General features: G+C 55.7%; 25 protein-coding genes and 1 pseudogene across 61 annotated transcripts; 10 read left to right on the forward strand and 16 right to left on the reverse strand.

Annotated features, from left to right (window-relative positions):
- Positions 1-1,610: 1,610 nt before the first annotated feature.
- On the forward strand, positions 1,611-2,960 carry MRPL16 (mitochondrial ribosomal protein L16). The gene is made up of 4 exons (XM_083864436.1): positions 1,611-1,707; positions 1,979-2,044; positions 2,143-2,291; positions 2,428-2,960. The coding sequence occupies exons 1-4, from the start codon at positions 1,626-1,628 to the stop codon at positions 2,911-2,913; spliced, it is 783 nt and encodes a 260-aa protein (XP_083720562.1). The 5' UTR covers positions 1,611-1,625; the 3' UTR covers positions 2,914-2,960.
- A 1,433-nt stretch (positions 2,961-4,393) lies between these two features.
- On the reverse strand, positions 4,394-10,254 carry STX3 (syntaxin 3). 4 transcript variants are annotated; one of them, XM_083864148.1, is made up of 11 exons: positions 10,047-10,254; positions 8,593-8,670; positions 8,415-8,514; positions 8,246-8,320; positions 8,060-8,127; positions 7,445-7,553; positions 7,168-7,241; positions 6,958-7,092; positions 5,948-6,058; positions 5,347-5,451; positions 4,394-4,864 (listed from the first exon to the last, which is right to left on the reverse strand). In XM_083864148.1, exons 1-10 carry the CDS (start codon positions 10,074-10,076, stop codon positions 5,365-5,367), a joined length of 867 nt encoding a protein of 288 aa, XP_083720274.1. In that variant the 5' UTR covers positions 10,077-10,254; the 3' UTR covers positions 4,394-4,864; positions 5,347-5,364. The 4 variants fall into 4 exon arrangements, 3 of the variants coding, with proteins under 3 accessions (XP_083720274.1, XP_083720273.1, XP_083720272.1); XM_083864147.1 differs by having other exon boundaries at positions 5,347-5,454; XR_014590433.1 differs by lacking the exons at positions 4,394-4,864; positions 5,347-5,451; positions 5,948-6,058 and adding an exon at positions 6,068-6,211 and having other exon boundaries at positions 6,294-7,092.
- An 899-nt stretch (positions 10,255-11,153) lies between these two features.
- PATL1 (PAT1 homolog 1, processing body mRNA decay factor) lies at positions 11,154-18,412 on the forward strand (the record flags this gene model as incomplete). 5 transcript variants are annotated; one of them, XM_083862865.1, is made up of 19 exons in its annotated part: positions 11,154-11,218; positions 11,688-11,799; positions 11,886-12,097; positions 12,179-12,256; positions 12,843-13,037; positions 13,126-13,227; positions 13,397-13,486; positions 13,626-13,837; positions 13,910-13,999; positions 14,107-14,311; positions 15,305-15,428; positions 15,517-15,614; positions 15,696-15,755; positions 15,863-16,011; positions 16,339-16,498; positions 16,658-16,807; positions 17,200-17,291; positions 17,413-17,562; positions 17,740-18,412. In XM_083862865.1, exons 1-19 carry the CDS (start codon positions 11,204-11,206, stop codon positions 17,759-17,761), a joined length of 2,316 nt encoding a protein of 771 aa, XP_083718991.1. In that variant the 5' UTR covers positions 11,154-11,203. The 5 variants fall into 5 exon arrangements, with proteins under 5 accessions (XP_083718991.1, XP_083718994.1, XP_083718992.1 ...); XM_083862868.1 differs by having other exon boundaries at positions 14,128-14,311; XM_083862866.1 differs by having other exon boundaries at positions 12,182-12,256.
- A 780-nt stretch (positions 18,413-19,192) lies between these two features.
- OSBP (oxysterol binding protein) lies at positions 19,193-25,197 on the forward strand (the record flags this gene model as incomplete). Of its 2 annotated transcripts, none has more annotated exons than XM_083863998.1 (14): positions 19,193-19,500; positions 20,439-20,647; positions 21,280-21,527; positions 21,600-21,798; positions 22,079-22,184; positions 22,263-22,317; positions 22,420-22,551; positions 22,629-22,874; positions 22,954-23,074; positions 23,157-23,260; positions 23,350-23,445; positions 23,531-23,712; positions 23,797-24,017; positions 24,093-25,197. In XM_083863998.1, 14 exons carry the CDS (start codon positions 19,193-19,195, stop codon positions 24,233-24,235), a joined length of 2,370 nt encoding a protein of 789 aa, XP_083720124.1. In that variant the 3' UTR covers positions 24,236-25,197. The 2 variants fall into 2 exon arrangements, with proteins under 2 accessions (XP_083720124.1, XP_083720125.1); XM_083863999.1 differs by having other exon boundaries at positions 19,441-19,464.
- Positions 25,198-26,047: 850 nt separating this feature from the next.
- CABP4 (calcium binding protein 4) lies at positions 26,048-28,723 on the reverse strand (the record flags this gene model as incomplete). Its single annotated transcript, XM_083863780.1, has 6 exons — positions 26,048-26,076; positions 26,156-26,303; positions 26,777-26,886; positions 26,965-27,108; positions 27,308-27,338; positions 28,472-28,723. 6 exons carry the CDS (start codon positions 28,721-28,723, stop codon positions 26,048-26,050), a joined length of 714 nt encoding a protein of 237 aa, XP_083719906.1.
- Positions 28,724-29,503: 780 nt separating this feature from the next.
- On the forward strand, positions 29,504-33,721 carry CORO1B (coronin 1B). Its single transcript, XM_083864420.1, has 11 exons — positions 29,504-29,575; positions 30,328-30,530; positions 30,613-30,735; positions 30,813-30,942; positions 31,012-31,193; positions 31,402-31,521; positions 31,596-31,700; positions 31,769-31,914; positions 32,003-32,060; positions 32,359-32,649; positions 32,788-33,721. The coding sequence occupies exons 2-11, from the start codon at positions 30,330-30,332 to the stop codon at positions 32,908-32,910; spliced, it is 1,479 nt and encodes a 492-aa protein (XP_083720546.1). The 5' UTR covers positions 29,504-29,575; positions 30,328-30,329; the 3' UTR covers positions 32,911-33,721.
- Positions 33,375-35,073, forward strand: PTPRCAP (protein tyrosine phosphatase receptor type C associated protein; the record flags this gene model as incomplete). The annotated part of the gene is made up of 3 exons (XM_083862657.1): positions 33,375-33,441; positions 34,052-34,137; positions 34,250-35,073. The coding sequence occupies 3 exons, from the start codon at positions 33,375-33,377 to the stop codon at positions 34,820-34,822; spliced, it is 726 nt and encodes a 241-aa protein (XP_083718783.1). The 3' UTR covers positions 34,823-35,073.
- A 136-nt stretch (positions 35,074-35,209) lies between these two features.
- On the reverse strand, positions 35,210-39,120 carry RPS6KB2 (ribosomal protein S6 kinase B2). 2 transcript variants are annotated; one of them, XM_083864422.1, is made up of 15 exons: positions 39,004-39,120; positions 38,364-38,398; positions 38,150-38,270; positions 37,995-38,063; positions 37,779-37,926; positions 37,459-37,516; positions 37,280-37,380; positions 37,116-37,206; positions 36,941-37,031; positions 36,708-36,815; positions 36,548-36,610; positions 36,401-36,478; positions 36,219-36,323; positions 36,033-36,145; positions 35,210-35,632 (listed from the first exon to the last, which is right to left on the reverse strand). In XM_083864422.1, exons 1-15 carry the CDS (start codon positions 39,073-39,075, stop codon positions 35,464-35,466), a joined length of 1,422 nt encoding a protein of 473 aa, XP_083720548.1. In that variant the 5' UTR covers positions 39,076-39,120; the 3' UTR covers positions 35,210-35,463. The 2 variants fall into 2 exon arrangements, with proteins under 2 accessions (XP_083720548.1, XP_083720547.1); XM_083864421.1 differs by having other exon boundaries at positions 36,219-36,326.
- A 1,999-nt stretch (positions 39,121-41,119) lies between these two features.
- On the reverse strand, positions 41,120-47,228 carry CARNS1 (carnosine synthase 1; the record flags this gene model as incomplete). The annotated part of the gene is given in 12 exon segments (XM_083863826.1): positions 41,120-42,244; positions 42,246-42,347; positions 42,436-42,707; positions 42,786-43,017; positions 43,371-43,456; positions 43,959-44,139; positions 44,377-44,810; positions 44,813-44,863; positions 45,143-45,232; positions 45,527-45,758; positions 46,204-46,222; positions 47,184-47,228. Coding segments are annotated over 11 exon segments (2,808 nt in total). The 5' UTR covers positions 46,207-46,222; positions 47,184-47,228.
- Positions 47,229-49,540: 2,312 nt separating this feature from the next.
- PPP1CA (protein phosphatase 1 catalytic subunit alpha) lies at positions 49,541-52,289 on the forward strand. The gene is made up of 7 exons (XM_083862548.1): positions 49,541-49,630; positions 50,128-50,259; positions 50,342-50,572; positions 50,791-50,895; positions 50,985-51,208; positions 51,665-51,799; positions 51,924-52,289. The coding sequence occupies exons 1-7, from the start codon at positions 49,576-49,578 to the stop codon at positions 52,032-52,034; spliced, it is 993 nt and encodes a 330-aa protein (XP_083718674.1). The 5' UTR covers positions 49,541-49,575; the 3' UTR covers positions 52,035-52,289.
- Positions 52,290-52,305: 16 nt separating this feature from the next.
- On the reverse strand, positions 52,306-54,609 carry RAD9A (RAD9 checkpoint clamp component A). Its single transcript, XM_083862547.1, has 11 exons — positions 54,330-54,609; positions 54,178-54,248; positions 53,931-54,065; positions 53,725-53,839; positions 53,522-53,621; positions 53,300-53,409; positions 53,113-53,219; positions 52,977-53,041; positions 52,800-52,901; positions 52,517-52,718; positions 52,306-52,443 (listed from the first exon to the last, which is right to left on the reverse strand). The coding sequence occupies exons 1-11, from the start codon at positions 54,361-54,363 to the stop codon at positions 52,345-52,347; spliced, it is 1,140 nt and encodes a 379-aa protein (XP_083718673.1). The 5' UTR covers positions 54,364-54,609; the 3' UTR covers positions 52,306-52,344.
- A 4,608-nt stretch (positions 54,610-59,217) lies between these two features.
- Positions 59,218-66,119, forward strand: CLCF1 (cardiotrophin like cytokine factor 1; the record flags this gene model as incomplete). Its single annotated transcript, XM_083863827.1, has 3 exons — positions 59,218-60,009; positions 65,029-65,195; positions 65,628-66,119. The coding sequence occupies exons 1-3, from the start codon at positions 59,982-59,984 to the stop codon at positions 66,117-66,119; spliced, it is 687 nt and encodes a 228-aa protein (XP_083719953.1). The 5' UTR covers positions 59,218-59,981.
- A 998-nt stretch (positions 66,120-67,117) lies between these two features.
- LOC310910264 (glycine N-acyltransferase-like protein 3) lies at positions 67,118-69,466 on the reverse strand. Of its 3 annotated transcripts, none has more exons than XM_083862748.1 (5): positions 69,273-69,466; positions 68,800-68,850; positions 68,522-68,648; positions 68,326-68,443; positions 67,118-67,913 (listed from the first exon to the last, which is right to left on the reverse strand). In XM_083862748.1, exons 1-5 carry the CDS (start codon positions 69,348-69,350, stop codon positions 67,511-67,513), a joined length of 777 nt encoding a protein of 258 aa, XP_083718874.1. In that variant the 5' UTR covers positions 69,351-69,466; the 3' UTR covers positions 67,118-67,510. The 3 variants fall into 3 exon arrangements, with proteins under 3 accessions (XP_083718874.1, XP_083718873.1, XP_083718875.1); XM_083862747.1 differs by having other exon boundaries at positions 68,743-68,850; XM_083862749.1 differs by lacking the exon at positions 68,800-68,850.
- Positions 69,467-69,506: 40 nt separating this feature from the next.
- Positions 69,507-71,903, forward strand: LOC310910263 (glycine N-acyltransferase-like protein 3). Of its 2 annotated transcripts, none has more exons than XM_083862745.1 (6): positions 69,507-69,636; positions 69,740-69,821; positions 70,277-70,384; positions 70,479-70,599; positions 71,242-71,362; positions 71,434-71,903. In XM_083862745.1, exons 2-6 carry the CDS (start codon positions 69,744-69,746, stop codon positions 71,852-71,854), a joined length of 849 nt encoding a protein of 282 aa, XP_083718871.1. In that variant the 5' UTR covers positions 69,507-69,636; positions 69,740-69,743; the 3' UTR covers positions 71,855-71,903. The 2 variants fall into 2 exon arrangements, with proteins under 2 accessions (XP_083718871.1, XP_083718872.1); XM_083862746.1 differs by having other exon boundaries at positions 69,518-69,636; positions 69,706-69,821.
- An 875-nt stretch (positions 71,904-72,778) lies between these two features.
- On the forward strand, positions 72,779-73,900 carry POLD4 (DNA polymerase delta 4, accessory subunit; the record flags this gene model as incomplete). Its single annotated transcript, XM_083862750.1, is given in 4 exon segments — positions 72,779-72,844; positions 72,846-73,005; positions 73,086-73,197; positions 73,294-73,900. Coding segments are annotated over 4 exon segments (363 nt in total). The 3' UTR covers positions 73,319-73,900.
- Positions 73,901-74,922: 1,022 nt separating this feature from the next.
- SSH3 (slingshot protein phosphatase 3) lies at positions 74,923-80,341 on the reverse strand (the record flags this gene model as incomplete). Its single annotated transcript, XM_083864460.1, has 14 exons — positions 74,923-75,319; positions 75,401-75,662; positions 75,933-76,133; positions 76,492-76,638; positions 76,722-76,768; positions 76,842-76,970; positions 77,048-77,141; positions 77,262-77,450; positions 77,832-77,897; positions 77,987-78,058; positions 78,122-78,240; positions 79,041-79,206; positions 79,330-79,367; positions 80,291-80,341. The coding sequence occupies 14 exons, from the start codon at positions 80,339-80,341 to the stop codon at positions 75,125-75,127; spliced, it is 1,776 nt and encodes a 591-aa protein (XP_083720586.1). The 3' UTR covers positions 74,923-75,124.
- Positions 80,342-81,114: 773 nt separating this feature from the next.
- ANKRD13D (ankyrin repeat domain 13D) lies at positions 81,115-86,635 on the reverse strand. Of its 3 annotated transcripts, none has more exons than XM_083864450.1 (14): positions 85,910-86,635; positions 85,705-85,829; positions 85,170-85,215; positions 84,943-85,086; positions 84,305-84,494; positions 84,128-84,194; positions 83,972-84,053; positions 83,632-83,693; positions 83,425-83,555; positions 83,043-83,200; positions 82,814-82,960; positions 82,420-82,583; positions 82,261-82,340; positions 81,115-81,912 (listed from the first exon to the last, which is right to left on the reverse strand). In XM_083864450.1, the coding sequence occupies exons 2-14, from the start codon at positions 85,792-85,794 to the stop codon at positions 81,672-81,674; spliced, it is 1,602 nt and encodes a 533-aa protein (XP_083720576.1). In that variant the 5' UTR covers positions 85,795-85,829; positions 85,910-86,635; the 3' UTR covers positions 81,115-81,671. The 3 variants fall into 3 exon arrangements, with proteins under 3 accessions (XP_083720576.1, XP_083720575.1, XP_083720577.1); XM_083864449.1 differs by having other exon boundaries at positions 83,897-84,053; XM_083864451.1 differs by lacking the exon at positions 82,814-82,960 and having other exon boundaries at positions 83,897-84,053.
- A 1,417-nt stretch (positions 86,636-88,052) lies between these two features.
- On the reverse strand, positions 88,053-95,080 carry GRK2 (G protein-coupled receptor kinase 2). 2 transcript variants are annotated; one of them, XM_083863499.1, is made up of 21 exons: positions 94,935-95,080; positions 94,124-94,200; positions 93,470-93,543; positions 93,133-93,234; positions 92,851-92,925; positions 92,358-92,419; positions 92,088-92,139; positions 91,860-91,951; positions 91,531-91,630; positions 91,380-91,458; positions 91,162-91,292; positions 90,787-90,881; positions 90,602-90,709; positions 90,461-90,527; positions 90,167-90,267; positions 90,010-90,076; positions 89,828-89,923; positions 89,589-89,751; positions 89,372-89,508; positions 89,161-89,271; positions 88,053-88,915 (listed from the first exon to the last, which is right to left on the reverse strand). In XM_083863499.1, exons 1-21 carry the CDS (start codon positions 95,045-95,047, stop codon positions 88,754-88,756), a joined length of 2,064 nt encoding a protein of 687 aa, XP_083719625.1. In that variant the 5' UTR covers positions 95,048-95,080; the 3' UTR covers positions 88,053-88,753. The 2 variants fall into 2 exon arrangements, with proteins under 2 accessions (XP_083719625.1, XP_083719624.1); XM_083863498.1 differs by having other exon boundaries at positions 89,161-89,274.
- A 1,690-nt stretch (positions 95,081-96,770) lies between these two features.
- On the reverse strand, positions 96,771-130,481 carry KDM2A (lysine demethylase 2A). 2 transcript variants are annotated; one of them, XM_083863910.1, is made up of 22 exons: positions 130,382-130,481; positions 130,038-130,065; positions 128,744-128,848; positions 115,503-115,641; positions 114,825-114,903; positions 113,590-113,636; positions 113,298-113,476; positions 112,456-112,562; positions 112,052-112,145; positions 111,421-111,574; positions 110,631-110,746; positions 110,390-110,516; positions 109,159-109,580; positions 104,460-104,543; positions 102,586-102,852; positions 102,333-102,464; positions 102,164-102,253; positions 100,843-101,555; positions 99,724-99,887; positions 99,314-99,472; positions 99,006-99,221; positions 96,771-98,907 (listed from the first exon to the last, which is right to left on the reverse strand). In XM_083863910.1, exons 1-22 carry the CDS (start codon positions 130,399-130,401, stop codon positions 98,726-98,728), a joined length of 3,624 nt encoding a protein of 1,207 aa, XP_083720036.1. In that variant the 5' UTR covers positions 130,402-130,481; the 3' UTR covers positions 96,771-98,725. The 2 variants fall into 2 exon arrangements, with proteins under 2 accessions (XP_083720036.1, XP_083720037.1); XM_083863911.1 differs by lacking the exon at positions 104,460-104,543.
- Positions 130,482-131,633: 1,152 nt separating this feature from the next.
- On the reverse strand, positions 131,634-133,177 carry RHOD (ras homolog family member D; the record flags this gene model as incomplete). Its single annotated transcript, XM_083862658.1, has 5 exons — positions 133,028-133,177; positions 132,442-132,529; positions 132,129-132,238; positions 131,908-132,042; positions 131,634-131,801 (listed from the first exon to the last, which is right to left on the reverse strand). The coding sequence occupies exons 1-5, from the start codon at positions 133,154-133,156 to the stop codon at positions 131,634-131,636; spliced, it is 630 nt and encodes a 209-aa protein (XP_083718784.1). The 5' UTR covers positions 133,157-133,177.
- Positions 133,178-134,976: 1,799 nt separating this feature from the next.
- Positions 134,977-135,914, forward strand: GPR152 (G protein-coupled receptor 152; the record flags this gene model as incomplete). The annotated part of the gene is made up of 1 exon (XM_083863819.1): positions 134,977-135,914. Exon 1 carries the CDS (start codon positions 134,997-134,999, stop codon positions 135,912-135,914), a length of 918 nt encoding a protein of 305 aa, XP_083719945.1. The 5' UTR covers positions 134,977-134,996.
- A 1,450-nt stretch (positions 135,915-137,364) lies between these two features.
- Positions 137,365-172,479, reverse strand: LOC310910822 (mas-related G-protein coupled receptor member H-like). 11 transcript variants are annotated; one of them, XM_083863849.1, is made up of 5 exons: positions 149,196-149,315; positions 148,816-149,057; positions 147,538-147,928; positions 143,285-143,525; positions 137,365-138,627 (listed from the first exon to the last, which is right to left on the reverse strand). In XM_083863849.1, exons 4-5 carry the CDS (start codon positions 143,450-143,452, stop codon positions 137,590-137,592), a joined length of 1,206 nt encoding a protein of 401 aa, XP_083719975.1. In that variant the 5' UTR covers positions 143,453-143,525; positions 147,538-147,928; positions 148,816-149,057; positions 149,196-149,315; the 3' UTR covers positions 137,365-137,589. The 11 variants fall into 11 exon arrangements, with proteins under 11 accessions (XP_083719975.1, XP_083719972.1, XP_083719973.1 ...); XM_083863846.1 differs by having other exon boundaries at positions 147,538-148,160; XM_083863847.1 differs by lacking the exons at positions 148,816-149,057; positions 149,196-149,315 and adding an exon at positions 172,009-172,479.
- On the reverse strand, positions 161,499-163,343 carry LOC310910827 (annotated as a pseudogene). The gene has a single exon. The product of its transcript is annotated as an uncharacterized misc_RNA (transcript).
- On the reverse strand, positions 164,183-223,933 carry LOC310910828 (uncharacterized protein). 2 transcript variants are annotated; one of them, XM_083863859.1, is made up of 2 exons: positions 223,224-223,933; positions 164,183-166,228 (listed from the first exon to the last, which is right to left on the reverse strand). In XM_083863859.1, exon 2 carries the CDS (start codon positions 166,115-166,117, stop codon positions 165,197-165,199), a length of 921 nt encoding a protein of 306 aa, XP_083719985.1. In that variant the 5' UTR covers positions 166,118-166,228; positions 223,224-223,933; the 3' UTR covers positions 164,183-165,196. The 2 variants fall into 2 exon arrangements, with proteins under 2 accessions (XP_083719985.1, XP_083719986.1); XM_083863860.1 differs by lacking the exon at positions 223,224-223,933 and adding an exon at positions 166,475-167,195.
- On the reverse strand, positions 179,107-198,647 carry LOC310910821 (proto-oncogene Mas-like). 9 transcript variants are annotated; one of them, XM_083863841.1, is made up of 7 exons: positions 197,598-198,647; positions 195,937-196,025; positions 189,160-195,690; positions 188,306-189,023; positions 182,974-183,297; positions 180,643-181,951; positions 179,107-179,516 (listed from the first exon to the last, which is right to left on the reverse strand). In XM_083863841.1, the coding sequence occupies exon 3, from the start codon at positions 195,577-195,579 to the stop codon at positions 194,668-194,670; it is 912 nt and encodes a 303-aa protein (XP_083719967.1). In that variant the 5' UTR covers positions 195,580-195,690; positions 195,937-196,025; positions 197,598-198,647; the 3' UTR covers positions 179,107-179,516; positions 180,643-181,951; positions 182,974-183,297; positions 188,306-189,023; positions 189,160-194,667. The 9 variants fall into 9 exon arrangements, with proteins under 9 accessions (XP_083719967.1, XP_083719968.1, XP_083719965.1 ...); XM_083863842.1 differs by lacking the exon at positions 195,937-196,025; XM_083863839.1 differs by having other exon boundaries at positions 189,160-196,025.
- Positions 220,229-226,852, reverse strand: LOC310910825 (uncharacterized protein). Its single transcript, XM_083863857.1, has 2 exons — positions 225,740-226,852; positions 220,229-222,977 (listed from the first exon to the last, which is right to left on the reverse strand). Exons 1-2 carry the CDS (start codon positions 225,806-225,808, stop codon positions 222,006-222,008), a joined length of 1,041 nt encoding a protein of 346 aa, XP_083719983.1. The 5' UTR covers positions 225,809-226,852; the 3' UTR covers positions 220,229-222,005.
- Positions 226,853-271,431: the final 44,579 nt, after the last annotated feature.

The following is a 271,431-nucleotide window of genomic DNA, read 5'->3' on the forward strand; positions in this document are numbered from 1 at the left end:
CCCAGGGCGCTCATCCCACCTTTCCCAGCAGGAAACATGGAAAGTCCCTGAGAAGGACAAGCCCTGCTCAGCAAAAAGCAAGCCAGCCATGTGTGATCCATGCTATCCCCATCGTGAATCCAACCCCAGCTCTTGGGAAGAAAGGAACCCCATCCCAGCCCAAACTCAGTTCTTTGGGGGAATGCTGATTTATTTAAAACAGAGCATCCTCAGGAGCACCTGAGCTGCCAATAGGGGCCACATCCGGCTCGGAGGAGCTCCCCGGAGATGGGGGAACTCCAACTCCCTTTGCCTCTGGAGGATCTTCTCCGACTCCGAGCGCGGGGTGTTGTTCCCCTTTGGCTGGACTCCGGCGCTGTGGGAGCCGTGGATCGGGCGCCAGGCGCTCCAGGACAATTCCTGCTCTGCCACTCGCTGCTGGGAGCTCCTCACTGGAGCGGGCCGGGCTCCCATTTTGACTTCCAGGCTCTTCTTAGCCACGTGCATCCTGAGGGCCGAGCGGGCCCCACTGATATCCGTGGATCCCAAGGAGCTGTCGGTGGATTCTTCCCCATCCGGAGTGTGGCAGCTCCCGCTGAGGCTCTCGGAGTGCGGGAGGCTCTCAGAGGAATGGGGTGACGCTTCCTGCTGCACCAGCCTCTCCTGGGAGCGCCTCACTGGACCAGGCTGGGCTCTCAGCTTGACTTCCAGGTTCTTCTTGGCCACGTGCATCCTCAAGGACGAGCAGTTTCTCCTCAAGCCTACAGCTCCAAGGGAGCAGCGAGATATGGCCCCGAGGTCTTCTCCACTCGGAGTCTGGCAGCTCTCACTGAGGCTCCGGGAAGGATGGAGGTTCCCAGAGGAGCTGGAGGAGGCGCAGCAGGGCAGGTGGCCTCGCTCCAGCAGCTGCTCCAGGTCCTCCCACAACAGCTGCCACATCTCCGAGTCCTGCGGGAAGGACACCCCGGGCCACAGCGGCGTCACCAGGCCCTGCAGCTCCCGGGCCGCGGTCACACAGGGGGCGCAGGCGGGGCCGCAGCCGCAGGGGATGTACAGGGGGCTCCCGGGGCCGGCCGGGCCCTGGGGAGGGCTCTCCTCAGCCAGGGGGGAGCCCCCGACCCGGCTCCCGAGGCGCTTCCAGATGCGGGCGGCCAGCAGGGCGGCCGTACTGGCCACCAGCAGGACAAGTGTGGGGAGCAGGAAACTCATGGCTTCATCCATGTCCCATCGTGGCTGCATTGAGAGCCAGGGGTGGTGGCACGTGTCCTGTTGTAGGGACACCGTGGTGGTGTCACAGTGCTGTAGGTGGAACACCTGTGTGACGTCACAGCCCTGCCTCATCCCACCGCTCCCCCCTTTTCTGACGTCACGGCCCCAGGTCACCCATCCCACATCCAAACCCAGCGCTGTGCCAGCTGCTGGGAAGAATATGAAACCTATCCGCACAAACCCAGTACACCAGACCACCACAAAGGCTGTGAGCACATCCAGGCCACTTCCAGCACGTCCCTCGGGGGTATCCCCCGCCGGTGACCCCCGCCCGGTACGGGGGTGGGAACGGGATGCGCCGCGTTTCCCTCCGGAACTAATATTCCCGCCGCGTTTTCCGGCCGGACCACGGGCGGGCAGTGTTTGGGGACGGACCAATGGCGGTGCCCTTGCAGCACTTCCGGCGTGTCCCGGCGATGTGGCGATGGCGGCTCCCGGGGCCGCTCCGGGCCGGGGGAGGTCAGGGGGGCTTGGCCGCGCTCCGAGGGGCCGCCCGTGCCTTGTGCGGGGTTCATAAGGCCGGGGGGGACCTTCCCGGGCGCCTAAGGCTCGCGGGGGGGGGCTCGGGGTGGCGGTGGAACGGCCGAAACCGGGGAGGTACCGAGGTCTTGGCGGGACTCCCGGCTGCGCTGTGGTGGCTTGGGGGGATCTTGAGACCGGGAAGAGGAGGCTCCGCGGGGTTCCTCCTCCCCTCCCGGCCCTGCCCGAGACCCCCTGCTCTGTCCCGCAGGTCCCGGCGGCGTCGCGGTTCCCCGGGCGGGGCTGAAGAAGTTGGCGCTGCCCCCGGATTACAGCGGTGAGGGGGACGGACGGCGGGAGAACCCCGCGAGGGGTGGCGGGGGCACTCCCCAGTCTGTTCCTGGAGATCCCGGTGATCCCGATGTTCCCCGGCAGGGATCACCATCCCGGAGAAGCCGAAGCTGAAGTTCATGGACAAGGTGCCGGCGGTGCCCAAGGTGCAGCGGGAGCCCCGGCGGCTCCGTGACATCCGCGGCCCGTCCCAGGAGGCCACCGACTTCACCCAGGGGCAGTACGGGATCCTGGTGAGCGGCAACGGGCGCCGAACGGATCGGGGGAGTGTTCCAGAGGCCGGGACGGCGCGTCCCTGTTCCCAGGCAGGCGGGACTGGGGGAGCTCCACCTCCACCTCCCTGAGCTGACCCTCGCTGTCCCCCCACAGGCTTTGGGCGGCGGGTACCTGCACTGGGGCCACTTCGAGATGATGCGCCTGACCATCGGCCGCAGCATGGATCCCAAATCCATGTTCGCCGTGTGGCGAGTGCCCGCCCCCTACAAGCCAGTGACGCGCAAGAGCCTCGGGCACCGCATGGGGGGCGGGAAGGGCCCCGTCGACCATTTCGTGACGGCGGTGAAGAGCGGCCGGCTGGTGCTGGAGGTGGGCGGGCACTGCGAGTTCGGGGAGGTGCGGCCCTTCCTGGCCCGCGTGGCGCAGAAACTTCCCTTCCCGGCTGTCCCCGTCAGCCGGGAGAGCCTGCGGGAGATGCGGCGGAAGGAGGAGGAGAGGAGGCGGGACAACCAAAATCCCTGGACTTTCGAGCGCGTGGTGGCCTCCAACATGCTGGGCATGAGAAAGTACCTGAGCCCCTACGACCTGCACTTTAAGGGACGGTACTGGGGCAAGTTTTTCCTGAAACACAGAGTATGAGGAGCACCTGGATGGGGTTCCTTTGGGAATTAAACTTCTTCACTGGAGCTTGGACTGGGTTTTGGAGCTGGGAACGCAGGGCTGGGAGCATCCCCAGGGAGACTTGGATCAGGGTTTGAGGGATGAGGATCACTTTATGCCAAGGTGGGGTTTGGAGCTGGGAACGTGGAGCTGGGGGATGAATGGATCTGGATTTGAAACACTCCGTCCTGAGGTGGGTTTTAGAGCTGGGAGCATCCCGAGGGATCCAGGATCAGGAGGCAGAGTGTGGGTGAGCTCTTTATTGAGGAGGAAGGCTCCAGCATGGGTGGCTGCACATCCAAGGAGCTCCAAGCACAGGGAGAGGCTCCTCCGGCCGCCCCGGCAAGGCAGAGCCCTGTGTCCCCTCTCTCGGGGGGGACACGGCCCCTCCGGCCGCTCCGTGCCACCGAGGAGGGGCTGCTTGTCACAGTGGCCACCAACTGTCACCCGAGCGCAGGAGGAGGAGCGAGGGGACCTTGGTGCCGAGAGGGGGGCGGGCTCCACTCCTCCAGGGACACGCGGGATGTCCTCGGGGCTCCGGGGTCGGGGCTCGGCCGGGGTCTCTCCAATGGATCATCCGGGCAGGGAGGCAGGAGGGGGAAAGGCCACCTGTGACAGGGAGGAAGAGGAGGTGACACTCAGGAAGGGGGCGTGGCTCCCAGTGCTGTCACCATCCCCATCCCTCCCCAGCGTGGCAGCCTGGGGACGCTCAGAGCGAATCCCACCCTGGCAAGGCCCCAGCCCGCTCCCTGGGATTCACCTTCCTGGGACTAGGGGGTGCCGGGGACCCCCCGTGCCACCCCCAGCCCTGTCCTGACCCCCCGTGCCACCCCCAGCCCTGTCCCCGTCACCTGGAGGGCAGCGGGTGGGGGGCTCAGGCAAAGATGCTCGCGATGCTGGATGCCAGGATGATGGCGAGGATGATGCAGCACAACATGATCATGATCTTCTTCTGCTCGGGGAGACAGGGAATGTGAGGCAGGGACACAGCTCGAGGGGGGACAGGGACAGGGAATGGGCTGGGGAGGAAGATGGGGGATAAGGATGGGGCTGGGGAGGGGGGCAAGGAATGGGGAGGGGGACAACAAGGACAGGGGCTGTAGAGTGGGGAGGAAGGACAAGGGTCAAGGACAGGGTGGGGAGGGGACAAGGAAGGTGGCAGGACAGGTGTGAGCTGGTTCTCTGTCGCACAGGGAGGTGACTGCCTGTGTGCCCTGGGACAGGTGACCAAACACTGTGACTTACCCAAAAACTCGGGGTGGGGGGGACGGTCGGGACAGAGCCCGGGAGTTGGGGGTGTCCCCAGCCTCGCCCTTCCCCCTCGCGTCCTTTAGCAGCGGGAAACGGGGCCGGTCCAGCCCCCAAATCAAATCCCCGGACACCGGGAGCCGAGCCGGAGCCGTGCCGGTGGCTTTGGGTGTTCCCGGTGCCAGCACGGAGAGGAGGCGCAGGGCGGGATCAGCGGGATTTTATTACAACGGGAGTTAAACATCCACGATCAACACATCCTCTCACAAGAGGAGACGGGGTCCTGACAGCTCTCTCTGTCACAGCACGGTGACAACAAACCACGCTGGTGCCACCAAACCCCGCGTCCTGTCCCTGTTCCCGCCCTCATTCCACCGGGATGCTCGCGCGGGTGAGCGTCCAGCCCTCGGATTTGTGTCCTTGTCACCCTTCGCTGGGGCTATGCCATCTGTGGCCGCATCCCCACGGAGGAATCCTGTCCCCTCCGTAGGGACACGAGGGGCGGATTCCAGGGACCGGCAGGGCGGGCGGGAAAGGCGGCGGTGCTGGAGCCCGCGACGGGAACCAGGACACGGAGGGCTGGGAGCAGCAAGTCCGGGAGGAGCAGGGAGAGGAGGGGTCCAGGATCAGTGCCGGGGAGGATCCCGCCGGGAGGTGACATCGCTGGGATGGTCGGGAGTGTCTGGAGGAGGAAAAGGGGAGCTGGAGGCGCCGGCGGGGAAGGGGACGGGGACTGCAGCAGGAAGGAGGGAGCGGGAATGGCAGAGATGGATGCGGGGAAGAGACAAAATCCAGAGCCTGGAGCAACGCGGAGCCCCGAGGAACACAGACCCTCGAGCAACACAGACCCCAAGCACTGCAGACCCCAAAAAATGCAGATCCCAAACAGTGCAGACCCCTGAGCACCAGAGACGCCAGAACACCACAGATGCCTCAGTATTGCAGAGCCCCAAAAAACAGACCCCAGGGCACCACGGGCCTCCAGACACTGCAGACCCTCAGAAAACACCCCCAGCACTGCAGACCCGAGGTCACCAAAGCCAGAACCCAACACCCCCAGCCCCAAATCCCAAAGCACTGGAGCCCCCCAAGCAGGAGATGACATTGGGATCCCCCAGGGCTCTGTGTCCCCACAGTGGGGGTCTCCTGCCCCCCAACACTTACAGACCCTTTCCCCAGGGGCTATTTCACGTTCAGCCCCACCGAGAGTCCAATGATGAGGGCAACTGTCCCCAGCAAGAGCATGGCCACTGCCACCAAAATCAGCAGCTTCTGGGGGAACAGGGGCAAGTTGGGGGTGGTGATACCTGTCCTGTGAAGGGGGACATGGGGGGACCAAGGGGCCCTGAAGGGCCAGAGGTGCTGCAGTGCCCTGGGGATGGGGCAGCAGGGGCTGAGTCCTCACCAGCTCATCACACCTGAGGGTGGGAGGGGGCTCAGGGGTGGCAGTGGTACAGAAAGGGACAGAGCTGCCAACCTCCCATGAGGTCACTGGAGAGAGGTGGGAGTTATTGGGGTCAGCAGGGGGATATGAGGGGTGGCTGAGGGGGGGCAGGAGGTGACTGAGGGAAATAAAGAGATCTCAGGGCTGCCGGAGGATGTGGGGAGGTGCTGGGAGCACTGTGAGACGTGAAGGCACAATGAGGGCCAGAGGGGGACACTGGGAATACCTCTGGGATGCTGGGAGCTACAGAGGGGACACTGGGGGCTACAGGGGGGACACTGGAGCTGTGGAGGGGACATGGGGGCCATCGGTCTGTCTCACCCTCCTGGCCTCACTTTGGTACTTCACAGCCTTTTTGGTGTCGGCCACGGCCCGTTCCACGAATCCGACAGACTGGTCCATGTTGTTCTCTATGCGGTCAATCATGGCTCCCTACGGAGCACCCGGGGGACACAGAGAGAGGGGGGGACACTGAGAGCACCCTAGGGTGCTGGCACCAACCCACCTGGCGTGCCTGGCCCCGGCACCGGATGGTCTCTGTGCTCCGCTCCGCATGCTCGGCTCTGTCTTATCCAGCAGCCCACCCTGGGGGAGAGGGGACAAGGTTGGTGGGGACACAGTGACACAGCCCCACGACACACGGCACACAGCCCAGGCAGGTACTCACCCATCCCCGGGGCACACAGCGGCTCCTCCCGTGGCATGGGGGGACAGAGAGGGGCTGAGAGAGGGGGCAGCACCACCGCAGGCTGGGGGACACTCCTGTGTCCCCTCCAGGCCACCACAGGGTGGTGGGCGGCTCCGTGGGAACACGTGCAGTGGTCACCACCCCAGCTCATATCACTGCATGCTTGGACCTCCTTGTGCAGGTCCCTGTGACCCCACACTTGGGTCCCTACTTGTCCCTGGTCACCCTATGCACAGGTCCCTGCTCGTCCCCATATGTGGGTCCCTGCTCATCCCTGTGACCCTGTCCTGAAATCCTCGCTAATGTCCATGTCCCCAGACACAGGTCATCTCTGTCACCCCATACCCAGGTTCCTGCTTGCCCCTGCTTGTCCCCATGCGCAGGTCCCTGTTCACACTGTCCACAGGTCCCTGCTCATCTCTGTGACCCCACACTCTGCCTGTCCCTGTGTTCCCACGGCCGTGTCCCTGCCTGTCCCTGTGTCCCCACGGCTGGGTCCCTTTGTGTCCCTGTGTCCCCATGGCCATGTCCCTGCCTGTCTCTGTGTCCCCACGGCCGTGTCCCTGCCTGTCCTTGTGTCCCCATGGCTGGGTCCCTGTGTGTCTCTGTGTCCCCACGGCCATGTCCCTGCGTGTCCCTGTACCTGGTTCTCCACCAGCATGGCGATGTCCACGAACATGTCGTGGAGCTCCTTGATGCTGCTCTCCAGGCGCACGATGTCCTTGTGCCGCCCCTCGATCTCGCTCAGCGCCTGCTTCGAGATCTGCGAGTCCATGATCTGCGGGGACAGGGCAGTGTCAGCAGGGAGGCCTGGCCCTGACACACCCTTGTGTCCCCCCACATCAGGGCTCACCCCCGAGGTGAAGATGGAGGGGTTCCCACTCTCCAGCATCTCCTCCAGCTCCTCATCCGTCGTGTTCTTGCCAGCTAAGGGCACGTGGGGAGAGGTGAGAACAGGCCCCGCCCAGTCCAGGACAGGGAGTGGGGTCTGTGTGCTCTGGCCCCTCCCACTTAACCAAACTTGGTCAGATGGGAGGGGTCTGTAGGCATTGGCTCCTCCCACTTCATGGAGGAGGTGGGGGTTGCTGCCCAGGCCCCACCCACCTCAGCCAAGGGGCTTGGTCACTCACTGATTTCCAGCTGGCGCTGGATCCGGCCCTTGCTCCGCTCCCGGAAATCCACCTGTGCCTCGTTGTACTTGGTCATCACATCCACGAACTTGCGGGACAGGACCGAGTGCTGGGGACAGGGACAGGGATGTGATTATGGGGATGGGAACAGGGATTTTGGGATAGGGACATCCCAGGGCATGGTGTGACCCCGGGGGACTGGACCTGGTCCTGGGGACGGGGACATGGAACACCCCGGGCATGGCGTATCCCCATGGGCCTTTTTCACAGGGGACAGGAGTGAGGACAGGGGTGTGACACTGCCCAGGGGACAAGATGGGAAGTCAGATCAGTGACACTCTGGGCATGGCGTGTTCCTGATCCCAGGATGGACAGGACAATGCACTGGAGGTGGGGACAGTGGCACGAAACCCAGGGAACCCTGGATGGAGCACATCCAAGCTCAGGGCAACACAACAGAGTGCTGGGGACAGGGCAGAGGGACACAAAGCCTGGGATCACAAGGTACTGTGGGGGATAAGACTGGGAGACTTGGGGACCCCTGGACATGCCACATCCCCAGCCCGTGGGGGACAGGGTGGGACCTGGGGACACTGGCTATGGACCAGAGCTCACCTGGGACTTGCGTATCCGGAGGTCAGCGGAGGATCGTGCCTCGTCCTGCTCGATGTTCCTCTCCATACCTGGAGAGAGACAGACCTCAACCCATCAGGAATTCTTCCCACTGCCAGCGCCCACAATCCCAGAGTCCCAGGGGGACAGGAACACCCACGACACTGTGGTGGGGACAGAGCCACTCACTCTTCAGCTTGTTACGGACACTGTTGGCCATTTTCTTGATCTCTGCTGTCAGCTGCTCCAGGTCATCTTTGGTCTCTGCAGGATCATGGGTGTGAGCCACCATGGGAATGTCCCCAGGGAGGGTCCCTGTGACCAGGGGAGGCTGTGGGGATGCTGTGACAGCACTCACTCTGCTCTGGGATGGGGGCTGAGAGGATGATGCTGTAGAGCTTCTTGGCTTCCTCCACGTTCTCCGAGATCTTGTCGATGTTCTGCCGGGTCTCCTCAATCTGGGCACACCCGGGAGGATTTGGGGGGGTTAGAAAGCAGCCCTACAGCCCCTAGCCCCGCTCCCAGCCCTCCCTCACCTCTGAGAAGAACTCATCCATGAACGCCGTGTTGTCCACAGCGATCTCCAGCTCCTCCTCGTCATCCGCATCCTGCTTCTGTTGGGACACAGCGCTCAGGGGGGAGCCCCTGCCCTGCCAGAACCCCCCAGGGGGTGACAGAGACACGAGGGGAGTAGCCACGGGGATGTGGTGGCACAGGGGGGGACATCTGCAGCGGGGGAGAGCTGGGGGGGGGCTGAGCCCAGCTCACATCTGGCCACACGTGGCTGGGAATTAAGGGATTGCTGGGCTTGGCCAGAGGGAGGGAACGAGGACAGCGATGGGATGGGGATGGGACAGGGTTTATGTCCCAAACTGTAGTCCCAGGGCTGGTCTGGAGCAGCCCTGGGGGGCACAAAGGTGGCTGGTACCTTTCAGCCTGGTGTCGTGCCCAGGCCACCACCCATGTGCTCCCAAATCCAGCCCTTCCCAAAACTCAGCCTCAGCCCTTCTGCCTCCCCTCACCCCCTCAGCTCCACCAGCACCCCGGGGGTGTTGTTGGGGTGTCCTGGAGAGGAGGACAGACCCCAGGCTGGGACCCCCACCCCCCTCCTGCTGCTGCTGGAGTAAAAATAAAATTAATCCCTTTGCTCCCCCCGAGGGCTTTATCTGATGGCTCCATAATCCCGGTAAATCCCTGCCAAGCCTCCCTGCCACGGCTAGGGGCCCGGCTGCGAGTTGGGGGCCTGCTGGGACCCCCGAGATCCATGGGGAGCCGACTCTGGGGAGCAGAGGGAGCCCCCCATGAGCAGGGGGAAGTGGGGCCCCATGGCAGGGTGGGAAAAGGGAGAAGGAAGTGGTGCTTGTGGCGGGAACATGGGGAAATGTGGGGTGCAGAATGGGGTGTGGGCACCCCAAATCCACTGCCATCCCCCATGGGATGGACACCCCACCCCAGGCCGGGTGAGGGCTGGTGTCCCCCCATTGCACCCCACGGCATGGGGGGAAAGGACTCAACGAGGAGGTCACGTCACCCCAAAACACCCACCGTCCCCCCAAACCGCACGGGGATGATCCCCCCAGTCCCTTCCGCCTGACACCCCCGTTGTAGGGAGGCTCAGGTTCCCCCATCTGCCATGGGGTGACCCCGGTGACACCCCCAGGCACAGAGGGCTGGGGTCTCGGTGCCATCCACCCCGCGGTATCCTCGCCCACCATGGATTGGGGTGTCCTCGAGACACCACGGGATGGGGTCTGAGCTCCCCCCATCCCTGTGACACTCCCACACACCGTGAGGTGGCATTTCAGTGACATCCACCCCAGGACGGCCCCATCCACCACAGACTTGGTTTTTGGCACCCCCTCTCCCCGAGATGCCCCCACCGACCCACCACGGGGTGGGGTCTCGGGGACCCCCATCCCTGTGTCACCCTTTTCCTGAGGAGCCCCCCGAGGGTGTCCCCTGTCCCCTTCCCACGCCAGGGGTCCCTCACCGCCTTGAGCTGCTCCAGCCGGTCCTTCATGGTGCCCCCAAAGGCCAGGGGGGCACGGGGGGGTCCCCGTCCTCGCCCAGCGCAGGGATGGGGGATGTCACCCTCGGTCCTCGCCGCTCGGCCGGGCCTCCTACATCCAGGCGAGGTGGCGGCTGGCCCTGTCCCCTGTGCCTGTCCCCGAGCCCGGGGCTGTCCCTGCGCTAATCCCCAGTGACGGGCACAAGGAGGGCGCCGAGGGGAGGGAGGGACGAGGCGGAGCCGCCCCTTCACCTGGGACAGCGGGGACACCGGACTCGCTAAAGGCGGCAGCTGGGGCGGCCCTCGGGCACCCAGGGAGGTGACAGGGGTGGGTGGGGGAGGATGTGAGTTTGGAGGCCGTGAGGCAGCTGATCTCCCACGGGGGTCCCTCGGTGAGGACGTGTCACCCCCTGCCACGTGTGGCTGCAGCGGGAGGACGTCTGGGGACAGGGACACAGCTGGGGACAGGGAACACGGCTGTGGACACAGGAGGTGTGAATGGGGACACAGCTATGGATGTGGGTCACAGCTGGGGACATGGCTGGGTTCAGGGGACACGACTCGGGGGGACACAGCTGTGGGTAGGGGTGACATCTGGGGACACAGCTGGGGCCGAAGCACAGCTATGGATTCAGGACAGAGCTGGGGGAACACGGCTGGACACGGGACGGAGCAGGCACAGGGGACAGCTTGAGGACATGGCTGCAATTAAGGGACACAACTGAGGGTCGTGACTGGGACAGGGGTCACGGCGGGGGGAGACGCGGCTGGGGACAGGGGACACGGGAGGGGGACATGACTGTGGAGGGGACACATCTGGGGACGGGGCTGGGCGGGCACGGCTGGGGCTATGGATGGGGTGACACTGCGGGGCACAGCTGCGAGCGGGGGACATACGGTGTCACCGCTTCGCACGGGAGAAAAAGGGACTCTATCCCTTTAAGAAGCACACGAGGGGGCGTGGTCTAGGTTGGCCGTGGCCCGAATTAGCCCCGCCCCATCGCGCGCCGGCGGGCGGGACACGGGGCGGTGGCGGAGGATGACGTCATGCGGCTGCGCCCGCGGCGGCGCATGCGCGGCGGAGTCCGGGGCCTGGTCGGGCGGCGCGGAGCCTGCGGGCGGGGGGCGCCGGCGCCGCCATGTTCCGGTACCCGGTGAGCGGGGAGGGGCCGGAGGGCGGCCAGAGCGGGCGGGGCCCCGCGGGGCCTGCGGGAGAACCGCGCCGGGACGGCACCGGGGCGGTGTAACGGTGTGGGGGGGGTATAACGGGCTGGGGCGGGGGAGGTAAAATGAGTTGGGGAGGGCGGTCATTGAGGGGGTCTGAGGGGCTGGGAAGGGGCTCCAGGGTGGCAGAAAGAGTCTAGGGGGCATTGGGGACCTATAACGGGCTGGGCGAGCGTATAACGGGAAGGATCACTCTCTAGGTCTGGAGGGGTCACTGGCGAGATGTAGCAGGTTGGGGGAGTCACTGCATAGGAATAATGGCTATGGGGGGTTTCCAGGGGGGGATAATGGGGCTGGGGGAGGTATCGCTGGTTCTATGGGGGGTTATTGTGTAGTTATGATGGGCTGGGGGGCCGTTAGGAGGTGCGGTGGGGCTGACTCCGCTCCCGGCTGTCCCAGTCCCTGGAGGACTGCCCGCTGGACGAGGATGAAGATGCGTTCCAGGTCCTGGGGGAGGAGGATGAAGACATCGACCAGTTCAACGATGACACCTTCGGGGCCGGGGCCGTCGGTGAGACCCTGAGCGTCCTCCCCGAGAGCTTCCCGACCCTGCGGATCCCCCCGGCCCCACGGCCCTCACCCTGTGCCCCCTCGCAGATGATGACTGGCAGGAGGCCCACGAGCGGCTGGCGGAGCTGGAGGACAAGGCTGGCTCCGGCCGGGAGCCAGATGGTCCCGTCGGGAATGACGGGGACGTGCTGGGGGACCCCGAGGATGCGCTGGCCGAGCGCCTCACGCGCCTGGTCATCGACAGCGAGCTGGAGGACCCGGCCATCATGCAGGCCGTGCACACCAGGGAGCCCCCGCAGGTGGGAACGGGCTGGGAGAGCTGGGGGAACATGGGGATGGATCCCCCAGCCGCATCCTGACTCTCTCCTCGTGCTCTGCAGCAGCCTGGAGGGCTGAATTCCAGCATCTGGGACAGCTCGGCCGTGCTGCGGCGCATCCGGGGGCCGCTCCTGGCTCAGGTAGGGTGCTGGGGGCAGGGGGCTCTTCCCTGGTGATCCCACATGCCTGTGGCAGCCGGCTGGGTGGGATAAACTCCTTCTGGGATAGTGGAGTGTCCCACTTCCCTCTGGCTGCATCTGTGGCCTGTAGGGGACCCTCATACCTGTCTCCCTCTTTCTCCACTCGGACACTGGAGGGCTGGGATGGCGGGTTTTTGCTGTTCTGGGATGTCTGGTGATGTCTGAGGAGTTTCAGGGCTCCCAGCAGGATTTGGGAATGTTGATGCCTGGAGGCAGAGGATTTTTGTGTTGTTGTGGTTTCATTAAGAGTCAGGCTTTGAAGTGCTGCGTGTCCAACTCTCTCCCAACCCTCTCTCCTGGCTCTGCCGGGCTGGGAGGTGACCCAGAATTCCCACCCCACGCCCTGTTATCCTGAACAGGATGCTCTTGGCAGTCACGCGTGGTCCGGGAATCCCCAGCGTCACATGGAGATCCCAGGGAAGTGCACTGGGATGTGCAGAGCCGGCAGGAGGATGGGGGGATGCTGACCCTCCTCCCTGTCCCAGCCTGTGACACCAGGGGGGCATCCCTCCCGTTCCTCCCATAGGAGATGCCGTCGGTGTCCGTGCTGGATTACGCCCTGCCCCAGAGGCCTCCGCAGGCTCGGGATGAGGAGCGGGATCCGTCGGAGCGGGCGCTGCCCCGGCGCTCCTCATCCCCCATCATCGGGAGCCCCCCGGTCCGGGCCGTTCCCATCGGCACCCCCCCGAAACAGGCCGCCATCCCAAACTTCAACCAGCAGGTACATCCTGCCTTCCCAGCTTCCTGCTGCTCCCAGGGGTGCAAGCTGCTTCCCAGGGAGAGTGACTGTGCTGCTTGCCTCCTCCCAGATCCTGTGTCCCAAGCCTGTCCACATCCGAGCTACCATGCAGCAGCGTTATCCCGCTCCCTATGGAGAGAGGATGTCCCCCAACCAGCTCTGCAATGTTCCGGTATCCAGCTTTCTCTTTGTCTTTTTGGGGATTGATGAGCAGCCCTCCCAAAACCTCCTTGTGCTCCTGTGGCTCATCCCCACCCCATGGAGCCTGGCCTTCCTGGGCTTTGTCCCATCTGCCAGTCGTGGTCTGTGATCGGGGTTTGTTTTCCCAACTCTTTCCCCAGAATTCCTCCCTCCTGGGCCACCCGTTCCCCCACAGCGTCTCTCCCGTTCTCACACACCTGCAGAGAGCCCAGCTGCTCGGAGGAGCCCAGGTAAAGCTCTTTCCTGTGCTTTATCCCACCTTTCTCTCTCCATGGCTCTGGGACTTGGCTCTCTGTGGCTCTTGCTGGCCATCCCAGATCCTTTGCCTGCCTGGCTGACTCTAAGTGTCCTCTCTGCCCCGCTCTGCAGGCCGGCCGAATGTCCCCCAGCCAGTTTGCCCGTGTGTCTGGGCTGGTGGGGAGCCCGCTGCCCTCGGTGAATCCCAAGCTGCTGCAGGGCAGAGTTGGACAGATGATGTCCCCGGCTGGAGGGTTCCGTGCCTTTTTCGGGGCTCCCCCTGCCCCGCCCCCCTCACAGCTGCCACACCCTCCAGGCCCTGGATCCCACCTGCAGAGCCTGAGGTCAGTGCCATCCCTGTCCCAGCATCCCTCTCGCTCCCTGTGCCCATCCCTGACAATCCCTGCTCTCCCCAGGCCACAGCCCCAGATGTTCCGGCCGGACACAACCCACCTGCACCCCCAGCACCGCAGGCTCCTGCACCAGCGGCAGCAGCAGAACCGCAAGTGAGTGCGGGATGGGGATGGGGCCATGCGGCACGGGGACGTGTCCTGCTTCCGGGGTCACCTGTCCCCCGTCTCTGTCCCTTCCTGTAGCTCCGGTGTGCTCACAGGTGCCCTTCTTCTCCTGCCAGCCAGCACCGGAGCCTCAATGGCTCCGGGGGAGACCGAGGGGGCCACCGGAGCAACCATCAGGAGCAGATCCGTAAGGATCCCTACGCCAACCTCATGCTGCAGCGGGAAAAGGACTGGGTATCCAAGATCCAGATGATGCAGCTGCAGAGCACTGATCCCTACCTGGATGATTATTATTATCAGGTATTTGGGAACAAGATCTTGCTCCTGTCCATTTGATGTTGGGTGGGAAGGGGATGTCAATCCAGAGAGAGATGCAGCGGATAATTTTCCTCTCTGGAAGAGGAAGGTGGAGGAATGGGATCAGCATGCCTGGGAAGATCTGACTCCTTCTTGGGCAAGATTTCCAGGAGTGAGGAGATGTTGGGGTACGCTCGTTTCGTAGGTCTGGGTAACAGGAGAGCAGCTCCTCTCCATCAGGAGTGTGACAGAGCCAGGGTAAAACCCCTGGAATGAGTCAAGGGAGATGCTAAATGGAAAACTCAAGGGAGATCCTTGGGCAGGGGAAGGCTGACTTTGGTCTGACTTGGGAATGGTGGTGGTGAATCCTGTGGGAATCCAAGGAGCACAGTGGAGAAGGTGGATAGGGAGAGATTGTTCCTGCTTTTTTCTGGTTCAGGAACAGGGAATGTCAGACAGTGCTGAGAAAAGCCAGACTTGGAGCAGGCAGAGCAAGGTGATGACTGAGGGACTGTTTGGGGGTCCCCAGGGAGAGAGGGAAATGTCTGGGATGGTGGACACTGGGAGACTGAATGGGGTGGGAGAGATATGGCTGCTGGGTCCATCCTCTCCTGAGATGGCAGAGGGCTTTTGGCATCTGGGTGAGCTGGTCCCAGTAGAGAAGAGGAACTGGTGCGGGATGTGAGTCAGCAAAGCTCTGCCATTGAGAAACAGGGTGGATGGGGTGGGGAGGCCCCGGCACAGTGCCAGTGTAGCAAGGCAGGCTAACTGGGATGTTGTGGGAAGGACTGGGAACCCCACAAGAACAGGATTTGTCGCTGTCCTGAAAGAGGACTGAGGAGAAGCCTTGATCTCTGTCATCTGAAGGATGGCAGAGGAGGATGGACTCAGCTGTGGCTTCAGTGTTGCTGTTGATAAGATGATGGAGCTGAGGAGAGGGAGATGGCCAATGGTTTTTTGGGAGAAGGCTCTCAACATTTCCTCTCTCTGCCTCAGAATTACTTCCAGAAGCTGGAGAAGTTGGCAGCAGCCGAGGAAGTGCACGGTGACGGTCCCAAGAAGGAGCGCACTAAACTCATCACCCCTCAGGTGGCCAAGCTGGAACACACCTACAAGCCAGGTAAAGCCCTCAAGCAGCCCCAGGGCTCCTTTTATCCAGGGATTTAGGGGCCTCATCCCTCAGCTTCCCTGCTCCCTCCTTCCTGCAGTGCAGTTTGAGGGCTCGCTGGGAAAGCTCACTGTCTCCAGTGTCAACAACCCCCGGAAGATGATCGATGCCGTGGTGACGTCCCGCAGCGAGGATGATGTGAGTTCCTGGCCTTCTTCCCGCCCAAAACAGCCCCATGGCTCCTTCCCAAAGCCTTGACTTCCTCTTCCCTCCTGGCAGGAGACAAAGGAGAAGCAGGTTCGGGATAAGAGGCGACAGACCCTTGTCACAATCGAGAAGGTGAGTTTGAAGGGGATCGTCCCAATGCTCACAGGTCCATGGTAGGATAAAAAGTGGATCAAGCCAAGCCATTCTATGACTGCCTGAGTGATCCATGCTTCCTGCAGACCTACAGCCTTCTCCTGGATGTGGAGGACTACGAGCGCCGCTACCTCCTGAGCCTGGAAGGAGAGCGGCCAGCCCTGGTGGGAGAGAGGAAGCAGAAGATCTGTGACATTTATGACAATCTGAGGGGGAAGGCACCCGGGCAGGACAGGTGAGCAGGGTTTGGGAGCTCCCAAGACTCTGGGACTGTGGGAACAAGTTTTCCATGTATCTGTTTGACTCTTACAGGAGGCTGAAGTAACCTTTTTTTTTTTTAGCCATTTTACCCTCTATATGGTTACAATGTCACGACTTCCATCCCCTCCAACTGGCAGAGCTGAGGATTAGGGATGTCATTCCTGTGTAGTTTTTCTCTCCTCAGGGATGTTTTTGTGAGGCATGGGTGTGTTTTCCACCTGGTGCTGGGGCAGATCCAGCCGTGGGATAACCCTGGGATGCTCCCAGGTGAGGGTTGACCCCTTTCTCCCTCCCTCCTCAGGCTGAGCGATGACCACTTCATGCAGATCATGTGTATCCGGAAAGGAAAGCGCCTGGTGGCCCGGATCCTTCCCTTCCTGTCTCCAGAGCAAGCGGCTGATGTGCTCATGGCCACGGCCAGGAACCTGCCCTTCCTCATCAAGAAGGATGCTCAGGATGAGGTGAGGCTCCAGAGGCTGTGAGGGCTCCGTGTGTCTTCAGGATGGCAGTTCCTGCCTTTCTTGGGAGGGTTCCAGAGGTTTGGAGGGAGAAGGTGTTTGGAATTCCAGCCAGGCACAGGGAAGCGTGTGGAGCTCCCAACTGTGTTCCTTTCTCCACAGGTGCTTCCCTGCCTCTTAAGGCCCTTTTCCCACGTCCTCTACCACCTTCCCTTGGGAACAGTCACCAGCCTTGTGCAGCAGCTTACGAACCTACCTCAGAGCGCCGCCGCTCCCACCAACCTGCACCTCACTGCTGTGCTCCAAAACAAGGTGCTCCTCATCCTCACCCCTTCCCAGCCTTGGGAATCGCTCCAGCAGCCTCTCAGCACTGGGTGTTCCCCTTGCTAATTAACGAGGGTGTCTAGCACATTAATTAACGGTATGAGATGGCTCCGCGCCCTGCTTCAGCCTGGCAGCAGCTTCTGGATCTGTCCCGCTGTGCTCCATGCTCCAGTCTTGGAATTTGGGGTGGGAATGTTGATCCAGTAAGTCCCTCCTGGGCTGGGATTGGTCTGTGGTCTTTCCTTCCTCCTCCTCCTGTGAAGGCAGCCAGGGATCTTCCTGCCTGTGCCAGCATTTCAGGAGGGTTGAGAAGTGTTGGGGATTCTCTCATTCTCCTAAGGAATGGTTGGAGGTGACTGATCCCCTCCCTGTTCCCACAGTTCGGTCTGTCCCTGCTGTACCTGGTCCTGAGCCGAGGGGAGGAACTGCAGAGCTCAGACACCAACACGGAGCTGATGCAGGACAACCAATGGTGGGTCCCTGTCGCAGGCTGGGATGTTCCTGCCTGGAATGCCACCACATTCCCAGCCCCTTGGGGAGGAAAAGGGAGCCCTCACACCTCTCACTGCTCCCTTCTCCCCTTTTCCCGGCAGGACGGAGCTGATGCTGATGGCGACCCGAGAGCTCCTGCGGATTCCTCAGGGAGCCTTGGCAAAGCCCGTCTCCATCCCCTCCAACCTGATTTCCCTCTTCTCTCGCTATGTTGACCAGCAGAAGCTGAACCTGCTGGAGACAAAATTGCAGTGAGTGCTTGCCAGCCCTCTTTTCTTGTGGGAATGTGGCCCTGTCCCACTAGGGGACTGGGAGACAGGGGAAACCAGAAGTGGGGGTGCAACTGGAGAAGAATGGGGAAAAGCAGCTTGGGGAGAGGGGAATCTCTGCCTCCCTCTGATCCTGCCACTGTTGTTCCCTGGTTCCAGCTTAGTGCAGGGGATCCGGTAGATCTCCGTGGCTCCTCGCCACCACCGGAATGTTCCAGAGGAAGGAAGGAAGGAAGGAAGGATGAAGGGCACACGGTTCACCCCACACCTCCCCTGACGCCCAGCCTGGCACATGGGGCACATCTGCCCCCCCAATCCCTGGATCAACAGGAAGAGGGGGATATTTGGCTGCTCCCCCTTTTCCCACCAAGTGCTGCCTTTCCCTGCTGCTCCCAATTTCACCCAACTCCCTCTGCACCCCTAAAAACAGCTGCTTCCCCCCCAGACACACACGCACACACACTACTGAGGATCCTGGGAAGCAGGGTGCCCCTCGCTCCACATCCATGGGCAGGGGTTCCCCTGCTCCTTCCTGCTCCTTCTCCAGCCCTTCCCACAAGCACTGAGCTCTGCTACAAACCTTTCCCCACACTTCATACATGTGTTTCGCACACTCGCCTCGTCTTCCCAAAATTCGGCTCCTTCCCTCCCCCTCGGGATCTGCCCCAGCAACTCCGGGGTGGGGGGGCACAGCCGAGTCTCTGTCCTCTTCAGATCGGATCCGGGTGGATTCAGCTCTGTGCTGCTCCTCGGGAAGGTGGTGGTGGTGGTTGGGGGATAATTTTCTCTCTTTTTTTTTTTTTTTTTTTTTTTTTTTTTTTTTTTTTTTTTTGCTTTTAAAAAGAAAAAAAAAAAAACCAAGAGATTTGCACATGTAGGGATTTTACACCCTGAAATTCCTCCTGGCATTAACCAGCTCCCCTCTGATGCTCCCGGCCCTTTCCCTGTCCTTTTCCTCTGACGGATCAAGTGAAAAGTTCATTTATTATTATTATTTTATTTTATTGCTTTTTTTGTTCTTTTTTTCCTGATTTTTTTCCCGCCCTGTTTTCCCTTTTTTGCTTTTCTTCTTAATTTCATTTGCTTGCTGTAATTTTTTTGTTTGGATTTTTTTTTTTCTTCCCTGTCCCGCCCAGTTTTTGGTTCTGGTTAATGAGAATAAAGTTTCTAAATTTACATTTTTATAGGGTATTGTAAATAAAGATGAATTGTATACGGCTGCCAGCCTGGCTTGTCCTTCTCTGGTCTGGGCCACCCTCTGCACGACCCCGTGGTGTCCCCGCTCTGTCCACTCGGGGGTCTCGAACCCGCGACCCCCGGGAGTACCTCCGCGGGCAGGGGGCGTGGCCACGCCTCAGCGAATGGGAGCGCGCGTGGCGCGAAGCCCCGCCTCTCCGCCAATCGCTGGCGGGTGACTCACCGCGCGGCGTCAGCACGCGCGGCGCGCCTCTCCCCCGCCCATTGGCTTTTCACCTGATTGACAGCTGATGTGTCCGCCCTCGGCCAATCGCCACGGGCGAGCCGCCCCGCCGGCGCCCTGGCCGCCAATGGGGCGCGGACGTGGGCGGGGCGAATGACGGCAACGCGCGGGGCGGTGGCGGCGGCGGCGGCGATGGCGGAGCTGCGTGCGGCGGGCGCGGGGCCCGGCCCGGCCGCACCCCCCGGCCCCGCGGCGCTGCCTGCGGCCCCCGGCGCGCCCCCGGCCCTGCCCTCACCGGCGGCGAGCGTAGGGGCGGCACCGGCACCGACGGCGGCGCCGGCGGCACCGACGACGTCGGCGGGTGGCGGAGCCGGCGCGGGCGGCGGCGGGGCCGGTCCCGGCTCGGCCCGCGAGGGTTGGCTCTTCAAGTGGACCAACTACATCAAGGGATACCAGCGCCGCTGGTTCGTGCTCAGCAATGGGCTGCTCAGCTACTACCGGTACGCCCCAGGACCCTCCCCGCCGCCCCCCGGAGCCCCCGTGACCTTGGGGCCGGGCTGAGCCCCCGCGGCGGGAGGGGAGCGGCTGTGAGCGCCCCGCACCGAGCTGGGGAGCGCACCGCGCCCCGGTGCCAGCTGGGAAGGAGGGCGGCTGTCACCTCCCTGTCCCCGCGGTTGTCGCCTCCGTGTCACGGGGGATGTCACCTCCCGGTCACCGGGGCTGCTCTTGGCCGGAGGGGAGTTGTTAGCATTCCCCCCGGCGTCCCTCTGTGCCAGCAGGAGGGGGGGGCGGTTGTCACATCTCTGACCCCGTGGTTATCACCTCTCTGTCCCCGGGATTGTCACATCCCTGTCCCCGTGGGTATTTGAGGGCGGGTGGGGATCTGCCGCCCCCTCAGCCTCCCGCAGCTCCCGGATCTCGCTGTCCATCCCAGCAGCTCTTCCCGGTGGCCTCGTGTGTTGTCACCCGCGGGGACATCTGAGCCCGGCTGCGGAGGGGTGGGCCTTGTCCCTCTATTATTCATGGGGAACCGGAGCTTTCGGCAGATGCCGGCTCCGGTTACACCTCCGGCAACGGGGGGGCACCGGGGGGGGGGTGTCCCGGCTGGATGTCACCTCTGGCACCCGGTGACGTGGAAGGGGAGTGCCAGCCTGGCGCGGCCTCTCTGGGACTTCACCCTCGTCCCGGGCTGTGCCTGGATCCGGGAAGCACCGGATCCTTGAGGCTCCAGGATCCCTGAGGCCACTCCTGGGGACTGTGGACTTGTCCCCCCAAAGCAATATCCCCAGGCTTGACCCCGCTCTAGTTCCAGCACACCCTCCCTATTAATAGCCCTGGCTGCTGGACTGGGAATGCCGAGCCCCCTGCGCGGCCTCCCCGAGGGCACATCCTGGGGATCCCGGCCCTGCCCTTCCCTCATTGCGGCTTCCCCCTGCAGATCCAAGGCAGAGATGGGCCACACATGCCGTGGCACCATCAACCTGGCCACGGCCAACATCACTGTGGAGGATTCCTGCAATTTCATCATCTCCAACGGCGGAGCCCAGACCTACCACCTCAAGGCCAGCTCCGAGGTGGAGCGGCAGCGCTGGGTCACCGCCCTCGAGCTCGCCAAGGCCAAGGCTGTCAAGATGCTGGAGGAGTCAGGTACGGAATTCCTGGATCCATGGCAGGGTTACGGTGCACTCACAGGGTGAAGTCCCAATGCCCAACAGTTCCCAGGGTAGGATCAGTCCTCAGAGTGGGATCCCAGTGCCACACACTGGCCAGGTTCTCAGAGCCCCACAGGTGGCAAGAATCCCAGGGCAGGAACCCAGTGCTTGGAGGACTCAGGGTGGGATATTAGTGTTCCACAGGATCCCAGTGTCCCTGGGGCAGAATCTCAGTGCCTCTCACAGGACCGAGGGCAGGATCCCAATGGCTGCAGAGAAGAATCCCAGCCCCACGGGGCACAGGATCCCAGTGCCCCCAAGCATGATCCCATTTACCCCAGAGCAGGCTCACAGGGCAGCATCAGTGTCCTTTAGGCAGCCTTCAAGTTCCTCACAAGCCCAGTGCCCTGGGCAGCATCCCAACATTTCCAGCAAGACTGTTTGGAAAGGGATGGCCGTGTTGATGCACATGTGACCCCCAAAAGCCTGGTGTGCACAGAGATGGACCGTCAGTGTTTGGGAGCCCTCAGGGATTTGGGGATCCCCCCATGCCCTTCCTGGCAGCCCCGCCACCAGCTCCTGGCGTGACGTGACCATCCCACCCTCTCCGTGCCTTCCCATCCGCAGACGACTCCGGCGACGAGTCGGTGTCGCAGACGGACAAGACAGAGCTGCAGAACACGCTGCGGATTTTGTCCAGCAAGGTGGAGGACCTGAGCACCTGCAACGACCTGATCGCCAAGCATGGCACGGCCCTGCAGCGCTCCCTCAGCGAGCTCGAGGCCCTGCGCCTCCCCCCGGACAGCACGGACAAGATCAAGCAGGTCAACGAGAGGGCCACACTCTTCCGCATCACCTCCAACGCCATGATCAACGTGAGTCTCTGTCCCGAGGATCCCACGGTGGGAAAGGTCCCCACTTCCATGCTGAGCACTGTTTCCCCGCAGGCCTGCCGAGATTTCATGCTCCTGGCACAAACTCATGGGAAGAAGTGGCAGAAGTCGCTGCAGCAGGAGCGGGATCAGCGGATTCGGCTGGAGGAGACGCTGGAGCAGCTGGCCAAGCAGCACAACCACCTGGAAAGGGCTTTCCGGGGGGCCACGGTGCTCCCTGCCAGCACGGCCAGCACTGGAGGCTCAGGCAAAGGTGGGGAGGGACAAGTGCTGTGCCCAAGTGTCTCCCAGGTGCTTCCTGGGATTTTCTGAGCCGGGCTCAGCTTCTCTCGCTCTGGTATTCCCGAGGGATGTGTCTCTCCCATCTCACCTGTGTAGCCAAGTGATTCTGGTATCCACAGCAGGGTCCAAACTGGCTCCTCTGAGCCTTATCTGACACCCCTCAGAGCTGGGGTGAGGTGGGACCCCCCTCACCTTGCTGATGGTGACAGGGAATGATGTCCCTTCCTCACTAGCCCTGTCCCCTTTCCCAGATCTGTGCTGCCCTGCCAAAGGTGACCTGAGTGATGAGGATGATGACAACAATGAGTTCTTTGATGCCCCAGAGATCTTCCCCATGCCTGATATCATGGGCCACAAGTGAGTTTCGGGGGAGAGGGGAATCCCCCACTGCTCCGCCCTCCTTGGGAATGTTCACCCCCTTTCCCCCCTTCCCAGGAGAACTGGGAGCAACATCAGCGGCACCAGCAGTGACATCAGCCTGGATGAGCAGGTGGGATGGGGGTTTTATGACTTGGGAGTTCCCAAATTCCCATGGAAGTGTTTTGGGGGGGGGTCACAGGGATTTAACAACCTTTGTCTCTCTTCTCCTTAGTACAAGCACCAGGTTGAGGACACCAAGAAGGAGAAGAGAACGCGCATTCCCTACAAACCCAACTACAGCCTCAACCTCTGGAGCATCATGAAGAACTGCATTGGGAAGGAGCTGTCCAAGATTCCCATGCCAGTGAGCACAGATGCAGCCAGCAGGTGGGCGTGGGGCACCCCAGAACCCCCTTTTTTTTGACCCGTTCCCTTTTCCAGGTGAATTTCAACGAGCCGCTGTCCATGCTGCAGCGGCTGACGGAGGACCTGGAATACCACGATCTCTTGGATCGGGCAGCACGGTGCGAGAGCTCCCTGGAGCAGCTGTGCTATGTGGCCGCTTTCACCGTGTCCTCCTACTCCACCACCGTCTTCCGCACCAGCAAACCCTTCAACCCACTTCTGGGAGAAACCTTTGAGCTGGATCGCCTGGAGGAGAACGGATACCGCTCCCTCTGTGAACAGGTGCGGCCGGCTCCTCTCTCCCAGGTTTTCTTGGCCGTTGGGATGGCCGTCACTGAACTGTCCCCAATCCCGTGTCCAGGTGAGCCACCACCCGCCGGCTGCTGCCCACCACGCCGACTCCAAGAATGGCTGGACACTGCGCCAGGAAATCAAAATCACCAGCAAATTCCGAGGGAAATACCTCTCCATCATGCCTCTGGGTGAGCACCCCGGGAGTGTGTGGGATTTTCGGGACCCCCTGAGGCTCCAGGTGTGGTTCCCAGCATAGTCTCCCTCCCTCAGGTACCATCCATTGCGTCTTCCACTCCTCTGGCCACCACTATACGTGGAAAAAGGTGACAACCACAGTGCACAACATCATCGTGGGGAAGCTCTGGATAGACCAGGTGGGAAGTCATGAATGGGGAGTGTATGGAAGGGTGGATCCCTGGGGAATGGGGCGTGGGTGGGTCTGACTATCCTCTCTCCTCCACAGTCAGGTGAGATTGAGATTGTCAACCACAAGACAGGGGACAAGTGCATCCTCAAGTTTGTCCCTTACAGCTACTTCTCCCGGGATGTGGCGAGGAAGGTAAGGACACGGAGCCATGGGACACCCCGGGCAGGTCGTGACTGCCCAGGTGTGTCCTGATCCAGGCTGTCCCCTCTCCTATCAGGTGACTGGGGAGGTGATGGACCCCTCGGGAAAGGTGCATTTTGTCCTGCTGGGCACGTGGGACGAGAAGATGGATTGCTACAAGGTCCAGCTGGGAACAGGGGACAATGGAGCCGAGGCACGGCCACGAGCCCACGAGGCTGAAGACAACCGGGTGCTGCTGTGGAAGCGGAACCCGCTCCCGTGAGTGGAGAAAACGGGAATGAGGTGGTCCTGGGAGCAGGGCTGCGGGGCTGGCACTGAGCCCCATTCCTTGCCATGCCGTAGGAAGTATGCAGAGAACATGTACTACTTCTCGGAGCTGGCGCTGACCCTGAACGCTCCAGAGAATGGGACGGCCCCCACGGACAGCCGGCGGCGCCCGGACCAGCGGCTCATGGAGAATGGGAGGTGGGACGAGGCCAACGCCGAGAAGCAGCGGCTGGAGGAGAAACAGCGTCTCTCCCGCAAGCGCCGCGAGGCCGAGGCTGCCCGCGCCACCGAGGACGGTAAGGCGGGGCTGTCAGACAGGGATGTCCCCCCTTGGTGTCCCCCGCGGGCCCTCACCCCGCTGTGCCCCCCAGGGACACCCTACGACCCCTACAAACCGCTGTGGTTCGAGCGGAAGAAGGATCCAGTGACCCAGGAGCTGGCGCACGTCTACAAGGGGGGCTACTGGGAGAGCAAGGAGAAGCAGGACTGGAGCTTGTGCCCGGATATTTTCTGAGCGTGGCGAGGAGGAGGAGTGGCGTGGGGGAGGGGGAGGGATGAAGGCCAGGATCCCCCCCCCGTCCATCCGTCTGTCTTAACTGTGTTCCCGCGCCTCGCCGTGAGCGCCGGCCGGGCTTTGCCTTAGCCCACCCAGACTGACCTTGGGGAGCAGGAGCCAACACAGCCCCCCCGAAATCCGTGCTGGAGCAAGAGGGGGGTCTGTCCCACCCACGTCCTCGGCACCCTGGGGTGGGGGGCACGGCCGCCCCTGGGGTGGGGGGCCCCGGGGAAGGCGCTGCGGGGCGAGCCCAAGGCTGGCCTTGGTCTCCCCCCCTCCCCTTTTATTCCCGTTCCCCTTCGCCCCCAGGAGTTCAGGTGCTTTTGGGGTCCGGAGGGGGCCAGACTCCCCCCCCAGCCTGTTCTATAGGTGTATATTATATATATGTAGAGAGCAATCGGGGTCCCCTTCTCCTCTACAGCCCCCGGTTTGGGGGGTCCCCACCCTCCCCAGGGTGGCCCCCACATGTGGGGACCCCCCATGAGGTGCCTTCCCTGTAGGTTTAGGGCAGGGGGAGGGCCTGGGTTTTGGGGGGGGGGGGGGGTCCCTCCAGGGTGCAGTGGGACCCCTGCACCCCCAGACACTACAGAGGTGGGGAGATGCGCCATGGGAGGAGTCTCTGCACCCCCGAACCTGAAATTGGGGGCATTTGATGCCTTTTTTTTTTTTTTTTTTCTTTTTCTTTTTTTGGGTTGTTTTTTTTTTTTTCTTTTTTTTTTGTCTCCAGAAAAAGAACTAAATTAAAATCTGTGAATGCCCCAACCCTGTGCCTGCTCTGTGGGGTAGGGGGAGGGTCCAGCCCCTCCCTGTGACTGATTTGGGGGGAGACCCTCTATTCCTGTAGGGATCTGAGTGGCAGCAGCCGAACAGGGACTTGAACCCCATTCATGAGTTTCTCTAGGTTCTGCTGCCCTGTGACAGGTGGGGAGAATTGACGGGCGTCTCTTGTGCTCCCCACTGGATTTGCTGTGCTGGGGACACCCTGGGTGACTTTTTGGAGGGACAAACCCTTGACTTCTTCCCAGGGAGCCCTTTTGGCCCAGGGAGTCAACTGGTCTGAGGGGGAGCATCCAAGGAGGGGAGGTCCTGAGAGGCGCCAGGACGCTCTGGGGGCACTCCCGTGGGGCGGGGATGTCCCAAGGGATCGTGGGGACTCCCTGCGAGTGACACAGGTTCCCCCATGCCCTGCCCGGCTTCGTAGTACGTGGCCTCTGATTGGCCAGCTGGCATAAGAGACGCGTGCTAATTGGTCGAACCCGTGCCCTACCTGGCGCTGATTAGCCAGTTTTTTTCAGTGACCGTGGGGGGGGGAGGGGGCGGCTGGGACTTTCCCGCCCGCCTTGAATTGGAGTGTGCTGATTGGTCGCCCGATCGCAGCGAGCCAGATCCAGCCAATGGGAGGGCGCGGTCGGGCCCTGGAGCCGCGCCCCCTCGGCAGCCCCCACCTCTTGCCCGCCGTGGGAGGGCCCCCGCTGTTCCCCGCCCCGGGGGTGGCCCGAGGGGGGCACTGACCCCGCGTCCCTCCCCACAACCGCCAGACGCGTTCCTCCAGCTCCGCTCAAAGGGGTTTATTGGGTCCCCCGGCCTCCGCTGGCTCTGCCACCACAGCCGCTGGCTTTTAGGGTCGGGGGTTTCGCGTCTGCCCCATTCCCAGATGCTCCGCTCCAGCTGTTCCCTTTGAACCCCGATGGTGGCAGAGCTCTCGGGTCGGCTGGCCGGGCCGGGGTGGGGCGGGGTCATCTGGGGGTCCCCTCCTGCCCGGTGTCTCCATTACCGGGACGACAGCATCATCACGAACTCTGCGGGGCGAGGAGGGCACGTCAGGGGACTCAGGGCTCGGCCCCTGCCGTGGCCCCCCGGGGAAGGGGGTCCCCTCACCGTCGAAGTCCACGTGACCGTCCCCGTTGAGATCCACGTCCTGCAGGATCTCGTCCACTTCCTGCGCCTTCAGCTGCTCCCCCAGCAGCGCCGCGATGGCCTCTCGCATCTCGGCCGTGCTGATCTCCCCGTCCCCGTTCATGTCGAACTGCGGCACCCGCGGGGCCGGGGTCACCCTCCCACCACGGCCACTGCCAGACCCGGGCTCCCTGTGGTCCCTGCCTCCTCTGCGCTTGTGGTCACCACCACGGTCAGCATTCCTCCCTAGTCACCGTTCCCTCCATGCCTGTGGTCACCCCACAATCATCGTTTCCCCACGGTCATTGTCTCCTCCTGCCTGTGGTCACCCCATGCTCATGGTTCCTTCATGGCCACTGCCCCTCCATGCCTGTGGTCACCACCATGGTCACTGCTCCCCCATGGTTGGTGTCCCCTCCATGTCTTTGGTCACTTCACGGTCCTCCCTATGGTCACCATCTTCCCGTGATCACCATGCCCTCCACTGTCCCCACCAGGGTCTTTCCAGGGTCACTGTCCCCACCATGCTTGCTGTCCCCTCACGGCCGTGGTGGCCCTGAGGAGGGGATGCCGTGCCCGCTGTCCCTGTGGCGGTGGCCGTACCTCGCGGAAGGCAATCTTGAGCTCCCTCACGCCCACCATGTGCGCCGTCTCCTCCCGCAGCTTCGGGCCCATCATCTGCACAAAGTCCTCGAAGTCCACGCGGCCGCCCACTGCGGCAGGAAGGGGACAACACCGTCAGCGCTCCAGCCACGCCCCGGTCCCCTCCCAAGCCCCCCGAGCCCACTCACTCCTCATCTTGATGTGCTGGGAGATCTCAATGAGCTCCATCTCGGTGGGCATGTACCCCAGCGTGCGCATGCATTCGCCCAGGTCCTTGTAGCTGATGTAGCCATCCTGATCCGTGTCGAACTCCTTGAAGGCGTCCAGCAGCTCTGGGCATGGCCACGGGTGGGGACAGGGACATTATCAGGTGTGGGAGGTCGCATGGACACCGTGTCACCCTGAGGCAGGTCCCTTCTTGGATGTGGGAGACCCCTCCTCCATGGCCACATCCTCATGGCAGATGCCTCCATGAGGACGAGCCCCGCCATTCCCTGAGGCCCCTGTCCCCACCCTGTCCCCTCTGCTCACCATCCAGCTCCTCCGGTGACAGCTCCCGCTCCTGCATGGGACACACAGAGGGGGTGACAGCAGAATGAGACCCAGCTCCGTGTCCATCCCCCCTCCTCGCCCCCCCGAAATCTCGCTGTCACCTTTGTTAACCGTGGGCCAAAATTAACTCCACCGGAGGATTAGTGGGATTGGAGGCAAAGCCCCGCCCTGCCCTGTGCCTGCACCTCCCACCTGCCCTGCTGCAGTTCCCGTGTCCCACGCCGGGACCCCCAGGCTCTGCATCAGAGATGTGCTGGGTAGCCACGGATGCTGTCAAGGGGGTTTGTACTCCAGAGGTGGGGAGCAGCATTTTTACCCCCACAGAGCTTGGCTGCCTCTGCCCAGGATGTCCCCTCAGGATGCCCCCTCTGTCCCCAGGGCTCTGGAATGCCCCCAGCACCATTCCAAGCATCCATGTCCCATCTATCCCCACGATTCCGGGGTGCTCCTGATTGTTCCCCGTGCTGTATAGCCCCTACATTCTCAGGTTTCCAGCCTGTCCCTGAGCCCATTCCCGCTGTTGCCATGTCCCCATCCCTGGGGTCCCAGACTGTCCCTGACTGTGTCCCCATTGTCCCTATGTCCTTTTAATCCCCAGGGACCAGAGTGGCCTCGACTATGTCCCCAGTGCCCAACACTCCCACCATCCCCAGGATCCTGGAGTGTCCCAACCCCATCTTCACAGGCCTCATGTCCCCTCCATCCCCAGGGGTCTGGAACACCCCTGTTGTCCCTAGACCACTGTCACAAAGCCCATACTGACTGCCTCAATGCCCTCTTCACCTATAGGGTCCTGGACTGTCCCTGTGCCCTGTACCCATGTCCCTTCCATAGCCAGGGTCCTGGAACAGCCCCACTGTCCCCATCCCCACTGTCTCTATGTCCCCATGTCTCAAATGCTCCACATCCCCTCCATCTGCAGGGTCCTGGACTATTCCTGTCTCAACTCTCACTGTCCCCATATCCTCTCCATCCCCAGGGTCCCAGAGTGTCCCTGACCATGTCCCCAAAGCCCCTGTCCCTTTTCCATCCACAGGATCCTGGACTATCCTTGTGCCCATCTCCACTCTCCCCACATCCCCTCTATTTCCAGGGTCCCTCCCTGCCCACGCTCATCCCCACGTCTCCTGCCGGTGTCCCCACCTTGCCAAAGACGGTGTTGAGGAAGGGGGAGTAGGTCTTGATGGCAGCGGCGTGGGGGTCCGCGGGACCCTTCTTCCCACTCTTCTGCCCGTGGCCGCCGTGCCGGGACTCGGAGCCAGAGTTCTTGGGGGCCGGGGCACCGACGTCCTCGGGGGCTTTCGGGGGTTTCTCCCCCTCCTCGTGCCCCCCTTTCCCCTTCTGCGGGGGCTCCGTGTCCTTGGGGGTCCCCTTGTCCCCGCGGGAGCGTGGCATAGGGCCGGGGCCGGCTGGGCAGAGGGCGGGCAGGGAGCGGGACCCCGGGACGGCCGAGCCGGAGGAAGGAGCAGGGAAATCCTCTTACACCTCCCGTGACCCCCCCAAACTCCCCCCGCCGTGGGCCCGGCAGGGCAAAGCCAATTAGCGGTGATTAATGGCAGGAAACAGCCGCGGCCACCGGCCCTCGGGCAGAGCCACGCGGCCGCCGCGCCACGGCCAGCGGACGGGTCCCCACCACCGGCCCGGGGTCACCGCCGAGGCCCTGAGCCCGGTGGTGACACCTCAAAGCCACCAGCGTCCCCAGTCAGACCCACATCCTCAGTGGTGACACCGCAAGGCCACCACTGTGGCGCCTCTCCCCGAGCTCCCCCCACCTCCAAGGGGACCATTTATTGTCCCCCCAGGGTGGGGACTGGTGGAGTGTCCCCAAGACATGACCGGGTGGGCACAGGGGGCTTCAGAGGGGAGGGACACACCGGAATGAGAGCAGGGGAAAGCCCTGCCCAGGGGGTGACCTGGGTCACCCTGGGGTGGCACAGGGGGGCGACACTGCTGGGGGTGACAGCCTGCCACCAGCACTCCTGTGTCACTCGCTGCCATCGCCCCTGTGCCACCCATCACTGCCACCTCTGTGCCACCCACTAACGCTGTCCTCGGGGACCGAGTACCCCGGGTGTCCAGGGGGTGCCCGCAGGGCCCGGCTGCCCCCGGTCCCCACCCCCGCCGCTCCCCCCGCCCCGGAGCCGCGCAGGCGCGGGGCGGCCCCGGTCACTTCCTGCCCCGCCCCCGCCGCCGCCGCCGCTCCCGCCGCCCCCGACACCGGCACCGGCCCCGGGCACCCACCCGCCGGTGAGTGCGGGCACCGGCACCAGGCACCGACCGCCGTCCCGACCCGCCGGGCAAGGCTCCTGCGGGACCGCCACCCGCCTTCCCGGGGCAGCGCCGTCCCCGTTCCCTGCGGGGCCACCCCCTGTCCCTGTCCCCATCCCTATCCCTGTCCCCATATCTAGCGGGGCCACCCCATCCCCTTCCCCGTCCGTGTCCCCATCCTCATCCCTGTCCCCATTCCTGTTCCTGTACCAAGCGCGGGCACCACCGGCCCCATTCCTGACCCCGCCCCCGTCCCCATCCTGGTTCTTGTCCCCATCCTTGTCCCTGTCCTCTCACTATTCGCGTGCAGAATGAGGCCACTACCGTCCCCATTCGTGCCCCCATCCCTATCCTTGTCCCCATCCCTTTACCTGACCCCATAGCCGGCAGGGCTGCCACCCCTGTCCCCTGATCTGTTGGAGTGGTCCCTGCCCTTCTTTCCATCCCCACCCGTGTTTCCAGGACACCCTTGTCCCTGTCCCCATCCTGAATGGGACACTCCCTGTCTCACCCAGAGCCCCGCATTCCTGGGGTGCTTCCTGAGCAGGGAAGCCAGCAGGGACAGGGGGGTGTGTCCCAATCCCTGGCTCTTGAGAGTGGCTGAGCCACCCTTTACCGGGTGATAAATCCAGTTCAGGGGACACCCCGTTCCCAGGCCACCTCCCTGGTGGCCCCGCCTCCCATTTTGGGCTATCCCAGCACGCCTGACCGTGGGCCGGGGCGCTCCCCAGCCATGTCCTTCCGGAAGGTGGTGCGTCAGAGCAAATTCCGGCACGTGTTCGGGCAGCCAGTGAAGACGGACCAGTGCTACGATGACATCCGCGTGTCCCGTGTCACCTGGGACAGCACCTTCTGTGCCGTCAACCCCTCCTTCGTCGCCATCATCGTGGAGGCCAGCGGCGGCGGCGCCTTCCTTGTCCTCCCCCTGCACAAGGTGACAGCAGGATGGTGACGTGGGGGAAGGGGGTGTTTGTGCTGGTGGGTGACCCCTTTCCCTGCTGTCACTTTGTCCCCAGACCGGCCGCATCGACAAGTCGTACCCCACGGTGTGCGGTCACACGGGCCCTGTCCTCGACATTGACTGGTGTCCGCACAACGACTACGTCATCGCCAGCGGCTCCGAGGACTGCACTGTCATGGTGAGGGGTGGCCCAGGATCCTGGGGGGTGTGGCAGGGGTCACCCCGCTTCCCTCACTGTCCCCTCTGTCCCCTCAGGTGTGGCAGATCCCGGAGAACGGGCTGAGCCAGCCGCTGACGGAGCCGGTGGTGGTGCTGGAGGGCCACTCGAAGCGCGTTGGCATCGTCACCTGGCACCCCACTGCCCGCAACGTCCTGCTCAGCGCGGGTATGGGGGGACGCCGTGGGCACGGGGAGGGGGCCGTGTGGCCGAGGTGACCCCCGCCCTGTCCCCCAGGCTGTGACAACGTGGTGCTGATCTGGAACGTGGGCACGGCGGAGGAGCTGTACCGGCTGGATGGGCTGCACCCCGACCTCATCTACAGCGTCAGCTGGAGCCGCGACGGCTCCCGCTTCTGCACCGCCTGCAAGGACAAGAGCGTCCGTGTCATCGACCCCCGACGCGGCACCGTGGTGGCCGTGAGTGTCCCCACCCCCCCGGGGGACCTGTGTCATCTGTGCACTGGTTCCTGGGGCAAATCCCCTGCTCCCTGCTCTTGTCCCTTGCTGCACCCCGTTGTCCCGTGTTCCGTGGGTGTCCTTGTCCCCTGGTTCTCCCCGCTGTCCCCTGTCCCTCGATGCCTGTCCCTGGGGTGCTGTGAGCACTGGTGACAGCCGTGCCCCCCAGGAGAAGGAGCGGGCACATGAGGGGGCCCGTCCCATGCGTGCCATCTTCCTGGCCGACGGCAAGATCTTCACCACCGGCTTCAGCCGCATGAGTGAGCGGCAGCTGGCGCTGTGGGACACGGTGAGTGGCACCCCGGGGATCCCCCAGGACTGTTCTGGGGACCCCTGTGTGCCTGATATCTCATCCCACCCCAGGAGAACCTGGAGGAGCCCATGGGGCTGCAGGAGCTGGACTCCAGCAACGGGGCTCTGCTGCCCTTCTATGACCCCGACACCAACGTGGTCTATGTCTGCGGCAAGGTAGGGAGCCCCCCACCCCGCTGGTGGCCCCCCCAGGGCCAGGGACCCCCCTAACGTCGTGTTCCCAGGGGGATTCGAGCATCCGGTACTTCGAGATCACGGAGGAGCCGCCCTACATCCACTTCCTCAACACCTTCACCAGCAAGGAGCCCCAGCGGGGAATGGGCTGGATGCCCAAGCGTGGGCTGGATGTCAACAAGTGTGAGATTGCCAGGTGGGCACAGGGATATGGGGGATGAGGTGAGGGACTCCCAGACACTCCTCCCCAAAACCTTCCGTGACCCCCTCTGCTCCCCTGGCAGGTTCTACAAGCTGCATGAACGCAAGTGTGAGCCCATCATCATGACCGTGCCAAGAAAGGTGGGTGGGGATGGGAGCAGGGTGGGGATAGGGGAATGTGGGGTGGCCCAGTAGGGCTGGTAGAGGTCCCCAGGAGGACTGAGAGAGGGCTGGACATGGGGCTGTGTGGGGTTCCTGGGCACGACATTGTGACTGGGCAAGGGCTCCCAAATCAGGCTGGGTCCTTATGGGATCTGTGCGTGAGGTCCCTGTGCAGGACATGGGAGCAATGACGGGGTTCCCAGTGAGGCTGTGTCCCCATGGCGTCTCTCTGGGGGTCCCCCTGAGGACGCCACCCCTCTGACGCTGCCGGGGGCAGTCGGACCTGTTCCAGGACGATCTGTACCCGGACACGGCAGGCCCCGAGGCAGCCATGGAGGCCGAGGAGTGGGTGGCGGGGCGCACGGCGGGGCCCGTGCTGGTGTCCCTGCGCCAGGCCTACATCCCCAGCAAGCAGCGGGACCTCAAGGTGAGCCGGCGGTCGCTGCTGCACGACAGCCGCGCCACCGGGGCCACCACCGCTGCCACTGGGGTCACCACGCCGCCCTCCACGCCCCCCGCGTCCACCCGCTTCAGTGCCCCCCCGGTGCTGGGCTCCGGCAACGCCACGGTAAGGGGGACAATGGGGAAAAGGGACAGAGGGGTGTGGTCGGTGTGGGTGGGGCTGTGGAGTGGGTGTGGTAGATGGGTGGGGCCACGGGCGATGGGTGTGTCCCGCGTGGGCGTGGCTGACGGGGCTGTCCCTCAGGGGGGCCGCCTGGACGAGGTGCTGCAGGAGGTGGCAGCGCTGCGGGCGCTGGTGGCAGAGCAGGGCCAGCGCATCTCCCGCCTGGAGGAGCAGCTCAGCCGCCTCGAGAACGGCCATGTGTAGGGACCCCCTCAGGGACCACTGCCCCAGGGACCACGCCTGCACCCCAGGGACCCCCCTGAACCACCTCGCCCCCCTGGGGTGCCCCCCCTTGCCCCGCTCCGGCCCTTCTCCCATTGGGGGGTTGGCCGCCCCTCTGGCAGCTCCCCACTTCCCCCCGTTGCCTTACTGGGTGCTGCCCCCTCAAATCACGGACCATTCTCCACCCCTGCCCCCATTCCTCGGGCTGGGGGTTGCCCCTGGGATCAAAGATTACCCCCTGCACCCCCCAGTCCCTTTGTGGGGTCTCCCCCCTTTCTGTGGGGCAGGGCATGATCTGCATTCCTCAACTGTGAAATATCGTCCCCCATATATTTTGGGGGCTTTTCCTCCCCTCCTCTTCCTTGTGTCCCCCCCCCCCCGCTCCATTCCAGTGCAGGGTCAAAAACTATATTTTCACTCCAAATAAAGGATTTATAAGAAAAGCGATGGTTGCAGGGGCCACCTGGAGGGGGGTGGTGACAAATTGGGGGCAGGAAGGCGCAGCGGTCACGGGTGGGAGCTCAGTGCCTTGGCAGGAAGTGGGGGGGCACGCTGGTGGCATTTTGGGTTGCAGGGGTGAGGGGGGTGCAGCAGTCGGGCCTCCCCCCGCTCCGGCACATCCGCTGAGCCAGGGCAGGAAGTTGGGGGAGGCTCCCCCATCTCAGAGCGCGCCCGCGGCATCGAGACCCGCTCTGGCTGCACCCACTGATGGTGAGCGCCCCAAAAACGGACAGGATGGGAGATCGGGGGTTGGGAGCCCGGGGGGCCGGGGGACAGGTTGGGGGAGTCAGGGTCAGGGAGCCGGGGTGAGGCTGGGGGGAGTGGGAAGGTAAGGGGAGTGTGGGATGTTTGGGGAGAAAGTTGGGGAATAAGGGGAGCACTATAGGGTTGGAGGGGAAAGACGAAGGGATTTATGGGAGCCTGGTGGGCTTGGCGGGGGGTCAGGTATTGGGGTGGGGTCGGGGGCTGTGCACCACATTGAAGACTGCGAGTGCCAGGTTTAGGGGGCTCTGGGGCTTTGGCAGGGGGTACCATGGTGCTGCAGCCCTCTGGGCAGGGGTGAGGGATTCTGTGGGAGCTGTGCAGCCATGTGGGGTGGCAGAACCCGGTTCCTCTCCCCCAGCACCTGCAGGTGCTGCTGCACCCGCCACCCACGGCTTCTATCCCCGGAGGTCACCTCCTCCTCCCCGGCTCTCGTCCCCTGCTCCTGTACCTTGCCCCCTTGTCCCCACCGCCGTTCGCCCCGGCCCTTCCCTGCATTCCAGCTCCGGGAATCTACGTGTCAGGTGCGCGGTTCTGACCCCGCTGCCCTCACCCGCAGGCTGGCCCGCGGTGGCACCCGCTGCTGCTGGCGCTGGCGCTGGCGGGGCCGGCGGCGGCCGGGGAGCCCGCAGGGGCCCGGAATGACCGGGCGGTGGCCGCCCTGCTGGGGCTCCTGCTGTGCCTGGCGCTGGGGCTGGCGCTGGCCTGGCACCACCTGTGCCGCCTCTCGGGCGGCCGCTACCACCCCCGACCCTTGGGGCACCGGGCGCTGGAGCTGCTGCGGGGACAATGGCACCGGCTGCGCTCACCGGAGGACCCCGCCGTGGCCCCCGGGGACGCCGACGGAGAGGTGGCCGTGAGGGACGAGGAAGAAGAGCTGATGCCCTGGAGCCTGGAGCGGCGGCCAGTGCAGGATGAGGAGGAGGACGAGGAGGATGAGGATGAGGATGAGAAGGAGGAGGATGAGAAGGAGGATGAGGAGGAGGCTGAGGCAGCGCCAGTTGTCGGGGAGAGCCCCCCGAGTGAGGGGGAGGCCAAGGGCGGCAGCGCCGAGGCCCTGCTTAGTGACCTGCACGCCTTCTCGGGGACGGCGGCCTGGGGGGACGTGCGGCCACACGTCACCGCCCTGTGACATCATCGTCCTGATGTCACCACCCTTTGATGTCATCACCCTGTAATGTAACCTCCCTGTAGCGTCACCTCCCTGTAGTGTCACCTCCCGGCCAGCAAAGGGACCCCTTCTCTGCCCCCTGCCTGCCTCCAGCCGAGGTTCCTGATTGGCTCCAAGGGCCTGAGAACTGACCAATAAAAGACCAGCTCTCCCCAGACAAGGAGGCGTGGTCTGCTGAGAAGTGGGTGGAGCCAATGTAAGGGTGTGGCAAGTGGGAGGAGTACGATAAAGGGGCGGGGCATAACACATAACTTCAGGGGGTGGAGCCTGGACCCTCCCCTGGTGGGGCAACTCCCCCACCCTCCCAGTGGGCCCCCCCATCCCCGCACAGGGACCACCACAGCCTCAGCAAGTCCTTTAATTGGCACACATCCAGCAGCAGGGCCACGTTCCAGGGGGCCACACCCCAAAAGGCCACGCCCACGGGGGCACATTCTTGGCGTGCCACACCCCTGGGAGTTCTCCCCGTGCCCCTAAACCCAGCGGGCAGGGGGCTGTGCCGGAGGCGGATGAGTCCCTCAGAGCACAAGCAGCACCGTGGGGTCCCCCCCACCCCATGGGGAGCACCAGGCTCCCCCCAAAACCCCCCACCCTCCCCACCCCTACCTGGGCACCCGCCCCCGGCCCCCCTTCTGCTTCTTGGCCCCCCCAGAGGGCTTGATGGGCAGGGGGGCTGTGCCCTCAGGCGGGGGGGGCTGAGGGGGTCCCAATTCCATGGAGTCGCCTGAGGCCACCGGCTTGAATGCCTCGAAGGGGGAGAACTTCACAGGGCTGTGGGAAGAAACAAGAGCGGGAGTGAGTGGGGCACCCACAGAGAGCGAGGAAGGGGATGCAGCCAGTGCCCACACAGCTCCTTCCCCACCCCTGGAGGCACTAACTCCCCCACACCCCATGAACCTCCCCTACTCCTTCTTCTCCCCCTTGGGGCCCACCCTGAATTTCCTCACCCCAAAGCACCCCAAACCTTCACCCCACTGCCCTCAGAGTCTCTCTGTACTCCCAGGATGGGGCAGGTTGAGCCTCCCCACTCCCTACGCCCCTCCACTGTACCCCCAGCACTGTCCTCCATCCCCACCTTGGTGCCCACCTTGAAACTTCCATTCCAAAATGCCTCCATCCCAAGACCCCACCCCACCCCAAAGCACCCCCCGGCCCCACTGTGCCCTGGTACCTGACAGGGGTGCGGGGGCTGCTGTTGAGGCGGCGGGGGGAGCGCACCTTGGGCTGGAAGGAGAACCCCTCCTTGATGCTCTCCAGCACGGAGGGGGCCACGTAGGTGAAGCCCTGCGGGTTTGGGGGTGTCAGCAGGGGAGCCTGAGGGTGCCGGGGGTCCCCCCCACAGCTGTGCCCCCCCTACCAGGAAGGCCTGGTTGGCGCTCTCGCTGATGGCAGCGTCGTCAGGGCTGTCCACGGGGGTCTGGCGGGTGAAGCGGGTGTCGAACTGGCTCACGTCCTCCTCCGACTGCTGCGGGGAACATGGTGGGTGCTCCCACGGGGCCCCCCAAAACATTCCCAGCCTCCCCGCTCAGCCCCCCATACCAGGCAGGGTTTGAAGGGGGGGTCCAGCCTGCGCGCCAGCAGGTCCTCCCAGTTGATGTGGCGGAAGAAGGGCTGTTTCTGTGGGATTTGGGGATGTCAGGCAGGAGTTGTGGGGTGTCTCCTGGTACCCCCTGCCCACCCCTGTACCTGCACATCGGCTGCGTCACCGGGGCCTCCCCCAACCCGCTGGCTGGGGTTCCGCTTGAGGAACTGGAAGAGAAACAGGGATAGAGATGGGAATGGGGGGAGGACTTACATAAATAAGGGCGGGGGAAAGTGAGGAAAAATTTTTTTGGCAGGGGGGCACCTTCTTGAGGAGGTCACGAGCATCGGGTGTCAGGTAGGGCGGCAGCACCAGCTTCCCCTTGAGGATCTTGTCAATGGTCTTCTTGCGGTTCTCGGCAGTGAATGGCGGCTGTGGGAGGCACCGGGGCGCCATGAAGAGCCAGGAGGGCCAGCAAAGTTCGGGGTGAACCCCCGCGGGCACCCCAGGATGCCCTCCTAAATTCCCAGGGAGGAAGGAGCAGCAGTGGGACTTGCCGAGCCAGTGAGCATGTCGTACATCAGGGCGCCCAGGCTCCACCAGTCCACCGCCCGGTTGTGCCCGCTCCGCACCAGGATCTCAGGGGCCCTGGGGGCATGCAGGGGGGACCTTGAGCGATGGGGGGGGCAGGACAGAGCCCCCAAATTCCCCCCAGTGCTGCGTCCACCTCACATGTACTCAATGGTGCCGCAGAAGGTGTGGGTGACGGCTCCATCGTGGATGGACTCCTTGCATAACCCGAAGTCCGTCAGCTTGATGTGACCTGAGGGACATGGGGGGGTCTGCACTGCCCCCAGAGAATCCACCAGGATCCTCAGTTTCCCCCCCAAACCCACCTTGGCTGTTGAGCATGATATTCTCTGGCTTAAGATCCCGGTAGATTATCCCGTGGGAATGCAGGTGACCCAGTGCCAGCGTGATCTCACTCAGGTAGAAACTGCATTGGGATTGGGGGAGGCTGTGAGCGATGTCAGGGTGCCAACCCCATCCAGACCCACCACCACCACATCCCTACCAGGCAGTGTCCTCCAGGAAGATTCCTTCCCGCTCCAGCTGCATGAAGAGCTCTCCACCTGCACAGACAGCCCAAGAGGGACTCTCCTGAGCCATCCCTGGACACTCTTTAACCACCTCTATGAACATCTGAGCCATCCTGGGACACTCTGTAGCCACCCTGGGACACCCTTAAATCACCCCTGGATCCCTTGAGCCATCCCTGGACACTGTAGCCACCTCAGGTCACGCTTTAACAATCCCTGAGCCATTCCTGGGACAACCTGTAGCCATCCCCGGGACCCCCTGGAGCAGTCCCCGGAGCCCGGAGCCATCCCGCACCGCTGAGGCACTCCAGGATGAGGTAGAGCTTGCCGCCCGTCTGGAAGGCGTAGATGAGGTCAACGATGAAGGGGTGCTTGACGGCCTCCAGGATGTTCCTCTCTGCCCGGGTGTGTGCCGTGTCCTTGGCGTTGCAGGCGATCTTGGCCTGGGGGGGAGGCGGTGAGCGGGGGGGGGGGGTCCCCAGGGGGGCCGGGGGGGCCGGGGAGGCTCTACCTTCTTCAGGACCTTCATGGCGAAGATCTTCCCCGTGTTGGTGCCCTGCACCTTGCGCACCTGGAACACCTGGAGGGGCAGGCAGGGATGATTGGGGGATGCAGTCAGGGAGCACCGAATCCCCCCAGAGTCTCCCGGCCGGGCCGTGTCCCCACCTTGCCGTAGCCGCCCTTGCCCAGGACGCGGAGCAGCTCGAAGCAGTGCGGGCCGATGTGCTCGGGGCCGTTGTTGACGCTGCTCTCGGAAATCTCGATCTCTTCATAGTGTCCCACCGGCCTGGCGGGAGAGGGGGTGAGCAGGGACAGCCCCCTGCCTGTCCCCTGCCTGTCCTCTGCCTGCACACCCCCCCACAGGCTGTCCCGCACTTACTCCAGGCCGTTCCCTCGCGGTTCAAGCTCCATCTCCTGCGGGAGGGAACTCGCGGTCAGAGGTGGGCAGGGGGGAGCGGCGGGCAAGGGACGCATGGCAGGGAGGGGACACCGGGCAGGAAGGGGAGACACAGCAGAGAGAGGAGCCACGGCAGGTAGGGGACACACGGCAAGGAGGGGAGCCGCGGCAGGAGGCAGGACACGGGCACGGCACGGGCAGGACACGGCAGCGCGGGGCGAGGCAGAGCCGAGCCGGCCCAGCCGGATGTTTTGGGGCCGAGGCCGGGCCCTGCCCAGTGGGAGCCGCCCGCCGCCCGCCCGGGGTCCGCGGCTGCCCCCGGTGTCCCGGCGCCCCGTCCCCGCGGACAGCCCGGCTACACCCCTGTCCCGCCGCCGGCGGGACCCCCGTCACTGCCCCTGTCGCTGTCCCCCCAAGCCCCTGCCCGCCGCTCCGGGCACCGAGAAGCCCGCACTCACCCCCCACACCCCCGGTCCCGCTGTCCCCACCGCGCCCCGGTGCCGCTGACCGCCTCCACCGCCCGTCCCGCTCCCGCTGCCTCCCGGCCCCGCGGCGCCCCCCGCCCCAGCCGCCGCCGCCGGTCGCAGCCCCGGTGCCCCCCCGCGCCCCGCTGCCGGCTCACGGCGCCCAGCTCGGGCTCGTCCCCGTCGCTGCCCTCCTCGGTCTCCAGGTCGATGTCGAACACCCCCGCCATGACGGCGCCGTGCCGGGACCCCCGGGGACCCGCCCCGATGGCCACACCCCCGAGGGCGGCCACGCCCCCGCCACGCCCCCGTGACACCGCCTTATCGGGACCCCAGGGAACCCGCCACCGCGGCCACGCCCCTCCCGCCGGCCACGCCCCTCCCCGCGCGCGTCACCGGGGTGTCCCCTGCACGGGGGACACGGGGACGGGGGGACCCAGGGGGTGGCGCAGGGAACACGACAGAGGCAGCGCGGCCGCTCATAGCCTTTACTGGGGTCCCCGGCCCCGCCCGCGCTGCGCCACGCTGACGTCAGCGGCGCCGCCGTGACGTCAGAGGGGGCAGGGAAAGAAGGGGGACATCCCGGTGACCCCACGAGGAGACCTCGCTCGGGGTTTCCGCGGCGTTGGAGGCCACGAGTGGGGCTGCGGGGCACCCGGGTTATTTTTGGGTCACTCGGGTGATTGTGGGGTCACTGCTGTTATTGTGGGGCTGCGGGGGCTGTGTGTTATTATAGGGTCTCTGGTGTTATTGTAGGGCCACTGGTGTTATTGTAGGGCCACTGGTGTTATTGTAGGGTCAGGGGCACTACAGGCACTGAGGTTTATTGGAGGGTTTCAGGCACTAAAGTGGCTGTGTGTTATTGCAGGCTCTCAGGCACTACAAGGGCTCTGTGTTATTGCAGGATCTCCGGTGTTATTGTAGGGTCGTGAGGGCTGTAGGATCTGGGAGTTATTGTAGGGTCACTGTTGTTATTCTAGGGTCAGGGGCACTACAGGGGCTCTGTGTTATTGTAGGGTGTTATTGTGGGATTTTGGAAATTACAGGGGTCTGGGCGTTAGTGTGGAGTCACTGGTGTTGCTGTAGGGCCTACCCAGTGACAGCCCTATATCACGTGGGCTCCCCACACAAACCTCTTCCCAGAGGATTTTCTCAGCTGCTCCAGGGAATGCCTGGGTACCCCGTTGTTATTGTAGGGTCTCCCTGTGCAGGTCTATTATTGTAGGGTCTCCCCGTGCCAGTTTGTTATTGTGGGGTCTCCCATTCAAGGGTGTCATTGTGGGGTCTCCCCACCTCAGTCTGTTACGATGGACTCTCCCCTTGCTGGTGTGTTACTGTGGGATCTCCCCACGTTTCTTTGTTATTATGGGATGTCCCATTAATTCTTTGTCGCGGTGGGGTCTCCCCATAATGATTTGTTATTGTAGGGTCTCCCCATGACAGCAGGTGCCAAAACACCTCAAGCTTCAACTGCTGCTCTCATGGGGTGGCCTGGGTGCCTCGGGGGGGCCCTGGCTGCCCCCACCCTGGGGGTGGCACGGGGACAGCAGGGGTCAGTGTCCTCATGTATGTCCCAGGCATGGGGATCCCTGCTAACAGGACAGGGGGCACTGGGGGTAGGGATGGTAGGGACAGGGCAGGGGGGACAGGGAGGGGCAGGGGGGGAAAGAGAGGAATGTTGGGAAGCAGGGAATGGGGTGCTAGGGCACGGGGATGCGGTGCTGGGGTAATGGTGAGATGCCAGGAAATGGGGTGCCTGGACAGGGAGAGGGGGAATCTTAGGGTGAGGAGTGTCAGTGCAATTGAAGGACTAAGTGCCGGGATAGAAGGGGATGCCAGGGAATATGATGCCAGGACATGGGGGATGCCAGGGGCTGGGGTGTCAGAGTAGTGGGGGGTGCCAGGAGACTGGGTTTTGGGATGCCAGAGGATGGAGTGCCAGGAGAGTCAAGGGATGCCAGGGGATGGACTGCCAGGCTAATAGGAGCATCCCACGTCAGGATGCCAGGAGATGGGCTGCAAGGGAAGTGAGGAGATGCCAAGGGATGGGATGCCAGGATGAAGGGGAATGCCAGGCAATGGGGTGGCAGGGCAGGTGACTGGGATCCGGGGCGGTACAGAGGTGCCAGGACATGGTGTGCCAGGCCACGGGATGGGGGGACAGCGGGACGGGGTGCATGGGGGGTGCCAGGGAGGGGCGGCGGGGCGGCGGGAGGCGGTGCCGGGGTGTGCCGGGGCACCAGTTCCCCCGCTCTCCCCGCTGCCTGCCCGGCGCTATTTAAAGTGGGACAAGAAATGCTCCACGGGATATCGCGGGGAGTCGATGCCCAGCCCCTGGCAGAGCCCCAGCAGGCGCTCGCAGGCCTCGGCCAGCGTGGCCCCGGCGCACGCCACGCTCAGCAGCGGCTCCTCGTACTCGCCAGCCCCCTCGGGCTCCTCGAAGAGCCGGTTGAGGCGGACGAGCCCGCGGCCGTGCAGCTCCCGCAGAGCCTCCATGCCCCCGCCGCCCGCCAGGGTCTCGCCGTGCTCCGATCCCAGGCACATCACCCCGGCCAGGTGCGTGCGGGGCGCGGGGCGAGCGGGCAGCACCGGCGGCACGCCCAGCGCCACCAGCACGGCGGCCAGCAGCAGGTCGGGGCCGTAGACCTCGCGGATCCAATCGCGCAGGTAGAAGCCCCCCATGCGGGGGTTGATCTCCAGCAGGCGCGGCCCCGCCGGCCCCAGCTTCAGCTCCACGTTGAAGACGCCGTCGCGCAGCCCGCACGCCCGGCAGCATTCCAGCGCCGCCCGCACCAGCTGCGCCTGCCGGTCGGCGGGCAGGCAGGAGGGCAGGCAGGCCGCCGTCTCCAGGAAGGCGGGGACACGCGTGGGGCCGTTGTCCGACACCCAGGCGCCCAGCAGCCGCCCCTCGAAGACCACCAGGTCCACGTCGTGCTCGGTGCCCGGCACGTACTCCATGAGCAGCATGGCGTTGCCCCAGCCCAGCCCGATGCCCGGGTGGTCGGCGTCGTCGCGCAGGTCCCTCCAGAGCCGGGCGGCGTGAGCGTGGCACTGCCCGGCGTTCTCCACCAGCCGCACGCCCACGCCGCCCGCGCCGAACTCCAGCTTGGCCACGGCGGGAAAGGGCACGACGGCCGCCGCCCGCTCCACGTCGCCGTGGCTCCGCAAGCGGCGGCAGGGCACGGCGAAGGCGGCGGGCGGCGGGCGGCCGCGGCGGCAGCGCTGCAGGTGCCGGTGGGTGCGGCTCTTCTGCTTGGCCACACGCACGGCGGCGGGCGCGGGCCCGCGGAGCCCCAGACCCTGGCACACCAGGGCCGCCAGCACCACGCAATCGTCCCAGTAGGAGAGGCAGGCGTGGGGCCGCAGCCCCCGGGAGCGCAGCAGCTCCAGCACCCGCTCCCGCGTGCTCCTCGTCCCGCCGGTGCTCCCGGCTGTCGTAGGGCAGGAAGGTCTGCACCAGCCCCGCCGCGAAGTGCTCCGGGTCCGACTCCACCAGGTGGATCTGCGGCGCCGGAGAGGCGTCACCGGGGAACACCGCGGCCGTGCCAGCCCCCGCCGCCCCGAGCCCGCCGACGGCTCCAGCTCCTCACCCGCAGCCCGTAGTCGCGGGCCGCTTCCCACACGAAGCTCTTGCTGACGCCCCCGGCCCCGATGAGCAGGATGTCCTTGCCCTCGACCAGGTGACACTGCGCCCGGTGCAGCATGGCCTCGGCCAGCAGCCGCGGCAGGTCCCCGCGGGGCTCACCCCCGGCGCGCCCCATGGCCTCGGCCAGCGCACAGGTCTCCAGGCACCGCTGGCTGTTGGTGCCCAGGGCCACCAGCTCCAGCGCGTCGTCCACGCACGCCAGCAGGAAGTCCACTCCTGGGGACAGTGACACCGCGCTCAGCACCGCGGGGTGACCGCGGGCAGCACCGGCGGTGTCACCCGCGCCGCTCTCACCCAGGATGTCGGTGTGGGCTCGGGCGCCGCCGCGCTGCTGCGAGCTCAGCTCCGCTTCGGTGGCCAAGAGGGCGGCCATGGCGGCCTCGGTGGCCTCCCGCAGCCGTGTGGCCAGCGCCTGCCGCTGGCTGGGGGCCGCCATCCCCCACTGCTGCAGGCTGGAGTCCAGGCCCTGGGGCAGTGCCGCGCCGTGACGCACCGGGCTCTCCGCGCGTCCCACGGTGCAGGCCACCTGTGGGGACACCCACGTGTGTGTGGGCACACCCACGTGTGTGTGGGACACCGGCTGCCACCGGGGCATGGGGACATTGGCTGCCAAGCCATAGCGTGGGGATGCAGCTGCCACTGGGGCATGGGGACGTGGGGTGACACATTGACCCAAGGCATTGGATGGCCACCAATGACACCTGGGGCCACCAGGCCGTGGGGACATGGACATAGGGCATGGCACATAGTTTAGCACAACCTGGGGACACAGGCTGCCGCTATAGCTTGGGGACATACAGGGCTACCAGGACATAGGGACATGTGTAGGCATCATGGGCTGGGGACACAGAGCCACCAGGGTGTGGGGACATGATGTACCTGGCAGAGCTGGGGCCGGTCCCCCCAGGACCTGCAGACGAGGGTGCAGATGCGCAGGGCCATGGGCAGCCGCGGGGCTGGGCTGCCTGGGGGGCAAGGGACAGGGCAGGCACGGCCGCCACGCGGGGACGGGGCGGCCCTGCCCGACCTCCCCCTCCTCTGGGGGATTTTGGGACTCCCTGTGGCACCGTGGTGGCCCCGGCCAAGCCCAGCCCCAGGGAGCGAGGGGTAGAGCATGGCCACTGTCATTCAAAGCCCCGCGGGACTGTCAGGAGTCGAAAGGGGTCACCCCAACACCCTGCCCTGCCCCAGGGGACCGTGGGGGTCCAGGGTGACTTTCCCCACCTCTCCCTGTGGGTCTGTGGGGGTCCAAGGTGGCAAACTGTCCCCCAACCCTAACCCAGGGGACTGTGGACATCCGGGGTGACCTTCATGCCCTCCCGCAGGACCCCCGTACTTTGGGCACCCCGATGGCTCCCACCCACCTGCCCCAGGGGACAGACACGTGGCCGGCACAGCTGGAGGGGGACCCGTGGGACTCTTCCCCCCCATCCCAGGGTGGTGGGCGCCCGAGGGCGGGGGCCTTACGTGGGGGGGGCACGGGCAGGCGTGCGGTGGGCACCATGGCCTCCAGCAGGACGCTGTCCTCCTCTGTCAGCCCCCAGAGCCGGGCACCCACCGCCTGCGCCACCGCCACCCCCTCCTCCTTCCTGTGGGTGCTGCGGGTGCCTGTCTCCCACCACCGCCACCCTGCCGGCCGCACCACCACCTGCGTGCACCGCCGTGTCACCCCGCGCCACCTGGCGCCACCACAACAGCCAGCCCGCCACCTGCGCGCAGCCCCGCGTCCCCCTGTGCCACCCCGCCACCTACACACACCCCTGTCACCCCGCGTCCCCCAGTGCCACCCTACAGCCACCCCACCACCTGCGTGCACCCCCGTGCCTCTCCGTGTCCCCCAGTGTCACCCAGTGCCACCAACACCGCCCGCCCCTCCCATGCCCACCTGGCCGTAGGACTCCATGGCGGCGCCCCCCAGGAAGGCGCCCACCTCCTCCTGCACCAGGCTCTGCTGGCCCTGGGGGTCCTCCAGCCGCACCAGCCTCACCCCGGGGGCCGTGGTCCCGGCGGGCAGGTCCTCCCTGGCCCCCAGGACAAAGGCCAGGGTGGGGGGCACGGGCAGGTTGGCGCGAGCCGCCAGCACCCAGCGGGCCACCAGCGTGTCCTGGAGCCGGTGGGCGAGCGGGACCGAGCCCCCCGTGGGGCAGTCGAGGTCACGGGCCAGCTCGCCTACCCAGCCGCCCTCGGGGTCCCCCGGCGCGAAGGTGCCGGTCACGTAGTTGGCGCGGCGGGGCGGCACGAATGTCTCCAGGGCGCTGTGCCCTCCCACCTTGAAGGAGACGCCCCGGGAGAGCAGCAGGGACCAGGTGCCCGGGACGTCTCCGATGGCACCCGGCTGGCCCAGGTAGGGGACAGGCACAGCACCATGGCACCTGCGGGTGGGCAGAGGGGTGGCCGGTGGGTGTCCCTCATCCTCTGCCCCAAACCGCCCCCTATGGGGGTGGTGCTGCGGGGGGAAGAGGGGAGGGCGGGAATCTACTGCTGAACTGGTGTGAATTGGGACTAATGGGACACGGAGGTCTGCTGCCACCCTTCTCCCCTGCCTCAGTTTCCCTCACAGTCCTGGTCAGGCAGCACAGGCGGGTGCGGGGACCTTGCTGTTGGCTCAGGGGGTGTCTCGTGCGGGGTGGGGACAAGGGGACCGCACCCACCTGGGCAGCGGGTGCCACCCTCCAGCAGGACAGGCAGGAAGGGGGTGGGGGAGCCCAGGACGCAAACCGTCATGTCCAGCGGGCCAAATCCTGCCAGGAAGGGAAGGGTTAACAGCCCCGGGATGGAGACCCTTGCGCCATCCTGCCGCTGGCACCCCAGGGTCTTTGGCAGCCCCCAAACTTCCCGTGTCCCTAAGCCTGACGCCATATCCCCATTGCCACCCTATCCCTGCTACCCCCCTATCCCAGCCTGGCACCGAGCCCACATCACTGTCCCTGCCACCCCCGTGTCCCAAGCCTGGCACCATTTCCCCATCACCACCCCGGTCCCTGCCACCCCCGTGTTCCAGCCTGGCACCGTGCCCCGCCCCCCGTGTCCCCAACCCGTGCAGGGCTCGGCGGAGCAGTCCAGCGTGGGGGGCAGCCCCTCCTGGCACAGGGCGCTCTGGAGCCGCTCGTAGGCGTGGGTGGCACACTCGGGGTCCCCGCTGTGCCCGGGCACTTCGCCATCGGGGGCCTCATCCTCCAGCCAGCCCGGGCACAGCGCCTCGGGCCCTGCCCACTCCTGCTCCTCCGGGCTGGGCACCCGCTCCGGGCTCGGCTGGGACGTCGAGAGCTGCGGGAGCAGGGACAGGACTGACACGGGGCTGGCACGGGGGTAAGGGGCTGGTATGGGGCCGGCGTGGGGTTAAGGGGCCGGCACGGAGCTGGCATGTGAACAGACCCCGGGTGGGCATGGGGGACGTGGGGCAGACACGGGGGGGCTGGCACAGCACAGAGGGACACCGGGCACTGCTGCCCGCCCCTGGGGTGGGGGCGTCAGGGTGCTGGGGGGCTGCGGGCGCCGGGCACGGCGCCACGGCCTCGGGGACAGCGGGGCAGTGCCAGCCGCCGGGGCCGCCAGCTCCCGGACAAAGCGTCCCCTTGTCCCCGCAGGGTCACGAGGCGGGTGGGCACAGCACGCCACGCTGCCCGCTGCCCCGCGCCAGTGCCCGGCACCGCCGGGATCCCGGGATGGGGCACCCACCTCCGCCCGGACCCCCAACCCGGGGGCCACTCACCATCCTGGTGACAGTAGGGCTGCAAGAGAAGGACAGTCAGAGTCAGCGCGGCTCCCTGGGGACCTGCCACCGCTCCCCGGCCACCCGCAGCCGGTGCTGGGAGCCACAGTCGCTGCTCCCATGGTGGGGACCCGTCCTACAGCACCCACCAGAGCCTGGCACACTTCCTGGGCACACCTCAGTGCCAGCTCCAGTGTCCTCGCCTTTTCTCCTCAGTGCTAGTTCCAGCGTCCCCAGACTGACCCCCTCGGTGCCAGTCCCTGTGGCCCCAGCTTGTCCCCTCGTTGACGGGTCTGGTGGCCCCAGATTGACCCCTTGGTGCCAGTCACGGTGGCCTCAGGTTATCCCCTCGGTGCCAGCCCCGGCACCTCCGGCTTAGTGTAATCCCGTGCCAGCTCAGCACAGCCGGGGACACCTCCCCATCCCGGGGGAGCCAAGGTGCCCTGGGGGTGCAGACCCGGTGACCAGGGTGTCCCCACCCCCTCTGGATGTCCTCCGTCCCAGCAGGTGGAAACTGAGGGAAACTGAGGCACGGAGATGAGCGGTGCCCACTGGCAGCCAGGATGTCCCCAAGCCCGGGACATGGTGACAGGGTTAGGGGACACACGGCTCGGTGCCGTGGCACAAGGACCCCCCAGAGCCCAGTCACGGGGGTCCGTCGAGGTCCGCGCCCCCCCCCCCCCCCCACCTCCAGCCTCGGGACCACCCTGTCCCCCTCCATCCCCAGCTGGGAGGTGGCGCTGCTGTCCCCAAGCTGGGACAGCTGTGTCGCCCGGTACCTTCGGGTGGGAGCCGTGCACTGAGAGCGCTCAGGGGACGAGGGCTCGGGGACGCCTGGCACAGGAGACACCGGCCGGTGTGGCCTTTAAACCCCCCCCCCCCCGCGCCACCCCGGGGTGCCAACCCCCGGCCCCGTGCCCCGGATTAGGCGACACAGAGCCCCATTGTCCCCTCTGCCACCTCGCGCCAGGCGCTGGCACCCCTGTTCGTGTCCCTGTCCCCGTCACTAGCGAGCTGCCTCAGCGGGACCCGGGGGGTGGCTCAGCCTGACCGGAGTTCTCCTGTCCCTCTGTCCTGCGTCCCTAGGCTGGGCACGCCCCTCGTCCTCCCCCCCGCCCTGTCCCTCTGTCCCCAGCGTGGCGGAGCTGCCAGCCCGCACGTCCCTCGGCTTAGTTCCAGCTGCCCGCGGCGTCACTGTCACTGTCACCGTCACCGCCACCGGCAAGGCACGGGGCCACGAGCGCGGCTGCCGCGCCGCGGGGTCCTGCACGCGCTGTCACTCGCCCCCTGTCATCCGCACCACCCCCGGCAGCCTGCCACCCTCATTGTCACCTGCACTGTCACGTGCACCCCGTCACCCACACCTCATCGCACAGCGTCACCTGCACCATCACCAGGGGTTTGTCGCCTGCACCTGTCACACACACCTTGCCACACGCATCGTCACCCACACCGTGACACTGCGCCACCACCAGCGCCCTGTCACCTGCACTGTCATCTCCATCTGTCACCCACAACTTGTCGTGCACATCACCTACCTGTCACCTGTACCCCGTCGCCCGCGTTGTCACCCAGACCACAAAACCTGCACCACGCCACTGCACTGTCACCTGCGCCCTGTCACCTGCACCGTGTCGTGAACATCATCACCCACCTGTCACCTGTACCCTGTCACAGGCGTACACACACCCCCCTAACCCCACCCCGCTGCTCCCGGCCCCCGGTACCAGCACCCCCCAAAACCGCCCACATCCCCCCCACTGCTGCCAGCACCCACCGGCGGTGCCGGTATCGGTGTCGGTGCCGGTGTCTGTCGGTGTCGGTCTGTCCCAGTGTTGTCGCACCCGGCAGCGGCTCTGCCCACTCCGGTGCCGGCGGTGTCGGGGTCTGTCGGGGTTTGGCGGTGTCGGTGCCGATGCTGTTCCGGGGGCTCCAGCAGCGGGTCTGCCCGCTCCGGTCCCGGCGGTGGCGGCGGCGCCGTGTCCTGCCCGGGAGGGGCGGGGTGGGGCGGGACCGGGGGGACCGGGACACCGAAGGGGGTGGCAGGACGAAGGAGGCAGCGGGGGCGAGGGTGACGGGGCCGGGGTGCCACCGCTGGGAGACGGGGACAAAGGATTGGGATAGGGAGCGGGACAAGGGACAGGGACGGGGGAAGGGGACAAGTGACAAGGGAGCAGGAACGGGGCCAGCCCGGGGTCACCCGGGGCCGGGTGTAAAACTGACACCGCGGAGCAGAAATGTCAGGGCAGGCCCCGGTAGCTATTCCCGACCTCCCCGCACGACAAGGAATGGGACACAGGGAATGGCGTGGCGTGGCACACAGGGAATGGGGCACAGGGAATGGCATGGCGTGGCAAGGTGTGGCACAGCCAGTGTGGACAGGGGACAGGTATGCCCCCACCCCTGACACTGCCACCCTCCACGAGCGGTGGCACAAATATGTCACCCTCCCCTGTGTCCCTAGTGGGAGCCTGGCCTTCGGAGTGTACCCGGGGACCTCGAGGTGGCAACAGTCTCCCGGCAACCGCCCGGTGCTCCTCCCGACGGTGTCCCCAGGGTCCTCGAGTGGGGATATCCCTGGGTTCTGCCAAGCATTCTGTGCCCTCGTGTCGTCCCGTGTCCCCAGGCTGTCCCTGTGCCCCTAGGACCGGGATACGGATCCCCGGTTCCCTCCGTGTCCCCCTCCTGTCCCCTCGCAGCCCCGGGACCTCCTATCTATCCCGAGGCTCTCCCTCTATCCCTGTGCCCCCAGGCCCAGGATACGAGTCCATGTCACCCCTGACCCCCATGTCTCCTTGCCCGAGCTCTACCCCTTGTCTGGTGTGTCCCCCTGCCCAGGTTGTTCTCTTCCCCGGGATGTCTCTCTTTCCCGGGATGTCCCCCTTCCCGGGATGTCCCCTTTCCCGGGAAGTCCTCCGTTCCAGGCAAGTCCCTCTGCCCGGGACTGCTTTCCAGGGAGGGCACTCTGCCCGCGGTGTCCCCTTATCCGGGATTATCCCTTTCCCGCGGTATCCCCTTTCCCGGGGTGTTTCCCTTCCCGGGACGTTCCCCTTTCCAGGCACGTCCCTCTGCCCGGGGTGTCACCTTTCCCGGAATGTTCCCCTTCCCAGAATGTCTCCCTGCGGTGCATGTCCCCTCTCCACGGCCGTCCCCCTGCCTCTGTGACACCGCCGTGGCTCCCTGTTGTCGGCCCCCCCGGCCATGCTGTCCCTATTTCCCGCCTCTCCCGGGCTGGGATCCCCTGGCCGAGGGGACATGGGGACAGCCTCGCTCGTGGGGCGCTCCAGTGAGTCCTCCGAGCCCGCAGGGGGCGCTATCCTCGCCTGAGCCGCTCTGGGCGGGCGCGCGGGGCGGGGCGGCGCGCGGGTGGCCATGGCGGACACCGAGAAGCTCAACCTCGACTCCATCATCAGCCGCCTCCTGGAGGGTGAGCGGCCCCCGCCGCCCCCCGAGCACTCGGATACCCTCCCTCCGCTCGGAGGAACCTCTCGGGGCCGGCTCAGGCCGTGTCCCAACGCCACGGGGGGGTCCCGGGCCTGGGCCTGGCGGGGGCGGGTTAGGCCGCAGTGGTGTGTGGGGGGGTCAGGGCTGGGAAGTGTTTGCAGGGGGTCCCCGCGGGGTCTGGGGAGCTGGAGATGAGTCCGGAGGACGTGGAGGATGTGGAGGGCGGATCCTGAATGAGTCTGTACTCCGCGGTAGGGGGCTGGAGAAAGTGCGGGGTCCCCGAAGGGTCTGTGCCCCGCGGAGGGGGGACTGGTGGGTATCGGGGTGCCCCGAAGCGTCTGGGGGCTGGAGCTGAGCCCGGAGGGCGTGGAGGATACGTGCAGGAGGGGCTGGGGCAGGCAGAGCAGGGGTTCCCGGGACACTTGGAGGGGTCCCGGAGCGCTCGGAGGTCCCTGATCCTGTTCTCTGTGCCGGGACCAGTCCAAGGGTCGCGGCCAGGGAAGAACGTGCAGCTGACGGAGAACGAGATCCGCGGGCTGTGCCTCAAGTCCCGGGAGATCTTCCTGAGCCAGCCCATCCTGCTGGAGCTGGAGGCACCCCTCAAAATCTGCGGTGAGGCCTGGGTGGCTGCTGGGCAGCGCTGGGGTGGCGTGGGGGCCCCTGGGGTGCCACTCACACCTGTGTCCCCCGCCAGGTGACATCCACGGGCAGTACTACGACCTGCTGAGGCTCTTCGAGTACGGGGGCTTCCCCCCTGAGAGCAATTACCTGTTTTTGGGAGACTATGTGGACCGGGGCAAGCAGTCTCTGGAGACCATCTGCCTGCTGCTCGCTTACAAGATCAAGTACCCCGAGAACTTCTTCCTGCTGCGGGGCAACCATGAGTGTGCCAGCATCAACCGCATCTACGGCTTCTATGATGAATGTGAGTGCCTGGGCTGTGCCCCCCAGAGCCCCGCTGCCATCCCGGGCTCCCCCTTTCCCAGTGTTGTCCCAGTGCTGTCCCACACTGATCCTACCTGTGATCTCCTCCCCTCCCCTGCCCTTCCTCTGTATCCTCCTGCTTCCTCCTCCTCCTTCCATGTGCTGCCCACCACCATACTGTCCCCAAGGACAGCTCCAAGTCCCTTTTGTCCCCCTCAGGCAAGCGAAGATATAACATCAAGCTCTGGAAAACTTTCACCGACTGCTTCAATTGTTTGCCCATTGCCGCCATTGTGGATGAGAAGATCTTCTGCTGCCACGGAGGTGGGAACAGGCCCTTCCCGGGGATTTGGGAGGGCGGGAGGAGGGGTGGGATCCCTGCGCTGAGCTCTGGGGGTGCCCCTTTCCCACAGGGCTGTCCCCAGACCTGCAGTCGATGGAGCAGATCCGGCGGATCATGCGGCCCACGGACGTCCCGGATCAGGGGCTGCTCTGTGACCTGCTCTGGTCTGACCCCGACAAGGATGTGCAGGGCTGGGGGGAGAACGACCGTGGGGTGTCCTTCACCTTCGGGGCCGAGGTGGTGGCCAAATTCCTGCACAAGCACGACCTGGACCTCATCTGCCGGGCTCACCAGGTACCACTGGGACCCCTAAATGCTGGGGATGTCTGGGTCTGAGTCTCCAGTGGGTGCCAGGTGGTTCTACCCCAAGTATTTCCTCTTCAAGGGCAGTTTGTGTACTCCAGGAGTCTGGTGGTTGGAATTCTGGGGGTGTTTGCCCTGGGATTTGGGTATTTTTACCTCAGCATTTGAGTGTTTGCTCTGATGTAGAAGGATTTGCCCCAGGGGGATGAATAGTCACCCTTGGATGTGGGTGTTCCTCCCAGAGGTTGGATAATCACTCTGGAGATGGATATTTGCCCTGGGGCAGTGGATGTTTGTCCAGGTGGTGTGACTATTTGCTCCAGGGAAGGGAATATTCACCCTAGTAGAGCTGGCTGGATATTCAGCCTGGGGGGACTGGAAATTTGCCAGGGCAAGTGGATACTGGCTGTGGGGGGTGGATTTTTGCCAACCCTGTGCCCCTTCCAGGTGGTGGAGGACGGCTACGAGTTCTTTGCCAAGCGCCAGCTCGTCACCCTCTTCTCAGCCCCCAACTACTGCGGCGAGTTCGACAATGCCGGCGCCATGATGAGCGTGGACGAGACACTCATGTGCTCCTTCCAGGTGAGCCCGGGGAGGGGAAACACCCTCAATTCCTGCCCGGAGGGCTGCAGGGAGTTCTGCCCTCCAGGGGAGCGGAGAGCCCGGGGGCAGGAGCTCACTTATCTCTTTCCCCCTTCCCCGCCAGATTTTGAAGCCGGCCGACAAGAACAAGGGCAAATACGGGCAGTTCAGCGGGCTGAACCCCGCTGGGCGCCCCGTCACCCCTCCCCGAAACTCTGCCAAAGCCAAGAAATGAGCTGGGAGCCGCCCCTGTGCTGCCCACGCCCCCCAGCCCCCCGCCCCAGCATCAGGTCGCTTTTCTTTTGACTCGTTTTTTTATTTGTAGGATCCTGCCCCCCTCCCGCCACGCTCCACCAAAGCAATTCCAGGCCCGGGGCAGGGAGTGCCAGGGTGCAGGGGGGAGCCTGGAGCCCAGAGCCCAGCCCTGGGGTGGCAGTGGAGGGGGGGGGCAGGAGGATTTTTTGAGGAATAAACTTGTAATGGGTCACTGGGGGGTGCCTGTCCTGGTGGTTGGATGGAGGCTGGGGGTGGCAGTGGCTTGGGGCTCAGCTTTCTCCTTCGCTGTCCTCCGCCAGCACCTCCTGGGTGGTGGCCACTCCAGGCCTTCCTGGGGTCATCACTGAGCCAAAAAACAGTGAGCGAAACTGTGGGGAGAAACGGAGGAGGTCAGGAGGAGGCTCTGCCCACCCCCTGCCCCCAGGCACACCCATCCCTCACCTTCTTGTGTGGGGGGGTCCCTGGCACAGCTCCTTCCTCCTCTTTCTCCTCCTCGGGTTCTCTCTGGGCTGGCCAGGGGGTGTGCAGGGGGAAGGTGGGGCTGGGGGCCCTCTCTGAGTCCCCCTCGCCGGTTTCCATGGCAACCATGTAGGACTCCAGGTCGTCGGCGAAGTCGTCTGATGGGGCAGGCAGGTGGGACACACTGATGGGGACAGAGCAGAATCGGGAATGTTGACTCTGCTCCCTGCTCATAGCAACTGGAAGGCTCCTCTGGGATCCTTACCCGTTGGTGGAAGGGGACTGGGAGTTGCTTTGCAGGTCGGAGAGGGTGGCCAGCACCAGGTGAACCTCCAGGACAGTGTCATCCAGGGTGAAGATCATTGGCCTGGGGACACAGAGGGGCTGAGGGGGTGCCAGGGACAGGGCTGGCACAGGGTGGGCACGTGGTGGCCGCTCCTACCTGCCGGGCTCGTCAAAGTGGATGGTGAGGGGCAGGTTGGAGGCCTCGGCAAAGCTCAGCAGCCCCTGGGGACAAAGGGGAGGGTGAGGGGGGCCAGGGGGTGACACAGGGCTGGGGGGCTTGGATGGGGACTCACACGGAATTCTTTGAGGCAGAAGGTGATGTGGGAGCCTGGGGTCACGGCCACAGACTGGAACTCATCCTCAGCCAGCCACAGCTCCGTCACCATGGTCTTGCTCGGCTCTGGAGGGGAAAACTGCATGGGTGGGGGGCTGGAGGACACCCCAAGGTGGGGAGGGGCCCCCTTACCCTGCAGGACTCACCTGCCTCGTCCTCCACATAGTTCCGCAGGCTGATTTTGCCACCAGGGCCAGTCCCCAGCGTCACCTCAGCCAGCATCGGGGGAAAGTGGACCACAGCATCTGCCAGCAGCCTGAAGGGCACAGGAGGGGGCTGAGCATCCCAAATCCTCCAGGCCAGGCTGGGGTTCCTCCTTCCATGCACTGTTATCCCACCCTGCCCACCCCAGTGGTGTCCCCCCTCACCGTGCTGGGGCGCAGAGGTGGCTGGCGCAGCTCTGGGTGTCGAACACGGCTTGGAGCCGCTCGCACTCCTGGAAGGCCAGGTTGTGTGTCTTGGTGACACCTGGCAGCAGGGGGGGACAGTGGCTCAGCGGGGCAGGACACAGTGCCAGCGTGTCCCCCACTGTGCCATGTCACCCCCAGGCCGTGTCCCCGCTGGTACTCACCGTACTTGCAGTGGAGCTGCAGGACCAGGCGGCTGGCACGGGGCTTGAGCAGGATGAGACATTTCCCCACCGACTTCTCCAGCGAGGGCAGCGAGCGGAAGATGCCCAGGAAGGACTGCAGGGATGGATATGGGGACTGTCACCTGCCTGGGGCCCCTGGAACAACGAGGAGCCCCCTCTGAGGGGGCCCAGGCAGGGCACTGCACCTTCATGTGGACTTTGCATCGGAACAGCTCTGTTTCGGGCCCGGCACTGCCCGGCTCGTACAGCTGGAAGAAGAGGGGTGCGAAGAGGAAGGAGGCAAAGCCAGAACGGGAGGAGTTGACAGCACGGAGGGACAGCTGGGGACACAGCCACAGTGTTGGCACTGCCTGCAGGGAGGGAAGGGGGCACAGGTGCCCCCCCAGCTCCCATCCAGCTGCCATTCAGCTCCCATCCCCCGATGCTGCATACCCCGCTCTCGGTGGGCTCCAGGTAGAGCTCGTCGCCGATGCGGGACAGGGAGTGCACGGCTCGGCCGAGGACTGGGGAGGAGGAGAGGGTGTGGGGAGTGAGGCAGGGCTCCGCGGGCACGCTGCGCTCCCCGGGCCCCAGGCCCCGCTCACCTTTGACGTTGCCGCCGGCGATGACACATTTCATGGCACCGGGACCAGGACGGGCACCGGGCGGGCACGTGGGGGCTTCGCGCCCGCCGCCCCCGGGTCCCGGCCCCGCCAAGAGACCACGCCCCTCAGCGGAGTCTGCGGGTTAGGCCACGCCCCCAGCTGGTTCTCTTCGGGCCTCGCCGCCTCCCACGCCACGCTTGTTGTTCCCTCCCCGCCCCGCCGGTGCCGTCTCTCCCCAGAGCCCCTCAGGGACGTTCCCCAGCCCCCCCGCCCCGTCCCTTCCCGGGGGTTCCGGTCTCTTCCCCGCCCGTGCTTTCCCGGCTTCCCGCGCCCGCCCTCCCAGGCCTCCTTCCCATTGGCCGGGAGCGTCGCTTCGTCCCGCCCCTGCCGCTAGCCGATTGGTCCGCGCTGAGGGGGCGCGTGATGACGCGACGCGATTGACATCACGTGACTGGCGGGAGGGGCGGGGCTCCGGCCCAGCGCTCTCGGGGCTGCCCTGCCGGTAAACCCCGCCTTCCCCAGCGCACTATTGGATGGCGTTCAGAGTGACGTGCGGCTCAGCCAATGGGGCTTCGACGCGCCCCTCAGCGCGGCTCCGGGCTCTCAGCCCCGCACCGGCTCCTTCCCGGGGCCTCCCGACCCATCCAGGGGCTCTCCAGGGGTCGTTCCATGCTTGTGCCTCCCGGCACCCTGACCCTCGCTTCATTTCCGGTAGTATCCCGGGCGAGATTGCCCTTCCGCTGCATTTCCGGCATCTCCCGGTCCCTTTGCCTGCATTCCCGGGGCACGGTGCTCCTCAGGAAGAGCTGCAACCCTGGAGCTGCTCCAGTGCTTCACAACATCCCGGTGTTCTGGGGATCCCTGTCTACCGGGGGCACATGGAAGTGGGATGCTGCAAGTTAATGCTTGATGGTCTCTCTCCATGCTGGAGGTGCTGCTGGCTGTGCATCCCATAGAATAATGGAATGGTTGGGGTTGGAAGGGCCCTTATAGCTCATCCAGTTCCATCCCCTGCCATGGGCAGGGACACCATTCACTAGACCAAATTGTTGCTCCAAGCCCCATTCAACACTTCCACACATCTAGGGATGGAATTTTGGGGGTGTCCCAGAATTTACTCTACATTCTGGGAGTACACTGTAAATTCTGGGCTGGCGAGGTGTACCCATGGGTGGTCCATAGAATCCCAGAATGGTTGGGGTTGGGAGGGACCTTAAAGCACACGCCATCCCACCCCCCTGCCATGGGCAGGGACATTTCTCACTGGCCCAGTTGCTCCAGTGTGGCCATGAGCACTTCCCGGGATGCGACACTGGCTCAGCCAGCAGCCTGTGCTCGCAGCCAGCCCGGAGCGACAAGCTCTGGAGCTGTGGCCTCGAGGGAGCCGGGGGGATGTGGCTGTGAGGAACTCGAGTCGTGCTCACAGCAGGGTCCTCCAGCCGGCTCCCGCCTGCTGCTGGAGCAGCCGCTCCCCAAGTCCCTCCTCCCGGGCTCGGTGGCCGTGGATCCCGAGCCGAGGGGCCCCGCTGCCGAGCAGGGCTGGCACCTGAGCACAGGGAAATGGGAAGGGGCTTGCAGAGCCCTTTTCCCATGGCTGCCGTCCTCCAGGACACGGTGACAGCCTCTCCTCCCCCTCCTTTCCCTGTCTGTTGTGCTCGGTGCCTTTTATCCGGGATTTCAGGGCCGGCCCGCTCACAGGTACACAAACTCCTGCCCTCTGCGGTGGCTCCACGGCCCGAGCCACGTGTACGGGGCTGTGCTGGGATCGCCAGCACGGCGCTCCAGGGACTCTTAGGCCTGCCTTGGCCTGGGCTCGGGGTCCAGCCGGATCTGGCTCCTCCGCTCCTGGGGTGAGCACTGGCTACTTCCCTTCCTCCCAGGAGGAGGAGGAGGACGGATTGTGTGCGAGCGTCCGTTCCAGCTCTGGCAGAGCAGCCGGGCTCCTCTGGAGCCGGCGTTCCCAGGAGGGGCTCTGGCCTCGGGGCTCGGCGTTTTATGGGGCTGTGGAGAGGACGCAGCTGGCTGCGGTCGTGACACACACACCTCAGCGGGGGCCAGGGCCAGGCCACCCCTCCCCTCTTCCCATCGGCGCCGACCAGGGAACGGGCTGGATACGGGCCGGGAGCAGGAGCCTGGCAGTCCTCGGGGGGCTCCGGCACCTCCAGGCTCAGCTGCGCCCGCGCCTCCTCTCCCAGGACTCCCCCTGGGTCTGGGGAGCTCCACCCAGGGATGGCAGGGAAGGTGACGGGGTGTTCCCTCGCACCCGCCGGGCTCGGGGCTGTCTCCCAGGGTCCTTCCCGCTCCTCCGGCTCCCTTCCCGGCACATGGCACGGAGCCCTTGCCCAGGCAGCGGCTCGGGGAGACAGACGGCCACAGCTGGGCTCCTGCTGCCAGCCCGGCAGGAGGGGACACGCCGAGCCGGATGGCTGCTCCGTGCTCCTGCCTGCGCCCCAGGGGTGTCCCCGAGGAGCCGGGCGCTGCCGGGGGAGTCTCAGCCCGCGCCTCGTGGGCGGTTTGGGGCTAAAGCCGAGATTTTTGGGTCCCCCGTCTGTCCCTCCTCCGGCTGTCGGCCGCAAAGGTCAGCAGTGGGAGACTGGGCCGGCCCTGGCGCCGGCCGGAGGAGCGGCGGCCGCGGGGTGGGATGGAGGTGAGCTCAGCTGCCCGGTGACGTGGCCCCGAGGGCAGGGCGGGCACGGCCTCACCCACGTCGAGCCGCTGCGGGCACCGGGCGAGGAGGAGGAGGAGGAACAGGATGTGGGGATGAGACTTCCCAGCGGTTTGACCTGCCCTGTTCCCCGTGCCCGCTTTGACCTGGGGCAGGGGCTCCGTTCTGGCAATGCGGGCTGGCACAGGGAGAGGGGCTCGGGAAGCCGGGAGCTGCGTCTGCCGGGCCACGTTTCCCTCCTCCTCCTCTCCTGTCTCAGGTGTTGGCCTAGCGGGAGCCGTGGCAGCTGGAAAACTCCCCAAACCCAACCGCAGCGCTGGGTTTTTGTGAGGGAAGAAGGCAGCGAGGGGCAGCCCCGCCGCCTCGGCAGGCTGGAGACCCCCGGGGACGGCCGGCGGCTTTTCCCAACTGCTCCAGCGCCGCTGGCGGGATCTGCTGGCTCGGGGGGGGGAAACCAGATACACTGCCCTGCGGCTGGGGGGGCGAGGGGGCCGGCCCCACGCCGAGCGGACCCCCAGACACGCTGCCGGGGAGCCGGGCCGGGGCTCCGTCCGTCCGCGGACCGTTCGGGCGGCTCCGTCCGACACCTCCGCAGCCCCTCCGGACCCTCGGGGCTGTGCAGTATCCCCCATTCACCCGGGGGAGGGGATCCAGAACCCCCTTCGTCACCCCTGACATGTCTGTTGGGCGCTTCCTCATGGATTCGACATGAAATCCGCACTTCCCATGCAATAAATCAGCCAGCACCACGTCCGTGTGTGGTTTATCCCCACGGGGGGTCCCCAAACTGGTGCTAATGACTTCAGCACCCAGTGTCCCGGTGGAATTGGGGAAAGAGGGTCCTGCTGTGCTCCGAACAGCCCCCCCGCCCCGTCCCGGAGAAAGCCGGGAGGATGCGATCGCAGCCGGGAGGGCTCGGACCTGGCCAGGGCCGGGGTCTGGAGTGGAAGCGAATCCGCCTGTTACCTCCCAGCCCTTCCCGGCGCTCCCAGCGCCTTTGTTTTAAACAAAGCTTTTTTTGGGGGGAGCCAGGACGTTCCTCTCCCCGCCGAGAGAGCCCCCGCGGCAGCACCCGCTCCTGGATGAGGGGCACGAGGAGAAGGGACGAGGGGCTCTGGCTGTCGGGTCGCCCCCCTCCCCTCCAGCGGCGGCTCCGCTTGGCCCTGGGGGTCTCCCCACGCCCCCCAATCCACCCCACTCACCCCGGGTGGGCTGCGGGGAAGGCCGCGGTCATTGCCAAGGGTTCCGCGGGCGCCGGGACGGGGATTGTCCCAACGGGGGAGGATAATCGGGAAGAAAGCGGCTCGGGCACTCGGAGGAAAGGGGCTGGGGGCGTCCCTCCCCGTCCACGCGTGGACGGGGGGCGCCGGGAGAAGCGAAGTCCTCCCTCGGGACGGAGGGTCCCCCGGGGGTGTGCCCCCGCCGCCGCTCCGAGGGGCTCCGGTTGTGCCGCCGGGACCCCGCCGCACTCCCCCCACTCCGCCGCTCACCTGCCGCCGTCCCGGCGGGGCAGCGCCCGCCGCGCTGCGGGTCCCCAAGCCGGGGGAGGGGGGTCCGCGGCCCCCGGACCCCCTCTCTGGGCTGGAGGGGAGGGGGCTGGCCGTGCCAGCGAAGAGCCGAGGACCCCCCCCCCCCCCCCTCCCCGCCCCGCCGCCACCCTTCCCGCACCGGCCGGCCCCATCCCTCCGCCACTCCTCCCCGCTGCCCCGGAGGGGAAGGAAGGGGGGGCAGGCTGGCACCCCACGCCCCCCACGCCCCCCCCCCCGGCCCCGCCAGAGGAGCCGCTCCGCCGCACCTCGCCCCGTCCCCCCCCCGTCCTCCCCTCCCCGGACCCCCCCTCCGTCCCTTCCCCCCCGTGCCCCCCCCGGGACCGGGCTCTCGGCTCTGTGCGCGGGGAGGAGGAGAGGCGAGAGGGCTCGGAGCGGCAAATGGGAGCCGCAGTCCCGGGCCGGTGTGCGGGACCGCTGCCTGCCCGCCCGGGGACCCCAGAGCACGCACCCAGCGCCCCGGCCCCGCGCCCGTCCCGCATGGAGCTGAGAGCAGGTAGGAGACTCCCCCGCGGGCGGCACCGGCCCCGCACCAGCCCCGCCGCTGCCACTTTAACAAAAGCCGGGCGGGAGCCAGAACAGCACGGGGGGCGCAGCGAGGGAGAAAGCGGGGGTCCCCCCCGTTCCTACCCGGCCAGCAGCACCCCCGGGGACCCCCCTCTTCCCTTCCCTCCCCTCCGCCTTCCGCAGCTCCGGGGCTCAGCTCCAGCCTCCCCACCTCTGCCCGGTGCCGGGACCCCGGGGATGGGGATGGGGACAGGGAAAGGGGGGATAAAGCTGGGGCCGGGGGGGGAGAGGGAGGGAATGAATGGAACCCGCTCTTGTGTACAATTGCATCAAATACATTCTTGAAAGCAACCTGGTTCTGCTTAACACTTGAATTGGGAAAAAAAAAAAAAAAAAAAAAAAAAAAAAAAAAAAAAAAAAAAAAAAAAAAGAGGAAAGAAGGAGGCAGCAGCTTGGAGAGGGTGGATGCGAGCTCTAGGGTTTTTTTGTTTTTTTTTTTTGGGTTTTTTTTTATTCCTGCATTCCTGGACCCCAATCAAAAGAGCAAATCAAGGGAGGTGGAAGGGGGGAACGGCGGCGAGCGAGGCAGCCGGAGCACGGTGCGAACCCTCCACACCCCAGAAACCCACCCAACCCGCCCCGTTTTGGTTGTTTTTTTTTTTTTTTTTTTTTTCCACCTAACACCCGAGCGAGCCCAAACCAAAACAAATAGAGACCGAGGGAGAAAAAAAAAAAAAAAAAAAAAAAAAAAAAAAAAAAAAAAAAAAGGCAGAAACCAACCCCAAAAGAAAAAAAAAAAAAAAAAAACAAAAAAAAACCACCACCACCCAACCCTGAGTGCGAGCGAAGCAGCAAGCCAGGGCTGAGGCGAGCGGGCGGGCTTGGGGCGCCGAGCAAGAGCCGAGCCCCCCTAAATCCCCCTGCGCCCCGACTATGCTAAATGTAACCGGGGAGCTCTCAGGTAAGCCCGCGGCGCTGGGTGAGGGGTGGGGGGGCTACCCCAACTCCCCTGCCTGCATCTGCCGGGAGTTTTTTCCCCTTTCCAAACCGACTGCTGATTTTAATTTGATGTGATTAAAACGTCTGTCTGGCTTTGGGATTGATTTAAGACTTTCCTCTCTCTAGGTTGGGTTGTTGTTCTTTTTTTTTTTTTTTTTTTTCCCTTTCTCTCGTTCCCTCTTTTCCATGCATGTTTGTGATTACCAGGGAGGGAACCGCCGCTGAGCACGGAGAATTAAACCCCGGGACTGACAGAGGGGAGGAAAAGGAAAGTCGGTGGGATTTGTGGGGGGCAGGAAGAGTTAGTTTTCCTGCCCGGGGCTGGATTTCGGGGCTTGACACCGAACGCCACCGCTGGAGCAGGCGAAATTCCTGCGGGACACAGCAGCGGGATTTTGGGGTGCTGGGGAGGGGACGGCTTTGTTCCCTCGGCCGCAGCGGCCACTGGCACTCCCGGGGCTGCTGGGGGCCCGGCCGGCCCGGCGGCACACCGGGACTGGGGGCTCCTCGCCCGGAGAATGCTGGAAAACACCCTTAAAAGGTCAAAGTGTGGGCGCCGCCAGGCTCCCCGGGGTCCCAGGCGGCGGGACCGGGGCCGGGGCAGCACGAGGCCGGCGCCGGGTTCGGCTCCAGCTCCCGCGGTGCCGGCGGTGACGCAGGACGGGCAAAGCGGGGCGAGCGCCGGGGAACCGGAAAAGCGAGGCCGGGATCCCCAGCGGCTCCATCGCCCTCCCTCGCCCCTTCCTCTCCCCTTTCCCGCTGCCGCTGGGCCCGGCGGACGTGGCCGGACCGGTGGCACGGCCGGTGCCGAGGCCTGCGGGGACGGGCGGGGAAGGGGACGCCGAGGAGGAGCCGCGGAGCCGGAGCTCGGCCGCCACGACCCTGCGCCCCGTTTTGGGACATTCCCCACCCATGGGCCGCCCAGGCGGTGTCCCCGGCAGGGCTCGGGGACTCTCGGCATCCCCGGTGTCCCGGTGCCTATTTAGCAGGCGGCGCGAGGGCACGGTGGCGGCCGCACATCTGGGCTGCATTAGGCGCAGGCTCCGCAGGGAAATGCGGAGGGCTCTGCTTACAGGGCCGCGCTGGGGGGAGATTTATACCCTGCTAAGTGGCACCGAGCCCCATAAATCATCCCCCCGCACCCCTCCGGGGCTGCAGCGCCAGTGTCCCTGTGCCACCGTCCCGGCAGGCTCATGGGGATGCAGCTCCTGGATGGGGTGTCTGGGATATCTAGGAAGCAGCTGGCCCAGCAGTGTTTTGGCTGCGTGTGGCACGTGGCCTGTGGGTGACAGAGGCATCCCAGGCTTCTCCAGGGTGCCGTGGGGACATCAGGGCACGGCTGTGCCCGCCAGAACTGCTGGTCCCACACTGACCCAGCCAGGCAGTGTCCCCGTGGCAAGCAATGCCACGGGGACAGCAGGTCTAGAGGTGTCAGGACATGTCACCCACAGCTCTGCGGTGCCACATGGGCTGGCAGTGGGGGTCCCCTGCCCAACTGGGGAGCAGCCAGCCCGGCTCTGTGCCTGTGAACCCCCAGAACAGTGCTGGGGGGGGCTGTTGGGCTGCGTGGCTCCGTGGCCTGTGCCGGGAGCAGTGGGAAGGGCTGGAGGTGCCTGGCGTGGCTCCTGGGTGCTGGCCGTGCGTGCGGGGCAGTGGGGTCTGGTTGGGATTAGGGGCCTGCACCCTCCTCACCGGCGGGGGTGTTTCCATCGTGCCGCTGGCTGGTGCTGGAGCCGGATGGGAAATCCAGGCCCAGCTAATTACAGCCTTGCTGGAGTCTCCCGTGCGCGGCCACATTTATAAACACACGGAGGAGACAGGATGTAAACACTCAGCGCCGCGAGCGAAGGCACGGCCCGGACCGGGGGAGACGCGGGGCCATGAGCCCCTCGCCCCACCACCCGCCCCTGGCACGGTGGCCTCGCCCTGGGATGGATGGGGTGAGATGGGATGGGATGGATGGGATGGAGTGTGGTAGAATGGGATGGATGGGATGGGGACCCCACTGTGGTGGCCGTGGGTGCTGTTGGGGAGCAAGGGCACACATGTTCTTCCTGTTGGAACTCAGGCAATGCTGTGTCCATCAGATCTGGGTGTGGAACACGAGCATCCTCGTGTCCCCACCGTGGCTCCAAAGGGAGGCTGCTACACTGTAGTGTCACCTCCCCAGACACAGTGGGGTTTAGTGCCAGCAGTGTGGGTACACAGAGCTCTGTCCATGAGCCCTTGAGTATGACCCGCTCCAAGCCACTCGGAGCTGGGGCCCATGTCAGGCTGGGAAACACCCCATGCAGGGTTAAGTGGTGCTAACTGGTGGCCAGGACAGTGGCTGGGGTAGTGGGGACAGGGCTGCTTTGTCCTCAGTGCCACAGTCATGCCTGGCCACCGCGAGACCTCCCGTGCTGGCCCCAGGAATGGGGCTGCGGGCTGGGATGGGGCTCTGTTCGCCGCTGGACGCCGGCCCATCAGATACGGCAGCTCCCGCCGCGGCGTCGGGGGCCGGCCCGGCTCCGTCCGCTGCCAGGGGCTCCGGGGCCAGGGGGTCTCCCCTTCCCGGCTGCCGCCCCCGCCACCAGGGTTTCGGGAAAGCGCCTCTGGGCGGGCTGTGGTCGCTCAGCCCTCGGCGGCTCTGCCCACAGCATGCCCAGGGAACAGCTCACCGTCTCCGTGGCCGAATTCCCGCCTCGGCCTCTGGCCGGGAGGTCTGGCCAGCGCTGCCGCCTGCGCCACTGGGCGGGTGACAGGCCAGGGGTCCCGAGTGTCACCTCAAAGGAAGGTGAGCCACGTCCCCGCTGCCACGTATACAAGGGGTGTCCGTGGCACCAGCGGTGTGTCCGGCGTGGGTGTCCCAGGGTGCTGCTGGCAGAGCAGGGGGTGCCCGCTCCCATGGCCCCTCGTCACCCCGGCTCCTCGGGTGTCCCCAGGGCCCCGTGGGTGACCCTGGGCAGGCACGCCATGAGCTGCTTACGTGGGCTGGGAACATCCTGGCCGAGGTCCAGGGCCGGTTTTGAAACCCTCGGGCTCTTCCTCTCCGACGTCACCGGGATCCAGCTGTGCCGGCTGGAGTCTCCCTCCTCCACTGTCTGTGCCGCTGGGGGTGCCCGGCACCAGCCGCTGGAACAGGGGTGGGCAAGGGACACCCATTATGGCTGGGCCATTTGTCACTGCTGGTCCACGGTCACTGTCACTGCTGTGCCACTGTCATCATCACCGCTGTGTCATGGTCACTGTCACTGCTGTGTCATGGTGACCCTCGTTACTGTGCAATATCACTGTCACTGCTGTGCCACATTCACTGTCACTGCTGTGCCAGGGTCACCATCGTCACTGTGTCACAGTCACTACTGCCCAGTGCCATCCATTCCGTGGATCCCACCATTCCCATCTCTCAGACACCCACCTCCATCCCCTTCCTCCATCATCCTCATCCTCACGTCCGGGCCACCTGCCCAGGAGCCACCGTGGCTCCATCCCAACCTCACATCCCTGCCATCTCCCCCTCATCCCGCTCCCCGGCTGTGTTTGGTTTGGCACCGGCCAGGCCAGGGCGGGTGTAAATCCCGCCTGGAAACCCGAGCCGGCGGTGGGCGAGGGTCCGGCCAAAGCAAACACCGGGAAGGCAGGGGGGGCTGTGTGCGGTGTGAGTCACCGCGGCCCCCCCGGCCCCGGCTCGCTCGCACGCAGGGCCGGCCGCACGCACCGGAACGCGGGCAAGCGGCAGCACGTGCCCACCGCGGGGCACCGGGCAAGCCGGGGCCGGCCGGGGCTGCCACGCACGGGGGGCATGTGACACCACACGGGGTGTCACAGCACGGCGTGTGCACGGCGTGTCACGCATGGCTGGCGTGTAACGGGGTGTCCCCCCAGCGGGGTGTTGTTGCACGCTTGCCTGGCATGTCCTGTGACTGGCACGCGTGTCACACGTTCGTGTGGCGGGCGACACGCCTGGATGGGGTCTCGAAGGTGTGGCGTGTCAGGCACGTGCGTGGTGTGACACATGTGTGGTGTCACACGCCTGGAAAGTGCGGTGTTCCCCGCGCCTGTGTGATGCACGCGCGCAAGATACGTCCCAGGTGTGTCCTGGATGTGTCCCAGAGGTGTCACAAGTGTCCTGCACACCTCCGGGGTGTATCCCAGGTGTGACTGTGTCCTGCACGCCCAAAGGGCGCTCGCATCCCCCACAGCGAGGCTTGCAGTTTGCAGGACACCCACGGCGGCGAGGCCCTTGTGGCCGGGGCCGGGGTGTCCCCGAGGACCGTCGTGCGTCACCGGCGGCCCGTGACGGGGAGCGGTGACGCGCGGGGGCACGGGGGGCTGCCCGCAGCAGGAGCCCCGCCGTGCCGAGCCGTGCCAGCGGCCGGTCTTTCCCGGGAGGCGCTGCCGGGAAGGCCGGCTGTGGTAAGCCGGGGGTGCCAGCTGGCCGGAGCGTCCTGGCCGCGGGCCGTGACCTTTGCACAGCCGCCGGCCGGCGGGGCCGCGCTCCCGGGCCGCCCTGACGTCAGGCCGATGACGGGGACCCCGCCGGCGCTTTCCGGTGGCTCCGCAAAGGTCACCCCGCACCCCGGCCGCTCCTCGGAGCCGCGTCCCACCCTCCCCTCCCGCATTCCCGGTGGCCCCTCGGCGGGGGTCCCCGCGGGGTGCCCGCCCCGCTCCGGCGTTGGCGGTGCCCAAATATATCCCAGGCGTGTGTCCTGGCGGGAATGCCGCGGTCGCGCTGCTCCAGACCATATAAAGGATTGTTGGTGCAGCCGCGGGCGGGAGCGCTCAGAGGGGAGACGGGGGGTCACCGCGCTGAAGTGGGGGGTCTCTGCTGATTCAGGGAGGGTACTGAGATGAGAGGGACCCCACCCTCCCCACCTCCGTGCCTCGGTTTCCCCGCACTCAGACGGGCGACTCGGGGATACTCCGCAGGCTCGGGGCCGCACACACGGAGATGGAGTCTCCCTGTCATCCCCCCTGAGGTGCTGTGTGTCCCCCACAGGTGACTCTTGGGGGATCTTCACCTTCCTGTGCGCTGCGCTTTGCAACCTGCCGGCGCTGCCGGCGCTGAACTGCTCCGAGGAGCTGGGCGCCGGCCAGTCCATCCAGCAGACCTACGACCTGACCCGCTACCTGGAGCATCAGCTCCGCACCCTCGCCGGCACCTACGTGAGTCCCCTACGCACTCCCCGGGATATCCACCCCGTACCCAGCTGTTCCCATGCCGGAGGTCGCGGAAATGCCTCATCGCCCCCCGGGCGCAAGGGCGGCTCCCCGGCACCCTCCCCATTGCCGATGATTCCGTCACGGGCGCGGGCATCCGCCTCTCCCTCCCCGCCGGCGTCGCCGACTCACCCAGAGGTTTCCCGTCCCTGCCTTGACGTGCCCTCGGCACTGTCGGCACGCTGGGTGCCAAGCGGTGATGACGGTGGCACTGCCTGGGCTGCGCTGGGAATGTCCGGCTCGGGCAGAGGGGGAAGGGGGATGTGACAAGAGAAGGGAGAGTTGGGATGTGTTCGAATTGAGGGCATGGGGGATGTGGACACTGGGGACAAGGATGGATGTAGAGACCTGACCCCCTGCACCCCCATTCCCTTCCAGCTGAACTACCTGGGGCCTCCCTTCAATGAGCCCGACTTCAACCCCCCGCGCCTGGCCCGGGCCGAGCGGGTGCCCAGCGCCACGGTGGACCTGGACCTGTGGCGGGGCCTGACGGACAACGCCCGCCTGGCCGCCAACTACCGGGCCTACAGCCGCCTGCTCTGCTACCTGCGCGTGCTGGACGGGCAGGTGGGCACGGCCGAGCTGCGCCACCGCCTCGCCCACTTCTGCGCCAGCCTCCAGGGGCTGGTGCTCAGCATCGGCGGCGTCATGTCCTCGCTGGGGTACCCGCTTCCCGCCGGCCCCGCCGGGCCCCCCGCGCCCTCTGGCGCGCCCCCAGCCCCCAATGACTTCCTGAAGAAGATGGATGATTTCTGGCTGCTGAAGGAGCTGCAGACCTGGCTCTGGCGCTCGGCCAAGGACTTCAACCGCCTCAAGAAGAAGGTGCCGCCCGCAGTGGTCACCCTGCGGCTGGAGGCGAGGGGGTTCTGAGCACCTGTCGGGCTCCTGAGCCCACGGCGCCACCGTGGCCACGTGGGTCCCCCCTTCCACCACCAGTGTGCCTTGAGAAATGGGGCTCCTGACCCCCAAACCACCCTACAACCCCACCATCACCTGGCCGTGCCTTGAAAGATGGGACTCCTGATGTCAAGTGTCACCACGGCCACCCTGCAGCCCCTCCATCATCATCCTACTGTGCCTTAAGAAACAGGATTTCTGACCCCCAGTGCCACCACGGCCACTCCATGTCCCCTGTCCATCACCAGTGTGCTTCGAGAAATAGGGTTCCTGACCCCCAAGGGCCACCACAGCCCCCTCACAATCACACTTTCATCACTGTGCTTTGAGTGAGGGGCTCACAACCCCAAGTGCCACCCATCACAGCCACCTCACGTTGCCTCTGTCACACACTCTGCTGTAAGGGATGCGTCTCCTGACCCCAAGTGCCACCAAAGCCACTCCGTGTCCCCTCTTCGCCACCAGTGTCCCTTCAAAACTGTCTCCTAACCCCAGAGTGTTGCCAAAGCCACCCCACATCCTCATCATCACCCAGCTGTGCCTTAAGGGGTGGAGTTCCTGACCCCAAAGTGCCACCACAGTCACCCCACAGCCCCTCTGTCACTATGTTGTGTCTTAAAGGACAGGCGTCCTGACTCCCAAGTGCCCCCCCACGGCGTCCCCAACCCCCAGGGTGCCTGTCCCCATCCCTAAAATCTCCAGGGTGGGTGCAAACCCCGCCCATCCCAAAAAGGACCAATGCCCTCGGAGCATAGAATAAACCCCGCCCCAGCCAGCAGCAAGCCCCGCCCCCGGAGCAATAGGCTCCTCCCAGTCGGCAATAAGCCCCGCCCATTCGCTGTATAGCAAGCCCCGCCTCCTCCCCGCAACAAGCCCCACCCCTTTTCCACAAGCCCCGCCTCCCCATTGCTGCCCATGGATGCGGCGGTGGGGCGAGGCCATGGGGCGTGGCCGCTGTCCCGGTGCGTCTATGAGTGTTTATTTATTGGAGATGTTTATTTATTGGGGTATTTATTGCAGAAGATCTATTCTTGTATGAACGAATAAAAGCCTTTCTCCAGCGACCCCGCTCCGCCCGTGCCACACCGCGGTGGGGAAAGGAGAGAAGGGCCCCGTGTGGAATTCGGGATATTTCCATCAGCAGGGACCAGGGTGAACGTTCCACATTCTGAGCTCAGTGTGGAATTAGGGACGTTCCCGTCAATGCCATCAGCAGGGACCAGAGTGAACGGCTCCAAAGGGAGCTCAGTGTGGGAGCTGGGGTGTTCCCCTTCCTCACAGGGTGGGGATCCAGGCCCCCCTGGGCCTGGGTAACCCCACCCCGAGGACAGGCACCCCCCACCTTGGTGCCCTCTCCCCGGGCACTACTTTGGGCTGCCCAGGATCATGTAGAAGATTCCGGGCTGGGGCACGAAGCCGACGGCCTGCAGGGCGTGCAGCGAGGCCGTGTTTTGGGGCAGCACGGCGCCGTAGATGGGGAAGCCTTGGGCGTGCAGCTGCCGGCCCAGCACGGCCAGGGTGACCCCGGTGAGGCCGCGCCCCCGCCAGGCGGGCACCGTGAAGCCGTGGCGGAGGCAGCCCTGCCCGTCCAGCAGGCTCCAGGACACGGGGCGGCCTCGCTGGTCCAGCAGGCAGGCGGAGGGCAGCGTCCGCACCAGCCCCAGCAGGAACGCCCGGCTGCGGGCGTTGCCCCCCAGCGCCCACGTGGCGTTGAGCAGCGGGACGTGGGATGGGGACACGGTCGCCAGGCGCAGGCCCGGGGGCATCCTGCAACGGGGCATGGCGGAGTGGGAATGCTGGAGCCTGTTCCCAGCCGGGATAGCAGATGGGATGGGATTGGGAACCCCTGTGCCACCCAAAGATGGAATCTGGGACCCTTGTTTTCCCTAGGGACAGGATTAGGTACACACCTGTGCCATCCAGGTATGGGACTGGGAACCCTTATGCCACTCAGGAGTAGGACTGGGGACCCCTGTGCCACCCAGAGGTGTATTCAGTGTTCCCATTCTTGTCACCCTGTGCCTCTCAAGGGACTCCTGTGCAATCAAGGGATGTGACTACGACCTCCCTGTGGTACCCAGAAATGTGACACATCTCCATGTACCACCCATGGATGTGACTGGTCCCTCAGTGCCCATGTCCCCCAGTGTCCCATGTCCCCCCAGTGCCCCTCACTCACTGCGTGCGAGGCCGAGGGGGCTCAGGGCTTATCAGTGCCCGGTATTGTTTCGTCTCCACCTTCATCCCCCTGGCGCTGGCCACCTCCTGTACGGCCTCGTCCAGCCCATCCTGCATCCCTGAGACCCTCTGTCAGCCAGACAGGGGGCCCAGATGGCGTGTAGGGGAGCCCTGTGTCCCCCCAGTGCCATCCTTACCCATAATCTGGAAGGCTCTTTCCTGGGTCACTGCCTCAGTGCCCTCCAGCAGTGCCTGCAGGGCTCCCTTGTCCCGGTAGAACACAGACAGCTGGTTGATGTAGTAGTCCTTGGGGTCCCTGTGCTCCTGGGAAGGACATGGAGCTGAGGGTGGCTCCCCAATTCCCAGACCCCTGGGCTGTGGGGTACTGCTGCCAGGGCAGGGGCACCCGGGCCAGCACCTCTGGACGCAGGCGGGTCAGGACAATTCTGAAATGGGGCCAGGAGTCCACCAGCACCTCGTGGGAGGCCGGGTTCCCCCTGGCCACCGTCATCACAGTCCCCAGGACCTGCACGACAAGGTCGTTGTCACCGGCAGGACAGAGGACAGGGGACAGAGGGATGCCCAGAGTCCCTGGGGTCCTCTCATCAGCAGGGGAGGGGGAGCAGTAGAGTCCCCAGGGTCTCTGCAGGGCAGAAGACAGGGGACAGAGGGGTCCCTGTCACCACCAGGGCACGTGGGGAGGCAGAGGAGTCCCAGGGTCCTCATCACTGGCAAGGCAGGGGAGAGGGGACAGGGGACAGAGGGGTCCTGGGAATCAGCAGCACTGACAGGGCACGGAAGAGGTGACAAAGGAGTCCTCAGGGTCCTCACCACCAGCAGAGAGGGAGGGACAGAGGGAGGGACAGAGGGGTGGCCAGGGACTCTGTCACCAGCAGGACAGGGCAGAGGGGGCAGAGGGGGCAGAGGGATCCTTGGGGTCCCTGTTACCGGCAGGGTGGCGGGCAGGCTCCTCCGCAGGGTCTCCTCCAGGAGCTGCAGCTGGGCTGGGCACTTCAGGATCAACATGGCTCCGTGACCATGGGGCAGGCGGTGACACGGAGGATCCGAGGGGAGCTGGTGGCATCTGGGGCAATGTCCCAGAGTGTCACAGATGAGCACTCATCCCCAGGTGGCCACAGGGCTGGCCCGGTGCCCAGTGTTCAGCAGGATGGACCTTGCCCACTGCCCCCCAAGGCAGGGGGCACTCGCTGGCCTGTGACAGCTGGTGGTAACCATTGTCACCGAGTGCCACACAGTCTCCAGACTTCCCCTCCACGGCTCCCTGAACCCACAGACTCAGGACTGTTGCAGGGTGAGTGCTGGAGGAACTGGGGACTGTGGGGAAAGGGATGGGGACAGGGACAGGTGCCATGCCTGGTAGTCCTGTCCCCCTGTTATTGAGGGTCTGTCGACAGGACAATGAAGATCCTGACATGCCCAGCCCATCTGCAGCGCCTGGAGGGGATCCTGAGGAAGAGCCTCCCCTTCGCCCTGCCGGTGATGGGCACCCCACTGTCACTCCTGCCCTGTGCCAGGATAGGGACCCCAATGCTACCCCATCCCTGCCAGTGAGAGGGACCCTGCTGTCACCCCTGCACTGTGCCATGACTGGGATTCAAGTGTCACTCATCTGTTGCTGTGATGGGGACCCCAATATCCCCCTTGCCCTGTGCCATGAGGGGGATCCCAATACCACCCCTGCCCGTGACAGGGACCCCAGTGTCACACCCACCTCTTACCCTGGTGATGGGGACCCTCATGACATAAGGGAACCTTTTGCCACCCTATCCCCCACACCTACCCCCCTCCCCCCAGCTTTGACCCCATATCTGCTCCCATAACCCCCCTAGCTCTGACCTCATATCTGCCCCCACATCCCCCATATCAAGCCCCATCCCTGACCCCCATCTGCCCCCTCCTTGTCCCTCACTGCCGACCCCCTTTTCCCCTAGGTCTTCGGGGCAGTGCTGAACATCAACCGGGGCAACCCTGGCAACTATGAGGTGCTGGTGGACAAGTGGCCCGAATTCGGTGCCGTGCTGGCCCGGCCCAGTGGAGAGGTGGCCAGTGGGGACATGGGGAACCACAGGAGGGGGGTGACACAGTGCCCTGGCACGTGCCAGGTGTGCTCAGAGCACCCATGGGTGCCCCCAGGTGCCGGTGAATGACAGCTACTGGAACACGCAGGCAGCGTTTTACCGGGACCTGGGGGCGTACCGGGCGCTGCTGGAGACCCCCGGGTGCCTGCCCTGGGACGCTGCCTTCACCCTCATCGGTGACCTGGGGACACTGGGGTCCTGGGGGGACCTTGGGGACGGACTGGGGCTGCTGTGAGAGGGGCCAGGCAGCACTGGGAGCATGGGAGAGCTGTTGGAGGCAGGGAGGAACTGGGAGGTGCTGGTGGAGGGAACTGGGAGTGCTGGAGGACACTGGCAATAGGTGTTTGGGTGCTGGGGAGCACTGGAAGCTTGATTCAGTGTGCTGGGGTGGGGTTTGATGGGTGATACCAGTGGGAAGTGTTGGGGTGGGATTTAGGGGTGCTGGGGAGCACCGTGGTTGGATTTGGGGGTGCTGGAGGGCACTGGGGAATTGCACTGCTGGTTACCCTGGAAGCAGCATCCTGGGAGTACTGGGGGGGTTGGACTTGGGGATGCTGAGGGCACTGGGAAGCTTTGCAGCTGGATTAGTAGGTCCTTGGGGATACTGGGGAGCACTGGGCTCGGACTTCGGGATGCTGGGAGCAAGACTGGGGTATGGGGAACATGGGAAGCAGGAATTTGGGTGCTGGGAATAGAGCCTGGGGTAGCTGGTAGCTCCTGGGAACACTGAGGAGGAGACTGGGGTGACACAGAGGGGCTGGGGACAGGGATAGTTGGAGTACAGGGGGAACAGGACCCCCTGACATCCCCATCCCCAGGGCTACAGGACGGGATGACCACGGTGTCCCAGAACCTGGCGGGGAGAAAGGGTGTTGAGCTGGACATCGTCGACTACTACTGCTACTGGCACCCTGACCCCAGCACCATGCCTGAGCCCCGGTGAGAGCCCCCCGCCCTTGTCCCCACATGAGGACACCCCTGAGCCCCCCACTGACCCCTGCCTCGCCCAGGCCAGCCCCCGGGGTACGCGTGGGCTCCCTGAGCCCCTCACACGTGGATCTGCTCAACGACACGTGGCCCTACGGGAGGAACGCCCGCAGCCGGCGCTACCTGGCCGAGATTTTGGGGCGCTTCCCGCAGGTCTGCCTGCAGGACGGCAGCGGGCAGCCCGTCGCCTGGGTGTTGACGGATCATTTCGGGACGGGCACCCACAGCTACACCCTGCCCGAGCAGCGGCGGCGGGGCCTGATGCAGGTGGCACTGACGGTGGCGGCGCAGCGGGCGCACGCCCGCGGCTTCCCCACGTTCGGGCACACGGCGCTGGGGAACCGGCCCATGCAGCAGCTGCAGGAGGTGCTGGGCCACCAGCGCCTTCCCGGGGTCTGCAGCTACATCCTGCACAACCCCAGCCTGGACAGGGACGGGCCCTGAGGCCCCAGTGCCCCCTCTCTGTGATTAAACAGCGGTGTGGAGTCTCTGATGGCGGCTGTGGGGTTTTGTGTCCCCCCAGCACTGACCGTTGGCAGCGGTGACACAGCTTGGTGGCTCACGTGTCACCGCCGGGGCACACAGCGGGGTCCCCTGGGAGTCACCCCGTTCCAGAGCACGCACCTCGGTTATTCTCAGTTCCCCAAGGGATGGCTGAAAGCCTCAGGCAAATCTGCACTGGTGGCACCTGCGGTGTTACCCCTTCGAGCGGGGCGGTGTCACCACAGCTGGGGGTGGGACCGGAAGGCACTGGAGGGACAGACGGTGACACACAGGGCAGAGTGGGACGGGACAGTGTCAAAGCGTGAGTCATGGTTTGGGGGGCTGATGGGGACAGGCGGGGGTGTGACAGTGTCCAGCGCCATGGGGAGTGCTGGAATGGGGGTGACAATGTCCAGGGCAGCAGGGAGAACCACAGAGGTGACAGTGCCTGAGGTGATGGGGACAGTCACATGGGCGACAATGACAGAGGGTGGTTGGTACAACTGGGGGGTGGCAGTGCATGGGGTGACAGTCACTGACACGGGTGACAGTGCCAGGGGAACAGGGAACACCGGGATGGAGGTAACAGTGCCCTCGGGGGACAGGAACTGCCGCGGCGGTGACAGTGCGGCTGGTGGCGGGGACAACCGGGGGGGGACAACACCCGGGGACAGTGGTGCCCTGCCCGGGGGGGTGCGGGGGACCGGGACCACCGCGAGGGTGGCAGCGGCCGGGGGTGCCCGTGGCCGGTTCCCCAGCCCGGCCCCGCCGCTTCCGCCCGGCCAGGGGCAGGGGCGGGTCCGTCCCGCCGGTTCCCGGTAGCGGCGGGTGCCGCCCTGTTCCCGGTATCGGCGGGGCCGTGCCAGCTCCGTGTCGCGCAGGGCCATGGAGCAGCCCCGGCGCATCACCGACTCCTTCCCGCGGCGGCTGCGGCGGCGGGGCGCGGGGCGGCCCCCCGGGCAGGCTCAAGGACAAAAAGGACAAGGACCAGGACAAAGTGCAGGTGAAGGTGCGGGACGGTTCCCGCTCCCCCTCGCAGCCCGCCCCGGACCCGGCGCTCCTGGAAATGTTGCGGCGGTTCGACCTCTCCTGGGAATACGGACCCTGCACCGGTGAGCGCCCCCGGTTCCCCCGGGTTCTCCCGGTAGCCCCGGGCTCCCCCCGGCCCCGCTGAGCCCCCGGTATCCCGCAGGGATCACCCGCCTGCAGCGCTGGGAGCGGGCACAGGAGCTGGGGCTGAGCCCCCCCGGCCCCATCCGTGACGCCCTCCTGGAGCACCGGGACAACCCCGATGTCACCTACAGGTGGGTGTGGGATGGGATGGGATGGGATGGGAGGCACAGGGCGTCCTCTCCTGGTGCCTCCTACCCTTCCTGCTGACCCCTGTTGTACCCCCACAGCCTCTGGCATGAGTATGAGCTCTGAGCCGCTGCACTGAAGAAGTGTGGGGGACCATTCCTGACGCCCCCAGACGCTATTCCAGGGACACCGAGCGGATTAAAGCTGGTGTGAGCAGTGGAAGGGGTGCTATGTGCTGTCTGGGGGGGGCACGGGGTGGGGTGAAGCCCTTGGGGTGCAGGGGGCAGGCAGGGAGTTGAGTCCTCCCCCCCAAAAAAAAACCCAGGTGGGGTGTCCAGTCACAGAGTTTAATGCCACCCAACTCCGGGACTCAGGGAGAAAAATCTGTTCTTGGGTAGAGAAAGGGAGGTGGGATTTTTTTTCCCCAGGAATGGGATGAAAAAATAAAGAATGAGGTATAAAGTCAGGTGAAAGTGAGCATAGGGGGGTGAGGCAGGTGGCTGTGGATTGTAGGAATATCCAGCAGTGGGGTGGGAAGAGTTACAGTGTCCCATGGGGTTCATGTGTTTAGTAGCCCTAATTTGCAGCTTTGCTGTGTGCAGGATTATAAATGACAGGCTTTATCTGTGAATTATTCAGGTTATTGATGGCTTAATTCACCAGCTCTTTCTGTTGATTCATCAATAAAATAAATTTTTTCTATCCCAAGGCTGCAGTGGAGTGTTGGAGCCGGCAGTAACCTGGGATGAGGTGGGATGGGTGGGGGGCCACTCACAGCTCCCATCCCACTCACACTGCAGGCTCCCAACCCTCCGGATCGTGTTATCCTGCTGGATCTGGTCCTGCTGTTGGAGCTGCAGTCCCTTGGATATCTTCTACAGGGACAGAATTCCTCTGCTGGGCACAGGATAGAGGTGTTTAGGTGGACCCCCCAAAAATAAGCACCCTACACCCAGCCAACTCAGGGTTGTGCCCTCGTAGTGGGAAGAGGGAGGGAGATTCCCACACTCCTTCCTTGGCAGAGGGTCAGCCCCAACCTGGTGGGTGTCCCAGGAAAGGGGAAAGGGTGTCTGGAATGGCTCCAGCCGCAGGAATAGCCCAAGGAGATGGACAGCAGCAGTCTCAGTGGAAGTTCCAGCCAGGAACCTCCTTCCCTGTGAGAGTGGGTTTAGATGGGATTTTGGGAAGAAATTTCTCCCTGTGAGGGTGGTGACGCCATGGCAAAGACTGCCCAGAGAAGCTGCGACTACACCATCCTTGGAAGTGTCCAAGGCCTGGTTGGATAGAGCTTGGAGCAACATGGGTCAGGGGTGACTTAACATGAAGGGATGCTGTGGCAGGAGGGAGTTGATGCTATCTCAAGGGGTGTGGGGGAGCACCCAACTTTCCCCAACGCCATGGACACAGCGAGCTGCGGGCTCTCTGGATGCTTCAGTCCTTCTCTGCCGGGCCTCGGGACTACACCGGTCCCAATTCCATCAGCAATTCCAACCCTTATTCCAGTCTAGGCGCCAGTCCAGGCCTAGGCCGCAGCGGTTGCCATGGCAGCCCGGATGTTGCGTTTCTCGCGCAAAGGCTGCCGGGAGTCGTAGTTTCATCTGTGCCGCACAACATGGCGCCGCTGGGTCCATTTGCCCGTCTGTTGCCCCCAAAGCGTTCACTCTGGTCCCTGCTGACAGAACCCGACCCTCCAGGTGCTCAGGGTCATTAAGACAAGAGGGACTGCCATTTCCACACTTTATTGCCAGGGCAGGAGCGGTGTCGGTGCTTGTGCGTGTGGGAGTGAGGCAAAGGCACCTCCCAGTCCCAGAGTGCAGCCGGGGCGTGGGCGGGGCGTGCCGGCTGGTTGGCCACGCCCCCATGCGTGGCCGCTGTAGGCCACGTCCCCTTGTTGCCATGGCAGTGAAGAGGCGCTGTCCCGTGCCCCCCAAATTAAGGACCGGGTTCATCAGTGTGGGCGTGACCAGGTGCATGGGTGTGGCACTGGGTGTGGTCATCACTATGGGTGTGGTCACAAAACGGGGCGGGGCCACCATCCAGGCTGGCCTGGCGCACCACGCGGCGCGGGCGGGACGAGGGTCGTGACCTCGGGGAGGGACCCTCTGCTTCCTCCGCGGATTCAAACACCTGAGCGGGGACAGCGAGGTCATCCCACATTGCTGTCACCCCACAGCTGGACCCCCCCATCCCACCCTGACCCCTGCTCACCTCCCCGGCCAGGGACTCCCCCAGCAGCTCGGGGGGCTCGGAGGTCTCCAGCAGGCTGATGCTCCGCATGACAGAGCACAGGGAGATGCGGGGGCGCCGGGAGGACCCCAGCAGCCCCCCACTAGCTGCCTCCTCCTCGGAGGCCAGTGGGGAGGCCAGCGGGGAGGCCAGTGGGGACAGGCCACTCATGTCCCTCGTGATGTCGTCTTCGGGGTGCGGCGTCTCTTCAGCCGCCCGGGGCTCCCACAGAATGCTGTGCCGGCTGCCACAGACCTGTCAATCAGCATCTGGCCACTCCCCCTGCTGGGACCCACACCCACTCGGCAGGGTGGGGTTCCCATTGGCTCCTCCCACAAAGCAAACCTTTATGGGTAGGGCATGGTCACAGAAGCCCCACCCGCTTCACACAAAGGGGTGTGGTCCCAATAGGCCCCACCCTCTTATCCCATTGGGATGTGGTTATGCCAGACCCCACCCCCCTGTCCCAATCCCCCTGTCTCCACCCCCCTGTCCCCACCCTGTCCCCACCCACCTGGCGCTCAGGATGCCCTGGTAGAAGTCGAGCTGCCGCATGAATCCGGGGTTGGGCAGCACTCCGGGCCGGCAGTGTCGGACGTGCCGCAGCGCCCGCTCCAGGGGCCACCCGAACTCCTTCATGGCGTAGGCCAGCACCGTGGCGGCCGAGCGGCTCAGCCCCATCCGGCAGTGCACCAGCGCTCGGCCTCCCGCCGCCCTGTGGCACCCACTGCTGGCACCGTGGCACGGGGGACACTCGGGGACATTGTGTCCACAGGGTTCCCAGTGTCCCCCAGCCACCCCGGAGTCACCAGGGTCACCGTGTCCGCAGGGGTCCCAGTGTCCCTCAGCCGTCGCAGGATCCCCGGGGCTGGCAGCATCCTCCAGCCATCCCAGTGTCCCCAGAGCTCCCCGTGTCCCCAGCCACCCCACTGCTCCCCAGGATCCCATGCCCCAGCACTCCCTAGCTCCCACTGCACCTCAGCACCTCAGTCATCAAGACCCCCCTGTCCCCCTCTTGCCTGCCCCTCTGTGCCCCCGATGTTCCCTGTGGTGTCACCCCCGTTGCCACTGACCGGACACGGGAGAGGAAGAGGAAGGTGTCGTTCCAGTGGGGCAGGAGCTCGGCCACCTCCTCGTCGTACACTCGCACGTTCATGTACGTGAACAGCGCCGGGAAGAAGTTGTCGATCTCCCGCGCCACGTTCAGGATGTGGGTGACCCTGCGGGGACACGAGTGACACCCCGGGACCACCCCACGACGACCCCATGCCACCACCCCACGACAGTGCCACCCCGAGCTCACCGATTCTGCTGCAGCTCCTCCAGGTTGGCCGCGTTCCACTCGGAGCCCTGTGCGGGGACAGCGGTGAGGGGAGGGGACACTGCCACCCGCCCTGCCCAGCCCGCCTGCCCCGCTGCCCACCAGGAAGAGGTGCGGGAAGACACGGGAAGGTCGATCCATCTGCGCCAGCACCAGCAGCATCTCGTTGTCAATGAAATCCTTGTGCTCGGCCAGGCTGTGCCCCGTGCGTCGCTCCAGCTCCTCTCGCACCTGGGCACCACTCTGGGTGAGGGGTGGCCCTGCCCGGCCCTCCTCGTCCCCAGGACACCCCGCCCGGTGCCACCCACCTCCTTGGACGTGACGTTCTCCAGGTCGGCAGCGGCCATCACCTCCCGCAGCAGCGCCCGCACCGCCTGCTCCGACAGCTCCGGCATCGCCGGCCTGGCAGCGGCACTGCCTTGTCACCGGTGTCCCCTGCCCCACCCAGGCCACGCCCTGCCGGGCGCGGCAGCGATTGGCCAGCACGCTGTGGGTGTGGCAGAGGGGTCCCGGGGCGCTCACCGGAGGGGCGTGGGCGAGGCGGGGCGCACGGACTCCAGGTCGGCCATGGCCTCCCACTCGTTGAGGCAGCTCTGCTCCGAGCCCAGCGCCGCCGCGTAGTCCCGGGCCCAGGCCAGCGCGGGGCCGCCGGGGATGTGCCCGCCGCGGGCCGCGTCCTCGCAGGCGAGGTGCAGCTCCTGCAGCGCGGCCCTGCCGCACAGCACCTGCCACACCTGCACTGCCACCACCCCCCCGACAGCTGTGTCCCCTTCGCCGGCTGTCCCCAGCGTGTGGGTGCCGCCCAAACCCTCCCTAGCTCCTTCCCTGTGACCGTCCAGGTGCCCGTGGTGATACCCAAATCCCCTGTGCCCACTGTGCCCACTATGCTGGTGACAGCATTCCTTGTGTCCGCAGCAGTGCCACATCCCCTGTGCCTGTCGTGGAGCTGAGACCCCCTGTGCCCCTGGCAGTGCCCGTGTCCCCAGCCCGGGAGGTGGTGCCCACCCCCGTTGTGCTCACCATGCCACCCACACCCCCCCGTGCCCAGAGTGGTCCCCACTGTCCCCGTGGTCACACCCGGGCCTGGCTCACCACATGGTCTGCACGGAGATGGGCTTGAAGATGCGCGTCTGTCCCCCCGACGTCACGCTGAAACCCCTGGTCATCACGGCCACACAGGTGGGTCAGAGTGGCCACTCCAACATCTCTAAGCCCTTCTCAGTCCCAAAATTCCGTCCCACCCTTACCCGTCGCCGTCGAGGAACACCTGGGTGTCGCTCCAGAGGGGCAGCACCATGCCCAGGGTGCAGCGGGTGGCCCTGGGGCAGGCAGAGGTCAGGGAGTGCCGACGGCTCCCCGGGCCCTCCCCGCACCCCGCTCACCCCTCGTGGGCGAAATCCACTCCCAGCAGCGCCGTCTCCGCCTCGGCTCCCGCCTCCTCCGGCCGCACCACCAGCAGGTACCGCACCCGCCGCGGCCGCGCCGACTCCAGCCGCACCGCCTGCCGGAAAGGGGGGCATCGGAGCGGGGATCTGCCCCGTCCCCACGCTCCCAGTGACCGGGGAGGAGCATCAGGCTGCGCCATATCCCCTCCTTGTGGAAGGGGCTTCGGCTGCTCTGTAAGCCTGAAGTGTAAGTTAGCTGAAGAAGAAACTGATAAGAGCTGTTTTTACCCCTGAAAGGAATTTCGCCAAGGTCGTTGGCATGGAAACCGAGGAGAGAGAAGAAGGAGAGGGAGATAAACAACCTGCAGTTGGAAGAAGTGTGCTTGGAAAAGTTTGGTTGAAAACAGTGGTGGAGACTTTTTGTGCCAATGAAGGTTGTGTTGATTTTTTGTGACCAATGAGTGATCAAATGTTGATTTTTTGTGACCAATGAGTGGTTAACATTTGTTAAGTGTACAAAAGACAGCATGCTGTGAGAATAAACAGAAGCCTTCTTAAGATTTCACTGTATCACTTTGTGTGTTGCGACTGTCCCAACAACAAAACCTCCTCATCACTTCCCATTCCATCTCTATCCCCATCCCATCCATGTTGCATTCTCATATCCTTCCTCAATATTCCTGTTTCCATCCCAATCCTGGCCTGTTCTACGCTATCCCCATCCTGTCCCCACCTTCATTCCATCCCATCCCATCCCATCCCATCCCATCCCATCCCATCCCATCCCATCCCATCCCATCCCATCCCATCCCATCCCATCCCCATCCTGTCACTTTTCCCCATCTTGTCCCCACCCATCTCTTTCCCTGTCCACATCCCATCCCCATGCTGCAGGAAGGGGGAATCCGTGTCCTACCAGCCGAATGGCATCCTGGGGGCGCAGCAGCTGCATCATGAGGTGCAGGTGCTGCTCCTGCTGTCCCGGGGCCTGGCTGGGGGGCTCGGCCGGGGGGGGCTCGGCCGGGGGGGGCTCCTCTGCTGGCAGCAGCCGTGCAGCCCCCTTGACCATGACAAAGCTCTGCCTGGGGGGCAGGAGGGTCCTGAGCGCGCAGGGCACCCCCAGAGTGCTCCCCCAAGGAGGGGAAGCTGTGTCCCCATCCCACCCCAGTGTTGCCCCACCCCGAGGTTTTGGAATCCCCTCTCACCGTCTCTGCAGCTGGCCACGTCTGGGAGCATCTTCCTCCTGCAAATTGGGAGGCAATTCCTGGGGGAAATGCAACTCCAGGGTATGGACCAGGCTCGGGGGTCCCACAGGCTCCCCACCAGCACGGGCACTACAGCCCACGACCCTCTAAATTCCGCGCCCCCCCGCCCCCACCAAATAGTGTGGGCCCCACAGGGGGTGTAGGGACCCTTTGGGGGTCCTACTGTGGAGATGGATCCATGGGGACCCCTCGGGATGGCAGGGGAGGTGTCCTGCCCCTGTGGCCCCCATCTGTGGCTGGGTGAAAGCACTGGAAAGGGGGCTCTGGGATGAACCCAGAAAAGGCCCAGTGGTTACTGGAGGCGGTGGAGGGGGCACTGGGGGACACTGGGACAGCGAAGGGACTGGGAGCGCTGGGGAAAGTTGGAGCAGCTTGGGACAACCACCCCTCCCCCATCCACACCTCCGTATTTCTCCCTTAACTATGGGGAAACCCCTCGGGGAGTTCAGGAAACTCCAACGCGTGCTGAGGACAACTCCCAGCAAACTCCCAGTAAAGTCCCATCGGAAGCGCCCGGGATGACCCCGCACCGGGAGCGGCCGGAGCAACCTTCACCCCTCCACCTCCGCGCTGCCACCCCCGGGACAGCGGGACCTCCCGCGCTGGGACCTTCCGGAGCTCCGGGAACCCCCGGGGCTCCGAGAAACCCCCGCGCAGCCCGTACTCCCCACACCGGGATCCCCGGGACCGGCCCATTTCCTGGAGCGCCGGGACCCGCAGGAGCTCCGGGACGCCCCGGCCCACCCCGCACCCCTGCGGCTCTGGCATAGCCCGTACTCCCCTGGGAGCCCCCGTGCCAGCCCGCACCGGGACCTCTCGGGGCTCCGGGACCCCCTCGCCCGCCCCCCGTGCCGACCCTGCCGGGATGCCCCGTCCCCGCCCGCCCCGGTGCCGCACTCACCGCGGGGCCCCCGGCGGAGCCCCCCGCCCGCCGCACCGTCACCAGCGCCATGCCCCGCCGCGCCGCCCTCCCGCACCAGGAAGCGCCGCCGCTGCCCCGCCCGGACGGGAACGGGAACGGGAGCGGGAACGGCCCTGGGCACGTCTTGGCACGGCACGGCTTCCCCCGCCACGGAAACACCGCAGCCGGGACCCCCAGACCGCCCTCCCTCAGAGCGGCACCCCCTGGTGTCCCGGAGCCCCCCCGGCCCCACATCCGTGGGGACGAGCCCAGACTGACGCTCCCGCACTTGAGACACCCCCAGCTTCTCCGAGAGTGGGAACCCTCCGAGGGCCCCTGGCACTTGGGACCCTCCCCCAGGCTCCCAGAACATGTGATGCCTTCCTCAGACCCCCAGAAACTGTGGACCCCTCGAGGGTCCCTGGCTCCTGGGACACCCCAGGTTTCAGCTGGTGGGAATGCCCCAAGTGTCCCTGGCAGGTCACTCCCAAAGAACTCTTTGTGTCCCCATGTGTCCCCAGCCAAGCCCCTACTCCCTGGGCAGGGGTCTTTTCCCAAGTAATATAAACAAAACAAATCAATCCCTGGGCCAGGAATGGGGGCACAGGGCCAGATTTGGGGCGAGCTGAAGAGGAGCATCCCACGAGTGCCACCCACACTAGTGCTTACTGGATGAGCCCCATCACCTGAGCCCCACCCTACCAGTAGGATCCATCCCTTTTCCCAGGCTCCACCCCTGGGACACCCCACCCATCCCCCCCCAGCACAGACACACGTGTGTGCATATATATATATATATAATATATGTATATGTATATGTACAGACATTCGGGGCCCCCCTGCCCCCCACTGCTCCAAAGGATGAGGCCTGGGGTTCCCCCAGCAGTCCCCCCCTCACTGCAGTGCCTTAAAATAGGGGTCACCTGTATCCCACGGGGACCCCCGGGTCTGTCCTGCCCCCCATGGGGTCACAGTACAACACCAAATAAGAGGGGGGTCCCTAGGGAGGGGTCCTGGGCACGGGTATCCCTGGAGGGGCAGTCCCCAGGTGAGGGTCCCTGGGCTGAGGTTTGAGCCTGGTGGGAGACGAGCCCTGGATTGGGGGTCCCGGGGGTAGGAGGATCCCTGGATCAAATCCCCTGTGCGAGGGCTGTGCCCACATCAGGGGGGTCCCCATCACGGGGGGGCCATCCCGGCACCGGTCGCTCCCCAGGCAGCGCTGTGCCCGCGCTGGGGCATTCTGGTGTAGGGCGTCCCCTGGGTGGGGTGTCCCTATCCCTGCAAGGGGCGTCCCCACGCGGGACATCTGCGTCCTGTGCGTGGGGCGACCCCACATGGGACACCCCCAGGTCCCTGTGCCGGTGTGGAGTGCCCTGGGGCGCTACTTCTCGGTGAGGGAGAGGCGCAGGATGCGCTGGAGCTCCTCATCCTCCTCGCGCCGCCGCCGCTCTCGCTCCTCCTGCTCCCGCTCTGACAGCGCCATGGCCAGGCGCAGCTGCTCCGCGAAGCTGCCGTACCCGGGGGGGCCCGGGGGGCTCCCGCCGCCCGCCCCGGGGGGGCTCCCGGCGGCCGGGGGCTCGGCGCTGGGCCCGGCCTGCAGCAGCATGCTCTCCTGCAGGGCCCTGGGGAGGGGACCGAGCGGCGTCATGGGAGCCACACCCCTTCTGGCACACCTGTGCCCCACCTCTGGTAGCCACACCTCCTCCACAGCCCTTAAATGGCCTGGAGCCATGCCCCTCCCCACATGCCCCACCCAGCTTCAAGCCACGCCCATTATGACCACACCCATTGGGCAGCAAGAGTTCCTCCCTTCCAGCCCCTCCCCAGGCTACACCCTGACACCTTTAACCCCGCCCCTCCATTCCCCATGGACCCTGTACCTGCCCCACCCTGACACCTTTAACCCCTGCCCCGCCCAGTTTGGCCCCACCCAGGTGAGCTGGGTGTGGCCCCCACAGATGGACCCTCACCTCTCCAGCTGCAGGTCCTCATCGTAGGGTGGTGGCTCCGCGCCGGGGCGGGTGTTGGTCAGTGCCTCCCAGATGGTCACCTGTAGGGGTGTGGCCACACGTTAGGGGCGTGTCCAGGTGCGTGTGGGGCGTGTCCAGGTGAGGAGGGCGTGGCCGCACCTGGTCGGTCTCGGTGCCGGCGTCCAGCAGGCTCTGCTGGATGGCGAACTGCAGCAGGTCATCGTCCTCGTCCCGCAGGGGCTCACTGCGCCCCATGCCCAGCACCGTGTACCCCGCCGGCACCTCGAACACGCCTGCCTCCACCTCGCACGGGAACGGCCACGCTGCCGCGCACGGGGAGCCCTCAGCGCCCTCGGGTGTCCCCAGGGCGCCCCGCAGTGCCCCACAGCACGCCACATCTGTGGCACGCTGCGTCCACTGAGCTTCATGCCACCTCGCAGCTCCCCATGGCATCCTGTGACACCCCACATCACCCCACACCCCACCCTATTCTGTATCCATGGAATCTCAGCACTCCCTGGTGTCAGGACCCCTCTGGCTCCCCCAGCCTCACCTCTGGGCCCGGAGGGCTGGGTGCCAGTGGGGTGGGTGCCAGAGGGCTCCTGAGGGGCACAGATCCGCACGGAGCCCAGGGGCTGGTCACACCCACACAGGTTGCTAAAGGTGATGCGGGCATTGAGCACGTGGAACAGGGGGATCTCTGCGGGAACACGGGGTCAATTAAGGCCCCAGTGAATTCCTGCCCTTATTAATCCCGCCCCAAATTAGGTTTTCCCTCTCACCAATCTTGACGGGGAAGCCAGGGGGCAGCTTGAGGGTGATGAAGTCGCGCAGTTTGGCAAAGTGGGCGTTGGAGATGGCCATGAGGTCGATGATGGGTGTCACCTGCTCCGCCAGCGACAGCGGGTGCTGCTCACACAGCCACAGCGTCGCCTTGAACCTGCCCGGGCAGCACTGTGGGCATGGGGACCTGGAGGGGCCACCGGCCACCAGCACCACCCCAGTGCCACCCCACTGGGGCCCTGGCCACACCCCTGGGGTATAGACAACAGTGGCACGGCCCCGAGGACCCTGTCACCACTCCCTGGGTCCTGATGCCCAGTGCCACATCCCCAGGACTCTGTCACCATCCCACAGGTCCTGACCCTGGAGCAGTGGCCTCACCTCTGCACCTTGCTGGACATCTCAATGGGGCGCCCAATGTTGCGGGTCTCCAGGTCGAAGTGGGGGTCAAAGTACTCCTCGGGGGTGATGGCCGTGGGGTTGGTGGGGCTGGCAGCTTGCAGGACAGGTGCCTGTGGGGACACCAGCACCGCTCAGCTCCCCCGGAGACCCCCAGTTTCCCCAGGGACCCCTGGGATGGCCACTCACCCCGTTGTGGGTGCCATGCTGCTGTGCGATGCCTAGGAAGGAATGGAAGGGGGTCTTGGAGCCTGAGGGGAGAGGGAGGTGCAAGGGTGAGGTGTGGGCAGTGGGAGGGACTCCCAGGGTTGTCACCGGTCACACCCCTCATGGGTGACATCCCTCACACTGTCCCATGCCTGTCACATTATTCCCAGAGTTTCCCACACCTGACATGCCCCACCCCACACCCAGTGTCCCATACTTGACATGTCACACCCACAGTTTTCCACACCTGACACTTGTGCCACCCAGGAAGGGTGGCGTCTCCCCACCGTGTACACCCCTGATTGGCTGACAGGGCTGTCACCTTTGCTGCGTGACTTGTCCTGGTCAGAGAGATGCTCCGTCCTGGTCTTGGTGACCAGCTCCACGTTGCTGGCACTGTACACCTGTGTGGGGACACTGTCAGGCCTGCCGCACTCCAGGGTGTCCCTACTGTCCCCTGCCATGGCTCCGTGCTCACCTTGGCCTCGTAGCCACTGACCACCTCCATCTTCTCTGAGCGCCAGCCCCAGATCCCAGACTTGTTCCTGGGGGAGTGGGGAGACCTCAGGTCACCCTCTTGCACCAACATTTCCCTCCCCTTCGCCCATGCTTCCCCCTCGGGCAGCCTCTTCCTGCCGAGCACTCCCCTTCCCACCTCTCGAAGGCGATGTTCCGGGTGTCCAGGTGTGTGGAGACGATGGGCGAGGTGAGCCGGCCAGCCACGTGCTCCTCGGTGGGCTGCATGGCTGCCAGCAGCAGCTCGGGCTCGTGCAGGGCCAGCGCCAGCGTCTCCGTGTACACCACCTGCTTGTCGTGGTCCACCTCCATCACCACGGCCCCCTCATCTGTGTGGGGACACCGGACGGGGTCAGCACCCTGTGGCAACCCTTGGCCTGGGGGGCACTGGGGATCTGGGGGGACTGAGGGTCCCTCATGTGTGTAGGGGCTGAGTTGGTTCCCTCAGGAAGGGGGAAATGAGGTTTCCTCAGGGAGATCTGGGGAATTGGGGGTCCCTGATACATGTAAAAGAACTGAGGTGTTCCACTCGGGAGAGGGGAATTGGAATCCCACGTGGTCCCTAGGAGGTCTTTATGGGAGTATTTATAGGGCAGAGGGTCTGGGGGATCTCCAGGGGAGTCCCTGTATGGAATCTGAGGTCTTTACAGAGGTGCACTTATAGTGCAGGGGGTCTGTGGCTCCCCACAAAGACTGGACGGCCCCCAGGGAATCCAGACAGGTCATTACAGGGGTGAACTTAGGGGACTAGAAGCTCTAGGTGGGGCTGGAGCTGACCTTCCCCCTTGAAGATGTAGCTGCGGCGGCCGCGCTGCCATGTCATGTGCTCGAAGCCCAGGAGGGTGGTGTCCACCCGCAGGCTCTCCCCACGCTTCCACACGCGGTACACATCACTGGGACACACCTTGGACACTAGGGGCACTGTGGGTACAGGGACCCCTCAGCCCAGTGGCCGGGGGGGCCCCCGGGGACCCCCATCCCTCGCCCAGCCCAGCCATGCTCACCCCAGCTCGTGAACTCCCACTTCATCTCCACGTAGAAGTCGGATGCCTGGAAGGGATGGGGAGCATGGTGGGGGATGTGGAGGGGCTGGGGACTCCCTGCTGGGGTCACTGGGGAGGGGGGAAAGTCTGGGGAACAGGGATGGGGGTCATTAGTGCAGGTCCACAGTGACTCCCAGAGGAAAAGGATAAGCGGGGGGTCCCCAGGGAAAGAATGAGGTCAATGGAGGCTTCTGGGGAGAACTGGGGGTCCCTTCTCAGACCACTGGGGACATGGGAAGTCTAGAGCACAGGGATTGGGGTTCCTGTTGGGGGATCCTGGGTGAGGATCAGGGCAATCTGGGGAAGTGGGGTTGGAAAAGCAGGGTGTCCCTGGGGACATAGTGGAGTCATGGAGGAGACAGGGGGCCATGGGAAGAGTTGGGGGGGGTCTCTGCTGGAGTCACTGGAGAGCTGGGGAGTCTTGAGTGAAGGGATGGGGCTGGTGGGTGTCCCTGGGGAGCTCTGGGGCACGGGGTGCAGTTCTGGGGGGCTGTACCCGCCGCAGTTTGCTGAGCAGCTCGGGGATGCCGGCCAGGCGCCGCGTCGCCCGCTGGTAGTCACGGTACTGGAGCACCAGCTGCACCATCTCCGGGTCCCCCGTGCTCACCGCCTCCTGGAGCACTGGGGACACGGGGTGCCATCAGCCAGAGGCCATCCGCACCCCTGGACAGTGTCCCCAAGTCCCCGCGGTGTCCCTGTACCCGTCCATCCGTTGGCGTTCTCCCGGCCCACGTTGGCGTTGTGCCGCAGCAGCACCCGCACCGACTCCAGGTGGCCCAGGGACACGGCCAGCTCCAGGGGCGTCCGGCCACGCGGGTCTGTCAGCTCCACGTCGTGCTGGAAGGGTGGGGGAGGTCACTGCCCCCTCCCTGTGCCACCCCAGTGCTGTGTCCCCCATGCTCCCAAAGCCCGGTGCTCCCTGTGCTCCCCCTTCTCCCAGTGCTGCCAACCCAATTCCAGAGCTCTCAGTTGCTTCCAGGCCTTTCCTGCTACAGCACCTTATTATCCCAGTGTCGCCAGTCCTTCCAGTGCCACCAGTTCTTCCAGTGCTTCCAGTTCCCTGAGTCCCAGTCTCCCCTGGTACTCCCAGTCCCCCACACCACTCCCAGTCTTCCTCCAGCATTCCCAGTTCCCACAAATCCTCCCAGTGCAGTCACCCCCACCCAGTGTTGCCAGCTCCCCATGCCCCCGTCTTCCCAATCTCCCTCCAGTTCTCCCAGTCCCCTGTTCCCCAGTCTCCCCTGGTGCTCCCAGTCCCTCTGCAATGCTCCCAGCCTTCTCCCCGGAGCTCCCACTGCCCTGTGTCCCTAGCCTTCCCTAATGCTCTCCATCTCCCTCCAGCGCCCCCAGTCCCCGCAGTGTTCCCAATATCTCCCAGTGCTCCCAGTCCCAGCAGCGCTCCCGGTCCTTCCAGTCCTCCCAGCATCCCCCCCGCCCCCCCCGCGCACAGCGTTCCCGGTTTCCCCCAGCGCTCCCAGTCCCCCCACCCCCGCGCTGCGGGCCCCGCCGTTCTCCCTCCCATCCCCTCCCCTCCCCTCCCGCCCGCTCCCGTTCCCGGTGCCGGTGCGTGGGGGGGTGGGGGGTGCCCGCTCCCCGGCGGCGCTCCCGGTGCCGCTCCCGGCGCCATTCCCACCGTCCCCGCGCGCAGGGCGCTGTCCAGCGCCTGGTGCCGGTTGTGCCAGACGAGCCGGTGCAGCGGGAAGGTCTCGGCGGGCCGGGCCATCCCGGCACCATGTCCCCGGGGCCGCCGGGGCGGACGGACCGGGCCGCAGCGCGGGGCCTGCCCGCAATGGCTGCGCGGGGGCGGCGGCGGCGCAGCGCGGCGGCGCGGGGCGGGGCCGCACCGGGCACCGGGAACAGGCGACGGCACCGGCAGCGGCGAATGGGAGCGGGAAGAGGGGACGGCATCGCCGCCGCGAACGGGCGCCGGGAAAGGGAACGGGGGCAGGGGACGGCATCGCCACCGGGAAAGGGAACGGGAAAAGGGAACGGGCGTTGGCAGCGGGCACGGGCACCAGGAAGGGGAACAGGCACCGGGCGTGGGAATGGCATTGGCATCGGGCAGAGGAAGGGGCAGCGGGAAAGGAAACGAGGTATAGGGAGCGGGGCACAGGAAACGTTATTGGCACCGAGAACGGGAATGGGAGCAGACACTGGGAACGGCACCGGCACCGGGCACCGTGGTTGTGGGCACCGCTACTACAACAGCACTGGGAATGGACTGGAACCAGCACCGGACACAGCCTGGGGCTGCCCCCTCTCACTCCCTCCCATCGGGGTTGAAAACAGGGACGCACTAGCCCCCAGCTGACCCCTGGTACCGGGAATTACCAGTGCCCAGCATCTCTTGCTGGGCACCTTGCGGGGCCCGGGGCTCCCCGACCCTTTTTACGTCATAACATCAGTGGGTACCCTGGTGCTCAGGACCATCGTGTTTATCCCATCCCATCCCATCCCATCCCAGCCCTGCCGCTCCCCAGGAATGCCGGAGCACCAGCCTGTCTGTGCCGCGCCCTGTCCCTGACACGCTGCCCACAGGCAGGGTGTGGGCAGGAGAGGTGGCACCTGCACTGCCTGGTGACAAGCGACAGCCAAGATGATCTCTGGGGACAGCACAGCAATGGGGGACACAAACCCCAGCAGCCCATGCTGGCCTGGGAACCCTATCCTGTGGGGCTGGGGGATGTTCCAGGATGTCCCCAAAGTTCTGATGTGTCTATAGGGTGACATTCAGGAAGGCCCCACACCACAGGAGGTGACAAGGACTCCCTGCCACTCTCAGCAGGCATGGAGACATCTCTCCCCACACAGTGAGGTGGAGCCGGATGGTGTTTTTCTTTTTATTATAAAAACTCTTTTTTTTATTTGGCATTCTCACATCTCTGCTCATGAAAACCTCACTCACCCACTGCCCTGGCCCTGCCCGGTGCCCCCCCAGCCCCGGGAGCAGAGACCAATATTTACAGATGCTGCCAGAGCCTGGGGGGACAGGGGGCACCCCTGTGCCCATCTGTGGCTGATTTAAGGGGGTCCCACCTGCTCCTTTCTCCTCAGGAGTGAGGGCAGGGGGCTGGCGATGCCCTGGGGTGGGGCAGGAGGGGCAGAGGCAGAGCCAGGGGCACAGGGGACCCGTGGCACAGTATTTACAGGGGGCCCCGCTGGGCACACACTCACACACAGCCACACACACACACGAGGGGGTTGTCACCCACGGGACGGGCACAGCCGCGCAGGGAGTGGGGGACACGCCGGCTGGGGGGTCCCATCGGCCCCTATGGCACACACGGCACTGGGAAGCGGGTGGGAGGGACAGGGGCTGCCTTCATCTGAGCTGGAGAGTTCCTGCAGGACTGGGGGGCACACCAGGGAGAAGGTGCCAGGCCACGTGCCTGGTGCCAGCGTCGTCACCGCAGCCACGCCCCGGGTGACACTGGCACCGGGCGTGTCCCCCCCGCCGACCCCTCCAGGCACATGGGGGACACGCGGGAACCCAACCCAATAAATTAGAGGTGGGGTGGGAAGGGGGAGAGGGGTGCAGGGAGGGGTCAGAGCCCGTTGGGGGAGCGCTGGATGAACGGCACTTTGCTGAGCTCCACCACGGGCGAGCGGGGCTTGTTCTGCATGCGGGGCACCCGCTGCAGCAGCTGCTGTGCCTGGCGCTGCGCGTCCTGCAGCTCCTTGCGCCACTGTACCAGCTCGGGGTCGCTCTGTGGGGCAGGGAACTGGGTCAAGAGCGGGACACAGGGCAGGGCACAGGCTGGTTGGGCCTCCCCAGGGTGCCAGGGCTGCGGGGTTGCCCCCATGTTTTCAGTATTGGTGCCCTGGCATGGCTTGAAGGACTAAACATGCAGTGGCCAGTGGCCAGCAAGAGGTGGCCAGGGGCCAGCAGGAGGGATGGCTAGCAGGCAGCAGGAGGTGGCCAGCAGCCAGGGGGGCAGGGGGGGACACTCACGTCGCACTGCAGCACGAACTGCTTGCCCCCGCGGATGCGGAGCAGGATGCACTTGCGCTCCTTCACCTGCGTCTCCTCCACCGAGTCAATCTCCTCCATGGTGAGCAGGGACTGCTGGGGGGACAGGCTCAGCCTGGCCCCTGTGTCCTCCTTACCGGGGTTGCCCCAGGCGCCCCCCACCCCTCAGCCCCCCAGTGCCATGCCTCCTTACCGGGGACTCGCCCTCCCCGCGCCACTCCAGGCGGTTGGGGAAGAGGTAGAAGTAGCGGCGCTGCCACTGTGTCAGGAAGGGGTTGCCCAGCTTGGCCATGTAGCCGTGCATGATGCAGTCCTTGCCCATGGCATATTCTAGGATCACAGGGAGGTGGGATCAGCACCTGGGATGTGGCCAGCGCTGGTTCAGGGTGGTGGTCCTCGGCCCTACTCACCCTCCTCGTGGCCTAGCTGCTTGTTCTTGGCCTTTTTGCGAGCCTCCAGCTTGTCGGTGTCGGCATTGACGGTGTCAAAGACAGTCTCGGTGACCTCCTGCTGCCAGCGCTCCGAGATGGTGAGCGGGAAGTTGCGGTACAGCTCCTGGTCGCTCTCCAGCAGCTGGGCAGGGTGGGATGCCAGGGTGAGGGGCTGTAGGACACCGCACGCCCCCATGCTCAGCCCCTGTGCCCGGTACCTTGATGCCCTTGGTGTCCTCCTCATCAAAGGAGCCAATGTCAAAGGCGTCAGCCGCGTTCACCTCACCGCGGGGTGGGACGAGGGGTGGCGGGTACTGTGGGCAGCAACGGGGGTCAGAGGGGTGACTGCCCACATCTGTGTCCTTGTCCCTGTCCCCAGCCAGGGGCACACACCCCTCACCTTCTGCAGGAACACCATCTGCCAGTCCAGGCCCTTGAAGAAGGGCTCTTCCTTTACCTCCTGTGCCCTGTGGAGGGAGGAGGGCAGGTGAGTGTGGCCGCAGGGGGGCTGTGCCAGCACACCTTGCCCCATCCCTGGGGGCCTCGGGAACACTCACCCCCGGCCCATGCAGCCCAGGCGCCGGTTGACATCCCGCTGCAGCAGCCCCTCGAGCAGGGAGCGCAGCTCCGGGGAGAAGGAGTCCGGCAGCTCCACGGCCTGTGGGAGATCCCATAAGCACGCTGGTGAGTGGGCACAGGGACACACACTGACACACAGATGGGCACAAACACGTGCTCTAGGCAAAGACCAGCTGTCCCTGACCCCCTCTGTGGCTCCCGGGCCAGTGGGTGCCACGACAGAACAGGGGTGCCCATGCCCGGCCCACAGCCCCCTCCGTGCCCCCACCCACCATGGTGAGGGTCATCCGGTCAATCTCGTGCTTGTCCTTCGTCTTGTGCTGCCGGAACGGGCTGTGCCTGTGGCGTGGAGGAAGAGGGGGCTCAGCAGTGCCCAGCTGTGTCCAGCTGTGCCCAGCTGAGCCCACACTCACCCTCGGAGCAGCTTGAAGAGCATGCAGCCCAGCGAGAACCAGTCAGCGCTGCTGTCGTAGGCCACCCCCTTCTGCAGCACCTCCGGCGCCATGTACCCGTGGGTGCCCCTGGGGAGGGGGCACAGGGGGGTCAGGGGCTGCCCCGGGCGGGGGGGCAGGGTGGGCAGGGGTGTGGGCACACTCACACGCTGGCGTGGGGCTTCTTCTTGGAGAAGTCGCAGGCCAGGCCCAGGTCAGAGATCCGGACGTGGCCGAACTCGTCCAGGAGGATGTTTGCCGGCTGCAGAGACACCGGGTGACACCCTGAGCCCCAGAGTGGCCCATGGGTATGGGGGTGGTGACCCTGGGGGGGGCTCTGTGGGTGTCTGAGCAGACCTGAAGTCTCAGGGTGCCCATGATTTTGCTGTCAAGGTGTCTATTTTGCTGCTGAGGGTGCCCTCCAGGCGAGTGGCCACAGTGTTCTGAGGGCTCCCGCAGGGTTTGTAACACCTGTGAGTGCCCACAGGGTGGTGGAGGGGTTTCTAAAGGTTCAGGGATGTCCTGCAGGTGGGGATGGTCACCTTGAGGTCACGGTACACCACGAAGCGGCTGTGCATGTGCTCCAGGCCCAAGATGATCTCGGCCGCGTAGAACCTCATCTCCACCTCTGAGAAGACGCCATGCTGGGACAGGTGATAGTGCAGGTCCCCCCCTGTGGGGACAGAGACCGACTGTCACCCGGAGCAGGGGTGGGCAGGGGGCTCTGTGCCCCAGGAGTGGCTCCAGGCTGGGGTCTCACCGTTCATGAGGTCGAGGATGAAGCTGAGCTTGTCGGGCGTGTGGAAGGCATAGGACATGCACACGATGAACGGGCAGTCCTGGTGGGAGATGCTGGGTCACTCTCCCTGTCCCCTGTCCCTGTCCCCTGCCCAGCACCCGTGTCCCCTCACCCCAGTGCTGACGAGGGACAACATGATGCGTTCGTTGAGGGCCAGCGTCTCGCCCTGCTTCATCTTGATGCGCTTCTTGTCCAAGCACTTCATGGCGTACCTGGGGGACGGGCACAGAGTCCCTGCAGCCACCATGTCCCCAGAGCAGGGCCAGCACCCAGCTCCCGCCCACAGCTGTAACGTCCCTGCCAGCCACGGGCCCTGCAGCCACGACAATATTCCTGCATCCCCCCCGCCCCCGAACAGGTGTCATCACAGCAGCACCGCTGGGACCCCTCAGCCCCCCAAAATCCCAGGTGGGTCCCTCTGTGCCAGAGCATTCCCATTACATTTTTCCTGTGTCCGCTTTCCGGCAGCCGTAGACCTCCCCGAAGCCGCCACGGCCGATGATTCGGTGAACGCTAAAGTCGTTCATGGTGAGCTGGAGGGGTGAGGAGGAGACTGGGATGAGCCTGGACACTGACCCCTGCCCCAGTTTTCCCAGGTGAGGGACACCAGAGGCTCCCTGGAAGCACATCCTCCTCCCTGGGAGGTGAGGGGCAGGGATTCCTGCTCACATGGATGTTCAGCTCCACATTCTTCCACTGGCAGAACCGCGTGAACTTGTCACTGCAAAGAAGAGCAGAGAGGGCAAGAGTGGAGATCCTGGAGAAACATGTCCTTCAAAGACTCCCTGGATTTGTATGGAGACAGGGAGCACCCCCTGGGACACCTGGGAAAGGAAAAGACCCCCAAGTCCCCAGTGTGGGTACCCTTGACCCCTCTCTGGGCTGGGAGACACTGGGATGGGACACCCCAACCTGCATGGGAATTTCCTCCCAACTCACCTCTCGATGAATTTCTGGAAGATGCCCCCACGCAGGTTCTGGCAGATCTCCTCAATATAGGGCTGGGGAGGACACAGGGCTCAGTGCTGGGTCCCCAGGGCCACCCAGGTCACCTCTATCCCATCATTATGTGGGGTCTCCTCCACTCCTGGGATTTCACATACCCCCACTGCCACTTCCAGCCCCCAGGGACCCCAAAATCACCAGCCCTGGGGACCCCTAGGGTGACATCCAGGGTCCTGATCACCTCCCTCTGAGGACTCCCTGCTACCTCCAGCCCCCAGTCTCCCACCACCCCATGGGGACCACTGGCAATTCCCCCTCACTCCCAACATTCTGGGGATCCTCTCACCATCCCTTGGGGTCCCCATTCCTCCTGGGACACCCCCCTCCCACTTTCAGGGACTCCTGTGACCCTCAGCACCCTCTAAGGATTAACTCTCTGAGTGCTACAGGTGGCAAGAACCCCTTCCCTGTCCCAGGGGATGCCCACCTGGAAGAGATCTGGGGGCACCTGCTTCTTGCTCAGGCGGCTCTGGACGTGCTCTGTGGCGCTCTTGGAGAAGGGCTGTGAGGGGGACAGGACCATGTCATCTCGGGCAGAAGGGACAGCAGCCAGGCAGGGCTGCACGAGGCAGGAATCCACAGAGGAACCCCCATCCATAGGGCTGGGATGTGGGTCCCAGGATGGAGCCTGTGGGGGTTTTGGAGCTCCTCCTGAGGACCCTGTGGGCACAGTGGGGACATCCCTGCCATGCTGCTGCCTGGCACTCACATGGGAGCAGGCCAGCAGCTCCTTCATGATGTAATGGTCAAAGATGTGGCGGCTGCGAGTGGCTCGCTCCTCCTCCGAGTCCAGCTTCTCGTACTTCTTGATCTGCAGAGGGCACAGCTCCAGTGGCACAGGGGCACATGGAACGCTGGGAATTGTGGCCTCTCCGGGGTGCCATGTCCCATGGGAGAGGTTATCCCATCCCCTTGGATAGTATCTCCTAGGTCCCTGGGCACTGTCACTTCGGGTGGTGCTCTTGGCACTGTGTCCATGGGCCCTGGAGGTACCAACCCTACTCCTGGTGCACACAGGGTCTGTCCCCTGGGTCCCCCTGTCTTACCTCCTCATAAAATTCCATCAGGGGCTTGGCCTCCTCGGCCTGGTTGAAGGCGAAATCCCGGAAAAGCAGATAGCCTGCAGGGACAGAGTCACAGTGTAAGTGGTAACAGCCTCCCAGGCCAAGGGACACAAGGGACATCCCCTGGGTCTGCCCAGCCCTGCTGCCACCCTGGGGCTGGGCTTGGGGAAGGGGAAGTGCCAAGCAGGGACCAGTGCGGACTTGGCAGGGTGACAGTGTGACAAGGACACAGCTGGCATGGGGAGCAGCAGGCTGGGACAGCATGGGGCAGCCAGGGGGCTGCTGTGGGGCACAGTGGGGGCAGGGGCATGGGCGGGCACACGGAGCAGGGCGGACGTGCCCGGAAACCGCCGGAGCCAGCAGAAGGAAGTGAGAGACGCTTCCTGCCCCGGACGGTTTGTACTGGCGTGGGGGGAAGTGACAGGGCAGGGGACACAGGGTGAGGAACGTGGCGCAGCCCCCCGGCACCCCTGTCCAGCCTGGCCCCACAACCCCCCTGCCATTCCCGTGGCCACTCTCACTGTCATGGTGGCTACCAGTGCAGCCCCCCAGCCCACCCATGCTTGCCCCTTTGCTACTGGGTGCTGGGCCAGCTGCCTCCTCGTGCCCTCCACAGTCCCTGTGTCCCCAGCTCACCAATCTTCTGCGTGAAGATCTTGTCAAATGTCACCTCTCCCCGGTCCTCCAGGTACTTCTGCATGACGCTGCGGATGCTGGGGACACAGTGGAGGGGCTCAGCCATGCCCCCCGACGGACCCCTGCTCCCCGCCCCTCCTCTCCTTCTCCTCCCGTGTCCCCAAGCCCCATGGCATACACGTCCTACCATCCTGTGTGTCCCCACCCAAGCATGGCACGTTGCTGGGTGGCAGAATCACAGCGTGTCCCACGCACTGGGGCCCAAGGGAGGGTGGGGATGAGCATCCCCCCTAAAAAAGCTCCACAGGTGTCTGGCAGTGAAGGCACAGGAGGGCACCGGGTCTGGCAGGGGGAGTGGGGACCGTGACCCTCTGCACACCTGGTACAGGGGTGTGTGTGTACACACGGGTGTGACACGGCGGCGACAGAGGGGACGCACAGCTGGGTGTAACTGTGTGTCTGGCAGGTTGTGTGCGTGTCCGTGTCCATGTGTCCGTGTCTGTGTGTCCCCGTGTCAGGCAGGACGTGTGTGTGTGTGTGCGTGTCCATGTCCGTGTGTCTGTGCAACAGGCGTGACGCGTTTGTGTCCATATCCGTGTGTTCATATCCGTGTCTGTCCACATCCGTGTGTCCATGTCCGTGTGTCCGGGCAGGTGTGACCGACACACACGTGTGCGGGGGATGCCCGCGACTCGCGGGTGCGTGCGAGCGGTGCCGGGAAGGGGTGACCAAGGGACCGGGGGTGGCGGTGCCGGGGGCGGACGGAGGGACGGACGGACGGACAAGCGGAGGGGCAGCGGCGGGGCCTCACCTGGGCTCGGGCAGGACGATCCTCTTGCTGGCGCGGGCGGCGGGCGCGGCGCGGCTCTTCTCCATGGCCATCAGGTAACTCACGTCCGCCAGCACCGCCTCGAGGTCCGCCATCGTGCCGCGCCGCCGGCCCCGCCGCGGGCGCCGCACCGGCCCCGGCCCGACCCGCCGGCCCCGGAACCGGAACCGCGCCCGGAAGCGGAACGGGGCCGGAGAGGAGCCGGGCGGAGGAGCGGGGAGCGGCCGGGAGGGGCTCGGCGGCCCCGGGACGCGGGCGGCGGCAGCGCCCGGAGCGGCGGGAGCGGAGCGCGGAACGGGGCGCGGCCGCACCGGGGCGCGGGGCGGGGACAGCGGGGCTGGGCGGGGACAGCGCGGCCGCCACGCCCGCCCGGGAGGGGCCGCGACACCGGCTATGACACTGGCGGTGTGTGTGACACTGGGGGTGTGTGTGTGACACTGTGTGTGTGTGTGACACTGGGTGTGTGTGTGTGTGTGACACTGGGTATATGACACTGGGTGTACGTGTGTGACACTGTGTGTGTGTGTGTGTGTGACACTGGGTGTATGTGTGTGACACTGTGTGTGTGTGTGACACTGGGTATATGACACTGGGTGTATGTGTGTGACACTGTGTGTGTGTGACACTGTGCATGTGTGTGACACTGGGTATATGACACTGGGTGTATGTGTGTGACACTGTGTGTGTGTGTGACACTGTGCGTGTGTGTGACACTGGGTGTATGTGTGTGACACTAGGCGTATGACACTGGGTGTGACACTGGGTTTCTGGCACTGGATGCATGTGCCACCGGTGTGTGTGCCAGGGCGAGGGTGTGACACCGTCTGTGTGTGCCACTGTGTGAGGGACACCATGGGTGTGTGTGACCGTGGCTCTGTGTGTGCAGGACGTCGTGTGTGTCATTCCACACCTTGCAGTGTGTTACACGTGCCATGCGTGGCAGCAGGTGTGGCCATGTGCCTGTGACACCGTGTGCAGGCTCCCTGTCCCCGGGGCCAGGAGGGGACACCTGGAGGGGACAGCCAGGGGGTCGGGGTGCTGAGATTTGCTTGGCTCTGGTGTGTCACTGGGCGATGCACATGGTGGCACTTGGGTACCAGGGCACAGGAAGAGTGACAATGGCCTCAGCCACCTGTGGAGGATGATGTCACCTGCCGTGTGCCTCGCCATTCAAATGTAACAGCCCAGTTGCTGCAGAGACCTGGGCCGTGACATCCCCACAGGGTGGGAGACAGTAAATGTCACCCTGGTGGCCCAGGAATCCACTGGGAGAGGGCAGGTTTCCCAAGGAGGAAAAAAAGCCCCACAGGCTTCTGGAGGACCTATGGCCCTGGCAGGAGGTGATGAGACACGGCGGCAGCTGCCACCATCCTCCAGGAGACAGCAGGGAGACCAGGACAGCTGCCACCACCGACGGTGCTCCAGTTTCCTCTCGAGCAGCTGAGAAAGCCCTAGTATTGGGGACAGGGGGGACACAGAAGGTCCAAACCCTGGCCTTGTCCCCTCCACTTCCCTCACAGACAAACGGGCAGAGCTCACACTCATGGATTTTAGTAGGACTTTTTTTTTCTTTCCATTTTTTTTATTCCAAAAAGCCACCCCCAAGAAACAAAGTATTTCCCTTGGGAGGCTGGAGTTTTCCCTCCCTCCTCAACAGCTCACCCAGCTTGGTGGTACTATGGTATAAGCAAAGCCTCTCTAAAAATCCAGGACTGGAGAAGGCTCAGGAAGCAATCCCCCCGCCCCCCCCCCCCCCCAAAAAAAAAAAAAAAATTTAAAAAGGAAAAAATAAAACCAACCCACTTGCCATGTAGGTGCCCTCCCTCTGCCCTAGCCAAGAACCCCCAACCCCAGCTGAGAGATTGCAAGACTTGGTTTGCTTTTACCCTTAATGCTTACATTTAATTTTAAAGCACAAACATCAGAGATGAACTCTAAATTGCCAACAAAAAAATAGATATTTACAGTATTTCTTTAGGAGTGAAGGGAAGGAGGAAGGGAGGGAAGGGGGTATTGAAACGAAACAAAACCACAACCAAACCCTTAAACAAGTGACTTTGCTTGCAGGAGTTGTCTTCAGGGAGCAGGCTGGGTTGGTTTTAAATCACTAAGTGATTTTTATTATATATAATTCTCTTTTTTTCTTCCTCGTGGATTTGCACCACGCCGGGGTGGTGAGGAGGGTCGCACGCCAGAGCCTCTGCGGCTGGAGTGGGGGGGACGACATGGCGGGAAGGGGGGGTGCTGTTCCCGTGGAGGATGGGCCACCTCACCCCTCTCAACCCCATCTCTGGAAATTTTCTTTCGCGTTGCAGAACTCAAAAGGAACCCAAAGGAAAAAGAAAAGCTTTAATTCATCCGACGTCTGCCCCGGGAGCCGCCGGTGATAGAGGCCGAAGGCTCCTCCTCTCGCCTGGAGGGGTTTCCGGCTCCGAGCCCTCCGGCTCCGCTTCGGCCACACTGCCCCTCGTCCCAGGCACTGCGGGACTGTCCCCTCGTGTCCCCCTGCTGGGGACAGTCCCTGCGGGCCGCCTCTCCTCCTTTATTGCTTCTGAAGCAGCGAGGGGGTGTGGGCTGCCCCCCGGTGACCCCTGCAGGGCTGGGGGCCGGTGGTGGCAGGGAGGGGACACCCCGGATTGTGCTATCGGTACGCTGCCAGGGAGAGAGCAGGGTGCTGACACTGGGGGCTACAGGGAGGGGGAGCGCCCAGGCACAGGCAGGACAGGGAGGGAAATAAAATAGTGACCCAGAAAATGAAGATTCCAACCTTTTTTCCTTTTTTTTTCCTTGTGTTTTTTTTTTTTTTTTTTTTTTTTTTTTTTTTTTTAAAGTGCAAAAAGCTCTCTGCTGCCCTAGAGAGAGGTTCTTTGGACCAACCATTCATTGCAAAGGAAAATAGGCAGCGAAAAGCTGGTGGGGGGAAGGAGAGGACGATGCCAGTTCGGTCCCAGGCTGCGGAGCAGCCCTTGCCCCTCCAGCCCCAGAGTGCTTCGTGGTGCCGGGAGCTGGGGAGGAAGAGGAGGCAGCTTCTGTCCCCACCCCGTACTTGCTCACTCACCCCTGGCTGATGCTTCCCAAGTCCTCCCTGAGCTCTGGTGTACCTGTGGGTTCTCCCCTGCTCCATCCCCTTGGACAGATGAGATATCCCCCAGCCCCTGCTCCTGGGGCATCCCAGCCATGGGGCTCCTGCGCTGGGTGCCCAAAGAACTGCCCAGATGTGTGGGAGGAGGAAGGGGATGGACAGCAGTCCCTGCAGCCAGACGAGGGGAAGGGGAAGGGGGAGGAGAACGCAGGGAAGCGCTGAGCTGGTGGCACAGAGGGGACAGGGTGTTCTGGCTCTGCTCCCGCTTCCTTGGAGAGACCTCGACCCTCAAGCTTTGTGCTACCAGGGAAGTGACAAGTATTTCAAGGCAAGGAAACGACAGGGAGGAGAGGAAAAGCTAGAGGGAGAGGGTGCCCCATTTCTCTGCACAGAGGCCTCTGTTACAGCCCCCACTTCGGGAGCAGCCAGCCTCGGCGCTGAGGCTCCCTGCCATGGGCCTGTTCCTCCTCTGGTACTGGCCAGCCTGGCAGGACATCTTCCTCGGCAGAAGTCCCGGGGAAGGAGGAGGAGGAAGGACAGTGGAGCGAGGCCAGCGACAGCCCTGCCTGCCGAGTCAGGTGGGAGGCAGCGGCAGGACACGCAGGGCAAGGGGGGAAGGTGGAGGAGCAGCTCTCCGAGAGGGGCGGGATGGGCTCTTTTCCTTCTCCTCAGTCTGCCCCGGGGAGGGTCTCTAGCTGATTTTTTGGATCAGCTTCTCATCAGACAGGCAGTAGAGGCTGTTGATGGACAGGTCCGAGATGAAGTGCTCACAGGCTTTGCGGGTGATCTGTTTGCAACCCCGCAGGTCGATGAGGGTGATGTTGGAGATGCGGCGCAGGTACAGCAAGGACTGGTCCGTCAGCTTATTGCAGCCTGCGGGCAGAACACGGAGCGTGAGGGGGACACCTCCAGCGGCCAGCACCAGGAGGGGGAATGGGAAAGCCAGGAGGCACCTGGGGCAGGGCACGCACCTGCCATGTTGAGCTCGGTGAGGGAGTTGCGTGTGGAGGAGCCCACGGCGGTGAGGAGGTTGGCCGACTGATCCGTGAGGTGGTTGCAGTGGCTGAGGTCGAGGCGGGAGAGCAGGGGCATATGGCGGATGATCAGGCGCAGCGTGGCGTCAGTGATGTCCAGCCCGGCGAGCCGGAAGTCGATCATGTTGCGGAGTTTGCTGCGATTGTCCTGACCTGCACGGGCAAAGACAGAAACAGAGTGGACACACTGCCCTGGGGACCTTCCCTTGTCCAGCCCAGCCAGCCCCAGGGCAGCAGCAGCTTACTGGGTTTGTCTGTTGGAGGTGTGAGTAAGTCCCGGATCTGAGGGTCCTTGATCCCTACTGCCCACCGAAGATCGAGGGTCCTGAGAAGGGGGCAGCTGGAGGTACTGAGAGCACAAACCGCAGACCAGGAACAGCCCGCTAGGATGAGGTCTTTCAGGCCTGGCAGAAGGGAGGCAGGTAACAAGTTAGACGGGTTTGGTCAGCTCTCAGGCATCCCAAATCTCCACAATCTTTTTCCAGGCACATGAGGAAAAGCAGGTCCCCTCCCTGCCTGGGGTGGGACACTTGCTGGATGATGGGACCCAGGAGCTCCCAGGCTTGCAGGGTGTCTCTCCCACTGACCCAGCCCTCAGGAAGCCTTGGAGCAGGCTGATGGCAGAGGAAGGGACCCCTCCCCAGCCCACACTCACCTGGCAGCCTGTTGACGAGCCATGTAAGCTGTTTTTTTGAGATATTGGTCCAGCTGAGGTCGAGGCTGACTGGCTGCCTTTTGATGATGCCGCTCAGCGCCTGGGGGGTGATGGACTTGCACCTGCTCAAGTCTATCTTTGTCCACAATCTCTTGTCACAGCACCTGGGGACAAGGACAAGGCTGAAAGTTGAATCTCAAGAGTCCCATGGGATAATAGACTGCCAGCACGGTGCTTGGCTTCTGGAAGGAGCCCAGCCCTAGTGTGGCCCCAGCCAGATACAAGGTTGGTCCTCCTGGTTTCCATAGGTTTCCCCAAACATTGGAGGTTGCTGAAGGTGCTGGGCCACCCAGCGTGGCCCCAGCAGGGTTTTGCTGCCACAAAACAAGACTCCAAGTGACAGCTGCATGCCTGCTTGCCCCCTCTGGGTGTTTCTCCTGATCTTAAGGATCCTTACTCCCAGCAAGCAAAACACTGTGTGTGCCACCCCACAGCCCCAACACAGCTTGCTCCTTAGCCAGGAGCAAACACTTCCTCTTCCATGGGAGTTTCTGAGAGCCTGGACCCAATGGCAGCTTAACTAAGCCCCTGAGGGTACAGGAGAGGGAATGCTTCTCCACCACACCACTGCCACCAGCTGCTGATCAAAGCAGGCAATGCCTGCTGCTCGGTTGTTAGAAACCTCCCAGTTTCCATTCCTGTCTGTTCCCAGGCCCTCCACGCACAGCTGTCTCAGTGCCAGCATTGTCTTTGGGCCTGCTGCCCCCCAAGGCATTTCCAGCCAGCAAAACCATCCCGCCTCAGCCTGCCTTCCCTGCCTGCTGGGAGGGGAGGCAGCAAGGGAGGCCAGGAAGGGCAAGCATCATCAGGGTGATGGGTGAGGGAAGGGTACTGGCACCTCACAAGGATGTGGCAGAGGGCAGCTAAGGGCACAAGAGGAAGGCAGAAGGGAAGGGAACAATAGAGATGGGTGCACACACAGCAGAGGCATCAGGGCTGGCTGCAGTAACGCTGCCTGGCTCTGGGGGAGTAACGGGAAGGCACTGAGGAGAGATCCTTCCTCCTGTTCCCTCTGGGTGCTGGCCATAGATGTACCCCAGCCCTGGTCCCCACACTCACCACTTGTACCAGGTCTTGCACACCCGCATGCATTCACAGAGCTCCCTGCGGGTGAGGTAGCGGAACACAGACATCCAGACCTCACGCTGGACGCAGCTCTCCTCGCTCTCCTGCGCCCGGCCCCCGCGCCCGTTCAGCCGGGCCGCCCCCCCCTCTTCTGCATTCTCGTCCTCCTCCTCCGCTTCCTCCTCCTCTTCCTCGGCAGCCGCCTCCTCGTCAGCCCCGCTCCGCAGGGGCATCCTGGCGGGCGCGTGGCGCACAACCACGCGTGGCGAGTGCTGCAGGTTGGCCGAGGAGGCCGTGATGGCTTGGAGCTTGGGGACAATGGAAGTGCCATGGACATCTTTGGTGGGGCGCTGGAGTGTCACAGTGAGGTAGGAGCCGTGCAGCTTGGCCTTCTCCACCTCCGACAGCTCCTTTTTGCCGCTGGGGTTGTTCTCCTTCTCCCGCACCATGGTTCTCTCCGTGGCCTGGAGCCGCAGCAGCTGCCGGCGCTTGAAGCGCTCATCCCGGCTGGCGCTGTGGTGGTCGCTGGGCCCGGCACTCGGGGACGAGCGTGTCACCACCCCGCGGGGGGATGCAGGGTCGTGGATCAGCTGCAGCATCGGGGTGGGCGAGTTGGGCGGGGGGGTCAGGGGCTCCTCGCAGCTCCGCAGGGGCCGCAGCACCTTGGCTTGCGCCGTGTCGTCGTCACTCTCCTCCACCTTGCGCTTCTGTGGGGAACGGGGTGGATGATTAGAGGGAATGAGGCCTGGGGAAGGCTTTTCCCTTCTCTTTTTCCCCAGGGAAACACCACAGTGCTGGCAGGACCTGCACCAGCAGTGCCCAGTGAAATCATAGAATGGTTCGAGTTAGATGGGGACACCTTCCACTAGGATCAGGTTGCTCCAAATCCAATCCAACCTGGCCTTGAACACTTCCAGGGATGGGGCATCCACAGCTTTGGTCAATCTCTGCCAGGGTTTCACCACCCTCACAGTAATTAATTTCTTCCTCACAGCTCATCTAAGTGGCACAAGGACCAGAGTCCACCCATACCAGCACCAAGCATTTTCCTAACCCCTTCTCAAAAGGGGATTCCCTTGAGGTTGGGATTGGCTTCCACTCTGTGTCTAACAGTTCAATGTCTCTTACAGTGGAATATCTCAGAATCGCATTGCAGTAGGATGTACCCAGGCCCCCAAGTGCTGCACCCCCATGATTCTCATTCTCACTGGTCACTGCCGCCCCCCAGCCCATGCTGGTTGAACACATCCCTGGCAGAATGCAGTGGGAGGGATGGAGGACACAGATCCTGCTTTGCCAGGGCACAGCTCCTTACCTGGCCTTTCTCTGTGTCATCACCCTGGTAGCACTTGGGGCACTCCCAGCAGTTGGGGAGCTCATCATTGAGCAGCCCTTCCCCATCCATCTGCAACAAGAGGAGGGGGTCAGCAGCAGCCCAGCCTCACAGCAGAACCCCCCCCTTGCCCAGCAGGTGCTCTGCTCACCTGCAGACAGCCAGGATGAACAATTTCGTTGCAGATACAGCACTCCATGAGCTTCTTCTCAAAGTCCTGTGAGTCCTCGTTCTGATCCACCTCCCCACAAAGTGCACACGTGACCGAGTGAGGCAGCCTGGGCTACAAAGGAAAGCAGGGCTGACACCAGGGCACGGTGGGACAGCCTTCATCCTTTCCTTCCCTACCACCTGAACCACGAAGAAGCAACCAGCTATCCCCCAGGAATCCAACCCGGACTCACCGCCAAGCACTGCCGGAGGACACAGGACTGCTTCATGCGGCCAGGCCCGCCAAACTTCTTCATGTCCCTGCAGTAGTGGCACATGCCACACTCGCCCTGCATGCAGGCCTTGCATTTCCGGCAGCGCACGCGCCTCCGCCGGGCGCCCGACACGATGGGAGACACCGTGGACCTGACGGGAGTCGGGCGGGGTGCTGGCTTCATGGTGTGCGGCTTGGTGATGGGGATGGTGGGCAGGCGTACCCGCAGCCGGGCCTGGAGCTTTAGCTGCCAACAGGGAGAGAGGGAATTGGGTGAGGGGAGGGAAGCGCTGTGCTCTGCTGGGGTCTGGAAGGCTCTGATCCCTGGATTCAGCACTACGACTTCAGATAATGTGCGAGAGAGTAGCTCTGCTCCCTCAGCGCTCTGCAGCCAAAGGTGCCTGGATCAGCACTGCCCTGGCACTTCTCCTGGAGCACACTCCTTAATCCCTCACACCACCCCACACCAAGAGCTACCCTTCCTCTAACCCCCTGTTATGGCTCAAATGGGTCTGGAAAGGGCTACTAAGTCCCAAAAGCACTCCACAGCATCCATGCTTTCCTACCAAGGCAAGGAATGACAAGGTCCACCCAGGCTGTCCTCCCTGTCACTCTGCAAACTGCACAAGGGGACAGCTCTGGTTGCTCTTTCCTGAGGTCAAGGCACACTGGGAACACCCACACCCTGCTTGTTTACAGTGCAGGTAGGATAGCACACTCTCCAGCTGTCACCCTACACCCCATCAGCCCTCACAGGAAATCTCCTGGCTGCAGCATCCTTCTGGGATTGGCCATGCTGGGATGTGCACCACAGCTGATGGGCTTGGGGAAGGGCAGGCTCCCAGTGATGGGGTTGGGCATGTGCCAAGCCTCTGAGTGCTGCACCCACAGCATGCACACATCTCCAGGTCAATTCTCCCAGAAAAGCTGCCTGAGATGCTTGTGCTGCACAAAGATCAAGCTGGATCTCCTGGGCACGGCAGGCAAGCAGAGACGGGCACCTCCAAAGGTCCATCCGAGAGGCTCACTGGTTGCCAGACTCCCCAACAGGGTGTTACCCACCCTTCCCAGTGTGAATGGCTCCTGCTCTTCCCATAGCCTGCCTGTGATCCCATCTCCTGGCAGGAAGGAAGAAATGACCTCTGGGAGCCATCCTGGCAGGCCACAGGAAGGCAGCCTGTGGAAGCGAAGTCCAGCTGCTCCATGCCTCCATCTGCCCAGCGAGCTAAGCCCAGGCTGCAGCCCAGCTGTGGACCCCGGGCTATCAGCACAGCTGGACAGGGAAAGGCAGGGATGCATGGAAAGGTCCCATTGCTGAGGAGCTGGCTGCTATCCACAGGGAGAGACTTCTAGGAGAGAGCTGCCTTGCTTGGGGTTGTAAGACCCAATCCTACAACAGGGACAGGGACACAAGGGACACGTTCACCTTGCAGTGAGGGACTGCTCTTGACCATCAACCCCACACCTCACACACCTCTGCCACAGTGGGGTCTTCCCTGACACGCAACATTCCTCAGGCCATCCAGGTCTCCCTATCAATCCAGAGGGCTCCTGGGAGAGCAGGATCGCCCCCTCCTCCCACAACAAGGCTCCCAATTCTCCAAGCACAGCCAAAGGGCTGGAGAACATGGAGCAGCTGGGGCTGATCTGGTTACCACCCATCTGCTGAGCTGGGATAACCAGCACAGTGGGAGATCTCTGGGTTTGCCTGCGGTGCCGTGGAGGTGGCTGCACCCCACATCCCACTTTGGCACTGCTCCCAAGGCGGGTATGGAAGCTGTGCCACCACACCCCAGGCTTGGGAAACGACTCAACACGTGACACCCATCTGGGTCCCCTCCCCGCAGCTCCTACCTTATCTCTCTTGGGCCACTGGACGATGGGGACACCTGTAAGTGCCAGTTTGGGGTCGCTGTTTGCGTATTCTTCCAATAGCAGCTAAAGGAGAGAGAGGAGGGGGGAACACAGCAGAGAGACAAAAAGCACAGGTGTGAGCAGAGGGAAACAGGGGTCCCGCCAGCAAGGCGAGCTCTGACCAGATGCCAAGGCCAGCATGCTTCAAAGGCGGCTGGGAAGGAGCCCTCCTCTCCCCACGCCTGCCAGCAACCATCCCTCCTCCCCACATGAGACAGACAAGCTCTGTCGAGTCAATCTGCACCAGCACTTTCATCAACTGCATTTCAGCCCCGAGGCCCCGTGCTGGGTGGTGGTAGAGGGGGAGAGTGCCAAGATTCGGCAACCTGGGGGGATTTTGGAGGGAAGATTCACCAGCATTACCCCCCCTGCCCCCCCCCCCCCCCCCCCCGAGCTGCTCCCCAGGCACGGGGCAGCCTGGAGAGTGCAGCAGCAGCAGCAGGATGCAATGCCCCAGCACCCCTTCCATGGCCTGACACAAGCTGCCGGCAGCAGAGAGCTGCTCCCCCGCACTGCCTCAGGGTTTGGCTTTGACTTGGAGGGAGAGATCCTTCGGCACCGACCAGACTGGCATGCTGCCCTCCGGCGCGACAGGCCCCGCTCCCGGTGCACGGGGCGCCCGCCCTCACCCCGGTCCTTTCAGCACCCTCCAGAGCAGCCCCCTCCCCACATCCACTCCCCACCGAATTTGCCAGTTGCAAAGGTGCTTTATTTACTTGACGTTGCCATAGTTACAAAGGCAGAAGCCTCCTGCCGGCATCCCAGCGGGCGGTGCTTCCCGCTGCCAGGCAGGGCCGGGGCAGGGGGTGCCCGGCGTGCCCCCCGCCCGGTTTTCCTGGCGTCTGAGGAGGCAGGAAGCCGCAGTCTCCCCTGGGCTCCCCGGCAGCGCAGCGTGCCGCCTTCAGCCGCCCCGTGAGCACACGCCGAGGGAAAGGTCAGGGCTCGGAGCTCCCACACGGACATCCGTGGGACTGCAGCGTCCGCCTGCCCGTGGCACCGGGGACGGGGCGGGGGCGGCTCAGGCAACGCTCCCCGCCAGGGAGCCGAGGGATTGCGGGGGCTCCCGGGTGCTGCGGCTGCATATGGCTCGGACCCGGGTGGGCGACAGCCTGTTGGTCCCCTGTGCCCCGTCGCGCTGTGGCCGGAGGGACGCGGCGGAGGGGACCCTGCGCACACGCGGTCGAAACGTCTCGGCAGCGGTGCCGGCGAGGGCGCGCCGGGGACGGGAGAAGTGAGCCCAAGCACCGACCAGGGATCCCTCCGGGGACGTAGGGGTCCCCCCGCGGTCACCTCCCACCCTGTCCGGGACCGGAGCGTCCCCGCATCCCCTCCCCGCGCCACGAACATTGCCAGCTGCCTGACCTTGCGCCTCTGGAGCTGCCGAGACTCTGAGGTGAAGTTTGCCGAGCCCTCTTTGTTTCGGTGCCCGCACTGCGAGGGCTGGGCCCCCTCCCCTCTCCCCGGACACCTCCGGGGGCTGGCTCAGACCCCGGCCGGATCCCCCGTGTTCGGGGACATGGCTGGGGGAGCAGCTGCGCCCCCCGCCCCGAGCGCCCCCGGCTCCTCCCCGCCCCCGGCAGCCGCACCGGCGGCCGCGTGCTCCTCCCGAGCCCTTGGGCAGCGGCAGCGGCAGCTTCCTGAGCCGGAGACAATGCTGCTGCGTCACCCACATGCGGTTCCCAGCAATGCTTTGCAACGGGAAGATGGCAGAAGAGAAAAAGGGAGCGAGGGAGCGGAGGGCAGAGCCGCGCTGCTGCAGCGCCGGGAGGGGCCGGGACGGCGGGGATTGGTGCAGGGTCCGGGCGGCGCTGCCCACCGGCCTCCCCGGGATCCCTCCCCCGCCTCCGCCGCCGCAATCCGAGAGGCCGGGGCCGGGCTCCCCGGAGCCGGGCAGAGCGTGGCCGACAGCACTTACCCCGTCCCGCTCAGGCCCAGCCTCTCCAGCGCCTTTCTTTTGTCTGCTCCCAGGCGGGTTTGGGACACAGCACAGACCCCTCTGGAGAGAGCGGGGCTTTGGAATGTAAGCAAGGGTCATCCCCCTTGGAGCTCCCCCAGGGTCTGCACCCCCCGACCTGGAGGGACAAACATCCCGCCAGCCAAGTTTGGGAGCAGCCACATTCCCAAAAGCACCGGGGACCAAGCCCGCTAGAGGGGGACAGATCCATATCAGGCGATCAAGGTGTCCCCCAAGCAATCCCAGCCCGCCGAGACGCCCCCGAGCTACGCACCGCAATTAAAATGGAGGAAACTCCTGAAATAAAGCCAAACAGCACAGGGGAGCAGCGGCTGCTCCCACATCTGATGCATCCAAAGCATCTGCAGCCAACTCCAGCTTTGTGTTCCCAGGAAGCCAGTCGCATGCCGACCTGGCTCCAGACTGTCACCAACTGTGCCACCAGTGACACCCTCGGGCCCCTGGCACGGGCTCTCTGCGACCCACAGGCAGGAGCGTGACCAGTGCTGCCATCCCACCATGGCAATCCTTCCTGGCACAGCTCACAGGCCATCCTGAACTTCCTCACCCATCCCTGAGGATACCATCCCCATTCCTCACCAACTTCTCTCTGTGCCCATTGCCCAGTCAGGTAGTGAGCAATGCCACACCAGAGGTTTTGAGATGAGGTCCTGGAGACAGGATCAGCACTTCTGGGAAGGGCTTCTCTTGTTCCTACAATCCCTGGTGCTCCAACAGCTCCATGCAGAGCACAGATACAACCTGTTTATGCCAGGCCACAGGGACCTGGCCTTAGACCTGCTGTCAGCTGCCTCATGACCATCCTCCTGTCAAATCCAGTCATGGAAACCAGCACACCACAGAGGGGTCAGAAAGCATGGATGGAAGCAGCCAAAAGACAACAGGACATCTCAGAAATTCCCTCTTTGTCAATGATCATTCCAATGACCCCCACCGTGCTCAGAATTTTGAGACAATTCCTGTCACATCCAAAGCGTCACATCCGGCCACATGACGCTCCAGGCTGAACTCGTGATAGGATACATATTTTTCCATGTGACCCAACAGACAGACACCCTGAAATCCTGATAACTTCACAAGAGGCTGTGGGAAAAAACAGCATTTTCCTGGCTCCTGGCATGTCTGGGTACACTGGATAGCAGAGGGTGGCACTGGATGGGCAGACCAAGGTGCCAGGCCTGCAAGTCTGGATGAGAAAACACCATGTTCTGACCTGGAGAGCACAGAGCAAAGTGCAGCTTCTTCAGCTTGGCCAGATTCCAGCTTCATCAATGACCTTACCTGGTGACACAAGGGCAAAAGACTGGTTGCCCCAGTTAGAAATTTTAGCTAGAAAATGTCTCAAGCCCTTCTCAGGCTTTATGAACCAACCTCTACTGGCCACTTCCATCACCTCTATGGAAAATGAGTTTTGAAAGCAGAACTTTGCTGTGGTTGGACAAACTTGTCCCACTTTCCCCAGCCACTGCAGGCCGTGACTAAGGGTCTTGATGCCTTGAGGATGCCAGTCCTAAGGGACCGAGTCCTGCAGCTCAGGATACTTCCAAACCTCCAAGGACAGCCAGCTTTAAGGAGCAAATCCTAAGGGAGGTTGTCTGGGACCACAAAGGCTGTTCCCCGCAGCTCATCTGACAGGTACAATTGGACACAGGGGTGGTTGGGTCACACCAAAAACACAGGCACACCTTTACTACCTCCAAAACATGAACAAACTCTTTGATCAGGTCTCAAACTCCAACTGAACAACAATAACCTTTAAGGCTCTGCCTTCAAAATGCCCCAACACCAGCCAGCTTTTCTCAGTCCAAGGGTGAAACAGCGCACAGTTCAGGTTCCTCAAGAGCACCACACAGGGCTCAGATACACATGTCACACTCTCAAAGGTCACAGCACACACAGGATGCCTGAAAAGCCACAGAAAACCAGAAATTCAGCCCCTAACAGCAGCTAGACTCTTTCAGCCAAGACCCTGAGACCCCAGAGCTGCACCCTCTGCTCCAAATACAGCAAATCTCTGAATTTACCTGAACAACTCACAAAAAACATCAGGAGACAGCACTTGGAAATAAAAACAATGGCAAAGACAAGGACACATGCATGGCTGTGTCTGGATGTCAGCTTTGGTACAGGCAAGCAGCTGTACAGACCACCCACAGCAAAGAGGGGAGCAGAAGGTAAGTCCATTTTAGGGACTAGAATGAATTCCTGGGGATAGAGTGAAGCCGACATTCCCATTTCAGTGCTGAAACAGCCAAAACACCAAAGCTCATTAGACCAGCTCAAAAGATGAAGGCAAATAAAATCCAAACAATCCTCACCGGCTCAAAATAACTGACTCTCATAGCTCCAGGTCACACCCTGGGCAAACAACTCGAACAAAGCCAAACCCACCTGGGGCAAGGAAAAGGCTCCAACTGTCACAGAGTCCACAGCCAAAACTGGAAGTGAAATGCACCAGCAACAAGCATTCCTGCACTTACAGCCATAAAGGGACGCAGCCACCCTCCTGCTTTCCCAACCCTAAAACCCAGGGCTGTCCCTCAGGTGTAACATCAGCCTCACAGAAAGGAAGAGGAGGACACCAATCCTGCCCCAGGACGGGGGCAGGGTGAGGGTGAAGCCCAGTTTCCCTGTGGGAAGTGCTTTGCACTGGCTCAGGCCTACCTTGACATCAGCGATGAGGGCGTCTTCGTCCTCGATGCCGGTGGGAACACACTTCTTGTGCAGAGGGAGCGACTCCAGCTTGTCCACGAGGCAGCGCAGGCCCTCCAGCTCAAACTGGGTCAGGTGCACCTTCCTGCTCTTGCGGGGGCTGCCCCCGCTTGGGTCCCAGGCCTGGCCGTTTTGGGAGCCCCGGCTGGAGTCGGAAGAGTCTATGGATGGGGTCTTCTTGAGACCCGGCAGGCTGCCCCGGCAGCTCTTGCCCAGTTCGTCATAGTCCAGGTCGGCACCGTTGGCGATGGGGCTGGTGAGAATGGACCTCCTGGTCGTGGGGCGCCGGGATTCCTTCCCTGCTCCGTCCTCATCGTCTTCCTCCTCCTCCTCCTCTTCCATGTTCACTGAGTCTGAGGAGCTCAGCTCCATATCTGCCACGGTGGAGAAACAGGGAGAGCAATCACAGGAGGTGTCCTGTGTTTAGTGGGATCCCCCCAGTCATGAAGGATGCTGGAGCAACAGATTCATATGAGGTGAAAGGAACAGAGAAGCTAGAAAAGAATAGCTAAACACCCTTCCCATTCCTGCTTTGTTTGTGGGAATGCAAGGCATCAGACATGGAAAAAGGTCCCAGAAGAAGAAACAGCAAATGCCCTAGACTGAATGTCATGTCCGAGACCTTATTTCATGGAATTGGGTTGGAAAGGACCTGGACTGTCACCTAGTCCAACCCCAGTGCCACGGGCCTGGATCTTCCACTATATCATGTTGCTCAAAGCCCTGTCCGACCTCATTTTGCTTTGGAGGGCTTGGGATCTCCAGCTGGGGGCTCAGGACCTTGACGGTGCCTTCATGTGTGAGAAAGAGGATGTGGACTCACTCATGACTGTGAGGCTGCTGAGCCCTCCAAGTAACTGTGCCAGCCCTTTAAACCCTGTGTGCAGAAGGCCCTGGCCAGCCAGAGAGAATTCCTGCCCACAGCACAGTGGTGGTCACTGTAACTTCCCCTCGTCTCTTCCGTGCAAGGCTCTGAACTGGTGGTGTTTTCACAGCTGAGAGGAACCTGGGCTGCTGCAGGGCCAAAGGAGGAAGCAGAAGTCTGTCTGGTTGTGACTTCACGTTCAAAAAAAAACCCCACCCAGCCCTCCCCTGCCTATCACACTGCTGAGCCAGTGCCCCAGCAGAAGGGTGTAAGAAGCCAGTTAGATAGGGGAGAGGAAGGAATAAGGGCTGGGCTTACCCATGCTGAGGGATTCCTTCTGGAAGTCCTTGGTCAGGTGGGAGCGGCTGGTGATGCAGTACACGTAGCGCTCCAGCACGTACCAACACATCTCATAATAGAATGGATAACGAAATTTATTTGGGACCTGCAAAACAGGCAAGAGGATCTGTCAGGCCTCTTTCCCACTGCTGCTCTCAGATAACAGATGCCACATCAGGTCTGGCTCAGTGTCCAGCACGGGTCTCCCACAGGTCCTTACCCGTGTGCGGTCCTCGATGCTGTAGATCCGGAGCTGCATAGGGATGTTGAAACTGTGTAAGAAGTTGCCCCCAAAAACCAGCGTGTCCATGGGAGTGTACACAGCATGGATCCAACCTTGGGGAAAAAGAAGAGTTGGAAGAATCCTTCTGATCCACCTTGCATAGATTTTTGTCACCCTGGTGTCATCCCTAGATTGTTTTCTAATTGCGTTAGGCCTAGCACCAAGGGAAACAGCCTTCCCAAGTCTGTTCCAACACTCCAAACACCTTCAAAATAACTCAAGTTCCAGTCCTTATCTCCAAAGCTAAGCAATCCAGCCAAGACCAACACCTGGGGAATTCCAGCATGGGTTTCCTTAAGGCAAAGCCACTCAGTTCAGAAGAAGTGTCAGTTGCGATAACAGGACTCAAATGAGTGAGTTGTGTAATCCCTGGTGTTTTCTGTTCCTGGTGGTGTCATGAGACACCCAGGAAGCTGAGGAGCTGCCTTGGGCCAGCCTCTCCTGAACCTATACTGCTCCATGTGTCAACATGACAGGGTCTGGAAAAGCCTCCTTTAATAATTAATCAAATGTGATGTGAGCCAGCCACAGCTTTCCTAAGACTTGGGCTGGATCCACAATGCCATCACAGGCAAGTTTTGGGAGGTGGCAAGCAAAAGGACAGAGCCATATCACATGTCCCTCTTCCAGTGACTCATGAGGGAGCTAAATCCTGCCAGTATTCAGGAGTTTCTGTTGCCACAGTCCTGGCCAAAAGCAGGATGCCCTCTGCCCACCCTGAGGGTACCTGAGGGGATGACAAATGTGTAGCCTTGCTTGAGCTCGATGCGCTGGCACTCTGACACTCGGTCCCCAAGGAAAATGTCTCCCTGCTTCCCTGAGAGAAGCCAGTTTTCATAGAGTTCCAGGTTCTGGGGTGTGGGAGGGATCAGCCAGAAGATCTGCAAATAAAGACAACATGCTTATGTAAGTCATCACATAATGAACAGCTATGGCTTCTTCCCAACATATGAATCTCTTCCTTGCCTCTTTCCCTGAGGACTTCCCAGCAAAATGACTTGGACAGCGGCTCCCCTCAAGAGGACAAGCAAGACCTTTCTCAGCCTGACACACTGAGTGCTACAGGTAGCCTGAGCTTGGGGTGCTTTTTAAGGTATGATTTACATCAGTGTCAAGAGATACAGAGCCCAGGAAAGCCACCTCAGTGACAAGGAGATTTACAGAGTTAGATTTACCATGTTAGAGCCACACCTGAACTAGGGATTGGCACCTGACTCTATGCAATATAGATAAGCTTCGGGCGCAAAGACTACAATTTGCTATCTGGGAGCTGCATCCTCCTCAAAGGTTTACACAAACACAGACCAACAGTCACTTTCCTAAAGCACCTATAGCTGTCCCAATAGGGATTGTCCTACCTTTCCCCCTCGGTGGATGTGATACCACACAGAAGTGCCACCAAAGTCGACGTGGAAATCTGTGTAGCAGCCCTTGACACTCATCAAACAGTATCTGGTGGAAAACAAGATGAGGAGAAGGTGAAAATGAATGGTGATCTTTGGAGCAGATACGACATTCCAAGAGAATGGGTCCTCCAAACCCAGGCCAATGGCTCAGAGCAGTGTCACAAGCCACTCAGCCCCTCTTCCACACAGCTACAGGGGATTAAATAAATGACTGCAGTGCCCTTACAAGTGTCACCCACAAAAATAAGCTGGGAGACTGTTCCTCCCCCTTCCCCTTGGTACAAACTGCTGCTTCCTTGAGCAGCTTTCCTGCAAGAGATTGTTTGCTGCCTGCCACAGCTCAGGAAGTCACTTACTTCTGCACCTTTGGATACTGCATCTCCAGGATGGCATTGGTAGACTCTGTCTGACTTTCCTTCAGGTGCCTGGGCCACATGTTATCAACCCAGTCAATCAAATCCACCTACAGCAGAGGTAGGAGACGTGAGCACAGAAAAAAGGGGCACAGCAAAACCTTTGGCAAATCCTGTTTTGGTCCTTCCCCACACCCAGAAACTTTCCCACTGGCACTGAGACAGTCCTACATATAAAGCACTTAGGATCAGGTGTTCAGATGCCAGCTCTGGACTTCCATAAAAAATATGCCAGAAAGCATCTCATAGGGTGGGATTCAACTCCCTAAGCTTCAGAATAGCCAGAGATGCTGAGGTTCCCTCTGCAGTTAACAGAGAGAAGTAACTGGCCCCACACAGCTGCCACTTCCACCTGCTGACTGCAGAGGGAATTGGGAATGTTCATCCCATCCATCCCACCTCCCACAGCTCATCTTCCCACCACAAAACAGCTTCTTGCCCCTCTTCCAGCACACTTCGAGTTTTGGCCTCCTCTGCCCTCAGAGATTTCAGCACTTTGCATCAGGAACCCTCCCTGACACAATGTGCAGAGTTCAGACTTTCATGTTTTTAATTGTTGACAGTCAGTGAACAGGCCATCTCTCTGCAGAGTGGGCCAGGGACTTGGCCACGGTCACCACAGCCTGACTGGGAGATCAACTCCAGCAGCTTCCAGACTGACATCCCCACTGAGCTCACGCATGTTCCGAGCAGCCCCTCTTCGACCACATCCCAATGCCAGGCTGCACCTCCCCTCCAGATTTCCAGGGAGAGCAGATCTCTGTGGGAGGAAGAGCCCTGCTCACCGTAGCAGGTCTCTGCACCAGGTTCTCCAGTTTGGTGTGGCTGAACTCCAGGCTGATGACGTTGTAGAGTTTCTCCCTGTCCTCCTCCGGCGTTTCGTAGTAGCGCGCCCACTGTGCCATGGACATCTCGATGTCCCGCTGCGTGTTCACATCCATCACATCCACTATCCGTCGGCTCCCTGCCACAACAGACACGTCACTGAACTGTCCCTGTGCACCATGGACCACAGGAGGTGAGATCTTCAAAGATCCCAACCACACAAGCGAGTGCAGCGTGGCTCCGGACACTTACCCACGCACAGCCGCACATCGTTCACGCTGAAGTCCGGATCTGGCATCCTGTGGGACAAACATCTGGCTAAAAAAACATCAAGTGCTTCTGGCTGCACACCCTGTGACCCAGGAATTGGCACCCTGAAGGTACATCTGTGCTGCTTTGGTGTTGGAGAAGGCCATGGAACAGCATCTCTGGGGGCACAGGACTGGAGTGAAACACTAGGACAAAATTCTGGCTCGGGAAGCAAGCTTGGGAATAGGATGTACCATCTCCAGAGCTCTTGTACAGTGACTTCTAGCAAAGGAGCCAGCAGGCCTTGAACTAAACAATCCCAGCTCTCGTTTTAAAGGCTGCTCGTGTAAGTTATCCCAATCCAAAGGCACGGCCGGAGCAGGACACGCAGTATATTCCACTGACACAGCAGAACCACTCCAATGTTTGTACTGGCACCCTTCTCTGTACAAACACTGCTGTCACAGGCAGGGCAGGCTGGCAGCCATTCGAGCAGCTCTTGTCCCAGAAAAGTACCCAAAAGCTCAGGAGAAATCCAGTTTCAGCCACACTGTAATCCCCAGTATCAAATCTCTACCGTTCCAAGTCACCCAGCAGTTAAACTGAGCCTGGCACGACCTCCTAACCAATTCACCCCAGCACAGAACACCCTGCACTGGATGTCACCTATCTGTTCACAGCCAGCTGAGGGAGTTCAGAGCACTGCTGCTGGTACTGGCTCTTAAAGTTTGTGAGGGGTCATTTATTCCTCTGATCTTTGTATAAATCAACCTCCAAATAACACTGACCCAGTTTACACTTAGAGCTGCAAACCTCAATGGATGTACTGCAGGAAAAGAGGCAGACAGCAGCTTAGAAGTTCAGAAAATCAGGTTGGAATTCTGGAAAATGCCAGAAATACTACAAATTGTTTGACTCTTTGGCAGTAGATGCCTATGTTACTAGGAAAGAAACCCAGCCAGACGTTGCATCAGAGCAGCAGTGGGACTTTCCAGACATTTGGTGGAACTCTGATCACCTGCAGCCAATTCAGTTCTCTCCTTTTCAGTCCAAACAGACTAGGAAGAACAGGATAACCAAGCTGGGGGATATTTCTCTCTGCTTGCTGCACATAAAGAACTGCATGGACACAACACAGTCAAACCAGCCTGGGAGAGCCAGGATCAGATCCCACACAGTGTGGAGAGATGAAGGAATTGGGCCACAGCCACCCCCAACTCCGTGCTTCTAGCACTTACTTTATCCCCAGGCCATCCGAGCTCCTGAAGATGAGTGGATCCCTCAGGCCACCCCGCTGGATGTACTCAACTGTGAAGTCTGGTGTGGGGAGACAAGAAGAGGGAAGGTTTAGGAGAAACTCCTTCAGGGGAGTATAGACACATTGAGGTTGAAAAGGACCTCTGGGATCCCTAGTCCAACCCTGCTCCTCACTTTTGTACACTCCTTCAGAAATCCTGGAACTCCTTTGCAGCAGTTCTGAGAGGCAGCATGGTGTGTGCTGCTGATAAGCCTCAGACAGGACCCCTAAGGAGGGTTTGCTCCAACAGGCTGTTCCTGACAGGTGAACAGCCTGGATTTTGGTGCTCACTTCCCTAGGAAGCTCAGAGCCAGGCAAGAGATGCCTTGCAGAAGTGCTCCTCCCTGCTGGTAAATCCTCATGAGAGGCTGTGTGATGAAAAGCCATCCCACGGAGCCATGTGCATGGTGAAAGGAAGGGGAGACATCCCACACAGTCCTTGAATTAAGGATCTGGTAGACATGTGGCTGCAATTACAGGTGCTGACCCGGGCAAATCCTCGCATTCCTGGCTGCCACGTGTCCCAGCAAGCTGCAGACTGGCTCTGTGCTCTCTGGAGCAAGCAGCTTCTATGCCAATTCCCCACACAATCCCTGGGACCAGCAGCCCCAAGACAAACCTTTGCCTTCCATGAAGACCACAAAAGTGGAGTTGAACTTGTTGGTGGACAGCTTTTCCTCGAGGTCAAACGTCCTCTTCCCTTCGATCTCGTCATCGGAGATGCCGTCGTCCTCATAACGCCGCCTCATCGTGCCACGCTGAGGGGAGAGATAACACCAGGAAGGGAGAAGTTACAGACCAGGAAGGGAAGCTATGGACCAGGAGGAACAACCAGAGCCTCATCCCAACCTAGCACAGCTCAGCAACGGCCTCTAGGGGAGCCCAGGTCTGTCCTGAACCCACAACATACCACGGAAACATCAGCTTTGCTCCTCCTCCAAACAGATTTGTGCTAATTGGGCTGTATGAGAGACAGATAATCACTCCTAATGAATTCCAACACGGAAATACGGGAGAGAGTTTAGTGTAACTGAGGCAAAGAGCAAAGAATCAGTTCCCCACTTTTACAGGTGCATCAGTATTTTGCTGCACTGGAGGTAAAAGCACTTGTGAGTTTAAGTATCTGCCAGAACACCAATGATAAAAAAGAAAAATCTCAAGTTTTCATCTTTGGCTGTGCCTGTACACAAAAGGTGATTTCTTCCCTTGTTTGTGTGGGGAAAAATAGCAGAGTGGAAGGAACGCTTTTTTTAGAGAGTCTCGTAAGCACATCTGTACAGGGATTCTTGACACACATCCTCTTCTGGCATTGCTGGATCTGGAAGAAATTACTGTCCCCAGCTGCTGGCCACCTGGCCAGAGAGCAGAGCCCTGCGTGGGAATGCTCTCTAAATCCCCTCAGATAAAAGGCAAACCTGCTCTGAATTAGCCAAGCTGCCTTCCCCTAATTAGGGATGTTCCCCTTATCAAGCGTGCACACCAACTGCTGGGCCAGCAGACAGCCAGGGACACGATGGGGCAGGAGGTGACACAGCTGTTAGCACCTGCCTGCAGCAGGAGGGGCAGTGTCACATCCCCTGCAACACCACCAGCACCAGCCTGTGGTAAGCTCACTGGAGAAAGAGGAATGACTCCCTCATACAGCAGCATTGCTTTAAATATTTTTTTATTATTATTATTAATTGTATGAACCAGTGCAGGAGCACGTAGGGACACACACACAAAAAAAGGCTTTTCCCCCACCCCCTCCAACATTTAATTTTAACTCCCAGTTTTAAGCAGGCTGATAGATGCACAAGGGAGTTCCCCTGCCATCAAGACAGAGTCATTCACCTACTGTTAACAGCCCATTTACTCATCTTTCCAACCCTCTTCCCAAAAACCTGAGCGAGGAGGGACACAAACAGCAGCCAGGCAGGAAAAATCGGCTGCTCCTGAATGGGGCACTTCAGGCAGAGTCTTCAAGATCCTGCAATCAGGGACTGTCCAATGGCTCAGAGGATTAAACAATCTGGAAAAGGGCTGCTATCCTTTGTCTTAGGCCATCACTAAAGATGAGTGGGATCTCCCCGTTTTTAACAACACAAAAACTCACTTTACTTACAGGTTTTTACAGAGACACTTGTATAAAGGCAGGAAAATGCATTTTAAAAGCATAGGGGGGTGGCACCAGCAGAAGTGATCTATTCCTTGGGAACACTTGGAATTTCACGCTGCTAAGGTTGGGCTGCAACACACCAAAAACTGGAACTCCCAAATGCTCCCTCTGCCCTTAAACTGAGTCTGGCTTTTCCAAGGGGATGCATCAGAACTTGAAGTCAGAGATGCAGAGTTGTTATGACTGTGTTATAATGGATGATTAGCACACCTCATAAAGCACTTTTCTTTAAAAATCACGGACTCCATGAAGCCTGTGTGGCACTCAGCTTTAAAATGAGGGCACAGGGCAGAGAGGGCTCTGCACTGTGCAGGATTTAGAGACAATGAGCCAACCCCACGCTCAGCTTTTCCTGAAGAACTCAGCATTTTGGGGAGAGGCCCATTTCATCCTATTCCTTACTAAACCACACCAGAGACGTTCAAGGCACACCTATGCCAGGCAAGGATGTGAATCACCTTCCAATATGACCAAGGTTTCACTTTTCCCAATCCGAGGCAAGCCTCGGACTACAGGCAGGCAGCTCTGTCACTGATCAGAGGATGTGCACGATGAAGACGAGGGTTCTGCAGTCCATGTTCTCACCTGCTTTGGGATCAAGTGGGTGGCAGCTCATTGCAGGACCAGGCTGCTTTTTGACCTGCTGCCTTACTCCAGACACTCACTTTTAGAGGAAAAAGTGTGTCTTTTGTCCTTGCTGGATTCAAAACCTCACCTTTTGGGGAAAAAAGGTTTGGCATGGAAAATCTGGCAAGAAGAAGCTATGTCCAAAGCAATCCCTTAACAGATTGTATTTGACTCCCTTGGCTACACTTAACTAGGAGCAGGGGTTACTGCACTGGACTGGAACTCAGGTGAGTCCCGTTTGAGGACAAACCTCGGGATATCTGGGCTGGAATGCAGCTCCAGCCACAGACACGATGACCAGGCATTAATTGTGTGTCCTTCTGGAAGTGGCACCGAGCCAGGCTCTGGATTGTGTAGAAGAATCTGTGGTCACAGAAACGTGACCATGTGGCTGGGCCTGATTCGGATCCTACTGGTGCCATGGGTGGATGCTGGAGATGCACCATGGCACGAGGGAGCTGTTGAGACTCTTTTCCCAGATCTCCTTCACAGCACAGCCTTCAAAGCATACAGGTTGGAACCTTCAACCCAAACCATCCCATGATAACGCAGCCACACCACAGAAGTGCAAACAACAGCAAACAGGCAGGAACACCTTAAACTTGAATCCCTTTGCAATGAGGAAACAGGGATGCAAAACACAGAAGGAAGGGGACTGTGTCCTCCAGCCGAGCAAATTCCAAAGCCTATTGCTCCTGTCATCGGCAAGGCATCAGCCACAAACCCCCTCCAGCACCCAGCTTTGCCTGTTCCCATGGGCTAGGGAAGAGTCTGGCCTCCTAATTGGCCCAGCATGGAGGAGAGTAGGATCCCAGCCATGACTGAGGACCCAAAAGCACAATGCAAACAGCTCCCATCCCATCGGACCCAGCCGGGGCCACACTGCTTTCATGTCATTGTTGTCTTGGGAGGGTGGGGAAAAACAATATTTCAGGGCCCCAAAGCAGGCAGGAGGAAGGAAAGGCTTCTGTGCTTCCAGGCATGCGTTATGGGAAAGGCAGCATCTGCAGGAGTTTTGCCCTCCTGGAGTCTGCAGCTTCCTCACAGCACAGGGACAGAAACCACAGACCCCACATCCCCAAACTGGGTCTCTCTACGAGGACAGATGTGCTCAGGGGATGCTCCAAGAGCCCCTTTTTTTCCGATGTGCCACACAGGGAATTGCTGCCTGGAAAAATAACTGGCTACAGGTGACACCTGCAAAGCCATGACAAGCTAATGCCAATCTCACCCCCCCCCCCCCCCCCCCCCCCACTACTACACACCTAGAGCTGTGCAAATCCTTCTGACAGCACTAAGTTTGACCTCTTCCCAGGAAGAGCTGGCTACCCTTGTCCCACAGCCGGTGCTAGGGATGGGGCTTGGCTGAGTATCCCTTCCCAGCACATTCCCAGAGCTCATCCAGAGAACAAGTCACAGTCCTGGACTCTTAGACTAGAACTGCTTCTTCCTGGGAGTGACTCCAGTATTGGGAGCCCATCCAGTATCAACCAGTTCAGCCAGGGATGCACAGCTTCCCAAAATGAGATCAGCAGATGTCCCCAAAACTGCCACCTGTGACAATGTTCTGGGTGAAGTTCAGCTCCAGTGAAGCAGGGACCCAGAGTCAGGCACATTACATTATCTGTCAGACAACCTCAGCATTCAGTATTAAGCAGATATTTAAATATCACTTTGTTTTCTCAGCTTTCTCTTAGGATTCAGACATTTTTCATCCTGCTGAGAGTTTTACTAAGAAAGAACTGACAAGTGACCCAAACCTTTTCTCTCTGTGTCAGGCAGGGTCAAGATAAAGACAGTTTATTCATCCTCCAAGACCAGACAGCCAGCAATTCCCACCTAAGATACCTGTCCTTCACCATTCCTTTCTGACCCTCCTCTGAATGGATACCATTCAATTAATGGAGGAAATAGGAAGCATGACTATTAATCCTGCTGACAACTATTCCTTCTGTTCTGATTCTTTCACCTGCATTCTCCTTCACCCAAGGATTCCAGGAAAGTGCCTCATGAAGTTCCAAAGTGGCACTCTCCAAAACCCTTCCTTGGAAACCTCTTTCCACCAGCAAGCACTGCCTCCATGGGGCACAGCTCCCTCTAACAGCAAAGGAGCTGACAGTCAGCTGAAGAGAGTCAGAGAACTCCTCTCCTGTGAGGTTTTTTTGAGGGAAGAATGAGTACAAAGTCACATTTGAAAAAAAAAAGAACAAGCCGTCCTTTTGCTGAAAGAGCCTCATGTATTTAAAGAGTGAAACCAACACACACCACAGTATTTTAGTCACTTCCTGTCCTGTCTGCTGCCATCCCCTCCCTCAGCTCCATCTCCAAGTTGCCAGGAACCTCTTCCTGCCATGCCATAGCTCCTTCCTCCTCAGGAGACCAGAGCACCCCTTGCTTTTCCTCTTCCTCTGTTTGCTGTCTTTCCAGAGCAGCTTGCCCATGTGAAGCCCCCCACAACCCCCTTCTACTCCTTTGACATAAAGAATGCAGGAATGTTTCACCTCCATTTCCAATCCCAACCTCATCTTGCTGCAGGTTTTTTTCTCCCTGGCTCCCAGTGTATCCACAGAACTGGGTGACTTACCAGTACATTTCTTCCTCACCCCATCCCTTTGCAGGTTTACTCTGCTGAAATGCACCCAAATTGATAACAAATCAACCAGCTCAACTCTCCTCACCTAAGGAATTTAACTTCTCACATATTTTTACAGCAAACAACTGTGGCTCTTGTCCAGATAAATCCAGACCTGTAACATTCAAATCTCTTGATGGGTGTTCTGATCTCCAGCAAGTACCTGAGGGAAACCCAGAATTCTGCCTCTGAGACCTCGGGCTGAGAATCCTCAGCAATTTTAGCAGTGGCAAAGTGGGAAGAACACCTTCCATTTCTCCAGGGAGACACAAAGCAGCCTGACAGGAGGATGGACAAGCAGGGATGCAGCCAGGCTGTGATCAGACAGACCCAGGGCACAGCAGGTGCCAATGCCAGAATGGGCTATGCAGGGAAAATCCTCCCTTGCCCGTGTTTCCAGATAGAGTGTGAAGAACCAAGGCACCAAGATTATGACACCCAATCAGCAGCCTGCCAGGTCACTGCTTATCTTAAGCACAAGAGCTTTTCCTTTCTATATTCCTCTCCAAGCCTGCACCTGCCACTTCAGCTCTTGGGCTGGGCTCTAAGCTCTGGAGCATGAGCACAGCATAGAGGCAGCAGGTTGGTTCCTGCCCTCTGTGCCTCTCCCACCTCCAAACCCGGACTCCCCACTCCCCCAGATATGGCAGGCACCACTTAGGATCTAAAGTACAATCCCCTTAAGAGACTCAGGACAAGAGGAACCCACTGAACTTAACTCAGGTTTAATGCCCCTCACCACCTCCCATTTCTCTCAAAACCTGGAGTGCGGGATGGGCATATCCCAGGTGGCACAACCCTGGACAAAGACGGACTCAAAGCACCAGGCTGAGGAGCAAACAGCATCTACACAAAGCTGGAGCCCTTCCAGCCTTCCTAGCTCCAGGAGGGATTCCTCCTATCACGAGCAAGGCTGGCAGCACTTCAGAATGACCGGGGAGAACGCTTTGGTTTGCACTTTTGGGTTACAAAATTGAATGCACGTGAGGAGTAATTGGGGAATTGGAGCAAGGCAGGTGGGGAGGGAGCAGGGAGAGGCCAAAGAGACTCCACAGCTGCTCCCAAACCACACAGTGACCAGCCAGAGCAGCAAAACCACGAGGCAGAGGAACATGCTAGATCAGATCACAGATGGGCAGCTCTGGCAGCAGTCCCAAAAAGGAAGTGCAGCTCCTACAAAAGGATACGGCTCCTCACTCCAGTCATCTGCAGCCTCTGTCACACACAGCCACTGTCCCAACGGGCTTTGGTGGCACTGCCAACCCCTAGAGTGCCCATCTCCACCAACAGCCATGGCACCTGGACAAATCCTGCCTGGAGATTCCATGAAAGCCTGGAGAAGCTCTTGAAGGACCACCTAACTCTCCACACATTTCAAGGCTGAACACTGACCCTCAGTGCTAAAAGCCACCCTTCGACATTCAGCCTCCTCATTTCTGGAGAAGACTGAGAAAACCCCTCGAATTACATCCCACCCCTTCCCAATCAGAAGAAATACAAGGAAAAAAAAACCTGCATGGAGCCCTTTCCCTGCCTGGTGTCCCCAGCACAGGCCCTATGCAATCAGGTAGATGAGCAGTGTTAGCTCTGCTCCTCCTTTTCCTTTGTGCAGAAAGGCAACAGAATCTCTCCCAAATGGAACAAAAGAGACCAAACTTCTCCAAAAAAGGCTGGCTTGAAAATTATACACATTTAATTCATATTCCCACCACTGAGCCCACACAGACCAGGAGGCAGAGACCAGGACAAGGGACAGACAGTGCCATATGTACTCAGAGGTGCAGCTGATCCAGTAGCAGGAGGTCAGTCCCGAGTGACTTCACTCCTTGCTGGGGACCTCTCTGTCTCCAGCACACTGAGAGATCACAGAACTAGCTTGGATTTTATCAGGGAAGTGCTCACTCTCCAAATTTCTCAGTGTCCCAACCCAGCTCTGCCAAAACCTGTTGCCAGTTCTGTCCCATCAGCCAGCCTGAGCGAGGCTGGACCACAGGAGTACTGGGATAACAAAAACACAGGAAGCTTTGAGGTTTGTACTGCAATTCCTGCTCAGCTGACACTGTTTTTTAAAGGGAACAGCAGCAGGCTGGCTGCATTGCAGGCTATAGGGCTGAGGATGCTCAGGGAGAGGGAAAACAACCCAGGGCCATTGGGAAGAAGATGGACAATGTGGGAATCCAGCTACTAGGAAGGATATTTCCTCTGGATTCTGTGCTGTTACACCGTCCCTGCACACACTCCCTCCCCCTCTCCTCCATAAGGAGCTCAGCACTCTTCCCTTCCTTACTCCAAATGGGGCAAAGGGGCTCAGTGACACATGGAAATATTTATGCACAGCAAATTAAAGGCACTGAGGCAGCCTGACCTTAAAGAAGCATGCACTGCCAGCCCTCCTTTCAACTTCCAGCTGCCTCAGCTCGATCCCAAGATTACTGCTCCCAGGAGCCAGGGGTACGTGGAAGAACTAGGAGGACTTTTCTCATGTGGTATTTTCTCCCAAACTCTGTCAGGACTGGCTAAAACACAACGGGATTGTGCCCTGAGCTCCCAGCCCTGAGGACCAGCATGAACAAAGCTCACGGAGCCTCTTCTGTGCTTGACCTAAAAGGGCATGTGGGGGCAGCTTTATTAAAACTCTTTTATGTACACAGCAATGGCTAAAATATGGAAAATGCACTACCCTGCAACCTGGGGCAGAGCCCAGCCCAAAAACTTCTCTGGTTCAAGTTCCTGGAACTTCCAGAGGGATTCAGAATCCCTGGACAGCCAGCTCATTGCTGTTTACTCCCAGAGCTGTTGCTACAGCAACAGAGATGCACAAGCATGGACACAGGAACGGGACAGAACCCCTGTCCAACAGCTCCATCTCCTCTTCCCAATCACGGATTCCCAAGATACACTTTGCCATCAGGTTCACCTGAACCACTCCAAGTGGCAGAAAGCAGCACCCACAGCCAGCTATGGATGTTCCCCACCTGGTTCCCAAGAACTGGGAAAAGAGGTAAACAGGGAGCATCAGCAGCACAGGGAGTGTAGGCCACTGTGGGAAGGGAAGACCAACACCAAAGTTCCTCACAGCCCCCTAAAGGCTCAGCCATCATTTCCTCCTCTGGAATCAGCAACACTCTTCCCTCAGCAGCAGCACCAGAGATCTCATCCTGAAGGGAATTGCTTCCTTTATACACTTTCAGAGGACAAGATTAGGGCAGCACCTTGTTTCTCCACCTTTTGAGCATATCACCATTTTCCCACATGTGCCCTTTCCCCCCCAAACCTGTAAATCTGGGTGGTTCCTGACATAACTAAAAGGGCACTGGGGGCACAGGGACTGCTCTCCTGACTTGTCAGTGTCACTTCCAGCTGGGATAACCCCGGGAAAGTTTATTCCTGGTTATTACAGGAACATAAATGAAGCCTGCAGAGATTGTTTGGTAACTCATAGGTAACTTGCAGTGCTCCTGTGGTGTTTGGCTCCTTGCTTAGCCAGCACTGCAGCTTCCAGGAACACACTCAGGGCACAGCCAGGCTTGGGACAGTAAGAATCCAGCAGATATTTACCTCCTGCATCCCTCTCTGCTGACAGGGAACAGCATCCACTTGGTTTCAGGGACATATTCTCCCAGGGACCAGCACAGTCATGCATCTGGCAGGATCTAAATGCTCACAGGGATTTCTAAAGCTTTCCAAGAATAGCCTTCAGTTGCTGCTAGCTTCCACCAAAGCCCTGCCCAGACCAAATCTGAACAGCCTCTGAATTATTTAGAGCTCATTTATTACACCTGGGTCATTTGGAATGACTCATTTGTAGTGCCTCCAGTTTGAGGCATGTGGGAGAGATTAATTACCCCTCTTGCCTGGGTCCTGTCTAGACTGGGCAGCTGAGGTGTGTCCAGCAGACCAGGGACATTTGGCCAAGGCTGGGTTTCACACAGGGCACAGAGGAACTCCAGGAAAGAGCTTGGCTTGACAGGAATTGCCAGTGTCACATTTCAAACGTGGGGAAGAGGGAGCAGGTGATGTAAAAACACCTAAATTCTCACTCAGTGCCTGGGGCTCACCCCATGCTCAATATCTGCAGGGAGCAAAATAGGCAGGGTCACGCCAGCACACTCATATAGTCCCAAATCAGTGAGAGCAGCCCTGGAAAAGCCAGCATCCAGCAGGACTGGCCTCTGTCACCCGCCCCCCCCCCCCCCCCTCCCCCAATACCTGGGAGTAACAAACACCAGCAATCTCCAGGGATCATTACCTGGCAGTGAGCAGCTTTACAGGACAAACAAGAAGTTGTGCTGAACCTGATGGGATTGCTCCTTGCATCCCATTGTTGGGATACTATGAAACATTCAAGATGGAGCAACGCAGGGAAGGCAGGAAGCTGCATCCTCCTTTCCTATCTTACCTGACACAGGCAGCCCCCAGCCTGCTCCCTCTCTCATCTTTGAGAGGCCATTTATCCCTCAATCTATTCCTATCCTGTGAGAAAAAACTGTCACAAGTGTCCTGCCAACATGTGTGGGCCCCACAACTTGTGTCCTGCACTGACATCACCCCATCCATCCTGCAGAAGGGACACAAACAAGTTGGAAGCCACAAGATTCCAGCTGTTGGGACTCTGGGCACTGGCCAGAGCCAGCAGTGCCATCCCTCAGGCGTGGGTTGAGCTTAGATCACTCCACAGGACACAGGGCTGCAAGAAAACCCTTGTCCTGCACACTCCCCAGGCTCCATCCCCCAGCTGATGGCTCCACATGCTGCAAAGCTCATCTGAACTCTCCCAGGGGATAGCGTGGACACCGACATGTAAGGGCAGGTTTGGTAACTGCTGTTTACAGGAGAGGCCATGGCTCCTGGCTGGTAGGGACAGGCAGAGTCTCCTCTCAAATTTCACACAAGGATCTCACCAGAGGGCAAGGCAGTGCTAAGGCAGGACACAGACTGCCTCAAGCCATGGGACAGAGCACTTAACTCCTGGGCTCCCCTCTCACCTCCCAGATTCCCCAGCACCCACAGCACTCGAGTCTCCTGTTCCACCAGCCTATTTCCCTCCATGGCTGTCAAAACCCTTCCCACAGCCAAAATAAGGGTGGCACTGCACCCAGGCAGGGATGGTAACTCGGGGCCAACACCCCAGCAGGAGCTGTGGCTCAGCCCCCAGGGAGAGTGAAGCTCTTCCTCGGGCTCTCTCCAGCAGCAGAGCCAGTCTAAGAGGTTCCTACCCCACCCTGTCTCCTCATCTCAGACTTCCAGCCCCATCAGGTTTGCTCACTACTCCAGCACAGGCAACAGCTGGGATTAGATGCCTCCCCCCTGCCGACTTCCATCCAAGGCATTATCCACAGTTACTTGAGGCAACTTTCACCTCAGGGCCATCAGCTCCCAGGTGCTCACCGAGGGAGGGAGAAAACTTCTTCAACCAGCTCAGCTACATCGGCAGTCCTAACTGGGAGCCACACCCTGAGATACAGACCGGTGGGAAGGCTGTGATGGGCAGGATTTGTCCTTTGGATAATGGCACTCTCCTGCTGTGCTCCCAAGCCATTCCCAAGTGATCTGGTGCTGTTGCCGTTCATTTCTCACCCTGAACATTGTCACTGCAAGTACACGGCAGCACTGTGGTAATGTGCTAATCCCAGCCTGCAATTCACAGGGCCTTGCTAGTCTCAGTTCACAGCACAGGCCCACCAAAATGAGCCCTGGAGCAGGCAGAAGGTGAGATTTCCTCACACTTCCAGCAGCCTGGAATACGGCAGGACTGCTCTGCAGAAGTGCAGGCAGCCTCTGTGAGCAGCAGGCCAATGGATCTTTTTCTCCAGCGCCCTCAAGGAGTCCAGGCTCCTCGTGGGGTGCCCAAGAGCCTGGTGTGACATGAGCTGGGTGCAACCACCCAGTGACAGCCAGCAAAGACTTCCAAGTCTCAGAGAGGGACCGTGGCATTGTTAGTGCCAGGGCTGGATTGTCACTCAGGCTCAGGACACAATAGAGCATTTCAGCTCCTCAGTTAAGGGCCTGCAAAACACGCAACTCCAGCTTGAAATGCTGGCACCTCAGCCCAAGCCCTGAGAACTGCCTCGCTGGGGAGCTGGGCAGAACAACATTCACACAGAATTAGCATGAAACTACTCCACAGTGCCTGCAAGTCCCATCTCCACTGCTCCCAGTGCCTGGCTAAGGAACACCTATCTCATAACCTGCTCCTCTGGGTCCCCTCCACATTCAGCAGCACCCACTGCCTGTGTGAGCCTCCCAGAGCTCACCAGGACACAGCTTCTCCCACAGATGGTCTTGGATGGGTGCAAAACATCCTCCCAGTGATATCCCTGAGTTCCAGAGCAACTCACCCAGACCTGTGTTATCCTGGGAGTCATGGATATAGAGCCTGAACTAGGAAGCAAGTACAGTTAGGGCAGTGCAATCCACCTAATAAAAGTGTCACTGTGCCACACAGGCGTGTGTGAACGGGCACAGAATTCCTGCAGGAACATGACCACACCTGAAGCAGAGGTGAATTTCCCCTCCAAACCCAGATGTTTCACCAACACTGATAAATTCATTCAGGAAACAGACATACATCAGATTTTTGCTGAACCAGAGGTAGGTGACATTAGTGCAAATTAAATAAAATAACACAGAACACTCAAGATTTCTTCTCTGTCCCGATGGAAACCAGTCAGGAAAAAGATGCTGTCAGTGTGATTACCTGACACACCACAGAACAAACTTCCCCTGCCATCTCACATGGTACCATCAAACCATACAATTAATTCAGCCCCTTCACCACCATAAACTATTCTGGACCAGGCTGTTTGGCAGGTAGGACTACTATCACACCTGGATTGGTTTTTATAAAATACATTTATTTATTGCTAGTTGAGCCCCAGTCACACACCAGAAACACAGCTGACAGCAGCAGAAACACACTGTACCACCAGCTCACCACTTTCCTGCTTGGAACTTTTCACTTAGGCCTACTCACCCAGCTCCCAGTATTCAAAGGGGATATTTGAGTAAGTCAAATCATACTTTACAGAAGAAAAATAATCATCTTTTAAGGGTCCTTCAGCAAGAGATCATCACTTACACAGCAGGAGCACGTAATGAGCTGGAAGTTTCCAGGAAAAGCATGGCAGGAGGTATGAGTTAAGCCTCACCCACCACACAGGGATCATGCCTCGTCCTTTGTGCCTCAGGCCAGCACAGACAGCACACGAGGCCACACAAGTCCAGGTGAGCCTCACCCTGCTGCCCATGTGCCTTCCCAAACCCCCTAAGCACGGAGCTCATCAGCAGGCATTTATCCAGCTTAGCATATTCTGCTGGAGCCCAGCCCACCTGCACCAGGACACCAACTCCTCCTGAGTCTTATTTGAGAGATAACAAGTGTTTTTAAATGGACAAGTTCCTGGCTGATAGTCCCCTTCAGCTGCCATATCTTTATCCAGATCTTTTGGTTTAGTCCTGGATCACTCCCCAGTCTAACCAGCACCCTGAGCTGCATCCTGCACAGCTGTGGGAATAAATATGTCAGGATGAGGGAGGAGGTGGGACTGCTGCTGGTGCCAAATTAAAACATCCACCAAAGCATTCGGGAACTCCCCAGCACCCAGAACTGCTCATCTTGAGGATGAAGCTTAATGCCAAGAACCACCCAGCTTCACACCAAATGATTACAGAGAATTAAAGGATAAGGATTTACCTTTATGGGCAGCACCTTGAATGTGAGGGTACAGGTACTGCTGTGACTCAGAGAGGGACTCCAGCACAGAGCTGCCACTTGCCCCCCCAGGGGTTTGCAACTGCCTCAATACATTGTGGGAGATACAGCAGCTTCCCTCCTTCCCTGGGATCTCTGGGAATATCACTCTAAGAGCAACTGCTCCCAAGCTGTTCCCAGTTACAGCCCAATTCCCAGACCATTGGACTCATGCAGTCCCAGCAAACAGCAGGACAAACTCCAGGGCTCCTGACAGGGGACCTGAATGCTGGAACAGCTCCCTTCAAAAGAAAACACTGGGAAGAGACACAGGAAAACTGGAGCTCGAAGCTGGAGCTGGTTCCCTCAGATTTCACAGCCACTCAAATCAAGAATGGCAACACACAGCATGTCAGGTCCTCTGCTTGTCACAGACACACAGAAAAAACCTGTCATGACAGAAACTACACTGATACCAGTTTCATGTTCCTATCCCAAAGCTCCTTCCCCATCCTCAGCCTCCAATCCCCCTTTCCAGAGCTCAGCAGCCAAATTCCCTTCATTGAGGCAAACTTGGTGATACAAAAGGACTCACACTGCCACCTAAGCCGAGCCCACACCTCTGCACAGGCTGCATCCATCCACCATCAGCCTGTTTGGGCTGTTTAACCCTGCTGCTAGGAAAAGCCTCCCCCTTCTCCAGCTGCAACAGAACCCCAACTGGAACGGGACTGTTTGAAGGCCACCACTGACCAGTCTTTGGCTGTAACGGATCCGTTCTTCCTCGGGCTCCATCTCCGACTCCTCGGAAGAGAGCGAGAAGGACACGCCAGGACTGCTGTCGTCGTCCTCTTCCTCCTTGGAAGCCAGAGGGAAACAATGAAGGAGGGCATGGGGAAGCCCACACTCCTCACTTCCCTTCTCTTTTTGGGGCCAACCCCACCCTGCCTTGGGGGCTGAGAGAACCCAGTGGATAAGCCCAACCCGGCTTTTAAGGCTCCTGTTCTAACTCAGAATAAATGTCAGGGTAAAGGACTTCACAGCTCTTCTGTAACACAACAGGAGCTGCAGGTCTCCCACCCTGGCTCCACACTACCACCAGCCCACAGTGGGATAAAAACCATGGAAGGTGCTGTCAAACCCTGGCTTCCCCAAAATTAAACACTGGAGAGCCAGCTCCTCCAAACAACACAACCACTGTCCTCGGGATACCCTGTACTGTGGTACTTGGGAGAAACTACATTGGTACAGGACATCTCCCACGATCAGGGAAGGCATATGGGATCTTCCCTACATACAGTGCCCAAGCAGGGAAGCAGTTAGAGATCTAACTCCGGGCTGGAAGAGACCTAAATGCTGAGCTCTCCAAATGTGCCACCTTGTGACACCACACACCAACCTGGGAAAACCTCCCAGGGCGTTAGATGGCACCTACAATTTTTTTTTTTTAAAGAGACAGAAACCAACCAAAGCCTGGGTATGGCACGGCTCTTAATCCCCAGGACTATGCCTAAATCAGACCTTCGGGGAGGATAATCGGGGAAGGGGATCCGGCACCCCCTGTAGCGTTACAGGACCGCTACGAGCACGTTGGGACAACTCGCTCCATCCTGCTCCTCCCCGACCCCCGGTTTCCACAGCATTTCCAGTCCCGCCAGCACCTTCCCTCACCGCCTCCCAGGGAACCACGGCACCAGGACTGCCGGCTCGGCCGAGGGAGGCAGTTTCCCCACACTTGCTGAACTCTGTTTATAAACAACCGGACAACCGGAGCGCAGGACGCCCGCCCCGCCGCCAGGGGAGGGGGCCACCCCCGGCCCGCCGGGCCACCCCAGCCCGCCCCCGCCGGGGCAGGACGGGAGGCGGGAGGGAGGGAGGGATGGTCCCTGGGGAGCTGTCAGCCGGCACCCGCCGCCCCCTCCCCAACTTCCCGGCGCGGCCTCCTGAGGCCCAGCAAGGGGAGACTCGCCCGCGCCCGCTCCCGCCCGGCCGCGCTCCGGGGCCCCGCACAAACTCGGGGGTCGCCGGTGACCCCCGCGGTGCTCACCAGGTCTCTCCTGCGCCTTTGTCCTCTTCTATCGCCGGCACGGGGGGGGGGAACAGAACAGATGGAGGAGGGGGAAGCCCTCGGTCAGCAGCGATCGCGCCCCGGCCCCACCGCGCCCCCGGCCCCGCTGCTCACGGCGCGGGCAGCGGGCGCTGACAGCCCCGCCGGCCGCCCCCCGCCGCCGCGGCCCGCGTCCCCCCGCCACCGCCGCCGCCTCCACCACCGCCGCACCCCCCTCGCCGCCGAGTGCCGGGGCTCCGCGGGCGCCGCCCGCCCCGTCCCACCCGCGCAGTGCCCCACCGGCGACGCCGCCCCCCGGCCGGGACGCGGTTCCCCCTCCTCACACAGAAGCCGCCGCCGCCATTTTGAACCCGTCAGAGCCTCACATACACACCGACGCCGCGCGCACGCGCCGCACGCACGGGCTCCCCCCCTCAACCAGCCGTGCGCCGCGCGTGCGCCGCGCCCTCCCCGGCCCCGCCCCGCGCGCGCGCCGCTGGGGATGACCACGCCCACTCCAGCGAAAACCGCGGCCCATCCTGTGGCCACGCCCCTTTCACCCGGTGGTCATGCCCCTGCCGGAGGGGGCTGGAGAGGGGGAGCCCCGGTGGGATTTTGGGGGGATTCGTGGCTCAACTCGCCCCGCCGTGAGTTTCCTCGGTGTCCTCGCAGGCCTCGCGGCTGCCCGCACCGCTGGGCACGCCTGTATGGGGGTCTGAATGCACACACCTACATAACTACATATAGCTCCTTAGTTTCGTATTGTAGATATTAACAGTGTTTTTATAAACTATATATAGTTGTATAGATGTTATAGCCTAACTATATGCAGCGATATGGATGATAAATATAGTCATATGGATGTTTATAAAGTAACTATATGGTTACATATAATCATATATTAATACTTATAAAAACATATATATATATAACTATACATATCCGGTACCCCTACAGACCAGTATGTGCAGCACACACCTGGACACACTTGGACACATGCTCAACTTGAAATCAGCAGATGACCGCATCCCAGTGGCCTCTCATCCATCCCGGTCCCATAGTGGGACCCTGTGATCCCAACACCCACCCCATGTCCCTAACACCACCCCATGTCCCCAAAACCCACATGGAGTCCCCGATGCCCCCAGGCCGTGCAGGGGCTGCTCCTGCCCCAGAGACCGTGTCACGCTGACGAGTTTTGTGTCACTTTAATGGTGGAAGACCCTGCAGTCACCTCGTGTCACCCTCCAGCGCTGGCCTGCCAGCAGGAAGGGGAGCCCCCAGATCAGTTCTCTGCTCCCAGAGGGTGCTGGCATCCACGGTGGGACAGGATTCCTGGCGGGACAGGACACGGGGTTCTCAGGCGGGACAGGATGCTGGGATTGCTAGTGGGAAAGGGGCAGGACTCTGGGATCCTGGCATGACAGTTCATGCCAGGGATGCTTTCCTGCCGTCCCCCCAGGGCTGACCAGCGGTGCCACCCCGGGTCGGCATTCCGGTAGCAGCGGCAGAGACAGAGATGTGGCGGCAGCCGCGGTGCGGTCGGAGCTCGGGGACAGCAGGAGATCCCGGGAGGGCCGTGCCCAGCCGGGGGGCTCAGAGGAGCACGCAGACCTTCCTGGGTTTCTCCTTGCGCTGCCTCCGGCGGGCGGCGCTGATGGCGGCATTGCAGGCCGTCACGAAGATGTTCCCAACGTTATCCTGGTACCTGGCCGAGCATTCCATGTAGGACACGGCGCGGATCTGCCGGGCCATGGCCTCTCCCTGCGGGGACACACAGACTCAGACTCCCCCGGGACCCCGCTGTCGCACTGTCCCGTGCTGGGGGCCACCCCTGTCCCACCCCGTCCCACTGGGAGGTGACACCCACCTGCTGGCGGGAGACGGGCTCCATCCGTCCGTCCTTCAGCTTCTGCAGCATCTCCCGGTCCTGCCGCAGGTCCATCTTGCAGCCCACCAGCAGCACTGGGACCCCCTTGCAGAAGTGGTTCACCTCTGGGTACCACTGCGAGGGAACATGTCACCCAGGGATGGGCACGTGTCACGCAGGGGAGGGGACAGGCGACAGGCCAACCCCTGGGGTTGTGTTACCTTTGTTAGGATGTTGTCAAAGCTGTTGGAGTCGGTGACATCAAAGCATATGAGGACAACGTTGGCATCTGAGTAGGACAGAGGGCGTAGCCTGTCATAGTCTTCCTGTCCTGCCGAGTGGAGAAGGAAACTACTATTACACACCAGCCTGGGACCATAAAATTGACATCTGTGGGGATGGTTAACCCCCTCCTCCCACTGTCATGGCATGGGGACACCCCTCCAAGGCATGACCCCACATGTGGGACACCCCGAAATGCCCAGGTGGGAGAGTGGGGGGCACAACGGTCCACCCTGTCCCCTCCTGTCCCACCTGCTGTGTCCCACAGGTGGATCTTCACGGGCTTGCCGGTGACCTGGAGGGATGCTGTGTACTTCTCGAACACGGTGGGGATGTAGGCCTGGCAGGGGACAGGGAGGGTGTGATACAGGTCACACGGGCAGCTGTGGGGGGTAGTGATGGAGGGGACCCCAGTGGGAACAGAACAGGGTACAGGGAGGGAAGCAGGGAGTGGGAAATGGCGTTTCCTCTCCGGGGCAGTGGGACAGGAACCACCCTTGTGCCCATCCCAGGGCAATACAGAGCGTCATGGATGCCCCAGGGAGACCTGGGGATGCAGGACAGGGGTTCTGGGATTCCTGAGTCCCTTATGTGCCCTCACTGAGGGACAAACCCTGCTCCCCCATCCTGTGAGCCTCCAAGAGAGGCAGAGTTGTCACAGACCCCCATCAGCCCCAGGCTGGGCCACCCCCTGCCCTCCTGCCCCCATGTCCCGTTTCAAACGTCCCCGCTGCTGCCACCGTGTCCGCCCCATCGCGCCTCCACCGCCCTTTGCCCGTCACCGCTCCCGCACGGGGAAAATCACCCGCCGCCCCTCGGGGGACAGCGGTCCCGGTACCTTGGGGAAATCCCCTCTGGCGAAGGCCACCAGCAGCGACGTCTTCCCGCAGCCGCCATCCCCCACGATGACAGCCTTGATTTCGGTTTCGGGGGCTCCTGGGCTCTGCCCCCCGCGCTCCCGCTGCATGGGGGTGTCCGGTGAGGCCACGGAGCCCGTGTGGTCTCGGCGGAGACGGGGATGGGGACAGGGCGGCGGGAACACCCGCCCGGAGCAGGGTGCGGCTGTCACCCGCCCGCCGGGCCCGCCCGCCGCGGGGCTGGGGCCGCGGCGGTGACAGCGGCCGGGACACACGTATAGGTGTCCTGGCACACAGGTGACCTTCTCCTGGCAGGTCCTCGAGGTGCACAAGCGTCACATTGCCGCCTGCATGTCCTGCTTGCCTGTGTGGCGCTTCCTCGCCTTCCTGCCCGGTGCCTCTGGCACGCTCTCACCCCCATCTCGCTCCTGATCCCACTCCCCATCTCGATCCCACTCCTGCAGATGCCCCTGCACAGCTCAGCCCCCACACCCCTGGGATGGGACCCCTGTGCCCTTCCCGACGCCCCATTCCCGCCTCCGAGCCTGGGATTTATTGCCCTGAGCATCCGCGGGAGGCAAAGTCCAGGGGTGGAGGGAGGCACGGGGGGGTGACTCACTGCCCTGGCCCCGCTGTCACTGCCACCCTTGCTGTCACACCCGTGCTGTGCCATGCTGAGCCTTGCCCTGCCAGGAGTCTCTGTCTCCAGAGTCCAGCTCAGCACCTCACCTGGGTGAGGGGGTGGCCACCAGCCTCCTGCCTTTTCCTAGTGATTCCAACGCAAGTGGGACAAGCTGTGACACCCTGCTTTGCTCGGAGACAGGCCATCCTAGCAGTGATGTCCCCCATTCCCCTGTCTGGATGTCCCCAGCACCCTCTCCCCTCCAGCTGCTGCCCTCTTCTGCCACCCCAGATCTTTGGTAGAGGTGAATGGGTGCTTCTGGTGTAGGGTTGCATGCAGGGAGGGGTGTGGGGTCATGTGTGCTGTCCCCTGCCATCCCCTCATCTGCCACCAGCCACTCCAGGCTCTCTCAGTGGGTACCAGCTGGTCCAGGAGGGCTCTGGAGCCCCCCAGAGTCCAGTGGGAGTGACTCCAAAGTGATGGCTCAGGGAACAAATTCCAAATTCTCACCCAGCCCTGATGCAGGATGAAGTCGGAGGAGAGGGATTCTCACGCTGGGAGGCTGGGAGGGAAATGCATGCAGTAATGAACAATCTCAGAAGGATGCCAGCATCGGGGCAGGATGGGGAGAGGAGGCTGGAGCACCATCAAACAATTAGGAAGGTGGCAATTACCAGTCTAATGAGATGTCAGGTTGAATCCTAAAAGCATCAAGATTCTTTCACAGAGAGATGTAACTGCTGCAACATTTGTCCTCTGGGGTATTTGCTTGGACAAAACATTTCCTTTCCCGCAAGACCAACAGAATTTTGACGGGAGAAGAGGCAGCCTATGTGCAGCTGCCCAGTGCTCTCAGTGCCTGACCTGTGATTGTGCAGAAACGCCCCAAAAAGCAGCTTTATTTGGGGACAAAGAGGCTGCTTGGAGCTTCTGAGGACGTGGAGACCCCAATTTTCCTCACTGGAGAAGACAGTGGCGAGGAGCACTGGAGGCAGGGAGTGTGCTCTGCTCGGACACACCAACAGGTCGGCCACAAGGAAAAGGTAGGGGATAAATGGGACCAGAGTCCAGCCCTGGGAACTGCTTGTGTCTCCATGGATGTCCCCAAAGCTCCTCTCACTGCTCCCATGGTTGTCCTCAGTTGGGATGACTGGATCGGTCCAACCCTCCCTCTGTCCTCACCTCACCCCCAGCCATCCTATTCCCCCCCTGTCCCCAGCCAAGTTGTGCCACCTCCCCAGGATCCCTCTCCGTGTCACAATCCCTGGGGTCCCACTAATCCCCCTTTGCTCTGTCCACAGCTGGGGGACCCTGTCCCACCTTCCACCATGGAGCTGAACCAGACATCCCCCCCTCCCTCATCTCCTGTAACAGACACAGAAGGAGATGATTCCTGTGGGATCAATGTCACCGATGTGACCATAGACGGTGTGACACTGCTCATCTGCCTCTGTGGGCTGTCTGGGAATGGGGCTGTCCTCTGGCTCCTTGGATTCCACATCCGCAGGAACCCCATCACCATCTACATCCTCAACCTGGCTGTGGCTGACTTCACCTTCCTCCTCTTCATGGTGCCCTCCTCCCTCCTTTACCTGCTGGAGGATGTGTCCTGCTCTGCTGCCGTGTCCCTGATGTACCTGAGGTCCCTTCTCCTGCTGTCCCTGTTCTCCTACAACATGGGGCTGTACCTGCTGACAGCCATCAGCATTGAGAGGTGTGGCTCTATTCTCTTCCCCCTCTGGTACCGCTGCAACCGTCCCCAGCGCCTGTCATGGGTGGTGTGTGTGCTGCTCTGGGCACTCTCCATCGCTGTCATGGTTGTGGTCACCTCCCTGTGCCTGTCACAGGAGCACGAGCACTGCAGGGTGGCTCTCGTCTCCATGTACGCCCTCAGCTTCCTCATCTTTGCACCACCCATGGTCATGTCCAATGTGATCCTCTTCATCAAGGTCCAGTGTGGCTCCAAGAGACGTCAGCCTAAGAGGCTCTACATTGTTATCTTCCTCACTGTGCTCTTCTTCCTCATCTTTGGAGTGCCTCTCAGCCTCTGGAATTTCCTTCAGCAGCTCAGCCACACTGTGGTGTCCTCCCAGGTGGTTTTTCTGCTCGCCTGCATCAACAGCAGCATCAACCCCTTCATCTACTTCTTAGTGGGGAGCTGCTGGAGGCACTGCTCCATCGTGTCCCTCCAGGTTGCCTTCCGGAGGGTCTTTGAGGAGACAGGGATCACCACAATCTCCAGCTGAGAGCCCCCTATGGTCCCACTGGCTTCATGCTCGGCTGCCCACCCTTGCTCCCAGCCAGGCCTGTGGGTCATCTTCCTGCAGCTGCGAGTCAGGATGCATCCCACAACTTCTCCCATTCCTTTTCCCATCCCACTGATCCATGTTGTGTCCATCTCCATCCCTATCCCTATCCCTATCCCTATCCCTATCCCTATCCCTATCCCTATCCTATCCCGTCCACATTCCCAACCCAGTCCTATCCCCAAAGCATCCTTATCTCAGCTCCCCATCCCCGTTGCCTGTACCCATCCCATCCCATCCCCCCCGCAGGTTTCCTAGCTGGCGTCGGCTCTGAGCGCGGCCCTTTGGTCTCTGCTGCCCTCCGGTGGGAATATTTGAGATTGCCGGCATCCAGACCCTTCCTGATCTCCTCTGACATCCCAGATTCCCCCCTGGGGCCGCCTTCCCCCCTGACAGCTCCGCTCCTGCCCCGCTCCGTCCGGGATCCCCGGCAGTGTCTCCACTCCTGGCCATTCCAGGCTCCTCCGCCCCAATAAATGTTGATGGATCCATCCCGCTGTCGCCTCTTGTCCCTCTCCAAGGGAAGCTGGGGGGTGGGACACCGCGGTGAAGCTCTGGAAGGGGGTTTCCTAGAGAAACAGTCCTCGAAAAACGTATGAGGCACTCTGGGGTGAGCAGCCCATGAGGAGGGACTGCAGCCTCAGGCACGAGCCCGGGAGGGATGGGAAGGACGAGACGTGGGGTGGATGGAGGAGCGGGATGGGAGGTTGTGGGGCGGGTTTGTGACGTGGTGGGGCTTGTGGGTAGGTGTTGGACATAGCGGGAAGGCGTGGGATGTGGTGGGACGCGTGGTAATGTGTGGTATTTGGTGGAGCTGGAGAAAAGTTTTGGGATATGTTGGGGCTGGTGACCTCGGCGGAGGCAAGTGATGTCCCACGGAGCCCATGGCGACACACACAGGTGTCACCCTGCTCCTGGAAGGGAGTGGCCATGCTGAGGACCACGGCCTCCTTCTCTCCTTGCAGCTGCACCGTCTGAACCTGCTGAGGGAGCAGCTGAAGGCAGTGGAGAGTAAGAATTTCTGAAGGCAGAGAGTCCTTTGCACCTGGCTCACTAAATTAAAGACCTTCAGGGAGATCTTTGCTGTGACACTCTTGGAGCAGCCAGGGGGGAATGCTGAACCCCCGGGCCACCCTGTCTGTGCCGGCTCTACTGGTGCCTGCCCAGCTTTGGGTACCCAGGATCATGGCTGCCCCAGGGAGCACAAGCCATGGGTGTGTCCCCTCCCTCCAGCCACATTCCCGGCTGGCAGCAGGAGACGGAGGAGGCCGGGAAGCGCTGGCAGAGGAGGCGAAGGCAGCTCAGGGTTCAAAATGCTGTTTATTGATATCAGACTGCAGTGGGATGCAGGAACAAGGTGCCAGGGGGATTTTGGGATCACAGCCATGTGGGGCATGACCCGTTTTGGGGAATAGTGTTGTAGGACCCATGAGAGATGAGGAAATGTGCTCCCTGCAGAGCATCCCTCCCACATGGCCCTTGGCACTGCCCCTGCTTCCTTCTCCTGTGGGATTACAGCACCACAGGGAGGGTGATCCTGTGGATATTTACTAATTAGGTGGCTCAAGGAAGCCTTCAGCCTCTCTGAGGTCCTTCAGCAGAGCAGTGGAAGGGATCAATAGGCTGGGACAGCTGTGTCCATGGCAGGATCATTGCTGTAGGCAGTGTTTTCTTCTGGCTCCTCAAAGATCCTCTGAAGGGAGAGCTGGAGGGACTGCACAGAGCAGGGCCTCCAGCACCTCCCTGCCAAGAAGAGGATGAAGGGGTTAATGGTGCTGTGGATGCAGGAGAGCAGGAAAACAACCTGGGAGGACACAACGATGTAACCGAGCTGCTGAAGGAAGTTGGAGAGGGTGAGGGGGAGAGCAAAGGGGAGGAAGAAGAGCACAACGAGGAAAGTAACAGTGTTGAGTCTCTTGGGTTGCTGCCGATGGGAGCCACACTTGACCTTAATGAAAAGGATTGTGGTGGAAATGACCATGGCTGGGGCAAAGAGGAAGAGATTGAGGGAGTACATGGAGATGAGAGACACCTGGCAGTGCTGGTGCTCCTGTGACTGGCACAGGGAAGTCACCATGACAATGGCAGCAATGGAGAGGGCCCAGAGCAGGGCACACACCACCCATGACAGGTGCTGGTGGCAGCGGTACCAGACCAGGCAGAGGATGGATGTGCAGCTGTTAATGCTGATGGCTGTCAGCAGGTACAGCCCCAGGTTGTAGGAGAACAGGAGGAGTGGGAAAAGTGCCCTCAGCAACACCAGGGGCGTGATAGTGGAGCAGGACAATTCCTCCTTCAGGTAGAGCAGGGTGGAGAGGACCATGAAGTAGAGGAAGATGAAGTTGGCAAAGGCCAGGTTGATGATGTAAAAGGTGGTGGGGTTCCTCTGGAGAAGGCAGAGGACAGCGCCATTCCCAAGCAGCCCACAGAGGCAGATGAGCAGTGTCACACTGTCTATGGCCACATCGGCGACATCAATATCACACAGGTTGTCCCCTTCAGGGGGTGAGGCAGGAGATGGGGACACCATGGTCATCTCCATGGATGGATGCTGGGCAGGCAGTGGGATGTGGCCCCTGGCTGTGGTCAGAGTGGATGGGGAGTCAGTGCTTGGAGAATCCCAGGATGGACCATGCGGCTCCTCTGCAGCTCCCTGGAGTGGGAAGGATTGAGTGGGGAGGAGTGAGATGTGCAGGGGAGGAGGGTGGTGGAAATGGTGGGGTTGGAGAGGGAGATGGGAGGGTTGGGATGTTGAGCAGGGGATGCAGAAGGGAATGGCAGGGCAGAGGAGGGGGGAGCTGGGGAGGGCACTGGGGTCAGCGGGAGAGGGTGGCAGAAAGAGAGCAGCTGCTGGAGGAGGGGGAGGTGGGGTAGGGAGGAGGGCAAACATTGCACTGACCTGTTCCCAGTGGGGCAGCAGCAGGCAAAGGGAGTCTGTGCAGATCAGCGGCGCTTCCTGGTACCTCGTGCTCCTTTGGGATCAATATCCTAAAGCGGCTCCTCCCAGGTCAGTAATATGAAGGAGAAAGTTCGGAGACCACCAGGAGCTCCTCACTCCCGTCCCTCTGGCTCCTTTCTGTGCCTATCCTGGGGTGCTCCCCAAGGCTCGGTTGAGTCACAGAGGAGTCGGAAATTGCATCTTTGTTTACATCAGAGCTCCACTTCTACAGTCATTTGCTATGATTTTTTTTTGTTTGTTTGTTTTGTCCACTAAGGAAGTGACTTTGGCAGATGCTCCACATACAGAATTTTGCAATTGGCTGCTCATTTCTTCCTGATTAAAAACACTCCACTTCCCTGCAGAGCGTCCCATTCTACAACTGCCTTCCCTCTCTTCAAAGGCCTCTACCATTCCTCCTTTCTTTTCCCTGAGAGATCATGGTCCCTCCAGCAGCAGAGGGCGGCTGGTGGTGCTGGTGGCACTGGAATGCTGGCAGTGCTGATAAAAAAGCTGGGCTCCTCGCAGAAGCATTTCGCATTCTGTGAAGAGCTCCGGGATCATTGCCAAAACCTGCCCTGGGCCCAAGGATGCTCAGCTGAGCTTCCTCGCTCTATCTCAATCCCATCCTCATCCCGGATCCCCTTTCTTGCTGCCCATCCCCACGCCATCCTCATCCCTGCTCCCCCTCCCCGCTCTCCATCCTCACTCCATCCTCTCCCATCCCGCAGCTTTCCCAGCTGGTGGCGGCTCTGCGGCTCCCAGCGCGCTCTGTCGGGCTCCGCTGCTCTCCAGTGGGGCGAGTTGGGATTGCCGCATTCAGACCTCTCCGACCCTCTGCTGACCCTTTCTGACCTCCTCGGACAGCCCAGACCCGCCCCGGGCCACCTTCCACCCCGACAGCCCCGCTCCTTCCCCGCTCCACCCCGGAGCCTGGCAGTGCCTCTGCTCCTCCCGGCCGGAGCGTTCTGGGAGCCAGGAGGGAGAAGGAGAGCCCTGCTCCCGTGTGCTCCCCTCAGAGCATCCCTCCCACCTGCCGCTCCTCCCTTCTCCTGGAGAGTTACACCGCGAGAGTGTTCCAAGCGAGGATTTGAGATCGTTAAAAAAATCACCGACAAGGGGATCTGTCAAAACCACGTTTAATATTGAGCGACAGCAGAACCGAGTTCATTGGCCAGGTTCACTCTGACACTGAGCAGACAGGCACAGCAAGGGAAAAAAAACCCACCCACACACACAACAAATCCAATCAATGAAACCAGAAATATGACACGTGTATGGACACAGAGATAGAGGCAGTGCAAGGTCCCTGTGAGGAATTCCCCTTGCAGGCAGGGAAATGCTCACTCCGGGTGCCTTTGCATCTCCTCACCAGGTAAAGGGTGGAGCCTCGAGCAGGGGGGCATCGGCCCAGGACCCGTCGGTGTTTGGGGATCCCTGAGGGCAGCAAACGGGAGAGATCCCAGCTCAGAGAGGCCCCACTCCCAGGGAGGTTCTGGTCAGCCCTGCTGAGGCCCAGGAGAGCTCCAAGGGTCTCCTTTTGGAGCGCTGTTTCCAGGGCCCCAGCCATGGCCTTCAGTCACAACAATATTTCACCCTGGCCACACCTCTGAGCTGGCAACTTTCTTTGGCAGTGGGAGAACAGGGATGTTGTGCCATTCGGGGCAGTCAAATTATTCCCAAGGCTGTTCCTAAAAGCCCCGAGGTGGTTGGAGAGCAGCAGCTCCTGAGAGCAGAGGGTGTTTGTGATCAGAGGCAGAGGAGCTGAGCCCAGGGGCTGCTCCTCAAGGCTGAGCCCTAAGGAGCCTTCCTTAGATCCCAGAGCAGCCTGGAAAGGGGCAGGGGATGGCCCAGCAGAGGGAGGGGGACACTGCAGATATTTATTTATTGAGTGACTGAAGGAATCCCTCAGCCTCTGTCCCAGGGTCCCTCAGGAGTGCAGAGGGAGGATTCAACACATTCAGAGCACTCCTGTCCCTCTGGCTCCTCCCGTGCCCCATCCCAGTGTTGTTGCCAAAGACTCGGGGTGGTCGTGGGGCAGTCAGAGTTCCACAGCCTCGGGGTTATTGAGCTTTAGTGGTTTTTGTTGTTGTTGTTTTTTTGTTTTTGTTTTTGTTTTGTTTTGTTGCTGTTGTTGTTGTTTTCCCCTACAATTGGCCTATTTCTTTGTTTTGAGAAATTACACCTCATATTAAAAAAATTTACAAAGTTTATTAAACTACAAGGAGGAAGAAAACAAGGTCCAGATGAACGGTCAGACATAACCCGCCGAAAACCAAGAGGTTCCATGGAACCAGAGCAGGCCCCCATTCTTCAGAACAGCAGCATAACCCCCTCATTCCTGTGAAATTCAATGGGCCAAGCACCTGATGATGTGAATTTCCATATTCCATATTCTTTTTGGTCACAGGCACAAAGGTGCAGTGGAGTTCACCATCAACCCTGCACTTCACTCAGAACAATTTAATTCCAGAATGAAAGAATGTGACAAATTCCCACGGAAAGGATAAGGGAATGTTGCTGTTCCTCCCCAGCTCTGCAGCCCTACCTGGTGTCTCTTCCCATCAGCTGGGAATGCAGGGCCAGCTCTGGCAGACAGAAGGGGAAGGATGCTCCCTGTGATCCCAGTGTCTTTACTGCTGCCATGGAGAGGCACCAGCCCCACAGGGATTTGGGAAATCACCACCACATGGTGAGGTGTGTCCCCAGGGCTTAAGGTGTCACATTCTTTGCAGGCAAGAGATCCCTCCAAACACCATGAAACTCATCTGTGTAGCCAAAGGACATGGAGTTCATTCCTTGGGGCTGAGGCAATGAGGGTCATTCCATGGGGAATAGAGCTGGGGAACAGAACTGAGCCCAGCTGCTGTGCTTGGAGCCATGTGGATCCAGGAGGGAGGAGGAAAGCCATGCTCCAATGTGCTCCCTGCAGGGCATCCCTCAAAAATCATTCAAGGCAATGCCCCTGCTCCCTTCTCCTGCAGGAATAAACCACCACAGGGAGGGGGATCCTGTGGATATAAATCCAGTAGCTCAAGGAAACCCTCAGCCACTCTCCTGGGGTTGTTCAGTAGAGCAGTGGAAGGGATCACCAGGCTCAGATCACTGTGTCCATGGGGGCATCATTGCTGTGGGCAGTTTTTTCTTTCTGCTCATCAAAGACCCTCTGGAGGGAGAGCTGGAGGGACCTCAGGGAGCAGGGCCTCTGGAACCCTCCTGCCAAGAAGTAGATGAAGGGTTTGATGCTGCTGTGGATGCAGTTGAGTAGGAACAAAACTTCGGAAGAGACAACAGTGTATCCAAGCTGCTGCAGGAAATTGCAGAGGCTGAGAAGGATAATGAAGAGCACGAGCAGGAAGATAACGATGTTGCGCCTCTGGGGTTGCTGCTTCTTGGAGCCCCTCATGGCCTTAATGAAGTCAATTGTGTGAAAAATGACCAGGGGTGCGGCAAAGAGGAGCAGGATGAGGGTGTACATGGAGATGAGAGCTGCCCTGCAGTGCTCCTGCTGGTGTGATGGGCACAGGTTTGTCAATGCAGGAATGACAGTGAAAAGAGCAAAGAAGGCCCAGAATTGGACACTTTCCACCAACCACATGAGGCGCTCGGGAAGATTGCAGCGACAGCAGAATATGCAGAGAATCTCTAAATAATAAATATCGCTGATGTACATCATCCGGAACAGGGCCCAGTAGTAGGAGACCACTGACAACTGGAAAAGGAAGCTCAAGTACAGCAGGGGGATGATAGGAGAGCAGGACACGTCCTCCACAAGGAAGAGGAGGGTGGAAGGGACTGTGAAAAGCAGGAACAGGAAGTCAGCAAATGCCAGGTCAAAGATGCCAATGTTAGGAACTTTGAGGCTGAGGAGGCGGAGGACAGCCCCATTCCCAAGCAGCCCACAGAGGCAGATGAGCAGTGTCACACTGTGTATGGCCACATTGGTGACATCTATCTCACACAGATCATCCTCTTCAGTGGGTAAGGCAGGAGATGGGGACACATCCACATCCATGGATGGATGCTGGGCAGGCAGTGAGATGTGGCCCCTGGCTGTGGTCAGAGTGGATGGGGAGTCAGTGCTTGGAGAATCCCAGGATGGACCATGCAGCTCCTGTGCAGCTCCCTGCAATGGGAAGGATTGAATGGGGAGGAGTGAGATGTGCAGGGGAGGAGGGCGGTGGAAATGGTGGGGTGGGAGAGGGAGGTGGGAGGGTTGGGATGTTGAGCAGGGTATGCAGAAGGGAATGGCAGGGCAGAGGAGAGGGGAGCTGGGGAGGGCACTGGGGTCAGTGGGAGAGGGTGGCAGGAAGAGAGCAGCTGCTGGAGGAGAGGGAGGTGGGGTAGGGAGGAGAGAAAACATTGCACTGACCTGTTCCCAGTGGGGCAGCAGCAGGCAAAGGGGGTCTGTGCAGATCAGCGGCGCTTCCTGGCACCTCATGCTCCTTTGGGATCCATATCCTAAAGCAGCTCCTCCCAGGTCAGTAAGATGAAGGAGAAAGATCACCAGCAGGTCCCCATTCTTGTCACTCTGGCTCATCTCCTTGCCCTGTGCTGGTGCTGCATCTCAAGGCTCAGTCCATTCATGGGGCTTTCGGGAATTGCATCTTTGGCTATGTCAGAATTTCACTACCTCAGAGTAGTTAATCGTTTTTTTTTCTTCTACAGAGAAAATTACTTTTGTGAAAAGCTTGAAATGAAATATTTTGCAAATGGCTTCTCATTTCCTCCTGATTAGAAACATGTCTTCCCTGCAAAATGCCCCATTCTACAACTGTCTTCCCTCTCCCAACAGGTTTCTACCATTCCTCATCTCTCTGCCCAGAGAGATCATGGTCCCTCCAGCAGCAGAGGGCTGCTGGTGGTGCTGGTGGCACTGGAATGCTGGCAGTGCTGGCTGTGCTGACAAAGCAGCTGGATTCTTCTCAGAACTAATTTCCATTCTGGGAAAGGCTCCAGGATCATTGCCAAAACCTGCCCAGGGCCCAAGGAAGCACAGCTGAGCTGCTCCCTGTCCTGTCCTGTCCTGCCCCCATCCCATCCCGTCCCAGCTCATCCCCATCTCTGCACTCCTTTCCCACCCCACTCTCCATCCTCACCCCATCATATCACATCCCACAGGTTTCCCACACAGCAGCCACTCCCCCATTCTGAGTGTGGCCTGTCAGGCTCTGGACTCCTCTGGGTTTGCCAACATCCAGAACCCCTCCAATCCCCTCTGACCCTCTCATGACCCCTCCAGACTGCTCTGACACCCCAGAACCCAACCAGGGCTGATTTTTCCCCCTGACAGCTCCCTCCTCCCCCGCTCCACATGGGACCCTGGCAGTGTCTCTGCTCCTCCTGGCCGTAGTGTTCTAGGAGCCAGGAGGGAGGAGGAAAGCCCAGCTCCAAGGTGCTCCTCAGGAACACACAGGATGATAAATGTGCCTGGAGCCAGTGCAGAAACAAATTAGGAGACCTGCAGTGGTTTTGGGGCAAATTGTGTCACAAGAAGCAACAGCTCATGGCCAAAGCAAACGTTCAAGGCAAGGTCACCTTTAATATCACAGCACTGAGTGAATACGACCACCTCTTCTGAATGATCCTCCAGCATCATAACAGGACTTCTAGTAGCAGGAGTACCTTTATGTTAAGAAGGTTTTTGACTCCATCGGTATTGAAACTAATGAAGATGGAGTTGAATGCCTATGGGTGAGAATTAAGGGGAGAGCCAACAAGGCTGACATCATACTGGGAGTCTGTTATCGTCCACCCAACCAGGAGGAAAAGGTGGACAACTTATTCTACAAGCAGCTGGACACTGTTTCAGGATCATCAGCCCTTGTTCTTGTTGGTGACTTCAACCTGCCAGACATCTGCTGGGAACTTAATACAGCAGAAAAGAGACAGTCCAGGAAATTTTTAGAGTGCATGGATGATAACTTTTTGTCACAGCTGGTAGGTGAGCCCAGCAGGGGAGAGACTGCGTTGGATCTGTTGTTCACAAATAGAGATGGGCTGGTGGAAGATGTGGTGGTTGGAGGACGACTGGGGCAGAGTGATCATGAAATTATAGAGTTCTCGATAATTGGTGAAATCAGGAGGTATATCAATAAGACTTTTACATTGGACTTCCAGAGGGCAGACCTTGGCCTTGTTAAAAGACTTATTCAGAGAGTTCCTTGGGAAGAAGCCCTTAAAAACAAAGGAGTTCAAGAAAGCTGGGTGCTCTTCAAAACAGAGTTTTTGAGGGCACAGGAACAGACTGTCTCTGTGTGCCGGAAGACCAGTCAACGAGGCAAATGCCCAGCCTGGATAGGCAAGGAGGTTCTGGATGAGCTCAGGAATAAAAAGAGGATGTATCGTTTTTGGAAGGAGGGCCAGGTCCCTTGGGAAGTATTTAAGGAGGCTGCTAGAGAATGTAGGAAAAAAAGTAGGGAGGCAAAAGCTCAATTTGAACTCCAAATGGCAACTTCTGTAAAGAACAATAAAAAGTGTTTCTATAAATACATGAACAGTAAAAGGAAAGGTAAGGCTAATCTTTGCTCTCTATTGGATAAGGAAGGGAACTTAGTAACTGCTGATGAGGAGAAGGCAGAAGTGCTTAATGCCTTCTTTGCTTCAGTTTTCAGTGGGAAGATGACTTGCCTACAGGACAACTGTCCTCCTGGGCTGGTAGATGGTGTCAGGGAACAGAATAGTCCCCCCATTATCCAAGAGGAGACAGTCAGAGAACAGCTGAGATGCTTGGACACTCATAAATCTATGGGCCCAGATGGGATTCATCCCAGGGTGATGAGGGAGCTGGCAGACGAGCTTGCAAAGCCACTCTCCATCATTTACAATCAGTCCTGGCTCACTGGTGAGGTTCTGGAAGATTGGAAACTGGCCAATGTGACTCCCATTCACAAAAAGGGTGGGAAGGAGGATCCCAGTAATTATAGACCAGTCAGTCTGACCTCAGTACCTGGCAAGATAATGGAACAGTTTATACTGAGTGTCATCATGCAGCACCTACAAGATGGCCAGGGTCTCAGGCCCAGCCAGCATGGGTTTAGGAGAGATAGGTCATGTTTGACCAACCTGATCTCCTTTTGTGACCAGGTGACCCGCCTGGTGGATGCAGGAAGGGCTGTGGATGTTGTCTATTTGGACTTTAGCAAGGCTTTTGACACTGTCTCCCACAGCATACTCATGGATAAGCTGGCAGCCCGGGGCTTGGACAGGAGCACTCTTTGCTGGGTTAGGAACTGGCTGGATGGCCAGCCCAGAGAGTGGTGGGGAATGGTGCTGCATCCAGCTGGCAGCCAGTCACCAGTGGTGTTCCTCAGGAGTCTGTGCTGGGACTAGCTCTGCTCAATATTTTCATTGATGACATGGATGAGGGTATTGAATCTTTCATTAGTAAATTTGTGGATGACACAAAGCTGGAAGCATGTGTTGACTGCTTGGAAGATAGGAGGGCTCTGCAGAAAGACCTGGAATGGTTGGGTCAATGGGCAGAGTCCAACAAAATGAAGTTTAATGAGTCCAAGTGTTGAGTCCTGCACTTTGGCCACAATAACCCCCTGCAGCGTTATAGGCTGGGGATGGTGTGGCTGGACAGTGCCCAGGCAGAAAGGAACCTGGGGGTTCTGGTCAAACACTGACTGAACATGAGCCAGCAGTGTGCACATGGGGCCAAGAGGGCCAATGGCACCTGGCCTGGATCAGGAATAGTGTGTCCAGCAGGAGCAGGGAGGTCGTTCTTCCCCTGTATTGGGCACTGGTGAGGCCACACCTTGAGTGCTGTGTACAGTTCTGGGCCCTCAGTTTAGGAAGGACCTTGAGATGCTTGAACGTGTCCAGAGAAGGGCAACAAAGCTGGTGAAAGGATTGGAAAACAAGCCATATGAAGAACGACTGAAGGAGCTGGAGTTGTTTAGCCTGGAGAAAAGGAGACTCAGAGGTGACCTTATCACTCTCTACAGCTTCCTGAAGGGAAGTTGTAGACAACTGGGGGTTGGTCTCTTTCTCCAGGCAGCAACTGACAGAACGAGAGGACACAATCTTAAGCTGCGTCAAGGGAAACATAGGTTGATATTAGGAAAAGTTTTTCACTGAAAGAGTGATTAAATATTGGAATAGTCTGCTTGAGGAGGTGGTGGAGTCACCATCCCTGGATGTGTTTAAAAGGAAACTGGATGTGGCACATGATACCATGACCTAGTTGAGGTGTTAGGGCTGGGTTGGACTTGATGATCTTGAAGGTCTGTTCCAACCGACACATTCTGTGATTCTGTGACACATGGGAAATAGTTCCAGGAAAGGGATGTTTGTGTATTAGCTAAGAAACACATATTCATGATTATGTGCTGTTATAATGGATAAACCCCCTCCTATAAAATCTAATCACACACAGATCAAGGAGAGATACTTCTGCATGTCCTGTGCAAATAAAGAATTCCTGCTTCCTAATGCCTCCCATTGTGTTAGAAAGTTGATTTCAGCCGATTTCAATGTCAAGATCCAGAGGGGATACAGAGGACAGAGGAGGGGGGAGCTGGGGAGGGCACTGCGGTCACTGGGAGAGGGTGGCAGGAAGAGAGCAGCTGCTGGAGGAGAGGGAGATGGGGTAGGGAGGAGGGCAAACATTGCACTGACCTGTTCCCAGTGGGGCAGCAGCAGGCAAAGGGGGTCTGTGCAGATCAGTGGAGCTTCCTGGTACCTCGCGCTCCTTTGGAATTCATATCTTAAAGCTGCTTCTCTCAGGTCAGTAACATGAAGGAGAAAGTGCACAGATCACCAGGATCTCCTCACTCCCGCCCCCCTGGCTTCCCCCGTTCACTGTTCTGGTGTTGTTTGCAAAGACTCGGTCATGGGGCACTTGGAAGTGGTTGTGCAACTTTGGCTCCATCGGAGTTCCACAGCCTTGGAGTTATTGAGCTTGATTTTTTTTTTTTTTTTTTTTTTTTTTAATTTTTAATCCTTATTTAAATTTTTCCCCAGCAGATCAAGTGGTGATATTCTCTGCTCTGAGAAACAACACCTGCTTCTGGAAATTTTAAAAAGTTAAACTACAACCAGGAACAAAACAAGGTCCAGAGGCACGGCCAGACACACCCCACCCACAACAGTAACAAGCCTTAGATACCCTTGGGAAGCCAATCCCACATCCATACATATCCCACTCTTTCCACACAGCTCCTCCTTCGTCCCGCCTTCCCGGAGCTTGTGCACTCCTTCTGCCTTCGGCTCCCCGCAGTGGTCCCAGATCAGCATTGCAGCTTTCAGCATTAACACAATACTCACATTAGAAACACTCCAAATCTTATCAGAGCTTCTTTTACCATTATAACACACATAATATTCGTTCAGCATTTGCAAGAGCCAATCACCATAGCACCTGTTTATAACATTTGGGAATGGCTCCTCATTTCCTCCTAATTAGAAACGCTCCTTCCCAGGACAGTGTCCCATTCTTCACCTTCCTTCCCTCACCTCACAGATTTCTACCATTCCTCGTTTCTCTTCCCTGAGGGATCATTGTCCCTCCAGCAGCAGAGGGCTGCTGGTGGTGCTGGTGGCACTGGAATGCTGGCAGTGCTGGCAGTGCTGGTGAAGCACCTGGTTGCTTGGCAGAAACAACTCCCATTCTGGGAGGAGCTCCAGAATCCTTGCCAAAACCTGCCCTGGGCTCATGGGAGCAGCCCTGGGCCATGGACTCCCATTTCTCTCGTCGCAGTGCAGGCTCCCACAGCCCAAGGGAAGGACAGCAATCAGTTGCTTACAGCACTTAGAGCCCACCCTAATTACTGCCAATGCCCTTGATGATGCAATCTCAGCTATTAGAGACCAGGGTGCTGTGAACGCCCTTCCAGCCCTTCACCAGAGCTCCTCCTCCCCCTCCTCAGTCCTGGGAGCCCTTGTGGTTGTTTTTACCTGATCCCACACTGTCCCTTTGCCAGCAGGGACACCTTCCACTGTGCCAGGTTGCTCCAAACCCCATCTAAAGTGGCTTGGGACACTTGCAGGGCTGGGGCAGCCACAGCTTCTCTGGGCCACCTGTGCCAGGGCCTCCCCACCCTCACAGAGATCAGGATGGAGGTGCTCCAGGACTTCCTTGGACTTGGATGCTGGGGAAGCAGAGGATGGCCCCATTCTGCAGAACAGCAGCATAACCCCTGTTGTGGTTTAAAAGCAAAACGAATGAGAGGCTCCAAGTCAGAGATATAATTTAATAAGAAGAAAGGTAAAAAGGTAAAAATAAAATCAAATAAATGCAATAACACAAAGGACCACTGACAGAGTCAGAATACAACCTGAGCAGGATGGTGGAAGCAGTCCAGGTGAGGTGGTCTTCCTGAAGCAGTGATCCTGTAGAAAGGTCTGGTAGCTCTGCTCCTCTGGGAATCCAGTAGGTAAGTGCTGCTTGCACTGTCCCACATACCAGCTTATATCCAGGTGAGAATGCTTGGCTCCTCCGCCTGGGTGGAGCATCTCACAATGGGATGATGAGTGTGAAGTGGGTCCTTGATGGCCCATTAAACAGAGATAACTCCTGGAGGGAGTTACCTGTGAGTCATAGGCCAGGCATTGATATGCCATTAGCAGAAGGCACCCCAAAGGCAGGGGCTTGGGAAAACACTAGCCCAACTGGTTTCAACAGTTCATGAAGATGGTGACAGAATAAATACTTTGTGTACATCCTACACTGCAACCCAGGACACCCCCTCATTCCTGTGAAATTCAATGGGCCAAGCATCTGGTTGTCGTCTCTGCATTTCTTGGTTTCAAGTGTTTGAGTCTCTGCAGCAGCTTCTCACACTGCTTCATGTAAACAATATTGTATTCTTAGAATTTATCTGTATGTTTTGCATTCTTGTTCTCTGAGAGAGAACTTGACTGATGGTCATATTGACCAATGGAGTCAGGAGGTTGTAACCTCTTTGGGCCAATCTTGGCCCTCTGTACAAAATGTATATAAGCCTATTGGAGTCAGATAATAAAGGAGCTTTCCATGTTTGACCAAGCTGCTGCCTGCTGTCCTCTGTGAAGGTCCGCTCCCACCTCGCAACGTGTTGCCCCTCTAAAGGCGTGGGGTAACATCTAGTGACCCCTCCGTGTCTGGACTGCAGCTGGGTTGCATCTGGTGACCTCGAACATGTGGGAAGAGGGTCTCCTGTCGCATCTGGTGACCCCTCCGTGTCTCGACTGCAGTTGGGTCACATCTGCTGACCCTTTGTGTCTGAACGGCACATCTGGACACTGTCCGTGTCTGAACAGTCTCCTGACGTGGGAGAACAGGTCACACTGGTGACCTCCGACTGCGAGAGAGACTGCACATCGGTGGACCTGTCTGCCCAGTGAGAGACTGTACCTGCTCTGCCTGAGGTATCGTGGTAAGAGGTAATGATCTCTAAACCCTCCTCAGATGAGGAAACCCTCATGTTGGACCTTTGCCTTGAGGTCCTGAGGAGACAAGTCTCCTTTCCTGGAGATGCTCTCCAGAAATTGTTCTATTATGCTAGAACTCATGGGTTTTTTTGCAGCTTTGAAGAAATTTTTTCTACAGCAGAGTGGAAGTCTTTGGGCGACTATCTGCTCCAGGTTTTCTTTGCAGATCGCAGTGTGAAGCTTTTGAAACTGATAGTCACCTGGAGCAGGCTGGAGAAGGTGCTGCCTAAATTGCAGCCTTCCAGCCCTGAGGACAGCTCCAGCCCCATCGGGCTGGGTGCCAGGGAAGACGGTAGAGTCATTCCTCCTGTTCCTGCCCCTCAGAGACGGGCGGGACAGCCAACCCCCCTTCCTCGGAAAGGTAGCAGCTTGACGGGAAGCCTGCCTGTACTCAGTGCACCAGCTGAGGTGGGCACGGGGTCTTCCGTAGAGCAGACCCCTTCTCCACCCACGCCGTATCAGCGCTGGAGTGTGGAAAACCTCGGGGCTTGTGAAAGCCCCTCGGGACTGGAGAGATCAGCGCTCCCAAGCCCCGTGCCGAACAAACGGCGGTGGAAGCAAAAAATCGCCTCCCCCACTTCCCTCCCCCCCCCCGTGCTTTCCTGGCCTTGGAGGCGCCGGGAGCACTCTTGGATCGGGGAGGCAGGGTGTTTTTTGCGGACTGCCCGCATTGTGGATTTTCCATAAAATACTCCTTGCAGCAGGACGGCGCAAGGCTGCGCTGTCCCAGGGCGCCGGGCAGGGCAGCCCTGCAACCCCGCGGCGGGGACTTGCACAGGGCACACAGTTCCGTGCAGTTTGGCGACAAGCCAAGTGCCCCGCCGGAGCGGGGGTGGGGGCCTGCCCGGCCCGTGAGTGGCGGAGCGGCCCTGAGAATCAGCGGGGCCAGCCTGGGGCAGGCAATGCAGCCTGCCCAGCCCCCGCGGGAGGGGGCGGCCCCAAGGAGTGAAGGGGCCAGCCCAGGGCCACCCCGCACGGCCCCAGAGCGGGAGAAAACCCCCCCGCACAGGCCGGTGCCTCATGTGAGAAAGGGCGGGTTGGCCCCAGGCAACGCGGTGCAGCCGGGCAGCGCAGGAGCCACAGCCGCGGCTCCGCTTGGGAATGCAGGGCTGGGACACCCTCCCAGCCCCCCCTCTCCTCCCCGTGCCGATTGGGGCACTCCCCCCGCGCCTGTGGGGGCAGCACTTGGCAAGCGAGACATGCCTCCTGCAGCGCTGCCATCTCCCCCCACGCCGAGCAGGAGCAGCGCGAGGGAGGCAGCTGCAGCCAATCTGTTCATTTTAAAGGGATAGCGCAATCACAAGCGGGTGTTCCCCCGCTGCAAGGGGTCCTGGGATGCCAGATCCCCCTCAGTCTCGGGTGATGTCCCAGCTGAGGCTGATGCTGTGGGCGGCTGTGGGTCAGCACGGCGCCCCCTGCAGGGCAGGGATGGATTCCCCAGCTCTGTGGGTGCGGTGAGAAAAACTCTCACTCCTGTCTGTGAAACACACGGGACAGGAATCAGAGGTGCATGATGCCTCATCTAATGCTCAGGCTGGCAAGACTAATGCTAAGGCCAACAAGAAACAAAGAGAGTGCAAAAAAGAGGAATCACTCCCTTGTTTCTTTGTGGAAGGTGTGGACGGCCAAATCACATGGCAGATGTTTGCAAGGCAAGACATGTGAAAGGCCAACCTCTGTCAAAAGGGCAGTGGGGTGCAAAGAGAAAGCGTGCTCGGACAGAAGAGTCTTCCCAGTCCCCACAGCCGATGGAGGTTTGTTGGGAAGGTTTAATCCCACACACACCTCTCCCTGTCAGTGTTCCTGAAGGGACCAAAATTGTTTAATTTGTGTTTGAGTTTTCTGTTCACAGGACAAAGAGTCGGTGGTGAGAAGGCAGTTGCTCTGAAGTCACTGAGCTGCCTGGATTTCACTGGACTGTTGCTCTGATCAGAGACTGTCCTGGAACAATTTGGAACGGACATTGAGATTTTTTCCTTTGCTGTTTGGCAGCTGGAATGGACTGTCTTTCAAGATCCATTCATCGCCCTTCGTGACTTGTTTGGGAGCTGTTCGACCAGGATCATCTGGAAATTTCAACCAGTCCTGGGATGTTCCTGTGTTCTGCATCAAAACAGAACTCTGGGGACTGGAGGTTTTTTATAACACCTCCAAAAAGCCAATCCTCAATTGTGAATCTGAATGATTGTTTTCTGTGATTCATTTGTATCCTGCAGGTATCACTGGCTGATGAATGTCCAATTCCTTGCACGTTCTGGAATGGGTCATTTTTGCCCCATCTGCCACAAGGCGGCAAAATATTGTTTGAAAAAATAAACAAACAATCAATTTTTTTTTGTTTGAGCTAATTATTGCTCGATTTCAGCTGCAAAAAGGGCAATCAATCATTTTTGTATGACCTCATTGCTTGATTGATAAATGTAGGCAACAATGCTTGTGAATTTGATGGGTGCAGATTTTTGTAAAATTCATACTCTCAGTATTATGGGAGGAATTTGAATGGAGCTTTGCAAGCAGTGTTTTTCTGCCAAATGCTCTGGAGCCATGAGCTGTTGCGAGTGGCAAAAATCCTTTGGAATTTTTTTTTTGCGGCCCAAAGATATTCAGAAATTTAGTGCAAGGGCCCACTGTCTTTACAGACAATTTGGGAGGATGAGGTAGGCCAGTGTTGCTTGGAAGGATGATTTTGAGGGCAAAGTTTTGGAAGCCTCTGAGGATGGGCAGCCTGTATCGGGGCTGCTGTCTTGGCATTTCCACAGTTTTCCCAGAAACTTTTTCATTTAGTCACGGATTTAATTTCTGTGGTCGACATGGCACACAGATGGGTGGTTCAATTTAAAGGGAGTCAGCAATGTTGTTTGTTCCATTTGCTGAAGAACCTTTTGTTGTGCCACAGAGGCCTGGTTCTTCAAAAACAAAAATGGGGAATGCAGGGTGAAACCCCGCAAATTTAATTGGCAAAGGTTTTGCATGTCATGGAGCACCTTACAGGTGCCACAGAATTTCACTAACCCTGCAATGTGAAAAGCAAGAAACCGTGACCGAATGAAGGTCAACATAGGAGGAACCACTGGTCCTCCCATGGGAACAGAAATTGAACTGTTGTTCATTTTCTTTTTTCCTTTTTTCTTTTTTTTAAGGTAAAAAGGGTGAGATGTCGTCTCTGCATTTCTTGGTTTCAAGTGTTTGAGTCTTTGCAGCAGCTTCTCACACTGCTTCATGTAAACAATATTGTATTCTTAGAATTTATCTGTATGTTTTGCATTCTTGTTCTCTGAGAGAGAACTTGACTGATGGTCATATTGACCAATGGAGTCAGGAGGTTGTAACCTCTTTGGGCCAATCTTGGCCCTCTGTACAAAATGTATATAAGCCTTTGGAGTCAGATAATAAAGGAGCTTTCCATGTTTGACCAAGCTGCTGCCTGCTGTCCTCTGTGAAGGTCCGCTCCCACCTCGCAACGTGTTGCCCCTCTAAAGGCGTGGGGTAACATCTGGTGATGTGAATTTCCATATTCCATATCCTTTTTCACTCACAGGCACAAGGGTTCAGTGGAGTTCACCATCAACCCTGCACTTCACTCAGAACAATTTAATTCCAGAATGAAAGAATGTGACAAATTCCCATGGAAAGGATAAGGGAATGTTGCTGTTCCTCCCCAGCTCTGCAGCCCTACCTGGTGTCTCTTCCCATCAGCTGGGAATGCAGGGCCAGCTCTGGCAGACAGAAGGGGAAGGATGCTCCCTGTGATCCCAGCGTCTTTACTGCTGCCATGGAGAGGCACCAGCCCCACAGGGATTTGGGAAATCACCACCACATGGTGAGGTGTGTCCCCAGGGCTTAAGGTGTCACATTCTTTGCAGGCAAGAGATCCCTCCAAACACCATGAAACTCATCTGTGTAGCCAAAGGACATGGAGTTCATTCCTTGGGGCTGAGGCAATGAGGGTCATTCCATGGGGAATAGAGCTGGGGAACAGAACTGAGCCCAGCTGCTGTGCTTGGAGCCATGTGGATCAAGGAGGGAGGAGGAAAGCCATGCTCCAATGTGCTCCCTGCAGAGCATCCCTCAAAAATCACCCAAGGCACTGCCTCTTCTCCTGTCTCCTGCAGGAATAAACCACCACAGGGAGGGGGATCCTGTGGATATTTATTAATCAGGTGGCTCAAGGAAACCCTCAGCCACTCTCCTGGGTGTACAAGACTGTAGGGTCAGACGGGACAGTGATTAGAGATCTCTGGAGTCCAGAGCAGCTCTTGAAACATGCAGTTTGTGTCATAGGTTGTGGGTACAAGAGCTTTGCTTAAGCTGCCACCCACAGCTAAAAGAACTCCTGAAAGAGAGAGAGAGAGAGAGAGGTAGTGGCATCGCAAATGCTTCTGAGGAGTGAGAGTGTTACAATATATCTCTTACTGTGATGAAAGAGAATAGAATAAATAATTCTACTCTAGAATAGAATTATATATACTAATTTACACTAACGAACCAGTACCAGACACAAAGCCTACAGAATTTACATACGGCCTACAAGAACTACTACATTACCATACTGTGTTACATTTTAAACCCTAAAAGATACTCTTTAGACTCTTGCTGCATTGACCTTTGGATCCCTCAGCAAGCAGAAGGGTATTGTTCAATCAAAAGGGATTCTCCTTCAGCTGGCTAGACCATTGTATTCTCGTTGTATAGTAACTAAGGCTCAGTATCCTACTTCTGAAAGCTGGCTTTCATTGCTACTTTGCTTATAGGTTGCATTTTTCAGAATCTTTTGCCAAGCAATCATATTTATAAGTTTTCCTGTTACTAGATGGACACGAAAAGGAGGACACTCACCGAGTCATCATCAGGGCAAAAAAGAAGAAAGTTTATTTTGAGATTCTGACTTTATATAGTCTTCGGAATTTGATCAGGAATTGGGGGACAAGGTTAACATCTCTCTGACCACACTGGTCAGCCCAGAAGTCCATCAATTTGTCCTTCCCCCAGGAAAGGAATGTATTATTTACCAAACATCAGTCTTTGTTTATGTTACAAGTGTGAGAAAGCTCCAGGAAAAATGTAAAACATCAGAAGGCTGAAAAATCAGGGCGACATCTCACCCTTTTTCCGTTAGAAAAAAGAAAAGGAAAAAAGTAAAATGAACAGTGTTCAGTCTCTGCTTGTGGAGGGACCATCAGAGTGATCAATCGTGTTGTCTACATCTGAGTCGTCACTCAGTGGTTCATCCACTTGCTGTCTTTCATTTTGGTCACAGTCTCCAGCTTGCCTGTCGTCTGGATTCTGCCTCTGTGGTCACAGGTCAGGACGAACACATTTCACAGGTACCCAGCATACCCCAGTGTCTATGGATACACAAGCATACCCACACCCTGAAGTGATAAGGTCATAGGGACCTTCCCACTGCTTGGTGACTAAATTTCGCACTCAAACCTTCACTTGAGGCTGATGTGTCTCGTCCGAAGGCTGCAATGAAAGGTGATGGTTCAACATGACAGGGTTATTAGAATTCTGTGGTACCGTAAGGTGACTGATGGTATACAAAGCTTTTGCCAACAGACTGTGCAGGGTTTCATCCTGCATTCCCTGTTTTTGTTTTTGAAGAACCCACTTTAGAGTACCATGAGCGTGTTCTACAATAGCTTGACCAGTCAGGGAATGAGAGATACCAAACTTGTGTGACACACCCCACAACTGCAGGAACTGCCGCACCTTCTGCAAGGCGTAAACTGGACCATTGTTGGTCTTCGCCGCAGAAGGTTTGCCTAGAACACCAAGGCCTGCCTCCAGTGGGCAATGACATCACGGGTCTTTTCTCCAGTGTGAGCAGAAGCCCACATTGCAGAGGAGAAAGTGTCAACAATGACATGCACATACTTGAACTGGCCAAACTCAGCAACTTGAGTGAGTGACATCAGTCTGCCAAAGCAACAAGGCCCTAAGGCCTCTGGGGTTCACTTCTGCCGGTAAAGACACAGCCAGTGTGTGACAGTCATCACATGATTCGACAATGTCACAGGCCTCAGCTGGCATCAACCGAAAGTGCTTCTGTGTCGGCGTCCAGGGCCTCCCTCTGGGCGCCCTGGAAGGCCACAGACCTTGGTAGAGAAGTCTGAGACCTGAGAAAGAGGGTCTGGGGTCTGTGCAGGGGGGTTCCCTGGCACCAGAGCCCCAGGAAGACACAGGCTTTGATTTTAGTCCATGTGAAAAACTTCCAACACAGAGAAGAATTGCAAGTCACAAATGTATGCAAGATAGTAGTGTAACTAATCACCAGGTAGAAAGTTTTGTAGTTTTGGGTTTTCAGAATGGAGCTGACTGGGAGGAAGATGGAGGAATTAGAGTGTTGCCCTAAGTTCTTCTCCTTCTCCCTTGGCATTCATCTTTTGCAGTGACGTGGGCACAAGACATTTTGACTGGATTGGGTCAAAGTAGAAATGACCCTTCTTCTACAGGTGTTAGGCATTGGCACGGAACTGTAAATAAGAGACACGTAGTTATCTGAATAAAAGCAAAGCAACCTCCCATCATGGGGGGAGACTCACATCGTGTCCGAGCTGCTGTGAAACCTTGGCCAGGCACAGAGAATTGTAAGATAAGAATTAATAAACAACGTGAGAAAACAAGTAAACCAAGACCTTGAGACTCTAGTTCATTCTCACGCTGATTTAAAACCTTCAGAGGTCGGAGGGAAAAACACTCCCTCGAACCACCATCAGAACCACCAGCCTGAAATCTCGGGTGAAAGAAACCTAAACCTGAGACTTCTGCAAGGTATGTGCATTCTGATGGAAAAACCCGTGTGATGCCTCGGCCTCTGCAAGTGTATCAGGCTGAGGTGCTACCCATGCTGGGTTAGCCAACTTGTCAGCCCTCATGTTACCTTCCGTTACCTTCCCTGGCAAATTGGTATGACTTCTAACGTGCAGAATGTAGTACGGATGAACCCAGGCCTGAATAGCACACCACAGGGCCTTCAGTAAATGCAACAAAGCAGCATTGTTGACTGCCTTCAAAACTGAATGACACAACCACTATGCCATGTTGGCCACATAAGAGGAATCCGTGATCAAATTGAAAGGTTCCTGGGAAAACTTTTGAAGTGCCATGACAGCAGCCCTCAATTCAACCAATTGGGCTGACCCATCCCCATGACCTTCCAGAACCTGCCACTCAGATCCATCCTTCCAAGTAACAATGGCCATTCCTGTCCTTCCTGAACATCAGTAAAGACAGTGGGTCCTTGCACTGGCTCCTGACTATTTTTGGGCCGCAAAGAAATTTCTGTGAATTTTGCCACTTGCGATAGCTTGTGGCTGGGCAGATGATAAATGATCTGCCCTGAAAAATTCTCCAGAGCACTTTGTAGAGAAATACTGTTTGCAAAGCTCCAGTCAAAGTCCTCCCGTGGTATGTTCTTTGCGGGATCCGCACCCATCAGTTGCAAGCACTGTTGCCTGCATTTAATTATCAATCCAGCAATGAGCTCAAACAATGCCGTTGCCATCTTCTGTGGCTGATGGGGCAGGAAAACCCATTCCAAGATGTGCAAGGGATCGGACCATTTGTCATTCCATTGGCCAATGATGCCTGTAGGATGCAAATCTGTAGTGGTGATGAACACAGTGACATCAACGGAGGGATCAATGCGATAAACTTGGCGAGCAGAAACAGCTCTCTGAACCTCCTCCAGCACCTGACATGCCTCAGGGGTCAATGTGTGAGGCGACTTCAAATCAGAGTCTCCCTTTAACAAGTCAAACAAAGGAGACAATTGTGCTGTGGTCAGTCCCAAATACGGATGCAACCAGGCGATGACACCTATCAATTTCTGGGCATCATTCAATGTCTTCACCGAATGCACAAATTGCACCTCTTGGTGTTGAACTGTATGTTCCAAAATTTTGATGCCCAAATATTTCCATGGAGGTTGTTGCTGAACATTTTCTGGAGTGACCTGCACCCCATGAGAGTTCAAAGCATCAAGCAACTGAGGCTGTATCCTCAACAAGTCATCCTGGGTGGATGCCGCCACCAATATGTCGTCCATATATGTTGGAGTCCAGGGCATCCCTCTGGGTGCCCTGGATGGTCACAGACCTCGGTAGAGAGGCCTGGGACCCGAGAAAGAGGGTCTGGGGTCTGTGCAGGGGGTTTTGCCTGGCACAGAGCCCAGAAAGACAGAGTCTTTGATTTGGTCCATGAGAAAAACACCTAACATAGAGAAGAATTGCAAGTCACAAATGTATGACGGATAGTAGTGTAGTTTATCACCGTGTGGAAGATTTTGTAGTTTTGAGATTTTTAGAATGTAGATGCAAAGGGACAAGATGGAGATTTTAGGGCGGTGCCCTGGGTTCTTCTTCTCCCTTGGCATTCATCTTCTGCAGTGACGTGGACACAAGATAGTTTGAGTGGATTGGTCAAAGTAGAGATGACCCTTCTTGTATAGGTGTTAGGCATTGGCACAGATTTGTAAACAATAGCCACGTAGTTATCCAAATAAAAGCAGAGTGACCTCCCATCACAGAGGGAGTCACCTCGTGTCTGAGCTGCTGTGAACATCTTGGCTGAACACAGAGAATTGTAAGATAAGAATTAATAAACAACGTGAGAAACCAAGAAAACCAAGACCTTGAGACTCCACATCCTTGTGCCACACCGAACACAGAGACACAGAATCAGACCTAAAAACTTCAGAGGTCGAGAGGGAAAATTACTCCCTCGGACCCACACAAACCACCAGCCTTAGAATCCTGGGCAGAAAAAACATTAAAAACCCAAGACATGTAGTGATAAAAATGTGCATCAGGAAACTGCTTGTGAACGCCAGGCAAGGCTCAGGCCACATACTATTGGCACATGGCTGGCAAGCTGCAACAACCCTGGGGCAAAACCCTCCATTGATATCTCTGTGGGGGCTCAGCATTGTTGATTGCTGGCACCGAGAATGCAAATTTCGGTCTTTCATCGGGATGCAAAGGAATTGTAAAAAACCAATCCTTTAGATCCACGATGAGGACCAGCCAATCCGCGGGAAGCACGGTAGGCGGTGGCAATACCAGCCTGCAACGTCCCCATGCTTTCCATCCATCACGGCATTGTCCTTCCGGAGGTCTTGTAACAACCTCCATTTCCCAGACTTCTTTTTGATGCAGAAGACAGGGACTTCTGCATGATCCAGGGACTGGTAGAAGGCTCCAGATGACCCTGGTCCAACTGCTCCTGAACCAAGTCATAAAGGGCGACTAATTTGTCTTGATGGGGGGCCACTGGTTCTCCCAGGCGGGTTTGTCCACCAGCCACTGCATAGCAGGCGTAGGACACTCTGGGCCCTTCATCACAGTGGTCCCCATCAAAAATCCATCTCCATGGGCACCCCCCACGTGGCCAGAACATCCCTCCCCCCGAGATTGGTACAAACTTCATCCGTGACATGAGGCCAAACCACAGCCGTCTGTCCCTCTGGGTTTGTGATCATCACGGGCCTGTGGCTCACGTAACATTTTGCCGTTCCTGTCAACCCCACGACAGAAGTCTGCACCTGATTCAAAGGCCACTCCAGGGGCCAAACAGCAAGGGAAACAATCGTGATGTCCACGCCAGTGTCAAGGATCCTGTGGAGGTGGATCTCTCGTGGTGTCACACCAGAGATGGACACGGTACACACCTTCTCAGGACGGTTTTTGGTCATGACAGAGGTCCAGTGGACCTGAGACAGCCCAGTAGATCTGAAGCCGCCGTCTCCCCACACCCGGTTCTCTGCTCTGCAAACAGAAGATTTAAAAGGCACAAGTTGAGCAACTCTGGTTCCTTTGGGGATAGTGACGGGGGAGTGGGTGTGGAAACCATGGCATAAATCTGACCAATTTAATCTGCATCAATGAGTCCCCCATGCACAATGATACTCTGAGAGATGGCACTAGATTTCCTCATGAGGAAAGCACTCATGCCATCACCCAAGGGACCAAAGGCATCCAAGGGAACCTTGTGCACTCTGCAAGAGTCTAAGACCACTGTTGCTGCAGACCTCAGGCCCTGCTGAGCCACTGGTGCTGGCTGTGAGCTGGACAAGCAGACCTCCATTGGCTCCCCAGCTTGTGTCTGAGCATGTCTCCCCCTCGTGCTCTGCTTCCCATTTCCCGAGCTCGACAAGGGCTGACCATTAACATGACCTGTCACCTTATAGACATCCGTGGTATGATTCGGCCTTCCACATCAAACACACAAAACCAAGGGAATTGTCATCCTCTGTGCTTTCTTCCCCTGTTTCTTGCTAGCCTGAGCATTTCCCTGCTTTTGCTGCCTGCCCCATGGCCAGTTCCAGGTCGGCTGCAGAGCAGCAGCCATGGCAGCCACCTTACAACCTGTGGTGCCTACCTTTGCACAGGCTTCTGCCATTTGCGGTACAGAAGGATCACCTGGCAAGGCCTCCACGATTTTACTACAATCTGCATTACAGTTGTTTCTCGCAAGGTGTTTGAGCAGAAGCGTCCTTGCAGCTGGATTTTCCACCCACCTCTCCACAGAGGCATTTAGCCTCCCTGCAAACCACAGAAAGGGTTCCTCAGCCCCCTGGACAACAGTCACAAAAGAGTCCTGTGGGGCAGCCATTTCTATGGTCTGAACCAATGCTGCCATGCCCGTTTTTTTGCACTGATCGAGCACCAGGGGGTCAAAGGCAACCTGCCTGTTAAGATCAGCAAAATTGCCCATACCCAGCAACTTGTCCATTCCAATTGCACGTCTGGGATCTCGCTGACCCAATGTGGTGTTCTGCATCACGACTCTGAGTGCCAGCTGAGTGCATTTCGACAGGCTGAAAAAGAACACGAGCCAAACAGTGGATATCGAAAGGTGGCAGTGTATCAGCAGCAAAAACTCAAAGCACCTGCACGACTTGACTAGACCCCAGCACATACTTACCAACCGTATCAAGGAGATCCATCAGGGCTTTCCATGATAAAACTTGATGGATTTTACCAACTGCACCCCAAATCACAGGGAATATAATTATTGCAAAGGCTACCAACGGATCCCCGTTACCTTAAAAAGCCTCACAGCCCCTCACCACAATCCACAGGCTGCAATTCCACTCGTGGTCACCAGATGTCACGAGACAAACACAAAAAGAAGGACACTCACCGAGTCAGTGTCAGGGCAAAAAAGAAAAAAAATTATTTTGAGATTCTGACTTTATATAGTCTTTGGAATTTGATCAGAGATTGGGGAATGAGGTTAACAGCTCTCTGACCACACTGATCAACCCAGAAGTCCATCAATTTGTCCTTCCTCCAGGAAAGGAATGTATTATTTACCAAACATCAGTCTTTGTTTATGTTACAAGCGTGAGAAAGCTCTAGGAAAAATGTAAAACATCAGAAGGCTGAACAATCAGGGTTACAGTTTCACTGTTTCATCTTCCCCAATGCCTGGGCTCCTTCAGGAGTGGTAGGGATCACCAGGCTCAGAGCCCTGTGTCAAAGGGGGCATCAATGCTGAGGGCAGCTTTTTATTTCTGCTTATCAAAGACCCTCTGGAGGGAGAGCTGGAGGGACCTCAGGGAGCAGGGCCTCTGGAATCTGCCTGCCAAGAAGTAGATGAAGAGTTTGATGCTGCTGTGGATGCAGTTGAGCAGGAACAAAACCTGGGAAGACACAACTGTGTATCCAAGCTGCCACAGGTAATGGCAGAGGCTGAGAAGGAGAATGAAGAGCACAATAAGGATGACAATGATGTCGCGCCTCTCAGACCGCTGCTTCTGGAAGCCCCACTTTGCTTTAATGAAATCGATTGTGCTGGAAAAATGACCATGAGTGCTGCACAGAGGAGCAGGATGAGGGTGTACATGGAGATGAGAGCTGCCCTGCAGTGCTCCTGCTGGTGTGACGGGCAGAGATTTGTCAATACAGGAATGACAGTGAAGAGAGCAAAGAAGGCCCAGAATTGGACACAGCCCACCAACCACAACAGGCTCAGGGAGCTCACAGTGGCAGCAGAGCAGGCAGAGCCTATACATGTAATCAATATTGCTGATGTACATCAGCCAGTACAGGGTGCAGTACCAGGACATCACTGATAGCTGGGAAAAAAAACTCAGATACATCAGGGGCATGATATGAGAGCAGGACACGTCCTCCACCAGGAGGGGTAGGAGGGCAGCAGGGACTGTGAAGAGCAGGAAGAGAAAGTCAGCAAAAGCCAGGTCAAAGATGTCAGTGTTGCAGCGTTTCAGGCTCAGGAGGCAGAGGACAGCCCCATTCCTGACCAGCCCACAGAGGCAGATGAGCACTGTCACACTGTGTATGGCCACATTAGTGACATCTGTCTCACACAGATTGTCCCCTGCAGTGGGTGAGGTGAGGGATGGGGACACAGAGTTCTTCCTTTTCCTCAGTCCTGGGAGCTTGTTTCTACCTGATCCCATACTGCCCCTTTGCCAACAGGGACACCTTCCAATATTCCAGGTGGTTCCAAATCCCATCCAGTGTGGCCTTGGACGCTTCCAGGGATGGAGCAGCCACAGCTTCTCTGGGCAACCTGTGCCAGGGCCTCCCCACCCTCACAGGGAAGGATTTCTTCCCAACGTCCAATATGAACCCACCCTCTCTGAGTGGGAAACCATTTCCCCTTGTCCTGTCACTCCATGCCCTTGTCCAAAGTCCCTCTCCACCTCTCCTGGAGCCCCATCAGTGCATGGATCCTGAACTGTTTGCCCTTGAAAGGATTGGCCTGGGGAGGGGATGTGAGATTCCATAACTGGGGACACAAATGTGGTGTCAGCAGGGAAGAGAGGTGACAGTTCTGGTCCCAGGGCCACCACACGTGCCAGTTTCCAGCAGGAGCATCCCAGATCTCTGAGGCATGTCAGCCTGCATAGGAATCATCTCACTTCAGCTTTCCAGGAATTCCCTGACATTCACTGTAGGCTGCTGTCTGACTCCCAAGGGTGTGTAGAAGATGACTCAGATGACACCTCTAACTTTCTAAGGGTTGTAGCCAAGAGAACAGCATTGATTTGGCTCTTCTCAGAAGAAATTACATTGCTGGAATCCTAAATCATGACTCTTGCTGTGTGCCTGCATTCCAGCTCACACACTGAATTTATTATTTCATGAATTCTCTTGGAAACTGTGTGGCAAAGGTGAAGTAGCACAGAAATTGTGGTATACAAGTGGCAAAATTAGATTTGAACCAGAAATCAAAGTTTAGCTGCACTTTTGTCGTGGATCCACTTCTGGAATGAGAGGGGGCAAGTTCAGGCATCCCCAAAGACATTATTTTGGGATTTGGGTTGCTTTAAAAATGAAAGAGGGAGCTGACATGGAGACAAATTGCTTTTCCCATAGGTCTCCTTGCTGAGGCTCTCTCCTGTTGCTCATTTGCTGGAGAAAGCCAAGAGCAGAGTAGAAGCAGAGCCCTGATCCCATCAGAAGATGTGAAATAGTTCCCTGTTTGTGAGAGCCCTTGAGAAGATGAGCCAGCAGGGAGAACAGGGCTTGTGGGAGGAGCTGGGACAGACCCTGCTGCAGATGCTGCTGGGGCTCAGCCGTGGGCTTTGCTCCCCTTTCCCAAGTGACCATTCTAGGGAACCTCTTGGAGACCCTAAGCCAGGGAGAGCAGCTGGTGTGTGTGAGGTGATGTGAGTCCACTGTGGTGAAGTTCTCCAGGCTGCGAGAGGAAACTAGATCAGACTCTTCTCTTTCAATTTAATCAGTGCCCCTCATTGGGGTAGAACCTGGTCATGCCTTTCTTTTCAGTAAAGAGACATCCATAGGGTATTGAAAGCTATAAATCTTGTGGGAAGGGAAAACTGAGGAATTTGTTGACATTGTTCTCCAGGGACAGGCACTGTAGCAAAGCCTGGATTTTGTTTATTCAACAGATTTTGGTTTTCGAGTTACCACATTGGAAACAAACAAAAGACATGAATGCAACTTTGATTTAGGGGTAATTACAAAAGGACAAATTTCAGTACAAGATGGATTTTGGCTGAAGCTTCCGTGCGAGTCACTGTTCAGCTCCTCCTGATGGTGACCAGGTTCAGGATGGAGGTGCTCCAGGGCTTCCTGGATTTTGGATTTTGATGCTGGGGAACCAGAGGGTGGCCCCATTCTGCAGAACAGCAGCATAACCCACAAATTCCTGTGAAATTAAATGGGCCAATCATCTGGTGATGTGAATTTCCATATTCCATATTCTTTTTGGTCACAGGCACAAGGGTTCAGTGGAGTTCACTATCGATGCTGCACTTTACTGAGAACAATTTAATTCTGGAATGAAAGGATGTGACAAATTCCCATTGAAAGAATAAGGGAATGTTGCTGTTTCTCCCCAGGTATGCAGCCCTACCTGGTGTCTCTTCCCATCAGCTGGGAATGCAGGGCCAGCTCTGGCAGACAGAAGGGGAAAGATGCTCTGTGTGTTCCCAGCCCCTCTGCTGCCATCGAGAGGCATCGAGATTTGGGAAATCACCCTATGCTGGGTGTGTCTTTAGGGCTAAACACCTCATATCTTTTGCAGGCAAGAAATCCTTCATACACCGTGGAACTCATCTGTGTAGCCAAAGGACATGGAGTTCATTCCCTGGGCCTGAGACAATGAGGGTCATTCAATGGGAAATAGAGCTGGGGAACAGAACTGAGCCCAGCCACTGTGCTTGGAGCCATGTGGATCCAGGAGGGAGGAGGAAAGCCATGCATCTCTCAAAAATCACCCAAAGCGATGCCCCTACTCCCGTCTTCCGCAGGAATTCACCACCACAGCTACGGGGATCATGTGGATTTTCATTAATCAGGTGGCTCAAGGAAACCCTCAGCCACTCTCCCAGGGTCCTTCAGCAGAGCAGTGGAAGGGATCACCAGGCTTACACTCCTGTGTCCATGGGGGAATCACTGCTGTGGGCAGCCTTTTTTTCCTGCTCATCAAAGACCCTCTGGAGGGAGAGCCGGAGGGACCTCAGGGAGCAGGGCCTCTGGAAACCTCCTGCCAAGAGGTAGATGAAGGGTTTGATGCTGCTTTGGATGCAGTTGAGCAGGAAAACAATCTGGGAAGACACAACAATGTATCCAAGCTGCTGCAGGAAATTGCAGAGGATGAGAAGGAGAATGAAAAGCACCATGAGGAAGATAACAATGTCACGTCTTTTGTGTTGCTGCTTCTTGGAGCCCCACTTGGCCTGGATGAAGTCGATTGTACTGGAAATGACCATGGGTGCAGCACAGAGGAGCAGGATGACGGCGTACATGGAGATGAGAGCTGCCTGGCAGTGCTCCTGCTGGTGTGATGGGCACAGGTTTGTCACTGCAGGAATGACAGTGAAGAGAGCAAAGAAGGCCCAGAACTGGAGACTAAACACCAACCACAACAGGCGCTCAGGAATGTCACAGTGGCAGTAGAGTATGCAGACCTTGTACATATTCAAATTATTGCGGGTGAACATCAGCCGAACCAGCGCCCAGTAGTAGGAGACCACTGACAGCTGGAAAAGGAAATTCAAGTAGAGCAGGGGCACGATAGGAGAGCAGGAAACATCCTCCACCAGGAAGAGCAGGGTGGAGGGGACTGTGAAGAGCAGGAAGATGAAGTCAGCAAAAGCCAGATCAAAGATGCCGGTGTTACAGCGTTTCAGGCTGAGGAGGCAGATGACAGCCCCATTCCCAAGCAGCCCACAGAGGCAGATGAGCAGTGTCACACTGTGTATGGCCACATTGGTGACATCTGTCTCACACAGATTGTCCCCTTCACTGGGTGAGGCAGGAGATGGGGACACAGTGGTCACCTCCATGGATGGACGCTGGGCAGGCAGTGGGATGTGGCCCCTGGCTGTGGTCAGAGTGGATGAGGAGTTAGTGCTTGGAGAATCCCGGGATGGACCATGAGGCTCCTGTGCAGCTCCCTGCAATGGGAAGCATTGAGTGGGGAGGAGTGAGATGTGCAGGGGAGGAGGGTGGTGGAAATGGTGGGGTGGGAGAGGGAGGTGGGAGGGTTGGGATGTTGAGCAGGGAATGCAGAAGGGAAGTGCAGGGCAGAGGAGGGGGGAGCTGGGGAGGGCACTGTGGTCACTGGGAGAGGGTGGCAGGAAGAGAGCAGCTGCTGGAGGAGAGGGAGGTGGGGTAGGGAGGAGGGCAAACATTGCACTGACCTGTTCCTGGTGGAGCAGCAGCAGGCAAAGGGAGTCTGTGCAGATCAGCGGCGCTTCCTGGTACCTCGTGCTCCTTTGGGATCAATATCCTAAATCGGCTCCTCCCAGGTCAGTAACATGAAGGAGAAAGAGCCCAAATACCAGGAACTCCCCACTCTTGTCACTCTGGCTCCTTGCCATGTCCTATCCTGTAGCTGCTTCCCAAGGCTTGGTGCAGTTACGGGAGTGTTGGAGATTGCATCTTTGGCTATGTCAGAATTTCACTTCCTCAGAATTTTTTTTTTTTTTTTTTTTTTTCCTCTCTCCTACAGAGAAAGTTATATTTTTCAAAATCTCCAAATGAAATATTTTGCAAATGGCTTCTCATTTCCTTTTGATTAGAAACTTCCTTTCCCGCATAATGTCCCATCCTCCAACTGCCTTCCCTCTCCCGACAGGTTTCTACCATTCCTCATTTCTCTTTCCTGAGAGATCATGGTCCCTCCAGCAGCAGAGGGCTGCTGGTGGTGCTGGTGGCACTGGAATGCTGGCAGTGCTGGCGGTGCTGATAAAGCAGCTGGGTGCTTCTCAGAGGTAACTCCGATTCCGGGAAAGGCTCCAGGATCATTGCCAAAACCTGCCCTGGGCCCAAGGACGCTCAGCTGAGCTTCCTCGCTCTATCTCAATCCCATCCTCATCCCGGATCCCCTTTCCTGCTGCCCGTCCCCACGCCATCCTCATCCCTGCTCCCTCTCCCCGCTCTCCATCCTCACCCCATCCTCTCCCATCCCGCAGCTTTCCCAGCTGGTGGCGGCTCTGCGGCTCCCAGCGCGCTCTGTCGGGCTCCGCTGCTCTCCAGTGGGGCCAGTTGGGATTGCCGCATCCAGACCCTCCGACCCTCTGCTGACCCTTCCTGACCTCCTCGGACAGCCCAGACCCGCCCCGGGCCACCTTCCACCCCGACAGCCCCGCTCCTTCCCCGCTCCACCCAGGAGCCTGGCAGTGCCTCTGCTCCTCCCGGCCGGAGCGTTCTGGGAGCCGGGAGGGAGAAGGAGAGCCCTGCTCCCGTGTGCTCCCCTCAGAGCATCCCTCCCACCTGCCGCTCCTCCCTTCTCCTGCGGGATTACACAGCGAGAGTGTTCCAAACGAGGATTTGAGATCGTTAAAAAATCACCGACAAGGGGATCTGTCAAAACCACGTTTAATATTGAGCGACAGCAGAACCGAGTTCATTGGCCAGGTTCACTCTGACACTGAGCAGACAGGCACAGCAAGGAAAAAAAACCACACACACACACACACAAACAAAAAAATCTAGCCAATGAAACCAGAAATATGACATGTGTACAGACACAGACATAGAGGCAGTGCAAGGTCCCTGTGAGAAATTCCCCTTGGAGGTAGCACAGTGCTCACTCCAGGTGCCTTTGCATCTCCTTACCAGGTAAAGGGTGGAACTTCCAGGATCCATCCTCATTCAGGGTTTCTCCAAATTCAGCAAACGGGAGAGATCCCAGCTCAGAGAGGCCCCACTCCCAGGGAGGTTCTGTGTTGGGAAAGATGGGACAGGAAGGACTTATGAATATGATTGTATGGTAAGAAATACTGCAGATGTAATCCTGTGAGTGAAATAGAAATGAAAGCCAGCTTTGAGATGTGATCATGGCAGGCAGGAAAATGCTGATTAGCTGAAGATGGGTTGAAAGACAGGAAAACAAAGGACTCAGGAATGTTGCCTTTCCACCCTACCAAAGGCATCAGGTAGAAAACAGATAAGAAATTTAGCTTTTAGAGTTTAGAATATAAAATTACATGGTAATTGTCCTGGGTTGCAGTGTAGGATGTACACAAAGTATTTATTCTATCACCATCTTCATGAACTGTTGAAACCAGGTGGGCTAGTGTTTTCCCAAGCCCCCTGCCTCTTCTGCTAATGGCCTGTGGAGTGTCTTCTGCTAATGGCCCATTAATGCCTTTGGGGTGTCTTCTGCTAATGACTTCTGGGGTGTCTCCTGCTAATGGCCCATGAGTCACAGGTAACTCCCTCCAGGGGTTATCTCTGTTAATGGGCCATCAAGGACCCATTTCACACTTCTCATGCTATTGTGAGGTGCTCTGCCCAGGAGGAGGAGCCAAGCATTCTCACCTGGATATAAGCTGGTATGTGGGAGAGTGCAAGGGCACTTATCCACTGGATTCCCAGAGGAGCAGAGCTACCAGACCTTTCTACAGGATCACTGCTTCAGGAAGACCACCTCACCTGGACTGCTTCCACCATCCTGCTCAGGTTGTATTCTGACTCTGTCAGTGATCCTTTGTGTCATTGCATTTATTTTATTTTACTTTTACCTTTTTACCTTTCTTCTTATTAAATTATATCTCTGACTTGGAGCCTCTCATTCGTTTTGCTTTCAAACCAGAACAGTAATATAGTAGTTCTTATAGGCTGCATGCAAAGTTTGTAGGTTTTGTATCTTGCACAGGTTGGTCACTGTAGATTAGAATATTCAACACAAAAAGAGATATAATATATTGTAACAAGGTGATTGCTCTCTTCGCGCTCTTTCGCCTTTCCCCTCTCTTCACTCTTACTCTCTTACCTCTCTCCCCCTCTCTCCCTCTCTTGTTCCTGGTTTCTCCTTACACTTTCCCCATGCTCTTACCCCATTTTTACCCCTTAGCTCTCTTCTATCTCTCTCTCTCCCCATTTTCTCTTTAGGGCTTTGCTTCAGCTGAGGCTGGAGGCTGGAAGCAGGCCCTCTTTAACCACGACCCTTGTAATAATAAAGCCACGTGTTTCTAGAACATCTCAGGTCTGCAAAGTTCCTTGTCCCTACCATCCACGGAAAATTCTACAGTTCTGGTCAGCCCTGCTGGGGCCCAGGAGAGCTCCAAGGGTCTCCTTTTGGAGTGCTGTTTCCAGGGCCCCAGCCATGGCCTTCAGTCACAACAATGTTTCACCCTGGCCACACCTCTGGGCCGGCAACTTTCTTTGGCAGTGTGAGAACAGGGATGTTGTGCCATTCAGGGCAGTCAAATTATTCCCAAGGCTGTTCCTAAAAGCCCCGAGGTGGTTGGAGAGCAGCAGCTCCTGGGAGCAGAGGGTGTTTGTGATCAGAGGCAGAGGAGCTGAGCCCAGGGGCTGCTCCTCAAGGCTGAGCCCTAAGGAGCTTTCCTTAGATCCCAGAGCGGCCTAGAAAGGGGCAGGGGATGGCCCAGCAGAGGGAGGGGGACACTGCAGATATTTATTTCTTGGGTGACTGAAGGAATCCCTCAGCCAGTCTCCCAGGCTCCCTCAGGAGTGCAGAGGGAGGATTCAACACATTCAGAGCACTCCCGTCCCTCTGGCTCCTCCCGTGCCCCATCCTAGTGTTGTTGCCAAAGACTCGGGGTGGTCATGGGGCAGTTAGAGTTCCACAGCCTCGGGGTTATTGAACTTTTTTTTTTTTTTTTTTTTCCCCTACAAATCTAGTGGTGTTTTTTCTTCTTATGAGAAAGGACACCTCACTTCTCAAAAATTTTAAAAAAAATTTAAACTACAACCAGGAACAAAACAAGGTCCAGAGGCACAGCCAGATAAAACCCGCCCACAGTCAAGAGGTTCCATAGAACCAGAGGATGGCCCCATTCTACAGAACAGCAGCGTAACTCCTTCCTTCCTGTGAAATTCAATGGTCCAAGCACCTGATGATGTGAATTTCCATACTCCATATTCTTTTTGGTCACAGGCACAAAGGTGCAGTTGAGTTCACCATCGACCTTGCACTTTACTGAGAACAATTTAATTCTGGAATTAAAGAATGTGACAAATTCCCAGTGAAAGAATAAGGGAATGTTGATGTTTCTCCCAGCTCTGCAGCCCTACCTGGTGTCTCTTCCCATCAGCTGGGAATGCAGGGCCGGCTCTGGCAGACAGAAGGGGGAAGGATGCTCCCTGTGATCCCAGCCCCTCTCCTGCCATCTAGAGGCACCAGCCCCACAGGGATTTGGGAAATCACCACTACTTCGTGCTGGGTGTGTCCTCAGGGCTAAACACCTCATATTCTTTGCAGGGAAGAGATCCCTCAAAGCACCATGAAACTCATCTGTGTAGCCAAAGGAATTCATTCCCTTGGGCCGAGGCAATGAGGGTCATTCCATGGGGAATAGAGCTGGGGAACAGAACTGAGCCCAGCTGCTGTGCTTGGAGCCATGTGGATCCAGGAGGGAGGAGGAAAGCCATGCTCCAATGTGCTCTCTGCAGAGCATCCCTCAAAAAATCACCCAAAGCAATGTCCCTGCTCCCTTCTCCTGCAGGAATAAACCACCACAAGGACGGGGATCCTGTGGATATTTATTAATCCGGTAGCTCAAGGAAACCCTCAGCAACACTCCCAGGGTCCTCCAGCAGAGCAGTGGAAGGGATCACCAGGCTCAGATCACTGTGTCCATGGGGGCATCATTGCTGTGGGCAGTTTTTTCTTTCTGCTCATCAAAGGCCCTCTGGAGGGAGAGCCGGAGGGACCTCAGGGAGCAGGGCCTCTGGAACCTCCCTGTCAAGAAGTAGATGAAGGGTTTGATGCTGCTGTGGATGCAGTTGAGTAGGAAAAAAAAATGGGAGGAGAAAATGATGTAATCGAGCTCCTGCAGGAAATTGCAGAGGCTGAGAAGGACAATGAAGAGCACGAGCAGGAAGATAACGATGTCACGTGTCTTGGGTTTCAGCTCCTTGGAGCCCCACTTGGCCTTAATGAAGTCAGTTGTGCTGGAAATGAGTATGGGTGCAGCAAAGAGGAGCAGGATGATGATGTACATGGAGATGAGAGCTGCCTGTCAGTGCTCCTGCTGGTGTGATGGGCACAGGTTTGTCACTGCAGGAATGACAGCGAAAAGAGCAAAGAAGGCCAAGTACTGGACACGGTACATCAACCACCACAGACGCAGAGGAATGTCAGAGCAGGGGAAGAGCTTGAATATATTCAGCAAACTGCTGAGAGGTGTCAGCTGGAACAGGGCCCAGTAGCAGGAGACCAGTGACAGCTAGAAAAGGAAATCCAAGTACATCAGGGACATGATATGAGAACAGGACACATCCTCCACCAGGAAGAGGAGGGTGGATGGGACTGTGAAGAGCAGGAAGATGAAGTCAGCAAAACCAGGTCGTAGATTCCAGCGTTACGATCTTTCAGGCTGTGGAGGCAGAGGACAGCCCCATTCCCAAGCAGCAGGGTTGGGATGTTCAGCAGGGGAAGCAGAAGGGAAGTGCAGGGCAGTGGAGGGGGAGCTGGGGAGGGCACTGCGGTCACTGGGAGAGGGTGGCAGGAAGAGAGCAGGTGCTGGAGGAGAGGGAGGTGGGGTAGGGAGAAGGGCAAACATTGCACTGACCTGTTCCCAATGGGGCAGCAGCAGGCAAAGGGGGTCTGTGCAGATTAGGGGCACTTCCTCGTACCTCGTGCTCCTCTGGGATCAATATCCTAAAGCCCCTCCTCCCAGGTCAGTAACATGAAGGAGAAAGTGCCCAGATCACCAGGAACTCCTCACTCCTGTCTTGCTGGCTCTTCTCTGTGCCCTATCACCTCACAGGTTTCTACCATTCCTTGTTTCTCTTCCCTGAGGGATCATTGTCCCTCCAGCAGCAGAGGGCTGCTGGTGGTGCTGGTGGCACTGGAATGCTGGCAGTGCTGGCAGTGCTGGCAGTGCTGGTGAAGCACTTGGCTGCTTGGCAGAAACAACTCCCATTCTGGGAGGAGCTCCAGAATCCTTGCCAAAACCTGCCCTGGGCTCATGGGAGCAGCCCTGGGCCATGAACTCCCATTTTTATCATTGCAGTGCAGCCTCCCACAGCCCAAGGGAAGGACAGCAATCAGTTTCTTGCAGCACGTAGAGCCCACCCGAATTAGTGCCAATGCCCTTGATGATGCAATGAAATCTATTAGAGACCAGGGGTGTTGGTTTTAAAGACAGGTATCTGCTAAGGAGGGGCAGGGCCTCCCTTTGAATGATTCTAGTTTAGAAAACTAAATGTGCTTTCAGGCAGAGGTATGGGAATAGGAATAACAGTTCTTTACTAGTATGTATAACCAGGCAAACAAACAACACCTACAGCAATATAATAACAGAACCAGGAACCTCAAGGGGCTTTGTTTCTCAAAGCCTGGGGCATTCCAGTCCCCTGGGACTCTGAGAGCCCCAGGCTGGAATGGTGGAAAATCCTGGGCTGGTGGACGATCAGAAGCTCGACCGTGGTAGCTGGAACATCAGGGATGTCCAGGCATGGCAGGAAGTGCAGGGCTCCAGAGTAGCAAAAAACCTCAAGGCAGTGCCAAGGAAACTGTGGGGTGGGACAGGGCTGGCCCAGCAAGGCAGGAGGAGGAGAGCTCAGCGTTCTGGGGCCCATGAGCAGCTGGTGGTAGATTTTCTCAGGACTGGACCCAGTTGGGACAGTGAACTCCTCCCACAGCAAGCAGCAGCCTGCCCGTGTCCTCTCCGATGGGATGCCAAGAGAGAGAGAGCAAAGCTGCCCCCAGCCCTGTCCTTATCTCCCCCCACTGAGATTTCAGCCACCTCTTTGGTTTGGTCAAGCACCCTTAAGAATCCACAGCTTAGAATTCTAGTAACTTACGGGGAAAAATTCTATAGAATAAAAAAGGAACAAACTTAACCCCCAACATTATTCACTCTGAATTTTTTCCCATACCAAAATATTACACTGCATTTAAACTTTTAAATTATATACATATATACATGCAGATATGGATACAGACACCGTGTCATGTGGACTTCACCCTAAAACAAGGCACCCTTGAGGTGTGCATCAGGTCTCTGCATCGTTTTGCATCACCCACCAGGTGCAACCTGGTCCCTGAGAGAAGACAACCCCACGGATGGGATTGTCTTTGCTGGAGGCAGAATTAATCCAAACAGTTTTTCCCCAGTGTGTCTCTCATGTGCACCACTGGAGCCTTATCTCCATCTGTTGTTTGCAAACGCTCAGATTGGGCAGGACCTGCTCGGTTGGTGGAACCTCGAGTGTTCACCAGCCATGTGGCCTTTGCTAAATTAATCTCCCAGTTCTTCAAAGTCCCCCCACCCAGTGCCTTCAAGGTGGTTTTTAGCAGGCCATTGCACTTTTCAACTTCCCCAGCCGCTGGTGCATGGTAAGGAATATGGAACACCCACCCAATGCCATGTTCTCTAGCCCAGGATTCTATAAGGCTATTCTTGAAATGGGTCCCGCTGTTGGACTCAATCCTCTCAGGGGTAACATGTCTCCGCAGCACTTGCTTTTCCAGGCCCAGGATGGTGTTCTGAGCAGTAGGGTGAGGCACAGGGTAGGTCTCCAACCATCCAGTGGTGGCTTCCACCACGGTCAGCACAGAGCGCTTGCCTTGGCGGGTTTGGGGAAGGGGGATGGAGTCAATCTGCCAGGCCTCCCCATACTTATATTGGACCACTGCCCACCATACCACAGGGGCTTCACCCTCTTGGCCTGTTGGATTGCAGCACATGTGCCACAGTCATGGATAACCTGAGACATACTGTCCATGGTGAGATCCACCCCTCGGTCTTGTGCCCACCTATAGGTGGCATCTCTGCCCTGATGACCTGAGGCATCATGAGCCCATTGAGCTAGGAACAACTCTCCCTTGTGTTGCCAGTCTAAATCTATCTTTGATACCTCTATCTTTACAGCCTGATCTACCTGCTTGTTGTTTCAGTGCTCCTCATTAGCCTTGAGTTTTGGGGACATGGGCATCTACATGGTGGACTTTTACAGGTAGCTTCTCTACCCGAGTGGCAATGTATTTCCAATCATCAGCAGCCCAGATTGGTTTTCCCCTACTCTGCCAGTTGACCTTTTTCCACCTTTCCAGTCAACCCCACAGAGCATTGCCTGCCATCCATGAATCAGTGTAGAGGTAGAGCTTTGGCCATTTCTCTCTTTCAGCAATGTCCAGGGCCAACTGAACAGCTTTGAGTTCAGCAAGTTGTCTTGACCCACCTTCTCCTTCAGTGGCTTCTGTGACCTGTCCTGTGGGGCTCCACACAGCTGCTTTGCACTTCTGATTCATCCCTATGATGGGACAGGAACTGTCAGTGAAAAGAGCATAGCGTGGTTCGTCTGCTGGCGGTTGGTTGTATGGAGGAGCTTCTTCAGCCCTTGTCACTTCTTCCTGCTCCTCTTTGTCCATGAGACTAAAGTTTTCACCCTCTGGCCAGCTGGTGATTACTGCCAAAATCCCAGGGCGATTTGGGTTTCCAATATGGGTGTGCTGTGTGATGAGAGCAATCCACTTACTCCATGTTGTGTTGGTGGCGTGGTGGGTAGAGGGAACCTTTCCTTTAAACATCCACCCCAGCACTGGTAGTTGGGGTGCCAGGAGGAGTTGTGTTTCAGTGCCTATTACCTCTGAGGCAGCTTGAACTCCTTCATATGCTGTAAAATTTCCTTCTCTGTTGGAGTGTAGTTGGCTTCAGACCTTCTCTAGCTTTGACTCCAGAATCCCAGTGGCTGGCTTTGAGTCTCCACAGGCACCTTCTGCCAAAGGCTTCAGGACAGACCATGGCTCTCAGCTGCAGAGTAAAGCATGTTCTTCACATCTGATCCTGTCCTGACTGGGCCAAGGGCTACTGCATGGGTGATCTCTTGTTTGATCTTGGCAAAGGTGTGTTGCTGTTCAGGGCCCCAGTGGAAATGGTTCTTCTTGTGGGTAACCAGATAGAGAGGGCTCACAATCTGGCTGTACTCAGGAATGTGCATTCTCCAAAAGGAGATCTGGATGATTTATTTTCCTTTCTCAAACACTTCTGCTGCTGTGTTCCCCCACACAATAATGTCATTGATGTACTGCAGGTGTTCTGGAGCCTCACTCTTCTCCTGTGCAGCCTGGATCAGTCCATGGCAGATGGTGGGGCTGTATCCACCCCTGGAGCAGTCGGTTCCAGGTGTACTGCACACCCCTCCACGTGAAGGCAAACTGAGGCCTCCATTCTGCAGCCAGAGGAATGGAGAAAAATGCATTGGCAATTTCAGTAGTGGCAGACCACCTTGCTGCCTTGGACTCTAGCTCATACTGGAGTTCCAGCATGTCTGGCACAGCAGCGCTCAGGGGTGGAGTCATGTAGTGGTGTGTTTTGGGGTCTTACCTGTTTTCTATATGCATCTGTTTGTTTCATACTGTTTCCCACTGGTTTTCTCTGTGTACCCCATGTTTTACCCCATTATGGTTTACCCCAGTTACTGTTATTAATCTATCATCATTTATATGACACCCGGGTCCTGTCTGTCACTTCAAGGCCTCACCCTGAAGTCTAGAAAATTCTGGTGAGGTATTCCAATGATTGGCAGGGTCCCAGTTCTCCTTCCCCCTTTGTTCCTTGATTTGTTCTCTGAGTTGTCACTTTAGTTCAGGGTCACTCCCTTCCTATTCTGGATTGGTTCCAAGCTGTAACCTCCCTACTCCCCCACCCCCATATTTAAGTTGAAACCTCTCGAGTTCAGTGGGCTTTTGGCGGGCTGATTCCTGGGTGACAAGAGATATAATAAACCCAGTTGAAGTTCCCCACCAGAGTCTCATTCCTTTATTTCTCACATTGTTCATGCTGCTGCTGAGACAAGAACCCACAGGAAGGGAACTGTATTCCAAAATACAGAACTGTACCTGCTTGTGGTGCCGGTGCCAGAGTGAGCCAGGGAGAGCGGGCCAAAGCCCTGAGAGAAGCTCTGCACCTCCGCAGAGTCACTTCATTCAATGCACAATAGTTCACAGTCAGTCTGCATTCCCTGTCAGACTTGTGCACAGGCCAGATGGGGCTGTTGAAGGGTGAGTGGGTTTTGCTGACCACCCCTTGGCTCTCCAGCTCTCGTATCATCTTGTGGATGGGGATCACAGCATCTCCAGTTGTTCTGTACTGTTGGCAATGCACTGTTGAAGTGGCAATTGGCTCTCGTTGCTCTTCCCCCTTCAGAAGTCCTACAGCAGATGGGTTCTCTGATAGTCCAGGCAAAGTGTTCAATTGCTTAACACCCTCTGTCTCTACTACCGCTGTCCCCAAGGCCCACCTGAGTCCCTTTGGGTCTTGGAAATGCCCATTTTGGAGGAAGTTTCTGCCCAAAAGGCATGGGGCCTCTGGGCCAGTGACAATAGGGTGTCTCTTCCACTCGTTTCCGGTCAGGCTCACATCAGCTTCCACCAAAGTAAAATCCTGTGATCTCCCTGTTACACCAGCAATAGAAACAGATTCTTCCCCCACATGACTTGATGGGAGTAATGTGCACTGCACACCAGTGTTGACCAAGGCCTCATATTTTTGTGGTTCTGATGTGCCAGGCCAACAAATCCACACAGTCCACAAAACACGATTTTCCCTGACTTCTACCTGGCTAGATGCAGGGCCCCTCTAAGCCTGGTTATCCTTCTTTCCCTGAGTAACTGGAGCTACTTCCTTTTTGGTAGAACTTCCTCTCCAAGTCTTGTGACAGGGATCCCAAATGCCTCACTTCAGTCTCATCCAGCATTGTGGCCTCACCTGCAGCATCCCAAAGATGGACTAACCAGCTAATTATAGATTCATCAGGTCATTGAGTATAATCCTTTCTTAGGCCATAAAGGTCCTTCAGGGTAAAGGATTCAATAGTGGCTCCTGATCTTGTGCCAGCTGGTTGGGATCTGATCTTGTGCCAGTTTGTTCAGCTTCTGATTGTGTATTAGTTGGTTCTGCTTCTGATTGTTTGTCAGGAGGCACTGAGGGTCCTTCACCTGGATCATCGTCCACTGGTCGATCAGTTTTGTGTGTCTGTTTCTTTACCAGGGCAATTGCCAGTGTCTTGGACTCACTGTCTGGTTTAGCTGCTGTCTCAGGCCTGTTGTCTGGTTTAGCTGCTGACTTAGGCTCCCTGTCTGGTTTAGCTGCTGTCAGAGTAGCTGGGGTGTTGGCTGCAGCCTGAGTGACTGGGGTAGCTGCTGATTTATTTCCCTGACCCCCTGCCTCTATCTGCTGCCCTACAGAATCCAGAAGCGTGTGATAAATATGTGCCAGGGCCCAGCTTATTGCAATGAGCTTTTTCTCCTTAGAGTCATCATGGCACTTCTCCTCCAGATATTCCCCCCCCTCATCTGGGATCTGAATTTGTTCACATGAAAATCCCCAAGCTGAGAGATTGGAAAATTCTTTCAAGGTCCGGCCCATATCCTCCCATTCTCCACCCCACTCAGGATTTTCCACACCTGGGCCTACTTCTGGGTCTACTTCTGGGTAAGGAGTCTCATCAGCCCCTCTGGAAATCTCAGACCTCACTCTAGACAAGCTACAAACTATAGAGAGGAAGCTCACCAGATGAAATACCAGGAAGGTGGCATCTTTAACATTCAGGAGACACTGAACATTCTCCAAGAGTGAAGTCACTGACTCAAAAGAGAAGAGGAAAGGAAAAGCTGAAAGGCTTCATCCCTCTTCCTCCTCTAAGAATCTGGGTGCAATTATTAATAAATGCCCAAAACATGCTGCTGGAACTAGGATGCAGGGTAGAACAAAGAGACCATAAACCAAACACACCTGGCACAAACTCCAGTACCTTTATAAACTTTCTATAAATCATGATCACTGAGCCCAATGAAACAACAATCCTAATTTGTGCACCTCTAGTGTGAAAACTATGTGTTAGGGACAACATTGGAGCTACTTCTGGATAAGAAAACAAACCTAGGAACCAGAAAGGTGTTGAAACCTCAAAAAAGCCTCGGGAACAGAAACACAGAAAAGACTCCATTCCAAGAGACATCAGGAATTCAAGGAGCAACATGGTTACTGACTCCTTTATCCCAACACACAGTACAATCAAAATGGAATCAACAATCAATACAAATTATCCACTCTCTGGAGCCACGCAGTTGGGCACCAATAAAACATGTATTGTCCTGGTTTAGGGCAAATTTGGGAGGAAACCTCTGAATGGGGTTCCTCTGCTGAGCAAACCCAAATGGCCCCTCCCCTCCAGCTGGTCCGGGAAAAAAACTTCCTGGGAGAAAAGTGTAAAAACCTATTTATTTAACAAACAAAATGCCCACAAGCATAAAGAATGAATAATATGAAACTATAAAACCTCTTGTTCTGGAGTCAGATGGCAAATTGAGGAATTCCTTGTCCTGGGTGTAGCTGGGCTTGGTCAATCCTTTATTGGTCCCTCCGGAGGTCCAGGCCCAGTGGGCTGCAGGTGCAGCTCCTGGTGCTCCTCTGGGTTTTTCAGTCCAGAGCAGGTTTAAACAGTCCCCCCAAAAAAGGGAAAAAAAAACCAGTCCCGGAAGCTTCTTTGCCTCAGCTACCTAAACTAACTAAAACCAGAAAAAACCCTCTGTCTGTTTACTGTCCGTCCATGTGATGAACAACCCTGTCCCAAGGAAGAAGAAAATGCAGAGTGAAGGCTGTTTTTCAAAACAAAGTGCACACTTCTTCTTTCCCTGCTTCACTCTCAGAACCAGCCTTAAAGGTGCAGGACAAAACACATAGCACACACAGAACAGATGACTAGAGATATAAGCATCATAGTCACCCGATGACACCTGGTCATGTCTTTTTTTTTAGTTAAGAGATGTCTATAGGATATTAAAATATATAAATCTTGTGGGAAGTGAGAAATGAGCCATTTGTTGACATTGTTCTCCAGGGACAGGCACTGTAGCAAAGCCAGGATGTAGTTTATTCAACAAATTTTGGATTTGGAGTTACCACATTGGAAACAATCAAAAAACATAAATGCAATCATAATTTACAGGTAGTTACAAAAGGAAAAAGGTCAGTACAAGATGGATTTTGGCTGAAGCTGCTGTGCAGTCACTGTTCAGCTCCTCCAGAGGGTTGAAGATGGTGGTGCTCCAGGGCTTCCTTGGACTTGGATGCTGGGGAAACAGGGGATGGCCCCATTCTGCAGAACAGCAGCATAACCCACAAATTACTTGGGGGGAAATTCAATGGTCCAATCATCTGGTGATGTGAATTTCCGTATTCCATATTCTTTTTGGTCACAGGCACAAGGGTTCAGTGGAGTTCACTATCGATGCTGCACTTCACTCAGAACAGTTTAATTCTGGAATGAAAGGATGTGACAAATTCCCATTGAAAGAATAAGGGAATGTTGCTGTTTCTCCCCAGGTATGCAGCCCTACCTGGTGTCTCTTCCCATCAGCTGGGAATGCAGGGCCAGCTCTGGCAGACAGAAGGGGAAAGATGCTCTGTGTGTTCCCAGCCCCTCTGCTGCCATCGAGAGGCATCGAGATTTGGGAAATCACCCTATGCTGGGTGTGTCTTTAGGGCTAAACACCTCATATCTTTTGCAGGCAAGAAATCCTTCATAACACCATGAAACTCATCTTTGTAGCCAAAGGACATGGAGTTCATTCCCTGGGCCTGAGACAATGAGGGTCATTCCATGGGGAATAGAGCTGGGGAGCAGAACTGAGCCCAGCTGCTGTGCTTGGAGCCATGTGGACCCAGGAGGGAGGAGGAGGAAAGCCATGCTCCAATGTGCTCCCTGCAGAGTATCCCTCAAAAATCATTCAAGGCAGGAATACACCTCTCCGCAGGGAGAGAGATCCTGTGGATATTCATTGATCAGGTGGCTCAAGGAAACCCTCAGCCACTCTCCCAGGGTCATTCAGCAGAGCAGTGGAAGGGATCACCAGGGTTGGCCAGTGTCTTTTGTCTAAGTTGATGACCTTCGTCTTGTCTTTGCAACTGAGATTAGCAGGCTGAGAGAGAACGGTTACCCTTCTACTGGATTTTACAATTTTACTTTAGCTTTGTTTTATTATACATTGAATTATTATTTTATACACGAATTTTTACCCTATTTTTATCACAGTCCCTCACCTAATAATTTATCAAATTAAAAATTCGCTTTTCTCCCTTTATTGACTTCAATTTTAGTTTAAAAAGTCACATTTTTCCCAGTCCTTCTGGGAGGATTCATCACTTTGTTGGAGCTTCTGCTCCTCTTCGAATTCCTTTAGGGCCTTTGCAGCCCTTCTTTTACTTTTTTCTTTCTCAAGTTTCATTATTTTGGACACAGTTTTCCTTTGTGCTGCCTCTGGATTCATGGGAAGGGATGCTATTTGCATCCCTTGGACGACTGAATGTATCAGTCGAATGAAACAAGGGATCAGACACGGGAGGAAGACAATGCCTGCAATGGAGCACGTTATAAAGAATATTACCTTCTTTCACCATTCCCTTTGTCCGAACAGCTGGTTCCACTATGAAGCCTGAAGAATTGAATTCCACTTTTGGACTGGCACATGTGCCACCTTTTTGATTTTTTGTGCTAACCCTTTGATAGTCTTCCCATAGTCATCGATTTCGATGCAGCATTCTGATTCATTGAATCTGCCGCAGACCCCTCCTTCCTCTGCTAGCAGGTAGTCTAGGGCAAGCCGATTTTGATACACAAAAGCCCTCATTTGTGAATGCTGCTTTGCCAGGAGTTCCAAGGCCTCTGAGGTGTGGTTAGAAACCACTTCTACCACTGCTTGCAGCCGAATCAACCTATTTAGGAGGTAAATGGGTGTTCGATATCTTCAACTGCCATCGTTAGCCCAGGTGGCTGGCTCATAATACTCAATGATTCTTTCAGCGGGCCACTCCTCCTCCCCCCATTTCTGGTTGCCTCTGGCTATGGGTAGCACCCGTCTTATTTCCCTTCTCTGTCGGTTTAATGTTTCGAACAGAGGAGCTTTTAACAAACTGCTTTCGGCTCTGGGCAAGGTGAAAAAGAAGGGTCTTATCATTCTTAGGGTACAGGACCCCTTCCATTTCTGGGGAAGTTCGCTATAGGCCTTCTTTCCACAAATCCAATATATCCTATCTGGAGCTTTCTAGCCTATATTGGTTTTACCTGGCTCGTCCCAGTACTCTCTTAGTTTCGCTAGTGCCTGAAATGGATTAGCCCCGGGACTTTTGTGCCAACAAAGTCCCATAGTCTCAAACCACTCACAATCTTTTTTTTGAATTTGGCTCCAATATCCGGAGGGTGGTTCAGGTTGCCAGACCTGTGTTTTGTCATTCACCGTTAGGGTATTTATGCAAGGAGTATAACTCACCAGGTCGGTGAACTCCTTCCCCTCCCAGCTGATGCAGATAGTTCCTACTATCCTCTTTTCTAAAATCCATCCCTCCGGTCTTTTTACTATTTTTGACAATTTAGAGCTTTCCCATTTTAGAAGTTGTTCTGGGGCTAATCCTTCTCTTTTCCAGGGCCACCTTTCGGCTGACTTTAATCTTCTACAAATCTAGCAATTTGTCAGCCCCAATTTAGTGGCTATCTTTTGCATTAGTTCTACAAAGAGGTTTTGGTTAGGGGCTGGAAATCCCCCATCTTCGTATTGCCTTTCCAATTGCTCGTATTGTTCACTGAGCGATTTCAACCTTTTCTGCTCAATTCTTCTCTTTCTGGCCTCAGCTTCTTTTCTTCTGAGTTCCAATGTTACTTGTTTCATTTTACTTTCAGGGTCCATCCCTTCTTCGTCCCTTGAAAAACAAAAAACTTGGTCAAACTGCAAACACACACGCTTATCTCTCGGAGGTAATAACTCGAAAATGATGGGTTCTGAGTCTAAGAAACCCGTTTCTTCATGTTTGAGATTCCTTTCTTCTCAATACAATTTTCCACCCATATTACATATTTTTAGTTTCGCTTTGTCGTAGCACAGGGGATTCACCTTATAGTAGGCAAGGAAGGTAGATTGCCTTTTTCCTCCCATCCATACAGTTTTGTTACATTGTTGACATGTTGGTACCGGGTAAGGAGTTTCGAGTTCTCGTCTTCGTCTAACGAGTGAGTGAGCAGGATCTTTGAACAGCCCGCCCTTAGGACTTGCCTTTGAGCGTTGGCACTGGACCTTTCCTTCCAATTCACAAAGGTGAAATCGAGTGCCATTAGCCCAACAATTACCTAACTGCTTTTTTAGAGGACAATTCATTATCGGCCCGGTTTCTGGTGCTGTTAAGCACTATTCACACTTCGCGGGAGGATTCTCTCCCAGGAGCGCCCTTGGAAGGGCCCCCTTGGCCCAGCACACGGCTAGGCTCAGGACCGTCAGGATTCTCTACTGAAAAACCCTTCTGCCTTGCCCATCGCCCGTATGGGAACATACGGCGGGGTAAACCATCTTCTCGACAGCAAGGGTTTGCTTCAGGGGCCCGTGTGGTCCTGATGGCAAACCTTCTCTTATAGGTTGCCCACTGGGATAATTTGATTGTATCTTCTCGGCAAGGTACCTTGATGGTCCTCCGGCACTCAATTGCTAAGGGTTCTGCTTTAGCGTCTAATTTTCCCTTTATTCTCTTTTTGAAAATTTGATACCACTTAGGAGAATCTAATTCTAAAAGTCCGGCCCGAGTGGCAAGTACTAAGAGGCGGTCTGTGTTAACTTGCTCTTCAATTAGACAGTTAGTGCACAAACTTTTAGGTCGACTCCCTCTCCAACAATGGGTGACTCAAACCTGTTTACAGTACACGCATTCAAAGTGAATGAAAGGAAAGCACTCACAACTTGGGGTATTACAACTTATCTGGTCGGTCATCTAGGTTGATGCCTGAGTTTGATTTTGAGCTCTCTAGGAGGGGTGGTGACCTTCTAGTCCGAGGCTTTTGGGTCCTCGATCTTTTTCACCCTTGATGAATGAGTCCAACCCTTCTCAGCGGTTCGAACTGCAGTGTCAGTCGTGAGTAGTACCAGGAACGGTCCTTCCCACTGCGGGGCAAGAGGAATCTCTTTCCAAGTCTTGATTAACACTTTATCTTCGGGCCGAATTTGATGAATTGCAAATCCGAGAGGGGCACTTTGGGGGATGAGTCCACGCCTTCTGAGCTCCTGTAAATTTTTGTTTACAGTGATGAGATAAGGGTGTAACTGCACATCCTCGACTCGGGGATGTCTCACAGGCATTCCGTGTTTGTATGGCATCCCATACAACATTTCAAAGGGGGACAGTCCCGTATCAGAATGAGGCATGGTTCTTATGTTCAATAAAGCAAGGGGAAGGCATTTTACCCAACACATCTTAGTTTCTAGCATGAGTTTTGCCAACTGAGTTTTTAAGGTTTGATTCATTCTTTCTACTTGCCCTGAACTTTGAGGGTGCTAGGGGGTGTGATATTGCCATCTGATTCCCAAGGCCTCGGTTAATTGTTTTATGATTCTCGAGGTAAAATGAGTCCCTTGATCTGAATCTATGCAATCCACGATTCCGTACCTGGGGACTATTTCTTCTAATAATACTTTGGAAACCGTTTGAGCCGTGGCTTTTGCCCTTGGGTACGCTTCTACCCAATGTGTCAATTTGTCCACAATAACCAATAAGTACCTATATCTTTCGACCTTTGGTAATTCAGTGAAATCCACCTGGATCCTTTCAAACGGCCGGTATGAAAGAGGACGACCTCCCCAAGCTGCTTGTCTGGATCTGGATCGATTCACTTTTTGGCAAGTCACGCACTCTTGTACCTCTTGTTTTGCCAACTCAAAGATCCCCTTGCACCCAAAGAATTTCAGAAACTGGTCAGCCAATGTCCGTGTTCTCCAGTGGGTCTGTTCGTGCAGGCGTCTCAGGATCCCTCGGGCCACACCTTTCGGGACCAATTCTCTTCCATCCGGCAATTTCCATTTTCTTATCTCCAATGTCCCTCCCATCTCTTTAAATCCTTCAATGTCCCTTTCAGAGGGACATATTTGGATTCTGGAGTTTTCCTCCTCAATCACCTCGGGGATTCTTACTGTGAGTAATGCTGCCCTTTTTGCCTCTTGGTCAGCCAGGTTATTCCCACGCGTCTGAAATTGCAATCCGATCTGATGCCCTTTCACATGCACTACCGCAATCTCTTTTGGTTCCTTGATTGCCTCCAAGATTTGTCAAATCATTTCGCCGTGGACCAAACCTTTCCCTTTTGTGTTTATCAAGCCTCTTTCTTTCCAAATTTTCCCAAAAGTGTGAACCACCCCAAACGCATACTGAGAATCAGTGAATATGGTCCCCTTCTTTCCCTTTAACCCTTTGAGAGCTCTCAGGAGAGCGTGAAGCTCACAAGCCTGGGCCGACCATTCGGGTCTTAGGGGACCCGATTCCACCACTCTTTCTGTTTTGCCATCCACTACTGCGTATTTTGATTTTCTTTTCTCCTCGACTACTCTTGCCGACCCATCCACAAACTATTTCTCTCCCCCCTCCAATTCCTGATCCTCCAAATCTGATCTTACTTTTGTCTGAAGTTCCACGATCTCAGCACAATCATGCAACAGTTCGTCAGAAAGGTCTCCAAACATGAACTGTGCAGGGTTTTGTGCCGAGGTGGTTTTCAACTCCAATCCTGGGGAGCTGATTAGGATGGCTTCATATTTCAGAAGCCTGGAATCGGTCAGCCACTTTTTTGCTTTTTGTTGCAGAATGTTTCTCACATTGTGAGGGGTGTAAATTACCAGAGAGGCTCCGAAGGTAATCTTTCTCGCCTCTTCCACCAGGAGTGCCACTGCAACTATAGCCTGCAAACACGTAGGCCATCCTCGACTCACAGGATCCAGGATTTTTGACAAAAATCCTATGGGTTTCTTTTTGCTGGCCCATTCTTGAGTCAGGACTCCCTGTGCAGTTTGCCCACTAACATCTACAAACAACTGGAATTCTTTGTTCACATCTGGAAGGGTCAGTACTGGGGCTGTCATGAGAACCTCTTTTAGTTTTTGAAAATCTAATTCATCCTGTTCGGTCTACTTCACCCTGTCGGTGTTTAATCTTTCATATAGAAATTTTACTTTTTCACTGAAACCCTCAATCCACTGCCTGCAGTATCCCAGGAGCCCTAATAATTGGCGTATTTGCCTTTTAGTTTTTGGCGCGGGCAATGCTATAATTCCCGCGACTCTCTCAGGGTCCAATTTCTTTTTCCCTTGGGACAGCCAATGCTTCAGGTACTTCACTTTGGGCTCTGTGAACTGCAGTTTGGATTTTGAAACTTTTAGACCCTTAGCTCCAATAAAGTTTAACAATTTCACTGTGCATTCCTTCACCCGCTCCTCTGAAGATCCTGCTATTAGCAGATCATCCACATACTGCAACAATTTCGTCCCTGCCTTTGGGGTAAACTGAGTCAAGAGGTGCTCTAGGGCCTGCCCGAATAGATTAGGGGATTCTACAAATCCTTGCGGAAGCACCGTCCATCTCAACTGCTGTTTTCTGTTGGTATCGGGGTCCTCCCATTGAAAGGCAAAGTAATCCTTGCTTTTCTCATCCAAAGGGCAAGTCCAAAATGCATCCTTCAGGTCAACCACACTATACCACACATCCTCAGGCGTGAGCCGATTCAACAAAGTATACGGATTGGCCACTACCGGAAACCTGGTCCTGGTTTGGGCATTCACTGCCCTCAAATCCTGAACTAACCGATAGCTTCCATCTGCCTTCTTTACAGCCAGTATAGGGGTGTTATGGGGGGACATGCATGGCTCTATTGTTCCTCCCCTCAAGAGGTCATCGATAACCTGCTTCAATCCCTTTCTCCCTTCCAGGGGAATGGGATACTGTTTGACCCGTATAGGGTCCTCGGGGTTCTCGATTATAATATGAATAGGGTTTATTTCTAGCTTCTCCACCTCCCCTTTAGAGTGCCATACCTTTGGATTGATGTCTGCCTCATCCTTCTCAGTGAGTTTAAACATTTTCACCACAAGATCGGAACTTCTTACAACTATGCTAATTCCAAGAGCGATGATCATATCTCTCCCTAGCAAGTTGTAATCAGCTTCCTCTACCAACAACAAATTCCCTAGGCAGACTTTGTTTTCTGATTCAATCTCCACACTTTCTATCACAGGTACTCTAAAGGGATCCCCTTTTGCACCCACCACCACAACTTTTTCCTTACCGACCGTGCACCCTATTGGTAGATTTTGTAAAGTGCTCCTTTTTGCCTCGGTATCCACCAGAAAAACGGTTTCTTGACGCTGGGGACCTACTTTCAGTTTTACCAGGGGCTCGTTAGATGTCCTGGTCCCCAAGGTGAAGAGCCCCTGACACCCCTAATCTTCTTGAAATACTTTTTCATCTTTCATTTTCTTTTTGCAGTCCCTCCGAAGGTGTCCTACCCTTTTGCAATAGTAGCACTCGGGCAGTTCCCTTCTCGTGTTTGGGGCTGCTTTTCGGGGGCCTTGAGACTTTCGGGGTAAGGTTTTATATTTCCCCGAAGCCTGTTCCTGTCTCTGGACTTCTTTCACCGCAGCTACCAAAACCTTAGCTTGTACTTTCTGTTTTTCATCCTCCCTCCTCATGTATATTTTCTGGGCTTCCCGCAACAATTCCTGCAAGCTTTTGTCCTGCCAACCCTCTATCTTTTCCAATTTTCTCTGAATGTCCTCCCATGACTTTGCCACAAACTGAGTTTTGAGCAGAACTTCCCCCACAGGGGAATTAGGGTCTGTCCCAGAATATATCTGTAGACTTCGCCTTAATCGCTCGATCCATTCAGAGGGGGACTCTTCTTTCCCCTGACATTCATTGAAAACCTTGCTAATGTTCTGACCCCTTGGGACAGCTTCCCGGATGCCCTGAATTATGATGTTCTTTAGATCTACCATGCTCCTTCTCCCGTCCTCTGTTTGTGCATTCCAGTTTGGGCTAGAGCTGGGCCACTTTTGATCCCCAGGTGTCCCCTGTGGGTTCCTCCGGTCCCAGTCTCTGATACCCGCTTGTTTTATCATCTCTCTTTCCTCACTGTTGAATAAAGACCTCAGGATTGCCATCAGGTCCTCATATGTATAAATGCTGCTCTCTAGGAACTCATCCAACCTGTCCGCCACACCAAAAGGATCATCCAACAATCGCCCCATTTCCTTTTTGAACGCTCTTACGTCTCCCGTGTTGAGAGGCACATTCACAAATCCAATGACCCCTGGGGCAGTTGGTACTTCCCTTAATGGAAGTAAACTGTGTCCCACATTCTCATTCTCTCCCCATTCATCACCCACCATCTTTGCTTTCAATCGGGTTCTGCTAGCAGGGGGAGAACTGGTAGCAGTGGGTTGTCTCCCTCTCCCGGACTGCGGGGGCGGGACTGCCGCCTGTGCAGCAGAGGGGGGTCTCTCCTCTGTTTGGAGCAACCCTGGTTGCGGCGGAAAAGGTGACCGAGAGTGCCCCCAAGCTGGCGCAGACGGGATCTCAGAGGGGGCTCCCGCGGTCATGGCATCTATCGGTGGGGGCGCCGCCGACGGACCCAGGCCAGACGGGAGAGGCAGGAGTGGGGGTGGCAGTGAGGGAGCTGCCAGTGGGGACAATGGAGGGGAGGCATGACTCCCCACCTGAGATGCCTGTGCCCCCAAAAGCTGGTTTGGAGGATCGGAGGGGGCTGTGGGCACCACTTGCTCTGGAGAGGGTGGGGAATTCAGCCCAATGTAGGGAGGTGGGAGGTGATCTAGGGGCTCCCAGGGCTCGGTCCTGGTTCCGGGCCGCCCTTTCTGTTTTATTGGGAACAAACCAGCTCGGGTGTTTAGCCAAAGCCGGGCGTATTCCCTCTCCTCGGGGTCCGAGGGGCTCTTGTTTTTCACATAGCGATTTAACTTACTACATGTCCAGCTTTCAAATGATCCCATTACCGGCCACGTGAGGTGTTCCCCCAATTTCTCTCCACCCCACACATCCATGCAATAGTAAATCATTCTTTCCTTAGATTTCTCTTTCTTCTGTGGACAATCTCCCCAATGCTCCAACATCCACCCCAAGGGACTATTTCGAGGGATTTTCATGGTTCCCTTTCTCTTACCAGTGGGGGGTCTTTCTGGGGTTTTTTTCTGGGGCTTACTCTTTCTCTGTCTCATGTTTCGCGAATTTCCTTACCAAATCTTCGAAATTCCCTGCAAGTCGACTTTTCTGCCTGTGCGTTGTGTCTTTGGTTGTTTCTCAGGGGATGGGGCTTTTTCGATCACTCCCCCTCCAGCGAGCTGTGCCGAGGGTTCCTGATCGGTTTTCAATCCTTTCGGATTTTCTTTGGACCCTTACCTTGGTCCGCTGGCAAAAAGGGTTTACCAATTCCCGAGCTCAACAGGACGTACCCTTCCCCTTTTTGCCCACTCCGTGATCGGTCCCCAAGACTTCCCTCGTCCCGGTTTTGACGAGCAATGTGAGAGAGTTTCACACGAAATCGCTTCCTTCGCGGCCGACCGCTCCCCTCGCGGGAAAAGACGGAACTGCGACCTTGAAGTCCACACTCGCTTCGTGATCAGATCACGTCTCACACACTCGCCCAATCACCCGCTCAACCAGCAGTACTTACAGCTCCTTTTCCTGCGTGGATGTCTTCGTGCACTTAGACGTTTTACGAGCAATTGCAAGTCGACTTTTCCAAAGGCCCTTTGCCTTCCCGAGCTCTCTTTGCCTCCGGATCCGTTCTTTCCCCTGTCCTATTTTTGTGGTTTTCTCGCTCCTAAATTTGGTTCGGAGGTTCGGGTGGAGCCGCGGGGTCTCCTCACTCACCAGGCCGCCGAAATCAGCGGGGGTACCCTCCTGGATCGCAGGTCCCCGCAGCTTCCTCCGAATCCGAGTCACGGCACCAAATCTGTTATAAATGCAAAGGCAAATTTCAGGTTAATAAATGACAATTTATTAATAACAGAATATCGAGCACCTGAAAAAGAGAAAAACCACAATAATAGGAAATTGTCAGCGCGCGCTGGGTGGATAGAGGTCCGCACCGATGTACCAGACGCCCTAGTCCACGCCAGTGCAGCTCTCAGTCCACCGTTTTATAGGAATTTTCTGCCCTTAGGCAGTCCAGGTGTCCAAGGTGGGTTGAATAGTCTGGATTTCTTTTTGATGGCCCTCCCGGACCTCATCAAGTCTAGTTGTCTCATTCCGGGAAGGCTCCTTTCTTATGTCAATTCCAAGAGTCTGTCTTATGTTGATTTCATTCCGCTTGTGGCACCAGAAGGTTGATGAAATTGGCATCATCGTCAGGAAGGAATTTCTCCTTGCCTTGGCGAGGAAGTGATTCTTATCAGGGTTGGCCAGTGTCTTTTGTCTAAGTTGATGACCTTCGTCCTGTCTTTGCAACTGAGATTAGCAGGCTGAGAGAGAACGGTTACCCTTCTACTGGATTTTACAATTTTACTTTAGCTTTGTTTCATTATACATCGAATTATTATTTTATACACGAATTTTTACCCTATTTTTATCACAACGATATAACGGGAAGGGTATTTAACAAGCGTCTCTGAGAAAGCAAAATGTGGACTTGGCTGAATGCCAAGTAACCGGGCTGGCCGTAATCAGCTTTTTCTTATCTCCTAATTGTCTTAATTATTTTATTAAACATAGGTTTTTTTTTAATTTACCAAAAAGTGAACCTCGTTTTTCACAACTTTGTATCAACTGTCTAACATCTTTTTCTCTGCACACCGACAGAGCCTCTTAGCCCCCGCAACCCTCTCTCCGGCTCTAGTCCTGCCCGACAGCCACATATCAGCTTTGCGAGCCCAGTACAACCCCAAAACAACCCCGTATACAAACCTCTTTCGTTTGTCGTATTATCTTCGCCGCTGTTTCCTGCATTTAACCGGCTTTCTCAGCCTTTGTGCCCGCAGCTTCCTGCATCCCCTCTGGTACCGATGCAGTTCGCAGCCGCCCAGGCACCTTGCCGACCCCCACCGTTGCTCTAACACCGGCACACCCTCCCCACTTCCCTCCCCGGCACAGAAGGGGTTTGGAACATCTCCGTTCCCGGGGATTGTTCCCCGGCCCCGAGGCGGGTGGCAGCCGACTGTCCCCCTTCCCGGAGCTCCTGGCTCTGCTGATTCCTCTGCTGCTGCACCACTGAAACAGGGGAGGGAGTTGCGATTGTTAACAACGTGGGGAGTTTTCAAACTTTTTCTAACTCTCGGCTTGGACAGCCAGCCCAAGTGCCTGAAGCCACACCCCGAGTGCCTCAGGCTGCAGTCACGGCACAGACCAGCCGATGCTCACAGCACAGATGCCTGTCCCTGCTCCTGGCTCGGGAGGAGCTAAGACACTACACGCATCTTCTGCACAAATACAAGACACTGGAATAAGCTCAGAGGGTGGTCCTGCCTTACCTAACTCTGCTCCCACTAATTTAACAGAGTCCTGATTTGCCCCAGTCAAAGCCAGAGGCTTCCTCGGTTTCTGAAAAAGCAGGGAACCCTCCAGGAGACAATTCCAAGACTAATTGACCAGGCTTAACTGATTGGTCTGATATCCAAGGAAATCTTAGACAAGATAAGGCTTCTGATTCCTCAAATGAAAAATTCCTAGCCATGCCTGTAAGATATGGCAGAAATCATCAAAATCCCCAATATGAGACCATGTCACATTGTGATATTACAGAACTTAGACAAGCAGCAAAGGATAGTGGACTGACTTCTCCTTACTTTAATAATGTGGTGAAAAGTCTTTTTAATTCTTCTGAGCTTGTTCCAGCAGATTGTCACAATGTGGCTTCCATGATTTTATCCAATTCACAGCACATCCTGTGGGGCTTGGAGTGGAGGAAGCTTCTCAACAGGTTAATTGAAGATTATGTGGGTACTCCTTATGCTCGTTTTACCATAGCTCACCTGGCCAGAGATGCTCTGCATGATAAGCCCAAAGACCAGGCAGGTGACCTGCTGAGGGCTGTGCTTGAAGATCTAAAGAATGCTGCTAGAAAAGCCTTGCTCACTGTTGAATGAGCAGGGAGTCACATCAATGCTCACTCCACAATAATGCAAAGCAAAACTGAGGCCTGTGGTGCCTTTCTAGATTGACTAACACCAGCTCTTGAAAGGCAGTGTCCAGGTGAGCAGAAACACCCCTACATCCTTAAAAGCCTTGCTTCTACTAATGCAAATGATGATTTTGAAATCTCATTTTTGTTTTGTAGTTACGCCGTGTATTTCTCTAATTAAGCTCTTTGATTTTGTCCTTATACTTTCTATATGAGTGGATCCAATGCTGTTACTTAGTCCTGAAGTATTTTTTAAGATTCTAGAAAGAAATATCTGAACTTGGTTGACAGCTTCCTATGAACTGCTAGTCTTGTGATTTCTTCCAGTGAGCATCTCTAGGCTGAAGGAAACTTCAGAGAAAATGAGATTCTGTATGGTTTGATTATTTTTGTCCTAGATCTTCTTTGCTTACTTTATACAAATGTGTTCTAACAGTTTGCTGTGTTATAACTGTTTTATAGCTATTATTGTTGAGAGCCTTGTTTTAAAATATGTTATGGGACATCCCTCTAGTTTAGAGCCTGGGTCTTGGCCACATCCTGACTCTACCTAGATGGGAGATTTACCAACAGACCCAGGGGTTTTCTGCATCAAAAATTATACAAGTTATTTTTTGACCTGACAGTTGGACCTTATCAACATGACAGCTGCACTCGATTTTAAAATAACCTTGGAGCATCATGATCTGGAGATGATTCACCCGATTCCTAACTGATTTATGGTAAAGATTCAGCTGTTGCAGACCCTGGGTGACAGTGCAATATTTTAGACAGACTTTGATAATTATCTACTTTTATATGTATTATTCATTATGTGTATTATTTAACTTATCTTTACTTACTTTAAGTTTCTTGTTTTATTGCATATGCTTTTTTGTTTTAAGAACGCCTATAAAATGCATTGCATGTTCTTAATTTTTTGAACTTCTCCTTGATGGATTCTAATACCTCGTGAGTCACTTCAGTAGTAATCTGCAACTACAGCCCAGGTGGAAACCCCTGATGTTGAAGCTAAACTGAAATGGATTCCAGAGAAGAAGGTGAAGCCGTGTCCCACACAAGAAGGCGCTCACAGCTCCTTGAGCAGAGCAGCAGGAACACAGACGTGAGAGGCACAGAGAGCACAGGTTACACAGGACATGCTGTGTCCCACCTGCAAGGACTTTGAGCCTGGAGTTTGATGGGAATGTAAAAAGTGTGGGAATGGTTGGATTCGTAGAGTTCTTTTGGCAAAAGTGTGGTTATCATTGCATTGTATGAACCTGTCTGATCACTCTGAATCCATTCCCAAAAGTATACAAAAGCTGAAAGATTGAATAGCTCAAATCAAGGAAGATGATGGTTAGGTGATTTGTTCAAAGGATGGAACTTTGCACGTTGGTTGAAGGAACTTTGTGAAGCAGGTTTATATGTGTTGGTTATTTTAGTAGTGATACCAGTAGTGGTGCCTTGTATACTGCAGTGTGCTCAGACAGACAGAAGCATCAAGGAAGTTCTTGTCGTTCAAGGGAGAGATGTAGAAAGTGAGATTACAGAAAGTACTCAGGATCTCACAAAGGTAGTGGATGCAAGTATAGACATAGATTAAGGTTTTGAATAGAAATTTTGGAATGGAAAAGAATTACTAGAATAAATAGCAAGAGCAATTGGATTTGACATAAACCCCTTAGATTAGACTAGATCTTTTACAGCATTAATTGTTGTGCTTTAAAACTGCAATGCTCAAAGCAAGTGAGAAAAGTGACTTAGATGAGCAAAAAGAAATAGGTATTGTAGTAGAGCTATGTAACGTAAGGTAGGAAATAAGTGAAAAAGTTAAGAAAGTTTCTTTTAAGTTAAACCCAGTGGGGGAATTCTGGGAAACACTGAAAGTAAAAAGGATTTTTAGGAGCTGAAAAAGCAGGCCTCAAACAGAGAAAGCTGAGAATTCAGAATATGCTACCACTGAAAAAGTTTGAAACTAGAAAAGATACACAGCAAACAAGGACACGGGAAACAGAGGCTGAGTTTCTAGGTTTGGCTTGAATAAATCTTAACACTGCAGAAAATATATGCCTGACAAGATAGCAGAAGGTCTAAAGCTGAAAAAGAGTATTGTGTATTGTTAATAGAAAAACATAAATGAGCATTTTTCAGAGCAGGTGTATGTCTGCTATAATTGATTGGTCAGAACAATTGTCTGTAAGCTTTAACAATATGTTGTTGGCTGAACAAGTTTTAGGATGCTTTGTAACAAAGAAATTTGTAGCTACTGCTGGCAGGCTGTGAGCTGTTGGTTTTTTCCAATTGTCTCCACCCCTGTAATGAGACTGATGCTTCATTAAAGACTGAGAACAGCTGCCCCGGCAGGCCTGTCCCGTTGGTGCCCAAAGACCCAACACGCCATCCGAGCCTGCTGAGGGAGAGGCCACAGCCAGGGCAGAGGAAGAACTTCTGGAGGCACAAAAGCACCAGCAAGGACATTAGTAAAAACCAGGTTTAATATTAAGCAACAGCACAACAAAGTACTGTCCCTATGTGTGTGTTTGTGTGTCTGTTCAGTAGCATCTGATGAAAGGACAAAAGGACCCTCACAGAAGTGAGGATAAGGATAAAAAGGAAAACGGCCTAAAAGCTCTACAGCACTCAAAAATAACAGTACTTCAGTTATACCTTAAATTTAGCAATTCAACAGAGGAATAACACTTAACAGCATTTAACCTAATTTATGCCTCCTACTTCCTTACAGGCATGAGTTCCTCAGATGTCTCAGGTACTTAAACCCCTGAGAGAGCAGCATTTCTCCCACATTGGCCACAGCAGATGCACACGTGTGTGCACACAGACAGATAAACAGACAGACAGTCAGTGCAAGGTCCCTGTGAGAAATTCCCCTTGCAGGCAGGGAAATGCTCCTTCTGGATCTGTTTGCATCTCCTCCCTGGGCCAAGGGCTGAGCCTGGAGCAGACGGGGATCAGCCCAGGACCCGTCGGTGTTTGGGGATCCCTGAGGGCAGCAAACGGAGAGCTCAGAGAGGCCCCACTCCCAGGGAGGTTCCGGTCAGCCCTGCTGGGGCCCAGGAGAGCTCCAAGGGTCTCCTTTTGGAGTGCTGTTTCCAGGGCCCCCAGCCATGGCCTTCAGTCACAAAAATGTTTCACCCTGGCCACACCTCTGAGCCGGCAACTTTCTTTGGCAGTGGGAGAACAGGGATGTTGTGCCATTCGGGGAAGTCAAATAATTCCCAAGGCTGTTCCTAAAAGCCCCGAGGTGGTTGGAGAGCAGCAGCTCCTGAGAGCAGAGGGTGTTTGTGATCAGAGGCAGAGGAGCTGAGCCCAGGGGCTGCTCCTCAAGGCTGAGGCCTCACAAACATGTATCAGATCCCGGTGTGCACCAGCACATGGAGGGTGATGCTGTGGGTATTTATTCATCAGGTGACTTAAGGAATCCCTCAGCCTCTGTCCCAGGGTCCATTCAGTAGTGCAGGGGAAGGAATCAACACATTCAGAGCCCTGTGTCCATGGAGGCATCATTGCTGTGGGCAGTTTTTTCTTTCTGCTCATCAAAGACTCTGTGGAGGGAGACCCAGAGGGACCTCAGGGAGCAGGGCCTCTGGAACCCTCCTGCCAAGAGGTAGATGAAGGGTTTGATGCTGCTATGGACGCAGTTGATCAGGAAGAAAAACTGGGAAGAAACAATGGTGTAGCCAAGCTGCTGCAGGAAATTGCAGAGGGTGAGAAGGAGAATGAAGAGCACCAGGAGGAAGATAACGATGTCGCGCCTGTTGGGTTGCTGCTTCTTGGAGCTCCATTTGGCCTTGATGAAGTCAATCGTGTGAAAAATGACCACGGGTGCAGCAAACAGGAGCAGGATGAGGGTGTACATGGAGATGAGAGATGCCCTGCAGTGCTCCTGCTGGTGTGATGGGCACAGGTTTGTCACTGCAGGAATGACAGTCAAGAGAGCAAAGAAGGCCCAGTACTGGACAGTGAACACCAACCACGACAGGAACTTGGGCAGGTCCCAGCAGAAGCAGAGTTTGAACATATCCACTATGTTGCTGATGTACATCAGCCGGAACAGTGCCCAGTAGTAGGAGATCACTGACAACTGGAAAAGGAAACTCAAGTACAACTGGGGCACAACAGGAGAGCAGGACACATCCTCCACCAGGAAGAGGAGGGTGGAGGGGACTGTGAAGAGCAAGAAGAGGAAGTCAGCAAAAGCCAGATCAAAGATGCCAATGTTAGGGACTTTCAGGCTGAGAAGGCAGATGACAGCCCCATTCCCAAACAGCCCACAGAGGCAGGTAAGCAGTGTCACACTGTGTATGGCCACGTTGGTGACATCTATCTCACAGAGATCGTCCCCTTCAGTGGGTGAGGCAGGAGATGGGGACACAGTGGTCACCTCCATGGATGGACGCTGGGCAGGCAGTGGGACGTGACCCCTGACTGTGGTCAGAGTGGATGGGGAGTCAGTGCTTGGAGAATCCCGGGATGGACCATGTGGCTCCTCTGCAGGTCCCTGCAGTGGGAAGGATTCAGTGGGGAAGAGTGAGATGTGCAGGGGAGGAGTGTGGTGGAAATGGTGGGGTGGGAGAGGGAGGTGGGAGGGTTGGGATGTTGAGCAGGGTATGCAGAAGGGAAGGGCAGCGCAGAGGAGGGGGGAGCTGGGGTGGGCCCTGCGGTCAGCGGGAGAGGGTGGCAGGAAGAGAGCAGCTGCTGGAGGAGAAGGAGGTGGAGTAGGGAGGAGGGAAAACATTGCACTGACCTTTTCCCAATGGGGCAGCAGCAGGCAAAGGGGGTCTGTGCAGATCAGCAGCGCTTCCTGGTACCTTGTGCTCCTTTGGGATCAATATCCTAAAGCAGATCCTCCCAGGTCAGTGACATGAAAGAGAAAGTGCCCAGATCACCAGGAGCTTCCCAGTCCCATCCCTCTGGCTCCTCTCTGTGCCCCCTCCTGATGCTGTTTCCCAAGGCTTGGTGCAGTCATGCGGGAGTCAGAAATTGCATGTTTTGCTACATGAGAATTTGACTTTCTCAGACTTATTTATCTTGGTGTTTTTTTTTTTTTTTTTTTTTTTTTTTTTTTTTTTTTTTTTCTGCAGAGAAAGTATTTTGTCAAAAGCTATGAATTAAATATTTAGCAAAGGGCTCCTTATTTCCTCCTGATTAGAAACATGCCTTCCTTGCAGAATGTCCCATTCTCCAACCGCTTTCCCTCTCTTGACAGGTTTATACCATCCCTCGTTTCTCTTCCCTGAGGGGCCGTTATCCCTCCAGCAGCAGAGGGCTGCTGGTGGTGCTGGTGGCACTGGAATGCTGGCAGTGCTGGCAGCTCTGGCGAAGCAGCTGGGTGCTTGTCAGAAGTAACTCCCATTCCGGGAAGGGCTCTGGGATCATTGCCAAAACCTGCCCTGGGCCCAAGGACACTCAGCTAAGTTGCCGCCTGTCCTGTCTTGTCCTGTCCTGGATCCATCCAATCCCATCCCCATCTCTGCACTCCATTCCCACCCCACTCTCCATTCCCATCCCATCCTATCACATCCCAAAAGGTTTCCCACACAGCAGCCGCTCCCCCACTCTGAGTGTGGCCTGTCAGGCTCTGCTGTTCCTCTGGGTTTGCTGATATCCAGACCTCCTCCAACCCCCTCCGAACCTCTCCTGACCCCTCCAGACTGTTCTCACACCCAGAACCCACCTAGGGTTGATTTTTTTCCTCCTGACACCCCCCTCCTCCCTCAATCCACATGGGACCCTGGCAGTGTCTCTGCTCCTCCTGGCCATAGTGTTCTAGGAGCCAGGAGGGAGGAGGAAAGCCCAGCTCCAATGTGCTCCTCAGGAGCACACAGGATGATAAACTTAGCTGGAGCCAGCCAGAGCAGAAACAAAGAAGGAGACCTGCAGTGGTTTTGGGGCAAGTTCTGTCACAAGAAGCAACAGCACATGGCAAAAGCAAAAGTTCAAGGCAAGGTCATCTTTAATATCACAGCACTCAGTGAATACGACCACCAGAGACCCCTCTGAATGATCCTCCAGGATCATAACAGGACTTCCAGTAGGAGGAGGACACATGGAAAATAGTTGCAGGAAAGGGATGTTTGTGTATTTGATAAGAAACACCTATTAATGATTATGTGCAGTTATAATGGATAAAGCCCCTGTTGTAAAATCTCACTACACACACAGATCAATGAGAGATCCTTCAATATGTCCTGTGCAGGTAAAGAATTCCTGCTTCCTAACGCTTCCCATTGTGTTTAGAAAGTTGATTTCAGCCGATTTCCATGTCAAGACCCAGAAGGGAAGGGCAGGGCAGAGGAGGGGAGAGCTGGGGAGGGCACTGCGGTCAGCGGGAGAGGGTGGCAGGAAGAGAGCAGCTGCTGGAGGAGAGGGAGGTGGGGTAGGGAGGAGGGCAAACATTGCACTGACCTGTTCCCAGTGGGGCAGCAGCAGGCAAAGGGGGTCTGTGCAGATCAGCGGCGCTTCCTGGTACCTCGTGCTCCTTTGGGATCCATATCCTAAAGCAGCTCTTCCCAGGTCAGTAACGTGAAGGAGAAAGTGCTCAGATCACCAGGAACTCCCCACTCCCGTCCTGCTCACTCCTCTATATTCCATATCACCTCAGAGGTTTCATTCGTCATTTTTCTTCTTTGAGGGCTCATTGTCCCTCCAGCAGCAGAGGGCTGCTGGTGGTGCTGATGGCTCTGGAATGCTGGCAGTGCTGCTGAAGCACCTGGCTGCTTGGCAGAAACAACTCCTGTTCTGGGAGGAGCTCCGGGATCATTGCCAAAACCTGCCCTGGGTTCATGGGAGCACCCCTGGGCCATGGACTCTCATTTTTATCATTGCTGTGCAGGCTCCCACAGCCCAAGGGAAGGACAGCAATCAGCTTCTTGCAGCAGTTAAGAGCTCTCCCGAAATAGTGCCAATACCCTTGATGATGCAATGAAAGGTATTAGAGACCAGGGGTGTTGGTTTGAAAGACAGGTATCTGGTAAGGAGGGGCACGGCCTCCCTTCGAATTATTATAATTAGAACTTTAAAAAGGCTTTCAGGCAGAGGTATGGGAATAGGAATAACAGTTCTTTACGAGTATATACATCAAAGGCAAACAAACAACAACAACTACAGCAATAATAATAACAGAGCCAGGAACCTCGAGGAGCTTTGTTTCTCAAATCCTGGGGCATTCCAATCTCTTGGGACTCCGAGAGCACCACGAAAATCCTGGGCTGGTGGACGATCAGAAGCTCCACCAGTGGTATCTGGAACATCAGGGATGTTCATGCACGGCAGGGAGTGCAGGGCTACAGAGTAGCAAAAAACCTCAAGGCAGTGCCAAGGAAACTGTGGGGTGGGACAGGGCTGTCCCAGCAGGGCAGGAGAAGGAGAGCTCAGTGTTCTGGGGCCCATGAGCAGCTGGTGGTAGATTTTCTCAGGACTGGCCCTGGTTGGGACAGTGAACTCCTCCCACAGCAAGCAGCAGCCTGCCCGTGTCCTCTCCGATGGGATGCTGAGAGCGAGAGAGTGAAGCTGCCCCCAGCCCTGTCCTTATCTCCCCCTCCTGACTTTTGGCCACCTCTTTGTTTTTGTCAGGAACACGTAAGCACCCAGTACTTAGTTTCCTAGTAATGATTTATTAAAAAACTATGGATATTGATCTAATACCAATATTCAACTATAACGGACAAAGACTCTCTAACAGTTTAAAGTTAGAAAGTGTATGTTTATTACGACGCAGGGCAGCGTGCGGGATAGCTCCCAAAAACACACGCGCAATTTACAGATCATCACAGGGTCTTTTATGTACAGGAGTATTGAATACACAAACTACAAATGCATATTCATAACTCTGGTACCTCCCATTCCCCGCTTTGTATGGTAATTAGCCCAAAAAGCCATCAAGCATGCGTAGTTTGTTCTTTGAAATGGGTCGGTGTTCTTTTTTATAGGGGTCCCAAAATGATGAGGTAAGATGGGTCTTCCTCTCTTGACTTTTTAAACTTTAGTGTTCGTGACAGCTAAATCCTGTTTTTCCCAGGACTGTTTGATTTATGATTGTATTGTATTCAATATATATGGGGTCTATTGATTATTCAGGATGCAAAAGCCTAGTTTGACAGCTTCCCTGATTTATTAGTTCCTTCTAAGATTTATCAGTTCCTTCAGTCTGGCTTTTGTTAGCAAAAGGGAAGTCCTAGCTACATTATCTCAGCACTATCTATTTTGACTACAGTCTAATTCTTCTAAATCAATGCCTCAGTAACTTACTGAGAAAAATTCTTTAGAATAAAAAAGGAACAAACCTGATCCCCAACACAAAGTCACATCATGTAACCAATATATCAGCACTAGTCATCTTAAGATGTTGAGATAACGATTTTCTAAACTATTATGTACTTATGACCTTAAGATAAACAGAAAACCCCCACCAAAACTGCTTACAACGACTGACAACCACGATGTAAAAACGGTATCTTCTTCCATTCACAAACAAGCTTTTTAGTGTTTCATCACAGCTGTTTTAGTCCAAGCCGTATCATTTCAAAGAAATAGGCAACTATGCTTTGCAAATTAGATAAACATATTTTAACAAAACCTGGGATAATTAAAAACCTACATGAAATAACACTTTAAATTAATAAAATATATTTCTATTATCACTTAAAACTTATAAATCTTAATCTCAGATTTAATTTATACTTTACTGGGCCTAGACTTAAATAAACTATACAGAAATTACTCTTAATATTAACAGAATAGTAAAACATAACTCATATATTAAATGACTCCTATTAAAAATCCACTCCTATTTTGTGACAGTAGATCTTTTCCCTATACTGTATTGGGTTTCTGCACAACGAAAGAATAAGTGATTACTGCTTTTCTTTTGGGTACTTTGGTTGAGATTCTGCACCTGCTTTGCAGACATCCAGTGGTTTCCATATCTGTGCTTCTGAGTCCAGGAAACTTGTAACTTTGGTTGATTTGTCGTCATAAACTGTGTGTACATTGGGAGTTTTAGAAGGTGTAATATAAGAGGCGGCCGGTGGGGGCGCTGCAGGCGGAGGTTCAACGTCTCTTTGGTCACAAGATGGCGCCGGCGGGAGCACACGGCATTGTTTACGGAAGTGCGGGGACGTTGCCATGGCGACGCAGTTCCTCCCGCTTCGGGCGGCGCTGGGGCCGCCCGTGCCACTTCCGGCGGCGGCGTAACCGCTTTGCCCGCTCCGGACAGCGCCAGAGCTGCCTCGGTATCTGGCGGTGTTTGTGTCCCTTGGGCAATGTGTGCGGTCACTGCCTGCGTAGGCCTCGTAACCTGCGCTCCTGATTTCTGTGCGCGGGGGGGGCCGCCCAGCTCCAAACTCGTTCCCAGTAATTCAGAGGGTTCCCGGTTTATCAGGATTGTGCCTTCCTTTGGTTGAGCTGCGGCTGGCGTTCTTTTAAGGGCTGCGGACTTTGTCTGAGCGGGAGGAGGCGGAGTCGCTCCTTTCTCCGCTTTTCGCCTTACAATTTGCGTCTGGAAACTTTGTAGCTCAGCGATTACGTCGCTGGGATTTTCGGCGTTTCCCTGCCCTCCTGTAAGCTCCTCCTGGCCCTGGCTTGTTCCCTCCGGGGTCTGAGGAGCGGGTGAAGCCACAGCCGTGTTTTGTGGTTTTAAATGAGGCTGTGGAAAGGCCGGGCGGGCTCTGCTCGCTCCTGGCGGCGCCGCTTCGCTTGACTGGCCCGGCGGGGGCTGCCGCGCCCGCCGCGCCTGCTCCGCCGGCTCCAGGCGGAGGCCGCCGGACACCCCTGAGGGGGAGTCGGGCCGCCCGCACCGGGGGCTGCGCCGTCCCGCTCGCCTCCTGCGAGGGGGTCCCTCCGCCTGCCCCGGGCTGCGGGGCCGCTCTGCCCGTTCCCTGCGGTGTCTCCTGGCCGGGCTCGTGTGAGGGGCTGCCCCGCCCGTCCCGCCCTCTCGGCTCTGTTGGTGCCGCTCGGGCCCTGTCGCCCCGCGCTGCGGAGACGATCCGCCCGCCGCGGGCTGCGGGCGCTTGGGAACTCCGCGCTGTTGGCGGCGATATTTGCGCTGTTTGCGTAACTGCGGCAGGATGTGATGTGCGGACAGCGGCCGCGCCGTTTGCCCGAATTGAGAGATTTCCTTTACTGCCGCTTTTTGCGGTCGGAGGCGTTCACCTGGTCTCGTACTCTGGAACGTTCTCTGGAATTTCATGGGGTCCTGTGTCTACGGGCAAAGCCTCCAGAAGTTTAGAGGATGCCTTAACGTCTGAGGTTGTCCCCACCTCTTGTTGGAATCCAGGGCATCCCTCTGGGCGCCCTGGGAAAGTCACAGACCTCGGTAGAGAGGCCTGGGACCCGAGAAAGAGGGTCTGGGGTCTGTGCAGGGGGGTTTGCCTGGCACAGAGCCCAGAAAGACACAGTCTTTGATTTTAGTCCATGAGAAAAAGCAGAGAAGAATTGCAAGTCACAAATGTATGACAGATAGTGGTGTACTTTATCACTGTGTGGAAGATTTTGTAGTTTTGGATTTTTAGAATGTAGATGCAAAGGGACAAGATGGAGATTTTAGGGCGGTGCCCTGGGTTGTTCTTCTTTTTCTCCCCTGGGATCCATCTTCTGCAGCGACGTGGGCACAAAGTAGTTTCAGTGGATTGGATCAGAGTAGAAATGACGCTTCTAGTATAGGTGATAGACATTGGCACAGAATTGTAAATATTGGGTACGTAGTTAATCTGTATGAGGTAGCGACCTCCCATCACAGGGGCAGTCACCTCGTGTCCAGGCTGCTGTGAACATCTTGGCCGGACACAGAGAATTGTAAGATAAGAAGTAATTAACAACGCGAGAAACCAAGAAAACCAAGACCTTGAAACTCCTCATCATTCTCGTGCCAACCATCGAGCACAGAGACACAGAATCAGACTCAAATCCTTCAGAGGTCAGAGAGGGAAAAACATTCCCTCGAGCCCACATGAACCACCAGCCTTGGAATCTCGGGAAGAGAAAACCATAAAACCCGAGAACCTCTGGCTGGGTATCCGTCAGTGACCTTGTAAGTGGCAGTGACTGCGGACACCGGCGGGACAGAGGGAGCCGCCCCTGACGGGACAGATAGAGCCGCTTCTTCCTCTCTCTATTGTGTGGGCTCAGTGTAACTGGAGTGGTTCTGTGTTTCACTTCTGTTGGTAATGGATTCACAGACAACTCTGCAGACAGTGAGAAGTTTCGCAGCCTTGCTGTTCTTAAGAGTGGCTTTGTTATAAAGCCTTAGGCTGACGGAATCCCACAGAAATGGATTAAAAAGCATTCTGCATCTGCCTTTGGGAATTATTCTTGTACCCAGCATAGGAGATGTCTCAGTTGATGTTTTGAGACAGAGACAGGGTGATTTTTAATCATGGACTACAGCTCATCCATTGCTTCTTTCTGTGTCTTGGACATTACGCTTCCCATATTTACACTCTGGATCAACCCTGAAGGTGTATTTGAAGAAAAAAGGAGTTCCTACCTGACTTTACCTCCAGTTTCTTTTCCTCAGTGTCCGGTGTCCTTGTAGCCAACCCGCAGATACAAGTTCCTGGATCGGAGCTGTTTCTTTTCCCCGGGGATTATTTTTGCCTTTTTTTCCAGCTTTCTGCTGCCAGCTTTTCTGCTGATTTCTTCCTTCAGAGAGGTCTTGACTTGGCACCAGCAGGTGTTTTTCCTCCCATGAGAGGCACCAGTTGCTACACTTCTGCCTGCTTTTATCTGGGCCGAGGTCAGGATGAAAGACACAGGAAACGTTGAGTTGAATTCAGTCTTGGTTGTTTTTTAATCTTATGTATTTAGAGTCGTACAAAGTGTGAGCTCCAATTTGCCAGTTAAAGAAATGAGAAAAAATAGCGTGCTTCTAACTCTTACCAAGGCTATTTAAGACATAATTGGCCAATACCAAAGTGACACCTGTATTATTTATACTTTTGACCCAATAATGACCACCAAAGGTCCTCAATGAGGACATTTTTCACCCAATTAGAGAAAACTACCCAAATCTATGAAGAAGGAGGAAAAAGGAGGAAGAAGAAGGAGAACCCAGGCAATGCCTTGAATCCTCCATCTTGACCCTCACACACTACTCTATACCAAAATCTCAAAGCGAATTTTTCACCCTGTGAGATCACACAACCCCACTCAAACGACACACCCATGATCCTTGTGTTATCACACAATTTTGGAAGCCTGTTCAAGTCAAAAGCAGTGCCTGCTTGAGGGTCAGCACTTCTCAGCTAAAAAAGCCTGAAATTTTCAGCCTCCAGGATTACAACAGGATATCAGTAAAACACAGGTTAAATATTTGTGTGTATTCACATGCATGTGACAAAAGTACAGTGATGATAAGGGTAAAAATGAAAGTGGCCTAAAAGTTTTACAGCACTTAAACTTAATTCAGTACTTCAGTTATACATTAAATTAAGCAATTCAACAGAGGAATAACACTTGACAGCATTTAACCTAATTTATGCCTCCTACTTCCTTACAGGCCTGAGTTCCTCAGATGTCTCAGGTACTTAAACCCCTGAGAGAGCAGCATTTCTCCCACATTGGCCACAACAGATGCACACGTGTGTGCACACAGACAGACAGACAGACAGACAGAGTCAGTGCAAGGTCCCTGTGAGGAATTCCCCTTGCAGGCAGGGAAATGCTCCTTCTGGATCTGTTTGCATCTTCTCCTGAGGGCATTTTCCCAGACAAATGACAGTGGTCTTTTTCTTTCTTGTGAGAAAGAACACCTCCCTTCTTAAAATTTTAAAAAGTTTATTAAACTACAACCAGGAACAAAACAAGGTCCAGAAGCACGGCGAGACACACCCCGCCCACAACAGTAACAAGCCTTGGATACTCTTGGGAAGCCATCCCCACACCCATACATATCCCACTCTTCCCACACAGCTCCTCCTTCGTCCCGCCTTCCCGGAGCTTGTGCACTCCTTCTGCCTTCGGCTCCCCGCAGTGGTCCCAGATCAGCACTGGAGCTTTCAGCATGAACACAATACTCACATTAGAAACACTCCAAATCTTAACAGAGCTTCTTTTACCATTATAACACACATAATATTCGTTCAACATTTGTGAGAGCCAATCACCATACCAGCAGTTTATAACATTTCGGAATGGCTCCTCATTTCCCCCTAATTACAAACACTCCTTTGAAGGACAGTGTCCCATTCTTCATCTTCCTTCCCTCACCTCACAGGTTTCTACCATTCCTGGTTTCTCTTCCCTGAGGGATCATTGTCCCTCCAGCTGTAGAAGGCTGCTGGTGGTGCTGGTGGCACTGGAATGCTGGCAGTGCTGGCAGTGCTGGTGAAGCACCTGGCTGCTTGGCAGAAACAACTCCCATTCTGGGAAGAGCTCCAGAATCCTTGCCAAAACCTGCCCTGGGTTCATGGGAGCAGCCCTGGGCCATGGACTCCCATTTCTCTCATTGCAGTGCAGGCTCCCACAGCCCAAGGGAAGGACAGCAATCAGTTGCTTGCAGCACTTAGAGCCCCCGCTGAATTACTGCCAATCCCCCTGATGATGCAATCACAGCTATTAGAGGCCAGGGTGCTGTGAACCCCCTCCCAGCCCTTCACCAGAGCTCCTCCTCCTCAGTCCTGGCAGCACTTGTGGTTGTTTTTACCTGATCCCATACTGTTCCTTTGCCAGCAGGGACACCTTCCACTGTGCCAGGTTGCTCCAAACCCCATCCAACCTGGCCTTGGACACTTTCCAGGGATGGGGCAGCCACAGCCTCTCTGGGCAGCCTATGCCAGGGCCTCCCCACCCTCACAGGGCAGGATTTCTTCACAATATTCCATCTGAACCCACCCTCTCTCAGTGAGAAGCCATTCGCCTGCAGGGGGGAAATTGGCCACTGAATAACAGAACCAACATGATTCCAACAGAAGCCATTTATTGTTTACATTACATGGCAAATATAGATTCTAGGTCTATTGTCCACATGGGCACACATCTCTGGGTTGCCTGAGCTGCTCCTTCATGAGGCAGGCACACATCATTTTGGATATCCAATTGGTCAAGCGTCCATCCTCACGTTGTGCTTCCCCTATGTAGAGTTTACATATTTTGCAGACATTTTCTCAGGCTCTCTTCATATTTGTGATCCTGTTGTTTTTTCAGTAACCTTGATGAATTCCTGAGAGCTCTAACAACAAAACTGCAAGTGGTTTGATAATATTACTCACAACCAGTTTGGCTTGTGCATCTGAATGGCCTATTACACAGATACATTGCTACATTCCCCCTTGTCCTGTTACTCCATGCCCTTGTCCAAAGTCCCTCTCCACCTCTCCTCGAGCCCTTTCAGTGCATGGATCCTGAAGTGTTTGCCCTTGAAAGGATTGGCCTGGAGAGGGGATGTGACATTCCATATCTGGGGACACATGTGCAGCAAGGAAGAGAGATGACAGTTCTCGTGCCAGGGCCACCACACCCTCCAGTTTCCAGCAGGAGCATCCCAGATCCCTGAGGCATGTCAGCCTGGCTAGGAATCATCTCACTTCAGCTTTCCAGGAATTCCCTGACATTCACTGTAGGCTGCTGTCTGACTCCCAAGGGAATGTCGAAGATGACTCAGATGAAACCTCTAACTTTCTAAGGGTTGTAGCCAAGAGAGCAGCATTGATTTGGCTCTTCTCAGAGGAAATTACATTGCTGGAATCCTAAATCATCCCTCTGCTGTGTGCCTGTGCTCCAGCTCACACACAGAATTTATTATTCTGTGAATCCTCTTGGAAACTGTGGTGAAGGTGAAGTAGCACAGAAATTGTGGTATACAAGTGGCAAAATTAGATTTTTACCAGAAATCAAAGTTTAGCTGCACTTTTGTAGTGCAGTGTCCCAAGCATCCAGCCCAAGAAAGAGAGGGGGCAAGTTCAGGCAGTTCAAAGGACATGATGTTAGGATTGGGATTGCTTTTCAAGCAAGGAAAGAGGAATCAGACCTGGAGACAAACTACTTTTCCCATAGGTCTCCTTGCTGAGGCTCTCTCCTGTTCCTCATTTCCTGGAGAAAGTCAAGAGCAGATTAGAAGCAGAGCCCTGATCCCATCAGAGGATGTGAAATAGTTCCCTGTTTGTGAGAGCCCTTGAGAAGATGAGCCAGCAGGGAGAACAGGGCTTGTGGGAGGAGCTGGGACAGACCCCGCTGCGGGCGCTGCTGGGGCTCAGCACATGGGCTTTGCTCCCCTTTCCCAAGTGACCATTCCAGGGAACCTCTTGGAGATCCTGAGCCAGGGAGAGCAGCTGGTGTGTGTGAGGTGATGTGAGTCCACTGTGGTGAAGTTCTCCAGGCTGTGAGAGGAAACTAGATCAGACTCTTCTCTTTCAATTTAATCAGTGCCCCCCTCATTGGGGTAGAACCTGGTTATGCCTTTTTTTTTCAGTTAAGATCTCAGGGTTTTAATCTGGTTGTTTCTCACCTGAGATTCCAAAGCTGGCTGGTGGTTCGTGTGGGCACGAAGGGAGTGATTTTCCCTCTGGACCTCTGAAGGATTTAGGGTCTGCTGTCTGACTGTGTCTCTGTGTTCTGTGCTGAGCTCGGTGCTCGGTGTTTGGGCAAGAATGATGAGGAGTCTCAAGGTCTTGGTTTTCTTGGTTTCTCACGTTGTTTATTAGTTCTTATCTTACAATTCTCTGTGTCCAGCCAAGGTGTTCACAGCAGGTTGGACACGAGGTGACTCCCCTCCTGTGTCTGGCTGAGATGTTCTCAGCAGCCTGGACACGAGGTGACTCCCCCCTTGTGATGGGAGGTTGCTACCTCTTATACAGATAACTACGTACCCATTGTTTACAATTCTATGCCAAGGTCTATCACCTATACTAACAGGGTCATTTCTACTTTAATCCAATCCACTGAAACTACTTTGTGCCCACGTCACTGCAGAAGAGGGATGCCAAGGGAGAAGAAGAACCCTGGGCACTGCCCTAAAATCACCATCTTGTCCCTTTGCATCTACATTCTAAAAACCCAAAACTACAAAATCTTCTGCATGGTGATAACTACACTACTCTCAGTTACACATTTGTGACTTGCAATTCTTCTCTCTGTTAGATGTTTTTCTCATGGACCAAAATCAAAGACTGTGTCTTCCTGGGCTCTGTGCCAGGCAAACCCCCTGCACAGACCCCAGACCCTCTTTTTCGGGTCCCAGGCCTCTCTACCGAGGTCTGTGACTTCCCAGGGCGCCCAGAGGGATGCCCTGGACTCCAACATTAAGAGACATCCATTGTTGGCGAAGATGAAGATTTTACAGGAAAATCTTACTGATATGAATGTTTAGTAGAAGCTTCATTAGAAATAAAAGCAAGTTTTGATATAGAAGAATAAAAAATGTTAAAGTTAGGGATTGTTGAGTTAGTTGTTACTGAACAATGGTTGAGATGGAAGAAAATTTTTATGGTTAAGAGCAAAGGATAAGTCGTCTGCAAACAAAAACATTTTTTTACCAAGTAGAAAAAAGGTCTAAAAATTTTCCACTGCAAGAAAACAGGAAAACAAATTTAAACTTAAAATGTAACATGCTAACTCGATGTGATTGGATAGTACTAACCATAATATGGTAATAATTGTAGTTGTGATAGGCTATAGGTACATGTACAGGTATTGTGTATGATGCTGATTGGCTTTTATGTATTAAGATGGTCAGTAAGGAAAACTATATAATGCATTGTAACCAGAGCTAAAGTGGCTTCAGGCATGCCAAAGCTGTAGCGGGCAGCTTTAGGTGTGGTTCTGTCACCCACGACTTAGGAATGGTGTAACATCTTTGATACAATAAACAGCATTTTGAAGAGCTGCCTGTTGTCCCAACATCTTTTTACAGTCCATAGGGTCTTAAAAGCTACAAATATTGAGAGAAGTGAAAAATGACCCATTTGTTGATTTGGTTCACCAGGGAAAGGCTCTGTAGCAAAGTCAAGAAATTCTGGGTTCAGAGTGTGAAAACCGAGTTCCACTCCCTTTTAAAAATGTGTAAGTTTAATAAATATAGTATTCATTCCAATATTTGTGAAAAGCCAACTTTATGATATACATTTATAACAAGAGTTACCACATTGGAAACAAACAAAAGACATAAATACAAACTTAATTTCAGGGGTAGTTACGAAAAGACAAAGATCAGTGCAAGATGGATTTTGGCTGAAGATGCTGTGCACAGTCACTGTTTAGCTCCTCCTGAGGATGGCCAGGTTTAGGACGGAGGCACTCCAGGGCTTCCTTGGACTTTGATACTGGGGAAGCAGAGGATGGCTCCATTCTGCAGAACAGCAGCATAACCCCCTCACTCCTGTGAAATTCAATAGTCCAAGCATCTGGTGATGTGAATTTCCATATTCCATATTCTTTTTGGTCACAGGCACAAGGGTTCTGTGGAGTTCACCATTGACCCTGCACTTTACTCAGAACAATTTAAGTCTGGAATGAAAGGATGTGACAAATTCCCAGTGAAAGAATAAGGGAATGTTGCTGTTTCTCCCCAGCTCTGCAGCCCTACCTGGTGTCTCTTCCCATCAGCTGGGAATGCAGGGACAGAAGGGGAAGGATGTTCCCTGTGATCCCAGCGTCTTTACTGCTGCCATGGAGAGGCACCAGACCTGCAGGGATTTGGGAAATCACACCTTGTGCTGGGTGTGTCCCCAGGGCTTAAGGTGTCACATTCTCTGCAGACAAGAGATCCCTCAAAAACACCATGAAACTCATCTGTGTAGCCAAAGGACATGGAGTTCATTCCCTAGGCCCGAGGCAATGAGGGTCATTTCATGGGGAATAGAGCTGGGGAACAGAACCCAGCCCAGCTGCTGTGCTTGGAGCCATGTGGATCCAGGAGGGAGGAGGAAAGCCATGCTCCAATGTGCTCCCTGCAGAGCATCCCTCAAAAATCATCCAAGGCAATGTCCCTGCTCTCTTCTCCTGCAGGAATACACCACCACAGAGAGGGAGATCCTGTGGATATTCATTAATCAGGTGGCTCAAGGAAACCCTCAGCCACTCTCCTGGGGTCGTTCAGCAGAGCAGTGGAAGGGCTCAGACCCCTGTGTCCATGGGGGCATCATTGCTGTGGGCAGCTTCCTCTTCCTGGTCATCAAAGACCCTCTGGAGGGAGAGCTGGAGGGACCTCAGGGAGCAGGGTCTCTGGAACCCTCCTGCCAAGAAGTAGATGAAGGGTTTAATGCTGCTCTGGATGCAGTTGAGCAGGAAAAAAACCTTGGACGACAAAATTATTTAGCCAAGCTGTTGCAGGAAATTGCAGAGGCTGAGAAGTAGAATGAAGAGAACAGTGAGGAAGAAAATGATGTCGTGTCTCTTGGGCTGCTTCTTGGAGCCTCACTTGGCCTTGATGATGTGGATTGTGTGAAGAATGACCACGGGTGCTGCACAGAGGAGCAAGATGATGTACATGGAGATGAGAGCTGCCCTGCATTGCTCCTGCTCGTGTGATGGGCACAGGTTTTTCACTGCAAGAATGACAGCGAAGAGAATAAAGAAGGCCCAGAATTTGACACTGTACAGCAAGAACAACAGGCGCTCGGGAAGGTCACAGCAGCAGCAGAGCTTGTAGAGGTTGTCCATATACACAATACTGCTCCTGAGCATCAGCCCGAACACCACCCAGTAGCCGGAGGCCACTGACAGCTGGAAAAGGAAATTCACATACATCAGGGGCATAATAAGAGAGCAGGTCACGTCCTCCACAAGGAAGAGGAGGGCGGAGGGGACTGTGAAGAGCAGGAAGAGGATGTCCATGAAAGCCAGGCTTTAGATGGAAGCGTTATGGCCTTTCAGCCTGAGGGAGCAGAGCACAGCCCCATTCCCAACCAGTCCACAGAGGCAGATGAGCAGTGTCACACTGTGTATGGCCACGTTGGTGACATCTATCTCACACAGATCGTCCCCTTCAGTGGGTGAGGCAGGTGACAGTGGTCACCTCCATGGATGGACGCTGGGCAGGCAGTGGGATGTGGCCCCTGGCTGTGGTCAGAGTGGATGGGGAGTCAGAGCTTGGAGAATCCCGGGATGGACCATGCAGCTCCTCTGCAGCTCCCTGCAGTGGGAAGGATTCAGTGGGGAGGAGTGAGATGTGCGGGGGAGGAGGGTGGTAGAAATGGTGGGGTGGGAGAGGGAGGTGGGAGGGTTGGGATGTTGAGCAGGGGAAGCAGAAGGGAAGGGCAGAGCAGAGGAGGGGGGTGGTGGGGAGGGCACTGTGGTCACCAGGAGAGGGTGGCAGGAAGAGAGCAGCTGCTGGAGGAGAGAGAGGTGGGGTAGGGAGGAGGGAAAACATTGCACTGACCTTTTCCCAATGGGGCAGAAGAAGGCAAAGGGGGTCTGTGCAGATCAGCGACACCTCCAGGCATTTCCTGCTCCTTTGGGATCAAAATCCTAAAGGGTCTCCTCCGAGGTCAGTAACATGAAGGAGAAAGTACCCAGATCACCAGAAGATCCCCATTCCCATTCTGCTGGCTCTCTCTGTGCCCTGTCCCACTGTTGTTTCCCAAAAACTTGGTGTGGTCACGGGGGTAGAAGGAAATTGCATATTTGGCTACATTAGTCTCACTTCCGATGTTTTGCTTTTAAATATATATATATATATTTTATTATTATTTTTTTTTCAACAAAGGAAGTGAGTTTCGTCAAAACTCCATTGGACGAATAGAATAGGTCCTCATTTCCTCCTGATTAGAAACACTTTATCCTCGGACAATGTCCCATTCTCTGACTGCCTTCCCTCTCCTGACAGGTTGCTGCCATTTCTCTTTTTTCTTTCATGAGGAGACATTGCCCCTCCAGCAGCAGAGGGCTGCTGGTGGTGCTGGTGGCACTGGAATGCTGGCAGTGCTGGCAGTGCTGCTGAAGCACCTGGCTGCTTGGCAGAAAAACTCCTGTTCTGGGATGAGGTCTGGGATCATAGCCAAAACCTGCCCTGGGCCTAAGGAAGCACAGCTGAGCCAAGAATTCCCATTTCTTCATTCTAATGCAGACTCACACAGCCCAAGGGAAGGAGAGCAATCAATTGTTTTGTGTTGATTTGGCACAGACTGGTTTTCCAGTAGGGGCAAAGGGCCACAGAAAGTGGCTTCTATGAGAAGCTGCCAGAAGCTTTCACCATGTCTGACAGAGCCAATCTCTGATGGCTCTGAAGATGGATATGCTGCTGGCACAACTGGAGAGGTTGGTAAGGGCTCAGTGATGACATATTTCAGAAGAAAATCACAGCAGCCTGCACGGGGACAGCGGCATCGTCTGGCTGGTGGAGAGAACATGGCGAGAGATTTCCCAACATGGAACCTGGACCAGATCAACCTCTCGGCACCGCGGAATTCTGGAAGAGTCTTTGGACTGGTAGAATTTGTTGGCAATGGTACCCATGGGCAGCAGTTTTTCCTGTAGGCAGAAAAGAGAGGGAGGGTGAGGACATATGAGGGAAAAGAATTTGGCGGCATCAATGTCAATGGAAAAAAGAAGGTGAAGAAGTGCTCCAAACATCCCAGGTGAGATTCCTCTGCAAGCTGTAGTGAGTTCTATGATGGAACAAACTGTCCTCCAGCAGTCCATGAAGTGCAGAGGAGATGCAGGAATCCACTTGCAGCCTGCGGGAGAAGTGCTGAAGCTGGAGTGGGTGCATGCCAGAGAAAGCTGTGATCCAGTGGGAGATCTGAGTGCAGAGAGAGAGCTCCTGCCTCCAGAGAGAGTAAGAGGTCCCTTGCTTCCAAACTAGAGCAGCCTGTCTTTGGAGGACTGCACCCTGTGGAGTCAGAATCAGAATCATTAGGTTGGAAGACACCACCAGGCTCATCGAGTTCAACCTAACCCTAACCTCAACTAAACCCTGGCACCAAGTGGCACATCTAGTCTTTTCTTAAACACATCCAGAGATGGTGAATTCACCACCTCTCCAGGCAGACCATTCCAATACTCAATTACGCCTTCTGTAAAAAACTTTTTTCTTATATCCAGCCTACATTTCCCTTGGAGCAGTTTGAGACTGTGTCCTCTCATTCTGTCAGTTGCTCCCTGAAGAAAGAGACCAACCCCCACCTGAGCACGGCCACCTTTCAGGAAGCTGTAGAGAGTGATCAGGTCACTTCTGAGTCTCCTTTACTCCAGGCTAAACAACCCCAGCTCCCTCAGTCATTCCTCACAGGCCTTGTGCTCCAAGCCCTTCACCAGCCTTGTTGCCTCCTTTGGATGTGCTCAAGTGTCTCACTGTCCTTCCTAAACTGAGGGGCCAGAACTGGACACAGCACTCAAGGTGTGGCCTCACCAGTGCCCAGTACAGGGGAAGAATGACCTCCCTGCTCCTGCTGGACACACTATTCCTGATCCAGGCCAGGTGCCATTGGCCCTCTTGGCCCCATGGGCACACTGCTGGCTCAAATTCAGTCGGTCCCTTTCTGCCTGGGCACTGTCCAGCCACACCATCTCCAGCCTATAACGCTGCAGGTGGTTATTGTGGCCAAAATGCAGGACTCGGCACTTGGACTTGTTAAACTTCATCCTATTGGATTCTGCCCATCCATCCAATCATTCCAGGTCTCTCTGGAGAGGCCTCCTACCTTCCAACAGATCAACACGCTTCCAGCTTAGTGTCGTCTGCAAATTCACTAATGGAAGATTCAATACGCTCATCCATGTCATCAATAAAATATTAAACACAACAGGCCCCAATACAGATCCCTGAAGGACACCACTGGTGACTGGCTGCCAGCTGGATGCAGCACCATTCCCCACCACTCTCTGGGCCCAGCCATCTAGCCAGTTCCTTACCCAGCAATGAGTGTTCCTGTCTAAGCCTCAGGCTGTCAGCTTTTCCAGGAGTGTGCTGTGGGGGACAGTGTCAAAGGCTTTGCTAATGTCCAAATAGAAAACATCCACAGCCTTTCCTGCTTCCACCAGGTGGGTCACCTGGTAATAAAAGGAGACCAGGTTGGTCAAACATGACCTACCCCTCCTAAACCCATCCTAGCTGGGACTGACACCCTGGCCATCTTGTAAATGCTGCATAATACTCTCAATACAAACTGCTCCATTATCTTACCTGGTACTGAGGTCAGGCTAACTGGCCTGTAATTACTAGAATCCTCCTTTCTACCCTGTCCTGGGTTGTAGTATGGGATGTACACAAAGTATTTATTCTATCACCATCTTCATGAACTGTTGAAACCAAGTGGGGCAGAGCTCTAGTGTAGGGCTGTCTTCTGCTAATGGCCCATCAACGCCTTTATCATAATTCACATATAACTCCCTCCAGGGGTTATCTCTGTGTAATGGGCCATCAAGGACCCACTTCACACTCATCATTCCATTGTGAGATGCTCCAAGCAGGGGGAGGAGCCAAGCATTCTCACCTGGATATAACCTGGGATTTGGGACAGTACAAGCAGCCCTTACCTACTGGATTCCCACAGGACCAGAGCTACCAGACCTTTCTACAGGATCACTGCTTCAGGAAGAGCACCTCATCTGGACTGCTTCCACCATCCTGCTCAGGTTGTATTCTGACTCTGTCAGTGGTCCTTTGTGTTATTGCATTTATTTGATTTTATTTTTACCTTTTTACTTTTCATCTTATTAAATTGTATCTCTGACTTGGAGCCTCTCACTCGTTTTGCTTTCAAACCACAATATTTTTGGTGCCCAGTGTGGGGCATGAGGCACTGAGAAAAGTCAGAATTACAGTTTTGTATTGAAGAAGACACCTGTTTGCTATGATGCTCAACATGCTTACATGTGTCTTATACCTATCTCTCTATATTTTTCTACACATGGGGCACTATCTGCCGGTCTTAATGCTCCTGCATAGACCAGGGTATGGTACTAAAATTGCCTTATTGGTCTATTATGTCCATTGATTGATAAACCCCGATGCAATGAACAGTATTCAGAATATATAGCCAGTTTTGGATTTGTTTTCTGGTATAGGATGCTACATCTGGGGCCTCAACAATCTCACCCAGCCCCTGTGGGGAGGAGTAAAGAATGATTTTTTCCAGCTTTTCAGGCATAACACAGCAGTTTTTGAAAATATTGAGTACCCTCTTGATACCAAGGACAGTATGATGTTGTTGTTAGTCCTGCTTTGTCTTCTCTGCACGGCCCTTTGTTTTTTCTGCACCATGCTTAGGATCAAAAAACTACATGGTGTGATGCAGCGTGTTCTTAAGGAAGAGGAAGAGGGAAAGAGAAGCAAAGCAACAGCATCAGCGTCTACACAGCCTGTCACAAAGAAGAAGAGAACCAAAGGCGAAGCAACAGTGTCCTCATCTACACAGACCATTGCAGAGGAGAAAGAAGCCAAAAGTGAGGCAACAGTGTCCACATCTGTGCAGATTGTCACAGAGGAGAAATGAACCAAAAGTGCCGTCAGCATCTCCACACAAACTGCCACTGGACTGGAACCGCCTAAACCAGTAGTAGTTGCCAACACACAGAAGAAGAAATCAAGGAGCAAATCAGTCCGCGTAGTGACTGACGAGAATGCAGCAGGACCTTCACAGCCAGCAGAAGAGACAGAGATAAAGATCATCACTAGCTCCCTGTCTCTGAGTTGTGTGACCTGCAAGGGGAATTCACCTGCCAGACCAACGAGTCCATCCTGACCTGGCTGCTCCGCATCTGGGACGCTGCAGCCAATGACACCACTCTGGATGGCATTGAGGCCAGGCAACTGGGATTGCTGTCCCGGGATGCGGTCATTGACCAGGGGACTGGGAAAACCCAAGAACCTGTCAGCCTCTGGCAGCGACTCCTAACAAGTGTGAAAAACAGATACCTTTGTAAAGAAGACCTCCAAGTGCACCAAAGAAAATGGAGCACAATAGAACAAGGTATCCAATGCCTGAGGGAATTGGCTGTGCTGAAGATCATTTTTTCAGAAGACGAAAGATTTCCTAAAAGCCCAGATGATGTCCAGTGCACATCATGGATATGGTTGAGACTTGCACGGCTTGGACCAGAGATGCACTCACGTTACCTGGCAACACTGCAATGGAGGGAAGGTGAGGACAAACTGGGTGTCTTGGCTAATAAATTAAGAATTTACGAGGACACTGTCACCGCCCCAGTTCACACCCATGTCTCATCTGTGGAAACAAGACTGGCTGAGCAAGTCTGGAACTTGATTGAAGAAGGCCATCAGAAATTAAAAGAACTTAAGGAAGAAATTTACCATATGTCACCAGAGCCGACGAGAGTCTCTGCCATTAGGAGCAGGTATCCCCCAGCCAGGGAGACAGGATACATACCACGGGGTAACCTCTGGTCTTTTCTTCAAGAGCATGGAGAAGACATGAAAAGTGGAATGGAAAACCCACCTCCTCCTTGGCAACCCGAGTATGTGAACTGAAAAGAGGAACACCTACCACAAGAAGCCCATCTAGAATCAATGTTGCCCCAGACTCTCAGAACTCCAGATGGTACAGGAATGATGATATGACTGATCCTCTTGAAGGGACCTCAGAAACATATGTACAGGAGGAGAACAATATATGCCATGACCAGGAATAGGGGGGCCCTGCCTCTAGCCAGGATGAGGAAAGGGACAATCAGATCTACTGGACTGTGTGGATCCGATGGCCTGGCACATCTGACCCACAAGAATATATGGCATTGGTTGACACTGGGGCCCAATGTAACATGATGCCATCAAGGTATGTAGGAACAGAATCCATCTCTATTTCTGGGGTGACAGGAGGGTCCCAGGAACTGACTGTATTAGAGGCTGAAGTGAGTTTAACTGGGAACGAGTGGCAAAAACACCCCATCGCGACTGGCCCAGAGGCCCCATGCATTCTCGGCATAGACTATCCCAGGAATGGATATTCCAAAGACCCAAAAGGATATCGTTGGGCTTTTGGGATAGCTGCAGTTGAGAAAGAAAACATCAGACAGGTGAATACTTTGCCTGGTCTCTCAGATGACCCCTCTGTTGTGGGACTGCTGAGAGTTGAAGAACAACAGGTACCAACTGCCACAACAACAGTACACCGCTGCCAATACCGCACTAACAGAGACTCTGTGATTCCCATACATGAGATGATTTGTAAACTGGAGAGCCAAGGGGTGGTCAGTAAGACTCATTCACCTTTCAACAGCCCAATATGGCCGTGCGTAAGTCCAGTGGAGAATGGAGACTGACAGTGGATTACCGTGCTCTGAATGAAGTCACACCACCACTGAGCGCTGCCGTGCCAGACATGTTAGAGCTTCAGTACGAGCTGGAGTCCAAGGCAGCAAAGTGGTATGCGACCATTGACATTGCCAATGCCTTCTTCTTCATTCCTTTGGCAGCACAGTGCAGGCCCCAGTTTGCTTTCACCTGGAGGGGCGTGCAGTACACCTGGAACCGACTGCCCCAGGGGTGAAAACACAGCCCCACCATCTGCCATGGGCTGATCCAGGCTGCACTGGAGAAGGGTGAGGCTCCGGAACATCTGCAGTACATCGACGACATCATTGTATGGGGGAACACCCCAGGGGAGGTCTTTGAGAAAGAGAGAAGATTATCCAAATTCTGTTGAAAGCTGGTTTTGCCATTAAACGAAGTAAGGTTAAGAGACCGGCTCAAGAAATCCAGTTCCTGGGAGTCAAGTGGCAAGATGGACATCGCCAAATCCCCACAGAGATAATAAACAAGATCACTGCCATTTCCCCACCAACCAACAAGAAGGAAACAAGCTTTCCTAGGCGCCATAGACTTTTAGAAGATGCACATTCCTGAGTACAGTCAGATGGTGAGCCCTCTCTACCTGGTTACCCGCAAGAAGAACGATTTCCACTGGGGCCCTGATCAGCAACAAGCCTTTGCTCAGATCAAGCAAGAGATTGCTCACGCAGTAGCCCTTGGCCCAGTCAAGACAAGACCAAATGTGAAGAATGTGCTTTACTCTGCAGCCAGGAGCCATGGTCTGTCCTGGAGCCTGTGGCAGAAATTACCTGAGGAGACTCGAGGCCAACCATTGAAATTCTAAAGCTGAAGTTACAGAGGCTCCGAAGACAACTACACTCCCACAGAAAAGGAGATCTTGACTGCCTATAAAAGAGTTCAAGCTGCCTCAAAACTGATTGGCTCTAAAACACAGCAGCTTTTGGCACCCTGATTACCAGTGCTGGGGTGGATGTTTAAAGGAAAAGTTCCCTCCACGCATCACGCCACTGACACCACATGGAGCAAATGGATTGCTCTCATTACACATTGCGCCCGTATTGGAAACCCAAATTGCCCTGGGATTCTGGAAGATATAACAAATTGGCTGGAAGGTGAGACTTTTGGATTATCATCTGAAGAAGAAGAAAAGCAAGTAACATGTGCTGAGGAAACCCCACCATATAATGAGCTACCAGAGACTAAAAGAGGATACACTCTCTTCACTGATGGCTCCTGCTGAATTGTAGGCGCTAACCAGAAATGGAAAGCTGCAGTTTGGAGCCCCACATGACAAGTTGCACAGGCTACCGAGGGACAAAGTGGATTGAGTCAGGTTGTAGAGCTTAAAGCTGTCCAGCTGGCTTTGGATATTGCTGAACGAAAAAAATGGCCGAGGCTCTGTCAGGGTCAGCAAAAATATGCGGGGAACCTGATGGTTTGTTTTAGGGATCTCAGAGCGCGAAAGACACAGCGGGGGACAACTCAGTTTACTTAAACAAAAAATGCCCTTTTATTTAGTGCCAACAAATGCGATAGTGGGGAGAGAAAATAGAGAATAGTGAGAAAGATAGACAAAGAGGGGAAGGGATTATAGCTACCAACGTGGACGGACAAGTCCTCGATGTGCAGAGATGCCTATAGACATGATCTTCTCCAGTGGAGTGATCACAAATGTGAGCGGGGTCTCCAGAGTCTTTATAGGTTAGTTAAGGCGGGGACCAAAGCAAGTGGCACAGAGCCAAAGGGAACCAAAGCGATTGGCACAGAGCCAAGGCAGGAAACACCTGTGTCGAGGTTGGATGCTCAGGAACAAGCTGCTAACCACAGTCTCCTGGTATGGACAGACCAGTTAGGAGAAGCAGTCTCGGTTCAGTCCACTGTAACCAGTTCCATTGTTCTTGCAATCCGTTCTCGTGGAGATGCATATCAGTCCTCCAAGACTTGGCAAACGTCCCACCTCAGCCAGGCCAGGGGCTCCCTTCAGAGTTCGGGGTTCCCGGTCCCCAACCATTGGAGACAGTTGTGAGGCATATCACATCCTGGGACAGACTCTGACAGGCCCTACCTCTACACTGACTCATGAATGGTAGCTAATGCTCTGTGGAGATGGCCGAATCGCTGAAAAAAAGCCAACTGGCAACACAGAGGAAAACCCATCTGGGCCACTGACATTTGGCAGGACATTGCTGCCCAAGTAGAGAGACTGACCGTAAAGGTTTGACAGGTGGATGTGCACGTACCCAAGAGCTGGGCTAATGAGGAGCATCGCAACAACGAGCAGGTGGACAAAGCTGCCAAGGTGAAAGTATCACATGTGGATCTAGACTGGCAGCACAAGGGATAACTGTTCCTATCTCATTGGGCCCATGATACCTCTGGTCATCAAGGAAGAGATGCAAAATACCGATGGGCCCGTGACCGAGGGGTGAACCCTAAAATGCACAGCATCTCACAGGTCATCCACAACTGTGAGACCTGCGCTGCAATCAAACAGGCCAAGCGAGTGAAGCCTCTGTGGTATGGTGGATGATGGCTGAAGTACAGGTATGGGGAAGTCTGGCAAATTGACTCCATCTCCCTTCTCCAAACCCGCCAAGGAAAGCGTTACGTGCTGACCATGGTGAAAGCCACCACTGGATGGCTGCAAACCTACCCTGTGCCTCATGCCACTGCCTGGAACACCATCCTGAGCCTGGAAAAACAAGTCCTGTGGAGACACGGCACCCCTGAAAGAATTGAGACAGACAATGGGACCCATTTCAAAAACAGTCTTATAAACACCTGGGTTAGAGAACATGGTATTGAATGGATATATTACATTCCTTATCACGCACCAGCTGCCGGAAAAGTTGAATGGTGCAATAGACTAATAAAGACTGCCCTGAAGGTACTTGGCGAGGGGACTTTCAAGAATTGGGAAATGAACTTAGCCAAAGCTACTTGGATGGTCAACACCCGAGATTCTATCAATCGAGGTGGTCCTGCCCAGTCTGAACCCTTGCACAGAGTGGATGGAGATAAAGTCCCTGCAGTACATATGAAAGGCATTTTAGAGAAGACTGTTTGGATTAATCCCAATTCAAAAAAAGGCGGATCCATCCGTGGGATTGTCTTTGCTCAAGGACCTGGTCACCCTTAGTAGGTAATGCAGAAAGATGGGGAAACCCGGTGTGTACCACAGGGAGACGTAATTTTAAGTGAGAACAGTGTGGAACATTTTATTCCCTATGTGTATGCATATCTTTATAAGAATGTATTGATTTGGATATGACATAGATAGTAATAGAATAAGGGGTGGATTATGTCCTGGGTTGCAGTGTAGGATGTACACAAAGTATTTATTCTATCACCATCTTCATGAACTGTTAAACCATGTGGGCTTGTGTTCTAATGTTCCCAGGCCCCCTGTCTTTGGGCTATCTTCTGCTAATGGCCCATCAACGCCTTGCCCATGACTCACAAGTAACTCCCTCCAGGAGTTATCTCTGTTTAATGGGCCATCAAGGACCCACTTCACGACTCATCATCCCATTGGGAGATGCTCCGCCCAGGGGGAGGAGCCAAGCATTCTCCCCTGGATATAACCTGGGATTTGGGACAGTACAAGCAGCCCTTACCTACTGGATTCCTAGAGGACTAGAGCTACCAGACCTTTCTACAGGATCACTGCTTCAGGAAGACCACCTCACCTGGACTGCTTCCGTCACCCTGCTCAGGTTGTATTCTGACTCTGTCAGTGATCCTTTGTGTTATTGCATTTATTTTATTTTATTTTTACCTTTTTACCCTTTTTCCTATTAAATTGTATTTCTGACTTTGATACTCTCACTCGTTTTGCTTTCAAACCACATCTGGGAAAAAACTTCCTCTGAAAAAAGTGGAAAAACCAATTTATTTAACAAACAAAATGCCCACAAGCATAAAGAATGAATAATATGAAACAATAAAACCTCTTGTTCTGGAGTCAGATGGCAAATGGAGAAAGTCCTTGCCCTGGGTGTAGCTGGACTTGGTCAGTCTCTTATTGGTCCCTCTGCAGGCCCAGGCCTTGGTGGGCTGCACGTGCAGCTCCTGGTGCTCCTCTGGGTTTTTTCAGTCCAGAGCAGGTCTAAATAGTCCCAATAAAATAAAATAAAAAAATAAAAAATAAAAACAACCAAAAAGAAAAACAACCAAAAAAACACCAAAACAACAGCCCAGGAATCTTCTTTCCCCCAGCTACTCAAACTAACTAAAAGCAAAATAATCCCTCCGTCTGGCCAATGTCCATGCTTTCAATGAACAAACCCGTCCTGAGGAAGAAGAAAATTCAGAGGAGTGAAGGCTGTATTTCATAACAAACTGCACACTTCTTCTTTCCTTGCTTCACTCTCAGAACCAGCCTTAAAGGTACAGAACACAACATACAGCACACATAGAACAGGCAATTGAGGTTACAAGCATCATACTCACCCTAGAACACCTAAACATGCCTTTTTTTTTCAGTCCATAGACATCCATAAAATGTTAAAAGCTCTAAATCTTGGGGGAAGTGAGAAATGAGCCATTTGCTGACATTGTTTACCACAGACAGGCTCTGTAGCAAAGCCCAGATGTTGATTTTTATACAAATTTTGGGTTTCGAGTTATCACAATGATAACAAACAAAAGACATAAATGCAAACTTAATTTCAGGGGTAGTTACAAAAGGACAAAGATCAGTACAAGATGGATTGTGGCTGAGGCTGCTGTGCAGAGTCACTTTTCAGCTGCTCCAAAGGGTTGAGGATGGAGGTGCTCCAGGGCTTCCTTGGACTTTGATACTGGGGAAGCAGAGGATGGCCCCATTCTGCAGAACAGCAGCAAAACCCCCTCATTCCTGAGACATTCAATGGTCCAAGCATCTGGTGATGTGAATTTCCATATTCCATATTCTTTTTGGTCACAGGCACAAGGGTTCAGGGGAGTTCACCATCAACCCTGCACTTCACTCAGAACAAATTAATTCTGGAATGAAAAGATGTGACAAATTCCCATGGAAAGAATAAGGGAATGTTGCTGTTTCTCCCCAGCTCTGCAGCCCTACCTGGTGTCTCTTCCCATCAGCTGGGAATGCAGGGCCACCTCTGCCAGATAGAAGGGGAAGGATGCTCCATGTGATCCCAGCCCCTCTCCTGCCATCGAGAGGCATCGAGATTTGGGAAATCACCCTGTGCTGGGTGTGTCTTTAGGGCTAAACACCTCATATCTTTTGCAGGCAAGAAACCCTTCATAACACCATGGAACTCATCAGTGTAGCCAAAGGACATGGAGTTCATTCCCTGGGGCTGAGGCAATGAGGGCCATTCCATGGGGAATTGAGCTGGGGAACAGAAGTGAGCCCAGCTGCTGTGCTTGGAGCCATGTGGATCAAGGAGGGAGGAGGAAAGCCATGCTCCAATGTGCTCCCTTGCAGAGCATCCCTCAAAAATCACTCAAAGGCACTGCTCCTTTCTCCTGCTGGAATATAGCTCTCCACAGGGAGAGGGATCCTGTGGATATTCATTGATCAGGTGGCTCAAGGAAACTCTTGGCCACTCTCCCAGGGTCCTTCAGCAGAGCAGTGGAAGGGAACACCAGGCTCAGACCCCTGTGTCCACGGAGGCATCATTGCTGTGGGCAGCTATTTGTTTCTACTCATCAAAGACCCTCTGGAGGGAGAGCTGGAGGGTCCCCAGGGAGCAGGGCCTCCAGCACCTCCCTACCATGAAGTAGATGAAGGGTTTGATGCTACTGTGGATGCAGTTGAGCAGGAAAAACACCTGGGAAGACACAAGGGTGTAGCCAAGCTGCTGCAGGAAATTGCAGAGGCTGAGAAGGAGAATGAAGAGCACAATGAGGAAGATAATGATGGCGTGCCTCTTGGGTTGCTGATTCTTGGAGCCCCTCATGGCCTCCATGAACTTGATTATGATGGAAATGACCATGGGTGCAACAAAGAGGAGCAGGATGAGGGTGTACATGGATTTGACAGCTGTCTGGCAGTGCTCCTGCTGGTGTGATGGGCACAGGTATGTCACTGCAGGAATGACAGTGAAAAGAGCAAAGAAGGCCCAGTATTGGACACTGTCCACCAACCACAACAGGCGCTCAGGAAGGTCACAGAGGCCGCAGATCATGTACATATCCACTATGCTGGCAGTGAAAATCAGCCGGATCAGTGGCCAGTAGTACGAGACCACAGACAGCTGGAAAAGGAAACTCAAGTAGAGCAGGGGCATGACAGGAGAGCAGGACACGTCCTCGACTAGGAAAAGGAGGGCGGAAGGGACTGTGAAGAGCAGGAAGATGAAGTCAGCAAAAGCCAGATCAAAGATGCCAATGTTACGGACTTTCAGTCTGAGGAGGCAGAGGACAGCCCCATTCCCAAGCAGCCCACAGAGGCTGATGAGCAGTGTCACACTGTGTATGGCCACGCTGGTGACATCTATCTCACATAGATTGTCCCCTTCACTGTGTGAGGCAGGAGATGGGGACACAGTGGTCACCTCCATGGATGGACACTGGGCAGGCAGTGGGATGTGGCCCCTGGCTGTGGTCAGAGTGGATGGGAAGTCAGTGCTTGGAGAATCCCGGGATGGACCATGCGGCTCCTCTGCAGCTCCCTGCAGTGGGAAGGATTGAGTGGGGAGGAGTGAGATGTGCAGGGGAGGAGGGTGGTAGAAATGGTGGGGTGGGAGAGGGAGGTGGGAGGGTTGGGATGTTGAGCAGGGGAAGCAGAAGGGAAGGGCAGGGCAGAGGAGGGGGGAGCTGGGGAGGGCACTGCGGTCAGTGGGAGAGGGTGGCAGGAAGAGAGCAGCTGCTGGAGGAGAGAGAGGTGGGGTAGGGAGGAGGGAAAACATTGCACTGACCTGTTCCCGGTGGGGCAGCAGCAGGCAAAGGGGATCTGTGCAGATCAGTGGCACTTCCTGGCACCTCGTGCTCCTTTGGAATCAATATCCTAAATCATCTCCTCCCAGGTCTGTAACATGAAGGAGAAAGTGCAGAGTTCACCCACAGCTCCTCACTCTCCTCCCACTGGCTCCTCTCTGTGCACTGTCCTGGTGCTGTTTCCCAAGAACTGTGCAGGCATGGGGCAGTCAGAAGTGGTTTTACAGCTTTGGCTCCTTCAGAGTTCCACAGCCTCGGAGTTATTGAGATGGATTTTTAAAAAAATTTCCCCTACAAATCAATTGGTCTTTTTCATTGTTGTGAGAAATGATGCCTCACTTATCAAAAGTTTAAAAAAGTTTATTAAACTACAACCAGGAACAAAACAAGGTCCAGAGGCATGGACAGATGCAACCTGCCCACAACCAAGAGGATCCGTGGAAGCAGAGGATGGCCCCACTCTGCAGAACAGCAGCATAACTCCTTCCTCCCTGTGAAATTTAGTGGGCCAAGCATCTGGTGATGTGAATTTCCATATTCCATATTCTTTTTGGTCACAGGCACAAGGGTTCAGTGGAGTTCACCATCGACCTTGCACTTCACTCAGAACAAATTAGTTCTGGAATGAAAGGATGTGACAAATTCCTACAGAAAGAATAAGGGAATGTTGCTGTTCCTCTCCAGCTCTGCAGCCCTACCTGGTGTCTCTCCCCATCAGCTGAAAATGCAGGGCCACCTCTGCTGGTCAGAAGGGGAACGATGCTCTGTGTGATCCCAAACTCGCTGCTGCCATCCAGAGGCACCAGCCCCGCAGAGATTTGGGAAATCACCCTGTGCTGGGTGTGTCTTTAGGGCTAAACACCTCATATCTTTTGCAGGCAAGAAATCCTTCATAACACCATGGAACTCATCAGTGTAGCCAAAGGACATGGAGTTCATTCCCTGCGGCTGAGGGAATGAGGGTCATTCCATGGGAAATAGAGCTGGGGAAGAGAACTGAGCCCAGCTGCTGTGCTTGGAGCCATGTGGATCAAGGAGGGAGGAGGAAAGCCATGCTCCAATGTGCTCCCTTGCAGAGCATCCCTCAAAAATCATCCATGGCACTGCCGCTGCTCCTTTCTCCTACAGGAATATACTACTACAGGGAGAGTGATCCTGTGGCTATTCATTGATCAGGTGGCTCAAGGAAACCCTCAGCCACTCTCCCGGGGTCCTTTAGCAGAGCAGGTGTAGGGATCACGAGGTTCAGACCACTGAGTCCTTGAAGACATCGTTGCTGTGGGGAGATTCTTCTTTCTGCTCATCAAAGACCCTCTGGAGGGAGAGTTGGAGGGTCCCCAGGGAGCAGGGCCTCCAGCACTTCCCTGCCAAGAAGTAGATGAAGGGTTTGATGCTGCTGTGGATGCAGGTGAGCAGGAACAAAACCTGGGAAGACACAAGCGTGTAGCCAAGCTGCTGCAGGAAATTGCAGAAGGAGAAAGAAGAGCACAATGAGGAAGACAATGATGTCACGACACTTGGGTTGCTGTTTCTTGGAGCCTCACTTGGCCTTAATAAAGTCATTTGTGCTCAAAATGACCATGGGTGCAGGAAAGAGTAGGAGGATGACAGAATACATGGAGATGAGAGCTGCCCTGCAGTTCTCCTGCTGGTGTGATGGGCACAGGTTTTTCACTGTAGGAATGACAGTGAAGAGAGTAAAGAAGGCCCAGTACTGGACATATAACACCAACCACCACGGGCTCTTGGGAAGGTTGCAACAGAGGTTGTGGAGCTTGTGCATATAATCAACATTTCTGATGAACATCAGTCGGAACCGCACCCAGTAGCAGGAGACCAGTGACAGCTCGAAAAGGAAATCCAAGTGCAGCAGGGGCATGATAGGAGAGCAGCACACGTCCTCCACAAGGAAGAGGAGGGTGGAGGGGACTGTGAAGAGCAGGAAGAGGAGGCCAGCAAAAGCCAGATCAAAGATGCCAGTGTTACGGACTTTCAGGCTGAGGAGGCAGAGGACAGCCCCATTCCCAAGCAGCCCACAGAGGCTGATGAGCAGTGTCACACTGTGTATGGCGACATCTATCTCACACAGATTGTCCCCTTCACTGCGTGAGGCAGGAGATGGGGACACATCCACATCCATGGATGGACACTGGGCAGGCAGTGGGATGTGGCCCCTGGCTGTGGTCAGAGTGGATGGGGAGTCAGTGCTTGGAGAATCCCGGGATGGACCATGTGGCTCCTCTGCAGCTCCCTGCAGTGGGAAGGATTGAGTGGGGAGGAGTGAGATGTGCAGGGGAGGAGGGTGGTGGAAATGGTGGGGTGGGAGAGGGAGGTGGGAAGGTTGGAATGTTGAGCAGGGGAAGCAGAAGGGAAGGGCAGGGCAGAGGAGGGGGGAGCTGGGGAGGGCACTGTGGTCAGTGGGAGAGGGTGGCAGGAAGAGAGCAGCTGCTGGAGGAGAGGGAGGTGGGGTAGGGAGAAGGGAAAACATTGCACTGACCTGTTCCCAGTGGGGCAGCAGCAGGCAAAGGGGGTCTGTGCAGATCAGCGGCGCTTCCTGGCACCTCATGCTCCTTTGGGATCAATATCCTAAAGTGGCTTCTCCCATATCAGTAACATGAAGGAGAAAGTGCCCAGATCACCGGGAGCTCCCCACTCCCCTCTCTCTGGCTCCTCTCTGTGCTCTGTCCTGTTGCTGCTTCCCAAGACTCAGTGCAGTCATGGGGGAGTTGGAAATTGCATCTTTGGCTCTGTCAGAATTTCACTTCCTCAGAGTCATTTATCTTGCATTTGTTTTTCTGCAGAGGAAGCGTGTTTTGTTAAAAGCTCCAAATGAAATATTTTGCAAATGGCTTATCATTTCCTCTAGATTAGAAACATGCCTTCCCTGCAGAATGTCCCATTCTCCAACTCCTTTCACTCCTCTAACAGGTTTCTACCATTCCTCGTCTCTCTGCCCTGAGTGATCATGGTCCCTCCAGCAGCAGAGGGCTGCTGGTGGTGCTGGTGGCACTGGAATGCTGGCAGTGCTGGCAGTGCTGATAAAGCAGCTGGGTGCTTGTCAGAAGTAACTCCCATTGTGGAAGGGCTCCCGGAACATTGCCAAAACCTGCCCAGGGCCCAAGGAAGCACAGCTGAGCTGCTCCTTGTCCTGTCCTGTCCTGTCCTGTCCTGTCCCCATCCCCATCCCATCCTGGCCCCATCTCTTCACACCATCCTCACCCCATCCTATCACCCCACTCTGAGTGTGGCCTGCCAGGCTCTGGACTCCTCTGGGTTTGCCAGCATCCAGACCCCCTCCAACCACCTCTGACCCTCTCCTGACCCCTCCAAACTGCTCTCACACCCCAGAACCCACTCGGGGCTGATTTTTTCCCCCTGACAGCCCCTCTCCTCCTCCACTCCACATGAGACCCTGGCAGTGTCTCTGCTCCTCCTGGCCATAGTGTTCTAGGAGTCAGGAGGGAGGAGGAAAGCCCAGCTCAAAGATGCTCCTCAGGAGCACCCAGGATGATAAATGTGCCTGGAGCCAGTCCAGAAACAAATCAGGAGACCTGCAGTGGTTTTGGGGCAAATTGTGTCACAAGAAGCAAGAGCACATGGCCAAAGCAAAAGTTCAAGGCAAGGTCACCTTTAATATCACAGCACTCAGTGAATACGACCACCCCAGACCGCCCTCTGTGATCGTCCAGGATCATAACAGGACTTCCAGTAGGAGGAGGACACATGGAAAATAGTTCCAGGAAAGGGATGTTTGTGTGTTAGATAAGAAGTACTTATTAATGATTATGTGCAATTATAATGGATAAATGCCCTGCTGTAAACTCTCACCACACACAGAGATCAAGGAGAGATCCTTCTGTGTGTCCTGTGCAGGCAAAGAATTCCTGCTTCTTAATGCTTCCCATTGTGTTAGAAAGTTGATTTCAGGCGATGTCCATGTCAAGATCCAGACAGGATGCAGAGGGCAGAGGAGGGGGGAGCTGGGGAGGGCACTGCGGTCAGCGGGAGAGGGTGGCAGGAAGAGAGCAGCTGCTGGAGGAGAGGGAGGTGGGGTAGGGAGGAGGGAAAACATTGCACTGACCTGTTCCCAGTGGGGCAGCAGCAGGCAAAGGGGGTCTGTGCAAATCAGCGGCACTTCCTGGTACCTCGTGCTCCTTTGGGATCAATATCCTAGAGCAGCTCTTCCCAGGTCAGTTACATGAAGGAGAAAGTGCCCAGATCACCAGGAGCTCCCCACTCCTGTCCCTCTGTCTCCTCCCATGCCTTGCCTTGGTGTTGCTTCCTTGCACTCGGTGCAGTCAGGGAGCATTCAGAAGTGGTTTTACAACACAGGCCCCATCGGAGTTCCACAGCATAGGGGTTATTTAGCTTTATTTTTTTTTCATAATTTACTCCTACGAATCAAGTAGTCTTTTTCTTTGTTGTGAGAGATGACGGCACACTTCTTGAAATTTTAAAAAGTCTATTAAACTACAAGGAGGAACAAACAAGATCCAGAGGCACGCCAGACACACCCTGCCCACAACAGTAACAAGCCTTAGATACTCTTGGGAAGCCAACCCCACATCCATACATATCCCACTCTACCCACACAGCTCCTCCTTCGTCCCGCCTTCCCAGAGCTTGTGCACTCCTTCTGCCTTCGGCTCCCCGCAGTGGTCCCAGATCAGCATTGCAGCTTTCAGCATTAACACAATACACACATTAGAAACACTCCAAAGCTTAACAGAGCTTCTTTTAACATTATAACACACATAATATTCGTTCAGCATTTGCAAGAGCCAATGACCATACCACCTGTTTATAACATTTGGGAATGGCTCCTCATTTCCTCCTAATTACAAACACTCCTTCCCAGGACAGTGTCCCATTCTTCACCTTCCTTCCCTCACCTCACAGGTTTCTACCATTCCTGGTTTCTCTTCCCTGAGGGATCATTGTCCCTCCAGCAGCAGGGGGCTGCTGGTGGTGCTGGTGGCACTGGAATGCTGGCAGTGCTGGCAGTGCTGGTGAAGCACCTGGCTGCTTGGCAGAAACAGCTCCCATTCTGGGAAGGGCTCCAGAATCCTTGCCAAAACCTGCCCTGGGCTCATGGGAGCAGCCCTGGGCCATGGATTCCCGTTTCTCTCATTGCAGTGCAGGCTCCCACAGCCCAAGGGAAGGACAACAATCAGTTTCTTGCAGCACTTAGAGCCCAACTGAATTAGTGCCAATGCCCTTGATGATGCAATGAAATCTATTAGAGACCAGGGTGCTGTGAACGCCCTTTCAGCCCTTCACCAGAGCTCCTCTTCCTCCTCAGTCCTGTGAGCTGTGAGAGTTGTGTCTGTTTTTACCTGATCCCATACTGTTCCTTTCCTAGCAGGGACACCTTCCACTGTGCCAGGTTGCTCCAAACCCCATCCAACCTGGCCTTGGACACTTCCAGTGATGGGGCAGGCACAGCTTGTCTGGGCAACATGTGCCAGGGCCTTCCCACCCCCACAGGGCAGGATTTCTTCTCAATATTCCGTCTTGTGATAAATTTGGGGTAAAAATTCGTGTATGAAATAATAATCCGATGTATAATAAGAGCAATGTTAATACAGTGAAAAGCAAACCGTTCCCCCCCCCCCCCCGCCTCAGCCTGCACGGCTTCAGTTGTGAAACAAGATAAGAGTCATCAGACTAGACAAAGACTCTGGCCAACCTTGATAAGAATCACTTCCTCGCCAATGCAAGGAGAAATTCCTTCTTGACGACGATGCAGATTTCATCAACTCCCTGGCCCGACATGCAAACTGAAATCAACATAAGACTGACCTGTGAAATTGACATAAGAAAAGAAAACTTCCCGGAATGGAACAACAGGACTTGACAAGATCCAGGAAGACCATTGAAAAGAAATTCGGACTATTCAGCCCACCCTGGACACCTGGACTGCCTAAGGGCAGAAAAATCCTATAAAAGGGTGGACTGAAAGCTGCACCGGCGTGGATTTGGGCGTCTTGCACCCTGGTGTGTGGACCCCTATCCACCCAGCGCGGCGCTGACATTTTCCTATTTTTGTGGTTTTCTCATTTTTCTGGTGTTCGATATTCTGTTATTAATAAATTGTCTTTTATTTATCCGATATTTTGCCATTGCATTTATAACACATCTGAACCCACCCTCTCACAGTGAGAAGCCATTCCCCTGCAGGAGGGGAAATTGGTCACTGAATAACAGAACCAACATAATTCCAACTGAAGCCATTTATTGTTTACATTACATGGCAAATATAGATTCTAGGTCTACTGTCCACATGGGCACACATCTCTGGGTTGGCTGAGCGGCTCCTTCATGAGGCAAGTACACATCATTATGGACATCCAATTGGTCAAGCGTCCATCATCATGTTGTGCTTCCCCTATGTAGGGTTTACATATTTTGCAGACATTTTCTCAGACTCTCTTCATATTTGTGATCCTGTTGTTTTTTTCAGTAACCTTGATGCATTCCTGAGAACTCTAACAACAAAACTGCAGGTGGTTTGATAATATTACTCACAACCAGTTTGGCTTGTGCATCTGAATGGCCTATTACACAGATACATTGCTACGTTCCCCCTTGTCCTGTCACTCCATTCCCTTGTCCAAAGTCCCTCTCCACCTCTCCTCGAGCCCCATCAGTTCATGGATCCTGAATTGTTTGCCCTTGAAAGGATTGGCCTGGAGAGGGGATGAGATTCCATAGCTGGGGACACAAATGTGGTGTCAGCAGGGAAGAGAGGGGACAACTCTGGTCCCCACTTCATGGAGGAAGGCAAGAGCAGATTAGAAGCAGAGCCCTGATCCCATCAGAGGATGTGAAATAGTTCCCTGTCTGTGAGAGCCCTGGAGAACATGAGACAGCAGGGAGAACAGGGCTTGTGGGAGGAGCTGGGACAGACTCCGCCTCAGCCTGTGGGCTTTGCTCCCCTTTCCCAAGTGACCATTCCAGGGAACCTCTTGGAGATCCTGAGCCAGGGAGAGCAGCTGGTGTGTGTGAGGTGATGTGAGTCCACTGTGGGGAAGTTCTCCAGGCTGCGAGAGGAAACAAGGTCAGACTCCTCTCCTTCAAACTAATTAGTGCCCCTCATTGGGTAGAACCTAGTCATGTCCTTTTTTTTCCATTAAGAGACATCCATAGGGTATTAAATGCTATAAGTATTGTGGGAAGTGAGAAATAAGCCATTTGTTGACATTGTTCACCAGGGACAGGCCCTGTAAGAAAGCTTGGATGTTATTTATTCCACAAATTCTGGGTTTGGAGTTACCACATTAGAAACAAACAAAAGACATAAAGGCAAACTTAATTTTAGGGGTAGTTACAAAAGGACAAAGATCAGTGCAAGATGGATTTTGGCTCAAGATGCTGTGTATAGTCATTGTTCTGCTCCTCCTGAGGGTGGCCAGGTTGAGGATGGAGTTCTCCAGGGGTTCCTTGCACTTGGATGCTGGGGAAGCAGAGGATGGCCCCATTCTGCAGAACAGCAGCATAACCCCCTCATTCCTGTGAATTTCAATGGGGCAAGAATGTGGTGATGTGAATTTCCACATTCCATATTCTTTTTGGTCACAGTCACAAGGGTTCAGTGGAGTTCACCATCAATGCTGCACTTTACTCAGAACAGTTATTCTGGAATGAAAGAATGTGACAAATTCCCACGGAAAGAATAAGGGAATGTTGCTGTTCCTCTCCAGCTCTGCAGCCCTACCTGGTGTCTCTTCCCATCACCTGGGAATGCAGGGCCGGCTCTGCCAGACAGAAGGGGAAGGATGCTCCATGTGATCCCAACCCCTCTGCTACCGTGGAGATGAACCAGCCCTGCAGGCATTAGGGAAATCACAGCCACCCTGTGCTGGGTGTGTCCACAGGGCTTAAGGGGTCATATTCTTTGCAGACAAAAGATCCCTCAGAACACCATGAAACTCATCCGTGTTGCCAAAGGAATTCATTCCTTGGGGCCGAGGCAATGAGGGTCATTCCATGGGGAATTGAGCTGGGGAACAGAACTGAGCCCAGCTGCTGTGCTTGGAGCCATGTGGATCCAGGAGGGAGGAGGAAAGCCGTGCTCCAATGCGCTGCCAACAGAGGATTCCTCAAAAGTCACCCCAAGCACTGCCCCTGCTCCCTTCTTCTGCAGGAATACACCACCACAGGGAGGGAGGTCCTGTGGATATTCATTAATCAGGTGGCTCAAGGAAACCCTCAGCCACTCTCCAGGGGTCCTTCAGCAGAGCAGTGGAAGGGATCACCAGGCTCACACCCCTGTTTCCATGGGGGCATCATTGCTGACGGCAGCTTGTACTTCCTGCTCATCAAAGACCCTCTGGAGGGAGAGCCGGAGGGACCTCAGGGAGCAGGGGCTCCAGCACCTCCCTGCCAAGAAGTAGATGAAGGGTTTGATGCTGCTGTGGGTGCAGTTGAGCAGGAAAAAAACCTCGGAAGGCATGAGGCATTGAAGACTGTAGTCAAAATAGATAGTGCTGAGATAATGTAGCTAGGACTTCCCTTTTGCTAACAGAAGCCAGACTGAAGGAACTGATAAGGAACTGATAAATCATGAGAACTGTCAAACTAGGGCTTCTGCATCCTGAATAATCAATAGGCCCTATGAACACAATACAATCATAAATCAAACAGTCCTGGGAAAAACAGGATTTAGCTGTCATGAACACTAAAGGTTAAAAAGTCAGAGCTGAGGAAGACAATCTTACTTCATCATTTTGGGACCCCACTCCATTAAAAAGACCACCGACCCATTTCAAAGAACAAACTACGCATGCTTGATGGCTTTTTGGGCTAATTACCATACGAAGTGGGGAATGGGAGGTATCAGAGCTATGAATATGCATTTGTAGTTTGTGTATTCAATACTCCTGAAGATAAAAGACCCTGTGATGATCTGTAAATTGCGTGTGTGTTTCTGGGAGCTATGCTGCCCGGCGTCGTAATAAACATACACTTTCTAACTTTAAACTGTTAGAGAGTCTTTGTCTGTCATAGTTGGATATTGGTATTAGATCAATGTCCATAGTTTTTTTAATAAATCAGGCACAATGATGTAGCCAAGCTGCTGCAGGAAATTGCAGAGGGTGAGAAGGAGAATGAAGAGCACAATGAGGAAGACAATGATGTCTCGGCTCTTGGGTTGCTGCTTCTTGGAGCCCCACTTGGCCTTAATGATGTTGATTGTGTGAAAAATGACCATGGGTGCTGCACAGAGGAGCAAGATGATGTACATGGAGATGAGAGCTGCCTGGCAGTGCTCCTGCTGGTGTGACGGGCACAGGTTTTTCACTGTAGGAATGACAGCGAAGAGAGTAAAGAATGCCCAGAATTTCACACTGTACAGGAAGAACAACCAGCGCTCAGGAAGGATGCAGCAGCAGCAGAGCTTGTAGAGGTTGTCCATATACACAATACTGCTCCTGAGCATCAGCCCGAACACCACCCAGTAGCAGGAGGCCACTGACAGCTGGAAAAGAAATTCACATACATCAGGGGCATAATAAGAGAGCAGGACACGTCCTCCACAAGGAAAAGGAGCGCAGAAGGAACTGTGAAGAGCAGGAAGATCATGTCCATGAAAGCCAGGCTATAGATGGAAGAGTTATGGCCTTTCAGCCTGAGGGAGCAGAGGACGGTCCCATTCCCAACCAGCCCACAGAGGCAGATGAGCAGTGTCACACTGTCTATGGCCACATTGGTGATATCTGTCTCACATAGATTGTCCCCTTCAGTGGGTGAGGCAGAAGATGGGGACAGAGTGGTCACCTCCATGGATGGACGCTGGGCAGGCAGTGGGATGTGGCCCCTGGCTGTGGTCAGAGTGGATGGGGAGTCAGTGCTTGGAGAATCCTGGGATGGACCATGTGGCTCCTCTGCAGCTCCCTGCAGTGGGAAGGATTGAGTGGGGAGGAGTGAGATGTGCAGGGGAGGAGGGTGGTGGAGATGGCGGGGTGGGAGAGGGAGGTGGGAGGGTTGGGATGTTGAGCAGGGGATGCAGAAGGGAAGTGCAGGGCAGAGGAGGGGGGAGCTGGGGAGGGCACTGCGGTCACCAGGAGAGGGTGGCAGGAAGAGAGCAGCTGCTGGAGGAGAGGGAGGTGGAGTAGGGAGGAGGGAAAGCATTGCACTGACCTGTTCCCAGTGGGACAACAGCAGGCAAAGGGGGTCTGTGCAGATCAGCGGCACTTCCTGGTACCTCTTGCTCCTTTGGGATCAATATCCTAAAGCGGCTTCTCCCAGGTCAGTAACATGAAGAAGAAAGTGCCCAGATCACTAGAAGATCCCCATTCCCATTCTGCTGGCTCTCTCTGTGCCCTGTCCCACTGTTGTTTCCCAAAAACTTGGTGTGGTCACGGGGGTAGAAGGAAATTGCATATTTGGCTACATTAGTCTCACTTCCGATGTTTCGGGTTTTTTAATATATAATTTTTTTTTTTTTTTACAACAAAGGAAGTGAGTTTCGTCAAAACTCCATTAGACGAATAGAATAGGTCCTCATTTCCTCCTGATTAGAAACACTTAATCCTCGGACAATGTCCCATTCTCTGACTGCCTTCCCTCTCCTGACAGGTTGCTGCCATTTCTCTTTTTTCTTTCATGAGGGGACATTGTCCATCCAGCAGCAGAGGGCTGCTGGTGGTGCTGGTGGCACTGGAATGCTGGCAGTGCTGGCAGTGCTGCTGAAGCACTTGGCTGTTTGGCAGAAAAACTCCCGTTCTGGGATGAGGTCTGGAATCATTGCCAAAACTGGCCCTGGGCCTAAGGAAGCACAACTGAGCCAAGAATTCCCATTTCTTCATTCTAATGCAGACTCACACAGCCCAAGGGAAGGACAGGAAACTGTTGCTTTTTGTTCATTTGGCTTTTCAGTAGGGGCAGTGGGCCATAGAAAGTGGCTTCTATGAGAAGCTGCTGGAAGTCTCCAGCATGTCTGACAGAGCCAATCTCTGATGGCTCTGAAGATGGACATGCTGCTGGCACAACTGGAGAGGTTGGTAATTGTTGGGAAAGATGAATCAGAGAAACCTTATAAATATGATTGCTTAGCAAAAGATTCTGAAAATATGAAACCTGTAATCGAAATGAAAGCGTACCTTGAGTTGTAGGATACCAAGTCTTAGTTGCTGTATAACCTAAAGACAATAGCCTAGCCAGCTGAAGGAGAATCCCTTTTGATTGAACAATGCCTTTCTGCTGGCTAAGGAATCCAAAGGTCAATGTAGCAAAACAGAAAAGTCTAAAGAGTAGTTTTTAGGGTTTAAAATATAACACATAGTAATGTAGTAGTTCTTATAGGCTGTATGTAGATTCTATAGGGTTGTGTGTCTTGTATTGGTTGGTCACTGTAAATTAGAATATTCATCACAAAAGGAGATATAATGTATTGTAACCTGGACCTCGCTCTCTTGGCCCACTTCTCTTCCCTGCTCTTCTCCTCTCTCTTGGTTTGCCCCCTCTCTGCTCTTCTCTTCTCTCTTCCCCCTGCACTCTGACCCCTGCCACGTTTCTCTAGCTCTCTCCCCTCTTCGTGCCAGCTTACCCTCTTTCTCTCTCTCTCGTTCTCTCTCTGGGACTTCCCTTCAGCCGAGGCTGGTGGCTGAAGGGAAGGCCCTTTCTACCCATGACCCTTGCAATAAAACCACATATTCTAGAATATCTCAGGTTTGCAGAGTACCTTGTCCCTGTAAGTCACGGATGCTTCTACAGTCTGGTGCCCCGTGTGAGGAAGCCGACTCTGTTTTTTCATCTGTAGAACTTCGTTGACGGTAATTATAACTGCCGGTTGTTTTTGTTTTGTTTTGTTTTTCTTTTTTTTCTTTTTATACCCCAAACGGCCGTCCGTGAGCACGGATAGCGTTGCGAAGCACCGCTAATTCGGAGCTCTTAAAAGGTGTTTCCGCGGCAACCCTTAGGCCTAGCTTAGAGGGCTTGCTGGCGTGGGAGGGAGCATACTCGGGCTGCTGAAAGGCATCCCGGTTGGTATAGCTCTTAAAATATTTTCCGCGGTGCCCCGGGAGCTGAGCTCTCAGAGGACCCCACCGCGTGGTGAGCCCATCCCCGGAGTCGCTGCAGAGACCCGTGAATTGGAGCTCGGTAAATATCTGTCCGCGGCAGGCCCCAGGCTCGGCGAGACGTTGCTGAAAGCAGCGCCTAACCGGAGTCTTGGAGAGCCCTTGCTGCGTGGTTGGTGGATATCCCGTGGAGTCCTGAGCACAGAAGGACCTGGCCACGGTGGGTGGAGCCCCATAACTGCTTGGCCAGCAGCACATTAGAGCTCTGACGGACGAGCCTCTTTCGCCCCCCTGATAGGTGAGTAACAACCGGTGTTATCATGGGACAAGGTTATTCTGCTCCAGACAGAATTCTCTATAAACAGTTAAAACATTTACTTAAATCCAGCTCAAGTAATTTGCCTAAAGAAGAGCTAAAACAACTCCTAGCTTGGACTCTGAGCAACTTCCCAAATGCTGACCGTTCAGCCGTTTTTAGCAAAGATTTTTGAGATACAGTCGGGGTTAAGCTTTTTAATAACATCTCCCTTCGGGATATGGCTGCTGCGGAGCTGCTCCCAGCTTGCAGGGCGCTCGTCGAATTGTTTGCTGCAGGAGCCGCTCCCCCGGTCCCGCGGCCCCGTGCGAGCCTTGTTTTCGCGGCCCCGCCCCCGCCGGCCCCCGCTTTCCCCGACCCAGTCTGTGCGCTGCCGACCCCCGAGCACGTGGCCTCCCCTTTCCCTGCTCCGGCCGCCGCGGCCCCGCAAACCACCGCGGCACCCGCCACCCCACCGGACCCCGCAGCCCCTCCCCATCCCCCCGCGGTCCTGGCCCCGGCTGCCCCGGCTGCTCCTCCCGCCCTAGCCCCTCCTGCCGCCCCGGCCCCTCCTGCCGCTCCGGCCCCGGCCGCCCCAGCTGCCCCTCCTGCCGCCCCGGCTGCCCCTGCCGCCCTGCCCAGTGCCGGCATCGCTGTCCCCGCGACCCTGCCCCCTCCTCCCGCCCCGGCGGTCCTGCCAGCCTCTGCCATTGTTACAACCCCACCGCTAGCACCCCCACCCCACCAGCCTGCCGTGCCACCCCAGCCTCCCGTTCCTGTTGCACCCGCGGCACCCCCGGTGCTCGCAGCCCCGCCACCGCTGCATCCACCACGGTCTCCCGGTTCCAAGCAAAACACAGCCCTGCCGCTGCCGCACGCCACTGCCACGGCAATGCCATCGCTGCCCGCTTCCTCCGCGCTCACGCCAATGGCACCCCCCGAGCCGCCACCGTCCGACCTGTCCGCTGCTGCCCAGCCCAGCCCAGCCCAGCCCAGCCACTGCTGTGTTTCTGCTTTGCTCCCCTTACTTTAAACAACTACTGAAAAGTACTCTAGAAAGACACACACCTAATGACTGTGAAAACCTTGCTACCATAATTCTTATGAACTCACACTACATAACACATCAAACTTTAAAACGCATTTTTCATCATCCGAAAGGGGGAGAAACTCAGGCTACACCTCAAAGAAAGTTGAATATAGCCTTGTACTTTTATAATTTCTTGAACGGCTCTGCAGAGGAGCCTGATCCCCCCATTTATAGACATTTTTTAAACAACAAAAAGACCAAACTGAAAGAACATCCCCACACCAACCAGTTACCTTCCAAACAAAAGCTAAGAGGCAAGCACCCAACCCTAAACTGCACAGATTCATCAGAAGAAGATGGCCTGCAAGAAACAGCTCAAGAAAAAAACTGGACTTTCGTTATTTGTGTGAATGCATGTTGTGTTTACCGTTTTGTTTTTAGTTTTTGTAGTGAAGCTTTACCCGTAGATCAACCAAAAACAAATGTCTGGGTTGTTTTAGCCAGGTCTGCAGGCTCTGACACCATCTGCTCATCTGAAATGAACCCTAACAAACCCTTCTCAAACTGTTTAGCTGGAGTACCTTTCCCAGAAGGTTTTGACAATATTACTTTTGAAAACTATTGGCCACATAAACTTGTCTAATAATTCTGTTTCTATTTATAAACAGTTACAAAATTTAAGAAATTTGCCTAACCAAATCACAACAGATGACCCATCTTGGCTAGACAATTTGTTTAACGGTTTGAGCTTTGCACCTTGGCTAAAAGAACTCTGTAAAATAGGTTTGATTATTTTAATAGTAATAATTGTAGTTTTAGTAACAATACCCTGTATACTTCAGTGTGTGCAAAAAATAACTAGTAGGACGATTTCTAGTATTTTAGTTGTTCAACAGAACGGGGGAGATGTTGGGAAAGATGAATCAGAGAAACCTTATAAATATGATTGCTTAGCAAAAGATTCTGAAAATATGAAACCTGTAATCGAAATGAAAGCGTACCTTGAGTTGTAGGATACCAAGTCTTAGTTGCTGTATAACCTAAAGACAATAGCCTAGCCAGCTGAAGGAGAATCCCTTTTGATTGAACAATGCCTTTCTGCTGGCTAAGGAATCCAAAGGTCAATGTAGCAAAACAGAAAAGTCTAAAGAGTAGTTTTTAGGGTTTAAAATATAACACATAGTAATGTAGTAGTTCTTATAGGCTGTATGTAGATTCTATAGGGTTGTGTGTCTTGTATTGGTTGGTCACTGTAAATTAGAATATTCATCACAAAAGGAGATATAATGTATTGTAACCTGGACCTCGCTCTCTTGGCCCACTTCTCTTCCCTGCTCTTCTCCTCTCTCTTGGTTTGCCCCCTCTCTGCTCTTCTCTTCTCTCTTCCCCCTGCACTCTGACCCCTGCCACGTTTCTCTAGCTCTCTCCCCTCTTCGTGCCAGCTTACCCTCTTGCTCTCTCTCTCTCGTTCTCTCTCTGGGACTTCCCTTCAGCCGAGGCTGGTGGCTGAAGGGAAGGCCCTTTCTACCCACGACCCTTGCAATAAAACCACGTATTCTAGAATATCTCAGGTTTGCAGAGTACCTTGTCCCTGTAAGTCACGGATGCTTCTACAGGTAAGGCCTCGGTGATGACACATTTCAGAAGAAAATCACAGCAGCCTGCACGGGGACAGCGGCATCGTCTGGCCAGTGGAGAGAACATGGCGAGAGATTTCCCAACATGGAACCTGGACCAGATCAACCTCTCAGCACCGCGGAATTCTAGTCTTTGGACTGGTAGAATTTGTTGGCAATGTTACCCATGGGCAGCAGTTTTTCCTGTAGGCAGAGAAGAGAGGGAGGGTGAGGACATGTGAGGGAAAACAACATGGGGCACCAAGGTCAATGGAAAAAAAGAGGGTGAAGAAGTGCTCCAAACGTCCCAGCTGAGATTCCTCTGCAAGCTGTAGTGAGGACTATGATGGAACAAACTGTCCTCCAACAGTCCATGATGTAGGAGTCCAGGACATCCCCTTGGATGACCTGGGACCCCAGGAAGGGAGTTTGAGCCCTGGACAGGGCGGTGTGGAGCTGGTCCAGGGGGTTTGCAGAGCTTGGCACAGAGCCCAGCAAGACACTGGCTTTGATTTTAGTCCATGGGAGAGGCTTCCAACATTGAGATAAGAATTACAAACCAACAAGATGTGAAAATAGTAGTTTAGCACAGCGCAAGATGAAAAACATAGTAGTTTTAGGGTGCACAGAATAGAGGTAAGTGGAGGACAAAATGGAGGAATTAGGGTGGTACCTTGTGTTCCTTTCCTTCTTCCTTGTCCTCCATCTTCTGAGGTGGTGATGACACAAGGTAGTTAGAGTGGATTGGGTCAAAATAGAAATGACCCTTTTAGTGTGGGCACTACATATTGGTGTAAAATAGTAAATAACTGACACGTAGTTATCTGTATAAATATAAGGTGACGCCCCATCAGTGGGCAGTCGCCTCATGTCTCAGCCACTGTCCGGACCTCGGCTGAGAGCGGAGAAAATTCTGAGATATCAATTAATAAACAACACAAGAAACCAGAAAACAAGGCCTTGAGGACTCAGCTTTATTTTAGCGACATGACTCGGGGCGTTTAGGGGGCCAAGGACTTTAAACAACCTAAATCTTGGGTGAGGAAACCCTCCTCGAGACATGAAGTGCAGAGGGGATGCAGAAATCCACTTGCAGCCTGTGGGAGAAGTGCTGAAGCTGGAGTGGGTGCATGCCAGAGCAAGCTGTGATCCAGTGGGAGACCTGAGTGCAGAGAGAGGGCTCCAGCTTCCAGAGAGAGAAAGAGGTCCCTTGCTTCCAAACTAAAGCAGCCTGTCTTTGGAGGACTGCCCCCTGTGGAATCAGAATCATTAGGTTGGAAGACACCTCCAGGATCATCAAGTCCAACCTAGCCCTGATCTCAACTAAACCCTGGCACCAAGTGGCACATCTAGTCTTTCCTTAAGCACATCCAGAGATGGTGAATTCACCACCTCTCCAGGCAGACCATTCCAATACTTTATTACCCTTTCTGTAAAAAACTTTTTCCTGATATCCAGCCTACATTTCCCTTGGGGCAGTTTGAGACTGTGTTCTCTGGTTCTGTCAGTTGCTGCCTGGAGAAAGAACCCCCACCTGAGTACAGTCACCTTTCAGGAAGCTGTAGAGAGTGATCAGGTCACCTCTGAGTCTCCTTTTCTCCAGGCTGAACAACCCCAGCTCCCTCAGTCGTTCCTCACAGGCCTTGTGCTCCAAGCCCTTCACCAGCCTTGTTGCCTCCTCTGGACACATTCAAGCGTCTCACTGTCCTTCCTAAACTGAGGGGCCAGAACTGGACACAGCACTCAAGGTGTGGCCTCACCAGTGCCCAGTACAGGGGAAGAATGACCTCTCTGCTCCTGCTGGACACACTATTCCTGATCCAGGCCAGGTGCCATTGGCCCTCTTGGCCCTGTGGGCAAACTGCTGGCTCATGTTCAGTCGGTGTTTGACCAGAACCCCCAGGTCCCTTTCTGCCCTGGCACTGTCCAGCCACACCATCCCCAGCCTATAACACTGCAGGGGGTTATTGTGGCCAAAATGCAGGACTTGGCACTTGGACTTGATAAACTTCATCCTATTGGATTCTGCCCATCCTTCCAATCATTCCAGGTCTCTCTGGAGAGGCCTCCTACCTTCCAACAGATTGACACATGCTCCCAGCTTAGTGTCATCTGCACATTTACTAATGAAAGATTCAATACGCTCATCCATGTCATCAATAAAATATTAAACAAAACTGGCCCCAGGACAGATCCCTGAGGAACACCACTGGTGACTGGCTGCCAGCTGGATACAGCACCATTCCCCACCACTCTCTGGGCCTGGCCATCCAGCCAGTTCCTAACCCAGCAATGAGTGTTCCTGTCTAAGCCTCAGGCTGTCAGCTTTTCCAGGAGTGTGCTGTGGGAGACAGTGTCAAAGGCTTTGCTGAAGTTCAAATAGAAAACATCCACAGCATTGTAAATGCTGCATAATACTCTCAATATAAACTGCTCCATTATCTTACCTGGTACTGAGGTCAGGCTAGCTGGCCTGTAATTACCTGGTGTCAGGGTCCGCAAACATATGCGGCGAACCTGATGGTTCGTTTTGGAGATCTCAAAGTGCAAAAGATCCAACAGGGGACAAACCAGTTTGCTTAAACAAAAAATGCACTTTTATTTAGTGCCCACAATGTTATAGTAGGGAAAGAAAATAGAGAATAGTGAGAAAGATAGAGAAAGAGGGGAAGGGGGATTATAGCTACCACGTGGAGAGTCAGAGGTCCTCAAGACGTAGAGATGCCCATAGACGCGATTTCTCCAGTGGGGTGATCACAAAGGGTGCACGGGATCTGCAGAGTCTTTATAGGCTGGTCAGGAAGAGGACCAAGGCGAGTGGAACGGAGCCAAAGAGGGCACAGGGCCAAGGCAGGCACCTGCGTCAAAGTTGGGTGCTAAGGAACAAGCTGCAAGCTGTACCCTTCTAGCACGGTCAGTATAGTCAGCTCAGTCCACTCTAACGAGCTACTATTGTTCTTGCATTCCGTTCTCGTGGAGATGCGTATCAGTCCTCGGCAAGCGCCCCACCTCAGCCAGGCCAGGGGCTCTCCCCAGTCTCTTCGGGGGTCTTGGTCTTCAATCATCGGAGACAGTTGTGAGGCATAACACATCCTCGGACAGACTCTGACACCACCCCGTGACTCACGACTGACGACGAAGGTGTTCTTCCATCAGCAGGTTCCGTAGTCTCGTGAAGTCTTCAGGACTCGTCCACATTGGCAGCATATCCCAGAAAAACAAAGACAATAGAGAGGGTGTAGAAGAGAGAGAGAGAGAGAGAGAAAGAAGGAAAAATACGGAAAGGGAATAGAAGCAAAAAATGAAACAAAAATTAAAGAAATTGATTTAACAATTTTTAACAATTTTTCAAAATAATCAACATAAATCACCAAATAATTAATATAACAATTTTAATATTAACTCAAATTACTAAATAATTAATATAATACCATCAATTAAAATCAACAATTGCAATTTTCAATCAAATACTTAATTGAAAACAATTTCTTTCACAAAATTCTTTAAATTTTTAAAATGACAATAATTTCTAAACAAGCAAAAACAAAAAACAAAACAAAACAAAAAAACTTCTTAATTTTTAATTAACATGACTAAGACAAAGCAACATTAATCAAAACAACAAACCATTTAAAATCAAACTGCTGTTACAGGCTTAACTTTCACTGTCTGGGTAGGGCATTTTACATCAATAACTTTAGGAGTGTCCTTTGCAAAAGGAATGTTAACTAAAACAAGGCCAATCAAAACCAAAATCAAAAGGAGGACGTGGCTGGGACTTTATAAGAAAAGTCACATCCTGTAATTGTGGTAAAATCACAAACACAAAAATTTGAGTGATTTTTATTACCTACCATTACATTTTCTACAACTACAACATCACAGACAGTCCTAAAGCATGCACACCCATTGCCTATATACACGAGTACTGTTCCAGGAGCTTCGTTAGGATGTACTTCAAAATGACAATTATTTTGCTCAGTGTCCAAACAAATGTCCTGAGCTATGATTGCATTACTTTCACAAATGAAACCTTGCTGCTCCCTAACAACACAAGATTCTAAATTGACAGTTTGCCATTTCTCACCAGTTTGACGGGCCCATTCTCTATGCTCGGAAGGATAGAGAATAGCTCCATCATGGTTTATACCTAATGCAATGATAAGGAATATCAAATGCACTGAAGCATTCCCTATTGTTAACACAAAAGCTGTAACTGTGTTGGTATTGGGGTTATAGGTAAAGTTCACTAATTTCCACCAGGATTGGAATTCTCTTTGAAAATAATTTGAATTGTTCCAAATTATTTTCCAAATTTCAGTAGGAAGAATTCCTTCTTCTTCTTCCCTTATAATTGAGGCAACAACCATCTGCATCCAAAGCTGTGTCTGGATGCAGCTTATGGGCCAAAGAACTATTGTTTTGTGTAGCACCAGGTGTATCAATTACCAATTTGCTATCATTCACATTTATCTTTTCCCAATTTGGTAATATGTTTAATAGCAATCACTGAAGTGTCCCCAAAGCCAATAAGGACAATTATAATGATTGTTATAATTTGGTCAAATCTTTAATTGTGACAACCAATTTGTTCATTAATATTTCTGAATCAATGCTATTTAAAATTTCTGTTTAAAATATTTATCATGGTTTATACAGCCTTCATGTCCCTCGTAGTTCTCCTGTGGAAAGTAAGCACAACAGAATCTGCCAGGAGGAGGCAGGAGGTTAAAATGATGAAAATTGCCCATCCTGCCCATCCAAGTTTTCTGCTTCTTGTAGTGCTAGATTTTTCACAGCTCCTTCAGTTATTGAGAAGATGTTACAATAATGTTCAATCTGAGCAGACCACTGTCCTACTGAGGCCATCTGGGCCACCCCGGCAGGTGGGGGGGTCCCAGTAGTGACTGACTTAGCTTTGGAGGGGTCTCTCAAAACAACTGGTTGTTGTGCAATTTTCTCCACTTCTATGAGAGCTAAGCTAACCACAAACAAGCCTTGCTCCCAAGTTGTGTACCTCTTTTCAGCATCTTTAAAACCACGGGAGTAAAAGCTGACAGGTCTAATCAGGCCTTCAGGACCCCTTTGCCATATATGTACTGACAATCCTGAGGTGGCAAATCCCCATTCTGTCTGAAAAAGGATCTGTAGGATGAATAGGGCCAAGGGCTTGGTGAGCAGTTGCTTCAAAAAGCAGCAATTTTATTTTAACCAATTTATCATAAGGCAATTTGTCCATTACTTCTTGAGGTAGTCCCCTTTTCAGCCCTAGCAACCACAACTGCTGCCGGTTAGGGATTTGTTTTCCCTTTTCTGGTTTTTCATTAGGAGAAGCAATGTGCCTGACTTCTCTGCGTTTTTCAGGTTTGACCTCTGAGTGCTTCACTGGTCCGTATTTTCCACTGTTATGACTGCTGTTAGATTGTGTGCTAGGAGTAGCAAAAGGTGAGAAGTCAGTGGAGTCAGTGGAACCGGTTTGATCACTTGTGTGTCCAAGAAATCTTTCAAGCCTATCTACCGGGGTGATAGATGCTATTGTTTCTTGAAAAAGAATTGCTGTTGGTTTAAGAAACTCCAGAAAACCTCCAATTAGGGGGGTCATAATCTCGGGTCTGACAGGCTGTTGCATGGGTGACTCATAGTCAGAAATCAATTTTCTTTCATGTATCATTTGCAAGCATGCAGCTTTGTGTGTTTTCTAGGAGTTGGTCCGGGGTGCCGACTATTGCCAGAGGGTCGCCCCTTTCAAGGGGACTTAGTCCCCCTGCCCATTAAGCTGCACGCTGTGTCAGGGACCATGGAGCACGTGTATTCCCTGTTGTTAAGAAAACTCCATGTCCCCAGTAGCCACTTGCTTCTTGTTCACTTAATTTAATTTGGTCACCCCCAGTAAGTGAAACTCTAAAGACATACTCCGTCTCTGATTCACTAGGAAGTCGGGAGCATTCTCTTTTTAATTTAGCTAATTCAGTGGCTGTGTATGGTATTTCTTTGGTGGTTATGTGGGGGTCATGAACCTCTTCATTTATATAATTAAATTCTGTTTTGACAAGAGGTCTCAAGTTGGAGCAACAGAGTTCCCCAGAATTTTGCATGTGTGCTAATTCTTTCTGAGGGTATATCTGTTTAATGCTGTATGTCTCTTTTCCTCCTGTTTCCTTTGGTGAATCTACAAGTTTTGAATTTTTGCTCCGCTCTTCTGCAAGGGAAATCTCAAGCAAATATTTCTGATTTCTTTCCTTTTCTAACTGTTTTTTGCAGGGATTCTATTTCTGCTCTCTCTTCACTTACCCATTTGAAATGGGTTTTTATGGCTGCCGAAAGGCACGCCCCCAAAACTGAGCAAAGAATGGTTTTATTTCTGCCCAGTTTATACTTAGCATCATGTTGCAAAGAATATATTCTATCTACAATGTTTTCACACTTAAACCAATTATCTTGTGCCCACTCTTCTCCGGCTGGAGAAGGTCTAGCACCATGCTTTGTTAACAAAGCAAAAAGAATATCCTTATCTTTTGTACTAGAATCTTCAGTCATTTTTTTTTTTTTTTTTGTGAAGGGACAAAAACCACTCTCAGGGAGGTATTTTTAAAGTTACACAAAAAATGGCACAGCTAATACTGTGTTTCCCTTCGCTTCCCTGGAATGGGAGAGGAGACCCAGCTGCTTGGGAGGCACTTCTTCACATAAAAAACTGTTGTCTCCTCAACTACACCAAGCAGCTCAAAACATATAAAAACACACACACAGTCCCATCTTTTGCACAGTGAGATCGTTTCTGAAAAATCCTGACGACAGGGAGTGCTTATTCGCCTGGGTGTATACAGTTTGCGGGAATTTTCCCTCGCCCCCCTTGCTTTCTAACAGCACTCACCGAAGTGGCGTGCTAGGTGCGGCTGAGACGAGGGTCCTTCCCCTTCTACAAACTATATAAAACCCGCAACTCCACAGTCTATCAAGATCCTGTCCGTGATGCCAATTTAATGTCAGGGTCCGCAAACATATGCAGGGAACCTGATGGTTCGTTTTGGAGATCTCAAAGCGCGAAAGACACAACAAGGGACAAACCAGTTTGCTTAAACAAAAAATGCACTTTCATTTAGTGCCCACAATGCGATAGTAGGGAAAGAAAATAGAGAATAGTGAGAAAGATAGAGAAAGAGGGGAAGGGGGATTATAGCTACCACGTGGAGAGTCGGAGGTCCTCAAGACGTAGAGATGCCCACAGACGCGATCTTCTCCAGTGGGGTGATCACAAAGGGTGCACGAGTGTCGTCCCTGAATTTCTTGCTTTCAAGTGTTTGAGTCTTTGCAGCAGCTTCTCACGCTGCTTCATGTAAACAATATTGTATTCTTAGAAATTATCTGTATGTTTTGCATTCTTGTTCTCTGAGAGAGAACTTGACTGATGGTCATATTGACCAATGGAGTCAGGAGGTTGTAACCTCTTTGGGCCAATCTTGGCCCTTTGTACAAAATGTATATAAGCCTATTGGAGTCAGATAAAAAAGAGCATTCCATGTTTCACCAAGCTGCTGCCTGCTGTCCTCTGTGAAGCTCCGCTCCCACGTCACAACGTGTTGCCCCTCTAAAGGCGTGGGGTAACAAGTGGTGACCCTGAACGTGTGGGAACAGGGGTCTCCCGTCACAAGTGGTGACCCCTCCGTGTCTCGACTGCAGCTGGGTCACATCTGCTGACCCTTTGTATCTGAACAGCACATCTGGACACTGTCCGTGTCTGAACGGACTCCTGACGTGGGAGAACAGGTCACACCGGTGACCTCCGACTGCGAGAGAACTGCACGTCGGTGGACCTCTGTGCCCAGTGAGAGACTGAGCTGCTCTGCCTGAGGTATCGTGGTAAGAGATAATGATCTCTAAACCCTCCTCAGATGAGGAAACCCTCATGGTGGACATTTGCCTTGAGGTCCTGAGGAGAGAAGAAGTCTCCTTTCCTGGAGATGCTCTCCAGAAATTGTTCTATTATGCTAGAACTCATGGGTTTTTTTGCAGCCTTGAAGAAGTTTTTTCTACAGCAGAGTGGAAGTCTTTGGGCGACTATCTGCTCCAGGTTTTCTTTGCAGATCGCAGTGTGAAGCTTTTGAAACTGATAGCCACCTGGAGCAGGCTGGAGAAGGTGCTGCCTAAATTGCAGCCTTCCAGCCCTGAGGACAGCTCCAGCCCCATCGGGCTGGGTTCCAGGGAAGACGGTGGAGTCATTCCTCCTGTCCCGGCTCCGCGGAGACGGGCGGGACAGCTGACCCCCCTTCCTCGGAAAGGTAGCAGCTTGGCGGGAAGCCTGCCTGCACTCAGCGCACCAGCTGAGGCGGGCACTGGGTCTTCTGCAGAGCAGAACCCGTCCCTACCAACGCCTTATCGGCGCTGGAGTGTGGAAAACCTCGGGGCTTGTGAAAGCCCCTCGGGACTGGAGAGATCGGCGCTCCCCAGCCCCGTGCCGAGAAAACGGTGGCAGAGGCCAAAGATCGCCTCCCCCACTTCCCTACCCCCCGGTGCTTTCCTGGCCTTGGAAGTGCCGGGAGCGCTCTTGGATCGGGGGGGCGGGGTGTTTTTCGTGGATTGTCCGCACTGTGGGGCATCGGTGGAATGTTCCGTGCGGCGGGGCGGCGCAGGGCTGTGCCGTCCTGGGGCGCTGGGCACGGCGGCCGTTCCCCCCTGCGGCGGGGACTTGCACAGGGCACACAGTTCCGTGCAGTTTGGCGACAAGCCAAGTGCCCCGCTGGAGCGGGGGTGGGGGCCGGCCCAGCCTGTGAGGGGCGGGACGGCTCTGAGAAGCGGTGGGGCTGGCCCGGGGCGGGCAATGCAGCCTCCCCAGCCCCCGCGGGAGGGGGCGGCCCCCAGGAGTGAAGGGGCCAGCCCAGGGCCACCCCGCACGGCCCTGGAGCGAGAAGAAACCCCCCGCAGGGGCCAGTCCCGCCCGTGAGAAAGGGCGGGCCGGCCTGGCGCCGCGCGGTGGCAGCACAGGAGCCACAGCCGCAGCTCCACTTGGGAATGCAGGCCCAGGACACCCTCCCAGCCCCCCCGCTCCTCCCCGTGCCGATCGGGGCACTCTCCCCGCGCCTGTGGAGGCAGCGCTTGGCAAGCGCGACACGCCTCCTGCAGCGCTGCCATCTCCCCCCGCTCCGAGCAGGAGCAGCACGGCGGAGGCAGCTGCGGCCGATCTGTTCATTTTAAAGGGATAGCGCAATCACAAGCGGGTGTTTCCCCGCTGCAACGGGTCCCGGGGTGCCGGATCCCCCTCAGTCTCGGGTGATGTCCCAGCCGAGGCTAAAGCTGTGGGCGGCCGTGGGTCAGCACGGCACCCCCTGCAGGGCAGGGATGGATTCCCCAGCTCTGTGGGTGCGGTGAGAAAAACTCTCACCCCTGTCCCTGTGAAACACACAAGACGGGAATCAGAGGTGGATGATGCCTCATCTAATGCTCAGGCCGGCAAGACTAATGCTAAGGCCAACAAAAAACAAAGAAAGAGAGTGCAAAAAAGAGGAATCACTCCCTTGTTTCTTTGTGGAAGGTGTGGACGGCCAAATCACATGGCAGATGTTTGCAAGGCAAGCCATGTGAAAGGCCAGCCTCTGTCAAAAGGGCAGTGGGGTGCAAAGAGAAAGCGTGCTCGGACAGAAGAGTCTTCCCAGTCCCCACAGCCGATGGAGGTTTGTTGGGAAGGTTTAATCCCACACACACCTCTCCCTGTCAGAGTCCCTGAAGGGACCAAAATTGTTTAATTTGTGTTTGAGTTTTCTGTTCACAGGACAAAGAGTCGGTGGTGAGAAGGCAGTTGCTCTGAAGTATTGAGCTGCCTGGATTTCACTGGACTGTTGCTCTGATCAGAGACTGTCCTGGAACAATTTGGAACGGACATTGCGATTTTTTCCTTTGCTGTTTGGCAGCTGGAATGGACTGTCTTTCAAGATCCATTCATCGCCCTTCGTGACTGGTTTGGGAGCTGATGGACCAGGATCATCTGGAAATTTCAACCAGTCCTGGGATGTTCCTGTGTTCTGCATTGAAACAGAACTCTGGGGACTGGAGGTTTTTTATAACACCTCCAAAAAGCCAATCCTCAATTGTGAATCTGAATGATTGTTTTCTGTGATTCATTTGTATCCTGCAGGTATCACTGGCTGATGAATGTCCAATTCCTTGCATGTTCTGGAATGGGTCATTTTTGCCCCATCTGCCACAAGGCGGCAAAATATTGTTTGAAAAAACAAACAAACAATCAAAATATTTTTTTTTTTGTTTGAGCTAATTATTGCTCGATTTCAGCCGCAAAAATGGCAATCAATCATTTTTGTATGAGCTCATTGCTCAATTGATAAATGCAGGCAACAATGCTTGCGAATTTGATGGGTGCAGATTTTTGTAAAATTCATACTCTCAGTATTATGGGAGGAATTTGATTGGAGCTTTGCAAGCAGTGTTTTTCTGCCAAATGCTCTGGAGCCATGAGCTGTTGCGAGTGGCAAGAATCCTTTGGATTTCTTTTTTGCGGCCCAAAGATATTCAGAAATTTAGTGCAAGAACCCACTGTATTTACAAACAATTTGGGAGGACGAGGTAGGCCAGTGTTGCTTGGAAGGATGATTTTGAGGGCAAAGTTTTGGAAGCCTCTGAGGATGGGCAGCCCACTTGGTTGTACTGGGGCTGCTGTCTTGGCATTTCCACAGTTTTCCCAGAAACTTTTTCATTTAGTCACGGATTTAATTTCTGTGGTCGACATGGCACACAGATGGGTGGTTCAATTTAAAGGGAGTCAGCAATGTTGTTTGTTCCATTTGCTGAAGAACCTTTTGTTGTGCCACAGAGGCCTGGTTCTTCAAAAACAAAAAACGGGGAACGCAGGGTGAAACCCCGCAAATTTAATTGGCAAAGGTTTTGCATGCCATGGAGCACCTTACAGGTGCCACAGAATTTCACTAACCCTGCAATGTGAAAAGCAAGAAACCGTGACCGAATGAAGGTCAACAGAGGAGGAACCACTGATCCTCCCATGGGAATAGAAATTGAACTGTAGTTCATTTTCTTTTTTCCTTTTTTCTTTTTTTAAGGTAAAAAGGGTGAGATGTCGTCCCTGAATTTCTTGCTTTCAAGTGTTTGAGCCTTTGCAGCAGCTTCTCACGCTGCTTCATGTAAACAATATTGTATTCTTAGAAATTATCTCTATGTTTTGCATTCTTGTTCTCTGAGAGAGAACTTGACTGATGGTCATATTGACCAATGGAGTCAGGAGGTTGTAACCTCTTTGGGCCAATCTTGGCCCTCTGTACAAAATGTATATAAGCATATTGGAGTCAGATAAAAAAGAGCATTCCATGTTTCACCAAGCTGCTGTCTGCTGTCCTCGGTGAAAGTCCACTCCCACGTCACGTGTTGCCCCTCTAAAAGGTGTGGGGTAACACACGGGATCTGCAGAGTCTTTATAGGCTGGTCAGGAAGAGGACCAAGGCGAGTGGAACGGAGCCAAAGAGGGCACAGGGCCAAGGCAGGCACCTGCGTCAAAGCTGGGTGCTCAGGAACAAGCTGCAAGCTGTACCCTTCTAGCATGGTCAGTATAGTCAGCTCAGTCCACTGTAACGAGCTACTATTGTTCTTGCATTCCGTTCTCGTGGAGATGCGTATCAGTCCTCGGCAAGCGCCCCACCTCAGCCAGGCCAGGGGCTCTCCCCAGTCTCTTCGGGGGTCTTGGTCTTCAATCATCGGAGACAGTTGTGAGGCATAACACATCCTCAGACAGACTCTGACACCTGGATCCTCCTTTCTACCCTTTTTAGGAATGGGAATCCAATTGGCCAGTTTCCAATCACCCAGAACCTCACCAGTAAGCCAAGTTTGTTGGTAAATGATGGAGAGTGGCTTTGCAAGCTCATCTGCCAGCTCCCTCATCACCCTGGGATGGATCCCATCTGGGCCCAGAGATTTGTAGACATTCAAGCAGCTCAACATTTCTCTGACTGCCTCCTCCTGGATAACAGGAGGACCACTCTGTTCCCTGACACTGTCCACCAACCCAGTAGGACAATTATCCTGAGGGCAAGCCATCTTCCCACTAAAGACTGAAACAAAAAAGGCATTAGGCTCTTCTGCCTTCTCCTCATCTGCAGTTACTAAGTTCTCTCCTGCATCCAATAGAGAACAAAGGTTGGTCTCATTCTTCCTTTTACCATCAATATATTTGTGAAAAATTTTTTTTACTATCCTTTATAGAAGGATAGAAGTATATAGAAGTTGCCAAATAAGGTTCAAATTGAGCTTTGGCCTCCCTAATTTTCTTCCTACATGCCCTAGCAACTGCCCTAAATGTTTCCTGAAAAACCTGACCCACCTTCCAGAGATGATACATCCTTTTTTTTTCCTAAGTACATTCAAAATCTCGTTACCCATCCTGGCTGAATTTTGCCTTGTTGACTCGTGTTTCTGCACACAGGGACAGCCTCTTCCTGTGCCCTCAAGATCTCTGTTTTGAAGCACACCCACCTTTCCTGGACTCCTTTGTTTTTAAAAACTACTTCCCAATAAACTCTCTGAATAAACCTCCTGAACAGATCAACATCTGCCCTCCAAAAATCCAATATAAAAGTCTTGTTGATACTCCTCCTAACTTCACCAAATATTGAGAACTTTACAATTTCCTAATCACTGTGTCCCAAGTGGCCTCCAACTATCACATCTCCTACCAGCCCATCTCTATTTGTAAACAACAGGTCTAACATAGCCCTACCCCTGGTGGGATCACTCACCAGCTGCAACAACACGTTGTCCTCAATACCTTCTAAGAACTTCCAGGACTGCCTCCTTTCTGCTATATTAAGGTCCTAGCAGGTGTCTGGTAGCTTAAAGTCACCTACAAGAACAAGAGCTGCTGCTCCTGAAACATTCTCCAGCTGCTTATAGAATAGGTTGTCCACCTCTTCTTCCAGGCTGGGTGGATGAGAACAGACTCCCAATAAGATGTCAGCCTTATTGGCCTTCCCCTTCATTCTCACTCATAAGCATTCCACTTCATCATCACTAGTTACAATATCTATGTCATCAAAAGCCTTCCTAATATAAAGGGCCACCCCTCCAGCCCTTCTCCCTTTCCTGTCTCTGGTGAAGAGCCTGTAGCCATCCAGGGCAGCTCCAGCCACGTGCCTTATCCCACCATGTTTGTGTGACAGCGACCACGTCACAGTTCTGCTGCTGCACCAAGGCTTCAAGTTCTTCCTGCTTATTCCCTGTGCTACATGTGCATTAGTGCACGTGCACCTCAGCTGGGTTAATGACTTCACTCCTAACTTGGGTTTATCACCCTTGGGCCTGCCCCCAGATGGTCCATCCCCTTCCCCCTTCAAACCCAGTTTACCCTCTCAATGAGTTCTGCCAGTTTGTAAGCTAAAAACCTACTGCCCTTTTCAGAGACATGAAGCCCATCTGCTTCCAACAGGCCAGGGGCTGAAAAAGTTGTCCCATGATCAAAGAACCCAAAATTCTGCTGATGACACCAACCCTTGAGCCACTGGTTGATAGTGTGAGTTCTCCAATTCCTTTCATCATACTTTTCCACCCCTAAAGGATGGGATTGAACAGAACACCACCTGTACTCCTGCCCTATCAACCACTGGATCCAATGCCCTAAAGTCCCTTTTGATTGCCTTAGCACTTCTCTTTTCAATCTCATCACTGCCAGCCTGGAGTATCAGCAGTGGGTGGTGATCAGAGGGCTGAATCAGCCCAGGAAGTCTCTCAGGAATATCCTGTATCCCAGCCCCAGGGAAGCAGCAGACATCCCTGTGGGTTGGGACTGGTCGACATTTGGGGCCCTCTGTTCCCCTCAGAAGGGAGTCACCCAATGACAACTACTCTTCTTTTCTTTTGAATGGCAGAAGTAGTAATCTGTCTGATTGACAGTCACAACTGGGAGGCTCAGTGGGCAGATCAATCTCTTCTACATCATCTAACTGACCCTCGAGATCCAGGGCCTCACACCTATTCTGAAGTGGCACCTGGGTAGATGATGGGGGTAGGAGGAAATTTCCATGACCTCCTCGAGTAGGAACCCATTTCCACTCCCCTTCATCCACCAGGTGTCCTCCCGTGCCTGGCAGTGGGAGGCATGAGAGTCCTCTTGACACTTGGTGGGGCCTCTCTTAAGGACAGAAGGGCAGAGCTCCACTAATCTATTTCCTTTTCAGTTTCCCTAATACTCCTTAGTCTATCAACTTCCTCCCTGAGCTTAGCCACCAACAAAAGGAGATCATTCACTTGTTCACACCGCATGCAGACTTCTTCTGCAACTCCCCCTGATGCCACTGATAAGCTCAAACACTCCTCACAGGAATGGGTCTGGACAGAGACATCCTTCTTGGAGCATTCTACCTTGCTATTTTTTACACTTAGGGTGCTTTTTCTCCCAGTCCTCATCTCAACTCATGAGCCCTTTGTTAATTCTTGTTTCCCTCTCCTCTGCTCAGATGAGAGCAAGAGAAGGTGAGCAAAGGGCTTTGGTGGATGCCTGGTGTTTGTCCAGTGTCAAACTATGACATGCTTGCAGCCAGGTTATCAGCATTAGAGCCCACATTACTTACTGCCAATATCCTTGATGATGCAATAAAAGCAATTGGAGACCAAATTTTGGGGTTCTGAGGTCCCCTTTCCAGCCCTTCACCAGAGCTCATCCTCCTCCTCCTCCTTAGTCTTGGGAATACTTGTGGTTGTTTTTACCAGATCTCACTCCTTTGCAAGCAAGGACAGGTTACCAACCTGTCCACTAGGCCGGGATGCTTCAAACCCCATCCAACCGGCCCTGGAACACTTCCAGGGACGGGGTGGCCAGAGCTTCTCTGGAAAGCCTGTGCCAGGGCTTCAACACCCTCACAGGGAAGGATTTCTTCCCAATATTCCACCTAACCCTGTTCTCTGGCAGCAGGAAGCCATTCCCCTTGTCCTGTCCCTCCATGCCCTTGTCCAAAGTCCCTCTCTGCAGCCTCTGCAGTCGCTCCCTCTCCTCTCCCCCCACCGAGCCCACAGGGCACAGCTCCGCAGTCTCCGTTCTCTGCCCCTTCTCCTGCCGCCTTTCCAATCGCTCCTCCTGTTACACCCGCAGCTTCACCGCTCGGGCTTCAGAGTTTCTCCGCTTCCCAGTTCGGGGACCCCGCGACTGCGTCCCCTCCACCTTGTGTGACCAGCCCCTCTCATTTCTCGTCCTGCCCCGCCGTCCCCAGGACTGCTTCGCTTTCCTCCATCCCCCGACAGAGCCTCTTAGCCCCCCCAACCCTCTCTCCGGCTCTAGTCCTGCCCGACAGCCACATATCAGCTTTGCGAGCCCAGTACAACCCCAAAACAACCCCGTATACAAACCTCTTTCGTTTGTCGTATTATCTTCGCCGCCGTTTCCTGCATTTAACCGGCTTTCTCAGCCTTTGTGCCCGCAGCTTCCTGCATCCCCTCTGGTACCGATGCAGTTCGCAGCCGCCCAGGCACCTTGCCGACCCCCACCCGCCGCTCTAACACCGGCACACCCTCCCCACTTCCCTCCCCGGCACAGAAGGGGTTTGGAACATCTCCGTTCCCGGGGATTGTTCCCCGGCCCCGAGGCGGGTGGCAGCCGACTGTCCCCCTTCCCGGAGCTGCTGGCTCTGCTGATTCCTCTGCTGCAGCACCACTGAAACAGGGCAAGGAGTTTCCATTGTTAACAACGTGGGGAGTTTTCAAACCTTTTCTAAGCCTCGGCTTGGACAGCCAGCCCAAGTGCCTGAAGCCACACCCCGAGTGCCTCAGGCTGCAGTCACGGCACAGACCAGCCGATGCTCACAGCACAGATGCCTGTCCCTGCTCCTGGCTCAGGAGGAGCTAAGACACTACACGCATCTTCTGCACAAATACAAGACACTGGAATAAGCTCAGAGGGTGGTCCTGCCTTACCTGACTCTGCTCCCACAAATTTAACACAGAGTCCTGAATTGCCCCAGTCAAAGCCAGAGGCTTCCTCGGTTTCTGGAAAAGCAGGGAACCCTCTGGGAGACAATTCCAAGACTAATTGACCAGGCTTAACTGATAGGTTGGATATCCAAGGAAATCTTAGACAAGATAAGGCTTCTGATTCCTCAAATGAAAAATTCCTAGCCATACCTGTAAGATATGGTAGAAATCATCAAAATCCCCAATATGAGACCATGTCACATCGTGATATTACAGAACTTAGACAAGCAGCAAAGGATAGTGGACTGACTTCTCCTTCTTTTAATAATGTGGTGAAAAGTCTTTTTAATTCTTCTGAGCTTGTTCCAGCAGATTGTCACAATTGGCTCCCATGATTTTATCCAATTCACAGCACATCCTGTGGGACTTAGAGTGGAGGAAGCTTCTCAACAGGTTAATTGAAGATTATGTGGGTACTCCTTATGCTCGTTTTACCAGAGCTCACCTAGCCAGAGATGCTCTGCATGATAAGCCCAAAGACCAGGCAGGTGACCTGCCTAGGGTTGTGCTTGGGGATCTAAAGAATGCTGCTAGAAAAGTCTTGCTCACTGTTGAACCAGCAGGGAGTCACATCAATGCTCACTCCACAATAAGGCAAAGCAAAACTGAGGCCTATGGTGCCTTTATAGATTGACTAACACAAGCTTTGAAAGGCAGTGTCCAGGTGAGCAGAAACACCCCTACATCCTTAAAAGCCTTGCTTCTACTAATGCAAATGATGATTTTGAAATCTCATTTTTGTTTTGTAGTTACACCGTGTATTTCTCTAATTAAGCTCTTCGATTTGTCCTTATACTTTCTATATGAGTGGATCCACTGCTGTTCCTTAATTCGCAAGTATATTTTAAGATTCCAGAAAGAAATATCTGAACTAGGTTGACAGCTTCCTATGAACTGCTAGTCTTGTGATTTCTTCCAGTGAGCATCTCCATGCGGAAAGAAACTTCAGAGAAAATCAGATTCTGTATGGTTTGATTATTTTTGTCCTAGATCTTCTTTGTTTACTTTATACAAATGTGTTCCAACAGTTTGCTATAAAACAGTTATAACTGTTTTATAGCTATTATTGTTGAGAGCCTTGTTTTAAAATATGTTATGGGACATCCCTCTAGTTTGGAGCCTTGGTCTTGGCCACATCCTGACTCTACCTAGATGGGAGATTGACCAACAGACCCAGGTGTTTTCTGCGTCAAAACAATATTTGAGTTATTTTTGACTTGACAATTGGACCTTATCAATATGACAGCTGCACTCAATTTTAAAGTTACCTTGAAGAATCATGATCCAGAGAGGATTCATCCAATTTCTAACTGATATATGGTAAAGATTCAGCTGTTGCAGACCCTGGGTGATGGTACAATATTTTAGACAGACATTGATTATTATCTACTTTTGTATCTGTTATTCATTATGTGTATTATTCAATTTATCCTTCTTATTTTAAGTTTCTTGTTTTATTGCATATGCTGTTTTGTTTTAAGAACACTTATAAAATGGATTGTATATTCTTAATTTATTGAACTGCTCCTTGATAGATTCAAATTCCTCAATTGTTAGTCATTTCAGTAGTAATCTGCAACTACAGCCCAGGTGGAAACCCCTGATGTTGAAGCTAAACTAAAATGGATTCCAGAGAAGAAGGTGAAGCTGTGTCACACACAAATAGGCAACTGACAGCTCCTCGAGCAGAGCAGCAGGAACACAGACATAAGCGGCGCAGAGAGCACAGGTTACACAGGACATGCTGTGTCCCACGTGCAAGGACTGTGAGCCTGGAGTTTGATGGGAATGTAAAAAGTGTGGGAATGGTTGGATTCGTAGAGTTCTTTTGGCAAAAGTGTAGTTTCCTTTGCATTGTATGAATCTGTCTGATCACTCTGAATCCATTCCCAAAAGTATACAAAACCTGAAAGATGGAATAGCTCAAATCAAGGAAGATGATGGATCATGGTCAGGTGATTTGTTCAAAGGATGGAACTTTGCACGTTGGTTGAAGGAACTTTGTGAAGTAGGTTTATATGTGTTGGTTATTTTAGTAGTGATACTAGTAGTGGTGCCTTGTATACTACAGTGTGCTCAGACAGGCAGAAGCATCAGGAAGTTCTTGTCGTTCAAGGAAGAGATGTAGAAAGTGAAATTCCGGAAAGTACTCAGGATCTCACAAAGGTAGTGGATGCAAATATAGATATGGATGAAGGTTTTAAATTGAGAGTTTGGAATGGATGAGAATTATTAGAATACATAGCAACTTCGATTGGATTTGACATAAACCCCTTAGATTAGACTAGATCTTTTACAGCATTAATTGTTGTGCTTTAAAACTGCAATGCTTAAAGCAAGCAAGAAAAGTGACTTAGATGAGCAAAAAGAAATACGTATTGTAGTAGAGCTATGTAACATAAGGTAGGAAATAAGTGAAAAAGTTAAGAGTTTAACAGTTTAAAAGAGTTAAAAGTTTTTTTTTTTAGTTAAACTGAGTGGGGGAATTGTGGGAAACACTAAAAGTAAAAAGGAGTTTTAGGAGCTGAAAAACCAGGCCTCAAACAGAGAAAGCTGAGAACTCAGAATATGCTGCCACTGAAAAAGTTTGAAATTAGAAAAGGTGCAGTAGCACAGCAGACAAGGACATGGGAAACAGAGGCTGAGTTTCTAGGTTTGGCTTGAATAAATCTTAACACTGCAGAAAATATATGCCTGACAAGAGAGCAGAAGATCTTAAGCTTAATAAGGGTATTGTGTATTGTTAACAGGAAAACATACAAATGAACATAGTTTCAAACAGGTGTATGTCTGCTGTAATTGATTGGTTAGAACAATTGTCTGAAAGCTTTAACAATATGTTACTGGCTGAAAAACTTTTAGGATGCTTTGTAAGGAAGAAATTTGTGTCTGCTGCTGGCAGGCTGTGAGCTGTTGGTTTTTCCAATTGTCTCCACCCCTGGATTGAGACTGATGCTTCATTAAAGACTGAGAACAGCTGCCCCGGCAGGTCTGTCCCATTGGTGCCCAAAGACCAACACACCATCCGAGCCTGCTGAGGGAGAGGCCACAGCCAGGGCAGAGGAAGAACTTCTGGAGGCACAAAAGCACCAGCAAGGATATCAGTAAAACCCAGGTTTAATGTTAGGCAACAGCATACAAAACTGTGTTTGTGTGTGTGTGTTCAGAGGCATGTGACAAAAGGACAAAAGGGCCCTTACGGAAGTGAGGGTAAGGATAAATAAGTTTTACAGCACTCAAACTTAATTCAGTACTTCAGTTATACCTTAAATTTAGCAATTCAACAGAGGAATAACACTTAACAGCATTTAACCTAATTTATGCCTTTTACTCCCTTACAGGCCTGAGTTCCTCAGATGTCTCAGGTGCTTAAACCCCTGAGAGAGCAGCATTTCTCCCACATTGGCCACAGCAGATGCACACGTGTGTGCACACAGACAGATAAACAGACAGACAGAGTCAGTGCAAGGTCCCTGTGAGGAATTCCCCTTGCAGGCAGGGAAATGCTCACTCTGGATTTGTTTGAATCTCCTCCCTGGGCCAAGGGCTGAGCCTGGAGCAGGGGGAATTTGGCCCAGGACCCGTCGGTGTTTGGGGATCCCTGAGGGCAGCAAATGGGAGAGATCCCAGCTCAGAGAGGCCCCACTCCCAGGGAGGTTCTGGTCAGCCCTGCTGGGGCCCAGGAGAGCTCCAAGGATCTCCTTTTGGAGCGCTGTTTCCAGGGCCCCAGCCATGGCCTTCAGTCACAACAATGTTTCACCCTGGCCACACCTCTGGGCCGGCAACTTTCTTTGGCAGTGTGAGAGCAGGGATGTTGTGCCATTCAGGGCAGTCAAATAATTCCCAAGGCTGTTCCTAAAAGCCCCGAGGTGGTTGGAGAGCAGCAGCTCCTGGGAGCAGAGGGTGTTTGTGATCAGAGGCAGAGGAGCTGAGCCCAGGGGCTGCTCCTCAAGGCTGAGCCCTAAGGAGCCTTCCTTAGATCCCAGAGTGGCCTGGAAAGGGGCAGGGGATGGCCCAGCAGAGGGAGGGGGACACTGCAGATATTTATTTCTTGGGTGACTGAAGGAATCCCTCAGCCACTCTCCCAGGGTCCCTCAGGAGTGCAGTGGGAGGAACCAACACACTCAGAGCCCTGTGTCCATGGCAGGATCCTTGCTGTGGGCAGAGTTTTCTTCTGGCTCCTCAAAGACCCTCTGCAGGGAGAGCCCCAGGGACCCCATGGAGCAGGGCCTCCAGCACCTCCCTGCCAGGAAGCAGATGAAGAGATTGATGGAGCTGTGGATGGAGGCAATTAGGAAAGTCACCTGGGAGGGCACAGTGATCTGGCTGAGCTCCTGCAGGAAATTCCAGAGGCTGGGGGCAGAGTGAAGAGCACAGTGAGACAGACAACAATGTCGAGCCTCTTGGGTTGCTGCTGATGGGAGCCACACTTGACCTCAGTGAGAAGGACTGTACTGGAAATGACCATGGCTGGAGCAAAGAGCAGGAGGCTGAGGTGTACATGGAGATGAGAGATGCCCAGCAGTACTCAGACAGCTGGAACAGGCACAGGGAAATTGTGGTGGCAAAAATGAGAGTGATGAAGAAGGCCCCGAGCAGGGCACACATCACCTTTGAGAGGAGCTGGGGGATGGTGGCAGCAGTGCCAGAGTGGGCAGTGGATGGAGCTGCACCCCTTGGTGCTGATGAATGTCAGAGTGAACAGCCACATGGCACAGGACACCAGTGACACCTGGAAAAGCAACCACACATAGAGCAAGGGCAGAATGGGAGAGCAGGACATCTCCTCCAGCACGAAGAGCAGAGTGGACGGGACCAGAAAGAGAAGAAGGAGGAGGTTGAAAACACTTAAGATGAGGATGTAAATGATGGTGCGGCTCCTGGACAGACACTCCTTCCCAGGACAGTGTCCCATTCTTCACCTTCCTTCCCTCACCTCACAGGTTTCTACCATTCCTTGTATCTCTTACCTGAGGGATCATTGTCCCTCTAGCAGCAGAGGGCTGCTGGTGGTGCTGGTGGCACTGGAATGCTGACAGTGCTGGCAGTGCTGGTGAAGCACCTGGCAGCTTGGCAGAAACAATTCCCATTCTGGGAAGAGCTCCAGAATCCTTGCCAAAACTTGCCCTGGGCTGATGGGAGCAGCCCTGAGCCATGGACTCCCATTTCTCTCATCGCAGTGCAGGCTCCCACAGCCCAAGGGAAGGACAGCAATCAGTTGTTTGTAGCCAGGTTGTCAGCACTTAGAGCCCACCCGAACTACTGCCAATGCCCTTGATGATGCAATCACAGCTATTAGAGACCAGGGTGCTGTGAACCCCCTCCCAGCCCTTCACCAGAGCTACTCCTCCTCAGTCCTGGGAGCCCTTGTGGTTGTTTTCACCTGATCCCACACTATCCTTTTTCCGGCAGGGACACCTTCCACTGTACCAGGTTGCTCCAAACCCCATCCAACGTGGCCTTGGACACTTGCAGGGATGGGGCAGCCACAGCTTCTCTGGGCAACCTGTGCCAGGGCCTCCCCACTCTCACAGGGAAGGATTTCTTCCCAACATCCCACCTGAACCCACCCTCTCTCAGTGGGAAGCCATTTCCCCTTGTCCTGTCACCCCATGCCCTTGTCCAAAGTCTCTCTCCACTTCTCCTGGAGCCCTGTCAGCCCCACATGGATCATGAAATGTTTGCCCTTGAAAGGATTGGCCTGAGGAGAGGATGTGAAATTCCATAGCTGGGGACACAAACGTGGTGTCAGCAGGGAAGAGAGGTGACAGTTCTGGTCCCAGGGCCACCACATGTGCCCGTTTCCAGCAGGAGCATCCCAGATCTCTGAGGCATGTCAGCCTGGTTAGGAATCATCTCACTTCAGCTTTCTAGGAATTCCTTGACATTCACTGTAGGCTGCTGTCTGACTCCCATGGGAGTGTAGAAGATGACTCAGATGAAACCTGTAACTTTCTAAGGGTTGTAGCCAAGAGAACAGCATTGATTTGGCTCTTCTCAGAAGAAATTACATTGCTGGAATCCTAAATCATCCCTCTGCTGTGTGCCTGTGCTCCAGCTCACACACAGAATTTATGATTCCGTGAATCCTCTTGGAAAGTGCGTGGTGAAGGTGAAGTAGCAGTGAAATTGTGGTATACAAGTGGCAAAATTAGATTTGAACCAGAAATTATAGGTTTTGTCCTGCAGGGTCCTTAAAATCCACCTGTGGCAGGAGAGAGGGCAATTTGAGCCCATTCAAAGACAAGATTTCAGGATTAGGGTTGCTAAGAAGAACCTGACACAGAGACAAAATGCTTTTCCCAAAAGGAGTGAGGAGCTCTTGGAACTGTCAACAGATGGCTCATTCCAGCCATGGCAGGCACCAGCCTTAGCAAGAAGTCCAGTATGAGACAGGAACCTGCTCTCCTCACAGACATGCCAGAGGTTTTTGAATGAGTAAAAAGTAAGGGAATGAGCGATTTTTGCTACTGTTTACCAGGGACAAACTCTGCAGCAAATCCCAGATGTTGTTTATTCCACAAAATCTGAGGCCAGAGTTACCTCACTGAAAAGAAACAAAAGGAATAAATCCAAATCCAAATCTGATTTAGGGGTCATAGCAAAATGAAAATGTCAAAACACCAGAGTTTATTCCCCAGGGCCAATACAACCAGGGCCATTCCATGGGGAATACAGGAACAGGACCAAGCTCACAGCCTTGTGCTCCCATACTCCTGTCTATCTCTGAGGTGCCACATCTCCGGGTGCCACATGTCCAGAAGTGCCTGACAGAGCTGTCACCTCCACCACAGTGTCCCCAGGCCCATGGCTCCCCTTGTCACTCCCAGCTTTCTCCTCAAACACCCTCTGCAGAGCCGCTCTGATGGAGCACTGGAAGTGGCACCGCCGGCAGCTCCCCACCAGCACGTACATCACCAGGTTGAGGGTGCAGTTCAGCAATGCCAGCAACAGAGAGGGCTCTTCTGGGAATAAATCACCAGAATCAGGGAGATGGATGAAAACTTCCATGCAGAAAGGGATGCCAAAGGCGAAGAACAGCAGCACGTTGAGCAGGATGGCCACAAAGAGCTTCCCCAGCTGCCGCCTCCGGGAGCCACAGTGCAGCTTGAGGAGCAGGAACAGGTTGGAAACCAACATCATCACGGAAAAAAAACACCAAAATGGCGAGGCTACACCTGCCAGGATGGTCTCAGAATCCTCAGTGTAGGTGTAGGTGCCGTAGAGGGAGGACACCAGAAGCCCTGCGAGGGCCCAGAGGGCCGCGCTGACAAGGGCCGAGAGGTGCTGGGGGCAGTGGCAGTGGGACCAGATGGGGCAGAGGATGGAGATGCAGTGCTCCACGCTGAGGGCTGCCAGCAGCCCCAGGCTGCTCAGGTCAAACAGGTGGCACAGGAAGCCAAGGACAAACACAAAGTGCTGATAGTGATGAATAAAAGGCCACAAAGACGTGCAAAATGCTGCTAAGGTCAGAAAAGCCAACAGAAGCAGGAGAAGCAGGGAGAAGTCAGCAACAGGCAGATTTAGGATGTAGACAGTGAAAGGACTCTGCTTGGTGTGGAAGCCCAGGAACCACATGACACCCCATTCCCTGCCAGCCCACAGAGTGAAATCCCCAGGCACACTCCTGTAAAGTCAATCAGGCAGTAGGGAATGCTTGAGCATCGACCTGTGATGAATTCCTCCCAGTCCAGAGATCCATAAAGTGTATCATTCCTGGTGAAGTTTGTTGTGCTGTTCTCCTCCATGATGAAAGATCCTGTTCCTGACAGCTGCCTTCTCCCTTTCCCACCACGTCCTAGGGAGAGATGGGAAACCAAAGGGAAATAAGGGACCTCAGCATTCCCAGCACTGCCCATCTGTCCACACAGCCCCATGCCAGCCCCAGGAAGAACCCCCACCCCTGCAGTGCCCAGGACAGGCTCCCACCCCTCCAGCCCTGAACCTGGACAGGAGGCATCTCCCACCAGTCCATCCCTGCACTCCTACCTCCAGCAGGAGCAATGCTGTCACAGCAGCAGCAGGAGAAAGGACTTGGGGATGGCTGCTGGAACCACTGGCTGTGCTTCAGCCTCAGCCCTCGTGCCCAGGTGCAGCCCTTGGCCCAGAGATCTCATCCCATGGTCACAGCCTCCTCTCACAATCTGCCCACATCGGTGACAGCTTCCCCTGACATGTCCCAGGGACAGAGATCTTGTCAGGAGGAGGAGGTGGCCATGTCACTTGCTTCCTCTCCTGCCCCCAGTTCTTCATGAGGAGCTGCTGGTCTGTTATGATCCCATTAATGCAGGCACTTAGACTTTTGAATCTTAAACATCATTTCCTGGATCTAAAACAACAAAAAGGGGAGGACAGCACAAGTAATATTATGTCCCTTCAGAGGCTCCCCCTTCAGTTGCTGGGAGTCCTGGGTGAAAACCCTCCTCTGCTGAGGGCAGATCCATGGAAGGAGTACTCCACTATGATCCATTAGGTTATTACAGGGTTATCTGAACCCCTCAGAAATTCCAGACCTCTTTAGATGACGACAAAGCTTCTGAGCAGCAGCCATGGGGATGAGCATTGTCCTTGTGTCCACTTGCTCTGGGAAATCACCAGTGCCCAGAAACAGGATTGCACGAGGGCTTTGCCCACAGCCTCTAATCCCATCCTGTCTAATCTCAACCATCAGCCTCATCACCCCTGCTGGGCATGTGTCTTCTCATATATGAGATCTATGGGTACATGGAGCTGCTAAAGTGCTCTTATCTCCAAGTGGTTCCTGCCACACAACCTGAGCCTTTCACAGCACAGGGACTGGCATTTTACTGCTTCTTTTCTGCCCTTCTTTCATGTGTTTTCCATCTTCTTTGGAGTTGTATCATGTGCTTGTCATCCCCAGGACTGATGGATATGTTAATGCACAAGGTCCATGTGCTCTCCAGGTTGCGCAGCCTGGAGCTTCAGGATTTGGAGCTAGAGGAAGACTTGAAACAAGGAGAGAACTTAGACTCAGAGTCCATCCATGAGAGGTAGATGGAGAAAGGTGCAACTCCTGGAAGTTTCTCCCAGAAGAAAGTTGGAAGAGACTTTGAACACAAGTTACATGTCACTAGAGGGACTGAGCAACTTGTGCTGTTGTATGTCTGCACATGAGTGATTTCTCACTCCTGAAAGCCTCTGGCCCATCTCTCTCACCCCTCTGCCATCCTCTAGCCCTGGGAATGATTTATATCCCTTTCTGCATTGATGGATGGACCACCTGGCACACAGAGTTGTCTTGGTTTGGAAAGACAGATATCTGCCAGGGAAAAGATGGTGTTTCCCTTGGAATGGAGAATGTAAACCACCCATCCTTCCCCCTGCCCCCTTTACCAATTATAAATTTGCAATTAGAGGCTTTCAGGCAAAGCTTTGGGGATAGAAATAGCAGTTCTTTACTAGTATGTGTAACAAAGCAAACAGAAACAACAGCATTAACAACAAAACAGTAGCAAGAACCTTGAGGGCTTTGCTTCACAAAACCCAGGGCAATTTGGTCTTGGTGCTCCTGCAGAACCCTCAGAGCACTAGGCTGGAACAGTGGAAAGTTCCGGGCTGGTGGCTGGAATGGCAGGATGTCCCCAGCAGGGCAGGGGCAGGGTGTCCCCAGCAGGGCAGGGTGTCCCAGCAGGGCACGGGCAGGGTGTCCCCAGCAGGCAGGGGCAGGGTGTCCCTGGCAGGGCAGGGGCAGGGTGTCCCCAGCAGGCAGGAGCAGGGTGTCCCAGCAGGGCAGGGGCAGGGTGTCCCTGGCAGGGCAGGGGTGCAGGGTCACACTGTAACAAAAAGAGCAGTGCTGAAGAAGCCGTGACAGTGAGGCAGGGCTGACCCAGCTCCAGCAGGGCAGGCAGAGGAGCTCAGAGTTCTGGGGCACGTGAGCAGATGATGGTAGATTTCCCAGGACAGGACTTTGTGGTGACAGTGAACTCCTCCCACAGCAAGCAGCAGCCTGCCCATGCCGTTCTCTCTCAATGCATCCAGCTCTGTCCTTTACCTGCCTCAAAACTTGAGTTATCTTCCCCTCTGAGATTTGACCACCTCTTTGTTTTGGTCCAGCACCATTAAGCACCCACTACTTAGTCTCATAGTAACTTAAAGGGAAAAATTTTTTAGAGTAAAAAGGGAACAAACCTAACCCCCAATATTATCCACCCCAATTTTTTTTCCTATACTAACATATTACATTGAGTTTAAACCTTTAAATTATATACATGTATATATGCAGATATGGATACAGACATAGTGCCGTGGGTAGTTCACCCTAAAACAAGGTCCCCTTGAGGTGTGCATTAGGTCTCTCCATGCTTTTGCATCACTCACCAGGTGCAACCTGGTACCTGTGCAAAGACAGCCCCATGGATGGGATTGTTTTTGCTGGAGGCAGAAACAATCCAAACAGATTTTCCCAGCATACCTTTCATGTGTACCACTGGAATCTTACCTCCATCTGTTGTTGGAAGGGCTCAGATTGGGCAGGACCTGCTCGGTTGGTGGAACCTCGCGTGTTCACCATTGTCCTGGTTTAGGGCAAATTTGGGAGGAAACCTCCAAATGGGGTTCCTCTGCAGTGCAAACCCAAATGGCCTCTCGCCCTCAGCCAGTCCCAGCAAAGAACTTCCTCAGAGAAAAGTGGAAAAAACTATTTATTTAACAAACAAACTGCCCACAAGCATAAGGAATGAATAATATGAAACAATAAAACCTCTCAGTGGTCTGAAGAGAGATGGCAAAACTGTGAGAAGTCTTTGCTGTAAGTTAGCTCAGCTCTCTCAGTCTCTTATCAATCCTGGTCCCTTCAGTGCTGTAAAATGCCGAGGTCCAGGCCTGATGGGCCACAGGTGCAGCTCCTGGTGCTCCTCTGTTTTTTTTAGTCTGGGCATCTACATAGTGGACTTTCACAGGTAGCTTCTCTACTTGAGTGGCAGTCTTTCCACTCTTCAGCAGCTCAGATTGGTTTTCCTCTACGATGCCAATTGGCCTTTTCCCACTTCTTCAACCATCCCCACAGAGCATTGGCTGCCATCCATGAATCAGTGTAGAGGTATTGGCCATTTTGGCCATTTCTCTCTTTCAGCAATGTTCAGGGCCAACTGAACAGCTTTGAGCTCAGCAAGTTGACTTGACCCACCTTCTCCTTCAGTGCCTTCTGTGACCTGTCCTATGGCGCTCCACACAGCTGCTTTCCACTTCTGGTTCATCCCTATGATGGGACAGAAACCATCAGCGAAAAGAGTGTAGTGTGTTTCTTCTGCTGGCAGTTGGTTGTATGGAGGAGCTTCTTTAGCATGTGTCACTTGTTCCTGCTCCTCTTCCTCTGTGAGACCAAAGTTTTCACCTTCCGGCCAGTTTGTAATTATCTCCAAAATCCCAGGGCGATTTGGGTTTCCAATACAGGCATGATGTGTGATGAGAGCAATCCACTTACTCCATGTGGCATTTGTGGCGTGGTGGGTAGAGGGAACCTTTCCTTTAAACATCCACCCCTGCACTGGGTGTGCCAGGAGGAGTTGTGTTTCTGTGCCTATTACATCAGAGACAGCTTGAACTCTTTCATAGACTGCTAAAATTTCCTTCTCTGTTGGAGTGTAGTTGGCTTCAGACCCTCTGAAGACCCTCCCAGGAATGTGCATTTTCCCAAAGCTTATGGCACCTAGGAAAGCTTGTGTTTCCTTCTTGTTGGTTGGTGGAGACATCACAGTGATCTTGATGACATTGGTGGGAATTTGATGCTGTCTTCCCACTTTATTCCCAGGAACTGGATCTCTTGAGCAGGTCCCTTAACTTTGCTCTTCTTGATGGCAAAACCAGCTTTCAGGAGAATGTGGATGCTCTTCCCTCCTTTCTCAAACACTTCAGCTGCAGTGTTCCCCCACACAATGATGTCATTGATGTACTGTAGATGTTCTGGAGCCTCACTCTTCTCCAGTGCAGCCTGGATCCGTCCATGGCAGATGGTGGGGCTGTGCTTCCACCCCTGGGGCAGTCAGTTCCAGGTGTACTGCACACCTCTCCACGTGAAAGCAAACTGAGGCCTGCATTCTGCAGGCAGAGGAATGGAGAAAAATGCATTGGCAATGTCAGTAGTGGCAGACTACCTCGCTGCCTTGGACTCCAGCTGGTACTGGAGTTTCAGCATGTCTGGCACAGCAGTGCTCAGCGGTGGAGTCACTTCATTCAATACACAATAGTTCACAGTCAGTCTCCATTCTCTCTCAGACTTGCACACAGGTCAGATGGGGCTGTTGAAGGGTGAGTGGGTTTTGCTGACCACCCCTTGGCTGTGCAGCTCTCGGATCATCTTGTGGATGGGGATCATGGCATCTCCAGTTGTTCTGTACTGTTGGCGATGCACTGTTGAAGTGGCAATTGGCACTTGTTGCTCTTCCCCCTTCAGAAGTCCTACAGCAGATGGGTTCTCTGATAGTCCAGGCAAAGTGTTGAATTGCTTAACACCCTCTGTCTCTACAGCTGCTATCCCAAACGCCCACCTGAGTCTCTTTGGTCTTTGAAATGCCCATTTTGGAGGAAGTCTCTGCCCAAAATGCATGGGGCCTCTGGGCCAGTGACAATAGGGTGTCTCTTCAACTCATTTCCTGTCAGGCTCACATCAGCTTCCACCGAGTCAAATCCTGTGATCCCCATTGTCACAGCAGCAATAGAAACAGATTCTTTTCCCACATGTCTTGATGGGATTAGTGTGCACTGAACACCAGTGTCAGCCAAGGCCTCATATTTTTGTTGTTTTGAATGTGCCAGGCCAACGAATCCACACAGTCCAAAGACCACAGTTTTCCCTAGCTTCTCCCTGTATAGAGGCAGGGTTTCTCTAAGCCTGGTTATCCATCTTTGCCGGGGTAACTGGAATTGCATCCTTTTTGGTAGAATTCCACTCTGAGTCTTGCCTTCCAACAATTCACGCAGCCATTGTGCCAGATCATAAGTTTTTATCCCATCTCCTCATGTCTTCTCCACAATCCCGCAGGAGGGACCACAGCTTACCTTGTGGGATGCCCCTTCGCTCTCTATCTGGGGGACATCTGTGTTTGGTGCCAGAACCTCTGATCAGTGCTGCTGAGATTTAGAGAATGTCCTCTTTAATCTCCTCCCTGAGTTTCTTGTGGTTCTCTTCTATCTTGTCTTCTAATTTCTGCAGGCATGTTTCCACAGCTGCAATTCTTGCATGTGTTGGACCATGCATGGCATCTGCATATGCTCAGAGTTCCTTTGCCATATCCAGCACAGTCTCCTCCATACCATCCTCTACCATTCTCCACACTACTCAGGATTTTCCACACCTGGGCCTACTTCTGGGTCTACTTCTGGGTAAGGCGTCTCATCAGCCCCTCTGGAATTCTCATACCTCATTCTAGACAAGCTACAAACCATAGAGAGGAAGCTCACCAGATGAAATACCAGGAAGGTGATATTTTTAACATTCAGGGGACACTGAACATTCTCCAAGAGTGAGGTCACTGACTCAAAAGAGATGTTCTGGGTTGATGGTGCCTCCTATCCCATATCGTGTACTACATTGTTATGTCTAACAGCTGCGCCGCCCTGCCCCCCCCCCCCCCCGACTTTGGCAGGGGCTGCCACTTTGCTCCTGTGTCTGCTGGCACTTTGCTCTCTCTGTTGCCTGCGGCCACTTGGCTGCTGTTTCTCTCTCTGCTGCTGCTGCTGCTGCTGCCTACTTTCGCTGCTTCTGGTTTTTTCTTTTCTTTTCCCCTTCCCCCGCCCCCCCCCTGAAGATTTGGACCCTCTCTGGACCTGACCTGAGAATTCTGGGGATCTCCGGGGCCTGCGAAAGAAGCTCTACAGCCCTCCCTTCACAGTAACTCATTTTCCCTTTTGCTGGGGAGTGTTTTTTTCTCATTTGTCAATAAACTGGTTTTTTTCCACTTTTCCTCCAAGAGAAATTCCTTCCCAAACCCAGGGCTGGGGGGAGGGGTGGTGGAGGTTTGTTTGCCTTTTTAGGGAATTCCTTTTGGAGGTTCTCCCCTAATTTATCCTAAACCACCACACTTTTTTGTGCATTGGCTGGGAAAGGGCCAGAGAAAGTGGAAAAAACGTTAATAATAATATTGGTGGTTCTAATTGTTTTGTGGGTGTATTGGGATGGTTTTTTCTGGACTCATAATGTCATTCGGGGTGCAAGCCTGCCAATATTTCTGGTCTCTAGGGTTTTTTTAGGTTTTAATACCTTTGTGGTACCTAGGATTGTTTCCTTACCCAGAAATAGCTCTTGTAGCGCTCCTAATACGTAGTTCTTGTAGCCGTGGGGCACTAACCAGAATATTCATTGGGCTGGGCTTGTTTGTGATGTTTTATAGGAGGGTTGTTAATATGCTTGAATCTGTTCCAGGAGTGTATGGTTCGTTGTTATGGTTGGGCACTCAGTTTGTTAGGGGAGAAGCAGAGGAAGAGTTTCTTCAGCCTGTGTTTTCCCTCTTCTCCTTTGAATTGTTTACATCTCTATTAGAAAATGCTCAGTTTCCCCTGAGTGTTAAAGAGACCATCTTTCTGGCATTTAATTTAGTAAGTTTCCTCTATACTGTCTGCAGTTTATATAAAATGAAAGCTGAGATTTCCAAAGGAGACTTCTGATTTAGGGGCAAAGCCAAGTAGGAGAAATCTTGAGTGGAGTGGGAAATGGGAAGATATGGGCCAAATTTTAAAGGAATTCTCTGATCCTATAGTCTGGGACTTCCCATCTGAACAAATTCAGAACCCAGCTGAGGTGGCAAAGTACTTGAAAGAGAAGTTCCATGGTAATACTAAGGAGAAAAGGATTATTGCAGTGAGCTGGGCCCTGGCATATGTTTATCGTACTCTGCTAGATACTGAAGGGCAGCAGATAGAAGAAAGGGAACAGGGAGATAAACTAGTTACCATCTCAGTCACTCAGGCTGCAGCTAATATCCCAGGCTCCAGGCCAGCAGCTGAACCAGCCAGTAGGCCTCAACCAAGGGCTGTTGCTGCTAATACAAGAGGCGGATAGTGTACAGTAAGACCGATCGCAAGGTGGAGGATGATGATGATGGTGATCCAGGAGAAGGACCTTCACCAAAATCAGAAACCACATTGAGGGGTGTAGGTTCTGGAGCCAATATTGATTCCTTTTCCCTAAAGGACCTTTGAGGCCTAAGAAACAATTACAGGCGACAACCTGATGAATCTATAATCAGTTGGTTAGTCTGCCTCTGGGATGCTGCAGAGGAGGCTACAGTTCTGGGTGGCACTGAAGTGAGGCATTTGGGATTTCTGTCACTTGATCCTGTCACCGACCAGGGCATGATGAGGGAGGCTAGCCCTCACAGCCTCTGGGAACAGATTCTGGACGGTGTAGCACAAAGATAGCTGTGTGCAGATGACCTCTATTTGCAGCAGACACAGTGGAGGACCATAGAACAGGGGATCCAATGTCTGAGAGAGATGGCAGTAGCAGAGCTCATTTTTTCAGATGATATAACAACTAGGAATCCAGACCTGGTACCATGTACACCTGTAATGTAGAGGAAACTTGTGCGACTTGGGCCACCTGAATACACTTCTGCTCTAGCAATAATGAAGTGAGAGGAGACATATGAGACTGTGCTCGATATGGTGAAAAAGCTTTGAGCATATGCTGACGCTGTACATGGCCCAACTCATGCCAGAATTGCAGCTGTGGAAACACAACTGCAGAAATTAGAAGACAAAATAGAGGAGAATCATAAGAAACTCAGGGAAGAGATTAGGGATGACTTCCTCCAAATCTCGGCTGTGCAAATTAGAGGCCCTGGTATCCAACGCAGGTGCTCCTTTGATGGGGAGAGAAGGTACACCCCATGAGCTGAGCTGTGGTTCTTCCTGCATGAATCTGGAGAAGATATGAGGAGATGGGATGGAAAACCCACTGCTGCTCTGGCACAACGGGTACACAATTTGAAGGAAGGTAAGATTCAAAGAGGAAGTCTCACTAAACAGAGAAGAAGGAAAGGTAAGGCTGAAAGGCTTCATCCCCTCTTCCTCCTCTAACAAACTGGGTGCAATTATTAATAAATGCCCAAAACATGCTGCTGGAACTAGGATGCAGGGTAGGACAAAGAGACCATCAACCAAACATACCTGGCACAAACTCCAGTACCTTTATAAACTTTCTATAAATCATGATCACTGAGCCCAAAAAAACAGCAATGCAAATTCGTGCACCTCTAGTGTAAAAGCTAGAGGTGTTAGGGACAACATTGGAGCTATTTCTGAATAAGGAAACAAACCTAGGGACTAGAAAGGTGTTAAAACCCCAAAAAAGCCTCGGGAACAGAAACACAAAGGACTCCATTCCAAGAGACATTAGGAATTGAAGGAGCAACATGGCTCCTGGCTCCTTTATCCCCACACAGAGTACAACCAAAATGCAATCAACAATCAATACAAGTTTTTCCACTCCCTGGAGCCCCGCAGTTGGGCACCAATAAATCATGTATTGTCCTGGTTTAGGGCAAATTTGTGAGGAAACCTCTGAATGGGGTTCCTCTGCATAGCAAACCCAAATGGCGCCTCCCTCCCAGCTGGTCCGGTGTCCTGGGTTGTAGTGTAGGATGTACACAAAGTATTTATTCTATCACCATCTTCATGAACTGTTAAACCATGTGGGCTTGTGTTCTAATGTTCCCAGGCCCCCTGTCTTTGGGCTATCTTCTGCTAATGGCCCATCAACGCCTTGCCCATGACTCACAAGTAACCCCCTACAGGAGTTATCTCTGTTTAGTGGGCCATCAAGGACCCACTTCACGACTCATCATCCCATTGTGAGATGCTCCACCCAGGGGCAGAAGCCAAGCATTCTCACCTAGATATAATCTGGGATTTGGGACAGTACAAGCAGCCCTTACCTACTGGATTCCCAGAGGACCAGATTTACCAGACTTTTCTACAGGATCACTGCTTCAAGATGACCACCTCATCTGGACTGCTTCCACCACCCTGCTCAGGTTGTATTCTGACTCTGTCAGTGGTCTTTTGTGTTATTGCATTTATTTGATTTTATTTTATTTTTACCTTTTAACCTTTTTTCCTATTAAATTGTATTTCTGACTTGGAGCCTCTCACTTGTTTTGCTTTCAAACCATGACATATTTTTTGGTGCCCAACGTTGGGCCAGAGGCACTGAGAAAAATCAGAATTACAGTTTGGTATTGAAGAAGACACCTGTTTGCTATGATGCTCAACATGCTTACATGTGTCTTATAC

This window comes from Zosterops lateralis (genome assembly GCF_965231275.1).
Source record: "Zosterops lateralis genome assembly, chromosome: 6".
In the NCBI taxonomy this organism is placed as follows: domain Eukaryota; kingdom Metazoa; phylum Chordata; class Aves; order Passeriformes; family Zosteropidae; genus Zosterops; species Zosterops lateralis.

Excerpts from the sequence above, each read along its gene's own strand:
- MRPL16 (XM_083864436.1), top strand. The coding sequence starts at position 1,626 with ATGGCGGTGCCCTTGCAGCACTTCCGGCGTGTCCCGGCGATGTGGCGA. Across the intron at positions 1,708-1,978 it reads GCCGCTCCGGGCCGGGGGAG|GTCCCGGCGGCGTCGCGGTT; the intron begins GTCAGGGGGGCT and ends TCTGTCCCGCAG. Across the intron at positions 2,292-2,427 it reads AGGGGCAGTACGGGATCCTG|GCTTTGGGCGGCGGGTACCT; the intron begins GTGAGCGGCAAC and ends GTCCCCCCACAG.
- GRK2 (XM_083863498.1), bottom strand. The coding sequence starts at position 95,047 with ATGGCGGACCTCGAGGCGGTGCTGGCGGACGTGAGTTACCTGATGGCC. Across the intron at positions 92,420-92,850 it reads TGCCCCCAGATCTCTTCCAG|CCCTATATTGAGGAGATCTG; the intron begins GTGGGCATCCCC and ends TGTCCTCCCCAG. Across the intron at positions 88,916-89,160 it reads AGTTCGTGCTGCAGTGCGAC|AGCGACCCCGAGCTGGTACA; the intron begins GTGAGTGTCCCC and ends CCTGCCCCACAG.
- LOC310910264 (XM_083862747.1), bottom strand. The coding sequence starts at position 69,350 with ATGTTGATCCTGAAGTGCCCAGCCCAGCTGCAGCTCCTGGAGGAGACC. Across the intron at positions 68,444-68,521 it reads AAGAGCCTTCCAGATTATGG|GGATGCAGGATGGGCTGGAC; the intron begins GTAAGGATGGCA and ends AGAGGGTCTCAG. Across the intron at positions 67,914-68,325 it reads CCCCCTCGGCCTCGCACGCA|GATGCCCCCGGGCCTGCGCC; the intron begins GTGAGTGAGGGG and ends GCCCCGTTGCAG.
- LOC310910263 (XM_083862745.1), top strand. The coding sequence starts at position 69,744 with ATGAAGATCCTGACATGCCCAGCCCATCTGCAGCGCCTGGAGGGGATC. Across the intron at positions 69,822-70,276 it reads GCCTCCCCTTCGCCCTGCCG|GTCTTCGGGGCAGTGCTGAA; the intron begins GTGATGGGCACC and ends CTTTTCCCCTAG. Across the intron at positions 71,363-71,433 it reads AGCACCATGCCTGAGCCCCG|GCCAGCCCCCGGGGTACGCG; the intron begins GTGAGAGCCCCC and ends TGCCTCGCCCAG.
- CORO1B (XM_083864420.1), top strand. The coding sequence starts at position 30,330 with ATGTCCTTCCGGAAGGTGGTGCGTCAGAGCAAATTCCGGCACGTGTTC. Across the intron at positions 30,531-30,612 it reads TTGTCCTCCCCCTGCACAAG|ACCGGCCGCATCGACAAGTC; the intron begins GTGACAGCAGGA and ends CTTTGTCCCCAG. Across the intron at positions 30,736-30,812 it reads CCGAGGACTGCACTGTCATG|GTGTGGCAGATCCCGGAGAA; the intron begins GTGAGGGGTGGC and ends CTGTCCCCTCAG.
- STX3 (XM_083864146.1), bottom strand. The coding sequence starts at position 10,076 with ATGAAGGACCGGCTGGAGCAGCTCAAGGCG. Across the intron at positions 8,671-10,046 it reads GGCTGGAGCAGCTCAAGGCG|AAGCAGGATGCGGATGACGA; the intron begins GTGAGGGACCCC and ends GTGTCCCAACAG. Across the intron at positions 7,242-7,444 it reads CCAGCGCCAGCTGGAAATCA|CTGGCAAGAACACGACGGAT; the intron begins GTGAGTGACCAA and ends ACGTGCCCTTAG.
- LOC310910828 (XM_083863859.1), bottom strand. The coding sequence starts at position 166,117 with ATGGAGGTGACCACTGTGTCCCCATCTCCTGCCTCACCCAGTGAAGGG.
- LOC310910822 (XM_083863847.1), bottom strand. The coding sequence starts at position 143,452 with ATGAGCCAGAGTGACAAGAATGGGGACCTGCTGGTGATCTTTCTCCTT. Across the intron at positions 138,628-143,284 it reads TGCTGCCCCACTGGGAACAG|GGAGCTGCAGAGGAGCCGCA; the intron begins GTCAGTGCAATG and ends TTCCCACTCCAG.
- LOC310910821 (XM_083863839.1), bottom strand. The coding sequence starts at position 195,927 with ATGTTTTCCCTCCTCCCTACTCCACCTCCTTCTCCTCCAGCAGCTGCT.
- RAD9A (XM_083862547.1), bottom strand. The coding sequence starts at position 54,363 with ATGAAATGTGTCATCGCCGGCGGCAACGTCAAAG. Across the intron at positions 53,840-53,930 it reads GATGCAAAGTCCACATGAAG|TCCTTCCTGGGCATCTTCCG; the intron begins GTGCAGTGCCCT and ends CCATCCCTGCAG. Across the intron at positions 52,444-52,516 it reads GGACCCCCCCACACAAGAAG|TTTCGCTCACTGTTTTTTGG; the intron begins GTGAGGGATGGG and ends TTCTCCCCACAG.
- ANKRD13D (XM_083864449.1), bottom strand. The coding sequence starts at position 85,794 with ATGGTGCAGCTGGTGCTCCAGTACCGTGACTACCAGCGGGCGACGCGG. Across the intron at positions 83,556-83,631 it reads AGCATGGCACCCACAACGGG|GCACCTGTCCTGCAAGCTGC; the intron begins GTGAGTGGCCAT and ends GTGTCCCCACAG. Across the intron at positions 82,961-83,042 it reads TGGCTTCCCCGTCAAGATTG|AGATCCCCCTGTTCCACGTG; the intron begins GTGAGAGGGAAA and ends GTGTTCCCGCAG.
- PPP1CA (XM_083862548.1), top strand. The coding sequence starts at position 49,576 with ATGGCGGACACCGAGAAGCTCAACCTCGACTCCATCATCAGCCGCCTC. Across the intron at positions 50,896-50,984 it reads GATCTTCTGCTGCCACGGAG|GGCTGTCCCCAGACCTGCAG; the intron begins GTGGGAACAGGC and ends CCTTTCCCACAG. Across the intron at positions 51,800-51,923 it reads CACTCATGTGCTCCTTCCAG|ATTTTGAAGCCGGCCGACAA; the intron begins GTGAGCCCGGGG and ends CTTCCCCGCCAG.
- KDM2A (XM_083863910.1), bottom strand. The coding sequence starts at position 130,401 with ATGGCGGCGGCGGCTTCTGT. Across the intron at positions 113,637-114,824 it reads TCGGATGGCCTGGGGATAAA|GATGCCAGATCCGGACTTCA; the intron begins GTAAGTGCTAGA and ends TTTGTCCCACAG. Across the intron at positions 109,581-110,389 it reads GAAGGAATCCCTCAGCATGG|ATATGGAGCTGAGCTCCTCA; the intron begins GTAAGCCCAGCC and ends CCACCGTGGCAG.
- RPS6KB2 (XM_083864421.1), bottom strand. The coding sequence starts at position 39,075 with ATGGCGGGGGTGTTCGACATCGACCTGGAGACCGAGGAGGGCAGCGAC. Across the intron at positions 37,517-37,778 it reads CATCCTGGAGTGCCTCAGCG|GTGGAGAGCTCTTCATGCAG; the intron begins GTGCGGGATGGC and ends CTGTCTGTGCAG. Across the intron at positions 35,633-36,032 it reads AGCCCCCGCACCCCTGTCAG|CCCTGTGAAGTTCTCCCCCT; the intron begins GTACCAGGGCAC and ends TTCTTCCCACAG.
- LOC310910825 (XM_083863857.1), bottom strand. The coding sequence starts at position 225,808 with ATGAGGTGCCAGGAAGCGCCGCTGATCTGCACAGACCCCCTTTGCCTG. Across the intron at positions 222,978-225,739 it reads TGCTGCCCCACTGGGAACAG|GGAGCTGCAGAGGAGCCGCA; the intron begins GTCAGTGCAATG and ends TTCCCACTGCAG.